Below are 288358 nucleotides of genomic sequence, written 5' to 3' on the forward strand. Positions count from 1 at the left end.
TTTCAAGTTTCACAACATCCTTCTGACAGGAAGGAAACCAAAATTGTACACAATATTCCAAAAGTGGCCTAACCAACGTCCTGTACAGCTGCAACATGACTTCCCAACTCATACACTCAATGCTCTGACCAAGAAAGGAAAGCATACCAAATGCCTTCTTCACTATCCTATCTACCTGCGACTCCACTTTCAAGGAGCTATGAACCTGCACTCTAAGGTCACTTTGTTCAGCAACACTCCCTAGGACCTTACCATTAAGTGTATAAGTCCTGCTAAAATTTGCTTTCCCAAAATCCAGCACCTTGCATTTATCTGAATTAAACTCCATCTGCCACTTCTCAGCCTATTGGCCCATCTGATCAAGATCCCGTTGTAATCTGAGGTAACCTTCTTCGCTGTCCACTACACTTCAAATGTTGGTGTAACCTACAAACTTACTAAGTATACCTCCTATGTTCATATCCAAAATCATTTACATAAATGTCAAAAAGCAGTAGATCCAGCACCGATCCTTGTGGCACTCCAATGGTCACAGGTCTCCAGTCTGATAAACAACCCTCCAATACACCATCTGTCTTTTACCTTCGAGCCAGTTCTGTCTCCAAATGGCTCGATCTCCCTGTATTCCATGAGATCTAACCTTGTTAACCTATCTTCCATGGGGAACCATGTAAATGCCTTACTGAAGTCCATATAGATCACATCTACCACTCTTCCCTCATTAATCCTCTTTGTTACTTCTTCAAAAAACTCAATCAACTTTGTGAGACATGATTTCCCATGGACAAAGCCATGTTGACTATCCCTAATCAGTCCTTGCCTTTCCAAATACATGTAAATCCTGTCCCTCTTGATCCCCTCCAAAAACTTGCCCATCACCGACATCAGGCTCACGGGTCTATAGTTCCCGGGCTTCTCCTTACTACCTTTGTTAAATAGTGGTACCATGTTAGCCAACCTCCAGTCTTCTGGCACCTCACCTGTGACCATCAATGATACAAATATCTCAGCAAGGGGCCTAGCAATCACTTCCCTAGCTTCCCAGAATGCTGGCAAATGGGAAGAGATTTATAGAGGATATCTGGTTGGCATGGACGAGTTGGACTGAAGGGTCCATTTCTGTGATATACATCTCCGTGACTCTGACAAAACTAGAAACAGAGTTTGGAGTTTTTAAATGGGATTCCTGACAGCAGCATTTCCTGATTCATTCCCTTTCTCTCTCACTCTTTCATCTTTCATGTTGTCCTGTTTGACTCACCTTGCTCCTTCCCTTTGGGTTTTCAATAACATTTAGAGAATGCATTGAAATCTTTCTACATTGAGCCAACGTTAATGACCACATGTCCCTGTGTTGTGTATCTTTGCGTATGTTTTAACACATTATTTAAATAGAGAAATGCCTTGGGGAATGAGGGATGGGCATTAAATATCAGCCATGCCAGCGACACCTTCACTGAATAAAAGGATAAAAACACCATTACTTACTCATTGCTGAATTGGGGCAGGTGATGGCCTCATGGGATTTATCACAAGGCTATTAATCCAGAGACCCAGGTCAGGTTCTGGGGACCTGGATTGAAACCCAGCGCAGACCTTCAGCCTGTGATCAGCTGCCTTTCAAAAACAGGATTAGATTGAGTGAAGGCAGGAGCAGTAGGAGAGCTCCCTGACTCTACAGTCTTTGCGTTGATCCCCACCATCCCCCACTCTGTGAGCACACTGACCCCTCCCTTCACCTGCTGCTGGAGATGGAAGCTCTGATATTTTTCTTACTGCACAATCTGGCAGTAGGAGCCAGGCAGGCAATGGCAGCTCATGTAGAAAGTGTTAATAATGCCCAAGGAGTAATTTCAGTCCAGTCTCATGGTTCAGGTTGGGATGTGCATTGTTGGCACACTGCAGGTTATGGAATAAAAAACAGCATGAAACAATCTCCACTGGTACAAACACGACAGAAGAGAGGAAACTCTCAGCTGTACTGACCTTGTCCTAGATGACTTATTCTGGATCTAGACAGTCAACATGAGTAGAGGTCGATCACCTCCTGCTCTGTGTAATATGTAGCAATTTGATGTCCAAAGAGGACACAGTTAAGAAGATTCTCAGCATCTTGGTGTTCTCTCAGATCACTGGTGAATGCACTGACCGACTCCTCAGCACTTTCGGGTGGATCTGCAGTTTGAACACTGAGCTACAATCTTTATGTACTCTTTCATGAAGATGATTTTGAACACAGTTTCACTTCCAATAGGAACATGGTGTCTTGGAGAAACAATCCAGCTGATTAATTATGGAAATTTCTCTTTGTTCTGACTTTGCAATGGATTCAGAAATCATTCACTCTGTGTGCTGGCTCCTGGGAACTCCAAAAACCCAGGAATGCAGTAATGGGTAATGTAAGGATAAGGTAGGAGACTGGTCTGGATGGCATATCCTTCAATAGGTTGGTGTGGACTAATGGGCTGAATGGCTTGTTTTTACACCGTGGTGATTCAATGATTCTATGAGCTATTCTACTCTCTGACCATGGACAGGCCATTGTTTACTCACTTAGTAGATAAGGTCAGTGTGGGTGCTGTCTGCCCAGTGACTGGAATATTCCACGAACATCCTGTTTGTGTCCTTCTCTCCTCCCCTGGGATTACTGAGAGTGGCTGAGTGACCCTCACCTTCAAAACTACTCCCACTGACATCCTACTCCTGACACAACCTTTCACTGATGTACTGCCTATCACTGTGGCACAGACTCTCACTGGGTCAGCATTGCCCTGACAGACTCTCACTGGGTCAGCATTGCCCTGGCACAGACTCTCACTGGGTCAGCATTGCCCTGGCATTTGCCCTCCATTAATTACTGTTTTGGTGAACAGCATAACTACAATCTTAATTCTATTTGTACCTGTTTACAGGGATTCGGGGCTGAGGGAAGAAAACAGGAGAATTAAGGTTGGGAAACTATCAGCCATGACCGAATGGCAGAGTAGATTCGATGGGCAGAATGGTTGAATTGTGCTGCTGTGTCTATGGTGTCCCAATGTACATTAATTAATTGCAAGGAGAATGTGTTGTAATGATGCCCCTCCCTCCTATACCATCCCTCAAGCCACATGTTCTTTCATTTCTACGTTGGCTAGCACGTGGCACGGGTCGTAATCCCAAGATCACTACCTTTGAGGTCCTCCTTTTTAACTTCTTTCCTAGCTCCCTGAATTCTGCTTTCAGGACTTCATTTAATTTTTTATTTATATTGTTGGTGCCTATATGCATCAAGACTAGCTGTTCACCCGCCTCTTTTAGAATGCTCTGCAGCCAATCGGTGACATCCCTGACCCGAGCACCTGGGAGGCAACATACCATCCAGGAGTCCTGTTTTTGGCTACAGAACTGCCTATCTGCTCCCCTTACAATAGAATCCCCTATGACTATAGCCCTACGAGTCTTTTTCTCGCACTGAACTGCAGTGCCTGCCATGGTGCCATGATCTTGGCAACTGCTGCTCTCCCCTGGTGAGCCATCTCCCCCAACAGTATCCAAATCGGGATACCTGTTTTGGAGGGAGATGACTTTCGGGGGCACCTGCACTGCCTTCCTGCTCTTTTTCTGCCTTTTGGTCACCTATTCACAGTCTCCCTCAGCAGTGACCAGTTCGCAAAACATGCTCTCCACGACCTCCTCAGCATTGCGGATGCTCCACAGAGAGTCCATCCGCAGCTCCAGAGCCATCATGCAGTCAAACAAGAGCTGCAGCTGGACATACTTCTTGCAAGTGTAAGAGTCAGGAATGTCAGCCACGTTCCTGAGCTCCCACATCAAGCAAAAGGCACATGTCACGGCTCTGAGGTCCCCTGCCATTGTAAGCCTTAGCTTTATATCAACTAACTAGATCCGATCAATGCACTTATATATATGGAAGAAAAGAAAAAGAAAAAAATAGAAACCTTATCTTACAAAGTCTTTTTCTTCTGGCTAGAGGAGCGGGGCGGGGGGGGGGGGGGGGTGTTGGGCATGTAGTATCTTGGCTTTAGCCACTGTCCAAATATGTACTAAGTCCTTATCTTCCTGGCACCCTCCTGGTCTCCTGCTGCTCCCAGACAGGTAAAAGGCCATGGGCTTCAAAGGTAAGAATTTAAACAGTTCCTTTACCTTCCCAGCACCCTCCTGGTCTCCACGTCACCTCCGCTCTGTCTCCCGCTGTTCCCGGACAGGTAAAAGGCCAAGAAATTGCTGGAAAAGTTCAGTAAGTCTCAAAAGTATCTGGGGAGAGGAAAGAGAGTTAATGTTTCAGGTCTGGTGAGCCTTCCTTAGAAAGAGTAAAGAAATCTCACTTCAGTTACAGTAGTGGATGACATCAGTATTTTTGCTCATCGTACCCAAGAGTGAATTCAGGTCAGTGCAATGACATCATTGGACAGTGTGGGAAAGTATGTTTGAAGATTCTGTAGACTCCTGAGGTTGGTGGGGAGCTGAGGGAGTTTCAGGTCCAGCTGGATCATGGGTGTCAGGTGGAGGGGGTTTGTCTGGTCTGACAGGGTCATGTCAGGAGTGCTTTGGGTCGGGGGAATGGAGAAAGTTGTGTTGGTGACAGCCACTGACTCTCAAAAGATCAGAATTTCCGACCCAACGTTAATGTTAATGCACTACATAATTTTGAATGAAGAATAAATGCCACATTTTTGGTTAAGGTTGAAATTATTGACTGCCAGTAGAGGGCAGTGTTTATAAACAGGATTGAAGGATTTCTGAGATAGGAAATTAAAATTGGTCAAATTCCCAATGTGGACACATATACATAATCTAATGACCAGTCACTGCCTTCACTGGAAGCAAGGTATAAGGGTATATCTTTCTCTAGCTAATGAGATCAGAATTATGCACAGAACTTTTTGGTTAATACAATGTATAGTTTGAGGAAGACAGAAAAGTTTTAGAATTATCACATCTCATTCTTCAATACATAAAGGTAACAGAACCTTCCAGAAAATGTCATTCCAATTCCTGCGTAAAACCTACTTGCATTAATCCACCTTTGTTCTTCAAGCACATTGGATAAGTGAATAACAACTAGCAGAGGGATAGTCAATCCAGCACCGAAGGTATTGTAGCTGAATGTGCACAAAATAAGGTGAATGAGCTCATAGGGCAGATTGAAATTGGCAGGTATGATGTGGAGGGCATCACGGAAACGTGGCTGTAGGGGAACAGTAGATGGAGCTAAATATCCACGGATATACATGCTGTAGAAAAAAACAGGCTGGTGGGCAGAGGGGGTTGAGGGCATTAATAAAATAAAATTAAATCAATAATAAAAAACTAAGTAGGGTCAGATGGGGTTGATTCTGTGTGGGTAGAACTGAGGAACTGCAAAGGTGAAAAAAGAGGGAGTTATGTACAGGCCAGGATGCGGGGGCACAAGATACACCAGGAAATAGAAAAGGCATATAAGAAAGGCCATGTTACAGTGATCCTGGGGGATTTCAATATGCAGGTGGACTGGGAAAATCAGTGTGATAGTGGATTACAAGGAAAGGAATTTGTGGAATATTGACGAGATGGCTCTGCAGGATTATCCCTATTCCCTTTGTTGAACAAGGGAATAACATTTGCCACCCTCTAAACATCTGGCCAATGGATAATGAGGACACAGACATTATCGCCATAGGCGTAGCAAACCCTTCCCTCACATCCTGAATAAAACTGGGGTATATCCCGTCTGGCCCAGAGGACTTATTTACCATGCTTTTCAAAATTTCCAGCACATCCTCTTTCTTAAGATCAACCCGTGTCACACCGACCTCAGAAACGTCAAGATCCCTCTCAGTAGTGAATGTGGAAGCAAAGTATTCACTAAAGACCTCCCCTATCTCTTCTAACTCCAGACACAAGTTCTCTCCTCTATCCCAGATCGGCACAATCCTCTCTCTGGCCATCCTCTTGTTCCTCACATAAGTGTAAAAAGCTTTGCAGTTTTCCTTAATTCTACCCACTAAGTCTTTTCATGCCCCCACCCCGCTTCTAGCTCTCAAGTCCGTTCTTCAGTTCCTTCCTGGCTACCTTGTAACTCTCCACAGCCCTGTCTGATCCTTGCTTCCTCAACCTTACATAAGTTTCCTTCTTCCTTTTGACTAGATGTTCCATTTCTTGTTATCCAAGGTTCCTTCACCTGACCATCCCTCCCAATCCAGCACTTGCAGCAAGTGCTCCCTAAACAACCTCCACATTTTTGTTGTGTATTTCCCTGAGAACATCTGTTCCCAATTTATGCTCCACAGTTCCTGCTGAATAGCATTGTAATTCCCCCTGCCCTAATTAAATAATTTTTCCCTACTGTCTACTCCTATCCCTCTCCATGAGGATAGTAAAGGTCAAGGTGTTGTGAACACTATCAACAAAATGCTCTCCCACCAAGAGTTCTGGCACCTGACCTGGCTTGTTGCCAAGCACCAAATCCAATAAGACCTCCCCTCTAGTTAGCCTATCTCCATTTTGAGTCAGGAAACCTTCCTGGACACACCTGACAAATAGAAGAAAGTGAGGATTGCAGACGCTGGAAATCAGAGGCTGGAAAAGTACAGCAGGTCAGGCAGCATTCGAGGAGCAGGTGAATCAAACTTTCAATGAAAAGGCCTTAATCAGGAATAAGGGCTTTTGCCCAAAATGTCGATTCTCCTGCTCCTCGGATACTGCCTGACCTGCTGTGCTTTTCCAGCACCACAGTCTTGACACCTAAAAAATTACAGTATGTTTGTCAAATGATCATTTATCTATATTTTGAGAACTTGAGAGTATAAAGTACAAAAACATTTTTTTCAAATTAGAAGACAATTCACTCCATTTCCAAAGACTGAAGTTTATTGTCCATCCAATTTTGAATATTTGATGTTGAGTGAATAACAGTCAGTCCTCTTTAACCATCGGGTGAGTTCCCACCTTCGTGCAGTGTAGTGAAGTGCACTGTTGTGATTCTTGTAGTGTTGTGTTCTTGTCTACTGCCTATTTTTCAGGTGTTTCTACCGTATCCTCATTGACACATGCTGCAGCAACTAACTGACAGTTTCATCTTGTGTTTGTATTAACTCATCTCCACAACTGTAAATATAAAATGGTGACGATGTCTTCCCCTTTGTGATCTTTATCGTTCTTCCATGAATATTTTCCTCTGGGGATGTGGTGCCCTGTGGGTTGGATCAATCTCTCAGCATTCCCTATGTCAATTCTGACTGTTGTGTTGGAACACACTGATATTCAAACAAAGCCTTTTCCTCATTCACCTCCCCAATAATATTCTCCCCAGATACAATTATAGCCACTGACAGAGGCATTGAGACAGAGACTCCTCTTGCGAGATGTCAGCACAACCTGATGTGACTTTGTTTCTCGGTTCGGAGAAGTCCAGCTTCATGTTGATTTTAATGTTTTGAAGTTTTCTGCTCTACAAAAATAGACTTTTCAACCCCTTAAGACTATTCCCAGCCTTGGTTCGTCCAAATGTCACTCCAGTTCCCACTCCCACCTCTTCACCATTCCCTGCTCCAGGCTTCTCTTCCCTTTCCTCAGTTCCAATCTCTCCAAGACCTTTTCCCGGACCACTTTCCCGATGCCAGGGATCATTCCCCCCAGGCTAAGGTGATGTGGTATCCCTCTCCCATTCACCACCTCATTCCTGCTTGGTTCAGGATTTACCATCAGATGTGTCACTGTCCCAGTGAGTAAAGAGCCTGGGGGAATTACAGGTACATTTTGCGTATCATGTTGTAAAATCTGCATTTAGTCAAATTTAGAGATTTGAATGGTCCAGGTGTGGATGGAGTCCCTTTAGGTCATAATATTTTTCTACATCTCTCATGACTCAACATTAAAATATTCCATCACCATCAAGATACTATTGAGAAAAGGGGCCAACTGACATTCCTCTTAGTGCAAAGTAATAGAATTAGTTCAGTATCTTTCTCATGAACAGCAATGTTGGCCAACATATTTGGTTTAGTCATTTCACATTGCATACAGTGATTGTTGTTGCCTCTTGGGGTGTTGGAGATTCTGGCAAGATTGGTTTTTATTGCCCATTCCTTGATGCCCAAAGGAATCTGTTTGAATCACTGTAGTGTGTGTGGTGCCTGTACACCAGCATTGTTAAGGTAGTTGATCTAGGATATGAAGCCAGTGATAGTGACACAATGGAGAGTAATGTCTCGGAGGGAAACTTGGAAATGATCAGAGTTCCCATCTACCTGCTGCATTTGTCCTGCGAGTGTGAATGAGGACGAACAGCTGAAGAAGCTACAGTACCTCACTGCATCCTGTAGCAAGTACAGATTGACAGAGCAATATTCCATCAGAGGCAGGAATGGAGTACTGAGGATAATACATGGGATTCCGGTCAAGGAGATTGGGTTATTGAGGACTGTTGTGTCTACTTTCTGGAGTGTTGTTGGGAATGCACCCATCCAGGAAATTGGGAATATTCCATTACACATCAGAATTGTAAGTTTTACCGAGGTTTGTGCAGAGGGTGAGTCAGTGCACAAATCTCAAATCTGGCCCGATAGAAACAGTCTTGTTTTGGATGGTCAAGTTCAGTTTCTGGTCAATGAAAATGACCAGGAATTTGAAACTTGGACCTAAGTGTTAGTCTCTGCCTGGCACTTTTACAGCATGGATTTTACTTGCCATCCCAGTATCAAAGTTGTCCCGCTCTGAATTGCTATGTGTAATCATGATTCCTGATGAAGGGCTTATGCTCGAAACGTCGAATTCTCTATTCCTGAGATGCTGCCTGGCCTGCTGTGCTTTGACCAGCAACACATTTGCAGATGTGTAATCATGAACTGCTTCATTATCTGAGAAATAAAGAAAGAATCTGAAGATCCCAGTCAGTAGAGAACAGCCCCACTGAGGAGATTTAACTCTGTTCGGCGTTGAGGAAGCAGAATTCAGTAAGATTCATTTTTTCCATTTCATAAATATACTTTATTCATAAAAATATTTTTGCAGTTCAGTTCTGTACAGTATCATATCAAGGGAAAAAAGAAACATTGGAGTTGGATTCCATGGTAACAAACCAAAGGCAACTCTTACACATGTAGGACTATATTCACATGCATGAGGCTGCAGGAGGGTCTGGTACCGTAATGGACTCCTATTTAACTTCTAGGAGAAAGTGAGGACTGCAAATGCTGGAGATCAGAGCTGAAAATGCGCAGGTCAGGCAGCATCCAAGGAGCAGGAGAATCGACGTTTCAGGCATGAGCCCTTCTTCAGGAAGGCCCTTCCTGAAGAAGGGCTCATGCCAGAAACATCGATTCTCCTGCTCCTTGGATGCTGCCTGACCTGCTGCACTTTTCCAGCAACACATCTTCAGCTCCTATTTAACTTCAGCAGGAAGACCTCAGACAGTGCTCTTTCCCCAAAGCACCTTGGCAGCAGCTGCCCCAAGCTTTAGTGTGTCCCTCAGCACGTAGCCCTGGACGTTGGAATGTGCCAGTCTGCAACACTCGGTCTTACAGAACAAGGAGTTGACCCTGACTAACAAGCTTCAGGCAGACCGAACTTCTTTCACTCAGTTGATGGTTCTCCAGACACAGTCTATATATCTATCTCGGTTTGTGTCCTGGGGAGCAGGCTAGAGCTCTGCATCAGAGCTGCGCGCTTCGGGACGAACCTTGACACAGCCACTGCATCTTTCTCCAGCCTTCCTTTGTAAAAGGAAGATGTGTTACAGTCTCTACCCCTACCCACCCCACTTCGAGAGTAGTGGGTGGTTCCACAGACCAACAGGGCATACGTGAAGGATCTCACAGCTCTTCTCATCAGTCAAACAATGTCTTGAAACTTGTTGGAAAATTCTGGTTGGAGTGACTTTGACAGTGTGCTCAGAACCACATGACAGGATTGACCTTCTCCTATTCCCTCAGGGTCTCAAGGACACAATGTACTCACGACTTGGAGGTCAAAGGTGTTTCTCTTTGCAAATATCTCCATGAAGGACAGGTGATACGGAATGGTCCAAATACCTGCAACATGCCATGGTAGCAAGGCCAGTCCCATCCTTCACAATACCAGGTACAGGTAGAACCTCCGTACATAGTGATACTTGGTGTTTGCGTATCAAGGGTCTATGCACAGCTTGATGCAGCCACACTCAAAGATGACCATCAGGATGAGGGTGACATTGGGTACATTTCCCCACTCCCTTTTATCCAGGCTTTTGTACATGGAGACGCTACAGACAGATACAGTCCATCTTGGGTCTCCAGATGGGGTGGAAAGTGGCTTGGGTAACTGCAATAGAGCAGGTTCTAGGAATGAGCCAGACACATACCATGTCCAGCAGAAATAGTACCTCACCTATTGACCAGGGTTTTACCTTATGACAATGGAGGGGGAGGGATGCTCCCAAAAGCCCAGTTTCTGCTTCACCTTGGCAAAGTGCTTTTCCCAAGATTTTGTGCACACCTCAGTCCCTCCGAATCATATTCCCAGCACCTTCAGGTAATCAGTACTGACAGTGAAGGGATGAAGGATTAGTCAAAAGAGCACTTTCCAAAGAACACGGTCTTGCTCTTGCTTCGATTTACCTTGGCCCTGAGGCTAGTTCAAACTGATCGCAGATACTCATAAGCCTACACACTGACCGTAACACCATAAGACACAGGAGCAGAAATTATACCATTCAGCCCATCGAGTCTGTTCCACCATTCAATAATGTCCCTTTAGATTTTTCAACCCCATTCTCCCACTTTCTCTAAATGACCTCAGTCTTAATTATACTTAAATGACTTAGCCTCCACAGCCTTTTGTGACAGTAAATTCCATAGATTCACCACTCTGGCTGAAGACATTTCTCCTTCTCTGTTCTAAAACAAATTATCTTTACGCTGAGGCTATGTCCATTGGTCCTCATCGCTTCTACCAACGGAAACATCTTCCCAATATCTACTCTGTCCAGGCCAGTCAGGGGATCTAATTGAAACATACAGAATACTATTGTCCTTCTAAACTCCACTGAATCTAAACCCAGAGTCCTCAAAACGTTCCTCATATGTTCAGCTTTTCATTCCTAGAACTATACGCATGAACCTCTTCTGAACATGCTCCAGGGCCAGTACATCCTGCGTGAGATATGGGGCCCAGAATTGCACACAATGCTCCAAATGTGGTCTAACCAGAGCCTAATAGAGCTTCAGAAGTACTCAAGTCCTCTTGAAATAAATGCCTTCACTGCATTTGCCTTCCTAAGTACTGACTCGACCTGCAAGTTTACTTTGAAAGAATCCTGGACTAGAACACCGAAGTCTCTTTGCACTTCAGACTTCTGCATTTTCTACTCATTTAGATAATAGTCCATGCATGCAACCAAAGTGCATGGACAGACAGACACAGACACGCGCTGCCTGACTCCAGATCTGTTCGGGAAGCTTTCCGATTCCCACCTGTTGATTCAGACTGCACTAACAATGTTGGTATACAGCAGTCAGATCCAAATGTGGATTCCCTCCACAAAGCCCATTTTGAAGAGCACATCACACGTGTATGCTTAACATCCTGTCAAAGGCCTTCTCCTGGTCCATGCTGATGAGACAAACATCCGCCCCCACTGCCCTGCACATAGACAATCGTCTCCCTGTGGAGTGAGAGACTCTCAAAGATGGTCCTGACCACTACGCACAGATTTGTTTGGGTGAATAACTGATTCCAGAGCAGGCCTGACCTGGTTAGACAGGATTTTGATATCATCGCTGAATGCAAACTACAATCGCCAATTTCTAATCTCCTTCTGCTGTTTGTCGAGGAGGGTGACAATACCTTTCCTCATGGATTCACACATGCTACCTGACAGAAACATGCTGTCTTCCACCTCCAGCAGTCCTCAAATCCCACAGAGCCAAATACAACAGCAGTAAGCCACTGTTTCTGGGCAAATTTTATTCTTCTCTAAAGGACTCGAGGGCCTTGGTCAGCTCAAGAGGTAGCATGCGGGAGAGGCTGGACCAGCCACTAAGACCTCCGTGATAGAAGACAGGAACTGGGAGGCCATTCCGTCTGAGCTTCCTGTCATCCAGACTGGCATTTGCTGAGGTTCAGGAAGTCAGCGTGAGATGATGTTACTGAGCCATCTTCTTTCTTCAGGCTGCTGAGCACAGAGCTCTCCTTGTGCATATTCTGGAAGGAGGATGTGAGCATGTCTCATCCTACTCCATGGTAGATGAGAAGATTATCTTGGAGACCTCCGAGGCAAAGAGCGAGACTTGCTGACTCTTCACCTCCTGGAGATTCTCTGTCCCATCGCTCCCCATCATCTGTAGCAGGAGTAGGTTCTGCATGGTCTTTTGGAGTTTGGACAGTTTTCTATCCCTCTCTCTTGCCTTCTTAACACCTTTGGAGGATAAAGAACCTCTTGTTGTTTCCATTGACTGTTTCTCACCAATCCAATAGACAGACAAAGACAGGCTTCATGATTCTCCAACTATGAAATCACTTTTCAGCTCCTCAATGTTTTTTGGGGTCAACAGTTTCACATTCAGCTTCCACTTAACCTTGCTAGCCTGCTGGTCGGCCAGCAAGAGGCAGTGGTCTGAAGGGAAAAGAACACCAGCGTGGAGGGATCTGACTGAGAACATGTGGATGATAACGGGAAATCTATTCTTGAGTGATGAGGTGCCGGCGTTGGACTGGGGGGGACAAGGTCAGAAGACACATGACACCAGGTTATAGTCCAAAAGACTTCGTTGAAATCACAAGCTTCAAGAGCACTGCCCCTTGGTCAGGTGAAGCAAAGGAAGCACACAGGCACAGATTTGATAACCAGAGGGATCAAAAGATCATAGAAATGGTGTGAGTGATGACCTCTAACACTCTTGATCAGCTGCAGAGACCTATTATTCAGCTGGTCTACATGTCACTCAAGCTCCACAATGCAAGTCAACTCACCGATTGAGACAGAGGTAGATTTCAGAGATATATTGTTGAATAGTGGAATAATATTGACTCCGATGGATAGAAAATGTTGGATCACAGTTGATTTGTCACTGTTGTACATCTCTACTGATTTTCTGTTCTATTAATCTATAATACATATCTGAACTGATAGTATCCATTTTACAATATTCCCAAAGCTATTATTACACTGGAGCGTGACTTCCTTACTGGGAGCATTGAGAGCAAGGAAAGAGTATGTTGAGTGAAGTTGATTTGTCTCATGTGGAAGAAACCACCGTGACAAAGCTATTTTCTGTATTAGCAGGGAATCTATCAGCCTAAACACTGTGGGAGCTGAAAGCATTTTACAAATCTGGAGACTTCCCGACTTCCCTGCAGTCAGCACTCAGTTAATTATTTCAAAATCCATCTCAAAGTTGACATGAAGGAACCTGTTTCTGGTGTTTCATGTTGCTGATTAATTTATTCAAAAAACCTCCAAAAACAGCATGAAGATATCTAAGCTCACTGCTCAAACTGCAGGTCCACCTGAAAATGCTGATAATCGAACAGTGATTTCACCGATCCAAGGGACCATCGATATTTTGAGTTTTTGCTTCACTCTGTATGTCATCCTCAGGATGACAATTGTAAGAACAGGAGCTGATCAAGAGGCAGCTGATATCTGCCATTAAAAAATTTGCTGCCTTCAGTCCCAGCGGCCCATTTCATTCAAATTCAGTCTCATCAGGAGCTCAGTGAATTGCCCTATTTTCTGCCAGTTCATTTTCACTTATGTCAGAAAGACAGTATGTCAGGGTTTGTTTGATAATTATTCTTTACAGAATCAATTGTTCAACTATTCAGAGGGCAGCAGTTAATCTCAGCAAAATGCTGAGGCTGCTTTCCCACCATCTCTCACACAGATGGAAGGATGACAACCAGTTTGCTGATCATGTTTGAGTCCTGTGGGAAACTGCAAAGTATGTTTTACAGAGAAGGAGAGTTCATACTTGAAGTTACATTAAAATGTAATTCCTTTCCCAAGCATGATATGCCAGCTGGCTGTTCAATTCCTCTATCCAAAAAAGAGGGAGAGAAATGGGGCAGATCCAACAAGTAGTTAGTCAGGCACAATTCACGATATGGACCAAAAATTCATAATTTAATTGTCCAAGAAATGAATTTCATTAAACTTTCCCTAAAACACCAATTCCAATCTTCAAAAAGCATGTAAATTCCAGATTATTGTCTGATGACATCTTGGAAAGTGTGGTCTGATTGGTGAGTTTGTGGATGACAGATTGGGGGAGCTGTGGATAGTGAGGTGGGTTACCAGTTGATGCAGGAGGAAGCAAATAGGCTGAAGACACGGGATGTCGGTATTGCTTGCTTGAAAAAGTTTAAAAAGTAGTTCAGTGATCTAATCTATAATCAATGTTCTGATCACCTCAGCAGTTGTTCAGGAATAGAGTTTTACTGCACATTCTCAAGTCACAAACAAAAGATAGCAGCAGCAGGAGGCTATTTGGCCCTTTGAGCCTCCTCTACCACTCACCACAATCATGGCTGATCATTCAACTCAATAGCTCAATCCTGCCTTCTCCCAATAACCTTTGATGCCATTCATTCCAAGTGCTATATCGAGCTGCCTCTTGAATACTTTCAATGTTTTGGCATCAACTACTTCCTGCGGCAATGAATTCCAGACTCCCCACTCTGGATGAAGAAATACCTCTTCAACCCCATCCTAAATGGTCCACCCAAATTCTTAGAAGGCGACCCCTGGTTCTGGACACACACCATCGGGAATATCCTCCCTAGATCCACCCTGTCTTGTCCTGATAGAATTTTATAAGTCTCTATGAGAGCCCCCCTTCACTCATCTGAATTCCAGCAAAAACAACCCTAACAGAGAGATTGTCTATGTCGGACCTGCCAACCCTGGAATCAGCATGGTTAACCTTTGCTGCACTCCCTCAAGAGCAAGAGCATCCTTCCTTAGGAAAGGAGACCAAAACTGCACATAATATTCTAGGTGTGGCCTCACTAAGCCCTGTGCAACTGCAAGAACACATCCCTGCTCCTGTACTCCATCTCATGCAATGAAGGCCAACATACCATTTGCCTTGTCAGGGTTTGTTTTATGATGATTCTTTACAGAATTAATTGTTCAACTATTTGGAGGGCAGCAGATAATCTCAGCAAAATGCTGAGGTTGCATTTCCATCATCTCTCAGATGGAAGGATGACAGTCAGTTTGCGGATCATGTTTGTTTCCAAGTCCTATATGCTTACCTTCACCAACTGGACATTTTCAAAAAAAACTCAATCAAGTTTGCGAGATGTGATTTCCTAACACAAAGCCATGTTGACTATCCCTGATCAGTCCTTGCCTTTCCAAATACATGTACATCCTGACCCTCAGGATTCCCTCCAACAACACCGACGTCAGGCTCACTGGTCTACAGTTCCGTGGCTTGTCTTTATCGCCCTTCTTAAACAGTGGCACCACGCTTGCCAACCTCCAGTCTTCCGGCACCTCACCTGTGATTATCGATGATACAAATATCTCAGCAAGAGGCTCAGCAATCACTTCTCTAGCTTCCCAGAGTTCTCGGGTACACCTGATCAGGTCCTGGGGATTTATCCACTTTTAACCATTTCAAGACATCCAGCACTTCCTCCTCTGTAATCTGGACATTTTGCAAGATGTCACCACCTATTTCCCTATAGTCTATATCTTCCATATCCTTTTCCACAGTAAATACTGACGCAAAGTATTCGTTTAGTATCTCCCCCATTTTCTGTGGCTCCACACAAAGGCCACCTTGCCGATCTTTGAGGGGCCCTATTCTCTCCCTAATTACCCTTTTATGTATTTGTAAAAGCCTTTGGGTTTTCCTTAATTATATGTGCCAAAACTATTTCATGTCCCCGTTTTGCCCTCCTGATTTCCCTCTTAAGTACACTCCTACTTTCTATATACTCTAAGGATTCACTCGATCTATCCTGTCTGTACCTGAGTTATGCTTCCTTCTTTTTCCTTAAACAAACCCTCAATTTCTTTCATCATCCAACATTCCCTATACCTACTAGCCTTCCCTTTCACCCTGACAAGAATATACTTTCTCTGGATTCTTGTTATCTCATTTCTGAAGGCTTCCCATTTTCCAGCCATCCCATGGGCGGCACGGTGGCACAGTGGTTAGCACTGCTGTCTCACAGCGCCTGAGACCTGGGTTCAATTCCCGACTCAGGCGACTGACTGTGTGGAGTTTGCACGTTCTCCCCGTGTCTGCGTGGGTTTCCTCCGGGTGCTCCGGTTTCCTCCCACAGTCCAAAGATGTGCGGGTCAGGTGAATTGGCCATGCTAAATTACCCGTAGTGTTAGGTAAGGGGTAAATGTAGGGGTATGGGTGGGTTGCGCTTCGGCGGGTCGGTGTGGACTTGCTGGGCCGAAGGGCCTGTTTCCACACTAAGTAATCTAATTACCTGCGAACATCTGCCTCCAATAAGCTTTCAAAAGTTCTTGCCTAATATCGTCAAAATTGACTTTTCTCCAATTTAGAACTTCAACTTTTAGATCTGGTCTATCCTTTTCCATCACTATTTTAAAACTAAATGGAATTATGGTCGCTAGCCCCAAAGTGCTCCCCCACTGACACCTCAGTCACCTGCCCTACCTTATTTCTAAAGAGTAGGTCAACTTTTGCACCTTCTCTAGTAGGTATATCCAGATATTGAATCAGAAAACTGTCTTGTACACACTTAAGACATTTCTCTCCATCTAAACCTTTAGCACTATGGCAGTCCCAATCGATGTTAGGATTGATTCAGGATAGTCAACATGTCATTGTGCATGGGAAATCATGTCTCACAAACTTGATTGAGTTTTTTGAAGGAGTAACAAAGCGGATTGATGAGAGCTGAGCAGTAGATGTGATCCATGTGGACTTCAGTAAGGTGTTCGACAAGCTTCCCCATGGGAGACTGATTACCAAGGTTAGATCTCATGGAATACGGGGAGAACTAGCCATTTGGATACAGAACTGGCTCAAAAGGTAGAAGACAGAGGGTGGTGGAGGGTTGTTTTTCAGAATGGAGGCCTGTGACCAGGAGTGCCACAAGGATCAGTGCTCGGTCCTCTACTTTTTTGTCATTTACATAAATGATTTGGATGAGAGCATAAGAGGTATAGTTAGTAAGTTTGCAAATGACACCCAAATTGGAGGTGTAGTGGACAGTGAAGAGGGTTACCTCAGATTACAACAGGAACTGGACCAGATGGACCAATGGGCTGAGAAGTGGCAGATGGAGTTTAATTCAGATAAATGCAAGGTGGTGCATTTTGGGAAAGCAAATCTTAGCAAGACTTATACACTTCATGGTAAGGTCCTAGGGAGTGTTGCTGAACAAAGAGACCTTAGAGGGCAGGTTCATAGCTCCTTGAAAATGGAGTTGCAGGTAGATAGGATAGTGAAAAAGGCATTTAGTATGCTTTCCTTTATTGGTCAGAGTATTGAGTACAGGAGTTGGGAGGCCATGTTGCGACTGAACAGGACATTGGTTAGGCCACTGTTGGAATATTGAGCAATTCTGGCCTCCTTATCGGGAAGATGTCGTGAAACTTGATAGGGTTCAGAAAAGATTTAAGGATGTTGCCAGGCTTGGAAGATCCGAGTTACAGGGAGAGGCTGAACAGCTGGGGCTGTTTTCCCTGGAACGTCACAGGCTGAGGGGTGACCCTATAGAGGTTTACAAAATTATGAGGGGCATGGATAGGGTAAATAGACAAAGTCTTTCCCCGGGGTCAGGGAGTCCAAAACTCGAGGGCATAGGTTTAGGGTAAGAGGGGAAAGATATATATAAAAAAAAGAGACATAAGGGGCAACGTTTTCACACAGAGTGGTACATGTATGGAATAAGTTGCCAGAGGATGTGGTGGAGGCTGGTACAATTGCAACATTTAAGAGGCATTCGGATGGGTCTATGAATAGGAAGGGTTTGGAGGGACATGGGTCGGGTGCTGACAGGTGGAATTAGTTTGGGTTGGCATATCTGGTCAGTATGGACGGGTTGGACTGAAGGGTCTGTTTTCATGCTGTATGACTGACTGACTGGTGAACAAGGACACCCAGGTCCCACTGCACACTTCCCCTCTCCCGATTTACAGCCATTCCGGTCATAAACTGCCTGCTTGTTTTTGCTTCCAAAGGGAATTACCTCACATTTATCCAAATTATACTGCATCTGCAAATTGATTTGTCCACTCGCCCAACCTGTCCAGATCTCTGCATCTTCACCACAGTTCATTCTCCCACCCAACTTGCTGTCATCTGCAAACTTTGAGATGTTATATTTTGCTCCCTCATCCAAATCAGTAACATATATTGTGAATAGTTGTGGTCTCAGCACTGATCCCTGTGGCACTCCATTAGTTGCTGTCTGTCAATTCGAAAAGGACCATTAATTCCTACACTGTTTCCTCTCTGCCAGTTTTCTATCCATCTCAATACATTTCCCCCAATCCATGCACTTCAATCTTGCACAATAATCTCTTATGCAGGACGTTGTCAAACACTTTCAAAAGCCCAAATATGCCACATTGACAAGGGAGATCCAGACAACTCTACTAGTTACATCACAGAATTCCAACTGATTTCTCAAGCACGATTTCTTCTTCATAGATTTATGAAGGCTTTATCTGATCCTGCCACTGCTTTCTAAATGCTACTCTACAAAGCATTGAGAATTTTCCCCACCACCGATGTCAGGCTTATTGGTGTATAATTCCATGGATTTTCTCTATCTCCCCTTTTGAATATTGGGGTGACATTACCCAACTACCAACCTGCATGGACTGTGCCAGAGTCTCTGGAATCCTGGAAGATGACCAATGCATCCACTATTTCTAGAGCCACTTCACTATGTTTTCTGGGATGTAGATTATCAGGCCCTAATTATTTATCCACCTTCAATTCCCTCAATTTTCCCAGCATCATTTGTCTACTAATATTGACCTCCCTCAGTTCTTCTCTCACTAAATCTTGCATTCTGACATTTCTGGTATCTGACTTGCGTTCCCTTTTGTGAAGGCAGAACCAGAGTATTTACACAATGATTCCTGTCTCATTACACAATAACCAGTCTAAGATGGCCTGCTCTCTAGTTGATTCCTCCACATATTGGTCAATTAAACCATTCCATATACATAGCAGGAATTTCTGCTCTATGGCACTGCCCAACCTATGTGCTGATTAAGTTGCTGGAAGCAGCTGGTTTTAGAGAAATTGCAAATAAAAATGGGAACTTCCTCACAAGGGAAGGCGAGGTGAAGCTAAATGAGTTTATCATGAGAAATTCATGAAGTCGTAAATATTCAGTTCAGATCAAGATTGATCACAGAAGTAGTTCCAGGGAAGCAACAAATTCCAAAGAGGAATGCGTTTGTTTGAATTTGGAATACTTTGAGAAATTAAATAGAGGCAGTCATCAAGGTGTACAATTCAGAAACAGACCCTTCAGTCCAACTCATCCATGTTGACTTAATATCTGAAATTAATCTCGTCCATTTGCCAGCAGCGGGCCCATATCCCTATAAACCCTTCCTATTCATATACCCATTCAGATGCCTTTTGAATGTTGCAATTGTATCAGCCTCCTCTTAATTCCATACGCACACCTTGCTGTGCATGGAAAAGTTGCTCCTTGGGTCCCTTTTAAACATTTTCCTTCTCATCTTAAACCTATGCACTCTAGTTTTGGACTCCACTCCGCTGACTATTCAGCTTATCATGATTTTATAAACGTCTATAAAAGGTTCCCACACCAGTCGACCCAGCCTCCGATGCTCCTGGGAAAATAGCCGCAGCATGTTCTTCCTCTCCCCATCACTCAAACCTCCAACCCTGGCAACATCCTTGTAAATCTAGTTGAACCATTTCAAGTTTCACAACATCATTCCTATTGCAGGGAGACCAGATTTTAAGGCAATATTCCAAAGTGGCCCAATAAATGTCCTGTACAGCTGCAACAGGATTTCCCAACTCCAATGCTCAATGCACTGAACGATAAAGGCAAGCATACCAAATGCCTTGTTAACTATCCTGTCTACTTGCAACTCCACTTACAAGGAAAAATGAACCTGCACTCCAATGCCTTTTTGTTTGGCAAGTTACCCAAAGACCTTACCATTAAGGTTATGAGTTCTGCCTTGATTTGTACTAAAAAAAATGCAGCACCTCAATGTTCTCTAAATTAAACTCTATCTGCCACTTCTCAGCCCATCAATTGAAGGTTCCATTTTACCCTGAAGTAACCTTTGCTGTCCGCTACACCAATAATTTGGGTGTCATTTGCAAACCTACTAAACATACCTCCTATATTGACATCCAAATCATTTATAAAAAAGGCAGTGGACAGAGCACCCATCCCTGCGGCACACTGGTGGCCCCATGCTTCCTTCTGCAAAGCATCCCTCTACTATCACCTTCTGTCTCCAACTTTTAAGTCAGTCAAGTGTCCAAACTCTCCTTAATCAATCCTTACTTTTCCAAACAGGTTTCAATCCTGTCCCTCAGAATCCCCTCCAAGATTCTGCCCACTAATGATGTCAGGCCCACCCCTCTGTAGATCCCTACCTTTTCCTTTCCACTTTTCTTCAATGTGGAAAGAAAGTGAATAAATTCTCTTCCTCCATCTTTTGTTCTGACAGTTGCATGCATGTGGCCATAACTGCCCCAATTTGCTTTCCTGACTTTCTTAAATATCATTACAACACATTCTCATTCCAAGTATATAATGTACATTGGGACAATAGACACAGCAGCACAATTCAACCATTCTGCCCACTGAACGTACTCTGCCATTCCGTCATGGCTGATAGTTTCTCAACCCTAATTCTCCTGCTTTCTCTCCTTAGCCCCTAATCCCTGTAAACAGGCACAAATAGAATTAAGATTGTAGCTATACTGTTCGCCAGAAACAGTAACTAATGGAGAGAATTTGTGACAGGGCAATGCTGACCCAGTGAGAGTCTGTGCCACAGTGATAGACAGCACACCAGTGAAAAGCTGTGTCAGCAGCAGGTGGTCAGTGAGAGTAGTTTTGAAGGGGATGGTCAGTCAGCCCTGTAATCCCAGGGGAGGAAAGGAGCACACAAACAGGATCTTAGAGATATTCCAGTCACTGGGCAGTCAGCACCCACACTGACCTAATCTACTAATCAATGATTGTCTGTCTACGGTCAAACAGCAGAATAGATCATGAAATCATTGACTCCTCACATTTGTGAAAAACAGGCCATTCAGCCCAACTAGTCAATAACTAGCTATGAAGAACATCTAACCGAAACCCAGTCACCTACCCTATCCCTGCATTGACCATGACCAATCCCCCTAACCGGCACATCTTTGGACAGTGGGAGAAAACCTGAGCACTTGGTGCGAAACCATACAGGCAGAGGAAGACCATGGAAACTCCACACAGTCTCCCGAGGATGGAATTGAACACGGGTCCCTGGTGTTGTGAGGCAGTTATACTAACCACTGTGTAACTCAGCTCAATGGAATCCCCTCAGCCCCAACTCTGGATAGACCCTTAATTCCACATACTTGTTTCATTAAATTCAAAAATCTGTCACGGAGGCGTTCAGAGTTGTTAAAATGTACAGCACAGTCCAACTCGTCCATGCCGACCAGATATCCCAACCCAATCTAGTCCCACCTGCCAGCACCCAGCCAGTATCTTTCCAAACCCTCCTTATTCATATACCCATCCAGATGCCTTTTAAATGTTGCAATTGTACAAGCCTCCACCACTTCCTCTGGCAGCTTATTCCATACACATACCACCCTCAGTGTGAAAAAGTTGCCCCTTAGGTCTCTTTTATATCATTCCCCTCTCACCCTAAACATATGTCCTCTAGTTCTGGACTCCCCACCCCAGGGGGAAGACTTTGTCTATTTATCCTATCCTTGCCCCTAATGATTTTATAAACCTCTATACGGTCACCCCTCAGCCTCCGACGCTCCAGAGAAGGTGACTTAAGTAGTTCTGAGATTTACATAATGAACTGAAACCTGCAACACATTCTAAAAAGATGAAAGACTTGATAGCAATCTAGGTTTGTTCAATATATCATTTCAGTTACAGGACACTAAGCTTTTGCTATAAGCTCGGTGTTTAGTGATCCTGCTCCACAGCTAGCCGATGAAGGAGCAGCACTCAAAGCTAGTGCTTTCAAAAAAAAAAGGCTGCTGGACTATAACCTGGTGTTGTGATTTTAAAATTTTTATTATGTGATTCATCACATTTCACATTCAGGATCAAGAGGAGAACCTGTGGCCTGATGGGCCACCTGAAATAATGAATTTATATTGAACATAGAACGTTACAGCGCAGTAGAGGCCCTTGATGTTACGCCAACCTGTGGAACCAATCTGAAGCCCATCTAACCTATACTATTCCATTCTTGTCCACATGCCTATCCAATGACCATTTAAATGCCCTTAAAGTTGGTGAGTCTATTACTGTTGCAGGCAATCTTATGCACGCCCCTACTACTCGCAGTAAAGAAACTACCTCTGAGATCTGTCCTAAGTCTATCACAACTCAATTTAAAGGTACGCTCCCTCATGCTAGCCACCACCATCTGAGGAAAAAGGCTCCAACTGTCCAACCTATCTAACCCACTGATTATCTTACACGTCTCTATTAAATCACCTCTCAACTTTCTTCTCCCTAACAAAAACAGCCAAGTCCCTCAGCCTTTCCTTGTAAGGCCTTCCTTCCATACTAGGCAACATTTTTCTAAGTACCCTCTGAACCCTTTACAAAGCTTCCACATCTTTCCTATAATGCGATGACCAGAACTGTGCGCATTACTCAATGTGGCTGCACCAGAGTTTTGTACAGCTCAGCATGATCTCATGTTCCCAAAATTCAATCCCTCTACCAAGAAAAGCTAACACACCATATGCCTTCTTAACAACCACCACCGTCTGTCTTCTTTCAGCTAACCAATTTCTGATCCAAACTGCTAAATCAACCTCAATCCCATGCCTCTCCTTTTTGTGCAATAGCCTACTGTGGGGAACCTTATCAAATGCCTTCCTGAAATCCACATAAACATCAACTGCTTTACCCTCATCCCAGTGTTTGGTCACCTTCTCAAAAGAACTCAAATAAGGTTTGAGAGGCATGACTCACCCTTCACAAAACTGCCTTGACTATCCCTAACCAATTCTTCCTTTTCTAGATGATTCTAAATCCTATCGCTTATAACCCTTTCCAACACTTTACCGACAACCAAAGTAAGGCTCACAGGTCTGTAATTTCCAGGGTCGTCTCTACTCCCCTCCTTGAACAAGGGAACATTTGTTCTCCTCCAGTCTTCTGGCATTATTCCTGTAGACAATGACAACGTAAAGATCAAAGCCAAAGGCTCAACAACCTCCTCCCTGGCTTCCAAGAAAATCCTTGGATAAACCCATTCGGCCCAGGGGACTTACTTTTTTTTTATATATACACACACTTTCCAGAAGTGCTAATGCCTCTTCCTTATGCACCTCAATCCCATCTAGTCTAGTAGTCTGCATCTCCGTTATCTTCCCAACTGCATTGTCTTTTTGGACAATAAGTTTACCATGGAATTACAAAAGATAGACAATGATTAAAGCATGCCGGGAAATAGAACCCAGTCATGACTAAAGCAATTGTACTAATCCACATGCTGCAGAATCCAGACTGTAGGCAGCTGCCTACAGATGGTTTGCAAACAAACTCAACAGCTGCAGATCCTGCAATACACACCTGAAGTTGAACTTGATTGGGAAAATGGAGTGCTGCCCTTGGGACCATCTGTACCAACGAATCATTTGCTAGACACAGAGGCACCTAGCACCCTTATTGGAGATGGTTACACGCATCCAGCACCTACCATAATGGACACCCAATGTGCCAGCACCTGGTTGGGTCTGATTGATCAGGGCAATTGAACCTGATCAATTCATTGACAGATCCTCAAGACCCTCCCAAAACGGCACAAAGACTTGGAAGGATAAGAATCACCACAAACCCCCTTCAGGGCATTAACTCGCAAATAACCACCGAAAGAGAAAACACTCCTAAGACCATCGGAAGAAACAACATCACCACGAGCCTGGCCATGTTCTCGTGTGGTGATCATACAAAGTTAAAAGCAGAATATAGTTTGTAGTGTTTTCAGTTAGTTTACAGGATAATTAACATTAGAATAAAGTATGTTAATTACTAAGTATTACAGTCCATAAGCAGCAACTTACAGTTGCTTTGCTGAATGCAAGAATTTAAACACACTGTAGTAGGCATGAAAAGGATGCTACCTGATACTGGAGGGAATGAGGAAAGTTGTCTCAGGAAAGGTCTGGGAGAAATTACAACTGGCAAAGGGGAAGAGAAGCCTGAAGCAGGAAATGGTGAAGAGATAGGAGTGAGAGCAAGAGAGCCACTTGGACAGTCCAGAGGGAAAGGAGGGACAGTTTCAAGGAGTTGAATACTCTACTCTGCCATTTTTACCGAGGAAAATAATTTCAAAACATTAAGGCCTAATATTTAACTGGGCTTCTCCTTCCTACCATCATACCACACCTGTGCTGACAGATCTCACAAGAGGAGTCATTGTCGCAATGCCTCAGTCAGTGGTTAAAATCACATCTTTAGTGGGGAACAATATTCTCAGGGGGCTTTTAAAAAAAATGGCAATCTGGGAGTGAGTGAGGACAATTTGATTGAATATCAGAGAGCTCCATCACCAGGTTTACAGCAGAACAACAGTCAAAATTGACAAAGGCAATGTTGAGAGGTGGGTTCAATCCACAGGGCAACACCACTGGAGGAAAACGTATATGGATGGTTCCAAAGGAGGAAAAAGATCAGAAAGGGAAAGTGATCATCACCACTTTATATTTACAGTTGTGTAGGGGAGTTAATACTAATACAAGAAGAAACGGTGAGTCAGTGGCTGCAGCAGGTGTCGATGAGGAAAACGTAGAAACAGCTGAAAAGTGGGCAGTAGACAGGGACACCCCGTATACGGAATCACAGCTGTGTACCTCACTACACTGCACAAAGGTGGGAACTCATCCGATAGTTAAAGAGGGCTCACTGAAAATTAGGATGTTGTTCATTCATGGTGAAAGGGAAGACTGCATATGCTACAGGTTAGAGTCAAGATTAGAGTGGTGCTGGAAAAGCATCCGAGGAGCAAGAGAATCAACGTTTCAGCCAAGAACCCTTCATCAGGGATCATGTTCATACTACATGAGGGATTCAAAACTGATTTAATGGTGAATTTCAAATCTTCTGAAATGGCTTGAACTGTTTTTTGATTCTATTTTGCAAACAAGTTTGTGCTTTACAACCTCAGGTTGTTCTCAAAATACAGAAACGATCAATTGGCAAGTATCAAAATGAACTCAGCTTTTCAAAAATGTTTAAGGCAAACATACAAAACATCAAGGCAAGAGATAAATGCTTCTGCTGTGAAGGTGATCTTAAAAAATACTAAAACAATTGGAGACAATTGAAAACAAATTGTAAAATCCAAAGAAATAACTATCAAATTCACAAGGTCAATTTGAAATGAACAGATTTTAAACAGCTTTCCTGAACAAAATTAAATTACAACATCACGGAGTGACTTGGGCCCCACCCCCTATCTCAGTCCTGCAAGGAGTTCAACTCTTTCTGCTGGCAGCTTCCTTTCAATTTCCCCAGACACCTTTCATATTGCTAGATGTGTATTAATGGAAATTTACAGACATCCTATCTGGATTTGCCTTTGAGAGACTTGTCCTTGACATGCCAGCACCATCTTCTGAGACAGTGTTTATGAAGGAGAGAACCTAAAACTGACTCTGATCACTCAGGACGCTGATCGAACAAAAAAAAATATTTGAAACCATCAAGCCCGGGAATTGTTTCTGAAATTTGGATTGATAAATTAAGTGATAAATTGTGCTCGGCAAGCACTCAGTGGGGAAATTACATGAAGTTTAAGCAGCTCAGTGATCTAATCTATGAGCAATGTTTTGAAATATTTTAAAAATGAAATGTATGAAGAAATTTATCAACCGACCTTTAGAATCCTGACATTCCCAACTGTGACAGGTTCTTGCATGTTCCTGGTTTAAAGTCTCAGATAAACCAGGAATATTTGATTCCTGTTTTAAGAGTATTGAGAATATTTTCAATCACTGGTAGTCGGAAATGATGCAACATGGAATATGAATAACCACCATAAGTGTAGGTAAATGGGATATTTTAAGAGAAAAGAAAATGTGCCAAATGAAATAGATTAACTTAGAACTTTCTCTTGGTGATGTCTGTCCCTAGCTCCAGAAGTTAAGAGAACTGGATTGCATGCTTTGGCCATTACCTGAAGAATCGGGACCACAGGAGAGGAGAGATATGCCTCACCCCATCAACTTTTGATCTTTTGACCTGAAGAGCAAAGAAACATATTTTGAAAAATTAGGTACTGACAATTTCTCTGTGGAATATCTTTATTTAAAGAGAACTGAAGAATGTTTGTCTCTTTTTTTTAAAAAAAAATATGTTTACTGACACAGGCAAAAAGACACCATTGTGTGAAGACTTTATTCTTTATTCTCCACTGCCAGGAAAACATCCACGTGTATAGTGAAACATGAACAAGCAAAGCCTGATAAGAGCAATGATTCCATCAAAAGTTGAATTGGCGAGAGGAGAGCCGTGCAGTTCAGGAGAGAACTAAATCAAAATAGAGTTGGCAGGGGAAATAAAGGACTCCACCACCCACAGTGCCCTCTATTCCCTAAAGGCATCAAGATCATTGGTGTGGGTGGATACCTCCAAAGAAAACCAGGTTCAAAAGATAACTGTGGATGAGGGGCAGGCAGTTGGCAGTGACAAGCCCCCTCACAGCCTACTGCCTGGACCAAGTAATTGAAAAGGGAGTGCAAACACCCGCAACCAATATATACATGGTCCACAGACTTTACAGCACCACAAAATAAGCAATTGGGTGGGAATCTAAAATCACTGCAATTTGTTGTTATAAGGGACTGCTGCATAAAACACCTTCCACTCCCGGTTCCAGAGGGAAAAGGGAGGATTCCAGCAAAGAGACATCTACTGGGGATCCTGCCACCTGGTGGCGAGTAAGCAAGTTAAGGTGGCATATGATGCTACATTAACCGTCATAATGTTATTACACTCAATACCCCAATACTTTTGGTTCTATGTAACACATTGCCAAGCTTTGATGACAGGAAAACAGGAATCATTAACACAAACAACAATTGTGTGTTAAGACTGCAGGGCCACCAAATGAAAAATGAGATGCTGTTCTTCAAGTTTGTTGACATATTACATCACCAAGAACATTCTAAAATGATGTTATACACAGGTGCTAGTGCCCTGAGCCAGCACCCAGTGAATTATTTGACCCTTTGCCATCAAAAGTTAAATAAAATGTTCATTTATTGCCCAATGAGGCGGTCTCATTAATCCACCTTATATCTGCCCTCCAACCCGTAGGTGCTACAGGCATCATTCCTGCTTGCATAATTTTTAAAAAATTATTTGTGGGGTGTGGATGTCGCTGGCTGGCCAGCATTTATTGCCTGACCCTAGTTGCCCTTAAGAAGGTGGTGATGAACTGCCTTTCTAAACCACTGCAGTCCACCTGCTTTGGGTTGACCCACAACACCATGAGGGAGGGAATACCAGGATTCTGACTCCGTGACAGTGAAGAAACTAATATGTCTGCAAGTCAGGATGATGACAGGATTGGATGGAAACTTGAAGGTGACTGTGTTCCCATATATCCTCTAGGAAACAGTGAGGGCTGCAGATGCTAGAGATCAGAGTTGAGAGTGTGTTGCTGGAAAAGCACAACAGGCCAGGCAACATCCGAGGAACAGGAAAATCGATGTTTTCGAGCCAGAGGCTTTCATCAGGAATGAGGCTGAGTGCCTAGTGGGTGGACAGATAAATGGGAGGCAAGTGAGGCTGGGGAGAAGGTAATTGAGAGCATAATGGGTAGATGAAGGCAGGAGTAAAGATGACAGGAGGAGAAGGAGAAGGAGGAGGAGAAGGAGGAGGAGAAGGAGGAGGAGAAGGAGGAGGAGAAGGAGGAGGAGAAGGAGGAGGAGAAGGAGGAGGAGAAGGAGGAGGAGAAGGAGGAGGAGAAGGAGGAGGAGAAGGAGGAGGAGAAGGAGGAGGAGAAGGAGAAGGAGAGGAGAAGAAGGAGGAGAGGAGAAGAAGGAGGAGAGGAGAAGAAGGAGGAAAGAATGGTGTGGGTGTCCCAGAGATGTTCTCTGAAGCCCTCTGGGGGACTGGACACCTTCTCACAATGTAGTGGAGAACGCATCGGGAGCAACGGATAGAATAAATGACGTGTGAGGAAGTGCAGGTGAAACTTGGATGGATGTGGAAGGCTCCTTTGGGGCTTTGGATGGAGGTTGGAGTGGTCAGAGAGGGGTGCGGACGCAGATTTTGCAATTCCTGCAGTGGCAGAAGAAGGTGCCAGGAGGGGAGGGTAGCTTGTTGGGGGGCATGGACCTGACCAGGTAGTCACGGAGGGAACGATCTTTGGAAAACAGAGGGATGGGGAGGGAACTATATCCCTGGTGGTGATGTCCATTTGTCGGTGGCAGAAATGTCGACGATGGATGATGCGATTTATGTGGAGGTTGGAGTTCGAGGACAGATGCGGGACGTGGATGAGATGTGATGGAGGGGAAATTTCGGTCTTTAAAGAAGGAAGCCATCTGGTGTATTCTGTGCATGAACCGGTCCTCCAGGGAGCAGATGCGGCGGAGGCGGAAGAATTGGGAATACAGGATAGCTAGGGCCAATGCAGGTGCCCAAAGCTACCTCTTTTCGTCTGGAGAAAGTGGGAGGACCAGTTAAGCCAAATGAATAAGAGTGTTAGTGGAAGGGTAGTGGTGGAGACTTTGGAAGAGGAAGAAACAGAAGGCTTGGAAGCCCTGGTCATAGCAGATGGAGGTGTCAAGGGACTAGACGTCCATGGTGAAGGTGAGGCATTGGAGGACAGGGAAATGGAAGTCTTGGAGGTTGAAGGTGGTGGAGGGCGTGGGTGGACTGGGGAGGGGTGCAGAAATAGGACAATATTGAGATAGGTGGAGATGAATTCGATGGGGCAGGAGCAGGCTGAGACGACGATTGGGCAGGCTTGTAGATCTTGGGTAGGTTTTAAAAAAAAACGGGTAGTGCATGGTTCCTGAACTAGGAAGTTAGAAGCTGTGGGTGAGAGATCCCCTGAGGTGATGAGGTTGCACGTGGTCTGGGAGATGATGGTTTGGTGATGGGGTGGGGGGGGGGGGGGGGGGTTGTAGGAGGTGGTGTCTTCGAGTTGGCACCTGGCTTCAGCGGTGTACTAAACTAGTGAGGTTGGGGATGGAGCAAAGGACGTGGAGGGCTGTGTGCTGCGAAAGTGAGAGGTTGGAGTTGGTGAAGTGGTTGAACAGGTTGAGGCAACCAAACTACCACTGTACCTCCTTTGTCCACTGCGCCAAACTATCACTGGACCTCCACAACAAACAAACATTACAAAATTCATGAAGGGATTTTCCTGCTCCTTGGATGCTGCCTGACTTGCTGTGCTTTTCCAGCACCACAAGGGCTTATGCTCGAAACGTCGAATTCTCTATTCCTGAGATGCTGCCTGGCCTGCTGTGCTTTGACCAGCAACACATTTGCAGCAGTTAAATTCACCTGACCCATCTCTGACACTACTCTCCCCTTCGTGGACCTCCCCATCAAGAGTGACCAACTCACTGACATTTTCTACAAACCCACCGACTCCCACAGCTAACTAGATACACCTCCTCCCACTCCACCTCCTGCAAAAATGCTATCCAGTATTCCCAATTCCTCCTCCTCCGCATCTGTTCCCAGGAGGAACAGTTCCACCATAGAACACCAGATGGCCTCCTCCTTTAAACACCAAATTTCCACTCCCACTTGTATTGGAAGGAATCTTCAACCAGCTCATCCACATCTCGGCCCTCAAACTTCACCTTCCAACCGCAAAGACAGAACCCCCCCGGTCCTCACCTGCCACCACACCAACATTTCCACACCTACAAGTGGACACCGCCACCAGGAATATATTTCCCTCCCCATCCTCTTTCCGCAAAGACCATTCCCTCAGTGACTATCTGGTCAGGTCCACGCCCCCTAACAAGCCACCCTTCCCTGCCACCGCAGGAAGTACAAAACCTGTGCCTGCCCACCCTGGTAAATCTTCTCTGCACCCTTTCTAAAGCTTTCACATCTTTCCTGTAATGAAGCAACCAGAAGTGAACACAATACTCCAAGTGTAGTCTAACCAGGATTCTACAGAGATGCAGCATAACTTCATGGATCTTCAACTCAATCCCCATGCGAATGAAAGCCAACACACCATCTGCATTCTTAACAACCCGATCAACCTTGGTGGCAACTTTGAGATAACTATGGATATGGATCCCAAGATACCTCTATTCCTCCATACTGCCAAGAATCCTGCCATTAACCATGCACTTTGCATTCAAATTCGACCTTCTAAAGTGAATGACTTTACATTTTTCTAAGTTGAACTCTACCTGCCACTTATCAGCCCAGTTCTGCATTCTGTCAATATCTCATTGCAACCTACAAACAGCCCACCACACTAACCACAACTCCACCAAACTTCATGCCATCGGCAAACTTACTAACCCATCCTTCAACTTACTCATCCAACTCATTTATAAAAATCACAAAGAGAGTGGTCCCAGAACCAATCCTTGTGAAACATCACTAGGCACCAAGCTCCAGGCTGAATACCTTCCACCTACTACCACTTGCAGTTTTCTATGGGCCAGCTAATTCTCTAACCAGGTAGACAAGTTTCCCTGTTTCCTATGCCTCCTTACTTTCTGAATGAGCCTACCATGGGGAACCTTATCAAACACCTTGTTAAAATCCATGTACATCACATCCACTGCTCTACCTTCAACACGTTTTGTCACATCCTCAAAAGAATTCAATAAAGGTTTGTCAGGCATGATCTCCCCCTCACAAAGCCACGCTGATTACTTGGGAAACCGTAGTTTGATTAGAGATCATAAATCCTGTGTCTCAGAACCCTCAAAAAAACTTTGCCCACCACTGACTGGTCTGTAATTTCCAGGATTATCCTAATTCCTTTTCTTGAACTAGGGAATTACATTATTGAACTTCCAATCATCTGGTACTACTCCAGTAGACAGTGAGGATGCAAAGATCATCGCCAATGGTGCAGCAAACTATTCCCTCGATTCCTGTAGTAACCTATGGTATATCCTGTCTGGCCTAGGGTACAAACCATCCTTATGTTCTTCAACGCATCCTCTTTTCTAACATCAACTTGTTCTAGCATATCAGTCTGTTCCACGCTGTCCTCAGAAACGTCAAGGTCCCTTTCAGTAGTGAATAGTGAAGCAAAGTAAGAACATCACTTACCTCCTCCAACTCCAGGCACAAGTTCCCTCCACTATCCCTGATCAGTCCTAACCTCACTCTGGCCATCCTCTTGTTCCTTACACAAACACAGAACAACTTAGGGCTTCCCTTAATCCTCGGGTAAAAAATGAGGTCTGCAGATGCTGGAGATCACAGTTGAAAATGTGTTGCTGGTTAAAGCACAGCAGGTCAGGCAGCATCCAAGGAATAGGAAATTCGACGTTTTGGGCATATGCCCTTCATCAGGAATCTTTAACCAGCAACACATTTTCAACTTCCCTTAATCCTACCCACTAAAGCTTTATCATGCCCTCTTCTCGCTCAAGTCCATTCTTCAATTCAATTCCTTCCTCACTCCCTTGTAAATCTCTAAAGCCCTGTCTGATCCTTGCCGCCTCAATCTTAAGTAAGCATCCTTCTTCCTCTTGACTAGATGCCCCACATCCCTCGTCACCCAACGTTCTTTCAACCTCCCATCTTTTCCTCGCCTCAGTGGGATAAACCTGTCCAGCACTATCAGCAGGTGCTTCCTAAACAACCTCCACATTTCTGTGGCGCATTTCCCTGAGAACATCTGTTTCCAATTTAGGAGTCCAGCTCCTGACTAATATCATTGTAAATTACCCACTCCCCTCAATTAAATACTTTCCCATACTGTCTGCTCCTAATCCTCTCCATGAGTATAGTCAAGGTCACAGATGTGATCACTAAAATGCTTTCCCAGAGAGCCGACACCTGGCATGGTTCATTGCCAAGCACCAAATCCAATATGGCCTCCCCTCTCATCAGCCTATTACATCAGGAACCCTTCCTGGACACCTGACAAAAACTGTTCCATCTGAACTATTTGAACTAAGCAGGTTCCAATCAATATTGGGAAGTTAGAGTCACTCATGTTAGTTCTGCACATTTCCAAGATCTGCCTCCCATCTGCTCTTCCGTATCTCTTGGTATTGGGGGCCTGTAGAAAGCTCCCAAATAAAGTGGCTGCTCCTATCTTGTTTCGGACTTTCACCCATACTGACTTTATAGACAAACTCTCCTAGATGATCTCCCTTTCTGCAACTGCGATGCTATTGCTGATTAGCAATGCCACTCCTCCACCTCTTTTACAACCCCCCCCCAAACCATTCCTTTTGAAATTATCTAAACCCTGGAACATCTAACAACCATTCCTGCCCCTATGATATCCAAGTCTCCATAATAGTCACATTACAGGGTTTTGCCCTATCAACTGCCAAGCTCTCCTCACAGACTTTTCGCATGCCGTATCTGCCTGTTCACTACCTATTCCATAGCTCTGGTTCAACCAAAGTTGATCTCCTGGCTTGACGGTAATGGTTGAGCGAGGAATATACTGGCCGATAAGATCGCAAATTGTGCCAGAGTACAATTCTGCTGCTGGTGGCACACAGCACCTCATGGATGCAGAATCTTGAGTAGGTGGATTTGCCATTTAGCATTGTGTTAAGTGCCACACAGCACTATAGAAGCTATTCTCAATGTGAAGGTGAAATTTTGTCTCCCCAAGGGCTGTGCAGTGGTCACTCTTGCCAATTGCCATGGAGAGATGTGTCTGGCAGATTGGTCAGAATGAGGTCTGTTTATCGCTCTTTGGTTCCCTCACCATCTCCTGTAGACCCAATCTTGCAACTACATCCTTCAGGATCTGACCAGCACAAATTAGTAGTGCTGCTGCTGAGCCACTCTTGGATGGATATTGAAATTTCCCACCTAGCGTAAGATTGTGCCTTTGTAATTCTAACTGCTTCCTCCAAGAATTGAATATTTCTCCACGTTGAACATTCATTAGCCAAGAGAAGACAGTACATGATAATGAGCAAGAGGTTTCTTTGCCCATGTTTAACCTGAAGTCATGAGACTTCATTGGGTCCAGAGTCAATCTTTCAGACTTCCAGGGCAACCTACTCTGTGGGGTCTGTGACAGGCATATCTGGGGATCATGACAGTGATGTCTAGTACATTACCCGTGAGGAATGATTCAGTGACGATGACCATGTTAGGCTTTTGCTTGACTAGTCTGTGAGACAGGTCCCAATTTGGAGCCTCACCCCCAGATGTTAGCGAGGAAGACTTTGCAGAGTCAACAGGCCAGTTTCTGCCAATCATTTCAGATGCCTAAGTCGATGCCAGGTTGTCAGTCCAGTTACCATTTCCTTCAGAGTTTGTAGCAAGTTGATCCAACTGAATGGCTTGATTGGCCAATTCAGATACCAGCACAAAGTCAACGACATTGCTGTGGGTTGAGTGTCACGTGAGGTGAGGATGGCAGATTGTCTTCTCTGAAGGACATTAATGAACCAGATTTTTTTTTGACAAATCGACAATGGTTTCATGGTCATCATGACAATTCTAACTCCACAAAAATAGACAGAATTCAAATTCTACCATCTGCCTTGGCAGGGTTTGAACCCAGGTCCCCAGAACATTTAGAGTTTCTTGATTAATAGCCTGTTACCTGTAGTCTGAAACATTTCTGGCATTTGTCTGCCTGCAGTGATGTTCATCTCTCACCAGGGACAGCCTTGATAGGTTAATTAGTAGCTGAAAGAGTTCAGTTCAATGTGTGGCCACTACCCTCAGCTGCAGTCAGATCCTAACAGTTTGATAACAACATTGCAGCTGCTTTTAATTCGGAGACGTCCATTGTTAACTGTATAGATCTTGTAGCTGTAGATCAGAAGATCCAGATTCTGAGCTCCCAATGTAAGACAATCCAACCAAAACAGAAAATAATTTGATTTACCTTCAAACCAGGCTCTGACAGAATTGATCCAGAAGCAGGTCACCATTTTGGAAGCGATGTAAGAACAAGCTATCTGACATGTGGAGGCAATGACCTAGTGGTATTATTGCTGGACTATTAACCAAAAAAAAAGAAACCCAGTTAATGTTCTGGGGATCGGATTCCAAACCTGCCACAGGAAATGGTGGAATTTAAGTATCTGGAATTAAAAGTCTAAATCACCACAATGACGATATCATTGCCGATGGTCAAAAAAAAACTATTGTTTCACGAATGTAGTTAAGAAAGAAAACTGCTAACCTTACCTGATCTCTTGTGCATCTTTTCCAGTCGGAAACTTGGTAGAGAGTGCTCCTTCATTACAACGGGAGTAACGTGCACGAATGAAAATTATTTCCAGTGGAAAGCCCATGATGGGTCATTGCTCTTGGGGTCAACAAGCAATTAGTTAGCTGTTATATTTTAACCTAGAGGAGCAAGAGCTATTTCTCTCAGGAAAAGAATGACTGCAGAGGCTGGGTCAATAAGTTCATTCAAGTCTATGATAGACAGATTTTTTAAACAGCTACAGAATTTAGGCTTATGGGGAAAAAAGACAGAAAAGTGAAATTGAGCATTAGGTCTTATAATCTTATTAGGTTCTTGAGTATCAAGGATTACAGGGAGAAAGCAGGAGAATGGGGTTGAGAAACTGATCAACCATGATTGAATGGTGGAGCAGACTTGATGGCCAAGTCGTCTAATTTGTGCTCCAATGTCTTATGGTCTTATTATAAGATCAACCATGACCTCATTGAATGGCAGAGTAAAGTAGCTGGGTTTTTGTAGTCCATGTTTTATTAACAGATTTCAGTCTTATTCAATTTCCTTGTTCCTTATCAGTTGCTTAGTCCTCCTTTGTGAAACCATTTTCATAAAGCCTCTTTGCAACCTCAAAGACACTCACATATTTCCTAAAATAGGAATCAATGGACTCAATGCTCAAGTCGGGGCAATTCCTGACTTTCACTGTGGTTCAGCAAAACTTCCCTCATTCTGTAATCCATCCTCTCAGTATACACTCAAAGATTCCATTTGCTTTGCTAGTTACTATCTCAAGTAATGCCTCCTTCAAATATTGGCACACCCAAGATTTCCTGAAGTGAATCCATTTATTGCAACACCTCACAAAAATGCATACCCTTATTAGCTACAGGATTGTCCATTCTGATCACCTATTGATTCTGTTTCTGTAATCACAATTGAACTGAGTGATTCAAAAAGGTTCTCAAAAGGCTGGAAGACTGACTTGTGTTCTTATTGCCCTGTTAATCTACTCGGATCCAGACAGGTTTTGTCACAAGAAGTGAGAATTAAATGTCTATATTCTTAATTCCATTGCAGGACTTCTCAGTTAAATTTGAATGGAAAGAATATGAAGAATTAGTATTTGATTTCCTGAAGGAATTTGAACAAGACTTCAGAAATCTTGAAAAATCTCTATCATCATTATTTGGTAAATGAAAGGTGGATTAATACAAACACGTTTTACACAGGAATTAGACTGAAATTTTTCCGAAAGCCTTTTTGTGCATATTGAACAGTGAGATGTGCTTAATTCTGAAAAATTGTTCTGTCTTGCCCAAACTACACATTGTATAATTCTGGTCTCCTTACCTAGAGAAAAGGTATACCATTATACCTGCCTACCAGTGATTACAATAACTGTTCGTTAGACGGATTATGTACACGTGCCCATATTGGGAATTTGACTAGTTCCTCCAATGGCCCATCTCAGAATCCTGGGATCCTGTTTATAGATATTGCCATCTACTGACAGTCAGTCATTATATCCCTAACCAAGAATACAGCATTTACTCTTCATTCAAAAATTATTCGGCCTCAGTAACAAAGTTGGCCTCAAATTACCGTTTGTGAACCAGTCATTGTCACTAACAACTTCCGCCATTCCCCTTGACCCGATAACATCCCCGAAATGAACCAGGTGGACTGGACAAACTGACCCAACTGGACCCAAAATGCCTTCAACTCCCCACCAATACCTCATTACTGACCCACTATTCCCCTTCACTACCACAGTCCCATTGGAACAGATACTTCCCGTCACTCCATCACCAGTAAAAGAACAACCCCTCCTTTTACCTAGACTTTAAATCCTATTCAACCCAACTCCATTACAACCAAAAACTGCCCCGGAACAGACACCTTCTAATCCTGCCAACAGTATTAGAATTGACAACCACCTGCATTCTCCGTCACCACACAATACACAGCTTCTCCCCCACCCCACCTCAATAATGTGAAACCCCACCCAAAGTGACCCAAGTGGAACCGACTTCTCCTTCCAGACCTGGTAGCACCACACCCCATTCCTTGAACCTGACACTGCCTCTTCAACACATCACTACCTTCCTCAACCCCACCAGATCCATTAGTCCCATTCCCTTCCAAATTTGTCTCAGCTGAACCAACATTTCCCTAACTACAAACTGGTCCCTTGATGGAGCCCAAGCTTTTTCTCACTTACTTGACAATATATCCTTCAATCCCAGGCACTATACCCCCCCTCACTCCTCTGGAGCCCATCCCTGAAAGTTTGCCCACAATTGATGCAAACTTTCCTTACACTCCACTCTCTTCGTAACAAAAGGATACGATACAATTTGTTTCTCTAATAGCTTGCTGAACTTGCCCATTAACTTTCTACGGTTCACACAAAAAAAAGGACATTCACGCCATTCTGAACACCAACATTTTCTTGTTCTGCGATTCACTCAATGTTGTGTTTGTATCAGATCGGTTTGTGAGCAGGAAGTTGATTTGTATCCCATCATTACTCATTATTGTGAGCCCCTTTTGTAATGATGTTCCACCTTCATCTGAAAGTTAGTGACACACGAGGCACCTGATGTTTATTTAAAAAGTGACATACAACGGTCACCTTTGTGCTCTTGTGTCGGAGGTCAGAAGTTGCACTTGTTGAATTCTGCAGCACAATGAAAGGGGGCAGGAAAGTAGGAACATGCATAGAGGCTCAGGAACAGGAGGGGTAAGTGAGAGGAAGAAGACGGGTGTGGAGTGGAGTCTAGAGGGGGAGGATCTTACAAGTGGAACCAGAAAGAGCCAGACACATTCCTCATGCATTTAGAATTCATCACGAGTTCCCAGTCACACTGCAGATACCTCAAATTTGAATTAGAGTGGCCTAGGAACCAGAAAGAGGGAACACCAAGTGGAAGCGGTGAACACTGGTTACTGCTGTAAGGAACAACAGGTCAGGATGAAAACTCCACTCTGCATGGGCAATAGAATATTCCCTTTTCTAGATAGTCAGACACTGGACATAGTAGAGGGGATGAGGAGAAAGGTTGTTTCTCAATCCAGTTCAGTGTTACTCAGATTAGTGGAGGTTCAGACAACTGTTGGATCCAGGTAATTGATTTAATGTCATGTGTACCAAAGTACAGTGAAAGGCTTTGTTTATGACCACTACAAGCATATCACAGTAAGGCTTAGAACAAGATATTTAGATGGAAGACTACAGGTAACATTGATCTCTCTTGTACGCCCTGTGCAATGTAGCATGCTCAGCATCATTTGAGCTGAGTCCATTCAATAGACTTAACTGCAAGGAAGCTGCCCCAGAACCTGCTGGTGGGTACGTCATTCTCTATATGGCAGCACCTCCCAATGGTTTTAATCTACTTTCCTAGTCTTTCCAGTACAGTGGCATTCTCTGGTGTTTGTACTGCTTCAGAGAAAAACTAATTCAAACCAAAAAAGGACCAGATATTAACGACAGCTTGTATCCCCTGTCCCTATTTGAACCCTCTTGTGACCATCGCCTGGGTAACATCCTCCTCTTCTGTTAAAGATAGATGCAAAGTGCTCACCTCAGCTATACCACCTCCCTCCTTGTAAATCCTCTTTCTGATCTCTAATCGGTTCTATTCTTCCTTGACCTCTTAATTGAAGAATGGGATTCCTCTTGGTTAGCTGCTAGTTTTTGTCATAGTGTGCTTTTTTGTCTCTCCTCTGAGCCTTTAATATGCCAACAGCTTCTTAACTGTATTTTCTGCCATACAACTTATTTAGAAGCACATTTCTTGTCAATGTTGCCTTCTACCTCCTTTCTGATTGAGGGACTTGATTTTTGTCCTACTTTCTCCTGTTTGGAAGGGAACATACTTTAACTGGATCTCAACCATCTCCTTTTGGAAGATAGTCCATTTCAGTTCCTGGTTTTCCTGCCACCCTCTTGTTCCAGTCAGTCTGACTAGCTCTGTTGTCAAATGTTTTTCTCACCCTGGATTGCTGCAAGTCATTCTCCAACACCATCTTGTAGCACCAACTCCAGTGATCACTGTCTCCCGCTACCACTTCATCCAAATTAGCCCAACTCATTTCCAAGGACAAAATCCAACAATGTATCTCGGTGAATGAGCTGAGTCAATCACATGGTGACTAAATGTGTTACATTGACTACAAGTGATTAGTGCAATGTAACATTGCAGACTGAATACACTTTGATTAATATATTTGTTTTAGTTTAGTCATAATCAAGTAAACACCAGTTTCTTGTAAGTAAATTTGGTCAGGTCCCATTGTCAGGCTGCATGAGCGCATCATGGGGTTCACTGCGTTACAGCTTTTGTTGAATTCCTCTTTGGCTCATCTGTCCCAGTCACTTGTTGACAAGACAGTGGGACTCTACACTGATTTTAAAATTCAGGTGGTGAGAACAGCAACACGGCAACCATTTTGTAGCAGCCTAAACCAGCTCAAGTTCTCCTATCTCTTCACATCCACCCCAAATTCTTGGGATCTTTATTTTGAATTTGAGAGTCAAGGAAATGTGAAACAGTGCTTTGATGCAGGAAACAAGGTGGTAGAGCAAATGGCACTTTTTATATTTATTCCAAACAAAATGCTGGTTCAAATCTGGGAGGAGGTTCTAGAACTGCACAAGATGTTAGTGTGACTGCACCCAGAATATTGCTGGACTGAAAGCCCTTCCCCACACACTATTTGACCATCTCCAATGTCTGTTTGTTCCAGGTATACAATGAGCCAAGTACTCTCCATTTAATGCAGACTCCTTCTCTGAAGTAGGGGAATTATTCCTCTTAATCTTCATTACTTCACACATTCATTTAACTGAACTATGGAAATGTTATTTTCTAAGCAAGTCATGATGCCAGTGATTTTTCTCCAGAGTAGGAATTGAACAGGAGACAATGTTGCAATGTATCATCCTGAGAATGCTTACCCAATAGTTAGAAAAACACAAGCGCACACAGTCTCTAAAAGTAGTGGCTTCTTCACTCCATGCAAGAAGCCTGTGAACAAACTGCCTGTTGACAGGAATCCATATTAGGATAGATCATTTCTTCAAATCAGTGAGTCTTTATTAGGGGGAGGGCAGTGAGTGAGTGAGGGTCCGGCTGGTGTGTACTCACCTGACGAAGGTGGTCTTGCCGGTGGAGTACTGACCGACCAGCAGCAGCATGGGCTTGTTGTCGAAATCCGCACCGTCCAGGGCGGGCGAGTGGAACACGTGGAAGCGGTAATGTTCCTCCAGGGGAAGCAGTTTGCTTTTGTACAGCTGCTTCAGGCCGTCGGTCACCGTCTGAAATACCTCGGGATCCTTCTTGCCGCGGTCATGCGCCCCCAGCCAGCTGAACATGCTGCTGGATAACCTGGGAAAAATGTAGACCCACACTAAAGCAGCAGTTTACAGCGGCAATAACCTCCTTAAAGCCCGAACTCGCCGTCCCCTCCTCCTGAAAGTCTCCCCGAAGCCGCTCCGCTTTAAGGAGCCGCAGCTCCCGCCCCCTCGCGCCATCCTCTTCCAGTGACGTCAACCAACGGCTTCATCCTGCACGTGCGGTTCAGGGGAAGCGGGAATGAGGCCGTTCAGCCCATCCAGCATGCTCAAGCCAGGCATGCCTGAGAAGTTACCCAGCCCCACTCCCTTCTCGCAACCTTGATAACCAACAACCGAGCTATCGCCACCTCATCTCACGAACTAGCCAGCTTCACCGAATTGACAGACTAAAATAAACTAAACTAACCAGTTTCATTGAATTATCCAAAGAAACAAGTCGCAGATGCTGGTAATCCAAAGTAAAACACAGCGAGCCAGACAGCATCAGGAGGTGGAGAAGTTAGCATTTTGGGTGTAAGCCTTCTTCAGGCTTGCTGTTTCTTCCCACCTCCTGCTGGTCTACACACTGAATTGGGAGAAAGTGAGAACTGCGGATATAGGAGATCAGAGTGAAAAAGGAATAACACTGGGATAGCACAGCAGGTCAAGCATGTGAGAAGCTTATGCTTAAAACATCGATTCTCCATGTCCTTAAATGCTGCTTGACCTGCTGTGCTGTTCCAGTGCCATACCTTTTGACTACTCACTGACTTAAGTGACAGATTAAGCTTACTTGATTAAATTAATTAGCTTCCCTGAATTAACAAAATGATTTTACTCAAAACATTTGAACCAATTAGCCAATTGACTTAACTAAATTAACAAACCAATTCAGCTCACACAACTGAATTGACAAACAGTTCGATCATCTTATCTTTCTCAACTGAGCTATATGGAAAATAAAGAGCATGAAAGCAAGGGAAGAGTTAAAACATGGAGAGCACTGCTGATCTGTTGCAAGGGGTCTGTGGAATGCAGGATGGGATAAGAGTAGTGGAATGCTGTTATACCAATTAGCAGAGTAAGGTTGAGGCTATAAGGTCACTATGGTGAGAAGAGATAACACAAGTTAGTAAAGTTAGCTTCCCTGCTAAATATCATCATGGCAGGATTGGGACCATAAATATTTCAGACATGACATTAAATGTCTAATTAGTAGTTAGTAGAGTCAGCTTGAGACAGGAGACTATTGTAATAGATGGAATAGCTAAACATCGAATCATGAAAGGTTAGGCTGGAATGGAAGGTCACTGTCATCGACATGATAATAAATATCTAATCATGATTAGGAAAATATATGGTCTGGAATGAAAGACCATTGTTGCAAAAGCTGACACTAAATGTCTAACTGTGACATTAGAATAATATTAAGTAGAGTGTAGGAAAAACTATTGGGGCACAACTAAAGAGATAATGGGAACTAACATCACTGATTTATTGAATGGCTAGAGTGAGGTACTTTTGATTAGTATAGTTGGACATGCTGATAAGCTAACAGAAACATGATTAAAAAAAATCTAAAAAAAACCACAGACCCTGAGGTTTGTGGGCATTCAAGAATCTGCTTTCTGAGTGTCATGGTTTTTTGTTTGCAAATAAAAGACCTACTTCTTGAAGAACTCTCTGTGTCTCCTGGTGATTCTCTATATTTTCTCCATGACAAATTTGGTGCTGCGAGCCGGGTCGTGCAGAGACCTACTTGGAAAGTGGGCGGCAGTAACGGGGCGCTTCTCGGTCCACTGGGGGCATGCCTGAGACTGACAGAATAAGGGTACTCAACAAAAGAAGTTACCATTTTTGCTGTGAATTCAGACTGTATTCTGTTGGCTTGGGGTGGTCCTTGGGGACTCGGAAGTGCAGGAACCTGCCAGAGGATCTCTCCGATCCAAGATCCAAAGGCGAGGGGTAAATTTGCGGCTGAAGGAAATGTGGAGAATTGGTCAAGAAAACTGCGCAGTGGGGTAAGAGGTGAGTAAGAATAGAACGTAGCAAATGCCCGAGCAAAAATTCCACATGGTGGTAGTGAAAATTCCATGTGGTGATAATAAAATCCAAGTGGTGTTAATAAAACCTCCACGTGGTAGTAGTGAAAATTCACGTGGTGATAATAAAATTCCACGTGGTGAATATAAGACCCTATAGATAATGCCTCACGGAAACTCAAGGGCCTGAACAGATAGGGCAAAATAAATAAGGGGGAATTGTTTTACTAAAAGAACTGATACACCTGTTTAGAAAGCTGGCAGATTTGTAGTGGATGATTAAAAGTAAAATAGTAATAAATAGTCATAGTGTTAAAGTGTTACTAGACTGTTGAATGTTTTAGACAAGGCTCGTATAGTAATGAGACAATAGTTTGGGAAATGGACAAAAGGTCTGTTTAAGTAAGGCTCTGAATGAGAGAGAGAGAGAGAGAGATTGATTTACTGCTAAGCTCTTGGCTGTTCGTAACAAGGCTCTGCATGAGAGAGAAAGAGCCATTGATTTAATACTGAGTTCTTGACTGTGAGTGGAAAGTTTCTGTGTGTGTGTGAGAGAGAGAGAGAGAGAGAGACTTTATAGTTTAACTATTGTGATCTGGTTTGTATGTATGCATAATTGTTTGTTGTTGGTTAAATGTTTATATTTTGTTTCCCTGGCACTCGAGATCCCAGGGTAGTTTGATTTTATATTGCACTGTAAGAATTTAAGATAGTTTTTTTGAGAGAGAGAGATTTTTCAAGAAAGCATTAGTGATTGCTGCCTTTTGCTGATGCAGTGTTAGATTGGTTTAAGCTGAACGAATGAGAATTATTAACTAGCCGCAGTTGAGAACGTTTAAGAATTGTTAGATTGGTAAAGGACAATTGCAAGTTATAAAGTTAAGGATTGCTTATACTGTTGACAAAGCTGTACCAGACTTGAATGGCATGAGGAAGTGACTAAATGGCCAAAAGAAGATACCTTTGATATTCATATGTGCAATGAGATGGAAGGACTAATTAAGAACTATAAGCTGGAAGAGAAATCTAAAAATAGGAACCGAAAGAGGGATCAGGCGACGGAAATTCTGAAACTTTTCAGGAAAGAGGGTCAGGAGTGGAAGGTAGCTTGTCAGACACCCGTGGTGACTAGGAAAGCTGGAAAGAACAAGCTGAGCAGTTACGGGAAACAGAAAAGCAGAAACCAGATACCCCACAAACCCTCCCATACCCAGATGTGGAGGAGCTGAATAGACCTTCTCCCCACACAAATGAAGAGGCATTGAAGCAGTGTCCAGTAATAAAGGGAGCAGTAGAAACAGAGGGACTGTTAGAATGGGACAGAAGTACAGAAGACAAAAATGAACGTAGAACATTACAGCGCAGTACAGGCCATTCGGTCCTCGATGTTGCACCGACCTGTCATACCAATCTGAAGCCCATCTAACCTACACTATTCCAAATACTTCCATATGCTTGTCCAATGATGACTTAAAAGTACTTAAAGTTGGCGAATATACTACCATTGCAGGCAGAGCATTCCATACCCTTACAACTGTCTGAGTAAAGAAATTACCTCTGACATCTGTCCTATATCTATTACCCCTCAATTTAAAGCTATGCCCCCTCTTGCTCACCGTTCACATACTTGGAAAAAGGCTCTCCCTGTCCACCATATCTAACCCCGTGATTATCTTATATGTCTCTATTAAGTCACCTCTTAACCTTCTTCTCTCTAACAAAAACAGCCTCAAGTCCCTCAGCCTTTCCTTGTAAGGCCTTCCCTCTCTACCAGGCAACATCCTCGTAAATCTCCTCTGCACCCTTTCCAAAGCTTCCACATCCTTCTTATAATGCGGTGACCAGAACTGTACACAATACTCCAAGTGCGGCCGCACCAGAGCTTTGTACACCTGTAGCATAATCTCATGGTTCCGGAACTTGATCCCTCTATTAATAAAAGCTTAAACACTGTACGCCTTCTTAATAACCCTGTCAACCTGGGTGGCAACTTTCAAGGATCTGTGTACCTGGACACCGAGATCTCTCTGCTCACTACACTACCAAGAATCTTACCATTAGCCCAATACTTTGCATTCCGGTTACTCCGACCAAAGTGAATTACCTCACACTTGGGCATTAAACTCCATTTGCCACCTCTCAGCCCAGCTCTGCAGCTTATCTATGTCTCTCTGTAACCTACAACATCCTTCGTCACTATCTATAGCTCCACTGACCTTAGTGTCATCTGCAAATTTACTAACCCACCCTTGTACGCACTCATCCAGGTCGGTTATAAAAATGACGAACAGCAGTGGACCCAACACAGACCCTTGCGGTACACGACTAGTAACTGGACTCCAGGTTGAACATTTTCCATCAACCACCAACCTCTGTCTTCTTTCAGCAAGCCAATTGCTGATCCAAACTGCTATATCTCCCACAATCCCATTCCTCCGCATTTTGTATAATAGCCTACTGTGGGGAACCTTATCGAATGCCTTGCTGAAATCCATATACACCACATCAACTGGTTTATTCTCATCTACCTGTTTGATCATCTTCTCAAAGATCTCAATAAGGTTTGTGAGGCACGACCTACCCTACACAAAACCGTGCTGACTATCCCTAATCAAATTATTCTTTTCCAGATGATTATAAATCCTATCTCTTGTAACCTTTTCCAACACTTAACCAACAACTGAAGTAAGGCTCATTGGTCTATAATTACCAGGGTTGTCTCTACTCCCCTTCTTGAACAGGGGAACCACATTTGCTATCCTCCAGTCTTCTGGCACTGTTCCTGTAGACAATGACAATTTAAAGATCAATGCCAAAGGCTTGGCAATCTCCTCCCTGACTTCTCAGAGGATCCTAGGATAAATCCCATCCAGTCCAGGGACCTATCTATTTTCATACTCTGCAGGATTTCTAATACCTCTTCCTTGTGAACCTCAATCCCACCTAGTCTAGTAGCCTGTATCTCAGTATCTTCCTTGCCAACATAGTCGTTTTCTAGAGTGAATGCTGTCAAAAAATATTCATTTAGTGCCTCCACACACAACTTCCCACTACTATCCTTGATTGACCCTAATCTTACTCTCGTCATTCTTTTATTCCTTAAATACCTATAGAAAGCCTTAGTCTGAACTGAGAGAAAGAAGAGAAAGAGAGAAAAGGGACAGGCAGGAGCAAATGGAAGCTGTATAACCAGAGCAAGAAAAGCTGAAACATGAGATTAGTATGCTGTGTGGACTAAGGGAACAAAAAGCAGCTGAGGAATACTCATGGTGATATGAAAGGGGGGCTGAAGAGAAAAGAAGTGAACGTGACACAGAGGAAGTGGAAAGGGATGAAGAAAGACAAGGAAAGAAAAAGGCTCCTTTACCTAAAGAATGAGAGGAAGTGGAGATAGAATCGGACTCAGAGCCCAAGGGGGAATTATTGAGAAGTAGCTCAGGTAAAGGAAAAAAGGGCCAACTGGGAAGGATGCTACCACTGCTTGTAAAAGAGGGAAGAAGAAACCCACAGTACATTCCTTGGGAACTCAGGATCTGGAAGGGCTGAAGAATGTGCTGCCCAGTTTACATGAGGGAGCAGGAAAGTGGATCAGGGCTTTTAAAGGTGAAACCGCAAGGTGATTGCTGGCTCTAGGAGACTTGAAGGCACTGCTGGTGAGTTTGGTAGGGTTCCCAAAATTAAAGGAAATAATAGTCCAAGCCCGTTTGAAAAATGTGGCAGAAAATCCAATGATTGATGGGGTCGGGTTTGATTGAGTGAGACAGAATGTATGGCAAGCCTTAAGACGCTGTTATCCACCCAAAATGGACCCCCAGGCTTTGAGAGGGGATCCACTGGGAGAAAGTTAAAACCTGGCGGCCTACTTGGAGAAACAGTTAAGAAAGTGGAGGCAGAAAACAGAGCAAGACATACAGACTAATCAGTTGCTGACCACAATGTTCTGAAATTTCTTCATTGAGGTCAAGACTGGAGGAGGTGGTGGGTCTGACACCATCAATGAGCCACCATGAAATTAGAGATCATGTAGCTCATGCAGTTGCAAGTTTTCGAAAATATGAAGAGAAACTGTCTGAACAGCAGGAGGAGTTGCAAAGGAACCTGGTGCAAATGCTGCTCAAAGAGCTTAAAAAGAAAGAAAAAGAGAAGGCTAAAAAGGTGTTGCCAGTAAGAACCGACACAGTACTCAACACTGGCATGAACCAAGTGCCAGCGCAAGGGGGGGGGGGTCCTATCAGGTAGTCAGATAGGGGCCAGAAAGTCCCATGCCAGCAATGGAGGTTTTGAGAGAAGCTTTCCAGCAGGTGACGTATCCAGGGCAGGGCAGATTTAAACAACGGCCTAAACAGAACTGGGGTCTCCATGGACAGGGATGTAGGAAAGGGGACTAAGGTGCATGATAAATAATCAGGCTCTGGGGGGGCAGAAATGATGTCCTGGGGATGCCATCAACTGGGCCACTTTAGGAGGAATTGTCCTTATTGGACCAGACACGCTCTGCCCTACAGTGGGCTGAGACAGCAGGAATCCTCAGTGGCCACTTCCCAGACACCTACAGGCCCAGCAGAACCTGCTTACCCATATGGGATGTGCTTGAGATGCCCTGAGAATCTGGGTGGGAAGGGGCACTACCCTGTAGTAGCATGCAGGTTGATCAAGAACCAGTAATACAAGTTAATATCGAAGGGCAGCAGACACCAGTGATGATAGATAATGAAGCTACATAAACTTGTGTACAGCTGCGGTATGCTTCTCACCTTCCCATGTCAAGTAAATTTGTTAAAACTGTTGGGTTCTCAGGGAATTCATAGTTAACTCAATTTACAGCTCTAGTGAGATTGGCAATGGAAGGTAGGGAGATAGTTCTGCCAATATTGTTGTCTAAAGAGATGCCAATTAACTTGCTACTACAGTTAGCAAAAAGATTGGAGTGCATACAGCAGGGCTTGGTTGTTTAAAAGGCCAATGCACAATTAGTGATGCAAGAAGTTAAAGATATTAATGTTTATTGGACAGGGGATATAGCAGGTGACATTCAAGACATTTGGGGGATGTGAGAAGCAGAAGTGTTGACCACCTAAGTTTGAACTGCACTGTACAGTGATATTTGATGAGTCTCAGGATGGGGTGTTAGAGAGGCAGTGGCAGCAGGAAGTCACCGCTCCACAACATTTGAGAAGTGAAACAATAGTAACAGGAAAGTGTGCAGAACCTGCTCCTGCTGCAGATGATGGGGGTCGATGTCATGGAGGACCTCAAGGAGGTGAAGGGCCAGCAAGCCTCGCTCTTTGCCTCGGAGGTCTCCAAGATAATCTTCCGGTCCAGGGTCCGCTCGGTGGAGCAGGACGAGACGTGCTCACGTTTCTTCTTCCAGAAGGTGCACAAAGAGAGCTCTGTGCTCAGCAGCCTGAAGGAAGAAGATGGCTCAATAACGTCTTCTCAGGCTGATGTCATGAGAATCAGTAAATCCTTCTATGCCTGTCTGTATGACGCGAAGCCGACCAACAGCGCAGCCTCCCAGCCGTTCCTGTCCTCTATCACGGAGGGCTTAGACAACAGAACACGGGAGAGGCTGGACCAGCTGCTATCTCTGGACGAGCTGACCAAGGCACTCGAGTCCTTCGAAAAGAATAAAACTCCCGGAAGCGACGGCTTACCGGTCGAGCTCTATTCCGCTCTTTGGGACTTGATTGGCCAGGACCTGCTGGAGGTGTATGTCAGTGTGCTTCGGGCAGGTACCATGAGTGAATCCATGAGGAAAGGCATCATCACCCTCATCTACAAGTGGAAGGGGGAGAGGGAGGAACTCAAAAATTGGAAACCAATCTCCCTGTTGAATGCGGATTACAAAATTAGATTAGATTAGATTAGATTACTTACAGTGTGGAAACAGGCCCTTCGGCCCAACAAGTCCACACCGACCCGCCGAAGCGCAACCCACCCATACCCCTACACTTACCCCTTACCTAACACTACGGGCAATTTAGCATGGCCAATTCACCTGACCCCGCACATCTTTGGACTGTGGGAGGAAACCGGAGCACCCGGAGGAAACCCACGCAGACACGGGGAGAACGTGCAAACTCCACACAGTCAGTCGCCTGAGTCGGGAATTGAACCCGGGTCTCTGGCGCTGTGAGGCAGCAGTGCTAACCACCATGCTACCGTGCCGCCCACAAAGGTAATCGTCAACCGGGTCAGGTCTGCTCTGGGGTCGGTGATTCACCGTGACCAAACCTGTGCTGTGCCGGGCAGGAAGATTGCTGAGAGTCTCGCACTCCTCAGGGATACGATTCCCTACGTGCAGGACAGAAGGTTGGACACCTGCCTGATCAGCCTGGACCAGGAGAAAGCCTTTGACAGGATATCACACAGGTACATGAGAGATGTTCTCTCCAAAATGGGCTTTGGAGAGGGAATCTGCAATTGGATCAGACTGCTCTACACCAACATTGTCAGTGCAGTCTCAATCAATGGGTGGGAATCAGATAGCTTCCCAGTCAGATCTGGAGTCAGACAGGGCTGCCCTCTCTCTCCTGCCTTGTTTGTGTGCTGCATAGAGCCATTTGCCGAGTCCATCAAGAAGGATGCGAGCCTGAGAGGGGTGACTATTCCTGGCAGCGGGGGCCTGCAGGTTAAGGCCTCCCTGTACATGGATGACGTCACTGTTTTCTGCTCAGATCCACTGTCCGTGCGCAGACTCATGTGCATATGTGACCAGTTCGAACGGGTCTCGTGGGCCAAGGTAAACCGAGGCAAGAGCGAGGCCATGCTCTTCGGGAATTGGGCCGACCAATCCTCGATCCCCTTCACCGTCAGGACCGACCACCTGAAGGTGCTGGGTATTTGGTTCAGGGGGGCTGGAGCGTGCGCCAAGTCTTGGGAGGAGCGTATCAGCAAAGTGAGGCAGAAACTGGGCAGATGGAAGCTACGGTCGCTCTCCATCACGGGAAAAAACTTGGTCATCAGGTGTGAGGCACTGTCATTGCTATTATACGTGGCACAGGTCTGGCCTATTCCCAGACCCTGTGCCGCTGCAGTCACCCGGGCCATCTTCCAGTTTATATGGAGATCAAAGATGGACCGGGTCCGAAGGGACTCGCTGTACAAAGATCTGGGCAACGGGGGAAAAAATACACCCAATGCCTCCCTCACCCTGATGGCCACCTTTGTGTGTGGCTGCATCAAGCTGTGCGTGGATCCCCAGGACGCAAACACCAAGTGTCACTACATACTGAGGTTCTACCTGTCCCCAGTGTTGCGAAGGATGGGCCTGGCCCCGCTGCCGTGGAACGCTCCGAGTAGTTGGACCATTCCATATCACCTGTCCTTCGTGGAGAAGTTTATGAAGAAAAACACCTTTGACCACAAGTCCATCAGGAAGTGGTCAGCATGTAGTGTCCTTGAGACCCTTCGGGAAAAGGAGAGGGCGGATCCTATCAAGCGGTTCTCTGAGCAGACTGTCAAAGCAATTTGGCAGAATGCCTCATCGCCAGAACTTTCCAACAAGCACCAAGACATGGTTTGGCTGGTGGTGAGAAGGGCTCTGCCTGTGAGATCCTTTAAGCACGCCCGGACTCTCAACCACACCACACGCTGCCCTCGAAGCGGCTGTGGGGGGGACGAGACTGTCACACACCTCCTTCTGGAATGTGCCTATGCAGAGGAAGTCTGGAGAGGAATGCAGTGGTGTTTGTCGAGGTTCGTCCCGAGCAGCGCCGTGACGCGGGACTCCGTGCTCTATGGCCTGTTCCCCGGAACACACACCAAGATGAACATCAATTGTTCCTGGAGGATCATCAACTCGGTGAAGGACGCTCTCTGGGCGGTCCGAAACCTGTTGATCTTCCAGCTGAAGGAGTTGACCCCGACTGAGTTTGCAGACTCAGTCCAGGACTTCATATTGAGAGATGCACTGAAGCTTGGGGCAGCTGCCGCCAAGGCGCGGTGGGGAAAGACCACCGTGTAACGTCTGCCTGCCTAAAGAAGAACAGGGGGCCCATGCAGTCGTTTGGGCTCTGCTGACGCCTCAGCTAAATATATGGGCATATGATTGAAAAATGCACAGACCTTTTTATACATTTGATATAAATTCTGATGAAAACGATAAATTCTGATCTCTGTATGTAAATGTTAACATATGTATGGCATGACCAACTGTACAGACTATCAAATTATTTTATGAATAAAGTATATTTTTGAAATAAAAAAAAACAAAGGCAATAGAGGGAATAGCAGCAACAATACAAGGATTGCTGAAGGCAGGGATACTTAAAGAAACTTGTAGACCCTGCAACACTCCTTTGTTACCAGTATTAAAGGCAGGCGGGTCAAAATGGAGACTTGTACATGATTTAAGAGCTATAAATGAGGTAGTGGAGGATTGGCCAGTAATTGTTCCTAATCCACACGTACTACTAACTAATGTGCCCCCACAGGCAGCTTGGTTCTCGGTGGTAGGTTTATGTTCTGCTTTTTTTAGCATTCCCCTAGCAGACCACTGCCGGTATCTGTTTGCTTTTATGTACAAAGGTCAGCAATACACTTAGACAAGAATGCCCCAGGGGTTTAAGCATTCACTGCATGTATTCAACCAGGTGTTAAAATCAGAACTGGAGGGTCTGACTTTAGAAAGTACGCTGATACAGTATGTTGATGATTCGCTTGTCTATTCAGATAGTCAGAAACTGTGTGAGCAAGATATCCTTTTCTTCTTGAAAACACTGGTTGGAGGGAGGGGGGTGCGTAAAGTCTCTAGGAAAAAGTTGCAGTTTTACAAACAACAGATTGACTATTTGGGTAGTCTGGTTGCTAAGGGCCTAGATTAGAGTGGTGCTGGAAAAGCACAGCAGGTCAGGCAGCATCCGAGGAGTAGGAAAATTAACGTGTTGGGCAAAAAACCTTCACCGGTACCCAAAACATTGATTTTCCTGCTCCTCGGATGCTGCCTGATCTGCCGTGCTTTTCCAGCACCACTTTAATGTAGACTCTGATCTCCAGCATCTGTGGTCCTCACTTTTGCCTGGTTGCTAAGGGTACGAAGGCAATTGCACCAAGTCAGACTGAAGCAATTGTTAAAATTCCTAGGCCAGAGACAATAGGGCAAATGATGACATTCTTGGGCATGACAGGATTTAGTGCAGATTAGATTGAGGAGTATCCTGAAATTACAGCACCTTTAAGGAAGGATGAAGGATGTCGGACATTCATGTTTAAGGGTGCTTTGCAGTGGAATGAAGAGGCTATTACAGCTTTCAATATCCTTAAATGAGCCTTGCTGTTAACCTCAGCATTGGCCTTGCCTGATTATGGCAAACTTTTTCACCTTTATGTGTCAAACAGGCAGACAGGCCATGCAGCTGCAGTACTAATGCAGGAGGCGAGTGTAGCACCCAACTAGATGAAGTAGCTCAGGGCTATCCACCATGTGACCAGGAATTGGTGGCTGCCTATTTTGCGTATGAAAAAGCATCCTCAGTAATAATGGGTTACCCCGTCATCCTATATATTTATCATAAGGTGGCAGAGTTATTGGAGAAAGGGAAATTTGTACTGATGCCAGCTAGAATACTAGCATATGGGATGCTGCTGACATTTTCTGCCATAACCATACAGAGGTGTACGACAAGGAACATAGTGGACTATGTCCCACTTGTGTATGAGGGAGAACTCCTAAGGGAAGTGACTGCATTTGCCAAACTGAGAGCTGATTTACAGCCCAAGCCACTGCTTGATGCAAATAGGGAGGTTCTAGTTGTGGACAGTTTTTGATATAGGGATTATGATGGGAATCATGATGGGTACTCGGTTGTAAGACAGGACCCAGTATAGGACAATCAAACTGGAAACTTGCCCACAGCTGTGTTCAGCTCAGTTGGCTGAACTTAAGGCATTGATGGCAGCCTGTGAAATGATGGAGGGTAAAGAAGCTGACATTTATACTGATTCGGCGTATACACATGGGGTATGCCACCTGCTTGGAGCAGTGTGGAAGCAAAAAGGCTTTAAGAAGAGTAATGGGGATCCCATACAACACTGCCAGCAGATTGTAGAGTTGACGACTACAATGATGAAGCCAAAGGCACTAGCTATCATTAAGTGCCAAGCACACAGAAAAGGCGACGATATGGTGATAAGGGGTAATCAGTCAGTAGACACAGCTAAGATGGCTTTGGGTTGTTCTTCATCTGTTATTGCACCTCAGGTGCAGATAGTTCCAGAACCGCTGATAGAGGATCTTATTGATATACAGGGGAGGGCTACCCTGGCTGAGCAAACACTATGGAAGCAGAGGGGTGCTGGGCAGAATCAAGAAGGCGTATGGACCACAGAGGAAGGTTTATGGGTAACACCCACCCTGTTGTTGACAATTCTTATTTCAGAGGTGCATGGATTGGATCACTGTGCGTGAGGGGAAGTGCTGAGGAAGATAAAGCGGGATGGTTTCTGTTCATCATACCTGCAGGCTTCAGTGGATTATTTATTGTCACAATGTGAGGTGTGTGCACGGTACAATATTAGGAAGGGTAAAACGACCCCTTTAGGACACATACCAGTGCCTGAGGGCCATTTAAGCATTCAGTAATTAACTATGTGAACATGATAAAAAAGGTGAGAGGGAAAGGGTACATGTGAGTGGGGATTGATAGGTTTAGCCGATGGGTAGAAACTGTCCCTTCCAAAGATGCAGGAGCTGGAACAGTCGTGAAAGTTCTGATGAATGAATTTATCCCAAGGTTTATTATACTGTCGGAAATCAGTTCAGACAATGGGTCTACCTTCATTCAGAAAGTAGTTAAGTTGGTGCTGCAGTCTTTCAGAATCTAACAGAGGGTTGAGTGCGTGTATCATCCCCAGTCACAGGGTATGGTGGAAAAGATTAATGGGACATTGGAAGCCAAATTAAACAAGATCTGTGCAAGCACCAACCTTAACTGGGTCGATGAGCTGGCACTAATGAGTTATTGCATGCAGAATAATTGCATGACCAATCTAACACCACATGAGATGCTTACAGGTAGTCCTATGCCAGTGCCTATGAAGGGCCTAGCTTGGAGCAGTTAAGCTTAGAACTTAAGCAATATATGCAGCAGCTAACTATGATACATGAGACTATCTACCTGCAGGAAACACAAAGGGAACCGACACCTGTCAACAAGGAAGGACCTATTAAGCCCGGCGATTGGGTGTACGTGCAGGTTTTTTGAAGACCCTGGAATGAGCCGAGGAGAGAGGGACCTTTTGCAATGACTGAGGCATCACCTACTGCCATCCAAGTGGAAGGACGATACATATGGTACCACCTTAATCTTTGTACTAAAGCTCTCCCACCTGCTCAAACTAATTCTAACACTGAGGTAAGTGGAGCTGAGGCTGAGGAACTTGGACATGGGCAGGGTACACAGGAGGCTAGTACCCCTCAGCAAGGTTCCGAACAAGGTACAGGTGAAGTTCTTGGGGATGCTAATCATTCCAGAAATGATAGTGATGGAGATGTGGAGCATAGCTCTTCTCCTGGCAGGGGGGAATGGGGAAAACATGGGGGACACCCCGATACCCCCTTCTCTGATGCCAGGCCTGCATACTCAGATTTGGAGACCATTAACCTGGCAGATATGGACTGGTAGTGCAAGGGTCATGCAGGTTCTTATCCCAATGATAGGGGTTAGCAAGAATGTTGAATGGATTAATTACATTTATTACAACCAGCAGAGATTTATCAATTATACTGACGATGCCCTTGTGGCCTTGGGAGAACAATTGGATGTTACAACCAAAATGACGTGACAAAACAGACAGGCCTTATACTGGATACTAACAGAAAAAGGTAGGGTTTGTGTGATGTTTGGGAACATTGCTGTATCTTTATACCTAACAACACTAGCCCTGGAGGATCTTTTACTCAAGTAATGGAAAAACTGAAGGATCTAAGACAGGGGCGAAAAGACAATGTAGGATTTGGTCATCAGGCTTTTGATTGGTTGAATAATATATTAGGGTCTTGGGGAGGATGGTTTGTCAAGACTGGTCTTATTATAGATGTAGTTTTACTTGTTGTCACCTTCGTCTTTTGTTGCGCTTTACCTTTTATTCAGTCTTTCTTATTTTGCGTCACCACACGGCACCTTATGGTCATTTCAGCTACCCCTGGAAGTGCTTCCTATTCTGACAGAGCCCCAGCATTTTACTATTATGATCTGACAACCACCACAGTGCAAGGAATATTTCCACATGAGGATATCGATGATACTTCTGAAGAACGCGCGGGTCCTAGATTGTGAGGGATAATAGACAATAGGTGCAGGAGTTGGCCATTCTGCCCTTCCAGCCTGCACCACCATTCAATATGATCACAGCTGATCATCCTCAGTCAGTATCCTGTTCCTACCTTATCTCCATAACCCTTGATTCCACTATCCTTGAGCTCTATCCAACTCTTTCTTAAATGAATCCAGAGACTGGGCCTCCACTGCCCTCTGGGGCAGACCATTCCACACAGCCACCACTCTCTGGGTGAAGAAGTTTCTCCTCATCTCTGCCCTAAATGGTCTAGCCCGTATTTTTAAGCTGTGTCCTCTGGTTCGGCACTCACCCATCAGCGGAAACATGTTTCTTGCCTCCAGAGTGTTCAATCCTTTAATAATATTACATGTCTCAATCAGATCCCCTCTCAGTCTTCTAAACTCAAGGGTATACAAGCCCAGTCGCTCCAGTCTTTCAGTGTAAGGTAATCCCGCCATTCCAGGAATCGACCTCGTAAACCTACGCTGCACTCCCTCAATAGCCAGAATGTCTTTCCTCAAATTTGGAGACCAGAACCGCACACAGTACTCCAGGTGTGGTCTCACCAGGGCTCTGCACAGCTGCAGAAGAACCTCTTTGCTTCTATACTCAATCCCTCTTGTTATGAAGGCCAGCATGCTATTAGCTTTCTTCACTACCTGCTGTACCTGCATGCTTACCTTCATTGACTGGTGTACAAGAACCCCCAGATCTCTCTGTACTGCCCCTTTACCTAAACTGATTCCATTTAGGTAGTAATCTGCCTTCCTGTTCTTGCCACCAAAGTGGATAAACATACATTTATCCACATTAAACTGCATCTGCCATGCATCTGACCACTCACCTAACTTGTCCAGGTCACACTGTAATCTCCTAACATCCTCATCACATTTCACCCTGCCACCCAGCTTAGCATCATCAGCAAATTTGCTAATGTTATTACTAATACCATCTTCTATATCATTAACATATATTGTAAAAAGCTGCGGTCCCAGCACTGATCCCTGCGGTACCCCACTGGTCACTGCCTGCCATTCCAAAAATGGAGCCATTTATCACTACTCTTTGTTTCCTATCAGCCAACCAACTTTCAATCCAAGTTAGTACTTTGCCCCCAATACCACGCGCCCTAATTTTGCTCGCTAACCTCCAATGTGGGGCTTTATCAAAAGCTTTCTGAAAGTCCAGGTACACTACATTTACTGGATCTTCCTCGTTCATCTTCAGAGTTACATCCTCAAAAAATTCAAGAAGATTAGTCAAGCATGATTTCCCCTTCATAAATCCATGCTGTCTCTGACCTATCCTGTTACTACTATCCAGATATATAGTAATTTCATCCTTTATGACAGACTTCAGCATCTTTACCACCACTGAGGTCAGACTAACTGGTCTATAATTTCCTGTTTTCTCTCTCCCACCTTTCTTAAAAAGTAGTACAACATTAGCCACAATCCAATCCGTAGGATCTGATCCCAAATCTCTCGAACTCTGGAAAATAACGCATCCACGATTTCTCGAGCCACCTCCTTCAGTACCCTGGGATGCAGACCATCAGGCCCCAGGGACTTATCAACCTTCAGAATTAACAGTCTCTCCAACACCAATTCCTGGCAAATATAAATTCCCTTAAGTTCAGATCCTTCAGCTACTGTTACCTCAGGGAGATTGCTTGTGTCTTCACCAATGAACACAGATCTGAAGTACCAATTCAATTCTTCTGCCATTTCATTGTTCCCTGTAATATATTCCCCTGTTTCTGTCTTCAAGGGCCCAATTTTAGTCTTAGCCATTTTTTTCCCTTTCACATACCTAAAAAAACTTTTACTATCCTCCTTTAAATTATTGGCCAGTTTACCTTCGTACCTCATTTTTTCTCTGCGTATTTCCTTCTTAGTAATCCTCTGTTGTTCTTTAAAAGCTTCCCAGTCCTCCGTTTTCCCACTTATCTTTGCTATGTTATACGTTTTCTCTTTCAACTTTATATGTTTCTTAACTTCCCTCGTCAGACGCGGCCATCCATGCCTCCTCCTAGGATCTTTCTTCCTTTTTGGAATGAACTGATCCTGCAACTTCTGCATTATACACAGAAATATCCGCCATTGTTCCTCCACTGTCATCCCTGCTAAGGTATTGCACCATTGAACTTTGGCCAGCTCCTCCCTCATAGCTCAATAGTTCCCTTTATTCAACAGAAATATTGTCACTTCTGATTGTACCCTCTCCCTCTCAAATTGCAGATTGAAGCTTATTGTATTATGGTCACTACTTCCCAATGGCTCCTTCACTTCGAGGTCCCTGACCAATTCTGGTTCATTGCACAATACCAGATCCAGAATTGCCTTCTCCCTGGTTGGCTCCAGCACCAGCTGTCCTAAGAATCCATCTCTGAGGCACTCCACAAAGTCTCTTTCTTGAGGTCCAATACCATCCTGATTCTCCCAGTCTACCTGCATGTTGAAATCCCCCATAACAATTGTAGTAACATCTTTGCGACAGGCCAATTTCAGCTCCTGATTCAACTTACATCTGACATCCAGACTACTGTTTGGGGGCCTGTAGATAACTCCCAAGAGGGTCTTTTTACCCTTAGAATTTCTTAGCTCTATCCGTGATTCTAGGCCCCCTGCTCAAGGGACTGAATATCATCCCTTACCAACATGGCCACCCCACCCCCTCTGCCCATCAGTCTGTCCTTACAATAGCATGTGTAGCCTTGAATATTCATTTCCCAGGCCCTGTCTACTTGAAGCCACGTCTCAGTTATCCCCACAATATCGTATCTGCCAATTTCCAAAAGAGCCTCAAGCTCATCCATCTTATTTCTAATGCTTCGTGCATTCATGTATACTATTTTTAATTTGTTACTGCCCTCTCCCTTCCCATCAATTCCTATTTCACTCAACCTTATGGCACGATCCCATTTTGAGTTTTCTGCCTCATTGATAACGTTGTCTTTCTTGACTTCCCTTGTTCTAACTTTCCCTTCAATTTTCATCTTAAACATCCAATTTGTCCCCTCCCCCCGCTACTTAGTTTAAACGTAGCTGTGTTGCAGTAGCAAACCTGCCTGCCAGAATGCTGGTCCCTAACCTATTAAGGTGCACACCATCTCTCTAGTAGAATTTATGCTTACCACAAAACATACTCCAGTGATCCAAGAATTTAAATCCTTGCTTCCTGCACCAGTTCCCCAGCCACACGTTCAAGTCCACTATTTCCCTGTTTCTGGCCTCTCCAGCCCGATGAACTGGAAGCAAACCAGAGATAACCACCCTGGACATCCTGCTTTTCAGCCTTCTTCCTAGTTCTCCAAAGTCCTGCAGTAGTATGTTCCTCCTCTTCGTCCCGACATCATTTGTGCCGACATGTACCACCACCTCTGGCTCTTCACCTTCGTCCTTGAGGATTTCTGCACTCTGTCTGTGATGTCTTTAACTCTGGCACCAGGAAGGCAACACACCATCCTTAAGTCCTGCCTGCTGCCACAAAAACCCCGGTCAGTTCCTCTCACTATGGAGTCCCCTATTACCACGGCTCTGTGCGATGTCCGACTCTTCCACTCTGCCTCCACACCAACTTTTGATTGACAGACCTGGCTGCCTTGCGGACTGGCAGTGTCATCTGTCTCTACTGTTTCCAAAAGGTTCAACTTGTTCCTGACAGATAATTCCCTCCGGGTCTCTTGCACCTGTCTCCTCTCTGCCTTCCTCATCGTCTTCTCTCTTCTGCTCTCTTCTGGTACGATTGGTGTAATAACCTCACTGAAGGTCTTGTCCAGAAAGATCTCGTTCTCTCGGATGAGCCTAAGGTCCTCGAGTTCTTTCATCAGCGCTGCAATATGCTCAGTCAGTAGCTGAACGTGCACACACTTTCCACACTTATACGAGCCAGACACACCAGATTTGTTGACCTTCCATATCAAGCAAATAGCACACTGAACCAGCTTGGCAGTCATGTCTTCACCCTTTTCAACTATGGCGTAATCACTTCACTCAATCTCCTTGTCAAAGACTCCTGAGCTAAAGCCTCACTCTTCAATCCACAGGAACTTCCTTGGATCCTCTTTTTGGGGCAAGTCTGTGGAATTTTAATTTAGGTTAGAGGAGGAGGGAGGGAGGCCCTACATTGTAGGACCTGGGGTCTAGAACACAGCCACTCAAATAACAACCATTTACCTTCCCGACCGGCTTTGCGGTCTTGGGATATTTTTCCTGTTCTGGTTATTGGAGGACAGGTCTTTGGTCCAAGGGACCCCAGGAATGGAGGAAGAACCCTTTAAGTCTCAGACTAAGAAACTTATTTAGTCTGTGTTGGGCATCAGCGGGTCTGAGCTTATTGTCTTCTTTCTCTAAGTGAGACCAGCAGTCTCAAAGAGGGGACTATGGAAGACAAAGAGCATGAAAGCAAGGGAAGGGTTAAAACATGGAGACCACTGCCAATCTGTTGCAGGGGTCTGTCGAATGTAGAATGGGATAAGAATATTGAAATGCTCTCACACCAATTACAGAGTAAGGTTGAGGGTGAAAGGTCACTGTGGTGAGTTGAGATAACACAGTTTGTAAAGTTAGCCTACCTGCTAAATATCATCATGGCAGATTTGGGACCATACATCGGTGTGAGTGGGAGGGGGTGTCAGGTCTGCCAGGGTTGGCTGGGGATAGGTGTCAGTGGTAGGGAATCTGCTGTCTCCAGGGAATGGTGGGAGTTGAGGGAATTCCAGGTCCAGCTGAGTCATGGATGCCAGGTTGAGGGAGTTGTCCATTCTGACACATCATGTTGGGGTGTTATCAGCTCAGGGGGAGTGGTGGAAGTTGTATTGGTGGCAACAACTGACTCCCGCTTAGAATTTTGGGGCGAACATAGCTGAATAATTTTACATGAAGAATTCAGAGGAACCTCGATTATCCAACATTCGATTATCCGAATATTGTATAATCTGGCAAGATTGCAATGTTCCGATGCTTGGCTAAACTATGTCATCCGCCATTTGATTCTCTGGCATTCGCTTAACGGAGCAAATACTCCCTGCTCGTGTCCTTCAGGTAATTGAATTTCCTGTTTTGTTGGTTGGAGATAAAATGATAGACTGCCACTAGAGGTCAGTGTTTATAGATAGGATGCCAGGATTTCTGAGAACGGACGTTGGTGAAATTGATCAAATTCCCAATGTGGGCACATGTACATAATCTACTCAGAGAAAGTTCAGATGCTGGAGATCAGAGTCAAAAAGTGTGGTGCTGGAGAAGCACAGCAGGTCAAGTAGCATCCGAAGAGCAAGAGAGTCGATGTTTCTTGCATAAGCTTTTCATCAGGAATGGGGGCCCCCAAGGGGGGCTGAGAAAGAAACAGGAGTGGGTAGAGCTGGAGAGAAGATAGCTAGGAATGCAACTGGAGGATGAAGGTGGGGGGTGATGGTGATAGGTCAGAGTGGAAGATGGAGTGGACAGGTGGAAAGGAAGATGGACTGTTAGGACAGTTCAAGAGAGTGGTGCTAAATTGGAGGATTAGATCTGGGATAAGATGGGAGGGGAGATGAGGAAACTGTTAAAATCGATACAGATCCCGTGTGGTTGGAGGGTCCCATGGTGGAAGATGAGGTGTTCTTCCTCCAGTTGTCAGATGGCTTGGATTTGTGATGGAGGAGGCCCAGGACTTTCATGTCCTTGGTGAAGTGTTAGGGGAATTGAAGTGATCGGCCACAGGGCGGTGGGGTTGTTTAGTGTGTGTGTCCCAGAGATATTCTCAGAAACGTTCTGCAAGTTGGCGTCCTGTCTCCGCAGTGTAGAGGAGACCACATCGAGAGCAATGGACATAGTAGATGAGGAGTTTGCAGGTGCAGGAAAATCTCTGCCAGATGTGGGGCCTTGGATGGAAGTGAGGGGGGAGGTATGGGCACAGGTTTTACACCCTTGTGGTGGCAAGTGAAGGTGCAGGGAATGGAGGGTGGGTTGGTGGGGGCCGTGGACCTAACGAGGGAGTTGCGGAGGGAATGGTTTCCGCAGAGTGCTGAAAGGAGTGGGGAGGTGGTGTGGTCTGACTGTAGGTAGCAGAAGTGGAGGACGATGATGCGTTGTATCTGGAGGTTGGGGGGGTGGAACATGAAGACTGGGGGAGTTCTGTCCTTGTTGCGATTGGGGAGGTGGGGTTGAATGGTGGAAATGCAGGAAGTGCTGCTCCCAGGAGGACCAATTCCACTCCAGAAAATCCCAGATGACCTCCTACTTCAAGGACTGCAATTTCTCCTCCAACATGATCAACAATGCCCTCCAACTCATCTCCTCCACTTCCCGCACCTCCGCCCTGGGATTCACTGCCTGCACTCTTGGTCAATGTTGTCTCGTTTATATGTTGCAGGCAAGGATGCCTTGAGGCATGGTCCACTGAAGAGACCAAACAGGTACTACAATAACAAAAGAATGGACAACATGCAACAATCGCCAGACATGGCTGTTCCATCCCAGTCGGGGGAAAATTCAGCGGTCAAGGACATTTAGCCTCATATCTTTGGGTGACCATCCTCCAAGGCGGACTGTGGGATATGCAACAATTCAAACAGCGGCTGATAGCCAAGTTCGGTACCCATGAGAATGGCATCAACCAGGACCTTGGGTTCATGTCACACTACAGGTGACATCAGGACTGAAGAAGGGTTACACCTGAAACATTGACTTCTCCACCTGCTGCTGCCTGACTGACAACTCTGATGAGTGCTATTGTCACCTTCACAATACTTATTCACAATACGAGGTTAAGAGTTTAATTGTTTGTGGTTTCTGCAATTAAGCTGAGATGGATTTTGATGATTGCCACTATTTTAGCCCTGTTGTAGAAAGAGGTTTATTTTAACGGAGTGGAGTGTTATGAATGAATGCACTTGTTAAGAAATAATTTTTCACAAACCCTGCTGTCAATATGTGGTTCAGTGCTTCTGGACAGTGTACAGTGGGTAAATAGGCAGTAGTGCTCCCTAGCATTGGGGACTTGAGGGATTATGGAGTTTGTTTGAGGGACATACGTTGACCTGGGCATACGAGAAACTGTAGGGGTTGTTTGTGGTTTGCACAGGAGGTCGGGGGAGGAGGTTGGGTGGGATGGGAGAATGGGTTGGGGGTAAAGAGTGCAGGGTTTTTCTGTTTTTATTGGAACTGGGATGAAAAGGCTGCCTCCAAACTTTTTCCCAGATTCATGGCCTGGCAGCAGCAGCACAGCTGACATTCTGAGTGTCTTCCTTGTCATTTTCTCCCAGCGCAGGGGAGACAACTCTCACTGTCCATTTTCAGATGAAAATCCAGGCCTGCATCTCCAGATTCTCCAGCCAAGACAAATAGTTTCTCAGAATTCACTTTCCCAAGTGTCAACAGCAACTTGAATGTTGCAATGGGATCACCTTCTTTTCTGCTAATATCTGGATTCTCAGCACTTATATCCAGAGCATCCATTAATTATACTTGTCAACATGAAAATGTGACTTTCATTTCTACTTCCTATTTTTTCTTTAACCAATCCTTCATCGTTCCTGAAGAAGGGCTTATGCCTGAAACATCAATTCTCCTGCTCCTTTGATGCTGCCTGACCTGCTGCACTTTTCCAGGAACACATTTTTAAGCTCTGATCTCCAGCATCTGCAGTCCTCACTTTCTCCTAATCCTTCATCCATGCCAATATTTTACCTCCAACTTTCAATTTAGTCCTTTGAGAACAACTTTATCAAAAGACTTTGGAAGTTTAAGTGATCTAAAGATACTGATTCCTTTTAACCTAACCTACTAATTATAATCTCAAAAACAGCGAAATAGTTTCTCAAGGATCTTTAAACAGTATCGACTTTGAACAGATGATGCGCTCCTAAATTTATCATTCAGATTTCCTGAACTATCATTTTCAGTTTTCATCCAATAACATAGAACATAGAACAGTACAGCGCAGTACAGGCCCTTCGGCCCTCGATGTTGTGCTGATCTGTCATATCAATCTGAAGCCCATCTAACCTATACTATTCCATGTACGTCCATACACTTGTCCAATGACGACTTAAATGTACTTAAACTTGGTGAATCTACTACCGTTGCAGGCAAAGCATTCCATACCCTTATTACTCTCTCAGTAAAGAAACTACCTCTGACATCTGTCCTATATCTATCACCCCTCAATTTAAAGTTATGCCCCCTCGTGCTTGCTGTCACCATACTTGGAGAAAGGCTCTCCCTGTCCACCCTATCTAACCCTCTGATTATCTTATATGTCTCTTAGTCACATCTCAACCTTCTTCTCTCAAACGCAAACAGCCTCAAGTCCCTCAGCTTTTCCTTGTAAGACCTTCCCTCCCTACCAGGTAACATCCTCGTAAATCTCCTCTGCACTCTTCCCAAAGCTTCCACATCCTTCTTGTAATGCGGTGACCAGAACTGTACACAATACTCCAAGTACGGCCGCACCAGAGTTTTGTACAGCTGCAGCATAACCTCATGGTTCTGGAACTCGATCCCTCTACTAATAAAACCTAAAACACTGTATGCCTTCTAACCTGTAGTTCCTTGTTTTCCCTCCCTTTTTCTTGAAAACCGATCTTTCATTTGCTCATTTCTGTTTTCCTAAAATTTGTGTGACAGTTGACAGTGAAGAAGATTACCAAAGTTTACAAAGGGATCTTGATCAATTTGGGCCAGAGGGCCCAGGGATGGCAGATGGATTTAAATTTAGACAAAGGCGAGGTATTGCATTTTAGTAAAGTGAACCAGGGCAAGAGTTATGCAGCTATTGGTCGGGCTTTGGGTGATGTTGTTGAACAGAGAAATCTTGGGGTTCAGGTACATAGTTTTTGAAACTCACAGGTAGACAGGGTGCGTCTGAAGGCGTTTAGCATGGACACCTTCATTCATTGCTCTGACCATTGACTACAGGAGTTGGGACATCATGTTGATGTGGTACAGGGTGATGGTGAGGCTACTTCTGGAGTAATGTGGACAGTTCTGGCTGTCCTGCGATAGGAAGGATCTTATTAAATTGGAGAAGGTTGAGAAAAGATTTACCATGATGTTGCTGGGAGTGGGAAAAGATCTGCCACCCTGCCTACCCACAATACGCCCACACAGAACACAAGAAAGCATACTTGGCCAAACTATACCAGAAACACCCAGAATGCCTCAGCAATTACCAAACAGGTTGACAAGTGAAACCAGACAGCACTTGCAGACAAGGGAATACACTTCCCAAAACACACTAACAATACCCAGTCAACACAGCTGTCCCAAAGCCCCGAGGGCAGTCTCATAACACAGCAATACCAAAGCCACACAAAGAACAGGTCAGACGGAGAGGCGCTACCAAGGGCTTTGCTCCCAGGACAGGACAATGGAAGCATTTTACTTTTTCAAAAGAGACATTCTCACCTACCTAAAAAGAGAACTGGAATCTCCTGATCCCATTGATACTGTCAGGATGTTGCATTGTATCGACAATCAGGACATTCCTCCGACAACTGTTTTTCAATTATCACCATTGTAAATTAATTACTCCATTTCCAAATACATTGTATCTTGCCCCATTTTAATTAACCTTATTGTACAAGATTCCTATAAAACCAGCTCGAGGAAGAGAATTCTCGGCTACCTGGACAGACTGTCTGTGCTGTTTCAGCTTAGTCAATTTCTCTTCCGCGATATCACTGTAGTAATAACCTGTTTGTCAATTTCACTTTGAACTGTGCTTTGTGATCTCTAATTTATTAGGCTAATTTCTCCGACACTGGATCTGGAGGCTTTGAGCTATAAAGAGAGGCAGGATAGGCTTGGGATGTTTTCACTGGTGTGGAAGAAGTTGAGGGGTGACCATGTGGAGTTTTATTAAAATAATGAGGGGCATAGATAATTTGAATTCAAAACTAGGGGATATATTTTTAAAGTGAGAGGAGAAATTTTAAAAGTAACCTGAGGGACAACTTTTTCATCCAGAGGGTGGTTCATATGTGGAATAAGCTGCAGGAGGAAGACACATTGAAGACTGAAGCAAAATATTTTTTCACCTATCCCTTAAAGTTTCCTCACTGCAGAAGTTTCATCAATAGGAAATTATAGGGGTAATGTATATTTTAGCTCATCGTTATATTTCTAGAAAAATTAATTCACTCTCCTTTTTTCTATCTTTCATCAGAATTGTTTCTAAGGTACCCTCAACTCTCAAGTTGTCAGTTGCAACTTTAAAAACCCATTCTTTCATTTTAATTCTATCATTAACACCGATCACAAATCATTGATGAATCTTTTTTTGCTGAATTCTTATTTCTTGTGTCTGTTTTAACTATCTTTTTAAATGCTTAACAGTTTAGAACATTTTAGTTTACTTAACAAATTTATTTGAGTCAACTCTCCACTCACACCAATGTAATTGTCTTTGATTTAATTCAAGATTCTTGTTTGAAGTTAATATGGAATTCAATTGCGTGATGATGTTTGTTCACTAAAGCCTGTGAAGTTTTGAATTGAACATGCCTGATTGCTCAATAGATCTGAAACAGGTTTATCTCTCGGTACTTCCACAATATAATGTTCCAGGAAGTTATCATATTGTCTTTTATAAACTTACCTCTCTGTCCACATCGTCAATTTATTTTGTCCAATTTCTGTGAAGACAACAGTTGTCCCTCACAATTGTTATATATCTTTGTTGCAAGTCCAATTATTATTGGGGTGGCATGGTGACTCAGTGGTTAGCACTACTGCCTTACAGCGCCCGGGTCCCAGATTTGATTCCATCCTTGGGAGACTGTCTGTGTGGAGTTTGCATGTTCTCTTCCTGACTGCATGGGCTTCCTTTGGGTGCTCTGGTTTCCCCCCACAGTCCAAAAATGTGCAGGTCAGGTGAATTGGTCATTCTAAATTCCCCATAGGGTTAGGTGCATTAGTCAGAGGGAAATGGGTCTGGGTGGGTTAGTCTTCAGAGGGTTAGTATGGACTTGTTGGGCCGAAGGGCCTGTTTCCACACTGTAGGGAATCTAGTCTAATCAATTTTGCACTAAACTGTAAGGCTATGATTAAAAGTACATGAGTATACAAAGTAAAGGTATGTAAAGTATTTCCACTAGCATTTGTTCTTCCTAATCTCCATCTATACTAATGGAAATACTGAACCAGGTTTCTTCCTCATCACTGCTGCTTGTCATCGCTTAATTTCAGGGCCTACCCCTCCTCCTTTACTATTCTGTTGACCTTTTTGAAACCTTGTAAACCCTAGAATATTTATTTCCAACACTGGAGACTTTGTGAGAATACCTCTGGATTCTAAATCTATTTTCCTTTTCTTTATTTATGTAATTATTTCATCTAACATATTACAAATGTTCTGTACATTCAACTAAAGAGTCTTCAATTTATTTACTGATAATTTTTACATTGACCTTACTCACCGATACACTATTCCCATGAAACTCTCTGTCTCTTCCTATGTCACTTGGCTTCCTTTTCCTGAGTCACCCCTCTGCCCTATTGCCTTGACTTTTGTCTCTGAGATTAGAAAACCTTACTTTATCCCATGTAGCTCTGGGCTGGATAAGTTCGCCATGTTCAAGGACAAATCAGAGATCCTGATTGAAATGAGAAAGTGAGCTTGGTATATGACTGATAATCATCTGAGTGAAGCTGGAGATTCCACAATAGGTTTATCACTGCTTTTCAGTGCTATCCCTATCTCCCTTGATATTATTTAGAAATCTACTGCTTGATGTCTTCAACGTAATCAATGGCCAAGCTCCCAGGGATAAGGGTTTCCAAACTTCACTGCCCTCTTAGTGAAGAGATTCTCCTCATCTCAGTCCGAAATGGCTGGTTCCCTTATTCTGAGACTGTGTCCTTCAATTCCCGAGACTCCAAGCCAACAGAAACATCCTTTTTACACTTACTTTAGCTGGCCCGTTAAGAGTTTTGAAAATGTCAATGAGATCATCTCTCAGTCTTATAAATCTCCTGGTCCTGACCAGGTATATCTAGAACACTGCAAGATGTTCTAGAGAGGAAATTCAGGGGTCCTGGCTGATATTTTGAATCATCATTAGAAACAGATGAGGTCCCGAAAGGCTGGAGAGTTGCAAATGTTGTGCCCTTTTTCAAAAGGAAAAAGCTGCAAAGAAAAACTTGGGAACTATAGACCAGCAAGCCTAACATCTGTGGTAGGTCAATCACTTGAGAAGATTCTGAGAGATTAGATACATATGCATTTTGAAAGACAGGGTTTGGTTAGGCATCGTTAGCATGGCTTTGTGCATGGGTAATCATGCCTCACAAATTTGTTAAGAGTTCTTTGATGAAGTGACTAGAAAGGTTGATGAGGGCAGGGCAATAAATGTATGGATTGTAGTAAGGATTTTGATAAGGTTCCACATGGTAGGCTGCTCTGGAATGTTATGTCGCATGGAATCCTGGGATAGCTGGCAAATTGGAGAAACAATTGGCTTGATGGTAGGAAGCAGAGAGTAATATTGGAAAGATGTTTGGTGGGCTGGAGACCTGTGACTAGTGGAGTGCCTCGGGAGTCGACGCTGGGCTCATTACTGTTTGCTATCTATATCAATGATTTAGATGAGAATGTACAAGGTATAATTAATAAGTTTGCAGATAACACTAAAATAGGCAGTATGGACAATGAGGAAGGTTATCAGAAATTACAGCAAGACCGTGATCAACTGGGAAAGTAGGACGAGAAATGGCAAATGGAGTTTAATATACATAAGTATGAGGCCTTGCATTTTGGAACGTCAAAGGAGTTTCTTTGTGAATGGTAGGGCCTTAAGGAGTGTAGTAGAACAGAGGAACTTTGGAATTCAGGTGCAAAGTCACAGGTAGACAGAACAGTGAAGAAGGTGAAAGTGAGGACTGCAGATGCTGGAGATCAGAGTCAAGATTAGAGTGGTGCTGGAAAAGCACAGCAGGTCAGGAACAGGAAAATTGACGTTCGGGCAAAGGTTCTTCATTGGCAATGATGAGAGCAGTGAAGACGGCTTTTGGCACACTGGCCTTCATCAATAAGAGTACTGAGTATAGAAGCTGGGAAGTGACATTGCTGTTGTACAAGATGTTGGTGAGGCTGCACTTGGAGTATTGTGTTTTGGTCACCTCCCAATAGGAAGGATGTTATTAAACTGGAAAGAGTGCAGAAGAAGTTTACAAGGATGTTGCCAGGACTCAACAAAAGTTATAGGCGGAGGTTGGACAAGCTAGGATGTTTTTTCTTTAGAGCGGAGGATACTGAGGGGGAATCTTACAGAAGGATATAAGATCATCAGAGGCATGGATAGGATGAATGCACTCAGTTTTTTATCCAAGGGTTAGGGAATCGAGGAGTAGAGGACATCTGTTTAAGGTTAGAGGGGAAGAATAAAAGGAACCTGAGGGGCAACCTTTTTACACAGAGGGTGGTATGCATATGAAATGAACTGCCAGCAGAAGCAGTTGAGGTGGGTACATTAACAACATTTAAAAGGCATTTGGACAAATGCATAGGTAGGAAAGGTTTAGAAGGATAATAGCCAAGTGTGGAGAAATGGGGTGAGCATGCCTTCCCCACCCACCCCCACCCCCCGCCCCACACCTATCCTGACGTGAAGACACCCTCATCACATGACCACCACTCCATCATCCAAGCCAACTAGCCCCAACCCTATGATCAACCTCACCCCCACACCACTTCAGTAACTCTTGATCACCTAACTGCTAATCCTTAATGTCCTTCAAGCGAGCCACCACCTGCCACTTTACCCGTGTTTGTCACATTTTTACTCGCTCTATGGCTTTTTACAAAGGCTTTGGGATAACTCTTCATCTTATTGGGATGTTGGTGCTAGTGCTGTAAAGGTGGGCACTGCTCCGACAAAGATTCTCTGTGCTGCTTTCTGATTCTTATACTGGGTGAGTGCTGCAGGATTCTACATCTGGAGACTGGTTGAAAAATTGGGGTGTTCAGGAACTATAGCCAGATTCTTTGGGGGGGGGGGTTGGAGCAATTTGGGCAATATGAGATATGTGTGGCTGAATCGGGAGAGAAGTCTGGTAAGATTCTTTTCAATGTTGGGATCATCTCATTGCAGCTTTTACACTTTGCACAAGCAGCATGACAAATTCTCGCTGGGCAATGGTGAGCCCCATTTGATGGTGATTATTGTTTGGTAATGCCCTGGTTGACGGTTTAACTCATCTCACTAATAGTCTGGTTGTGCTCGTATCAAACTTGGCAAACAAATAACCATTAGGAAAACCATCCGGAATAATCCTGGACATCTTTGCTAATTTTGAATCTGCTGGAACCATACTAGGATCTAGGGGCATTTGGAAAATTATAGCTCTTTGCAGCATTGTTCAGAAACTAAATGCTAGCCCTAGGGTTCGTAGCATTGTTTCATTTTGTCTCCTTAAATTCTTCAATACTTGTCTCTACAGATCTTAATTTCTTGAAGTATTAACACAAGTTAATGGGATTTAATGGCAGTTAGATTTAAAGTTCAAAACAACATGTAAATTGCCTTGAAACTTTTCCAGGTGATAACGAATCAGAGAGAATTGCAGGTAAATTTAAAATACCATCTGATAAAATCCATAAGTAGTAAAATACCTGGACTTGTTTTATACAAATGATCAGGGAAAGATGAACTGACTTTACATTTTGTGACTGTTTTTCTGCATCTCTCGTGAGTTCAACATCAAAAGATGTAAAATACCATGCAAATATTACTGAGAGGCCGAAAGATGGGTTGTGAGTGTCTGAGTGCAAAGTAGTCAAGTGAACTCCATAGCTCCCTCAAATCCAGGATCATGGTCAATGCCCCTGAAATCTGGACCACAAAAAGAAAAGCCAGCATCCAGAGGCAAATCTGAAGCCAAATTCTATTTTCCCATCTTGACATATAAGGGCCTGCACTTCAGAGGAATAGGTAGCTCCCATTTTTAAATCTGTAAATTGTTCAAGTGCTCTTCAGTCCCCCAACAAACAATCTTCATCGTGCATTGCGTTCATGTTGTTTATTTCTTCCTGGGACATGAAAATTAGTGACAGACTGATATTTATTAGCCATTCCTTCCTTTCCTTTAGACAATGGTGGCAAGTTGTAATATTGAACCACTGCAGTTTGTGATATGAGTATTTGTAGCTAGACAGGAGAATGACCTCTTCTGGATAAGACCATTTGTTAGACCCCAGCAAGATGATTGGGTACAGTCAGTGGGTGGCACATTATCAGAGAAGTGCTGAACAGGGCGCATAAGTGATTTACAAGAATGATTCCAGGAATAAGACACTTCACTTATGAGGCTAGATTGAAGAAGTTAGGACTGTTCGCTTTGGAGAGACGAAGGTTATGAGGAGATTTGATGGATTTTTCAAAATCATGATTGAGCTGGATAGAGTAGGTTGGGTGAAGTTGTTCCTGATGATAAAAGGAACAGAAATAAGAAGGTATCGATTTAGAGTCAGTGGCAATCAACTGCTAATACATATGATTGTCCACTTCGGACATTCCGTGTCATTGGTCATGTTTGTGTGAGTCCTTGTGAGGCTGATCCTAGAGACATATCTCCAACCACTTTGGGCAGGTGTTTCTGGGAGGAGGTGGAAATGGTCCTGGGCCTTGAGATCATTGGCATTCCTTTCTCTGGTATCTTTTCTCTCCTTCCTATTGCTGGCAAGCCTTCTCAAAGAATTGTGTGTTTTCATATAGGAGTCTCCTCCAAGTCAGTTTCTTCTGAACAAAGGTCTCCCATGTATTGATGTTTATGTTGTATTTCTCGAGGGAAGTGTCAGGGAATCTTTGACATGTTGCCTTTGCCCTTCTCTCTTCGCCCAGCTGAAGGAAGGTTCTTGGAAAAGATTTGCTTTGACAGTTGGAATATGGACATCCTAAGCACATGTGTTTATTGATGGTCATGGCCTAGATGTTGCTCATATTAGCTACTTCAAGGATGCTGATGTTAATATGCCTGTCCTCACTATTTTTTTAGATTAGATTACTTACAGTGTGGAAACAGGCCCTTCAGCCCAACAAGTCCACACCGACCCGCCGAAGCGTAACCCACCCATACCCCTAATCTAACACTACGGGCAATTTAGCGTGGCCAATTCACCTGACCCGCACATCTTTGTGACTGTGGGAGGAAACCGGAGCACCCGGAGGAAACCCATGCAGACATGGGGAGAATGTGCAAACTCCACACAGTCAGTCGCCTGAGGCGGGAATTGAACCTGGGTCTCTGGCGCTGTGAGGCAACAGTGCTAACCACTGTGCCACCGTGCCGCCCTGTGGACAATCTGTCTCAAACAGTGTTGATCATACTTCTCAAGGGTGCTGAGGTGCCATCTATATGTAGTCCAGCTTTCAGAGCTTGGAAAAGGTGTCAGAAGGATGACTGCCTTCTATTCAACGGTCTTAGTATCACTGATATCAAAGTCATCAATGGCTTTCATCCCTAGGTGACAAAGATGATTCTCTTAGATTGGATGTGAAGTTGAATCTCTGCATCAATATCAGCCTAAAAGTGGTAGTTTCCCAGGTAAGGGAAATGTTCCAAGTTTGGGAGGATTTCTCTATTGATCTTAACAGAGGGATAGGCATGAAATTGATTTAGGATGGGCTGGTAAAGGATTAGAGCTTTCCTGAGATTGAACCAATTCTTCAAAATGTTTCTACAAAGTCATTCAGCGAGGCATGAAGATTCTCCTCCAAGAGAGCGGATATGCCAATTGTCACCAGCATACCGTTGGTGTCATTTTCTTCTTGGGATTTCAACCAGGTGAGGTTGAAAGGTTTTCTGTCCATCCTGTGGACAATATCCACAGCAATGGGAAGCTGTGATGTATTTGCTCCATCAACAGTTGATATGTTCCCTGTCTCTCTAAACATTTCCGTCCTGAATGCAAATGAGTTTGGGTCCATATGTTGTGTTGGTGGCACTCCATACACCTGGGTTTTCTGTTTGTCAACAATGAATTGTAGCTCTTTCGCTTTCTCAGTCTATCACTGGTTTTTGGTCTCTCTCTTTCTTAGAGTCATAGAGATGTACAGCATGGAACTAGACCCTTCGGTCCAACCCGACCATGCCGACCAGATATCCCAACCCAATCTAGTCCAACCTGTCAGCGCCTGGCCCATATCCCTCCAAACCTACCTATTCATATACCTATCCAAATGCCTCTTAAATGTTGCAGTTGTACCAGCCTCCACCACATCCTTTGGCAGCTCATTCCATACATGTACCACCCTCTGTGTGAAAAAGTTGCCCCTTTGGTCTCTTTTATATCTTTCCCCTCTCACCCTAAACCTATGCCCTCTAGTTCTGGACTCCCCCATACCTGGGAAAAGACTTTGTTTATTTATCCTATTCATGCCCCTCATAATTTTGTAAACCTCTATAAGGTCACCCCTCAGCCTCCGCTCCAGGGAAAACAGCCCCAGCCAGTTCAGCCTCTCCCTGTAGCACAGATTCTCCAACCCTGGCAACATCCTTGTAAATATTTTCTGAACCCTTTCAGGTTTCACAACATCTTTCCAATAGGAAGGAGACCAGAATTGCATGCAATATTCCAACAGTGGCCTAACCAATGTCCTGTGCAGGCGCAACATGACCTCCCAACTCCTGTACTCCATACTCTGACCAATAAAGGAAAGCATACCAAACGCCTTCTTCACTATCTTAAAATCTGGGACCTATGAGCTATGAACCTGCACTCCAAGGTCCCTTTGTTCAGCAACACTCCCTAGGACCTTACCATGAAGTGTATAAGTCCTGCTAAGATTTGCTTTCCCAAAATGCATTTATCTGAATTAAACTCCATCTGCCACTTCTGAGCCCAGTGGCCCATCTGGTCCAGATCCTGTTGTAATCTGAGGTAACCCTCTTTGCTGTCGGCCACACCTCCAATGTTGGTGTCATCTGCAAACTTACTAACTGTACCTCTTATGCTCGCATCCAAATCATTTATCTAAATGACAAAAAGTAGAGGGCCCAGCACCGATCCTTTTGGCACTCCACTGGTCACAGGCCTCCAGTCTGAAAAACAACCCTCCACCATCCCCCTCTGTCTTCTACCTTTGAGCCAGTTCTGTATCCAAATGGCTAGTTCTCCCTGTATTTTGTGAGATCTAACCTTGCTAATCAGTCTCCCATGGGGAACCTTATCAAATGCCTTACTGAAGTCCATATAGATCACATCTACTGCTCTGCCCTCATCAATCGTCTTTGTTATTTCTTCAAAAAACTCAATCAAGTTTGTGAGACATGATTTCCCACGCACAAAGCCATGTTGGCTATCCTGAATCAGTTCTTGCCTTTCCAAATACATGTACATCCCGTCCCTCAGGATTCCTTCCAGCAACCTGCCCACCACCGAGGTCAGGCTCACCGGTCTATAGTTCCCTGGCTTGTCTTTGTAACTCCACCTTTGTGGTTGATGAGTTCCCCTCTGTGTCTTGATGGTAGTATTGTTTTGCCAGGTATGGAGAGCTTTCTTTTTCCTTTCGATGAAGTCTTGGATGATGTGGTCATTCTTGTTGAAACAATCTTGGGGTTTTCCAATGAACTCTTTGGAGATTTTGGTTGAAGACATTGTTCACGAGTCTGCTTGGCTCTTGAAGCTGCTCAACATTAAGCTTTTTTTCTGAACTGTTTCCTCACCTTCAGCTGCTTCTGGTGGTATTTGATAGACTCTGTGGAGCAGTGTTGTGTCCAGCAGTCCTCTGCACTGATTATCCCTTTGGCGATGAGGACATTCCTTTTGGTCTCGGGATTGAATGTTGATGCAGTTGAACATGTGCCAGAGCTTTGATCATGGGTACTTCCAGGAAGTCTTGAACTTGTCTTTTCAGTGGAATGGTGTGTTGGGGATGTAAAGGTAATAATCATAGTCTTACCAGACCACAGCGCAGCTCTCTCATTGGAGAGAGAAAGATAACTGTGGCAAACAAATTTCTTAAGGAGAAGCTTTTCTCTCATTGCCACTGAAATAACTCCACAGAGGCTGATATCCTGTCATTTAGTCAATCTTTATTTATATGCGGAGTGTCCTTGACACTGATCCAGGTTCCTCACAGCCAACTCTCTGCATGAACAGAATAACTGACACTCCTGTTTTTTTGTCTTTTTATGTTCAAATCTCATGTTACAAGTGAAATAATTCCACAGAGGTCTGAATCCTGTTACCGAGTCCCCCTTTATTTACATGGGGAAAGTCCTTGACACTGATCCAGCTCCCTCAGACCCAGCTCTCAGAGTGAGCAGAACCTCTGACACTCCTGTTTTTTTTATTTTTCTTCACAAATTCCCAGTTTTTTTAACCCCCACACTACCACCTAACTGCAGACACTCCTGTTTTTATCTGTCAGCCAGAGCTCCCAGACTGGACCATGCTAACAGGCATAGAGAGAGCTCATATTCAATTAAGTCCACCTGGCTGATAGCTTTACAATCATGACAGTCTAATGCTCCCTACTTTTATATCCCATTCCTTTTGGTCACAAGGCCAACATTCCAATTCTCTTCCCTGGTATCCACAGAGCTTGGATGTTAACCTTTTGTGTTTCATAATTCAGGGCTCTTAAATTTCTCTATTTAGTAGGTTTCTGCAGTCTTTCTCCATTTAAATAATATTCAATATCTTTATTCTTTTTGCCAAAGAGCATAAAGTCAGATTTTTCCACATCAGATTCCACTGACCAAGTGTTTACCCATTTGCTCAGTCTATAACCCCCTGCAGACACTTTGGGTCAGCCTCACCACTTACCTTCCCATCCATTTTTGTGTCATCCAATTACTTAGCTATAATACTTTCACATTCCTCATCAGTCATTGAAATATACCAGCTCTTTTTCTCTCGTAATAGTTGGATTTATTTCCAATTCACACTCCCCCATTTCACCTTAATGATTTTGTATTTGCAATGCCACGATTGCTTTATATGGTAAAGAATCAAGCAAATGACTTATTCAACTACCTTGGCCATTTCTTTGTTGCCCATTACTGTTTCCTCAGCCACATTGCCTCAGGGACTTATATTCACTTTGGACCTTCTGTTCATTTCTTATACACTTAAAGAAGCTTTTGCAGTCCATCATGATACAACAGGCAACTTGATCCTCAGAGTCGGGAGTGTGGTGCTGGAAAAGCACAGCAGGTCAGGCAGCATCCAATGTTTATTTTCTTCCCCCTTTATCGTTCTTTTTCTCGTTTTCTCTTGTTGGTTTTTCAAACTTTCACAATCCTCTGGCTTACCACTAATCTTTGCGATATTATACATTTTTTTAAAAAAAAATTAATTATTAATGAAACAGAAACATGGGGAATAGTCACTCCCTGCTGCATACTTCATGGTTTGACCTCACCCAATCTGAACTGCAAGGCCATCCAATCAGTACTTCATCCTGTAGGATTCTTAGCCCCTCGGGCGTGCTCCATTACTTCGTAAGATCTTGGTAGATTTCATTGTAACCTCAACTGCACATTTCAGCCTATCCCGGACAACGTTTTATCCTTCCTTGCTCACCAAGAATCGATCTACCTCAGCCTTAATGATATTCTAAGTCCCTGCTTTCATCAGCTTTTGAAGAAGATGGTCACAAAACCTCATGACCCTCGGTGCAAAATGATTCCACTTCAGTTGTGTCTAAAATGGGCTTACCTTTCAAAAAAAATCAAAGAGGTCATCTTTATGTTGAACCTCATGAGATGAGAGAGATATTAAATGACAATGTCAGGTCACTTTTTACTGAGAGAAAAAATGAGGCGAGAGGAGTCAGGGAAATAAGTATTGAGATTTTGAAAACGGTTCAGATTACATGAGAGGTCCTAGAAAATACAAAGGTGGATAAATTGCCGGTATTCATTTGAGTGTATCCCAAGACGTTGTGGGAAGTTCGGGAGGAAATTCTGGACCCTTTTCAGAAATAATTGTATTATCTATAACTACAGGTGAGGTGCCAGATGACTGGAGAGTGGCTCGTGTGGTGCCTTTGTTTAAAAAGAGATGGAAGGAGAAGCCTGGGAGCTGTAGTCTGACTTCAGTGGTGGGTAAGTCAGTGGAGGTCATTCTCAAACACAGGATTTATATGCATTTCGAGAGGCAAGGAATCATTAGGGTTAATCAGCATGGTTTTGTGTAAGGGGAAAGTTAAGTAAGATTACGAAGAGATCTTGATTGATTGGACCAAAGGGCTGAAGAGTGGCAGATGGAGTTTAATTTGGATAAATGTGAGGTTTTGCATTTTGGTAAACAAACACAAGCTGGACTTTTATAATTAAAAGTAAGAACAAGACAGAAGTTTCTGGAAAACTTCACCAGCTCTGGCAGCACCTGTGAAGAGAAATCAGAGTTAATGTTTTGGGTCGGGTGACCCTTCCTGAGTACCCTTGATTAGAACCCCAGATCCTTAATTAGTAAGGAGATCAAGGATTACAGGGACAAGGCAGGAGAATGGGGTTGACAAACATCATCTATGAACAAATGGCCATCATGGGTGAATGGCCTGATTCTGTCCTGGTATCTTGTGATCTTATGATGAAGGAATTCCTGGCTTTCATCGCACTTTCATGCCTGAATTTCATCATGAAGGAAGTTCAATTCCATGACAAGATATTCTGCTTTGCCACTGTTAGCTATGCCCCATCAGCAAGCTTGGATGCACTACACTTGGTTAAACCATCCATGTGTTTTGTAAACAGCTAAGACCTCAGTCCTGATCCTTGTGACACTCCATTAACAACCATCTGGCTTATAAAAATCCTGTTGTCGCTTCTCATTTTCTGTATGTTTAAACCCTAACACTCAAGCTTCTTCATCCTCAGATACACCCATGTCATTGGTTCCACATGAATTAATTTGATTCTCTGTCTCCCATATCAACTTCTTTTCCAGTTAGGATGAGGCATATTTAACCCAGACACAGAGCAGGCAACATAACATTCAAACATAACACCCAGTTATGAGTGCAGAGAACAGTATCTGTCTCCATTTCTACACTATTCCCCAGCATTATGTACTCATTTCCAAAGAATCTTACAGTACAGTAGAGGTCCTTCAGTCCATCAAACCTGTACTGCCAAAGCTACACTGAATCTACACTTGTCCCATATTCCAGCACTAATCCAAATGCCTTCAATCTTATAATATGTCAATTGCTCATCCAAGCATTTTACAGGTTGTGAGATTATTCACCTCAACTAGCCTTCCAAGCAGTTCATTCTAAACTCCTACCACCTTCTCGGAGAAAAGGTTTTTCCTTAAATCCCCTCCCCTCCACTTAGATGGCTTACTCTCCCTCAGTGGAAAGTGAGGACTGCAGATGCTGGAGATCAGAGCTGAAAAGGATTCCTGAAGAAGGGCTTATGCCCGAAACGTCGATTCTCCTGCTCCTTGGATGCTGCCTGACCTGCTGTACTTTTCCAGCAATACATTTTCAGCTCTTCCTCTACCTCAATACCAAGATCAGATTATCCATCGTCCCTGTTGTCTTATTTATCATGGCATGCTAACCTACCCAGAGCTCCCTTTTATCTATCTCTCACCTTCCTTTCTTCAACCTTGTTGTTGAAGCTGCAAGCTTCCAGGCTTGTGGCACTGTTCAAGATTGTAAGACATTCTGGATGATAACAACTCAATGCACAAGCAAACGTATGAATGAGGAGCAGAAGTCTGCCACTCGGCCCCTCAAGACTGCTCTGTAATTCATTAAGATCTGCTCACTTCACATTCATGCCTAACTCCAATTATATTTCACTCTCTTGCTTACCATGAATTTATCAACTTCTGCCTTAAGAATATTCAAAGACTTGTCTTCAATTGCCTTTGAAAGAAACAAATTCTGAAGATTTATAATAATTAATCCTTAGCACTATCTGAAATGGGAAAGCCCTTATTTTTAAACGCGGGCCCTAGCTCTAGATTCACCCACAAGAGGAAACGTTCTTTCCACGTTCAAACGGTCAAGGTTCCCCAGAATCTTGTCCATTTCATTCAAGGTCACCCCTCACTCTCCTCAACACCAACAGATACAGGACGCGTCTCTCCAAAATTTTCCTCAAAAGACATGCCACTCATCCCAGGACCTAGACTAGTCAATCTTCTCGAAACTACTTCCAATGCAGTTGCATACTTCATCAAATAAGGAGACTCAGTACTCCAACTGCAACACCATGAGACAATAAGTTATTGGAGCAGATGGAGACCATCCAATCCATCAGGTTCTGGTCTGCCATTCAATGAAACCTTGGCTGCTCTGATAACCCTCAGCTCCCTTTTTCTGCCTTTTCCCTCTAGACCTTTGATTTCCTTGTTGATGAAAAATCTGTTCATTTTGGTCTTAAACACACTCACCGACAGTTTTCTGCAGTAACAAACTCCACAGATTCACTACCTTCTGAGATAATAAATTCCTCTTCTTCTCAGCCCTCAATGCGTTACACCTTATTCTGAGGTAATCCCTTGGGTCTGAGACTCTCCAACACAAGGAAACAACCTCTCCACATCTACCCTGTCAATTCCCCGAAGGTTCTGGTGCATTTCAACAAGGTCACCTCTCGTTCTTCTAAATTCCAATTAACACAAGCATCACCATCTGAACCTTTCCTTACAAGACAGTTTCTCTATACCCAGTACCAATCCAGTGAACATTCACTGGGCAGCCTCCAGTACAAGTAAATCTTTCCTTCGGTAAAGGGTCCAAAACTGTTCACAGTGTTCCAAATGTGGTTTGATTAATGCATTAAATAGTTTTAGCAAAGCCTCCCTCCTTTTAAACTCTGCTCCCTTTGAAATAAAGGCCAAGTTACATTTACCTCCCCTATTACCTGCTGAACTTAGATGTGAGCATTTTCTGATTCATGGATGATGACTCCTCAATCCCTCTATTCTGCAGATTTTTGCAGTACTTCTCCGTTTAAATGATATTCAGATCCTCCATTATTCCTGCCAAAGTGCATAGTCTCAAAGTTTTATACAATTATATTCTATCTTCCAGGCTTTGTCCACTCGCTTAACCTGTCTATATCCCTCTGCAGACTGGTTGTGTTACCTCACTTGCTTCTCCACCTTTTTTTTGTGATCCACAACTTGGCTACAGTGTATTCATTCTCCTCATCCAAGTCACTGATGCACATTGTCAGTAATTGTCAGTAACTGATTACGCTTCCCCTCGCCCCCCCCCCCCCCCCCCCCCCCCCCCCCCGCCTCCCCCCCCCCCCACCCCCCGCGGCAATCAATTTGTTACAGGTTGCCATCCTGAAAATGTCCCCCTTACCCCTTCTCTCTGTCTTCTACTGGTTACATGTAATTCTATCCATGCTCATATACTCTCCTCCAACACAACAGACTCCTTTCCTATCAGGGAGCCTAACGTGTGTTCACTAATCAAACATTTTCTGTAACACCAGGTACATTATATTCACTGCTTCACTTTTATTTCATCTGTTTGTTATATTCTCAAAGAACTCTAATTAAATTTTAAAGATGGTTTCACAAAATAGACAGGCAGGAGGCTGGAAGAACACAGCAGGCCAGGCAGCATCAGGAGGTGGAGAAGTCAACGATTCGGGTATAACCCTTCTTCAGGTCTGCCAAGACTGCCTCAATTTCTTCACTCGCCTCACCCACTCCAACCTCACCCCCTCTAAATGTGCAGCACTCCACTCCCTCCACAACAACCCCTGATTCACCATCAAACCTGCTGACAAAGATGGTCCTCTGGAAAAAGGACCTCGAAGGCACAGAGAACAAAAACCGACTCCCCGACACCACCTCCTACGTCTCCCTTGCCCACAACCGCACCGCAACCCATCATGCCAAAATCAAACACACTGTCTGCCCTCATTGTCGATGGTGATCATCCCTCCACTGCCTCCAAACTCATAGTCCCCCAGCTCCGCTCTGCCCTGTTCTACCTGCTCTCCAAGATCCACTGTCTCAGCATGTTCCTGCCGCACCAAACTCATCTCATCCTACCTCGACTCCATCCTCTCTCCCTTATTTCAGGCACTTCCTATTCTTCAGCAACTTCCAGTTCCCCAGCTCCAAGTGCTTTATCTTTATGGTGAATGTGCAGTCCTTATACACGTCCATACCCCACAAGGATGGTTTCTAGGCCCTCCGCTCCTTCTTCTCCAACAGACTCTCCAATCCCACTCCACCAATACCCTCCTCCGTCTGGCCGAACTGGTCCTCACCCTCAGCAACTTTTCCTTCAACACGTCCCATTTCCTCCAAATCAAGGGAGTGACCATGGGCACCCGGACAGGCTCCAGCTATGCCTGCCTCTTTGTTGGCTCTATCAAATGATCCTGAAGAAGGGTTACACCTGAAACGTTGACCTCTCCACCTCCTGATGCTGCCTGGCCTGCTGTGTTCTTCCAGCCTCCTGCCTGTCTATTCCAGCATCTGCAGTTATTTTGTCTCTTCCCCTTCCCAAAGCCAGGCTGACGCTGCCTGATTATATGATGTGATGCTTATGCTGTGCTTGTCACATCCTTTCTAACAGTTTCTAATATTTTCCCAATAACAGATGTTAAGCAAGCTGTTCTACAGTTACCTGTTTTACTTTTCTTTTCCTTTATAAATAAAGACATTGTACTGGCAATTTTCTAACCATCTGGGACTTCTCCAGAATCTAAGGATTCTTGGAAGATTACAACCAGTGTGTTCTTATCTCTGTAGTTATTTCCTTTAATGTCCAAGGTTCATCCTTTCAGGTCCAGGTAACATATTGGTCTTTCGCACCATTAGTTTCTCTTGCACTATTTCTTCAGTGATGGTTGATGTATGTATTTCCTCTCCTCCTTTTGCCCCTTGATTTGAGGTAATTTTGAAATGCTATTCACTTGTATTACTGTGAAGACTGCTGCAAAGTATTTGTTCATCTCCTCTGCTATTTCCTGGTTTCCCATTATTTCCCTCAGCCTCCTTCTCCAAGGTGCCTGTATTGACTTTGACATCTCCCTTTTTAAATATTTAAAGAAGCACTTGCTGTCCATCTTGATATTACTCGCAAGATTATCCTCAAAGGTTATCTTCTTCTTTCATATTTTTAATTGTATTTTGTTGGTTTTTAATCTTGTCCGATCCTCTGGCTCAACAGTTATCTTTGCCAAATTGCATGTCCCCTTTCTTTTGATTTTTAACTGTCTGAACTTCCCTGGTTAACCATGGTCAGTTTATCCCATTCCTAGGATCTTTCTTCCTCACGTACCAATGCCCACTATAACTGACGAATAACCTGCATACTTCCGTCTGTAATTCTCCTCACAATAAACTGTGCAGCATTGTATTAACTTTCAGAATATATTTGCTGTATCTGCATTCTAAATCTGTGGCATCCATGCACCAGGACACCTAGTTCTCCCTGCACCTCAGAGCTCTGTAATCTCTCATCATTTAGGCAATATGTTCTTTCTATTCTTCCTACCAAGATAGACAATGCCACATTTTCTCATATTCCAGGCCTTTGTCAGATCTTTGCCCACTCATATAATCTATCGCAGTGGAGTAGGACGTTTCAGCTGGAGCTCGTCCATTCCATCTGTCCCAATTCTTTTTGTCTCCTTTTTTCCTTCTTTTATCTTTTTTTCTTCCTCTTCTCTCTTCCCTGCCTCCCAACTCCCAGCCTTGGAACTTTTGGCCTCCAACCTCCTGACCTCAGAACGTCTGATCTCTGATATCCCGACCTCTGAACTATCAGCCTCCAACCTCCTGACCTCTGAGCTGGCTGCCTCAGAACTCTTTGCCTTGGAACCCCAGGCCTCAGCACAGTCCCGATATAGGGTCTCTCGGCCAAGGGTGGTGATGACCTAGTGGCCCAGCATGGTGGTCCTCCGACGGTACTTGACAGTTTCTCAGCCGGGCACAGTCTTGGTGTGGACTTCCGGTCTCGTGGTGATACCAGAGCGATCTCCCAACCTAGTGAGCCCTGAGGTGACGCCAGGCATGGTCTGGATCAAGGTCCAGTGCAGATTGGAGGTCAGGTGTCAACACAGTCTGGGTCGGAAGACTGTTTCTCTGTACCTTTATTCCTCCATTTTGTAATTTATTCCAAAATCCACAATGTTGGATGTTCTTACTTCTCTGTTTTTCCATGAGCTCTATCTGAAATAGCTGAACCGAGGGACCATTGTACCTAAGATTGTGCCACAAGTGGCAACTTGCTCACTTTTCATGTATTCATTTGAGTACATGGGACATGCTCATTCATTCATTCATGCCCTCTTCACAACTTACTTTTCCACTTGCCTTTGTGTCATCAGCAAATCTAATAACCTTACCTTTGGGCCTGGGAAGTCACTGGCTTTTATTTAATAAGTTAAAAATCACACAACACCAGGTTATAGTCCAACAGGTTTAATTGGAAGCACTAGCTTTCAGAGCACTGCTCCTTCATCAGGTGGTTGTGGAGTACACAATTGTAAGAGACAGAATTTATAGAAATGTTTACAGTGTGATGTAACCTGAAATTATTGAAAAATACCTTGATTGTTTGTTAAGTCTCTCATCTGTTAGAATGACCATGTGAGTTTCACTTCTTTCATATGTAACTTTAATAAAGTTTTCTTGTAATGTTTGTTACTAAGAGTCATAGAGATGTACAGGATGGAAACAGACCCTTCGGTCCAACCTGTTCATGCCGACCAGATATCCAATCTAGCCCCACCTGCCAGCACCTGGTCCATATCCCTCCAAACCCTTCCTATTCATATACACATCCCAATGCCTCTTAAATGTTGCAATTGTACCAGCCTCCAACACATCCTTTGGCAGCTCATTCCATACACGTACCACCCTCTGCGTGACAAAGTTGCCCCTTTGGTCTATTTTATATCTTTCCCCTCTCTCCCTAAACCTATGCCCTCTAGTTCTGGACTCCCTGACCCCAGGGAAAAGACTTTGCCTATTTGCCATATACATGCCTCTCATAATTTTGTAAACCTCTATAAGGTCACCCCTCAGCCTCTGATGTTCCAGGGAAAACATCCCCAGTCTGTTCAGCCTCTCCCTATAGCTCAGATCCTCCAACCCTGGCAACATCCTTGTAAATCTTTTCTCAACCCTTTCAAGTTTCACAATATCTTTCCGATAGGAAGGAGACCAGAATTGCACGTAATATTCCAACAGTGGCTTAACCAATGTCCTGTACAGCCGCAACATGACCTCCCAACTCCTGTACTCAATACTCTGACTTATAAAGGAAAGCATACTAAACGCCTTCTTCACAATCCAATCTACCTGTGACTCCACTTTCGAGGAGCTATGAACCTGCACTCCAAGGTCTCTTTGTTCAGCAACACTCCCTAGGACCTTACCATTAAGTGTATAAGTCCTGCTAAGATTTGCTTTTCCAAAATGCAGCACTTCGCATTTATCTCAATTAAACTCCATCTGCCAGTTCTCAGCCCATTGGCCCATCTGGTCCAGATCCTGTTGTAATCTGAGGTAACCCTCTTTGCTGTCCACTACACCTCCAATTTTGGTGTAATTTGCAAACTTGCTAACTGTACCTCTTATGCTCGCATCCAAATCATTTATGTAAATGACAAAAAGTAGAGGACCCAGCACTGATCCTTGTGGCACTCCACTGGTCACAGGCCTCCAATCTGAAAAACAACTCTCCACCTAGTTCTCCGTTGCTAATCAGTGTCCCATGGGGAACCTTGTTGAACGCCTTACTAAAGTTCAAATAGATCACATCTACTGCTCTGCCCTCATCAATCTTCTTTGTTACATCTTCAAAAATCTCAGTCAAGTTTACAAGACATGATTACCCGCACACAAAGTCATGTTGACTATCCCTAATCAGTCCTTGCCTTTCCAAATACATGTACATCCTGTCCCTCAGGATTCCCTCCAACAACTTGCCCACCACCGACATCAGGCTCACTGGTCTACAGTTCCCTGGCTTGTCCTTACCGCCCTTCTTAAACAGTGGCATCACGTTTGCCAACCTCCAGTCTTCCGGCACCTCACCTGTGACTATCGATGATACAAATATCTCAGCAAGAGGCCCAGCAATCACTTCTCTAGCGGCCCACAGATTCTCGGGTATACCTGATCAGGTCCTAGGGAATTATTCACCTTTAACCATTTCAAGACATCCAGCACTTCCTCCTCTGTAATCTGGACATTTTGCAAGATGTCACCATCTATTTCCCTACAGTCTTTATCTTCCATATCCTTTTCCACAGTAAATACTGATGCAAAATATTCATTTAGTATTCTCCCCATTTTCGGTGGCTCCATACAAAGGCTGCCTTGCTGATCTTTGAGGGGCCCTATTCTCTCCCTAGTTACCCTTTTGGCATTAATATATTTGTAAAAACCCTTAATTCTATTTGCCAAAGCTATCTCATGTCCCCATTTTGTCCTCTTGATTTCCCTCTTAAGTATACTCCCACTTCCTTTTTCCTCTTCCAAGGATTCATTTGATTCGTCCTGTCTATACCTGACATATGCTTCCTTCTTTTTCTTAACCAAACCCTCACTTTCTTTTGTCATAAAGCATTCCCTATACCTACCAGCCTTCCCTTTCACCCTGACAGGAATATACTTTCTCTGGATTCTTGTTATCTCGTTTCTGAAGGCTTCCCACTTTCTAGTCATCCCTTTACCTGCGAACACGTGTCCGCAATCAGTTTTTGAAAGTTCTTGCCTAATACCGTCAAAATTGGCCTTTCTCCAATTTAGAACTTCAACTTTTAGATTTGGTCTATCCTTTTCCATCACTATTTTAAAACGAATAGAATTATGGTTGCTGGCCCCAAAGTACTCCTCCGACACCTCAGTCACCTGCCCTGCCTTATTTCCCAAGAGTAGGTCAAGTTTTGCACCTTCTCTGGTAGGTACATCTCCATACTGAATCAGAAAATTGTCTTGTCCATACTTAATAAATTCCTCTCCATCTAAACCTTTAACACTATGGCAGTCCCAGTCAATGTTTGGAAAGTTAAAATCCTCAACCATAACTACCCTAATATTCTTACAAATAGCTGAGATCTCCTTACAAGTTTGTTTCTCAATTTCCCTCTGACTATTGGGGGGAGGGTCTATAATACAATCCCAATAAGGTGATCATCTCTTTCTTATTTCTCTGTTCCACCCAAACAACTTCCCTGGATGCATTTCCGGGAATTTCCTCCCTCAGCACAGCTGTAATGCTATCCCTTATCAAAAATGCCACTCTCCCTCCTCCCTTTCTATCCTTCCTACAGCATTTATATCCAGGAACATTAAGCTGCCAGTCCTGCCCATCCCTGAGCCATGTTTCCATAATTGTTATGATATCCCAGTCCCATGTTCCTAACCATGCCCTGAGTTCATCTGCCTTCCCTGTTAGGCCCCTTGCATTGAAAAAAACAGTTTAATTTATTAGCCCTATCTTGACCCTGCCTGCCTTGATTGTTTGACTCACTTCTGTTCTCAGCTGTACCCGTCTCAGATTGATCTCTTTCCTCACTATCTCTCTGGGTCCCACACACCCCCCACCTTACTTGTTTAAATCTTCCTAAGCAGTTCTAGCAAATTTCCCTGCCAGTATATTAGTCCCCTTCTAATTTAGGTGCAATCCGTCCTTCTTGTACAGGTCACTTCTACCCCAAAAGAGATTCCAATGATCTAAAAAAGTGATTCCTACTCCCATACACCAGCTCCTCAGCCATGCATTCATCTGCTCTATCCTCCTATTCTTGCCCTCACTAGCTTGTAGCACTGAGAGGAATGCAGATGTTACTACCTTTGACGACCTCCTTTTTAAATTTTTGCCTAACTCTCTGTAATCTCCCTTCAGAGTCTCAACCCTTTCCCTTCCTATGTTGTTGGTTCCAATGTGGACAATGACCTCCTGCTGGCCCCTCTCCCCCATGAGAACATTCTGCACCCTCTCTGAGACATCCTTGATCCTGGCATCAGGGAAACAACACACCATTCAGCTTTTTCTCTGCTGGCCACAGAAACGTCTGTCTGTACCTCTGACTACAGAATCCCCTGACACAATTGATCTCTTGGAAGCCAATGTACCCCTCGTTGCATTAGAGCCAGTCTCAACACCAGAAACTTGGCTGTTCGTGCTACGTTCCCATGAGAATCCATCACCCCCTACATTTTCCAAAACAGCATACCTGTTTGAAATGGGTATATCCACAAAAAACTCCTGCATTAGCTGCCTACCTCTCTTACCCTTCCTGGAGTTAACCCATCTATGTGACTGTATCTGAGACCTTCTCCCCTTCCTACAACTGCCATCCATCACATGCTGTTGCTGTTGCAAATTCCTTATCGCTTCTTCAGGTCACTTCTACTCCAAAAGAGATTCCAATGATCTGATAAGATTCGCATCCAACAGCAGTTATGGCAGATATAATCCGCAGTAACCCTTAAACTCTCTTTAAACTCCCACATCTGACAAGAAGTACACATCACTGCAAGGCCATTTTTCCTCCTTCACAATCTACAGACCCAGAAAATAACATTGCCTTATTCCTCTACAAACACTGCCCGAGGTTAAATTAATGCTATAGCTTATATTTTAAGTTTAATCAAGAGACTTATCTACAAAAACATATAATCAAGAAAGAATCCATTATACTCACTACTGCAGCCTTTCTCTTGGACAGACTTAAAACAACAATTTCTTTCTCCTCTCACCTTACAAATATATCCCCTAGTCTTGAAATGCCCCGCCCTAGGGAAAAGACACGGCCTTTCACCACATCTATACCCTTCATTATTTAAAAACTCCTATAAAATCATCCCTGAACTCAACTTTACCCTATAACTCAAACCCTCCATTCCTACCAACATCCTGGTAGAGCTCTTTGGAACCCCCTCCAGCTGGATAATATTCTTCCAATAATAGAGTGATCAGAAGTGAACACAATACACCAGGAGAGGCTTCACCAATGTCCTATACAATGATAACATGATGTCCCAATTCCTACACTCAAAGGATCTGAACAGTGAAGGCAAGCTTCATAATCACTCTGTCTACTTAGTCATAGAGTCATAGAGATGTACAGCATGGAAACAGATCCTTTGGTTCAAAACATTCATGCTGACCAGATATTCCAACCCAATCTAGTCCCACCTGCCAGCACACGGCTCATATCCCTCCAAACCCTTCCTATTCATATACCCATCCAAATACCTCACAAATGTTGCAACTGTACCAGCCTCCACCACTTCCTCTGGCAGCGCAATCCATACATGTACCACCCTCTGTGTGAAAAAGTTGCCCTGTAGGTTTCTTTTATATCTTTCCCCTCTCACTCTAAGCCTATTTCCTCTATTTCTGGACTCCCCGGCCCCAGGGAAAATACTTTGCCGATTTATCCTAACCATGCCCCTCATAATTTTGTAAACCTCTATAAGGACACCTCTTAGCCTCCAACGCTCCAGGGAAAACAGCCCCAGTCCATTCAGCCTCTCCCTATAGCTCAAATCCTCCAACCCTGGCAACATCCTTGTAAATCTTTTCTCAACCCTTTCAAGTTTCACAACATCTTTCCAATAGGAAGGAGACCAGAATTGCATGCAATATTCCAACAGTGGCCTAACCAATGTCCTGTACAGCCGCAACATGACCTCCCAACTCCTCTACTCAATGCTTTGACCAGTAAAATAAAGGATACCAAACACCTTCTTCACTATCCTATCTACCTGCGACTCCACTTTCAAGGAGCTATGAACCTGCAGTCGAAGGTCTTTTTTTTATTTCAAAAATATACTTTATTCGTAAAATAATCAAAAAATAATTTGATGGTCTGTACATTTGGTAATGCCATACATATGTCAACCTTTACATACATGGATCAGAAATTATCATTGTTATATACAGGTCTGTGCATTTCTCACTCATATGCCCATATATTGAGCTGAGGCGTCAGCAGAGCCCAAATGACTGCACGGGCCCCCTGTTCTTCTCTAGGCAGGCAGATGTTAAATGGTGGTCTTTCCCCATCGCGCCTTGGCGGCAGCTGCCCCAAGCTTCAGCGCGTCCCTCAACACGTAGTCTTGGACCTTGGAATGTGCCAGTCTGCAACACTCAGTCGGGGTCAACTCCTTCAGCTGGAAGATCAACAGGTTTCAGACCGCCCAGAGAGCGTCCTTCACCGAGTTGATGATCCTCCAGGCACAGTTGATTTTTGTCTCGGTGTGCATCCCGGGGAACAGGCCGTAGAGCATGGAGTCCCGTGTCACGGCGCTGCTCGGGACGAACCTCAACAAACACCACTGCATTCCTCTTCAGACTTCCTCTGCATAGGCACATTCCAGAAGGAGGTGTGTGACAGTCTCTTCCCCCCCCCCCGCAGCCGCTTCGAGGGCAGCGTGCGGTGCGGCTGAGAGTCCGGGCGTGCATAAAGGATCTCACAGGCAGAGTCCTTCTCACCACCAGCCAAGCCATGTCTTGGTGCTTGTTGGACAGTTCTGGAGATGAGGCATTCTACCAAATGGCTTTGACAGTCTGCTCAGAGAACCGCTCGATAGGATCTGCCCTCTCCTTTTCCCGAAGGGTCTCGAGGACACTACGTGTGTTCAGCAACACTCCCTAGGACCTGACCATTAACTGTATAAGTCCTGCTAAAATTTGCTCTCCCAAAATGCAATACCTCACATTTATCTGAATTAAACTCCATCTGCCACTTCTCAGCCCATTGGCCCATCTTGTCAAGATCCTGTTGTAATCTGAGGTAATCTGACAGCAAAGATGTCAGCTGCACCTCCAATTTTGTTGTCATCTGCAAACCTACTAACTGTACCTCTTATGCTCACATTCAAATCATTTATGCAAATGACAAAAAATAGAGGACCCAGCACCAATCCTTGTGGCACTCCACTGGTCACAGGCCTCCAGTCTGAAAAACAACGCTCCACCATCACCCTCTGTCTTCTACCTTTGCATTAGTTCTATATCCAAATGGCGAGTTCTCCCTGTATTCCATGAGATCTAACCTTGCTAATCAGTCTCCCATGGAGAACCTTGTCGAATGCCTCACTGAAGTCCATATAGATCACATCCACCGCTCTACCCTCATCAATCCTCTTTGTTAATTCTTCAAAAAACTCAATCAAATTTGTGAGACATTATTTTTCCTGCACAAAACCAATTTGACTATCCCTACTCAGTCCTTGACTTTCCAATACATGTATATCCTGTCCCTCAGGATTCTCTGCAACAACTTGTCCACCACCGATGTCAGGTTCATTGGTCTATAGTTCCATGGCTTGTTCTTACCACTTTTCTTAAACAGTGGCACCATGTTAGCCAATCTCCAGTCTTCCAGCACCTCACCTGTGACTATTGATGATAAAAAATATCTCAGAAAGAGGCCCAGCAATCACTCCTCTAGCTTCCCACAGAGTTCTCGGGAACACCTGATCAGGTCATGGGGATTTATCCACCTTTACCTGTTTCAAGACATCCAGCTCTGCTTCCTCTGTATTATGGACATTTTGCAACGTGTCACCATCCATTTCCCTACAGTCTATATCTTCCATATCCTTTTCCACAGTAAATACTGATGCAAAATAGTCACTTAATATATCCCCCATTTTCTGTGACTTCACACAAAGGCCGCCTTGCTGATCTTTGAGGGGCCCTATTCTCTCCCAAGTTACCCTTTTGTTTTTTTAGTGTATTTGTAAAAACTCTTGGAGCATATTCAAAGAATTTCAGAAAGAAACCTCACGTCTACGTTCTACAACATCACCCAAGGTTCTACTTTTAATTGCATCAGTCCTGCTAATGTTTGTTTTACCAAAATGTACTACCTAGCATTTATCTAAATTAAACTCCATCTGCACTCCTTAGCCCATTGACCAAATCCATCAAGATCTCTTTGTAATCTTACATAACCTTCTTCACCAATGTTGGTGTCATCCACAAACTTACGAACTAAACCTGCTATATTTTCTCCGAAATCATTTATATAAATGACAAACAAAAGTGGACCAGCACCAAACCCTGTGGAGCACCACTGGTTACAAGTTTCCAATCTGAAAATCAACCCCCCATCACCACTTTCTGTCTCCTGCCAATTTTGTAACCAAATGGCAAGCTCCCATGTGGTCTCACTTTACTGATTAGTTTACCATGCAAAGCCTTGTCAACGGCTTTATTAAAGCTCAGGTAAACAACAAATGCCATTCTGTCCTCATCATCCTTAGACAGTCATAGAGTCATAGAACGTTATAGCATCGAGGCAGGCCATTCGGCCCAAACTGGTCCATGCTGACCAGAATGTCCATCCATGCTAACCCCATTTCCCTGCAATTGGCGCATATTCTTCTCAACCTTTTCTATCCATGTGTTTGTCCAAAAGACTTTTGAATGTTGCCTCAATCACTTCTGCTAGCAATTCATTCCATATGCATCCGACCCTCTGTGTCAAAACGTTCCTTGGGTTCCATTTATTCTTTCCCCCTAACCTTAAACTGATATCCTCTCATCCTCAATTCCACAACTTTGGAAAATAAGACTGAATGCATTCCCCCTATCCATGCCTCTCATGATCTTATAAACTTCTGTAAGATCCCCCCTCAGTTTCTGAAGCTCCAAAGGAAAAAGTCCTAGCTTGTCCAGCCGCTTCCTACAACTCAGTCCCTTGAGTCTTGGCAACATCCGTGTAAATTTCTTCTGCACTCTTTCCAGTTTAATAACATCCTTCCTATTGTAAGGTGACCAAAACTGAACACAATACTCCAAGTGTGGCCTCACCAATGTCCTGTACAACTGCAATATAACTTCCCAACATCTATACTCAATACCCAGACTGATGAAGGCCAATATGACTGATGGACCAATATTTTTGGTTACTCCTTCAAAAAAATCATTCAAGTCTGTGAGACACTATTTTCCTTGTACAAAACTATGCTGAGTATCCCTCATCATTCTTTGTCTCTCCATGCACATATAAATCCTATCTTCCACAATCACTTCCAACAATTTACCCCACACCAAAGTCAGAATCACAGGTCGATAGTTTCTCCTTACATCTCTTTTAAACGGGCGGCACGGTGGCACAGTGGTTAGCACTGCTACCTCACAGCGCCTGTAGACCCGGGTTCAATTCCCGACTCAGGCGACTGACTGTGTGGAGTTTGCACGTTCTCCCCGTGTCTGCGTGGGTTTCCTCCGGGTGCTCCGGTTTCCTCCCACAGTCCAAAGATGTGCGGGTCAGGTGAATTGGCCAAGCTAAATTGCCCGTAGTGTTAGGTAAGGGATAAATGTAAAGGTATGGGTGGGTTGCGCTTCGGCGGGTCGGTGTGGACTTGTTGGGCCGAAGGGCCTGTTTCCACACTGTAAGTCTAATCTAATCTAAACAGAAGTATAACATTAGCCACTCTCTAGTCATCTAACACCTCACCTAGTAGTTTTAAATGATACAAATAGTTCTGAAATTTCCTCCCTAACTTCCCACAATATCCTGGATATACTTGATCAGATCCCAGAGATTTATCCACCTTTATATTTTCTCAGACTTCCAGCATTTCCTCTCATGTAATGTGAACTGATGACAAAACATCAACATTTATTTCCCTGAATTCTCTAGCCTCATTTCTTTCTCCCCAGTAAAAACTGATGTGACATATTCATTTAATATCCCGCTCATCTCATGGGTTCAACACAATTTTTATAATAAATGAGGCCATTTAAGACACAGCTGTAGTGAAATCATTTTCCGCAGGGGATCATGAGGCTTTGTAACCATCTTCTTCAAAAGTTGATGTAAACAGGGTCTGAGAATATTACTAAGGCCGAGGTAGATCGATTCTTGGTGAGCAAGGGAGGATCAAATGTTATCAGGGATAGGCAGAAATGTGCAGTTGAGGTTGCAATAAAATCTGCCGATATTTTACGAAATGAAGGAGCAAGCTCGAGGAAGTGTCTGCTCCCTATGTTTTTGTGGAATTCATACTTAATTTTATAAAAACATACAACATGCCAGAGTTTAGTAGTAAGCCAAGGGTTTGGGAGAGTTTGAAAAATCAATAAGAGAAAACCAAAATAAAGGAGGAAATATACCTTTGGATAAATTTGCATGTAATGTCAAGATGTACAGCAAGAGCTTCTTAACATATGTAAAAAGGAAGAGAAAATCCAAAATGAATATAAGTGTCTCAGAGAATGAAGCTGAGGAAATAATGATGGGGAACCAAGGATTGGCAGAGGAGCTGAATAAAACATTTACATTCAACTTTACCATAGAAGCAAATACTGGCATTCCAGAAATATTAAACAATCAAGGGGAAATGGTTGAAGGAGAATTGGAAATAAATAGAAGGACTATGATAAAAGAAAAAGAGCTAATATATTTCAATGACTTGGATGGGAAATGTTAAAGTACGACAGCCAAGTAAATGGATGACATCAAAACAGCTGGGAAGTTAAGTGGGGAAGCTAATCCAAAGGGTCCGCACAGGGATACAGGAAGTCGAATCAAGTGGGTAAAATTCTTGGTCAATGGAATCTAATGTGGAAATTTTTTTTTTGTCTTTGCCAACAAGAGTAAAGGAGTTGAATATTATTTAAATGGAGAAAAACTGCAGAAAAATACAAAATAGAGAGATTGAAGAGTCTTAAACCATGAATCACAAAAACTAAGCATCCAAGCTCAGTAGTTAACAGGGAAGAGAAACAGAATGTTGGTCTTTCTGTCAAAGGGAATGTGGTTTAAAAGTGATGATCATTAGACTGTCACGATTGTAATGATGTCAGCCAGATGGACCTCATAGAATATGATTTCCCTCATTAGACCAGATTAACAGCCCCAATCAGGGAATCCTGGCTGACAGATATAAACACGAGTGTCAGGCATCCTGTTCACTCTGAGAGCTGGCTCTGACAGAGCTGGATTAGTGTATGGACTCTCCACACATGAATAAAGGATGACTTAGAGACAGGATACTGGCATCTGTGAAGTTATTTTAGTGGACAATAGAAAAGTACTCTCCTGAAGACATGCATTGACAATAGTTATCTAGTTTTGAGAAGCTTTGTAGCTCAGGTTGAGGTTTTGGATGTAAGTTTGCTCGCTGAATTGGAAGGTTTGCTTTCTGATGTTGTGTCACCATAGTAGGTAACATCTTCAGTGAGTGTCCGAATGAAGCCTTGGTGATATGGCCAACTTTCTATTCATGTGTTTTGGTTCCCTTGGGTTCATGATGTCATTTCCTGTGGTGATATCATTTCCTGTGGTGATGTCATTTCCTGTGTTTTTCTCAGGCAGTGGTAAATGTGATCCAAGTCAATGTGTTTGTTGATAGAGTTCCAGTTAGAATGCCATGTTTCCCGGTGTTCTCGTGTATGACTCTGTTTGGCTTGTCCTCAATAGATGTGTTGTCCTAGTCGAAGTGGTGACCTTCCTCATCTGTATGTAAGAATACCAGTGAGAGTGGGTCATGTCTTTTTGTGGCTAGTTGATATTCATGTATCCAGGTGGCTAGTTTTCTGCCTGTTTGTCCAATGTAGTGTTTGTTACAGTTCTTGCAAGGTATTTTGTAAATGACATTAATTTTGCTTGTTGTCTGCATAGGGTCTTTCAAATTCATTAGCTGCAGTTTTAGTGTGTTGGTGGGTGTGTGGGCTACCGTGATGCCAAGGGGTTTGAGTAGGGGACAGTGGCTAGAGATTCTGAACATGTTTTGTCAGCTTGTTTGGGTTTGTTGCTGAGAAACAGCCAATGAACAAAGTCCGCCAATTTGATGTTGCAAAATCTCCCGTGGATATTTGGTTTATCCAGGTGCAGATTAGATCTTGTGACAATGTTCAGCAAAGATAAAAAGCATCATGTAAATCTTACTCAGAAGAGAGGCCTGGTGATGACTCAGATGCTTCTTAATGTAAAGTAGACACAAAGTCACAACATACATACATCAAGGCTAACGCATGTTATTTAACCTGTAAAAGTAACCTGCTGATCCTTTGGCAGCAAAGACGGGAGAATTATAAAGGGGGAACGCGAGACCACACAGTAAAGGCACAAAAAGCAGATCAAAAATAATAGGGAACCACATTCACTGTTTTGTTTTTCCAACATATTTAAAGGCACTAAGAGTACAGAGACTTTCGGGATGTCACAGGACTGCCCAGTTCAGACAAATCATTGGGATGGGGCACAGAACAAGCAGGGTGACCATGAAAGTGTGGAACTTTAAATAATGAACATAAGTAACAAACATTATGAGAGAATCTTATTAAATAAAAGACAGTGACTTCTCAGGACCTGTTCAGCTTCATTCAAATATTGTAACAGATGTGGCTGAAGGGATAGTGGATCCATATTCTTGCATGGACACATACTAGCATGTATGAAAGGTTGACTAAGTGACAAGAAATGGCGAAGGCATAAATGCTCCTTTTCATATTGGTGAAAAGTAAACATCTGTGTGCCAAAGACATCAATGCAGGGCCTTAACATTTTACAACTATTACAAATGGTATAAAGGAGGAACCAAAAGTATGATTATTAAATTTGCTGATGACACATAGGCAAGCGGAAAAGTAAGTTGTGAAGAGGACATGAATGAGCATGTCCCATGTACTCAAATGAATACCGTGAAAAGTGAGCAAGTTGCCACTTGTGGCACAATCTTAGGTTAAAAAGGTCCCTCGGTTCAGCTATTTCTTATAGAGCTCATGGAAAAACAGAGAAGTAAGAACATCCAACATTGCGGATTTTGGAATAAATTACAAAATGGAGAAAAAAAATGTACAGAGAAACAGTCTTCTGACCCAGTCCGTGTTGTCACCTAACCTCCAGTCTGCACTGAGCCTTGATCCAGACAGTGTCTGGTTCACAAAGTTGGGAGATCGCTCTGGTATCACCTCGAGACCGGGAGTTCACACCGAGAATGTGCCAGGCTGAGAAACTGCCACGTATAGTTTGAAGTCCACCCATGCTGGGCCGCTGAGAGGTCACCTCCCTGGGCCGGTAGACCGCCTCGTGCTGAGGCCAAAGGTTCCGAGGCCAAGAGTTCTGATGCAGTCAGGTCAGACGTCAGGAGGTTGGAGGCTGAGAGTTCTGAGGTCGGGATATTGGAGATCGGAAGTTCTGAGGCTGGAAGTTGGGAGGTGGGGAAGAGAGAAGAGGAAGAAAAAATATAAAAGAAGGAAAAAAGGAGAGAAAAATAATTGGGACGGATGGAATGGACGAACTCCAGCTGAAGCATCCTACTCCACCGCTATTGATTATGTGGGCAAGGATCTGGCAAAGGCCTGGAATGTGAGAAAATGTGGCATTGTCTATCTTGGTAGGAAAAATAAAAAGGAACACATTGTCTAAATGATGAGAGATTACAGAGCTCTGAGGTGCAGGGAGAACTAGGTACCTTGGTGCATGGATGCCAAAGATTTAGAATGCAGATACAGCAAGATATACTATGAAAGTTAATGGAATGCCGCACAGTTTATTTTGATGAGAATTACAGACAGAAGTATGCAGGTTATTCTGCAGTTTTAATGCGCATTGTATGTGAGGAAGAAAGATCCTAGGAATCAGATAAATGACCATGGTTAACCAGGGAAGTTGGGTGAGTTAAAAATCAAAAGAAAAACATACAATTTGGCAATGATGACTGTTGAGCCAGAGGATTGGGCAAGATTAAAAACCAACAAAATACAATTAAAAATATTAAAGAAGAAAGTAACCTTTGAGGATAATCTTGCAAGTAACATCAAGATGGGCAGCAAGTGCTTCTTAAAATATTTAAAAGGAGACATGTCAAAGTCAACACAGGCACCAGACAGAAGGAGGCAGAGGGAAGTAATGGGAAACCAGGAAATAGCAGAGGAGATGAACAAATACTTTGCATCAGTCTTCACAGTAATACAAGTGAATAACATTTCAACATTACCTCAAATCAAGGGGCAAAAGAAGGAGAGGAAATACATACAACAACCATCGCTGAAGAAATAGTGCAAGAGAAAGAAAGATGCGAAAGAACAATACGTTACTTGGACTTGAAGGGATGAACCCTTGGGCATTAAAGGAAGTAACTACAGAGGTAGAAAATTACACTGGTTGTAATTTTCCAAGAATGCTTAGATTCTGGAGAATTCCCAGACGGTTAGAACAACACCTTAATTTATAAAGGGAAGGAGATGTAAAACAGGTAACTGTAGAACAGCTTGCTTAACATCTGTTATTGGGAAAATATTAGAGTCTGTTAGAAGGTATGTGACAAGCACAGCATAAGCATCACATCATATAATCAGGCAGCGTCAGCCTGGCTTTGTGAAGGGGAAGAGACAAAACAACTGCAGATGCTGGAATCGACAGGCAGGAGGCTGGAAGAACACAGCAGGCCAGGCAGCATCAGGAGTTGGAGAGGTCAATGTTTCGGGTGCAACCCTTCTTCAGGATCATTTGATAGAGCCAACCAAGAGGCAGGCATAGCTGGAGCCTGTCCGGGTGCCCATGGTCACTCCCTTGATTTGGAGGAAATGGGACGTGTTGAAGGAAACGCTGTTGAGGGTAAGGACCAGTTCAGTCAGGCAGAGGAGGGTATTGGTGGAGTGGGTCTATTGGAGAGGAAGGAGCGGAGGGCCTAGAGACCATCCTTGTGGGGTATGGATGTGTATAAGGACTGCACGCTCACCATGAAGATAAAGCGCTGGGGGCTGGGGAAACTGGAAGTTGCTGAAGAATAGGAAGTGCCTGAACTAAGGGAGAGAGTTTGGAGTCGAGGTAGGATGAGATGAGTTCAGTGGGGCAGGAATATGCTGAGACAGTGGGTCAGCCGGGGTAGTTGGGTTTGTGGATCTTGGGGAGCTGGTAGAACTGGGCAGTGTGGGGCTAGGGGACTATGAATTTGGAGGCAGTGGAGGGATGATCACCACAGACAATGAGGGCACATTTTTGGCATGATGGGTCGCGGTGGGGTTCTAGGTAAGGGGGAGGTAGTCGTTCCTAATGAAGGGCTTTTGCTCCTTGGATGCTGCCTGAACTGTTGTGCTTTGCCAGCACCACTAATCCAGAATCTGGTTCCAGCATCTGCAGTCATTGATTTTACCCAGAGGTAGGACGTGGTGATGGAGAGTCGGCATTCGGTCTCTGTGTCAAGGAGGTCCTTTCTCCAGAAGACCACCTTTGTCAGCGGGTTTGATGGTGAACTAGGTGTTGTTGCGGGGCAAGTGGCGTGCTGCACATTCAGAGGGGGTGAGATTGAAGTGGGTGAGGCTGGAGTGAGTGAGGTGGGTGAAGAAATGGAGGCAGTCTTGGCAGACCTGAAGAAGGGTTACACCTGAAACATGGACTTCTCCACCTCCTGATGCTGCCTGGCCAGTCTCCTGCCTGTCTACTTTGTGAAGGGCAAACCACTTTAAGAATTTAATTAGAGTTCTTTGAGAAGGTAACAAACAGATGAGATAAAAGTGAAGCAGTGAATATACTGTATCTGGTGTTACAGAAAATGTTTGATTAGTGAACACACGTTAAGCTCCCTGATAAGAAAGGAGTCTGTTGTGTTGGGGGAGAGTATATGTGCATGGATAGAATTGTATGTAACCAATAGAAGACAGAGAGAGGGGATAAGGGGGACATTTTCAGGATGGCAACCTGTAACAAATTGATTGCTACGGTGGGAGGGGGAGGTAATCAGTTACTGACAATTACTGACAATGTACAGCAGGAAATGCAAAACTTGCGCCCACACCTCCTCCCTTACCTCTCTCCAAGGCCCCAAAGGATCCTTCCATATCCGCCACAAATTCACCTGCACCTCCCCACACATCATCTATTGCATCCGCTGCACCCGATGTGGCCTCCTGTATATTGGGGAGACAGGCCGCCTACTTGCAGAACGCTTCAGGGAACACCTCTGGGACGCCCGAACCAACCAACCCAACCACCCCGTGGCTCAACACTTTAACTCTCCCTCCCACTCCACCGAAGACATGCAGATCCTTGGACTCCTCCATCGCCAGAACATAACAACACGACGGTTGGAGGAAGAGCGCCTCATCTTCCGCCTGGGAACCCTCCAGCCACAAGGAATGAACTCGGATTTCTCCAGTTTCCTCATTACCCCTCCCCCCACCTTGTCTCAGTCGATTCCCTTGGACTCAGCACCGCCCTCCTAACCTGCAATCCTCTTCCTGACCTCTCCGCCCCCACCCCCTCTCCGGCCTATCACCCTCACCTTGACCTCCTTCCACCTATCACATCTCCATCGCCCCTCCCCCAAGTCCCTCCCCCCTACCTTTTATCTGAGCCTGCCTGGCACCCTCTCCTCATTCCTGATGAAGGGCTCTGGCCCGAAACGTCGAATTTCCTGTTCCTTGGATGCTGCCTAACCTGTTGTGCTTTAACCAGCAACACATTTTCAGCTAATGTACATCAGTGACTTGGATGAGGAGGATGAATACACTGTAACCAAGTTTGTGGATCACAAAAAAATAGGTGGGGAAGAAAGTAAGGTAACACAACAAATCTGCAGAGGGATATAGACAGGTTAAGCGAGTGGACAAAACCTGGCAGATAAAATATAATTTAATACAACATTGAGACTATGCACTTTGGCAGGAAGAATCAAGGATCTGAATATTGTTGAAGTGGAGAAGTACTGCAAAAATCTGCAGAACAGAGGGATTGAGGAGTCATCATCCATGAATCAGAAAATGCTCGCATCTAAGTTCAGCAGGTAATAGGGGAGGCAAATGTAACTTGGCCTTTATTTCAAAGGGAGCAGAGTTTAAAAGGAGGGGGGCTTTGCTAAAACTATTTAAGGCATTAATCAAACCACATTTGGAACACTGTGAACAGTTTTGGATCCTTTACCGAAGGAAAGATTTACTTGTATTGGAGGCTGCCCAGTGAATGTTCACTGGATTGGTACTGGGTATAGAGAAACTGTCTTGTAAGGAAAGGTTCAGATGGTGATGCTTGTGTTAATTGGAATTTAGAAGAACGAGAGGTGACCTTGTTGAAATGCACCAGAACCTTCGGGGAATTGACAGGGTAGATGTGGAGAGGTTGTTTCCTTGTGTTGGAGAGTCTCAGACCCAAGGGATTACCTCAGAATAAGGTGTAACGCATTGAGGGCTGAGAAGAAGAGGAATTTATTATCTCAGAAGGTAGTGAATCTGTGGAGTTTGTTACTGCAGAAAACTGTCGGTGAGTGTGTTTAAGACCAAAATGAACAGATTTTTCATCAACAAGGAAATCAAAGGTCTAGAGGGAAAAGGCAGAAAAAGGGAGCTGAGGGTTATCAAAGCAGCCAAGGTTTCATTGAATGGCAGACCAGAACCTGACGGATTGGATGGTCTCCATCAGCTCCAATAACTTATTGTCTCATGGTGTTGCAGTTGGAGTATTGAGTCTAGCTTTGGTCTCCTTATTTGATGAAGTATGCAACTGCTTAGGAAGTAGTTTTGCGAAGATTGACTAGTCTAGGTCCTGGGATGAGTGGCATGTCTTTTGAGGAAAGTGTTGGACAGGTTACTCCTGTATCTGTTGGTGTTGAGGAGAGTGAGGGGTGACCTTCAATGAAACAGACAAGATCCTGGGGAACCTTGACCATCTGGATGTGGAAAGAATGTTTCCTCTTGTTGATGAATCCAGAGTCAGCATTTAAAAATAAGGGCTTGCAAATTTCAGATAGTGCTAAGGATGAATTATTATAAATCCTCGGAACTTATTTCTTTCAAAGGCAATTGAAGAAAAGTCTGTGGCTATTCTTAAGGCAGAGGTTGATAAATTCATGATAAGCAAGAGGGTGAAATATAATTGGAGTTAGGCATGAATGTGAAGTGAGCAGATCTTAATGAATCACAGAGCAGTCTTGAGGGGCCGAGTGGCATACTTCTGCTCCTCATTCATACGTTTGCTTGTGCATTGAGTTGTTATCATCCAGAATGTCTTACAATCTTGAACAGTGCCACAAGCCTGGAAGCTTGCAGCTTCAACAACAAGGTTGAAGAAAGGAAGGTGAGAGATAGATAAAAGGGAGCTCTGGGTAGGTTAGCATGCCATGATAAATAAGACAACAGGGACGATGGATAATCTGATCTTGGTACTGAGGGAGAGGAAGCCATCTAAATGGAGGGGAAAGGATTTAAGGAAAAACCTTTTCTCCGAGAAGGTGGTAGGAGTTTAGAATGGACTGCTTAGAAGGCTAGTTGAGGTGAATAATCTTACAACCTGTAAAATGCTTGGATGAGCAATTGACATATTATAACATTGAAGGCATTTGGATTAGTGCTGGAATATGGGACTAGTGTAGATTCAGTGTAGCTTTGGCAGTAAAGGTTTGATGGACTGAAGGACCTCTACTGTACTGTAAGATTCTTTGGAAATGAGTACATAATGCTGGGGAATAGTGTAGAAATGGAGACAGATACTGTTCTCTGCACTCATAACTGGGTGTTATGTTTGAATGTTATGTTGCCTGCTCTGTGTCTGGGTTAAATATGCCTCATCCTAACTGGAAAAGAAGTTGATATGGGAGACAGAGAATCAAATTAATTCACGTGGGATCCAATGACATGGGTGTATCTGAGAATCAAGAAGCTTGAGTGTTAGGGTTTAAACATACAGAAAATCAGAAGCGAAACAGGATTTCTATAAGCCAGACGGTTGTTAATGGAGTGTCACAAGAATCAGGACTGAGGTCTTAGCTGTTTACAAAACACATGGATGGTTTAAACAAGTGTAGTGCATCCAAGCTTGCTGATGGGGCAGAGCTAAGAGTGGCAAAGCAGAATATCTTGTCATGGAATTGAACTTCCTTCATGATGAAATTCAGGCATGAAAGTGCGATGAAAGCCAGGAATTCCTTCATCATAAGATCACAAGATACCAGGACAGAATAAGGCCATTCACCCACGATGGCCATTTGATCATAGTTGATGTTTGTCAACCCCACTCTCCTGCCTTGTCCCTGTAATCCTTGATCTCCTTACTAATTAAGGATCTGGCGTTCTAATCAAAGGTACCCAGGAAGGATCACCCGACCCAAAATGTTAACTCTGGTTTCTCTTCACAGGTGCTGCCAGAGCTGGTGAAGTTTTCCAGAAACTTCTGTCTTGTTCTTACTTTTAATTATAAAAGTCCTGTTCATGCTTGTTTTACCAAAATGCAAAACCTCACATTTATCCAAATTAAACTCCATCTGCCACTCTTCAGCCCATTGGTCCAATCAGTCACGATCTCTTTGTAATCTTACTTAACTTTCTTCACCATCCACTAAACCAACAAATTTGGTGGCATCCACAAACTTACTCACCATGCCTTTTATATTCACATCTAAATGATTTATATAAATGAAAAGAAAATGTGGATCCAGCACCAATCCCTGTGGAATACTGTTGGCCATAAGCCTGCAGTCTCAGAAACAAGCCTCTGCCACCACTCTCTGTCTCCTGCCATTAAGCCAATTATGTATCCAATTGGCAAGCTCACCCTGAATCACTTGCAATCTTTATTTACTAATTAGTCTACAATGTGAAACCTTGTCAAAGACTTTGCTAAAGTCCAAGTAAACTACGTCTACTGCTCTAGTTACTTCCTCAAGGAACTCAATCAAGTTTGTGAGATGTGATTTCTCTTACAGAAAACCATGCTGATTAACCCTAATGATTCCTTGCCTCTCGAAATGCATATAAATCCTGTGTTTGAGAATAACCTCCACTGACTTACCCACCACTGAAGTCAGACTCACAGGCCTACAGCTCCCAGGCTTCTCCTTCCATCTCTTTTTAAACAAAGGCACCACACGAGCCACTCTCCAGTCATCTGGCACCTCACCTGTACTTTTGGATGATCCAATTATTTCTGAAAAGAGTCCAGAATTTCCTCCCTAACTTCCCACAACATCTTGGGATACACTCAAATGAATACCGGCAATTTATCCACCTTTGTATTTTCTAGGACCTCCAGCACAGCTTCTCATGTAACCTGAACTGTTTTCAAAACCTCTAAATTTATTTCCCTGAATCCTCTCGCCTCATTTCTTCTCCACCATAAAAAGTGACCTGACATTATCATTTAACATCTCTCCCATCTCATGAGGGTCAACACAAAGATGACCTCTTTGATTTTTTTAAAATAAGCCCATTTTAGACACAGCTGAAGTGGAATTATTTTGCACTGAGGGTCATGAGACTTTGTAACAAATTTCTTCAAAAGCTGATGAAAGCAGGGATTTAGAATATCATTAAAGCCGAGATAGATTGATTCTTGGTGAGCAAGGAAGGATAAAATGTTATCCAGGATAGGCAGAAATGTTCAGTTGAGGTTACAATGAAATCTACCAAGACCTTACGAAATAATGGAGCATGGCCGAGGGGCTAAGAATCCTACAGGATGAAGTACTGATTGGATGGCCTTGCAGTTTGGATTGGTTGAGGTCAAACATGCATCAGGGAGTGACTATTCCCCCTGTTTTTATTTCATTAAAAATTAATATTTTTGAAAAATTACAATATCGCAAAAATTAGTCCTAAGCCAGAAGAATGTGAAAATTTGAAAAACCAACAAGAGAAAATGAAAAAAATGAAGAGGGAGGAGAATAATCGTTGAGCTCCTTGCATGTTTCATCAAGGCGAAATGGGGGAGTTGGAAATAAATACAACTATTACAAGAGAAAAAGAGCTGCTATATTTCAATGACTTCGATGAGGAAGGTGTAAGTATTATAGCCAAGTAATTGGATGACACAAAAATGGATGGGAAGGTAAATGGTGAGGCTGACCCAAAGTGGGGGTTATAGACTGAGCAAATGGGTAAAACACTTGGTCGATGGAATCTGATGTGAAAAAATCTGACTTTATGCTCTTTGGCAAAAAGAATAAAGACGCTGAATATTATTTAAGTGGAGAAAGTCTGCAGGAAACTACCAAATAGAGGGATTTAAGAGTCCTGAATCATGAAACACAACAGGTTAGCACCCAAGTTCTGTGGATTCCAGAGAAGAGAATTGGAATGTTGGACTTGTGACCAAAAGGAATGGGATATAAAAGTAGGGAGCATTAGACTGACATGATTGTAAAGCTATCAGCTAAGTTGATTTCATTAAATATGAACTCTCTCTAAGTAGGGATGTTAGCATGGTCCAATCTGGGAGTTCTGGCTGACAGATATAAACAGGAGTGTCAGTTATTCTGTTCATGCAGAGAGTTGGCTGTGAGGAACCTGGATCAGTGTCAAGGACACTCCACATATAAATAAAGATTGACTAAATGACAGGATATCAGCCTCTGTGGAGTTATTTCAGTGGCAATGAGAGAAAAGCTTCACCTTAAGAAATTTGTTTGCCACAGTTATCTTTCTCTCTCCAATGAGAGAGCTGCGCTGTGGTCTGGTAAGACTATGATTATTACCTTTACATCACCAACACACCGTTCCACTGAAAAGACAAGTTCAAGACTTCCTGGAAGCACCCATGATCAAAGCTCTGGCACATGTTTGACTGTGTCAACATTCAATCCCGAGACCAAAAGGAATGTCCTCATCACCAAAGGGATGATCAGTGTGGAGGACTGCTGGACACAACACTGGATCATCTGCTCCACAGAGTCCAACAAATGCCACTAGCAGCCAAAGGTGAAGAAACAATTGAGAAAACGTTCAATGTTGAGTGGCTTCAAGAGCCAAGCAGACTCGTGAACAACATCTTCAACCAAAATCTCTGAAGAATTCATTTGAAAACCCCAAGGCTGGTTCAACAAGAATGATCACATCATCCAAGACCTCATTGACAGCCAGAGGAAAGCTCTCCATACCTGGCAAAACAATACCACCAGTGAGACACGGAGGGGAACCCATCAACCACAAAAGTGGAGTTACAAAGAAGAAACACAGAGACCAAAAATCAGTGGTAGACTGAGAAAGCTAAAGAGCTACAACTCATTGTTGACAAACCCAAAACCCAGGTATATCTCATGCCACCAAAACAACATACAGACCCACAGCCTGGGCCTCAAACTTATGAGGAGTAAGGATGGAAATATTTCGAAAGACAGGAAACACATCAGCCTTTGTTGGAGCGAATATTTGAAAAAACTCCTTAAACCATGAGAAAATTATCGACAGGGACTTATTTGAGGAAATATCCCCACTCCCCATTAAAGATAATCATTTGGCAGAAATTGAAGTCACCACGAATGGGAAAACCGCAGGAAGAGAGGAGATTCGAGCAGAGATTTTCAAAGTGGAGAAGCAGAGCTGACGATCAGCTGTTCCTGAAAATCTGAGACAAAGAAGCAATCCCTATCAATCCTAAGGATGGCACTATCACCTCCATCTCCAAGAAAGGAGCAACAGGATGGTGGGAACGACCGAGGAATCTCCCCACTCTCCATCACCAAGAAAATCATCGCCAGTGAGGGAGGAAATCGTTCCTGAAAACCCGTGTGCCTTTTACTGCTCAGCAACTCCAAGAGGAATGCCAGGAACAGCACGAACCACTCTACATGACCAAGCACTCAACATGACCTTCACCAATGTGATTGAGGCTTTCAATTCAGGCTGATTGTTCAATCAAATTCATCAAAATCCTCCATCTCCTCAGTGGCGAGATATCAGTGTCAGTCCTCGCCAACAATATGACAGAATCCTTTGGGGTTAAGCAGGGATGGGTCAACAGCCCACCCTTTTCTTCACCTTCATTGCTTCCATTCTCCATCTTGTCAAGAACAGGCTTCCCATTGCTGTGGACATTGTCCATATTTTGGACAGAAAAATGTTTCAACCTCAACTGGTTGAAATCCTCAAAGAAAACAACACCCACAGTATGCTGGTGACAACTGGCATCGCCACTCTCTTGGAAGAGAATCTTCATGCCTTGCTGAATGTCTTTGCAGAAACATTCTGAAGAATTGGTTCAATCTCAGGACAGCTCTAATCCTTTACCAGCCCATGCCAGATTCAAGCTCCAGCCCACCCCTCTGTTAAGATCAAGAGAGAAATCCTCCCAAACTTGAAACATTTCCCTTACCTGGGAAGCTACCTCTCATCTAAGGCTGATATTGATGCAGAGATTCAACATCACATCCAATCTGAGAAAATCATCTTTGACACCTGGGGATAAAAGCCGATATTTGTGTTGATACCAAAACCCTTGAATATATGGCAGGCTTACGTCTGACTCCTTTACCAGACTCTGATACTTGGACTCCATGTAGACGGCACCTCAAGACCCTTGAGAAATATGATTAACACTGTTTGAGACAGATTGTCCACATTATCTGGGAGGACAGGCATATTAGCTACTTCAAGGATGTTGATGTTAATAGCAACAACATCTAGGCCATGACCATCAATAAACACCTCCCCTGGGCCGGCCATGTGCTTAGGATGTCCATGTTCCGACTGTCAAAGCAAATCTTTTCCAAGAACCTTCCTTCAGCTGGGCGAAGAAGAGAAGGGCAAAGGCAGCATTTCAAAGACTCCCTGACACTTCCTCAAGAAATACAACGTAAACATCAATACATGGGAGACCTTTGTTCAGAAGGAACTGACTTGGAGGAGAATCCTGTATGAAAAGACACCATTCTTTGAACAGCTTGTTGGCAATAGGAAGCAGAGAAAAGGAACCAGTGACCCTGAGAGCCGACCCCTGATTTGGTCCCTCCTCGAACCATCCTGACACCTTGTAATTAATGGTCAGCCTGTGTCTCAGCCCTGTATAACCTGGTACCTTTCTGCCATACTTCGGAGTTCTAGCGAGCTACTGTCAGGATGATCTTCTCCACATGCACTGTGTCATACACTAGTCAATGTTCAAGGTCCGCTGCCAGAGATTTTTCTTCAGCAATTCTAAAACCTCCTACCAATTTGTCCAGAAATACGAAATAGGAACAAAAATCAATCATTTGGCCTGTTGAGCTTCCTCCAATAAGATCATGGCTGACCTGTTTATTTCAAATTCCATATTCTCATCATTCCTGATAACCTTTCATTCCTTCGACTAAACGTATAAATATTCAATGATCCCCACCTCCACCTTCTCAGGCAGTGAGTTCCAAAATCATACAACCCTCTGACAGGAAAATATTCCAATCGGGTGACCCCGATTTTAAAGTAACGACCTCCTAATTCGGGACTGAACCACAAAAAGAAACATGTTTTCCATGTTCACCTTGTCAAGACCCTTCAGGAGTCTTATACACTTAATCCAATTACCCCTCACTCTTCTAAACTCTAGTGGAGACAAGCCCATCCCGTGCAGTGTATCCCGCATTACTCATTCACTTCAGCTTTTAATCTAGTAATCTTTCTGTAAACCACATCCAGTACATTGACAATCTTCCTTAAATAAGGAAATAGAAACTGCACACAGTATTTGACATGTAGGCACATGAATGCTCAGTGAATCCTTACTTTCATGTTCAATTCCTCTTGTAATAAATTGTGTCATAAACAACTGTACACAAGCATCTTGCTGGGGTCTAACAAATAGTCTTATCCAGAAGACGTCACTCTCCTGTCTCGCTACAAATACTCATATCACAGACCGCAGTGCCTCAACATTACAACTTGCCACCACTGTCTAAACAAAAGGAAGGAAGCAGTAACAAATGTCAGTCTGTCACGAATGATCATGTCCCAGGAGGAAATAAACAACATGAACACAATGCGCAATGATCCAGTCGGTTATGATTCTGCTGAAGATTGTTTGTGGGGGGATTGAAGAGCACTTGAACAATTTACTGATTTAAAAAGGGGAACCAACTATTCCTCTGAAGTGCAGGCCCTTAAATGTCAAGGTGGAAAAATAGAATTTGGCTTCAGATTTGCCTCTGGATGCTGGCTTTACTTCAGTAAATTTTTTGTGGTCCAGATTTCAGACACTTTTTTTTATTTCAAAAATATACTTTATTCATAAATACTTTGATCTATACAACTGGGCATGCCATACATAAGTAAACATTCCATTTCTTTGCATACCGAAACAGATTAATCATTCCTATTTACAGGTCGGTATGATTAAATTTTGAGGTGAAGGGTCAGCAGAGCCCAAATGACTGCATGGGCCCCCTGTTCTTCTCAGACAGGCAGATGTTACACGGTGGTCTTTCCCCACCACGCCTTGGCGGCAGCTGCCCCAAGCTTCAGCGCGTCCCTCAACACGTAGTCCTGGACCTTGGAATGTGCCAGTCTGCAACACTCAGTCGGGGTCAACTCCTTCAGCTGGAAGATCAACAGGTTTCGGACCACCCAGAGAGCGTCCTTCACCGAGTTGATGATCCTCCAGGCGCAGTTGATGTTCGTCTCAGTGTGTGTCCCGGGGAACAGGCCATAGAGCACCGAGTCCCGTGTCACGTAGCTGCTCGGGACGAGCCTCGACAAACACCACTGCATTCCTCTGCAGACTTCCTCTGCATAGGCACATTCCAGAAGGAGGTGTGTGACAGTCTCGTTCCCCCCGCAGCCACTTCGAGGGCAGCGTGTGGTGCGGCAGAGAGTCCGGGCGTGCATAAAGGATCTCACAGGCAGAGTCCTTCTCACCACCAGCCAAGCCATGTCTTGGTGCTTGTTGGAAAGTTCTGGTGATGAGGCATTCTGCCAAATAGCTTTGACAGTCTGCTCAGGGAACCACTCGACAGGATGCACCCTCTCCTTTTCCCGAAGGGTCTCAAGGACACTATGTGCTGACCACTTCCTGATGGACTTGTGGTCAAAGGTGTGTTTCTTCATAAAATTCTCCACGAAGGACAGGTGTTATGGAACGGTCCAACTACTCGGAGCATTCCGCGGCAGCGAGGCCAGGCCCATCCTTCACAACACTGAGGACAGGTAGAACCTCAGTACGTAGTAACACTTGGTGTTTGCGTACTGGGGATCCACGCACAGCTTGATGCAGCCACACATAAAGGTGGCCATCAGGATGAGGGTGGCAATGGAAGTATATTTTCCCCCATTGCACCGGTCTTTGTACATTGTGTCTCTTCGGACCCGGTCCATCTTTGATCTCCACGTGAAGTGGAAGATGGACCAGGTGACTGCGGCGGCACAGGTTCTGGGGATAGGCCAGACCTGTGCCACATATAACAATACTGAGAGTACCTCACACCTGTTGACCAGGTTTTTTTTGCCGCGATGGAGAGCGACCGTTGCTCCCATCTACCTAGTTTCTGTCTCATCTTCCTGATCCGCTCCTTCCAGGTCTTGGTGCACGCCCCAGCACCCCCCCCCCAAACCAAATACCCAACACCTTCAGGTGGTCAGTCCTGACGGTGAAGGGGATAGAGGATTGGTCGGTTCAGTTCCCGAAGACCATGGCCTCGCTCTTGCCTCGGTTTACCTTGGCCCTCGAGGCCCGTTTGAACTGGTCACATATGCACATGAGCCTGTGCACGGACAGCGGATCCGAGCAGAAAACAGCGGTGTCAACCATGTACAGGGAGGCCTTAACCTGTAGGCCCCCGCTGCCTGGAATAGTCACCCCTCTCAGGCTCGCATCCGTCCTGATGGATTCGGCAAGTGGCTCTATGTAACACACAAACAAGGCAGGAGAGAGAGGGCAGCCCTGCCTGACTCCAGATCTGACTGGGAAGCTATCTGATTCCCACCCATTGATTGAGACTGCACTGACAATGTTGGTGTAGAGCAGTCTGATCCAATTTCCGATTCCCTCCCCAAAGCCCATTTTGGAGTGGACATCCCTCATATATGTATGTGATAGCCTGTCAAAGGCTTTTTCCTGGTCCAGGCTGATGAGGCAGGTGTCCACCCCCCTGTCCTGCACGTAGGCGATCGTATCCCTGATGAGTGCGAGACTTTCAGAGATCTTCCTGCCCAGTACAGCACAGATTTGGTCAGGGTGGATCACCGATCCCAGAGCAGACCTGACCCGGTTGGCGATGACCTTTGACAAGACTTTGTAGTCTGTATTTAACAGGGAGCTTGGTCTCCAATTTCTAATTTCCTCCCTCTCCCCCTTATGCTTGTACATGAGGGTGATGATGCCTTTCCTCATGGATTCACCCATGGTACCTGCCCGAAGCATACTGACGTACACCTCCAGCAGGTCCTGGCCAATCAAGTCCCACAGAGCGGAATAGAGCTCGACGAGTAAGCTGACGCTTCCGGGAGTTTTATTCTTTTCGAAGGACTCAAGGACCTTGGTCAGCTCATCCACAGATAGCGGCTGGTCCAGCCTCTCTCGTGTTCCGTCATCCAGGACCTCTGTGATAGAGGACAGGAACGACTGGGAGGCTGCACTGTCAGTTGGCTTCGAGTCATACAGACTGGCAGAGAAGGATTTGCTGATCCTCATGATGTCAGCCTGAGATGACGTTACCGAGCCATCTTCTTCCTCAGGCTGCTGAGCACGGAGCTCTCTTTCTGCACCTTCTGGAAGAAGAAACGTGAGCACATCTCGTCCTGTTCCACGGAGCAGACTCTGGACCGGAAGATTATCTTGGAGGCCTCCGAGGCAAAGAGCGAGGCATGCTGGCCCTTCACCTCCTGGAGGTCCTCCGTGACATCGACCCCCAACGTCTGCTGCAGGAGCAGGTTCTGCATACTTTTCTGGAGTTGGGACAGTTTTCCCCGCCTCTCTCTCGCCTCCTGAACACCTTTGAGGATGAAGAACCTCTTGATGTTCCCTTTTACTGTTTCGCACCAGTCTGCTGGAGACTCAAAGAGGGGCTTCGCGGTTCTCCAACCTGTGTAATCCCTCTTGAGTTCCTCGATGTTTTCCGGGGTCAACAGCTTAGTGTTCAGTTTCCAAGTTCCCTTACCAGCCCGCTGCTCATCCTGTAGGTGACAATCGGCCAGCAGGAGGCAGTGGTCAGAGAAGAACACCAGCTTGACGTCGGTGGTTCTGACCGAGAGCGTTTGGGACACAAACAGGTAATCTATCCTTGAGCGGTTAGACCCGCCTGCCCGTGACCATGTGCATCTACGCTGTGCTCTGTCTGCAGGGGTGCTGAAGACGTCGTGCAGCTTGGCATCTTTTACCGTGTCCATCATGGCTCTGAATGTAGCGTCCAGTTTACTGTCCCCCCCCCCCCCGCCGGATCGTCCATCTGCATCAATGATGCAGTGGGCTGGTGGGTACCTCTTGGTTCTCACCGGGTAGGGGGAGGCCTTTACCCTTCCCCTCAGAGGGATTGTCTTTTCCTTCTTGGGCGGTGCTGCCCTCCTTTCTCCCCACGGCGCTCTGTCTCTTCCTCTGGTGACAACCCTTCTTGCGCCCGTCCTCACCATCGGAAGAGCTGCCTGTATTCTTGTCGTGTTGGTGTCGCTTCCCCCTTTGCTGGGTGGCTTTGGGGCCCTCAAGAGGTTTCCTCTTCCTGCTTTTGACAGTAATCCAATCCTCTGCCTCCTTTGATCCCTCCTCTTTCATTTCTTCCATCTGTCTTGAAGGAGCTTGGATCGGCTGCTGCACCTCTCCGCTGTCTGCAATCTGCTCTGCTACAGCCTGCCCTTCCTTCTGAATGCCTCCAGACACCGTTCCCTTGCTGTTTTGTGGTACCTTGCTGGTCTTAGTCAGTCCACGGCTCGTGTTGCCACCTCCGGCCATCTGTGCGTAGGTGGTGGCTCCTCGTCTTGGGCAGGCCTTGTACATGTGGCCTGCCTCTCCGCACAGATGACAGTTCTTGGCTTCCTTACATTCCTTGGTTGGGTGGCCTTCCTGGCAGACGGTCACCTTACAATCTGCTGCCATGTGGCATGACCTCCCGTAGGTTCGGCACACTATCGGCTGCCCGCGTATGTCAGGTCACCACTGCTTCCTCCGATGTCAAAGCTGGAGGGTGGGTGGAGGATGTTTCCACTGGCATCGCCCCTCAGGGTTACCCTGACCTGTCGTTTGCTGGTCCAGATCCCGAAAGGATCAACCACATCAGTACTCTCTCCCTCGACCTGGACGTATCTTCTCAAGAAGGTCAGGACGTCTGCTGCTGGGACGTAAGGGCTGTACATCTAGATTGTTACAACCCGATTCCTCTGCACAGGAAGCACACACAACGGGACCGCCGACAAGATGAAGAACAGAGGTTCCCCTTCCTTCTCCTTGAAGACCTTCAGGAGCTGCTCACACTGCTTCACACTTCTGAAGGTCACATCAAAGTAGCCTGCCCCAGGGAAATCCTGCAGGCAGTACACATCCTTTTTTTAATTTCAAAACATACTTTATTCATAGAAATAAATCTTTGGTACCTGTACAATTTGTCATGTCATTCATAGATATATACATTGCATGTCTTAACGTTACAAAGAATAGATTGAATTAATAGAATTTACAGTTATCCTATTTACAGTTCCCTTTATTAACCATCCATTCTCTTATTGTTTAGTTGTGGCTTCACCGGAACCCACCTACTGAGTGGGTGCCCTGTTATACGATAGCAAAGGAACCTTCTTTAATCCCCAGTTTATGGGGTTACCATTGTCCATTTGACTGTCCTGTCTCTGGGATAGCTGTCTGCATCCCCAAGGTGAGCACGAACTGCTGGACCTTCGTTGGGCTGAAGTAGCTATCCAGCTCCTCACTGGGGTCATTTGCCCGCTCTGGTGTCATTGAGCCAAGGCTTTCAGTTACCTGTAGTTGTGGGGCAGTGGGTACCCCCTGGTTCTCACTGGGTGGAGGGTGGACTTCGGGGGGTCCGTTGTTTCCTGGTTGGGAGGAAATGCCCTCCTCTTTATCTACGGTGCTTTGTCTCTTCTTCTGGTGGTGATGACTTTCTTTGCGCCCATCTTCCCCATCCGAAGTGCTGGCCGTCTCTCCCTCGTGCAGCTGTCTTTTCCCCCTTTGCTGGGAGGCTTTGGGGGCCTGGCAGGATTTTCTCTTCCTGTTTTTAACCGGTATCCACTCCTCTGCCTTCTCGATTACCTCCTCCTCCATTGCTTCCATCTGCCCTTCTGTGTCTCTCCGCTGGCTGCTCACTCCTCCACTCCAGCCTGTTCTTCTTTCTGGGTGCCACCAGTCTCCGTTTCCCTGCTGTCTGGGTGGACCTTGCTGGTCTTTGGGGATCCACAGCTCATATTGCCACCTCCAACCATCTGTGGGTAAGTGGGCCCCCCCGTCTTGGGCAGGTCTTGTACATGTGGCCCGCCTCTCCGCACAGATTGCAGCTCTTTACTTCCTGACAGTGCTTAGCCAGGTGACCCTCCTGTTTGCAATTCTTGCAGATGGTCACCTTGCAATCCGCCATCACGTGTCCCGCTTTCCCGCAAGTTCGGCACACTTTCGGCTGCCCTGCATATGTCAGGTAGCCTCTGCTCCCTCCAATTGAGAAGCTCGAGGGTGGGTGGAGAATGATCCCACTATCATCGACCCCCAGAGTTACCCTGACCTGCCGCTTACTGGTCCAGATCCCAAAGGGTTAATCACATCGGTGGCTTCTCCCTCAACTTGGACGTACCTTCCCAGGAAGGTCAGGACGTCAGCCGCTGGAACATAGAGGTTGTACATGTGGATTGTAACAACCCGACTACTCTGTGCAGGAAGCACACACAATGGGATCGCCGACAAGATGGAGAATAGCGGCTCCCCTTCCTTCTCCTTGAAGACCTTCAGGAGCTGCTCGCACTGCTTCACACTTCCTGAAGGTCACATCGAAATACCCTGCCCCAGGGAAATCCTGCAGGCAGTACACATCATTTTTTTATTTCAAAAATATACTTTATTCGTAAAATATTCATAAAATAATTTGACACACTGTACATTAGGTAATGCCATACATATTCCCACATTTACATACACAGCTCAGAATTATCATTATTGCACACAGGTCTGTGCATTTCTCGCTCATATGCCCATATATTGAGCTTAGGCGTCAGCAGAGCCTAAATGACTGCATGGGCCCCCTGATCATCATTAGGCAGGCAGATGTTACACGGTGGTCTTTCCCCACCGCGCCTTGGCGGCAGCTGCCCCAAGCTTCAGCGCGTCCCTCAACAGGTAGTCCTGGACCTTGAAATGTGCCAGTCTGCAACACTCTGTCGGGGTCAACTCCTTCAGCTGGAAGATCAACAGGTTTCGGACCGCCCAGAGAGCGTCCTTCACCTAGTTGATGATCCTCCAGGCGCAGTTGATGTTCGTCTCGGTGTGCATCCTGGGGAACAGGCCGTAGAGCATGGAGTCCCGCATCACGGCGCTGCTCGGGACGAACCTCGACAAACACCACTGCATTCCTCTCCAGACTTCCTCTGCATAGGCACATTCCAGAAGGAGGCGTGTGACAGTCTCGTCCCCCCCACAGCCGCTTCGAGGGCAGCGTGTGGTGCAGCTGAGAGTCCGGGCGTGCATAAATGATCTCACAGGTAGAGCCCTTCTCACCACCAGCCAAGCCATGTCTTGGTGCTTGTGGAAAGTTCTGGCGATGAGGCATTCTGCCAAATTGCTTTGACAGTCTGCTCAGGGAACCACTCGACAGGATCCGCCCTCTCCTTTTCCCGAAGGGTCTCAAGGACCACTTCCTGATGGACTTGTGGTCAAAGGTGTTTTCCTTCAAAAATTTCTCCACGAAGGACAGGTGGTACGGAATGGTCCAACTACTCGGAGCGTTCCGCGGCAGCGGGGCCAGGCCCATCCTTCGCAACACCAGGGACAGGTTTTTTTTTATTTCAAAAATATACTTTATTCATAAAATATGCATAGAATAATTTGATACACTGTACATTAGGTAATGCCATTCATATTTCCACATTTACATACACAGCTCCGAATTATCATTATTACATACAGATCAGTGCATTTCTCACTCATATATTGAGCTGAGGTGTCAGCAGAGCCCAAATGACTGCATGGGCCCCCTGCTTTTCTTTAGACAGGCAGATGTTAAACGGTGGTCTTTCCCCACCGCGCCTTGGCGGCAGCTGCCCCAAGCTTCAGCGCGTCCATCAACACGTAGTCCTGGACCTTGGAATGTGCCAGTCTGCAACACTCAGTCGTCAACTCCTTCAGCTGGAAGATCAACGGGTTTCGGACCGCCCAGAGAGCGTCCTTCACCGAGTTGATGATCCTCCAGGCGCAGTTGATGTTCGTCTCGGTGTGCGTCCCGGGGAACAGGCCGTAGAGCACGGAGTCCCGCGTCACGGCGCTGCTCCGGACGAACCTCGACAAATACCACTGCATTCCTCTCCAGACTTCCTCTGCATAGGCACATTCCAGAAGGAGGTGTGTGACAGTCTCGTCCCCCCCGCAGCCGCTTCGAGGGCAGCGTGCGGTGCGGCTGAGAGTCCGGGCGTGCATAAACGATCTCACAGGTAGAGCCCTTCTCACCACCAGTCAAGCCATGTCTTGGTGCTTGTTGGAAAGTTCTGGCGATGAGGCATTCTGCCAAATTGCTTTGACAGTCTGCTCAGGGAACCACTCAACAGGATCCGCCCTCTCCTTTTCCCGAAGGGTCTCGAGGACGCTACGTGCTGACCATTTCCTGATGGACTTGTGGTCAAAGGTGTTTTTCTTCAGAAATTTCTCCACGAAGGACAGGTGGTACGGAATGGTCCAACTACTCGGAGCGTTCCGCGGCAGCGAGGCCAGGCCCATCCTTCGCAACACCGGGGACAGGTAGAACCTCAGTACGTAGTGACACTTGGTGTTTGCGTACCGGGGATCCACACACAGCTTGATGCAGCCACACACAAAGGTGGCCATCAGGGTGAGGGTGGCATTGGGTGTATTTTTTCCCCCGTTGCCCAGATCTTTGTATAGTGAGTCCCTTCGGACCCGGTCCATCTTTGAACTCCATATGAACTGGAAGATGGCCCGGGCGACTGCAGCGGCGCAGGTTCTGGGAATAGGCCAGACCTGTGCCACGTGCAACAGCAATGACAGTGCCTCACACCTGATGACCAGGTTTTTTCCCGTGATGGAGAGCGACCGTAGCCTCCATCTGCCCAGTTTCTGCCTCACTTTACTGATACGCTCCTCCCAAGACTTGGCGCACGCCCCAGCCCCCCCGAACCAAATACCCAGCACCTTCAGGTGGTCAGTCCTGACGGTGAAGGGGATCGAGGATTGGTCGGCCCGATTCCCGAAGAGCATGGCCTCGCTCTTGCCTCGGTTTACCTTGGCCCCCGAGGCCCGTTCGAACTGGTCACAAATGCACATGAGTCTGCGCACGGACAGCGGATCTGAGCAGAAAACGGCAACGTCATCCATGTACAGGGAGGCCTTAACCTGCAGGCCCCCGCTGCCCGGAATAGTCACCCCTCTCAGGCTCGCATCCTTCCTGATGGACTCGGCAAATGGCTCTATGCAGCACACAAACAAGGCTGGAGAGAGAGGGCAGCCCTGCCTGACTCCAGATCTGACTGGGAAGCTATCTGATTCCCACCCATTGATTGAGACTGCACTGACGATGTTGGTGTAGAGCAGTCTGATCCAATTGCAGATTCCCTCCCCAAAGCCCATTTTGGAGAGAACATCTCTCATATACCTGTGTGATATCCTGTCAAAGGCTTTCTCCTGGTCCAGGCTGATCAGGCAGGCGTCCAACCCTCTGTCCTGCACGTAGGCAATCGTATCCCTGAGGAGTGCGAGACTCTCAGCGATCTTCCTGCCTGGCACAGCACAGGTTTGGTCACGGTGAATCACCGACCCCAGAGCAGACCTGACCCGGTTGGCAATTACCTTTGACAGGATTTTGTAATCTGCATTCAACAGTGTGATCGGTCTCCAATTTTTGAGTTCCTCCCTCTCCCCCTTCCGCTTATAGATGAGGGTGATGATGCCTTTCCTCATGGATTTGCTCATGGTACCTGCGCGAAGCATACTGACATACACCTCCAGCAGGTCCTGGCCAATCAAGTCCCACAGAGCGGAATAGAGCTCGACCGGTAAGCCATCGCTTCTAGGAGTTTTATTCTTTTCGAAGGACTCGAGGGCCTTGGTCTGCTCGTCCAGAAATAGCGGCTGGTCCAGCCTCTCGCGTGTTCTGTCGTCTAAGACCTCCGTGATAGACGACAGGAACGACTGGGAGGCCGCGCTGTCGGTCGGCTTCGCGTCATACAGACTGGCATAGAAGGATTTACTGATCCTCATGACGTCAGCCTGAGATGACGTTGTCGAGCCGTCTTCTTCCTTCAGGCTGCTGAGCACAGAGCTCTCTTTGTGCACCTTCTGGAAGAAGAAACGTGAGCACGTCTCGTCCTGCTCCACCGAGCGGACCCTGGACCGGAAGATTATCTTGGAGGCCTCTGAGGCAAAGAGCGAGGCTTGCTGGCCCTTCACCTCCTTGAGGTCCTCTGTGACATCGACCCCCATCGTCTGCAGCAGGAGCAGGTTCTGCATACTTTCCTGGAGCTGGGACAGTTTTCCCCGCCTCTCTCTCGCCTCCTGAACACCTTTGAGGATGAAGAACCTCTTGATGTTCCCTTTAACTGTTTCCCACCATTCTGCTGGAGACTCAAAGAGGGGCATCACGGTTCTCCAACCTGCGTAGTCCCTCTTGAGCTCCTCAATGTTTCCCGGGGTCAACAGCTTAGTGTTCAGCTTCCACGTTCCCTTACCCGCCCGCTGCTCGTCCTGTAGGTGACAGTCGGCCAGCAGGAGGCAGTGGTCAGAGAAGAACACCGGCTTGACGTCGGTGGATCTGACCGAGAGCGTTCGGGACACAAACAAGTAATCTATCCTTGAGCGGATAGACCCGTCTGCCCGTGACCAGGTGTATCTACGCTGCGCTCCGTCTGCAGGGGTGCTGAAGACGTCGTGCAGCTTGGCATCTTTTACCGCGTCCATCAGGGCTCTGGACGTGGCGTCCGGTTTACTGTCCCCCCCGCCGGATCGTCCATCTGCATCAATGATACAGTTGAAGTCTCCGGCCAGAATGACCGGCCTGGACGTAGCCAGCAACAGTGGAAGCTGCTGCAGGATGGCCAACCGTTCACTCTTACCCACTGGGGCGTACACATTGATCAGTCTCAGGGGAGCATTCCTGTACATAACGTCGGCGACGAGGAGGCGCCCGCCCACCACCTCCTTAACCTCGGAGATGGTGAAGTTGCTTCCTCGCAACAGGATACCCAGGCCGGAGGCGCGGCTATCGTTGCCTCCCGACCAAACTGACTGCCCATGGGCCCACAAGCTCGACCATCTCCTGTAGCTGCTGAGGTGCGGTATCCCACACTCCTGCAGAAACAGGAGGTCGGCTTTAACGCTGGCCAGGAAGGCCATCGTTGAAACACATCGCGTAGCCGATTTGATGCTACGCACATTGATGCTGGCAACTTTAAACCCCATTTTAACAATTTACAAGGTTGATAGTGTCCATTTGCTGCTGGTCTTGCTCCTCTGGGGTAGCTGTGTGCATCCCCGTGGTGACGGCAAACTGCTGGACCATCCCAGGGCTGAGGTAGCTGTCCGGCTCCACGCTGGAGCCATTTCCCCGCTCTGGTGTCTTTGTGTCAAGCCCAGGGTCCGCACCGTCCAGTTCTCCATCTGACAGCGGGGCTGTCACAGGACCGCTGCTCCCAGTTACCTGGAGCTGTGGGCCGGTGGACACCTCTTGGTTCTCACCGGGTAGGGGGAGGCCTTTACCCTTCCCCACAGAGGGATCGTCTTTCCCTTCTTGGGTAGTGCTGCCCTCCTTTCTCCCCATGGCGCTCTGTCTCTTCCTCTGGTGGCGACCCTTCTTGCGCCCGTCCTCACCATCAGAAGAGCTGCCTGTATCCTCGACTTGGAGGTGTCGTTTCCCCCTTCTCTGGGTGGCTTTGGGGCCCGAGACAGGTTTCCTCTTCCTATTTCTGACTGTGATCCAGTCATCTGCCTCCTTTGATTCCTCCTCTTCCATTTCCTCCGCCTGCCTTGAAGGAGCTTGGATCGGCTGCTGTACCTCCCCGCTGTCTGCCGTCTGCTCCGCTACCGCCTGCTCTTCCTTCTGGGTGTCTCCAGGCACCGTTTCCGTGCTATCTTGTGGTGCCCTGCTGGGCTTTGGCAGTCCCTGGCTCGTGTTGCCACCTCCGGCCATCTGTGCGTAAGTGGCGGCTCCTCGTCTTGGGCAGGCCTTGTACATGTGGCCCGCCTCTCCGCACAGGTTACAGTTCTTGGCCTCCTTACAATCCTTAGTCGGGTGGCCTTCCTGCTTGCAATTTCGGCAGACGGTCACCTTACAGTCAGCCGCCATGTGGCCTGACCTCCCGCAGGTTCGGCACACCTTCGGCTGCCCAGCGTACGTCAGGTAGCCTCTGCTTCCTCCGATGGCGAAGCTGGAGGGTGGGTGAAGGATGTTCCCGCTGCCATCGACCCTCAGGGTTACCTTGACCTGCCGCTTACTGGTCCAGATCCCGAAAGGATCGACCACATCGGTGCTTTCGCCTTCCACCTGGACATACCTCTTCAAGAAGGTGAGAACATCTGCCGCTGGGACGTAAGGGTTGTACATTTGGATGGTAACAACCCGACTCCTCTGCGCAGGAAGCACACACAACGGGACCGCCGACAAGATGGAGAACAGAGGTTCCCCTTCCTTCTCCTTGAAGACCTTCAGGAGCTGCTCACAATGCTTCACACTCATGAAGGTCACGTCGAAGTAGCCTGCCCCAGGGAAATCCTGCAGGCAGTACACGTCCGCTGCTGCAAACCCACAGCACTCCAGCAAAACCTTCTTCACAAACACTGTCCGATCGACCGGTGTGTGCTCCTCCACCTTCTTCACAGTCACCCTGACTGTGTTGCGAATGCCCTGGCCAGGGCTGCGAGCGGCTGCTGAGGCCATAGCTCTGAGGTTGGCTGATACCTGAATTGGCGTTAGGCCGAAGCCAGCATAAAGATCCACCAAGAGCAGGTCAGCACAACCAAACGACCCTCCAGCGGCCAATCACGATCCAGCGATGGTCTCCAGCAGCTCCAACGACTCGCAACACGAACCCCTTGGTTTTTCTCCCGCCAGCGCACTTCCGCAGCGTCGAACCTGCAGCTCTCGAGCAGAATCTCTTCCTCTGGACCTCAGGAACTACGCATATTCCAAGCCAAAAGGCCGAGAAGACTGCCCAGGTGACTGCAGCAGTGAATCCACAGTATCCCACCAGCACTTCCTTAATAAATAGGATACAATCGACTGGTGTATGACCCTCGACCTTCTTCACAGTCACCCTGACTGTGTTTCGAAGCCCCTGTCTAGGGCTGCGGGCAGCTGCTGAGGCCATAGCTCTTGAGGTTGGGTGCTACCTGAATTGGCGTTAGGCCGAAGCCAGCATGAAGATCCAACAAGAGCAGATCAGCACAATCAAACGATCCTCCAACATCCAATCACGATCGAGCAATGGTCTCCAGCAGCTCCGACGACTCGCAACACGATCCCCGTGGTTTCTCCCCAGCTAGCACACGTCTGCAGCATCGAGCCTGCAGCACTCAAGCAGAATCTCTTCCTCTGGCGGTACCCATTTTTTTTATTTCAAAATATACTTTATTCATAAAATAAATCTTTGGTACCTGTACAATTTGTCATGTCATTCATAGACATATACATTGCAATAAATCTTTGATACCTGTCAAGCTGTTCACAGATACACACATTGCATGTCTTAACCTTACAAATAAACAGATTGCATTAAAAGAATTTACAGTTATCATATTTACAGTCCCTTTATTAATCATCCAGTCTCTTATTATTTAGCTGTGGCCTCAGCGGAACCCATCTCGTGAGTGGGTGCCCTGTTAAATGATTGCAAAGGAACCTTCTTTAATCCCCAGTTTATGGGGTTACCATTGTCCATTTGACTGTCCTGTCTCTGGGGTAGCTGTCTGCATCCCCAAGGTGAGCTCGAACTGCTGGACCTTTGCTGGGCTGAGGTAGCTATCCAGCTCCTCACTGGGGTCATTTACCCGCTCTGGTGTCATTGAGCCAAGGCAAGGGTCCGCATCGTCCAGTTCTGTGTCTGATAATGGGACTGTCAGAGGATCACAGCTTTCAGTTACCTGTAGCTGTGGGGCAGTGGGTACCCCCTGGTTCTCACTGGGTGGAGTGCGGACTTCGGGGGGTCCGTTGTTTACTGGTTGGGAGGAAATGCCCTCCTCATTATCTACGGTGCTCTGTCTCTTCTTCTGTTGGTGGTGACCTTCTTTGCGCCCATCTTCCCCATCCAAAGCGCTGTCTGTCTCTCCATCATGCAGCTGTCTTTTCCCCCTTTTGCTGGCAGTCTTTGGGGACCTGGCAGGATTTTCTCTTCCTGTTTTTAACAGATATCCACTCCTTTGCCTTCTTAATTACCTCCACCTCCATTGCTTCCATCTGCCTAGCTAGAGCTAGGATCAGCAGCTGTGTCTCTCTCTTACAGTACACATCTTTTTCTTTATTTCAAAAATATACTTTATTCATAAAATATTTGATACACTGTACATTTGGTAATGCCATACATATGTCAACAGTTACATACACAGCTCAGAATTTTCATTATTACATACAAATCTGTGCATTCTCACTCACATATTGAGCTGAGGCGTCAGCAGAGCCCAAATGACTGCAGGGTCCCCTGATCTTCTTTAGACAGTACTTTTTTTTAATTTCAAAAATATACTTTATTCATAAAATATTCATAAAATATTTGATTCACTGTACATTTGGTAATGCCATACATATTCCCACATTTACATACACAGCTCAGAATTTTCATTATTACATACAGATCTGTGCATTTCTCACTCACATATTGGGCTGAGGCGTCAGCAGAGCCCAAATGACTGCAGGGCCCCCTGATCTTCTTTAGACAGGCAGATGTTAAACGGTGGTCTTTCCCCACCGCGCCTTGGCGGCAGCTGCCCCAAGCTTCAGTGCGTCCCTCAACACGTAGTCCTGGACCTTGGAATGTGCCAGTCTGCAACACTCAGTCGGGGTCAACTCCTTCAGCTGGAAGATCAACAGGTTTCGGACCACCCAGAGAGCGTCCTTCACCAAGTTGATGATCCTCCAGGCGCAGTTGATGTGCATCTCAGGGAACAGGCCGTAGAGCACGGAGTCCCGCGTCACGGCACTGCTCGGGACGAACCTCAACAAATACCACTGCATTCCTCTCCAGACTTCCTCTGCATAGGCACATTCCAGAAGGAGGTGCGTGACATTCTCTTCCCCCCCCCGCAGCCGCTTCGAGGGCAGCGGGCAGTGCAGCTGAGAGTCCAGGCGTGCATAAATGATCTCACAGGTAGAGCCCTTCTCACCACCAGCCAAGCCATGTCTTGGTGTTTGTTGGAAAGTCCTGACAATGAGGCATTCTTTAGACAGTACACATCATCACCCACCCCAGTACTCCAGCAAAACTTTCTTCGCCCACACTATCCGATCGACCAATGTGTGCTCCTCCACCTTCTTCACAGTCACCCTGACTGTGTTGCGAATGCCCTTGCCAGGGCTGCAGACAGCTGCTGATGCCATAGCTCTGTGGTTGGCTGGTACCTGAATTGGCGTTAGGCCGAAGCCAGCATGAAGATCCACCAAGAGCAGGTCAGCACAACCAAACGATCCTCCAACATCCAATCACGATCCAGCGATGATCTCCACCAGCTCTGATGGCTTGCAACTCGACACCTGTCCTGATAAGAACAGACACTTGACCTTCAGGGACATTGACCGTGATCCTGGATTAGAGGGAGCGACAGAGTTGATTTGTGTACTTTGCAGTCAGACACCCACAACCCATCTCTCGGCCTCTCAGTAATATTTGCATGGAATTTTACATCTTTTGATGTTGAACTCATGAGAGATGCAGAAAAACAGTCACAAAATGTAAAGTCAGTTCATCTGACCGATTTGTATAAAACAAGTTCATGTATTTTACTACTTGTAGATTTTATCAAATGATATTTAAAATTTACATGCAATTCTTTCTGATTGGTTATCACCTGGAAAATATTCAAAGCAATTTACATCTTGTTTTCAACTTTAAGTCTAACTGCCACTAAACCCAATAACTTGTGTTACTACTTAAAGAAATTAAGATCTGTAGAGACAAGCATTGAAGAATTTAAGGAGACAAAATGAAACAATGCTACAAACCCTAGGGCTAGTTTTGCAAAGTGCTGTAATTTTCCAATTACCCCTCGACCCTGGGATGGTTCCAGCAGGTTCAAAATTAGCAAAGCTGGCCTGATGACTATTTGTTTGCCAAGTTTGATACGAGCACAACCGGACAATTAGTGAGATGAGTTAAACCGTCAACCAGGGCATTACCAACAATAATCACCATCAATTGGGGCTCACCATTGCCCAGCGAGAATTTGTCACGCTGCTTGTGAAAAGTGTAAACGGTGAAATGAGATGATCAAAACATTGAAGTAAATCTCACCAGACTTCTCTCCCGACTCAGCCACACATCTTACCATTGCCCATATTGCTCCAACCCCTGAAGAATCCGGCTATAGTTACTGAACACTCCAATTTTTCAACCAGTCTTCAGCTGGAGGATCCTGCAGAACTCACCCAGTATAAGAATCCCCACAGAAAGCAGCACAGAGAATCTTTGTAGAAACAGTACCCACCTTTTACTGCACAAGCACCAACATTGCAAAAAAGGTGAAGAGTTATCCCAAAGCCTTTGTGAAATGCTAGAGAGAGAGTGAAAATGTAACAAACATGGGTAAAGTGGCAGGTGATGGAGGTGTCGGTGTGGCAGATGGGTAAGGGAGTAGAGTGGCAGGTGGGTGAGTGAGCAGGGTGGTAGATAGGTCTGGGGGTAGAGTGGCAGATGGGTGGCTTGAAGGACAGTAAAGATTAGCAGATGAGGAGTTACTGGAGTGGTGTGAGGGTGAGGTTGATCTTAGGGTTGGGACTAGTTGGTTTGGGTGATGGGGTCGTGGTCGTGTGATGAGGGTGTCTTCATGTCAGGATAGGTCGGTGGGGGATAAAGGCAGTTGCGTAAGCTCATGGAGGGCCGAGGTGGGAGAGAGGTTAGGTCAGACCATTGGTGGTGGGGTCAGTGATTAGATTTGGTTGCATGAGCCGGTGAGGGAGGTGAATCATAGAGTCATAGAGTCCGAACAATCCAGAGACAGTCCTTTTGGTCCAAATTGGTTGATGCCATACAAAATGTCTAACCACGTTAACCCCATTTCCCTACACTTGGCCCATATATTTCCAAATTTTTCCTCTCCATGTATTTGTCCAAATGCTTTTTAAATATTGTTAATGTACCCAAGCAACCACTTCTGCTGGCAGCTCATGCCATATGAATACCACCCTCTGTGTAAAAAGGTTGCCCCTCAGGTTCCTTTTTATTCTTTCCCCTCTAACCTTAAACTGATGCCCTCCAGTGCTCGATTCCCCAACCCATGGGACAAAAAACTGATTGCTTTCACCCTATCCATGCCTCTGATGATCTTATACCCTTCTGTGAGATCCTCCCACAGTCTCCTATGTTCTAAATAAAAAAGTCCGAGCTTGTCCAACCTCTGCCTATAACTTTTGTTGTGTCCTGGTAACATGCTTGGATATTTCTTCTGCACTCTTTCCCATTTAATAACACCCTTCCTTTTGCAAGGTGACCACAACTGAACACAGTGCTCCAAGTGTGGCCTCACCAACATCCTGTACAACTGCAACATCCTTTACCAATTTCTATACTCAGTGCCCTGACTGATTAAGGCCAGTGTGCCAAAAGCCTTCTTCACTTCCCCATCTACTTGGGATGTAGGTCTCCACGTTCAGGGAACTGTGCACCAGAACTCCAAGGTCTCTCTGTTCCACTACACTCCTTAAGGCCTTACCATTCACCAAGAAACTCCTGCTTTGATTTGATGTTCCAAAATGCAAGACCTCATGCTTGCTATATTAAACTCTATTTGCTATTTCTCGGCCCACTTCCCCAGCTGATCAAAGTCCTGCTGCATTTTCTGAAAGCCTTCCTCTCTGTCCATAATACCGCCTATTCAATGTTATCTGTAAACTTACTAATCATGCCTTGTGCATTCTCATCCAAATCACCACTCTCGATAACAAACAGTAATGGGCCCAACACCGACCCGAGGGACTCCACTAGTCACAGGCCTGCAGCATAACAAGCATCCTTCCACTATTACCCTTTGCTTCCTACCATCAAGCCAATTGAGTATCCAATTTGCCAGCTCTCTCTGGATTCCATGCGGTCTAACCTTCTAGAGCAGCCTACCACATGGAACCGTATCAAATGCCTGATTGAAGTCCATATAGACTACATTTACCACTCTGTCCTTGTCAGCTCTCCTGGTCACTTCATCAAAGAACTCTAACAAATTTGTGAATCATGATCTCCCACGCACAAAGCCGTGCTGACTACACTTAATCAAACCCTGCCTTTCCAAAGGCATGTATAACTTCTCTCTTAGAATTTTCTCAAGTAACTTACCTCCCTCAGAGGTTAGGCTTACTGGTCAATAGTTTCCAGGTTTTTCTTTGCGGTCTTTCTTGAATAAGGGCACAACATTTGTTACCTTCCAGCCTTCCCAAACCTCACCCATGGCTAACGATGATGTAAAAATATCAGCCGGGGTCCCTGCAATTTCTTCTCTCCTCTCTTGTAGCATTCTTGGGTATATCTGGCCAGGACCAGAGATTTGTCCACCTTCATACAGTCTAATACATCCAGCAATCCTCGACTCTGATATGAATTGTCCTCAAGATATCACTATTAACTTCCCCAAGTTCACACGTCGCCATGTCTTTCTCCATAGTAAACACTGAGGAGAAATATTCATTGAGGACCTCGCCTATCTCCTGCAGTTCTACATATATGTGAGTGGTTGGTTCAGTCTGGGGAAAGTCAGATCAGGGCGGGGTGTAGTCACATGGTGGGTGTTCATTGGATCAGAAGGGCTAGTCTGGTGATGACTGGGTTAATCGCCTGGACAATGGTATAATTGGGTGATGCTGGACAACCAGGTCCATACAGAATGGTTGAATAGTGGGTTGTAGTACTATTGCGTAGTTAGGGAATTTGGTGACATTGGAGGTGGGGCACAGTGGGAATCAAGTAGGTGAACTGTATAGTTAACCTGGAATTAGAAATGTTTTTATTATCCATGAATTATTTCTTGGGCAAACTCAGTGAGTCGGCACAGTGGTTAGCACTGCAGCCTCACAGAGTCAGGGATGCGGGTTTGATTCCTGCTTCGGGCGACTGTCTGTGTCAGACAGACACATTCACACCGTGTCTGCGTGGGTTTCCTCCAGGTGTTCTGGTTTCGTCTCACAATCCAAAGACGTGCAGGTTTAGTAAATTGGCCATGCTCAATTGCCCGTAGTGTTAGGTGCATTTGTCAGGGGTAAATATAGTCAAGATTAGAGAGGTGCTGGAAAAGCACAACAGGTCAGGCAGCATCTGAGGAACAGGAAAATCAACGTTTCAGGCAAAAGCCCTTCATATGGAATCATTCCTGATGAAGGGCTTTTGCCCAAAACATCGATTTTTCTGCTCCTCAGATGCTGCCTGACCTGCTGCGCTTTTCCAACACCACTCTAATCTTGATTCTGATCTCCAGCATTTACCAAGTGGTAAATATAGAGTGGGGGAATGGGTTTGGGTGAGTTAATCTGAGGGTCAATGAGGACTTGTGGGGCCGAAGGGCCTGTTTCCATACTGTAGGAATCTAATCAGATCTCTCCAAAGTCTCCACATCGAATTCAGGGTGAGAGACCCACCCGAAGGCTTTAGGACACAAGATTGGATTGGGATTTCTGAGGGACACTGATGCATATTTTTTGGTGTATCCAGTCTCTGACTATCCACAGAAAGGGCAAACTGTGACCATGATCCATCACAAGGTTGTAACAAAATAATATTTCCATATTTAGTCAGCTGTAGTCTTTCTATATCTGTTTCCGTATCATGTGACATTCATGCCTGCAGCCAAACCATATTCAAAACCATCACCCCAAAACAGTATAAAACGATCCATAGTCTCTACTCAAACATTAGATCGACCTGAAAGTGCTGAGAGTCAGTCAGTGTGTTCAAGATCGATTTGAGCAGACACCAAGATGCTGAGACTCTTCTTAACTGTGTCTGTCCTCTTCGGGTATCTGGTTGCTGTGCAGAACCAGGTACAAGAAGTGGACGAGTTCTGTGAAAAATTGGACTGTCTCGAACCACAGACTGCCATCTTGGAGAATGTAAGTACGATTCAAAGTTCAATGCATTCTGTTATTTTTGTGCCAGTGTAAATTATTTAATGACTGTTTTCAGATCTATAGCCTGTAACCGATCGCCCACAACCACTCTAACCCCTCAACTCTGAAACATGACTGCACTGACATTCATCCTCAGGACAACAGATTGGGCACATAATCGCCAGAGTTTTTAAGACTGCAAGGTCTACTCATTGACATTTTAAAACACTTAAAGGGCCAGCTAAGGTAGATGTAGAAAGGGTGTTTCTGTTGGCTTGGAGTCTCGGGAATTGGAGGACACAGTCTCAGAATAAGGGAACCAGCCATTTCGGACTGAGATGAGGAGAATCTCTTCACTAAGAGGGCAGTGAGGTTTGGAAACTCTTACGCCTGGGAGCTTGGCCATTGATTATGTTGAAGACATCAAGCAATAGATTTCTAAATAATATCAAGGGAGATAGGGATAACATTGGAAAGCAGCGATGAGCCTGTTGTGGAATCTCCACCTTCACTGAGATGATCATCAATCTTTAGACTATTTAGTTGTCGATAATCAACTGGTGAGAATATTCAAGGCTGGGGTAGATAAATCTTTGGGCTCAAAAGACATCAGGAGGTATCATAACAAGGTGAGAAACTGGAAGATCAAGTGTAGTCAAAGATCAGCCAAAATCTTACTGCCTTGTTCCTGTTTCTAATATCAGACATTCTTTTGAAATTGGTTATTTTTTGTCTAAATTTCTCAATCAGAAATGAGGACCAAATTCAAGGCCATTGACATTTTCCTGATCGTGTATACATCTGCAGTAACTGAGTGTGGAAGATTTTCAATAACATTCCATACATTTTATACCAAAGACCCAAGGGAGAAAATGGCCCATTGTGGAAAAAATGACCAAGATGAAAGATTTGAATGGAAAACAAAATGAATTAAGAAGTGTTGAGACCAAGACTCCCAACAACATCTCCCAATTCCCTTTAAAACTCAAAGCTTAAGTGACACTTTAATGCTCCATCCAGACACCTGGGACAGTCCTCTGAACAAAGTTCTTTTTCAGAGACACTCTACAGTCATAGAGATGTGCAGCACGGAAACAGACCCTTTGGTCAAACTCATCCATGTCAACCAGTTATCCTAAACTAGTCTACTCCCATTTGCCAGCCCTTGGCCCATTTCCCTCTAAACTTGAAGGTGGCTCAGTGGCTAGCATTGCTGCCTCACAGCACCAAGGACCCAGGTTCAATTCCAGGCTCGGGTGACTGTCTGTGTGGAGTTTGCACATTCTCCCTGTGTCTGTGTAGGTTTTCTCTGGGTACTCTGGTTTCCTCCCACAATCCAAAGATGTGCATGTCACGTGAATTGGCCATGCTAAATTGCCCACAGGGTTAGGTGCATTAGATAGAGTAGGGAATTGGATTTGGGTGGGTTAATCTTTGGAGGATTGGTGTGGACTTGTTGGGCCGAAGGGCCTATTTCCATACAGCAGAGATTCTAATTCTAAACCTTCCCTATTTCCATTCCCATCCAGATGCCTTTTAAAAGCTGTAATTGTGCCGGCCTCCTCCATTCCTGTGGCAGCTCATTTTATACACGTACCACCTTCTGTGTGGAGAGGTTGCCCGTTAGGTCCCTTTACATCTTTCCCCTCTCACCATAAACCTATGCCCTCTATTTCTGGACTCCCCTACCCCAGGGAAAAAAGTTTGTCTATTTATCCTATTCATGTCCCTCATGATTTTAGAAACTTCTATAAGGTCACCCCTAAGCCTCCAGTGCTCCAGGGACAACAGCCCCAGCAGAGTTAGCCTCTCCCTATAGCTCAAATCTTCCACCCTTGGCAACATCTTTGTAAATCTTTTTGGAACACATTCAAATTTCACAACATTTGAATGAAGGAGACCAGAATTGCACGCAATATTCCAAAAGTGGCTGAGCCAATGTTCTCTATAGCCTCAACATGACCTCCCAACCCCTACACTCAATGTTCTGACCAATAAACGAAAGCATACCAAACTCCTTTTTCACTACTCTATCTACCCGCGACTCTACTTTCAAGGAGATATGAACCTATACTCCAAGGTTTTTTTTCAGCAACACTCACTAGGACCGTACTATTAAGTGTATAAATCCTGCTGTTATTTGTTTAATCAAAATGTAGCGCCTCACATTTATTTAAATTAACTCCGTCTGCCATGCCTCAGCCCATTGGCTCATTTGGTCAAGATCATGTTGTACTCCAAGGTAACTTCGTTGCCCAATACACCTCCAATTTTGTTGTCATCTGCAAACTTACCAAGTATACCTACTTGTTCACATCCAAATCATTTATGTAAATAACAAAAAGTAGAGGACCCAGCACCGATCCTTGTGGCACTCCACTGGTCACAGGCGTCCAGTCTGAAAAGCAACCCTCCACCATCACCCTCTGTCTTCTACCTTTGAGCCAGTTCTGTATCCAAATGGCTAGTTCTCCCTGTATTCTGTGAGATCTAACCTTGCTCACCAGTCTTCCATGAGGAACCTTGTCAAATGCCTTACTGAAGTCCGTACAGATCATGACCAACACTCTGCCTTCACTAATCTTGTTATTTCATCAAAAATCTCAATCAAGTTCATGAGACACGATTTCCCACACATCATATGTTAATAAATTTTATTTTCGTGTTTTAGGGTTACGAAGAAGCAAAATTTAAGCCTAGCCCCTGGGTTGAAACAGAAATAGACGGATTGGATATCAATAATGCGGTGGAGGCTGGCCTCAAAAGATTTTTTGAATATTCACATTTCCACAATGATGCAGGTATTTTTCCTGTTCCTTCAATCTAACATTGGAATTGAAAACAACCCTTTAATATTTGACCTGGCTTATTTGAAACCTTCTGCATTTAGATACGCACTGACCAAAGGATTCCAGCTTGCTGATCTGAGTGGTTGTTCCAGGATTCTGTCCATTGTGCCCTCCATTACTAACCTATTGGAATCTGTGGAAGCTGTCCATACATGGGTACAGTGGGATACCAAGCACAAGTTCTCATTCCAATCAGGATCTCTGATTTGCCTTTGGACATGGTGAACTTATCCAGCCCAGTGCTAGGTGGGGTAAAATAAGGTTTTCTAATCTCAGGGACAAAAGTCACGGCAGTCGGGCAGAGGGGTGACCTGGGAAAAGGTAAGCCAAGTGGTATAGGAAGAGACAGAGAGTTTCATGGGAATAGTGTTTGGGTGAGTAAGGTCAATGTAAAGATTATCAGTAAATAAATTGAAGACTCTTCCGTTGAATGTACAAAGCATTTGTAATACTTCAGGTAAACTGGTGACATAAATAGATAAAAGGAAAATAGATCCAGTACCCAGAGATATTCTTACAAAGTCACCAATGTTTGGAAATAAACATTTCAAGAAGACCAATAGAATAGAAAAGGTGGAGAAGTTCGCTCTGAAATTGAAGGATGACAATCAGCAGTGATGGGAAAGACGCCTGGTTCAGAATTTCAAGAATTTTAAGCAGTACAGATGGAGATTAGGAAGAACAAATGCTGGTGGGAATACTTCATGTACTTTTACTTTGTAAAAGTATACTCATATACTTTTAATCGTATCCTCACAATTTGGTGCAAAACTGAGGAAACAATAATTGGAAATGAATGACAGAATTAGAATAAAAGAATAGGTTGGTAAGGTTGCAAATAACAACAGTAAACCTGAGAGTTGAGAGTATTTCAGAAACAATTCTGATGACCAAAAGAAAAAGATGAAAAAAAGACAATGAATTAACATTTGTACAAATATAAAGATGAACTCAAATATACATTGCCTCTATCATTTCCTATTGATGATATTTCTACTGTGAGGAACATTCAAGGCAAACGGGAAAATACATTTTGCCTCAGCATTCAATGTAGAAGATATATCAGAAACACAGGGGAACCAAACAAACTTGAAAAAACTTACATAATTCATCTGAGATGACAAAAAGATTGGGTGAAATTTAAGGGTCCAAAAATTGACAAATCTTATAGCTAAATCTTGGGGTTCTGAAAAATGGAACTGTGAGGTCTGATTTTCCAAATCTCTCCAGATGCTAAAATACAGTAAAAGAGTTATAGCCATATTGCACAGAAACGTTCCCTTCGGTCCAACTCATCCATGCTGATCATGTTTCCCAAAGTAAACTAGTCCCACTTGCCCGTGTTTGGCCCATATTACTTGAAACCTTTCCTATTCATCGACTTGCCCAAATCTCTTTATAATGTTGTAACTGCACCTGTATCTGCCACTGCCTCTGGCAGTTTATTCCACATAAGAAACATCATTGTGAAAAAACATTGACACTCAGGTCCCTTTTAAATGTTTCTCCTCTCACATTAAAACTAATGCCCTCAATTTTTGAACTCACCCACCCCAGAGCTATTTGTTATTCATCTTATCTATGCCCCTCATGACCTTGTAAGACTCTATAAAGTTACCACGCAACCCCTGCCACACCAGTGAAAAAAGTCCCAGCCTATCCTGCCTCTCCTGATAACTCAAAGCCTCCAGACCCAGCAACATCCTGGCAAACCCTTTCTGAACGTTCTCCAATTTAATAATATCTCTCTTTTAGCTGTGCAACAAAACCTGTATACATTACTCCAAAATTGACTTCACCAGTATCCTGTCCAGTCACAACATGACGTCCCAATTCCTTTGCTCAATGATCTAGGTAATGAAAGCAAGAGGTTTTTGAGGGTAAAAGGGAATCAATACCAATAGAATGCTTAAAGTTCTAAAATGTTTTGATAAGGTTGTTCATAAAAAAACTAATTTGACAGTAAGTATTGGAGGTAAAATAGTGGCAAGAAAGAGAATTAGTTAATGAAAGCAAAAAGGAAGTAGAAATGAAAGTAGCATTTTCATGATGGCAAGCATAATTAATGGATACTCTGGATATAAGTGCTGAGGCCCCAGATGTTAGAAGAAGGTGATCCCATTACAAGATCCAAGTTACTGATGACACTTGGGAGAGTGAATTCTGAGAAACTGTCTGTCTTGGCTGGAGAATCTGGAGATGCGGGCCTGGATTTTCATCTGAAAATGGAAAGGGAGAGTTGTCTCCCCTGCGCTGGGAGGAAATGACAAGGAAGACACTGAGGAAGTCAGCTGTGGGCTGCTGCCAGGCCATGAACCTGGGAAAAAGTTTGGAGGCAGCCTTTTCATCCCAGTTCCAATAAAAACAGAAAAACCCTACCGTCTTTGTCCCAAACACGTTCCGTCATCCCCACCCCAACCTTCTATCCAGGCCACAAACAACCCCTACAGTTTCTCGTACGCCCAGGTCCATGTATGCCCCTCAAACTCCATAGCCCCTCAAATCCCCAATGCCAGGGAGCACCACTGCCTATTTACCCACTGTACACTGTACAGAAGCAATGAACCACATATTGACAGCAGGGTTTATGAAAATATTTTTCGAAGTTCATTCTTTCATAACTTTCCACTCCATTAAAATAAACCTCTTTTTATGGCGGGATATAAATGTTGGCAATCATCAAAATTCATTGCAGCTTTAACTGCAGAAACCACAAACACTTAAACTCTTAACCTTGATTAAATAAATATTGTGAAGGTGACAATAATACTCACAGTCACAGCTGTCAATCAGGTGGAGAAGTCACTGTTTCAGGTGTAACCCTGCTTCAGTCCTGATGCTGTCTGGCTTGCTGTCTTTCATCCTCCTGCTTATTCATCTTGGATTCCTTCATTTGCTGTTTTCTTTTGTCTCTAACCAGAACTGTCAATCAAGCAGGGCTACAGGTAATTTCAAGAGAATGATAGATGTGTGGGGTGTTAATCAGTCCATCATCCCCCCCCATTTGTAACTTTTAAATCACGACAGGCAATGTCCCTAATTATCACCTGGTCAAACACTGCAACTGTGTTCCCTTTTGTCTGCAGAAACAATTGTTCCTCTCGAGGCCCCTTGGGGAATCATTGGATACATGAAAGATGGCAAAATACAAGATAACTTCAAAGTATTTGTTATATTAACTCCTCAAGTCACAAGTACACCTCAGCCAACAGATCCATTGGTTCAAATCGGAGCAAAAATTGATGATTGGTTCTATATCAGGTGAGTATGATGTGTAACAAAGTGGCTTAAAATGCTGTTTTTGTGCCTCCTGAAGCAAAGGGTTGATATTGTGACAGTATCTCTACTGGTTGTCCATATTCAGTGAAAATATGAGTAATTCTTGTACAACCCTTCTCGTGTGATATTGTGTAATGGGACTGCCTCGGGAAATCTAGTCGATATATCCATTACTGTTCATAAGTACTTATTCCCACTTTTTGTTTGAGGTAGGGGACTTACATTATCAATGAAGACTCTTGTGAAAGGTTCCTCAATTGCTGGAATAGGTATTAAAGGTGCACGTTTCATTACTGCCTGTGGTTTCCTATTAGCTGACATGCCTGGCAAAATTCAAAAACATCTTTGTGTAGTCCAGGCCAGTAAAAATCTTTGTATTTTAGCCTGTGTTTTGTTCACTCCGAAATGACCTCCAAGTGGTAGCTCATGTGCCACTCCAACACCTCCTATATTCTACTGGCAAAACAATCTGATGAACATCTGCCCATTTCTCATCTGCATGAATGTGTGATGGTCTCCATTTCCTCCTTAAGGCATCATTTTTCAGGTAATATTGCACAGGGATACATTCACTCTCCTTCCATGTATATGCCTTTTGATACAACTGCTTTAAATTCTCACCTTGCTGCTCTAACTCAATAAGCTTCACAGATCGAAAGATACTTGCATTTTTAACAATTGGCTCCTGCTCGGTCTCACTTATCTGATCAAAAACAGTCTCGGAAAATGCCTCCTTACCTGTGCCTTTTGATCTCTCCTGCTTCAGCTTGTGACTCTGTGATCTCATTAAGACACAATCTGGGAAGATTCCTGGATAAACATCCTGCATTGCTTCAGTTGCCTGCATCTCCACTGGCTTTTCAACTAGAGTAGAGCTGATATCGATGTATCAGTTCTGTCATTTGCAATGATACGTTGTACTCCTGGAGCTGAGAATTTGACCAGTATTCCTACCACAAATTCTCCACTCTTCTCCAGACACTCAAGCCTCACTTTACATAGCTGAACACTTTTTGTCTCACCATCATCAGGCATCTGGATGGGTATATAAACGGGAAAGGTTCAGAGTGATATGGAGAAAGTGAGGTCTGCAGATGCTGGAGATCAGAGCTGAAAATGTGTTGCTGGAAAAGCGCAGCAGGTCAGGCAGCATCCAAGGAACAGGAAATTCGACGTTTCGGGCATAAGCCCTTCTTCAGGATGGGCTTTCCTGAAGAAGGGCTTATGCCCGAAACGTCGAATTTCCTGTTCCTTGGATGCTGCCTGACCTGCTGCGCTTTTCCAGCACCACATTTTCAGCTCAGAGGTATATGGGCCAACTCCTGACAAATGGGATCAGATTAAGTTAGGATATGTGGTTGGCATGGACAAGTTGGACCAAAGGCTGTTTTCATGCTATACATCTCTATGACTATGTGTATTTGTCTTGATTTATATAATCTGTTTGCAAAAGCTAAACATTTTCCATCAGTTTTTTTTTCCTGGATTATTTGAGAAGTTTAATTTTCTCTATGAGTATTGTACCAAAGTCTTTGACATTAAGTGCGTCACTTTTACCCACGTGACTCAAAATCTGGTCAGACTGTGATTAATGGATTGCTCACGTCAGGTGCAGATGCTGATCAACACAAACCTTTTAATGAGTCGACACATGTCACAAAACCTTTACTTCCTACTTCGGAGAACATGGCAATACCTCCCCATTCAACTGAGTCGTTCATCTGAAGGTGGGCTTCTCTTCTTTGTGTCATTCTCACAAATATCTCACTTGGTGTTGTTTGGAAGAACACTTTCACTCTCGTTGATCAGAGCCCCACCCAAAGCACATCATTTCCCTGTGATACCTGATGTTCTATTCTATTACAGTCATTCCAAGTGGAAGCTGAATAGCCTGCTGTTGTTCTTCTTTTCAATGTCCTTATGCTCCAAAGTAAACTTACATTTACTTCACTCTGTTACAGGGCTTTTGATGAAAAAGATGGTAGTAATCTTAGCAGCCAAGAATACGGAGATCGCGTGCTTCAATTGAAGAAGGACTTGGAAGCTGACAACAAATCCTTTGAGAGCAGTTTCTTTTACCTCGGTTGGTTTAACAAACGTGGGCTAATGGAAGTTGCCTTTCAAAAGAAAAGTTAAAAATTTGCTAAACATTTCAGACATCAAACAGTGAGCTGTGCTTAATACTATTCTATGTTTCTAAGCTTTTTTGATCTCCCATCTGGTACTCATCGGATTTCACTCTGTGCATGGGCCAGTATTTGCAGTACCGAACAGTTCCCCCAATCTCCTCTCTTCAGAGCCCTATGGTCCTCTTCATAAACACTGCCCTTCACCAGCAGTGAGAAAGTTTTGTCTCCAACTCACAGTGCCTCATTTTGGCATGAGCTTACTTCAGTTCTGTTCACTTCAACGGTCAGGTTTTTTTTGCCTGTTCTGATTCTGTTGGACATTCAGTTTTCAGATGTTTTTGGTCAATTACTTTCTGAAGCTCCTTTCAAAGTGTCAACACATAATCCTGGGTAGGTAGTTCTTTAGTTCATCGCTCTCACTAGGAACTGCAGTCCTGTCATTTCCCAGTTAAAATAAATTGCAGAGGGCACAAAGGTAAGGAAGTGATCGTAAATATTTATGAAACAATGGCTTGGCTTCAAATGGAGGACTGGATTCATTTATGATACCTGGATCTTAGGGCGAGTGGAAAGACTTTAGTGACTCCTCTGGTGATTTGATCTTAAAGTCTCACACATACTTCAGATTAATTCCAATTGTTCACAAGTAGTAGACTCTGTGCTGGGTAACAGGGATTCATCTATCTACTAATTTCCCTTTTCGATAAAGTTGCTTTAAATAAATTGGGTACAAACTGAGGTCAAGAAGCTTCTGGTGATAGGATAAATTACAAAATGTTCTACCTTCACACAGCAATGGATTATATTTGCTAACTCCAGTCATGCTCATCAGAATGTTTAAAGTTGATGTCAGAGCAGTGTATTGAAAATGGGAGCTGTTGCAGAGCACAAAGTACTGAAATAATTACGTGTGAAATCATGACACTTTTCAGATGTGAGATTGGAGTTGGGTTCTCTACCTCTCTATTAGTTGCAGATTGAAATATTTACTTACAAGGGAATGCTTAAATTGTGACGATGCACAGGATTTTTTAGCACAGCTTTCAAATTTCAATCTATGTGTGCCTTCGGTAAAGTGAAAATACAATTGGACAAATATAACTGTATCAACCATAGATGGCGCCCAGTATGAGGGCAACATATTCACTGGAGGCACCTGCCAATGGGGCACTGAATATGTTTGTGACTCTAATATTAATCACTTTAAAATTGGTCCAAATCATTATCCAGAGACTGGAGATGAAATGCAATTCTGATTTCCTCAAAGGTATATTTGCATATTGAACACAGACAAACTGAATCTGTGATTATGAAAAGGTTTTATTCCTGTTTAAAATGACACATTCACGGGTTTCTTTTATGGAGTAAATAAGCCTTTATTTTCTAGCCTTTGCTTATCTGATGTTTTTCTAACTGCTGGGAATGTATACTCACTGTGAAATAAAGGGTGATGCATTACAACACTTTGTTTGTGGGTGTGGATGTTGACTATAAGGCTGGCCACAGTGTTAATTTGGGGAAAGCCCATGCATTCCTACTCACAAGGTAGGAGTAGTGCAGGCCAATCAGATCCTTGAGTCGGATCCATCAGTTAATGAAGTCATGCAGCGGATGGATCTTCACCATCTGGTGGAAGATCCATTTACTGTCTTTGCCATGTAACAAAACAGTGAAGCAATAAGGAAAGCAAGGCAATAAGGAAAACTAAACAATCCCAACTTTGCCACACCACAGATGCCCAATCCCTCAATACCTCCAGTCCCCACCAGCATGGTCTGACAGCTCTTGGCTTTGTCCTAGACGAGAGGCCTGCACACTCCCTATCCACCACCACACTCCTCTGCCTGGCTGAATCTGTTCTCTCACTGAACAATTCCTCCTTTAATTCACCTCACTTCGGCCAAGTCAAAGGAGTGGTGATGGACACCTGCATGAGCCCCAGTTCTGCCTGTCTCTTTATGGAGTATGTGGAACAATCCTTGTTCCAGTCCTACACAGGCACCCTCCCACAATTCTTTATTGAGTACTACAACAACTGTTTGGGCACCGCTTTGTGCTCTCACCCGGACCTTGAAAAAAATTGTGCATTTTGTCTCCAACTTCCACCCTTCGATAACTTTCACACTGTCCATTTCCAACACTTCCATTCCTTACCTTGACCTCTCCATCCCCATTTTGGTGAATAAACTGTCCACTGCCAAGCCACTGAATCCCATAGCTACCTTCACTGCAATTCGTCATACCCCACATCCTGCAAGACCTCCCATCATCACTCTCCCAGTTCCTTCACCGATATTGTATCTGTTCAGATGATGCCACCTTCCAAAGCAGCGCTGCTGACATGGCTTCCTTCTTCCAGAACTATGGTTTCCTGCCACTGTGATTGACAGGGTCCTCAGCCACATCTGACCTATCACCCGTGGTTCTGCCCTTGCCCCTCCCATCACTCACAACAGCGTGATCTCGTCTCCCTTGCCCTCACTTTTCATCTCACCAGTCACACTGCATTCAAAGGGCCATTCTCCAACATTTCAGACAATACCAGCAGAAAGGCACCACCAAACACATCTTCCCCTCACTCCCATTGTCTGCATTTCACAGGGATCATTCCATCCAGGACATCCTAGCCCATTTCTCGATCAGCAACACCCCTCCCCTTTCCAGGGCACCTTCCCAGGTAACTGCAGAAGGTGCAACACCTGCCCCTTCCCCCTCACCATCCAAGAGCCTAAATAGTCTTTCCAGCTGAAGCAGCATTTCAGTACTCCAGAAAAGGCCTCACCAAGTCAATTACAACTTCATAATGACTTCCCAATTCCTATACTCAAAGGTCAGAGCAATGAAGGCAAGTGTGCCAAACACCTTCTGAACCATCCTATCCATAAATCATGCAAAGTTCAAAGAATATGCACCTGAACCTTAAGGTCTCTGTTCTACAAAAGTACCCTGGGCCCTACTTTTAATTGTTTCAGTCCTGCCCTTGTTTATTTTACTAAAAGTGTAATATATCGCATTAAACCAAACTAAACTGCAACTGCAGCTGCTACTCTTCAGCCCATTGACCCAATTGATCAAGATCTGTGACAATAATACATCAACGTTGAGAAGTGTGTTGCTGGAAAAGCACAGCAGGTCAGGCAGCATCAATGGAGCAGGAGAATCGACGTTTCAGACATAAGCTTTTCATCAGGAATGAGGGAGGTGAGGTCATGGTTGAGGGGGCAGTAGGAGGACGTGTCCATGAGTTGGCACTTGGCTTCAGCAATGTGCCAAACTACCACTGCGCCCCCATCTTGTCTGCTGGTTTGATGATGAGGTTGGGATTGGAGCAGAGGAAGTGGAGGGCAGCGTGTTGCGAGGGTGAGAGGTTGGAATGGGTGAGGGGGGTGGACAGCTTGCGGCAGTCAATGTCCCGGTGGCAGTTGGAAATGCAGAGTTCGAGGGCGGGTAACAGACCAGCATGGGGTGTCCAGGTGGATAGGGTGTGTTGGAGGCGGGAGAAGGGGTCCTTGGAGGGTGGGCAGGAGTCTTGGTGGAAAAAGTGAGCCCGGAGGCAGAGGAAGAAATCTCTGATGTCACATTGCGTGTCAAACCCATTGATCCGGGAGTGCGGGGGAATGAAGGTGAGGCCTTTGCTGAGGCCTGAATATTCACCCTCAGTGAGGGGGAAATCGGGGGAATGGTAAATACATGGCAGGGCTGGGAGCTATGACCTGGTGTGGGGCTGGAGCTGGGAGTGGGGGCGGAGACATTAACTGGAGTGGGTGTGGTTATGGGATCGCGGGTGACATCACCAACAGAAGTGACCCTCATCCTTGGGGTCGGAGGAAGTGATGCCCTTGGTGTCATCACAGGGGCAGAAATGATGTATTTTATGACATAGGCGATGTCACTGTTGGTGTTCTGGGGAGTGACATCGGTGGGGGCAGAAGTGGCTGCTGTGGCGGCAACTACGAGGCAGAAGTGACGTGCCAGGTAGGCCGTGCATTGGTTGTAGATGCAGCGGATCTTGCAACGGTCGAATAAGGCTCCTCCCGGGGTGGCTCGAACTGACAACCCCAGCATTACTTGCGCCCATAAGTTCCGCGCACTCACCTATTGTGCCAGCAGAACCTTCATCAAGCTCATTGCTAATGAAGCACTTATGCCTGAAACCTCGACTCTCCTGCTCCTCAGATGCTGCCTGACCTGCTGTGTTTTTCTAGCGCCCACACTCTTCGACTCTGATCTCCAGTATCTGCAGTCCTCACTTTCTCCAATTATAAATCAAATCAAGCTCACCAAGTCAGCTAAAAACCTAAAAACTGAGGATGCTGGAAATCAAGAACAAAACCAAACATTGCTGGAAAACCTCTGGCAGCATCTGTTGGGAGAAAGTAGAGTTAACATTTTGGGACTAGCGACCATTCTTCAGAACTGATGGCAGCCTGAAAAAGGTTGGTATTCATGTTAAAGAAAGGATGGCAATTCCATTGGAGAGTAGTGTGGGCATGTGGGAAGGTGTTGGGAGTGGAGGAGGAGTCGACCAAAGTGTCTCAAAGTGAACAGTGCCGGTGGAACGCTGCATGCTTTCTTAGTAGGTGCTGCCTCCTTCAGCGATCAATCTACCTCAGATCTCCCTGTTCCTGCACGGTCTTCAGAACTGTCCCATTCAGTCTATGATAATTCCCAACATCCCTTTTCCCAGAGTGCCTCACCTCACACTTCCCTGTCCTAAATTCCATCTGCCACGTGTCTGCCCATTCTGTGAGGTTATTGATGACATTCCTGTAGCTGGGATTGCAGTGAATGGTGGAGGGTTCTCAATGGCCTGAGTGACTGTCACCTGTTCATATTGTCCTGTTAATCTACTCAGATCCAGATAGGCTTTGTCACGAGGAACGAGAATTAATGTTCGCATTTATAGTCTTGTTGAAGAACTTTTCATAATGTATTTGATGAGCAACAATGTAATGAACAAGTGCTTGCATTCCTGGAGGAGTTGAAACAGGAAAACAAAGAGTTTGAACAGAGATTTAAAATCTTGGCTTTTATCAAACGCTTTTTAGAAAGATGTGGAATAATTCTTTTTCTGGCAATGTTCTGTTACATTTCCCATATTTCCGAATACTGAAATGTGCTTAATCGAAACCCATTTCCTCTGCCCGACATTGTGCTACCCTGGAGTTCTGTGGATAATTCTGGTCTCTGCACTGAGAGAATCACATACCCTTGTCCTTACCTTACACTGGGGTCATTGAAACTGAGTGACAGGAAAGGAATCAGGACTTCCAGAAACTGCGGTCAGGCAAGGACACCTCATGCAGGAGGCCCTGAACTGTGCAATACTGTCTGTTGTTTCGGGTTAGAATGTAGAATCTGAGTGAGAAGAGAATAAAGAATTGCCTTTTTTGTGTTTTTATTGTATCACAACCTCCTTGTTCAAAGATGGCGGCAGAGAGGGCTTCCGAGTGCAGAGCTTATACTCTCCATCCGTGTTTCTTTTCTTTTCCCTCTTCCTTCCCTCGTGTTTTTTTCTCTTTTAGTTTACTGACCTCTTGGTGACGAGCTCAGTCGTGGTGATGGCATCGTCGGTGATGAGTAGGCCCAAGCAGCACAGCCTCGTGGCAGCGTCATTGGGGGGTGAGTTCCGGTTTCTGGCACCTTCTGTCGGGGTGGTCCTTGTGCTGGCTCAACACCAAACTCAACTGACGCTTCTTTGGCGGCTCCAGAATGAGGAAGGAGTTTCTGGGAGGCTGCTGCAGTGGAGTGGATCCAGTCATTCCCCGAGGCTGCTCCCTCGAGGGGTGGGAGTCCTTGGACTCGGCTGCTTCAGCAGTGGCCAAGGTTGAGGTGGGTCCGGGTTCGGGATTCCAATGGCCTGGGTTTTCATTCAGCCTTGTGCAGCGACAGCATGGTTGGCCTGGTCCAGCTCCTTCTGGCGGCTGTTTCTATCGGTGTTGGTCTGGGTCTCCTTGTGGCTGCTTCACTCAGTTTGTGACTCTGTGTGACATTTTCTTTGACACCTTGGTGGGTCTGGAACGGGATTCCTCAAGCCCAGAGCGATGAAATGGATAAAGTAGACTATGACTTAAATTTGCTTTTCTGTAAATTTCTTTGTTATATTATGTTCGGAGGACTGCTATTCTGAGCTTTTTATTTGCTTATTTTTCTCATATTTTTATCCCTTAGACTTTGTACACAAGCATCTGTACCTAGGTACCTATGTACCTCAGATGGCACCATAAGTGGCGACCTGTAAATCTTTCACTGTTCTCAAGTGAGTATATGTGACAATGAAACTAATTCAAAACTAATTCATTTACAGTGAACATTATGACGTGTCATTAGACAGTTTATGTTCATGTGCCCACATTGAGAATTTGACCAATTCCATTAATATCCAATCTCAGAAATCCTGGGATCCTATTTATAAACACTGCCCTCCACTGTCAGTCAATCATTTTATCTCCAACCAACAAAACAGCATTTAGAGAGGAATCTCAATTATCTGAAGGGCATGGATAGGGAGTATTTCACTCCATTAATCAAATGCCAATCGAATGTTGGATAATCGAGGTTCCTCTGAATTCTTCATATAAAATTATTCAGCTATGTTAGCCCCAAAATTCCGATCGGGAGTCAGTCGTTATCACCAACGTAACTTCCCCCACTGTCCCAGACCTGACAACACCTCCTGACATGACGTTGTCAGACTGGACAAACCCCCTCAACCTAACACCCACGATTCAGCTGGACCTGAAATTCCCTCAACTCCCACCATCCCCTGGAGACGACAGATATCCCACCGCTGACACCTATCCCCAGCTGACCCTGGCAGACCTGATACCCCTCCCCCTCAGACACTAAGCCCTGATTTTGTGTCCTTACCTGATGGATAATCACCTCACCCATTGACCCTTACTCCCCCTCCCTCACCTACCTGCCACCTTCAGCCCAAACCATCAACCTCTTCCTCATAAGTCAAATCCTCTACAGTTGGGGGAAACTCGGTGAAATATTTCTGAACGGCTAGTCTATCCTTCCTTAGATAAGGGAAGCAAAACTGTTCACAGGCTTCTCATGTGGAGTAAAGATGCCTTTCTAACTGCTGGGAATATATTCTCACTGAGAAATAAAGAGGTTATGCATCATAACACCCGGTCTCCTTTTCAATTCTTACGCTGAAGGAGATCCAGGACTCTGATCACATTATGAGGTTAATATGCCATAAAAAACTTCCACCTTTCAGTGAAATAGCTATGTTGAAATAGTGAAGTGTAAAACCCCATGAGATCAAAGAGACAGAGAGCAAAACCTGCCGGTCCCAGAGTTGGGGACATCACGAGAGGGAAGGGTCACAGTGTTCCAGAGTTCTGGGCCATGAAGCCCCATGCTCAATTTCTACCCTGCCACAATCAGAAACCCTCAAATGTTCAACTGAGAGCAGTAGTTATCTCATCTTCATGTGGAATGAGGAAGTTCAGTCCCTCAACTGATAAAGCAGTGGACCCTGCCCTTGTTTCTGATTCCCCTACCCCACTACTATCTCGTGCCCTCAACCCCCCATAGGATCTGGCAGAATACTTGAATGTTGAACAATTCAGGGTCACCCTAGGACCCTGTGGACTCAAACTGTACCCTGTTTATTTCCGTTGCTGTGCTTGTACTTCTGGGTTTATGGTTGTTATAGCTGGTTCCTGTTTGATGATATTATTTTACTCCAGCGGGTTCAGTCTGCTCCAGGCAGGTCTTCCTGCTGCTGCTTCCCATAATATTCAGAAACTCAGGGGCTAAGTCTGACTCACTTTTCAGCAAGTGACTGGGATACACACCAGAAAGAGGAGATTCCAGCTGGAGAGTAATTCAAAAAGAGATGCAACACTCAGAATGAACTCCGTGATGGTGAGGTGACAGCTCATAACCCCCTGACAATGAAACCAGACAAAGTTCGCTCTGTCAGGAATCGTATGTTTAATAAGTTGTTTTAGTTTAGTCATGTTCAAATAAGCGAAATGTATTCATCAGTCAGTTACATATGACAGTGTTCTGGTTAATTACATTTACTCCATGACTACCTGGTCGGGTCCACGCCCCCCTACAACCCACCCTCCCATCCTGGCACCTTCCCCTGCCACCGCAGGAAGTGCAAAGCCTGCGCCCACACCTCACCCCTCACCTCCACCCAAGGCCCTAAAGGAGCCTTCCACATCCATCAAAGTCTTACCTGCACATCCACCAATATCATTTATTATATCCGTTGCTCCCGATGCGGTCTCCTCTACATTGGGGAGACTGGATGCCTCCTAGCAGAGCGCTTTAGGGAACATCTCTGGGACACCCGCACCAATCAACCACACCGCCCCGTGGCCCAACATTTCAACTCCCCCTCCACTCTGCCGAGGACATGGAGGTCCTGGGCCTCCTTCACCGCCGCTCCTTCACCACCAGACGCCTGGAGGAAGAACACCTCATCTTCCGCCTCGGAACACTTCCACCCCAGGGCTTGGACTTCAACAGTTGCCTCATTTCCCCTTCCCCCACCTCACCCCAGTTCCAAACTTCCAGCTCAGCACTGTCCACATGACTTGTCCTACCTACCTATCTCCTTTTCCACCTAGCCACTCCACCCTCTCTCCCACCCCTGACCTATCACCTTCATCCCCTCCCCCATGCACCTCTTGTCCTCTATGCTACTTTCTCCCCACCCCCACCCTCCTTTCACTTATCTCTCCACCCTTCAGGCTCTCTGCCTGTATTCCTGATGAAGGGCTTTTGTCCGAAGCGTTGATTTTACTTCTCCTCAGATGTTGCCTGAACTGCTGTGCTCTTCCAGCACCACTAATCCAGAATGTGACTGACTCAGCCCCTTCACTAAGTTGTGAGAAAGGTGTATTGTTGGACCTGGTCCTTGGAAATGAGCCAATTGGATGAAAGACAGGAGACAATGATCATTATAGCACCAGGTCCAGGATGGTGGTGGAGAATGACATGCAACAATCCAGGGTGAGAAAAACCAATTGACAGAGAGCTGACTTCAATGGAGCAAGAGCAGAGCTGGTCAGATTGACTGGGACAAGAAGTTGGTGGGAAAACCAGGGACTGAACCTTCCAAGAGGAGATGGTTTGGCTCCAACCAAGGTATACACATGTTTACAGGTTGAAGTTGAAGTACAGAGAGAGAGAGTGAGAGTTTCCGCACAGCTCACTGTTGAACTCCTCACCAGTTCAAGACTGAAGTAAACTATTCAGCTCAGCTGGAGAGCTGACCACTCCCCTTTCTTCAGACAGGTCACTTCTAAGACATGACCATTTTGGCCTGAAGTCTCATCTGTTTACATATAAACAAACGACCTCTCAAAATCCTTTTCATCTCTGTTCCAAACCAGACTGATCGGAGCCCGGCCTGGTTTGTTACCCCTCTGAAAAGAAATCCAGGACAGTCTCCTTGAACCAGGCTTTTAGGAAAAAAAGAGGCTAGCTTTGTGACACCCTCGATCAGAAAGGCGGTAGAAATTAATAATGTAAAGAGATAAAAAAGTGTGCTTATGACAAGATGCAAAATAAACAGGCAGTAGGCTGGAAGAACACAGCAAGCCAGGCAGCATCAGGAGGTGAAGTCAACATGTTGGGTGTAACCCTTCAGGACTGGGGGTGGATGTCGGGGGAGCTGCAGATAAAGGGAGTGGTGGGGTTGGGGAAGGTTGGTGAAATGGGAATACATGAAGGCAGGAAGAGAGCATGATCTGGCTGGTCAATGGGAGGAATTAATCCGGTAGGTAGCAGGGAGCAGTGGAAGGGATGGGGAAGGCCTGGGAAGGGAGTTGGGGAATGGCAAGTGGGGTTATTTAAAATTGGAGAACTCAATGTTGAGTCTTCTGGGTTGTAGGTTGCCCAGGCAGAAGATGAGGTGTTGTTCGTCCAATTTGCAGTGTGTTTCGTTGTGGCAGTGGAAGAGGCTAAGGATGGTCATATCGGAAAGGGAGTGGTTCGGATGAAGTGAAATAGGAGGTTACTGGGAAGTCCAGTCAGCCCCTGCAGGCCCAGCTGCGATACTGAGTGAATGTACCCTCAGTTTACGCTCGATCGCCCCAATGTAGAGAAGACCACACCCGGAGCACCTGATGTAGTAAAATGGGCTGGAGGAGAGGCAGATGAACCTCTGTCTCACCTGGAAGGACTGCTTGGGGCCTTGGATGGACGTGTACTGGCAGTTTTTGTATCTTTTCTGATTGGAGGGGAAGATATTGGGGGTGCGGGGTGGGGGTGCGGGGTGGGGTGGGGGAGGGAGTTGTTGGGGAAAGTGGTGTAAAACAACGATCTGCTCTTCCAGTCTTTCCAGTACAATGGCACACTCTGGTGTTGCTCCGCATCAGATAAAATTAATTCCAATCACACAAACCAGACATTAACCACAGCTTATATCTCAAGACCTTGACCTTATTAACATTGAACCCTTTTGTCAAAAGGAACAATCCCTGTGGAAGGCAGAGAGGACTGGGAAGGGGAAGATGTTCTTGGTGATGGGGTCTAGTTGAAGCTGGCAGAAGTGTTTAAGGATGATGTGTGGATGCAGAGACTGGGTAGGTGGTTTAGAGCAGTGTCGTGGGGAATGGGGGTGGTGTGGTGGAAGGCTGTCTGGATGACAGAGGGAGGAAAGCCACCTGGTTTGGAATACCATGACGTCTGTAGGAATACTGAAAGTTCAGAGGGGAGGGGAAAAAGCAAATAACTGAGGCGAAGAGGAATTATGAGAAAAGACCAGCAACTAACATAAAGGGGAATCCCAAAGTATTCTGTAGACATATAAATAATCAGAGTGATTCAAGGAGGAGCAGGACTGATTAGGGACTGACAAGGGGATGTATACAGCTGCAAATGTGTTGCTGGTCAAAGCACAGCAGGCCAGGCAGCATCTCAGGAATAGAGAATTCGACGTTTCGAGCATAAGCCCTTCATCCTGATGAAGGGCTTATGCTCGAAACGTCGAATTCTCTATTCCTGAGATGCTGCCTGGCCTGCTGTGCTTTGACCAGCAACACATTTGCAGCTGTGATCTCCAGCATCTGCAGACCTCATTTTTTACTACAAGGGGATGTATACAGAAGCATCTGTCTTTACAAATGAGAAGGATGCTGCGCAGGCCCTGGTGACTGAGGAGGGAACACAGTCACAAAAGGGTTCAATGTTAATCAGGTCGAGGTCTTTAACCACAGCTTGTATCTCATGTCTGGTTCTTGTGATTGGAATTTTTATCTGAAGCAGTACAAACACCAGGGGGTGCCATTGTACTGGAAAGACTGGGGCAGCTGATTAAACCATTGGGAGGGCTGTTTTAAAGTGAGATTGACAGGGACAGAGTTAGTTTTACAGAAACAGTGAGAATCTTGTGGGTACAAAAGGAGTTATTTTTAATTCACTCCAAGGATGTTGGTGTGGCTGGCTGGGAGAGCATTTATTGCCCATTCCTTGTTGCTGTTGAGAAGTTGAACTTTCTTCTTGAATGATTTGGAGATGCCGGTGTTGGACCGGGTTGTACAAAGCTAAAAATCACACAACATCAGGTTATAGTACAATGATGAAGGAGCATCGCTCCGAAAGCTAGTGCTTCCAATTAAGCTATTGGACTATAACCTGGTGTTGTGTGATTTTTAGCTTTCTTCTTGAAATGTTTGTAACCTAAAATGGCTGGTCAGGGCAGTTTCTGATTCATGCTGGGAAGTGGAATGGAGTTGAAAAGTATGGTGCTGGAAAAGCGCAGCAGGCCAGGCAGCATCCGAGGAGCAGGCAAATTAACGTTTCGGGCAAAAGCCCTTCTTCAGGATTCAAGGAGGGTTTATGCCCGAAACATCGACTCTCCTGCTCCTCGGATGCTGCTTGCCCTGCTGCGCTTTTCCAGCATCACACTTTTTAACTCTGGTCTCCAGCATCTGCAGTCCTCACTGTCTCCTGGGAAGAAGAATGGCCAAGTGAAGCAAACTCAAAACCACTGAAAGAAATCTGAACTGGTTTCGTTGTAAACAGTTCACAACAACAGAACTCTGTGAAGAGATCAGCCATTCAAGACAGTCGACTGGTTCGAAGGCAATGGACATGATAAACAGTTAATCCTGCTTCACACACAACACACATCTTGTGAAAACACAGCATTAAATTGCTCAAAGACAGTCAGATCAGGGACAAAAATACTCGTGAGCCCCCTGGATGACTTCACAGCTGGAGGGGACAATATTACAGTCACAGAGCTGTACAGTATGCAAATAAACCCTTCCATCCATCTCTTCCATGCCAACCAGGAATCCGAAACTAATCTCGTCCCATTTGCCAATATTTGGCCCATTTCCCTTGTCACAAAACTGGTTCCTTTTTTCTAAAAGCTGTTCCTTTTCTCAAGGATACTATGTCCTTGGTTTTTTAAAGAGAGGCTGTAAACGCTCCCGGTGCTGATTAGACTGGTTTGGGACAGAGATTAAAAGGTATCGAGGGAGATCCAAGATGGCGGCGACTCAGCAAGTCTGAGTCTACAGATCCCTTCCCAAAACCTGGGTAAAGTGGGTTTCCTGCCCCCACCACACTTGCCAAACCACCCAAAAAATTTCTTTAATCTTAATTAGCTGCTGAATATTATATTTAAATAGTCTAATACTGAGTGGATAATGAGTAAATCAAAGGGACCCTGCAGCTCTCAGAAAACAAAGACCCCTCCCCCACCCTCCTCTCCTCCGGCGGCAGCTGATGTAAAAACAGGCCTTATAGAGATGATTGCCAGACTGGAATCGACACTCGTCAATTTCATCGCAGAATCCAGACAGAGATGGAATGCATTCGAAGAAAAGCTGCAGAAACAGAATCAAACCATGGAGGAGCTGCAGGGCCGAGTGGAGGGGGTGGAACTAAAGGCCACGACCTCCGAGGCTGCAGCTCAAACAGCTGCAGAACAGGTGCGAGCTCTGGAGCAGAGAATCAGGGCCTTTGAAATTTACATCGATGATATTGACAACAGAAATCGGAGAAAAAATATTCAGTTGCTGGGCCTTCAAGAGCAAGAAGGGAAAGAACAGTTAGTAGTATTTCTGGAGCGATGGCTGCCCCAGCTTTTACACCTGGGGGCTGAAACTGACCGGGTAAGGGTGGAGTGGGCCTACCGGGTCGCAGCACGCGGATCTGGCCCAAACCAGCGCCCACGCCCGGTCCTGTTCCGGCTGCAGAGTTATAGGGAGAGGCAGATACTCCTGGATGCCTCCAGAAAGCTTGGAAAGGATCCTAAAGCTATGATTCATGAAGGATCCAAGATTATGTTATTTCAGGACTTCTCCCCGGCTTTGGCACGAAGAAGGAAGGCGTTTGATGAGGTGAAGAAATGTTTAAGGGACTTAGATATTCAATACACCTTACGCTACCCAGCGACGTTATGCTTTACCCACGAAGGATCCGAGTATAATTTTAGATCATCGGAAGAGGCTAAGAAACTTTTAGACTCGGTTAAATAAATCGTAAGAGACAATTTATGTTGGCTTGCCTCTCCCACACTCCGTGGGGAGAAATGGATACTTTATTCTACTTTACTTTTGCCTCTGGGAGCGGGGTTGTCTTCCTTGCTATGTTATCATACTTAACTGTAATCTGTTGGAGTTGTAATTTTATAGTTATGTGTGTTTGTACGTGGCATTGATGCTATTAGATATACTCAGGTATGGGTGGGGAGGGGTGGGGGTGCGGCGCTCACTGTTAACTCTAGCTCGGTATTATATCTAAATCCTATTAAGGAGCGCCCGGGCCGAGGGTGGGACACTGTTTGGGAGAGGATATGGTGGAACATTGGAAAGGTAGTAAGGCCCCCTGAGAACAAGGGGGAAGATCTCCATTCAAACATGTTTAATTTTTTTTTGTTCTTATTGTTTGGAAATAGCTTCCTTTTTTATCATACCGTTATGAGTGTATTAGAGAACATTTTCTCTTATTTGAAGGATGTAAGCGACTCAACTATACACTCTGGATGATTGTGGATTAGTTGAATTTTGATGATTATATATTTAAGATCTATTTTTATATTAATGTTTGTGCTTGAAAATTCTGCTTATTTTTGTAAATTTGTCAAAATGTTAAATTCCCAATAAAAATATCTATAAAAAAAAGGTATCGAGAGGCTTTTATGTTTATTTACTAACAGGTGAGACTTCAGGCCAAAGTGGTCATGTTTCAGAAGTGACCTGTATAATGGAAGGGGAGTGGTCAGCTCTCTAACTGAGCAGAGTCAAGAGTGTGGTGCTGGAAAAGCTCAGTAGGTCCTCAGACAGCATCTGAGGAGCAGGAAAATCGCCGTTTTGGGCAAACGCTCTTAATCAGGAATGGGCTTCCTCTAGCTGAGCAGTTGAGATCAGTCCAGAACTAGTTGGGACCTCAGCACGGGACTGTGTGAACAGGCTCTCTCTTTTTCTGCCCTTCTAACTTCAACCTGTAAACATCTGTTCCTTTTCTTAACTGTGTTTTAAAGGGGTTTGCTTATTGGGACTGTTGTGTATATTCGGAGCCACATAATTAAGTCTAGTTTGGATAGACTGTGTTCTGTAGGGGTTCTTTATTCTAATCTTTGTGAATCTTGTGAATAAATTTTTGTCTGTTTTAAAACCTGAGAGTCAACCGAGCTACCTCACACTGGATAACTTTCACTGTACACCTACCAAAACAAATTGTAAAGTTGTGGTCTGGGCTGCCTACTTCAGAATGTTTTGAGTGGTCTGGTGTTGTCCATAACAGATTAGGGGCTCTTTGTGGGATTTTAAACAGAGAGTGGTAGTGTCTTTATTCCTGGTGGTGGTTTGGTTGGGGAGACACAGCTTGGGGTAGTAATGGCTCGTTCAGTCACCAAAGGTTTTCTGGATGTGGATGTGGGGACTTTGGAAGTTTTTGTAAAAGGTGAATAAGACCAAGCTGCAGGAATTTGCAGACAAGCTGGAATTGGAACTGTGTGCTTCTGTGAGGAAAGGAGAGAGAATTACAGCAGGAGCTCAGTGTTTAAACTTGCTGGAGAAACCATCAGAATCTACCGAGATGGCCAGAATTCAATTGCAAATGAAGCAGATTGAGCGAGAGGCAAGAGATAAGGAAAGGGCAGCAGAAATCAGACAGTTTGAATTACAATTAAAAGCAGAAGAGAGGGAAAAAGAGAGAGCAGCAGAACAGAGAGAAAAAGAGAGAGCAGAGACAGAAAAAGAGAGAGCTTTTAACTTCAAAAATTGATACTTAAAAAGGGAACTCAGCTTAAAAGGCTGGAGATAAAGGCTGAGGGTAGGCTCAGTGAGGAAGAGAGTGAGAAGGAGCAAGTCCCTGGTGGTCAGAAGCCTTATGAGAAAACGTTTAAGTACGTTCAAGCATTGCCTAAATTTGCTGAGAAGGATATGGAAGCCTTTTTCATCTCATTTGAAAAAGTGGCTAAACAAATGCAGTGGCCACTGGCAATGTGGGTTTTGTTGATCCAAATTAAATATGTAGGTAGAGCATGTGAGGTATTCACATCACGATCAGAGGAGGTAGCTGGGGAGTATGAGGAGGTGAAAAAGCCATTTTAAGTGCATCTGAGCTTGTACCTGAAGCCTATAGACAACGTTTCAGGAATCTAAGGAGGGACTTTGGTCAAACCTACATTGAGCTTGAAATGATCAAACAGGGTAATTTTAATCGATGGATAAGAGCTTTAAAAATCAAGCAAACCTAGAGAGAGGTAATTATTTTGGAGGAGTTCAAAAATTCATTACCTGAAGTCGTGCAATCTCTTGTGGAAGAGCAGAGAGTTAAAATGGTAAGGTTAGCAGCTGACGTGGCTGATGATTATGAGCTGATTCATTAAACTCAGTTTGGCTTCCAGAATCAATTTCAGTCCATGAGGGATAGAAACTGGGACAAAAAGGGAAGGCAGATCTCTGTGAAGATCATAAAGATAACTTACCGCAGGGTAAAAAAGAAACCCTTGAGGGGGACAAAGAAGTATAAAAGCTCTGGTGTTTTCATTGTAATGAAGTGGGCCACACAAAATCACAGAGTTGGTGGGCGAGGAGAAAGCCAGATGTAGGAAAACCAGACAAGCCTGGGAGCTTTGTTGGACTAGTAACAAAAAGCACAAGGGAAGTTAGACAACTGTCTCAGAGTGGACAAGACGATCAGGGATTGATTCAGGAGGAAGTGCCAGATCTGCTTAAAAAATATTCATGCAAGGGTAAAGGTTATTCACATAGGACAGGAGTACTTGGTAAGGAGGTTACAATATTAAGGGACACAGGATGCTTTCAGTCTGACCCATCACAACCCAGCAATGCTCTCCTACAACCTCTTCCATCAGGCAGAAGTTACAGAAGCTTAAATACAGGCACCAGCCGGATCAGGAACATCATCTGCGCTGCTGTTATTAGACTGATGAATGGATTCTCTCACTTCAAATGATGCAGAACTTGCTAATGTTAATCTTGCCTGGCGCACACCCTGTGTCATGTAACCTGTATACTTCTATTCAAGATTTTTTTCACCCAATGATCTGTATGTCCTTGCTTACTATGATCTGTCTGTATGGCTCGTAAACAAAACATTTCACTGTACTCAGGTACATGTGATAATAAATAAGTCCAATCAAATCAAAATGCTCCCCCACTGACACCTCAGTCACCTGCCCTGCCGTATTTCCCAAAATAAGGTCATGTTTTGCTCCTTCTCTAGTGGGTACATTCATGTACTGAATCAGAAATTTTTCCAGTTCCACTCAACAAATTCCTCTCCATTCAAGCCCTCATCACTATGGCACTCCCAGTCTATGTTTGAAAAGTTAAATTCCCCTACCATTACCACTCCATTATTCTGACAGATAACTGAGATCTCTTTACAAATTTGTTCCTCAATTTTCCGCTAATTATTAGAGGATCGAAGGGGATCATCCCTTTCTTATTTCTAGTTCCACCCAAATAACTTCCCTGGACGTACTCCCAGGAACCCCCTCCCAAAGTACAGCACAATATTATCCCTAATCAACAATGCCATTCCTTCCTCCCTTGGCCCCCCTTTCTATCCTTCCCAAAGGATTTGTATCCTGGAACTTTAAGCTGCCAGTCCTGTCCATCCCTCAGCCACGTCTCTGTAATTGCTATGGTATCCCAGTCCCACGTTCCTAACCACGCCCTGAGTTCATCAGCCTTAGGCCTCTTGCATTGAAATAAATGCTGTTTAATTTATCAGTCCTACCTCATTTTCTGTTTTGTTCCTGCCTGCCCTGTCTGTTTGACTCACTCCTTTGTCCAACTGCACCAATCTGCTTTCTCACTGTCTCCCTTGGTCCCATGTGACCCCACTTTACTCCTCCCGAGCAGCTCTAGCAAGTCTCCCCCCAATATATTAGTCCCCTTCTAATTCAGGTGCAATCTGTCCTTCCGACACAGTAACCTCTATCCCAGAAAAAATTACAACGATCCAAAAATGTGAACCCTTCTCCCCTGCACCAGTTCCTCAGCCATGCTTTTCCTTCTCTCACTAGGGGTGGCACCAGGAGTATCCAGATATTACTGCCCTCAAGGGCCTATGTTTTAAACTCTTCTCAGAATCTCGTCTATTTGTCTTTCTAAGTCATTAGTCCCAATGTGTACAATGACCTCCTGCTGGTCTCTCTCACTCTCCTTTGAGAATATTCTGTCCCCTCTCTGAGATATCATTAATCCTGGCACCAGGGAGGCAACTGATGTCTCTATCTTGGCCACAGAAATGTCTGGCTATGCCTCTGACTGGAGAGTCCCCGATCACAATCGATCACTTGGACTCTGACATATCCCTCATTATATGCGAGCCAGTCTCGGTACCAGAAACCTGGCTGCTCATGCTATATTCTACTGAGAGTCTATCATCCCCGACCTTTTCAACAACAGCATATGTGTTTGAGATGGAACTAGCTAGAGGAGACTTCTGCATTACCTGCTTCCCTCTCCTGCCTTTCCTGCCTAACCCATCTACGTAACTCTATCTGTGTTTTTTTTCTCCCTTCCGACAACTGCTATCCATCACACCTCCTAGCTCCTGTAAATTCCTCATTGCCTCTAACTGCTGCTACAACTGATCCATGCGATCTGATAGGATTTGTAACGGAATACATTTCTTGCAGACATAACCATGGAATTGGGGAAGATATTTCTGAAAAAATCATCCAGTGAAACTATGTGGGTAGAAATTGAAAATAAGAATGGAAAGATCACTTTGATGAGATTGTACTGTCCACTCCCCCTCCCGCCCACCCCCACCCTCCCCCCATATCAAGAGAGAAATTGAAAAATGAATATGTGGGGAGATCTCAGATATATGTATGCACAATAAGGTTATAATAATGGGGAGTTTTAATTTTCCAAATATTGATGGGGGCTACCACAGTGTTAAAGGTCTGGATGGTGAAGAATTTTCTTCATAAATATGCAGTTGCTCCTACGAGAAAAGGAGCAAAACTGGAGCTTCTTTTGGGCAAGAAGGCTGGGCAGGAAACTGAAGTAAAAGTGGGGGAACACTTTGGGTCTAGCCATCATAATTCTAATAGTTTCAAAATGGTTATGGAAAAGGATGCGTCTTCCATGATGGTTAAAGTTTTGAATTGGAGTGAGACAAATTTTAATGCTAAGAGATAAGAACTTTCAAAAGTTGATTGGAGTAGACTGTTAACAGGTGAAAGGATGATTGACAAGTGACAGGCGTTAAAGAGGGTGATAATGAAAGTTTAGAGACATTTTGTACCTGTTAGAGTGAAGAGTAAGGTGGGTAAGATGAAGGAACAATGGACAAATAAAGGTATTGAGGTTCTAGTCAAGAATAAAAGAGAATCTTATTTTAGATAAGGACAACTTGGTTCAACTGAATCTCTTAATCAATATAAAGAGTCATAGGGACATTCTTAAGAGAGAAATCAGGAAGACAAAGAGAGGATATGAGATAACATTGGCAGATAAGATGAAGGATAATCCAAAGAGATTCTACAAATACATTAAGAGCAAGAGGGTAACTACAGAGAAGGTAGGGCCTCTTAAAGATCAAGGAGGTTGTCTTTGTGCTGAATCCCAGGAGATGGGAAGGATAATAAATGAATATTTTGCATCAGTTTTTACTGTGGAGAAAGAAATAGAGAATGCAAAGAAATAAACTTAGACGCTTTTAAAACAGCAGAATTTCTCTGCACTCTCTAGATTCCATTTCTTCAGTTCCTGGAATTAGTTGGAGAGGTCATGAGGTCACCAGGGAGCAGCGGAGCCTGTTGGGATACGTGAGTGTACAGTTTAAATTTCTTTTTAGTTCCGGTTTTCTTCAGTTCCTGGAGGCAGTCAGAAAGGTTACGAGGTTACATATTTGGGCTGTTGCTTAACCCGAAACACTACCTGGGTAGTGTCTCCCTCCCATCCTTCTCCTCTAACCAAAAAAAAAGTTCTGTGTGTCAGTGTGTATGGTGATAAGTGTTTTCATTCATGTTTCTTTTTTTCAGCGGTCTATTTGGGAATTTAGAATAGCGGGAATGCAGGTTAGGGTAGTTGAAAGTTCCTTCTGCAGTATGTGAGAGGTAAGGTTCACTTCTAGTGTCTCCGCCGACTTCAATTGTGTGAAGTGCCCACAGCACCAGCTCCTCGTGAACTGGAGCTGGAGGAACTTCAGATCATTCGCAAAGAGGGTTATTGAGAGTTGTTACAGAGAGATAGTTACTCCACAGCCACAAGAAGAAGGTGAATGGGTTACTGTCAGAGATAGGAATGGGAACTGGCAACCATCCTGTAGTAGTTCCCCTCAACAACAAGTATACCGTTTTGGATACTGTTGAGAGGGGACTACTTACCATGGGTGAGCAATAAGGCACAGATCTCTGGCACAAAGTCTGTCTCTGTTGCTCAGAGGGGAAGGGGGTAGAAGAGCAGAGCTTTAGTCATGGGGGACTCCATAGTTAGGGGGACAGAGAGGAGGTTTTGTGGGAACAAGAGCGATTCACGATTGGTGTGTTGCCTCCCAGGTACCAGGGTTTGTGATGTCTCTAATCGTGTTTTCGGGATTCTTGAGGGGGAGGGGGCACAGCCCCAAGTTGTGGTCCACATAGGCACCAGCGATATAGGTAGGAAGAAAGGTGGGGATTTAAGGCAGAAATTCAGGGAGTTAGAGTGGAAGCTTAGAGCTGGAACAAACAGAGTTGTTAGCTCTGGTTTGTTGCCTGTGTCACGTGCTAGTGAAGGGAGGAACAGGGAGAGAGCGGAGCTGAACACTTGGCTGCAGGAATGCTGCAGGAGGGAGGGCTTTCGATTCTTGGATAATTGGAGCTCTTTCTGGGGACCTCTACACACATGATGGTAGAGGTGGGACCTCTACACACACACACCAGAGGGGTACCAATATCCTGGGGGGAGGGAAATTTGCTAATGCTCTCCAAGGGTGGAGGGACAGGGAATTAAACTAACGGAGCAGAGGGATGGGAACCTGAATTGTAGTTCCAGTGTACAGGAGGTTGAGGGTAGTGAAGTCATGGGCAGGTTTACAAGATTGCAAGAGGGCGTCTGCAAGCAGTATGTTGGTTTGAAATGTGTGTGCTTCAATGCCAGGAGCATGTGGAATAAGGTGGGTGACCTTGCAGCATGAGTTGGTACCTGTGATTTCGATGTTTTGGCCATTTCAGAGACATGGCTAGAGGAGGAGCAGGAATGGTTGTTGCAGAGTCCATGATTTAGATGTTTCAGCAAGATCAGAGAAGATGGTAAAAGAGGTGGGGGTGTGGCATTGTTAATCAAGGGTAGTATTACAGCTGCTGAGGTAACGTTTGAGGACTCATCCACTGAGGTAGTTTGGGCTGAGGTTAGAAACAGGAAAGGAGAGGTCACCCTGTTGGGAGTTTTCTATAGGCCTCCAAATTGTTCCAGGGATGTAGAGGAAAGGATAGCAAAGATGATTCTCGATATGAGCGAGAGTAAAAGGGTAGTTGTTATGGGGGGGACTTTAACTTCCCCAATATTGTCTGGGAAAACTATAGTTCAAGTAGTTTAGATAGGTCAGTTTTTGTTCAATGTGTGTAGGAGGGTTTTCTGACACAGTATGTAGACAGGCCAACAAGGGATAAAGCCATATTGGATTTTGTACTGGGAATGAACCTGGCCAGGTGTTAGATTTGGAGGTAGGTGGACACTTTGTTAAGTTAGCCAGAAAAGATAGACAGAGAGGGCTATGGAGAGTCAGTGTTTGGGGGGGGAGGGGTGTGGGGGTGGGGGGTGGAGATGAGCATGAGAAATTGTTGGCGGATAGAATCAAGAAAAACCCTAACACATCCTTAGGTGTATCAGGAATAAAAGAATGACAAGAGTAAGATTAGGGTCAATTAAAGATAGTAGTGAAAAGTTGTGTGTGGAATCTGAGGACATGGTGGAAACACTTAATGAATACATTTTGACAGTATTCACATTGGAAAAGGGCAATGTTAGTGAGAACACGGGGATACAGGCTACAAGATCAGATAGGAATGTGGTTGACAAAGAGGATGATGAAACAGTTTTGGAATATTTGAAAATAAGACCTCTGGGTCGGATGGGATTTATCCTCACATTCTCTGGGAAGCCAGGGAGGAGATTGCAAAGCCTTTGGCTTTGACCTTTATGTCATCATTGTTGACAGGGGTAATGCCCAAAGACTGGAGGATAGCAAATGTTGTTCCCTTGTTTAAGAAGGGGAGTTGGGACAACCCTGGTAATTATAGGCCAGTGAGCCTTACTTCGGTGGTGGGTAAGATGTTGGAAAAGATTAAAAGAGATAGGATTTATAATCATCTGGAAAGGATTAATTTGATTAGGTTTTGTGAAGGGTAGGTTGTGCCTCACTCACCTTGTTGAATTATTCAAGAAGGTGGCACAGGTGGATGAAGGTAAGGCGGCTGATGTGGTGTATACAGACTTCAGTAAGGTGTTTGATAAGGTTCCACATGGTAGGCCATTGTACAATATTCGGAGTTTTGGGATTGAAGGTGTTTTAGCGGTTTGGATCAGAAATTGGCTCGCTGAATGAAGACAGAGGGTGGTAGTTGATAGGAAAAGTTCATCCTGGAGCTCAGTCACTAGTGGTGGGCCGCAAGGGTCTGCTTGGAGGCCACTGCTGTTTGTCACTTTTATAAACGATCTGGAAGTGAGCGTAGAAGGCTGGGTTGGTAAATTTGCAGATGACACTCAGACAGAGTTATGGATAGTGTTGAAGGATGTTGTGGGTTACTGAAGGACAAAGATAAGATGCAGAATTGGGCTGAGAAGTGGCAAATGGAGTTTAATGAGGACAAGTGTGAGGTACTTCACTTCAGAAGAAATAACAGGAATACAGAGTACTGGGCTAATGGTAAAATTCTTGGCAGTGTAGATGAACAGAGAGATCTCGGTGTCTGGGTGCATAAGTCCCTGAAAGTTGCCACCCAGGTTGATAGGGTTAAGAAGGCATATGGTGTGTGGGCGTTTATTGATTGGGAGATTGCGTTTCGGAGCCACGAGGTCATGCTTCAGCTACACAAGACACTGGTAAGGCCACACCTGGAGTATTGCATGTAGTTCTGGTCACCACATTATAGGAAGGATGTGAAAGCTTTGGAAAGGGTTCAGAGGAGAGTTACTGGGATGTTGTCTGGTATGGCAGGAAGGTCTTATGAGGAAAGGTTGAGGGAACTGAGGCTGTTTTCGTTGAAGAGAAGAAGGTTGAGAGGTGACTTAATCAGAGGGTTAGATAGGGTGGACAGTGAGAGCCTTTTTCTTTGGATGACATGAGGGGACATAGCTATAAATGGAGGGATGATAGATTTAAAACAGATATCGGGGTAGTTTCTTCACTCAGAAGGTAGCAGGGGCGTGGAATGCAGTACCTGCAATAGTAGTAGACTAGCCGACATTAAGGGCATTTAAATGGGCATTGGATATACAAATGCTGAAAATGTGTTGCTGAAAAAGCGCAGCAGGTCAGGCAGCATCCAAGGAGCAGGAGAATCGACGTTTCGGGCATGAGCCCTTCTTCAGGAATGAGGAAAGTGTGTCCAGCAGGCTAAGATAAAAGGTAGGGAGGAGGGACTTGGGGGAGGGGCGTTGGAAATGCGATAGGTGGAAGGAGGTTAAGGTGAGGGTGGTAGGCCGGAGTGGGGGTGGGGGCGGAGAGGTCAGGAAGAAGATTGCAGGTTGGGAAGGTGATGCTGAGTTTGAGGGATTTGACTGAGACAAGGTAGGGGTAGGGGCAATGAGGAAACTGGAGAAATCTGAGTTCATCCCTTGTGGTTGGAGGGTTCCTAGGCGAAAGATGAGGCGCTTTTCCTCCAGCCAACGTGTTGCTATGGTCTGGCGATGGAGGAGTCCAAGGACCTGCATGTCCTTGGTGGAGTGGGAGGAGGAGTTGAAGTGTTGAGCCAACGGGTGGTTGGGTTGGCTGGTCCGGGTGTCCCAGAGGTGTTCACTGAAACGTTCTGCAAGTAGGAACATATATATGGTTAATGATGGAACGGTCTAGGTTAGATGAGCATCAGATTATTTCACAAGTTGGTGCAGCATCAAGGGCCGAAGGGCTTGTAACATTCTATGTTTGATGTTGTAAGAAGAGATTCAGGAGGTCTTAGAGAATACAAAGTTGGATAAGTCTCCAGGAACTGAGCTAATGAATGCCAGAGTGTTGTGGGAAGTAAGAGCGGACATTACAAGACCTCTTGCAGAAATATTTACAACATCTGTAACTATGGGCGAGGTGCCTGATGACTGGAGAGTGGCTGATATGTCTTTGTTTAAGAAAAGCTGTAAGGAGAAATCAGGGAACTATAGGCCTTTGAGTCTGACTGCGGTTGTGTATAAACTGTTGGACGTAATTATAAATGATATGATTTATGGACATTCAGAGAGGCACAAATGATTAAAGATAGTTGGCTTGGTGTTGTCTGAGAAAAATCGTTTCTCACAAAATTGATTGAGTTCTTTCAGGAAGTTACCATGAGGATTGATGATGGCAGAGCATTAGATATTGTTTATTTGGATTTTAGTAAAGCCTATGACAAGCTTCTCCATGGTAGATTAATTAATAAAGTTTAGGTCATATGGGATTCAGGGTGAACTTGCCAATTGGATACAGAATTGGCTTAATGGCAGGAGACAGAGAGTAATGCTTTTCAGACTGGAGGCCTGTGACCTGGGATTGGTTGTGGGTCCTCTTCTGCTTGTCATTGATATAAATGATTTGGATGAGAATATAAAAGGAATGGTTAGTCAATTTACGGATGACACAAAAATCAGTGGCATAAAAGACAGGAAAGAAGGTTTTCTAAGATCACAAAGGGATCTTGATCAGATGGGCCAATGGACAGAAAAATGGCAGATGCGGTTCAATTTGGATAAATGCGAGGCATTGTATTTTGGTACAACAAACAAGGGTAGGATGGTAGGACCTTGGGTAGTGTTGTAGAGCATGTATAAAATTCTTTGAAGTCTGCATCACATATAGACAGGGTGGTTAAATAGGCATTTGGCACGCTTGCCTTAATTGCTCAGTCCTTTGAGTATAGGAGTTGGGAACCTCATGTTGAGGTTGTGCAGGACATTGGTGCGACCTCTTCTGGGAAACTGTGACCAGTTCTGGTTGCCCTGTTATAGGAAGGGTATTCTCAAGCTGGAGAGGGCTCAGAAGAGATTGACCAGAATGTTGCTGGATATGGAAGGTTTGAGTTATGAAACTTAGATTACTTACAGTGTGGAAACAGGCCCTTCGGCCCAACAAGTCCACACCGACCCTCCGAAGCGCAACCCACCAAACCCCTACATTTACCCCTTACCTAACACCACGGACAATTTAGCATAGCCAATTCACCTGACCCGCACATCTTTGGACTGTGGGAGGAAACCGGAGCACTTGGAGGAAACCCACGCAGACACGGGGAGAACATGCAAACTCCACACAGTCAGTCGCCTGAGTCAGGAATTGAACCCGGGTCTCAGGCGCTGTGAGACAGCAGTGCTAACCACTGTGCCACAAGAAAGGTGAGATAAACTGGGATGTTTTTCACTGAAGTGTAGAAGGTTGAGCAGTGATCTGAAAGAAGTTTAGAAAATAATGAGAGGAATTGATAGAGTCGATGGTAGTTGTCTTTTCCCCTGAATGGAGGACTTCAAGACAAGGAGGCACATTTTTAAAGTTAGAAAAGAGAGTTTTGAAAACCTTTTCACATAGACGGTGGTTTGTGTGTGGACTGAACTTCCAGAGGAAGTGGTGGATGCGGGTACAATTACAGTGTTTAAAAGACATTTGGATAAGTACATGAATAGGAAAGGTTGGGAGGGATATGGGTCAGGAGCAGGTAGGTGGGACTGGTTAGTTTGGGATTATAATTAGAACGAAGGGTCTGTTTCTATACTGTATGACTTTATGATTCTATGTGATGAAGAGGCAGTGTCAGGTCCAGAGGTTTAAGGGATGTGGTGTGGTGCTACCAGGTCTGGAAGGAGGGTCAGTACCACCTGGCTCACTTTGGGTGGGGTTTCAGGTCAGTGAGGGAGGGGCTGGGTGGGTGTTCGGTGATGATGGGTGATGCAGGTGGTTGTAGTTCCAATCTCGTTGGCATGAGCAGGGGATGTCTGTTCAAGGGTCATGTTTGGGTCAAATGGGATATCAAGTTAGTGAAAGGGAGGGATTGTTGTTTTGCTGGTGATGGGGTGGGGGAGGTGACAGTTCCATTGGGGTTGTATTTGGGGAGAAGGGGAGTAGTGGATCAGTGATGAGGGATCTGTAGATTCCTGGGGTTAATGGAGAGGTGAGGGAGTTTCTGATCCACCAGGTCATGGTTGTCAGGTTGTGGGGATCTGTCCGGTCTGACACAGTCATTACGGGGATGGTGCCAGGTCAGGGGGAACGGGGGATGTTATGTCGGTGACAATGACTGACTCCTGATCAGAATTCTGGGGCCAATGAAGTGAGCCACTTGGATAAAGCCATTGATCAGAATCATTGAACTAATGAACCAATGGGAACAGTGAGTGTAAACGGGGAATGAAATGCTTCTTGCTGACGTTAATGCAGCTGAATAATGTTCAACTGAGAATAAATGCTGTACAGTATTCTTGGTTTGAGTTAAAATTATTGACTGCCAGTAGAGAGCAGTGTTAATAAACAGGATTCCAGAATTTCTGAAATAGGAACTTGATGGAATTGGTTAATAGAACATAGAACATAGTACAGCACAGAACAGGCCCTTCAGCCCACGATGTTGTGCCAACCATTGATCCTCATGTATGCACCCTCAAATTTCTGTGACCATATGCATGTCCAGCAGTCTCTTAAATGTCCCCAATAACCTTGCTTCCACAACTGCTGCTGGCAATGCATTGCATGCTCTCACAACTCTCTGTGTAAAGAACCCACCTCTGACATCCCCTGTATACTTTCTCCAACCAGCTTAAAACTATGACCCTCATGTTGGTCATTTCTGCCCTGGGAAATAGTCTCTGGCTATCGACTCTATCTATGCCTCTCATTATCTTGTATACCTCAATTAGGTCCCCTCTCCTCCGCCTTTTCTCCAATGAAAAAAGTCCAAGCTCAGTCAATCTCTCTTCACCAGATAAGCCCTCCTGTCCAGGCAACATCCTGGTAAACCTCCTCTGAACCCTCTCCAAAGCATCCACATCTTTCCTATAATAGGACGACCAGAACTGGACGCAGTATTCCAAGTGCGGTCTAACCAAAGTTTTATAGAGCTGCAACAAGATCTCACAACTCTTAAACTCAATCCCCCCATTAATGAAAGCCAAAACACCATATGCTTTCTTAACAACCCTGTCCAGTTGGGTGGCCATTTTAAGGGATCTATGTACCTCCACACCAAGATCCCTCTGTTTTTCCACACTCCCAAGAATCCTATCCTTAATCCTGTACTCAGCTTTCAAATTCGAACTTCCAAAATGCATTACCTCGCATTTATCCAGGTTGAACTCCATCTGCCATCTCTCAGCCCATCTCTGCATCCTGTCAATGTCCCGCTGCAGCCTACAACAGCCCTCTATACTGTCAACGACACCTCCAAACTTGGTGTCGTCTGCAAACTTGCTGACCCATCCTTCAATCCCTTCATCCAAGTCATTAATAAAAATTACAAACAGTAGAGACCCGAGGACAGAGCCCTGTGGAACAGCACTACCACTGACTTTCAGGCAGAAAATTTTCCTTCTACTACCACGTGCTGTCTTCTGTTGGCCAGCCAATTTTGTATCCTCCTGGCCTTCTGAATGAGCCTACCATGGGGAACCTTATCAAATGCCTTACTGAAGTCCATATATACCACATCCACAGCTCGACCCTCATCAACTTTTCTAGTCACATCCTCAAAGAACTAGTCACATCCTCAAAGAATTGGGTTAAATTCCCAATGTGGGCACTTATCCATAACCTATCATATGAACAGTCATTGTATTGGTGAAAGGTAGGTATAAATGTATATCTTTCGCTCGTCAAGAGACCAGAATTATGCACAGTCCTCTAGAGTAACACAATGTGTACTTCAGCAGTCTTTTGGCTGTTAAAATGCAGATAGATTGCTAACTTGACCAAACAGCAAGGGATACTGGGTACATTGGCCAAGTAAAGCTCTGAAATCACAATGTCCACACACCAGAGACATGCAAACACAGCAGTCAGGTGCTAATGACATTTGCTAATGTAAAAGGCAACATTTATACAGAACAGACATACTCTCAACAACTTATCTACTGAACAAAGGAGGGCCCTGACAGCAAGGTACAGTGCCGGGCCCTTCTACACAAAAATAAACTAACATTAGCAATCCATCCTAATGATTGACTCTGTTTCAAACTACTAAGTGTATCTCCCTGATTAATGCCAGCACAATAGAAAGTTCCAGAAAATCATTTAAAAGATATAAAAACAGGCTTCACCTACAGACTTTGCTCTTGGAATCTTCTGGAGGCCTTCTGGGGAGACCAGCATGGTAAGAGGCAACGACCAACTGACCATCCAGAGAGAGGGAGAGAGAGAGAGGAAAAAAGCAGCTTCACACACCCAGGGAGAGAGAGCAATTGTGTAAATCTCCAAGAAACTCGGGAACTATTGGAACCTTAGAAGCCAAATAGGATATGAGATTGTGTGTTTAGTATTAAAGGTTGTTGAAATTTTGTTTCTAATAAAGTTGGCAATATTTTTTTTAAATACTGGCTTGTGTTCATATTGATTTTCATGGGTAGTAATATGTGGAATACTCCCGGTGCTACGAACTAGTGAGGGTAGGAATAGGAGGAGAGAGCAGATGAATGTGTGGCTGAGGAGCTGATGTATGGGAAAGTAATTCAGTTTTGGTTCATTGGAATCTCTTCTGGGGTAGAAGTGACCTGTACAAGAAGGATGGATTGCTCCTGAATTGGAAAGGGACTAATATACTGGCAGGGAGATTTGCTAGAGCTGCTCAGGAGGATTTAAACCAGTAAAGGGGGGAGAGGGGGTGGGACTCAGGGAGATAGTGAGGGAAGAGATCAATCTGAGACTGGTACAGTGGAGAAAAGAAGTGAGTCAACAGTCAGGGCAGGCAGGGACAAAGCAGAGAACAGGGTAAGACGGATAAACTCTATTTATTTCATTGCAAGAGGTCTAACAGGGAAGGCAGATAAACTCAGGGCATGGTTAGGAACATGGGACTGGGATATAATAGCAATTACAGAAACATGACTCAGGGATGGACAGGACTGGCAGCTTAATGTTCCAAAATACAAATATTATAGGAAGGATAGAAAGGGAGGCAAGAGAGGACGGGGAGTGGACTGCCATAGTGTAAAGGGTTTAGATAGAGAGGAATTTTGAAGAGTGTACAAGAAAATCTGATTCAGTATGTGAATGAACTGACCAGAGAAGGTGCAAAACTTGACCTACTCTTGGGAAATAAGGGCAGGGCAGGTAACTGAGTTGTCAGTGGGGAAGCACGTTGGGGCCAGTGACCATAATTCTATTAGTTTTAAAATAGTGATGGAAAAGGATAGACCAGATCTAACAGTTGAAGTTCTAAATTGGAGGAAGGCTAATTTTGACGGTGCAGGTAAACAACCCTTTGTCCGAAATCCCGAAATCTGAAAAGCTCCAAAATCTGAAGATGTTTTTTGTGAAGTTTTTTATCTCATTAACAAGGCTGTTTGGTGTGCAGAGTTAACCCAACGCCACACCCACTTGATGCATGTCACTCAGATGCGACGTGGATGGGCGTGGCCCAGTACTGGCAGGCCTCAATTCTGTCTCAGGGCCCACAGTACTCCCAGTGATTCTGCTGTTCAGTAAGACTTCTTAAAATTTCACCATCAAACCATCACTTATTCCGAAATTCAAAAAATTCTGAAAACCAGCTGGTCTAGAACGTTTCAGATGAAGGATTCTGTACCTGTATTCGGCAAGAACTTTTAAAAGCTGACTGGGGGAAGATGTTCTCAGTAAAGGGATGGCTGGAAAATGGTAAGCCTTCAGAAATGAGATAACGAGAGTCCAGAAACAGTGTATTCCTGTTAGGGTGAAAGGAAAGGCTGGTCGGTGTAGGGAATGCTGAATGACTCGAGAAACTGAGGGATTTCTTAAGAAAGAGAAGGAAGCGTACATCAGGTATACACAGCAGAGATCGAGAGAATCATTAGAAGATATAAAGGCAGTAGAAGTAGACCTAAGAGGGCAATCAGGAGGGCAAAAAGAGGACATAAGATAGCTTTGGTAAATAGGGTTAAGGAGAATCCAAAGGGTTTTTACAAATACATTTGGGACATAAGGGTAACTAGGGAGCAAATAGGCCCCTCAAAGATCAGCAAGGTGGCCTTTGCATAGAGCCACAGGAGATGGGGGTGATAGTAAATGAGTATTTTGCATCAGTGTTTACTGTGGAGAAGGACAAGAAAGATAAAGAATGTGGGGAAATAGATGGTGACATCTTGAAAAATGTCAACTTAAAGAGGTGAAAGTGCTGGATGTCTTGAAATGCATCAAGGTAGATAAATCCCCAGGACCTGATCAGGTGTACCCAAGAACTCTATAGACAGCTAGGGAAGTGATTGCTAGCATATTTGTTTCATCGATAGTCACAAGTGAGGTGCTGGAAGACTGGAGATTGGCTAACATGGTACCACTATTAAGAAAGGTGGTAAGGACAAGCCAGGGAACTATAGACCAGTGAGCCTGACGTCAGTGGTGGACACGTTGTTGGAGGGAATCCTGAGGGACAGGATGTACATGTATTTGGAAAGGCAAGGACTGATTAGGGATAGTCAACATGACTATGTGCGTGGGAAATCATATCTCACGAATGTCATTGAGTTTCTTGAATAGGTAGCCAAGAGGATTGATGAGGGCAGAGCAGTAGACTTGATCGATATGTACTTCAATAAGGTATTCGACAAGGTTCCCATGGGAGACTGATTAGCAAGGGGAGATCTCATAGAATACAGCGAGAACTAGCCATTTGGATACAGAACTGGCTCAACGGTAGAAGACAGAGGGTGGGGTAGTGCTGGAGGGTTGCTTTTAGGCAGGAGGCTTGTGACCAGTGGAGAGCCATAAGTATCAGTGCTGGGTCCATTACTTTTCATCATTTATATAAATGATTTGGATGCAAGCATAAGTGGTATAGTTAGTAAGTTTGCAGATGACACCAAAATTGGAGGTGTAGTGGACAGCGAAGAAGGTTACCTCAGATTACAATGGGATTTTGATCAGATGGGCAAATGGGCTGAGAAGTAGCAGATGGAGTTTAATTCAGATAAATGTGAGGTGCTGCATTTTGGGAAAGCAATCTTAGCAGGACTTATACACTTAATGGTAAGGTCCTAGGGAGTGTTGCTAAATAAAGAGACCTTGGAGTGCAGGTTCATAGCTCCTTGAAAGTGGAGTCGCAGGTAAAAAGGATAGTGAAGAAGGTGTTTGGTATGCTTTCCTTTATTGGTCAGAGTATTGACTACTGGAGTTGAGAGGTAGCGTTGTGGCTGGACAGGGCATTGTTTAGGCATGTTTGGAATATTGCGTGCAATTCTGGTCTCCTTCCTATCGGAAGAATGTTGTGAAACCTTAAAGGGTTCAGAAAAGATTTACAAGGATGTTGCCAGGGTTGGAGGATCTGAGCTACTAGGAGAGGCTGAATAGGCTGGGGCTGTTTTCCCTGGAGTGTCAGAGGCTGAGGGGTGACCACATAGAGGTTTATAAAACCATGAGGGGCCTACAGAGAATAAATAGACAAAGTCTTTTCCCTGGGGTCAGAGAGTCCAGAACTAGAGGGCATAGGTTACGGGTGAAAGAGGAAAGATATAAAAGAGCCCTAAGGGGCAACATTTTCACACAAAGGATGGTCCGTGTATGGAATGAGCTGCCAGAGGAAGTGGTGGAGGTGAGGCATCTGGATACATTCCTGATGAAGGGCTTATGCTCGAAACGTCAAATTCTCTATTCCTGAGATGCTGCCTAACCTGCTGTGCTTTAACCAGCAACACATTTTCAGCTGTGATCTCCAGCATCTGCAGACCTCATTTTTTACTGGATATGTGAATAGGAAGGGTTTAGAGGGATATGGGCTTTGCAAGTGGGACTAGATTAGGTTGGGATATCTGGTCTGCATGGATGAGTTAGACTGAAGGGTCTGTTTCCGTGTTGTACATCTCTATGTCTCTGTGACTACCAGTTCTTCAATTTCCTTGTTTACAATTAGGGATCACAGGATTCTAAAGATCAATTGTTTAGACATTTCATTTTTAAAATATTCCAAATTCAAATATGCTCCCTTTGATACTTATCAGCACTCTGGAATTCCCTCTGTGTGGAATCATTTGAGTTCTGAATGAAATATTTGATACTTTATTAATTTCTCATGTATAACTCCTTCAGCAGCCCCCTCCCTCTTTAGTCAATTCACAAACACATTGTCTCTGAAGATAACACATGTCTTGACTGGATAAGGTCAGGTCTCAAAAATGCAAATCCAGATGGGATGTCTTAAATTTGCAAAACCGCACAGCTCATGATTTGATTTGACTTATTGTTGTCACGTGCACCACAGTACAGTGAAAAGTTTTGTTTTGCGAGTAGTCTCCTGAGGAATAAGAGGTGACATTGTGCCTTCTTAACCGTCACATCTACGTGGGAGATCCAGGACAGATTGTTGCTTATTGTCACTCCAAGAAACTTGATGCTCTCGATCCTCTCCACCTCAGCTCCGTCGAGGTAGATAGGGCATGTCCTCCTCCGTTCTTCCTGAAGTCAAGAATCAGTTCTGGTTTGCCGACATTGAGAGAGAGGCTGTTATCATTGCACCACAACACAAAGCACTCTCATCTCCTTCCTATATTCCCACTTATCATTGTTTGATATCTGGTCTATCTGGTAGTGTTGTCAGCAAACCTGTAGAGGGTGTTTGTTTGGAATTTGGCCACACAGTGGTGGGTGTACAGGGTGTACAGCAGGGGGCTGAGTATGGCGCCCAGTTAGGGTGCAGTGTTGAGGATTATTGTGGAGGAGGTGCTGTTGTCTATCTTCACTGATTGCGGTCTCTGGGTCAGGAGGCTGAGTATCCAGTTGCAGAGGGCTGAGCAGAGACCCAGGACTTGGGGTTTTGAGATTAGTTTGGTTGGGATTATAGTGTTGAAGGCAGAGCTGTAGTGGATAAGTAGGAGCCTGATGTAGGCCATCACTAACCTCACAAAGCTCTTCATGATTGTGGAGGTCAGGGCCACCAGACGGTAGTCATTCAGGCATGTTGCTTGTGTTTTCTCTGGTACTAGGGTCATGCTGGTGGGGACATCAGATTATAGCAAGGAGAGATTACAACTGTCAGTGAATACTTCCACCAGCTGGTCTGCACAGGATCTGAGTGCACAGCCGAGAACTCCGTCTGGGCCAGTTGCTTTCCTCGGGTTTACTCTGAAGAAAGCCAACCTAACATCTGCAGTGGTGACTGAGGGAGCAGGTGCATCCAGGGCTGTCGGGACAGGTGACACCGCACCACGAGCATTCTGTTTGAACCGAGTACAGAAAGCATTAAGTGCCTCAGGGAGGTATGGGTTTTTGTCTCCTATTTTGTTCTGCTTCATTTTGTATTCTGTTCTGTCATGTAGGCCTTGCCACAGGTGGTGAGTGTCTGGTTGGTTAGTTTGGGCTCATAACGTGGTCTGGTACTATCTCTTGACATCTCTAATGAATTGAATTGAGTTGAATTGAAATGACTGTCACGTGTACCAAGGCACAGTGAAAAGCTTTGTCTTGTGAGCAGTACAGGCAGTTCACAGAGTTAAGTAACATAGATAAGTAAATCATAGGTATACAGCGGTAAAAACAAAAACACAGGTACAGGCAAACGTTAAGAGTTTGTGAGTCCATTCAGTATTCGAACAACAGTAGGGTTAAAAATGTTTTGAAACTGGCTGGTGCGTATGTTCAGGCTTTTGTACCTTCTCCCCTATGGTCGAGGTTGTAGAAAAACATTGCCAGGGTAGGATGGATCTTTGAGAATGCCGTGGGCCTTTCCTTGACAGTGGGCCTGGTAGATGGATTCTATAGATGGGAGGTTAGCCTTTCTGATTGTCCGGGCCAAATTCACTGTAATCATCTCCGATCTTGAATGGTACAGTTGCCATACCAGGTAGTGATACGTCCAGACAGAATGTTCTTGATTGCGCACCTATAAAAGTTGGCAAGGGTATTCGCCACAGTCAGGTGGAGCAGGAGTAGGCCATGTCTCTGTAAAGCAGAGCACACAGCAGTCTCTCAGTTCCCCAAGCTGGATCTGAGTTCGTTCATTTTGTTTTCAATAGCTTGGAGTCTTCTGGAGAGGGGGTCTTGAAACCGCATGATTTCAGTCTCACCTGCAGGCCGGTACCACTTCCATGTTGATATAGAATGATAAATATATAACAATATGGAAGGTGTCTGGGGAAATTAGGAGGAAGCTGCTAGCAGAAAGAGTTAACTCACTGCGAGTCTGAGACAGGGGGTGGGGCCCAAGTCACTGAGTGATTTTATTGTAATTTTACTTTGTTCAGGAAAACTGCTGAAATCTGCTGTCCATTTTCAAACTGACCTTATGGATTTGATAATCCTTCCTTTGGTTTAACAATTTACCTTCAATTGCTCCAATCCCTCTTAGGTTTGTAAGATCACCTTCACAGGAGAAGCATTTATCTCTCACCTTTACATTTTCTATGTTGCTCGTAAACATTTCCCAACTGCTGTGTTTGATTTCAAATTTGCCAAATGACAGTGTATCTGGGTTGTGAGATGACCCAGAGGGTGTAAAGCACAAAAATGTGATTTTAGTTAGAATCAAAAAACCACGTTCACTCCACTCCCAAAGATTTGAAATTCATTATTAATCCAACTTTGAATCTTTGATGTTGTGTATGAACAACACCCTAATTTTCAGTGAGTCCTCTTTAACTCTGGGGTGAGTTCCCACCTTTGTGCAGTGTAGTGAGGTACACAGCTGTGATTCAGTATACGGGGTGTCCCTGTCTACTGCCCATTTTTCAGCTGTTTCTACCTTATCCTCATCGACACCTGCTGCAGCCACTGACTCACCGTTTCTTCTTGTTTTAGTATTAACTCATCTACAAAACTGTCAATATAAAGTGTTGCTGATCACTCTCCCTTTCTGATCTTTATCATTCTTCGGAATCATCCATGAACAATTTCCTCTGGGGATGTGATGCCCTGTGAGTTGAACCCATCTCTCAGCATTCCCTTCGTCAATTTTGACTGTTGTTCTGCAGTAAACCCGGTGATGGAGCCCTCTGACATTCAATCAAAGTTTACAGCCTTTTCCTCATTCACCTCCCTGGCTGCATTTTTACACATTCTATGAGGATACTTTTTCCCTTCAGATGTGATTTTAACCATTGGAAGAGGCACTGAGACTGTGACTCCTCTTATGAGATCTGTCAACACAAACCTGATCTGGTTTTGCATTTTGTTTAGAAGATGCCCAGTTAAATGTAAAGATTTAATGTTTTGAATTATTTTTCCTGAGTAAAAATGGTAGAATAGAGTTTTCAACCCCTTGAGACTGTCCCTCCATTCTCACTCTAGCTCCCACTCCCATCTCTTCACCATTCCCTGTTCCAGGCTTCTCTTCCCCTTCCCCAGTTGTAATCTCTCCCAGACCTTTTCCCAGACCACTTTCCCGATGCCAGGGATCATTCCCTCCAGTCTCAGGTGGTGTCCCAATGTCGTGTGGGATCACTCTCCCACCCACCACCCACCTCCTTGTTCCTGCTTGGTTCAGGTTTTACCACAAGATGTGTCACTGTTCTAGGGAGTAAAGAGCCTGGGGGAATTACAGGTACATTTTGTGTCTCATGTTGTAAAATTTGCAGTTAGTCAAATTCAGGGATTTGGATGGTCCTGGTGTGGATGTGGATGAAGTCAGCTTAGGGCTCGGAATGATGTTTTTCTACATTGCTCATGATTCAACATTAAAATGTTCTATCACCATGGAGACATTAATGAGAAAAGTGTCCAATTGGTGACTTGTGTGTGGGTTGGTGTAAAGTGATAAAGTTAGCTCAGTATCTCGCTCATGAACAGCAATGGTGTAAATGTTGGTCAAATCTGGACCACCCAATATTCACTGAAATAAAGTCAAACTCAAAAGGCAGACCTGAAGCTAAATTCCACATGTCCATCAGACATTTACAGGGTCTGCATTTCAGAGCAATGGCTGGAGCTGATGTTCATCTTTAGAAGTAGTTCAGGCGTACTTCATTTACATCAAAAAATTGAAGCTGGAAAACACTTGAACAGAAACACACCTGGTTTAGTCATTTCACATGCAGACACACAGTGTCTTTTGTTCCTTTGTGGTGTGTGGGAGATTCTGACAAAATTGTTTTTATTGACCATTCCTTGATGCCCAAAGATGGTGGTGAGTCCTCTGTTTGAATTGCTGTCGTCCAACTGGGACTGCCATAGTGTTAACCCATGTGGTTTCTCACCTCTGAGATGTTTCTGACCCCACTAGAAATGATGTGTTGTTTAAATGTCACTGTCCTCACTCAGCACCAACGCAGCAGAGCTCACTGGCTGGCTATTCCCCTCAACTGGAACGATGCTAGTCACCTGCCTGACACCAGGAGGTTAAACTCCCTGTTGTGACCTTCCTGCCTCCTCGGTGAGATTGTCTAACCCAGCACAGACTGTAGATTACACCAGCCGTTTACATATCCTGGAATGTGACTTCCTTAATGGGAGCATTGAGAGCAAGGGAAGTTTGTTGAGTGAAGTTGATTTATCTCATCTACTCTGACAATGCTGTACTTTCTGTGTTACCAGGGAGTCTCTCAGCCTGACACTGTGGGAGCTGAAAGCAAATGCTGCTGGGGACCTTCAGACTTCCTTGGAGCCAGCACTCAGTGAGTTAATCATTTCAAAATCCATCTCAAAGTGGGAATGAAGGAAACTGTTCCAAAAGCAAATTGCTGCTATTTGACTCCTGTGTTTCATGTTTGAGTAATTTATTCCAAAAACAGGTCCAAAAACAGCATGAAAATATCTGAGCTCACTATTCAAACTGCAGATCTACCTAAAGACGCTGAAAATTGAACCGTTAATTCATCAATCTGAGGGAACATCGATATTTTGAGTTTTTGCTTCATTCTGTCTGTCGTCCTCAGGATGATAATTGTAGGAACAGGAGCTGATCAAGAGGCAGCTGATATCTGTGATGGAGTTTTTTGCCTTCAGTCCTTGGGGCACATTTCATTCAAATTCAGTCTCATCAGGAGCTCACTGTTTGCTGCCCTGTTTTAGATTACTTACAATGTGGAAACAGGCCCTTCAGCAACAAGCCCACACCGACCCGCCGAAGTGCAACCCACCTAACATTTACCCCTACGGGTAACACTACGGGCAATTTATCCTGGCCAATTCACATGACCTGCACATCTTTGGACTGTGGGAGGAAACCGGAGCACCCGGAGGAAACCCAAGCAGACACGAGGAGAATGTGCAAACTCCACACAGTCGCCTGAGTCGGGAATTGAACCCGGGTCTCCGGCGCTGTGAGACAGCAGTGCTAACCACTGTGCCACCGTGCTGCCCACAATTGTGCCAGTTCATTTTCACTCGTGTCAGAAAGACAGCTTGTCAGGGTTTGTTTGATGATGATTCTTTCCAGAATCAATTGTTCAGACATTCGGAGGGCAGCAGATAATCTCAGCAAAATGCTGAGGCTGCTTTCCCACCATCTCTCACAGATGGAAGGATGACAATCAGTTTGATGATCATGTTTGTTTCTGAGTCCTGTGGGAAAATGTGAAGCATGTTTTACACAGAGGGAGACTTCCTACTTTAAGAAATTACATTAAAATGTAATCCTTTTTCCAAGTATGATGTTTGAGCTGATTGTTCAATTGCTGTTTATCCATCAAAGGAGAGATTTGAGACAGATACAAGAACAAGATAGCGAGACATAATTAGCAATATGGATAAAAGTTCATATTTAATTCATCAGGACACAATATTCATTGGGTTTCCTGACTTAATACACCAAACCCAATAGAACATAGAACAGTACAGCATACTACAGATCCTTCGGCCCTTGATGTTGTGCCAAACTCTTGTCCTACTCTGAGATCACACTAATTTACATACTCCTCATTTTGTTATCATCCAAATACCGATCCAATTGTCGTTAAATGTTCGTAATGTATCTGACTCTACTACCACTGCCCGCAGTGTATTCCACACACCCAGCACTCTCTGTGTAAAGAACCTACCTCTGACATCTCCCCTAAACCTTCCTCCAATCACCTTAATACTATGCCCCCTCGTGGTAGCCATTTCCACCCTGGGAAAAAGTCTCTGGCTATCCACTCTACCCATGACTTGCATCGTCTTATATCAAGTCACCTCTCATCCTTCTTTGTTCCAATGACAAATGGCCAAGCTCCCTCAAATTTTCTTTATGAGACATGCCCTTGACTCCAGGCAGCATCCTAGTGAATCTCCTCTGCACCCTCTCTAAAGCTTCCACATCCTTCCTGTGATGAGGCAACCAGAACTGAACACAATATTCCAAGTGTGGTCTAACCAGGGCATTACAGAGCTACAATATAACCCTGAAGCTCTTCAACTCAATCTCCCAGCTAATGAAAGTTAACATACCATAGGCCCTGGTATCAGCCCTATCAACCTAGATGGCAACTTTGTGGGATCTACGGATGTGAACTCCAAAATTCCTCTGTTCCTCCACACTGCCAAGAATCCTGTCTTTATCCCTGTAATCTGCATTCAAATTCAACCTTTCAAAATTAATCATTTCACACTTTTCCAGGTTAAACTTCATCTGCCACTTCTCAGCCCAACTCTGCATCCTGTCAATATTATGTTGCAACCTCCAACAGCCCTCCACATTATCCACAACTCTATTGACCTTTGAAACACCAACAAACGTACTAACCCCCCCTCCCACTTTCTCATCCAAGACATTTATAAGAATCACAATTAGCAGAGGCCCCAAAACAGAACCCTGCCGAACACACTGGTCACCGAGTTCCAGACCGAATACTTTCCATCTATTGCCCTCTGCCTTCTATGGGCCAGCTAATTCTGTATCCAGACAGCCAAACTTCTCTGGAGCTCATGAATCCTTACTTTCTGAACGGATCTAGGTAAAAACAATGACTGAAGGTGCTGGAAACTGGAGTCGAGATGAGAGTGGTGCTGGAAGAGCACAGCAGTTCAGGCAGCATCTGAGGAGCAGGAAAATCGACCTTTCGGGAAAAAGCCCTTCATCAGGAATACAGGCAGAGAGCCTGAAGGATGGAGAGATAAATGAGAGGAAGGTGGGGGTGGGGAGAAAGTAGCATAGAGTACAATAGGTGAGTGGGGGAGGGAATGAAGGTGATAGATCGGAGGGGGGGGGGAAGGGGGTAGAGTGAATAGGTGGAAAAGGAGATAGGCAGGTTGGACAGTCCGGACAAGTCATGGGGACAGTGCTGAACTGGAAGTTTGGGATTGGGGTGAGGTGGGGGAAGGGGAAATGAGGAAACTGTTGAAGTCCACATTGATGCTCTGGGGTTGAAGTGTTCCGAGGCGGTGTCGGGTGGTGAGGGAGTGGTAGTGAAGGAGGCCCAGGACCTCCATGTCCTCAGCAGAATGGGAGGTGGAGCTGAAATGTTGGGCCACAGGGCGGTGTGGTTGATTGGTGCGGGTGTCCCAGAGGTGTTGCTGAATGAACGTACCATGCAGAACCTTATCAAAAGCCTTGCTAAATTCCATATATACCACATCCACCGGGTGGCACGGTGGCTCAAGTGGTCAGCTCTGCTGCTTCACAGTGCCAGGGACCGGGATTTGATTCCAGCTTCAGGAAACTGACTGTGTAGAGTTTGCACAATCTCTCCTTGTTTGCGTGGGTTTCCTCCAGGTTCTCTGGTTTCCTCACATGATACAACGATGTGCAGGTTAGGTGGATTGGCCATGGGAAAATATAGGACAATAGATACGGGAATGGGTCTGGGAGGGGTTAGTCTTCAGAGGGTCGGTGTGCACTTGTTGAGCTGAAGGGCCTATTTCCGCACTGTAGACATTCAATGATTTACTGCACTATCTTCATCAACGTGTTTTGTCACACAGAGTTATAGAGATGTACAGCACGGAAACAGACCCTTCGGTGCAACTCGTCCATGCCGACCAGATATCTCAACCTAATCTAGTCCCATTTACTGACGCCCGGTCCATATCTCACTAAACCCTTCCTATTCATATACCCATCCAGATGCCTTTTAAATGTTGCAGTTGTACTATCCTCCTACACTTCCTCTGGCAGCTCATTCCATACACGCACCACCCATTGCATGAAAATGTTGCCCTTCGGTCTCTTTCATATCTTTCCCCTCCCACCTTAAACCTATGCTCTCCAGTTCTGGACTCCCCACCCCAGGGGAAAAAATAATTGTCTATTTATCCTATCCATGCCCCTCATGATTTTATAAACCTCCTCTATAAGGTCACCCCTCAGCCTCCAATGCTCCAGGGAAAATAGCCCCACCCCATTTAACCTTTCCTCCAACCCTGGCAACATCCTTGTAAGTCTTTTCTGAACCCTTTCAAGTTTCATAACATTCTTCCGATAGCAAGGAGACAAGAATTGCATGAAATATTCCAAAAGTGGCCAAACCAATATCCTGGACAGCCGCAATATGACCTCCCAACTCATGTACTCAATACTATGACCAATAAAAGAAAGCATACCAAATTCCTTCTTCATTACCCATCCACCTGTGACTCTACTTTCAAGGAACTATGAACCTGCACTCCAAGGTCTCTTTGTTCAGCAACAGTTCCTAGGATCTTATCATTAAGTGTATAAGTCCTGCTAAGATGTGCTTTCCCAAAATGCTGCATCACGCATTTATCGAAATTAAACTCCATCTGTCACTCCTCAGCCCATTGACCCACCTGATCAAGATCCCGTTGTTATCTGAGGCAACCTTCTTTGCTGTCCACTACACTTCCAATTTTGGTGTCATCTGCAAACTTACTAACAATACCTCAAATAACTATATTTCTTATGATCACATCCAAATCATTTATATAAATGACAAAAAGCACCAATTCTTGTGGCACTCCACTGGTCATAGGCCTCCAGTCTGAAAAACAACCCTCCACCATCACCTTCTGTCTTCTACCTTCGAGCCAGTTCTGAATCCATATGACTAGTTCTCCCTGTATTCCATGAGACCTAACCTTGCTAATCAGTCTCCCATGGGGAACCTTTTTGAATGCCTTACTGAAATCCATACAAATCACGTCTACCACTCTGCCCTCATCAATTCTCTTTGTTACTTCTTCAGGAAACTCAGTCAAGTTTGTGAGATATGATTTCCCACGCACAAAGCCATGTTGACTATTCCTAATCAGTCTTTGCTTTTTCAAATACATGTACATCTTGTCCGTCAGGATTCCTTCCAACAACTTGTCCACAACTGATGTCAGGCTCGCTGTTCTATAGTTCCCAGGCTTGTCCTTACCACCTTTCTTAAATATTGGCACCACGTTAGCCAACCTCCAGTCTTCTGGCACCTCACTTGTGACTATTGATGATACAGATATCTCACCAACAGGCCCAGCAATCACTTCTCTAGCTTCTCACAGAGTTTGAGGGTACACCTGATCAGGTCCTGGGGATTTATCCACCTTTATGTTTTCAAGACATCCAGCACTTCCTCCTCTGTAATATTAACATTTTTCAAGATGCCACTATCTATTTCCCCACATTCTATATCTTTCATTTCCTTTTCCACAGTAAACACTGTTGCAAAATACACATTTAGTATCTCCCCCATCTCCTGCGGCTCCACACAAAGGCCACCTTGCTGATCTTTGAGGGGCCCTATTCTCTCCTGAGTTACCCTTTTGTCCTTAACATTTTTGAAAAATGTGTTTGAATTCTCCTGAACCCTATTTGCCAAAGCTATCTCATGTCCCCCTTTTGCCCTCCTGATTTCCCTCTTAAGTATACTTCTATTGCCTCTTATACTCTTCTAAGGATTCACTCCATCTATCCTGTGTTTACCTGACACGTTTCATTCTTTTTTCCTGAACCAAACCCTCAATTTCTCTAGTCATCCAGCTTTCCCTACATCCTCAAAGAATTCAATAAGGCTTATGAGGCATAATCTGCCCCTCACAAAGCCATGCTGACTATCTCTAATCAAATTATGCTTTTTCAAATAATCATAAATCCTGTCTCTCAGAATCCTCTCCAATAATCTGCCCACCACTGACACAAGACTGACTGCCCCATAATCCCCAGGGTTATCCCTATTCCCTTTCTTGCACAAGGGAACAACATTTGCCACACTCCAACCATCTGTAGTACTCCAGTGGACAGTGAGGACGCAAAGATCATCACCAAAGTCGCAGCAATCTCTTCCCTCGCTTCCCATAGCAACCTTGCATATATCCTGTCTGGGGCTCAGGGGACATATCTATCCTCACATTTTTCAAAATATCCAGCACATCCTCCTTCTCAACATCAATCTGAGCTTATCAGCCTGTTTCATGCTGTCTTGACAAACGACAAAGTCCCTCTCACAGGTGAATACTGAAGCAAGGTATTCCTTTAGGGCCTCCCCTACCTCCTCCAGCTCCAGGCACAAGTTCCCTCCACTATCCCTGATCAGCCCTACCCTCACTTTGGCCATCCTCTTGTTCCTCACATCAGTGCAGAATACTTTGGGGTTTTCATTAATCCTCCTTCTAACTCTCCTAAGTCCATTCTTCAGTTCCTTCCTGGCTACCTTGTAACCCTCTCGAGCCCTGTCTGTTCCTGCTTCTTCAACCTTAAGTAAGTTTCCTTCTTTCTCTTGACTAGATATTCCACATCTCTTGACATCTAAAGTTCCCTCACCCTACCATCCCTTCCTTGCTTCAGTGGGACAAACCTATCCAGCACTTGCAACAAGTGTTCCCAACAACCTCCACATTTCGTCCTGCATTTCCCTGAGAACACCTATTCCCAGTGTATTCTCCATAGTTCCTGCCTAATAGCATTGAAATACCCCCTCCCCAATTAAATATTTTCCCATACCGTCTGCTCGTTGTGATTACTATCTCCCGCCGAGAGATCCTGACCCCTGACCTGGTTCATTGCCAAGCACCAAATCCAATATGGCCTCCTTGCATTCAGCCTAGCTACATATTGAGTTAGAAATCCTTCCTGGACACAGCTGACAAAGTCTTTTCTACCCAAAGTATTTGCATTAAGGAGGTATCAAGAAATATTAGGGAAGTTGAAGTCACCCATGACAACAACCCTGTTACTTCTGCACCTTTCCAAAATCTGCCACCCAATCTGCTGCTCCAAGTCTCTGTTGCAATTGCGGGGGGGGGGGGGGGGGTCCAGAAAAAACTCCCAATAAAGTGACTGCTCCTTGCCTGTTTCTGATTTCCATCCATACTAACTCAGTGGACAGACCTCCCTCAATGACCTCCCTTTCTGCAGCTATGATACTATCCCTGATAAGTAATACCACTCCCCCACCTCCTTTACCTCCCTCCCTATTCCGTTTGAAACATCTCAACCCTGGAACATCCAATAACCATTCCTACCTCTGTGATATCCAAGTCTCCGTAATGGCCACAACATCGTAGCTCCAAGCATTGATCCATTTAAGGTGAAAGGGGCAAAGTTCAAAGGAGATGTGAGGTGTACGTATTCTACACAGAGAGTGGTAGGCGTCTGGAATGCACTGCCAAAGATGGTGGAGGAGGCAGATACAATAGGGTCGTGTAAGAGACTGTTAGATAAGCACATGGATATGTAAAGGATGGAGGGATACGGAGGGACAAGGGGCAGGCAGAAGGGATTCGTTTAAATTGGCATCATTTTCACCACAACATAGTGGGCCGAAGTGCCCGTTCCTGTGTTGTATTCTTCTAGGTTCCAATTTCAACTAATGTCAGAGGCTGAGGGGCGACCTGATAGAAATTTTCAAATATATGAGAGGCATAGAGAGAATGCACAGATGGAATCTTTTCCTCAGGATAAAAATGTCACTTACTAGAGGAGATAGATTTCAGGTGAAAAGGTGAACTTTTACAGCAGATGTAAGAGGAAGATTTTTACCCAGAGGGTGGTAAATGCCTGGAATGTGTTGTCAGAGAATACAACAGCAACATTTAAGAAGCAAATTGTCAGAAACATGAATAGACGGGAAAAAAGGTATATGGACTGCACAGAGACAAAAGGTTTTTAATTTAGAAATGGACAGGGAGGACAGTTCAAGAGGGTGGTGCATTTGGAAGATTGGATCTTGGATAAGGTGGGGAGACAAGAAATGAGGAAGCTGATGAAATTCACATTGATCCCATGTGGTTGGAGGGGTCCAGGACAAAAGATGAGACGTTCTTTCTCCAGGAGTCGGGTGACTATGGTTTGGCGGTGAAGCATTGTAAATGCCTGCAACTGCTCAGGTGAAATAAAAACCATTAAGAAGGGAGGGCAGAAATACAGGAACAGCAACTGAAATAAACAGGGCACAAAAATTGGCCAAAAAGCAAAATATGCTGGGAATCCTGAGCCACGACGGACACTCAAGAGACAATTCTGCCCAGGGACAAGTTCTTGCAAGATCTATGCCTGGACAATTGAAAACTGGAGAGGCACCAGAGCACATTACAAAGTGCGTTAAACAAGCATCACAAGATGCATGGGACGTGCCTCAGTCAGGCAGAAGACCAGGTGTGTATTCTGGGCCGAAACTAGACTTCCAGGCCCAAGGCAGACACATCGAACGGGTCACTGTTAGCAAGCCATCGAGAACCATTAGCAACATTTCAAGGTGATAAAACCAATTAGTTTGATTGCCCTGATTAGCCAAGTCCTTGGAAGGTTCCAGAATGTAGCCAGGAGGGTATAAGAACCCGGCCTGGCAGAACTTGACCGGACCCCACTCTCTAGCTGATCTACAGGCAGGTCAGGATACAGCAGTGAGCAGAGCAATTCACCCTCCGACCAGAGAGAGAATCAACTCATGAAGAGAGGTACAGACAGAACAATTCAACAGAGTATCAAAAGGTCTGGGAAGTGTTTTAATATTCAAAAGAATCGAATCGTTAGAAATACAGTTGGTGAAATTGTCAAGTGTAATTTTTCCCTTTGTTGTCTCAAATAAAGTTGGGACTTGGCTGACTGACTGCAGTCTCATGCTGGGTTGTTCTTCCCTGATACACGCTAAGGAGCCTGGGTAAATAAATATTGTGTACACTGGTCGAGGAGTCTGCAGGCTCTTAGAAACACTCATTACTAGGTAAAAGGCATGGACTGTAGCAACTCAAAAACAGGGCTCACCACCATCTTCGGGCAAGAAGGAATGCACAATAAAAACCAACTTTGTCAGAATCTCATGCCCGCAGGAAATACTGTGTCTGCAAAGTGAAATGGCTGAACTGAAGTACTATTGAGGGTTCAAGTTTTTTTTACATTTTTCATTTATCAATGTGAACGAAGAGCGCTGGAATCACTCACATAAAGATAAGTGTCAGCTCCACCCATTGCTCTGAAATACAGACCCTGTAAATGTACAGATGGACAATTGAAATGTAGCCTCAGGTCTGCCGTTTGGGTCTGTCTTTCTTTCAGTGAATATTGGGTGGTCCAGATTTGACCAACGTTTACACCATTGCTGTTCATAAGTGAGATACTGAGCCAATTTGGCCCATTTTCTCAATAATGTCTCCATGGCGATACATTTTAACATTGAACCATGAGACATGCAAAGAAATATTGTTACGAAGCATAAAGTGACTCCACCCACACCAGGACCATCCAACTCCCTGAATTTGACTAACTGCAAATTTTACAACATGAGACACAAAATGTACCTGTAATTCCCCCGGGCTCTTTACTCCCTGGAACAGTGACACATCTTGTGGTAAAACCTGAACCAAGCAGGAATGAGGAGGTGGGTGGTGGGTGGGAGAGTGATCCCACACGGCACAGGGACACCACCTGAGACTGGAGGGAATGATCCCTGGCATCGGGAAAGTGGTCTGGGAAAAGGTCTGGGAGAGATTACAACAGGGGAAGGGGAAGAGAAGCCTGGAACAGGGAATGGTGAAGAGATGGGAGTGGGAGCTGGAGTGACACTTGGACAGACCAGAGGGTGGGAATGGAGGGACAGTCTCGAGGGATTGAATACTCTATTCTGACATCTTTACTCAGGAAAAAACTTGCAAAACATTAAATCCTGACATTTAGCTGGGCTTCCCCAACCAAACTGTGAAAATACATCAGGTTTGAGCTGAGAGATTTCACAAGAGGAGTCACAGTCTCACTGCCTGTGTCAGTGGTTACAATCACATCTGTAGGGAGGAAAAACATTTCATTGGAGGAGATTGAAAAATGCAGTCAGGTAGGGGAATGAGGGAAAGGCTGTAAACTTTGATTGAATGTCAGAGGGCTCCATCACCGGGTTTACAGCAGAACAGCAGTCAAAATTGATGGAGAGAATGCTGAGAGATGGGTTCAACCCATCGGACCACTCCCACCCCAGGGGAAATTGTTCATAGATGGTTCCGAAGAATGATAAAGATTAGAAAGGGGGAGTGATCATCACCACTTCATATTGACAGTTGTATAGATGAGTTAATACTAAAACAGGAAGAAGCGGTGAGTCAGTGGCTGCAGCAGGTGTCGATGAGGATAAGGTAGAAACAGCTAAAAAATGGGCAGTAGACAGGGACACCCCGTATACTGAATCACAGCTGTGTACCTCACTACACTGCACAAAGGTGGGAACTCACCCCATAGTTAAAGAGGACTCACTGAAAATTAGGGTGTTGTTCATACACAACATCAAAGATTCAAAATTGGTTTAATAATGAATTTCAAATCTTTGGGAATAGAGTGAACTGTGTGTTTTTGATTCCAATTAAAAACAAGATTTTGTGCTTTACACCCTCAGGTTGTTCTTACAATCTCAATAAACTATTGTTTTGCAAATATCAAACTGAACTCAGCTTTTGAAAAAGTTAATGAACAGCAGATTGCAGCAGTTTTCCTGAACAAGGTATAATTACAACAACATCACTCAGTGAGTTGGCCCCACCCCCTATCTCAGACTCACAGTGAGTTAACACTTTCTGCTGGCAGCTTCCTTTCAATTCCCCAGATACCTTCCATATCTCTAAATGTATACGAATGGAAATTTACAGACATCCCGTAAGGATTTGCCTATTAGAGACTTGGCCTTGACCAGCCAAGACACGTGTTATCTTCTGAGACAAAGTGTTTGTGAATGGGAGAACCTGAAACTGACTCCAATCTCTTGGGTGTCTGACCTTGAAGAAAACTGTTTCACACCACCAAACCTGGAGAGTTGTTTCTGAAATTGGGATGACAGTCACCAAGTCATGCAGCATGGAAACAGACCCTTTGGTCAAACCAGTTCATGCTGACCATATTCCCAAAATAAACTCATCCCACCTGCCTGCGCTTGGCCCATATCCCTCCAAACAATTCTTATTCATGTGGTTATCGAAACGCCTTTTAAATGTTGTAACTGCACCCACATCCACCACTTCCTTTGGAAGTTCATTCCACACATGAACCACTCTGTGTAAAAAACTTGCATCTCATGTCATTATTAAATCTTTCTCGTCTCATCCCAAAAATATACCCTCCTGTCTTGAAATCTCCCACCCGAAGGAACAGGCACCTGCCATTCACCTTATCTATACCCCTCGTGATTTTACAAATTTCCATAAGGTCATCTCTCAACCTCCAACACCTCAGTGAAAACATTCTCAGCCTATCTAGCATTTCATTATAACCCGAATCCTCCATTCCTGGGAACATCCTGGTAAACCTCTTCTGAAATAAGTTGATAAATGCATTGATAAACAGTGCTATTTTAAGCACTCAATGGTGAAATTACATGATATTTAAGAAGCGGTTCAGTGATCTAGTCTGTGAGCAGCGTTCTGATCACCTCGGGAGCTGTTCAGGAATACAGAGGGCTCTACTGCATATCCTCAAGTTGCTGAAAGCAGCTGGTTTTATCAATATTTGAAAAGTGAAATATTGGAAGAAATTGAGCAAATTCTGTTTCTCCATCACTGAATTTTACAGCTGTATTCAGGTGGCCATGACTTCCACCTCATTTGCTTTTCCAACTATCTTTCGGGTCATCAGCCAGTACAGATACAACACATTCTACCTCTTCTTCCAAGGAATTAAATTGTAAGTCCACAATGCATTGGAGCAGAATTTGGCCATTCGACCCATTGAATATACTCTGCTATTCCATCATGGCTGATAAGTTTCTCAACACCATCCTTCTGCCTTTTCCCTGTAGCCCTTGATTACTTGTAAACAATACTTTACAAACATATGAATTATAATCATAATTAGGCCAATTGCCAGAATCAGGAAACAGTGGAGAGTAAATGCCAAGGCAGTGGTGACCCAGTGACGGTCAGTGCCTTGGGAAGCGTTGATCCAATCATAGTCAGTGCCAGGACAACAGTGATCCAGTCAGTTTTCATGCCAGGGAAATGGTAATCCAGTGTGAGTCAGTGTTGGGGAAATGGCAATCCAATGAGAGCCAGTGCCTGAAAATGGTGACCCAACGAGAGCCAGTGCCAGGAAAATGCTGATTCAGTGGGAGACAGAATCAGTGAAAGAGTAACCCTGCCAGAGTCAATGCCATGTGAACACTAATGCAGTGATAAACAGTGCCAGGGGAAGTGTACCCCTGTGACAGGCTGTGTCAGGAGTTGGATATCAGTGGGAGTAGTTTTGAATGGGGTGTAGGAATCATTCAGACAGTCTCAGTATATCTTAGGGAAAGAGGGAAAGACACAAACAGGATCTTTATGAGATGCTGCAATCATTGGGCAGTGAACAGCCCACCAGCCTTACCCTGCTACTGTGAGTAACAGTGGTCTGTCCATGGTCAGGGAGCAGAATAGCCCCTATGTTCAAACTGACTGCAGGGAAAGCTGCAGGAAACCCAGGAAATGTAGATGTACAAAACTAAACCCCAAAGGTGAAATTGTTTTCTCCCCATCACCAGTGACTGGGAGATCAATCTTCCAATCCAGTACATTCCCAAACTGGGAAGAGTGACAACCCCGACCATGTGAGGGGATAGCAATTACAAAAACAGCTTTTCCAAGGGTTCAGTGTTTCCAGGAGCCAGCACACAGAGAGTTAAGGATTTCTGAATCCATTGTAAAGTCAGAGCTAAAAGAAATTTCCATAATTAATCAGCTGGAATGTTCCTCCATCATGACGTTCCCACCTAAGGATAAGCTGTATTCAAAACCATCTTCATCAAAGAGTATATAAACAGTGTAACTCTGTGCTCAAACTGCAGATCCACCTGAAGGTGCTGAGGAGTCAGTGCGTTCACCAGTGACCTGAGAGAACACCAACATGCTGAGAATCTTCTTAACTGTGTCTGTCCTCTTTGGACATCAAATTGTTGCTCAGGACCCAGAGCAGGAGGTGATCGACTTCTGTAAGGGTGTTGACTGTCCTGAGCCAGAACAAGTCATCCAGAACAAGGTCAGTACAGCTGAGAGTTTCCTCTGTTCTGTCATGTTTGTACCAGTGGAAATTATTCCATGTTGTTTTTAGTCCCTAACCTGCAGTGCGGCAACAGTGCACATGCCAACCCTGAATCATGAGGCTGGACTAAAATTACTCCTTGGGCCTCATTAACACTTTCTACATGAGCTGCCATCACCTGCCTGGTTCTCACTGCCAGCTTGTGGTGTAAGAAGGATATCAGGGCTTCCATCTCCAGCAGCAGGTGAAGGGAGGGGTCAGTGTGCTCACAGAGAGGGGGGTTGGTGGGGGTCAATATAAGGGCTGTAGAGTCAGGGAGCTCTCCTACTGCTCCTGACTTCATTCAATCTAACCCTGTTTCTGAAAGGCAGCTGATCATAGGCTGAAGGTCTCTGTGTTCAATGTGGAAGAGGCCAAATCTGGCTGTGAGTGGAATCCCCTCAACCCCAACCCTGGAAAGCCCCTTAATTCCATTTTTTTTTAAGATTAGATTAGATTCCCTCATGTGGAAACAGGCCCTTCGGCCCAACAAGTCCACACCAATCATCTGAAGAGCAACCCACCCAGGCCCATTCCCCTACATTTACCCCAGACTAATGCACCTGACACTACGGGCAATTTATCATGGCCAATTCACCTAAGCTGCACAACTTTGGACTGTGGCAGCAAACCAGAACACTGGGGGAAGCCCATGCTGACATGGGAAGAATGTGAAAACTTCACACAGTTGCCCGATGCTGAAATCAAACCTGGGACTGTGGTGCTGTGAGGCAGCAGTGCTAACCACTGAGCCATCGTACCACCTTGAATTTAAATTCTATAATCTGACCTGCATCTCTGGATTAATAGCCTTGTCATAAATCCAATGAGGCCATCACATGCCCCAATTCAGCAGTGTGTAAGTAATGATGTTTTTATCCTTTCATTCAGTGAAGGTGTCGCTGGCTTTGCTGATATTTGATGCCCATCCCTCATTCCCCAAGGCATTTCTCTGTTTAAATAATTTATTAAAACATGCAGAGAGATGCACAACACCGGGAAATGTGGTCATCAACATTGGCTCAATGTAGAAGAATTTCAATAACATTATCTCAATGTTGTTATTGTTAACCCAAAGGGATGGAGCAAGGCAAGTCATACAGGACAACATGAAAGACGAGAGAGTGAGAGAGAAAGGGAATGAACCAGGAAGTGCTGCTGTCAGGAATCCCATTAAAAACTCCAAACTCTGTTTCAGACTCAGTCCGTCCAGAACATGAAGGCTCTTCCACACCTGGACACTTGGGACAGTTCTCTCAGCATTGATGTATTTTGGTGGGAGTTCAGTTTATACCATACAGTGACATTTTTTACTCTCATTTCAGAATTATGATGAAGTGACATACGAAAGCAAACAATATGTTGAGACAGAGGTTGATGGAACGGATTTGGAGCAAGTAATGGAGCTCGGTCTGGACAAACTGTTCAAGTATTCACATTTTGGCAATGCTGAAGGTATATTAGATATTCCATCAAAGTAACAACAGAATATAGTGACTGTTCACTCTTTCACATTTCTTGATTAATACTTTCTACGTTGACAAACACATTGACAAAACATTCCACAATTGTCAATCCCTGGGGATCCCTTGGTCACATGCTGCTATTTAGTCAAAGTGTCACCCTCTTTTGATATTTGGCTTTTTGGTCCCAGAATCTGGGAAGGTTTCCTTCTTGTGGTGGGAGTGGGATTTCAATCTCACTGACTTCAGCCATGATCGCTGAATTGTCCTCACACAAATAAAGGCTCCCTGCCAGGCATGAAGCTCACTGTTGGAGTCCCTGTGGAAGGTGATACACTGCACATTCACCATCTGCGATTCCCTCCATCTCTCCCAAAGACCCACAAACAGCCTCACTCACTGACTTCTCTTTAACGTGGAATGTTTTAAGACAATTAAAACAGCTGAAGTCCTCTTTCCAGCTCTGATGGCTTGGACACTCTCCAAAACTATACTGCTGTCCTGTTGGTATGGTATTTGTCTTGCCTCCTTGTGGTCTCTGGGCTCTCCGTCTAAAGATGATGAAAGTAATCTCAGCATTGTAAATACTCCAAATCATTTAGGGAAGGTCTAATTCTTTCTTGAAACAGTTGTTGTGAACCAGAGTTTAAAAAGTAATGCCTTAGTTCTGCTTCTCACAATGTGATCTATTTCATGCTGGGGAAATAGAGCAGTGGGAAAACCTGTTTACTGCATTGTAAGAAGCCATTCAGCCCATCATGCCTGTGCCAGCTCTCTGAAGGGCCATTCACAAAGGCCACTTCCCCATCTTCTCCTCATAGCTCAGCACATTCTCCCCTTTTAGCATCGAATTCAATTTCTGCACAAATGGGTGTTTGGTCACATTGGGAAACTTTTATGTGTGAACAGGGGAAACAGTTGTGTATTGTGCTCTCGTTTATAAGATCAAGGATGGATTTTGTTAATGAGCCAAAACCCCTGTCATTTGGGAAAAAATGGGATTGGTTTATGGTCTTATGATTTAGCTTCTATTTAGGGGATTTTCTGCTGTGTTCTTCGCTGATGGCAGATGTGTAAAACAGTTGCTCAAGACAGACAGAGAAACTAAAGTTTGCTGAAGCTCTGTAGGGGATGATAGAGAATGCAATTGTCTCTCATGTGACTGTTGTCAAAGGTGCTTTTGGAATAGAAATAGTTTTAGGGTTTTTGTTTTAATCATTAATTTTACGGTCTATGAAAATAATTCACTTCAATCTGTTTTATTTTCACTTCTTAGAAACATTGCCTGCTTTATTGTTCAAAGCAATCTGCAAGTTTGAGTGCTAGTGGTTTTTGTGACTGGTCTCTCTCTGAACTAAGAACAATTCACAATATGATCGATCCAGCCACAGTCCCATCTGGGATCTGATTTGGGCAGTAATACCATCAGCTGGGATCATCATATTTGGAATTCTGGACATGATTTTTTAAAAAAATTACTGCATTTAAGAAAGATCTATGTCTTTCTTTTTAAAGTCACAACTTGGCGATGGTTCGGGACCTAAAACAGCAGCATTGTGGTGATGTTTGTTGCACATTTTAATGTTGCTGACAGCTTTGTGGGAGTTAAAGTTATAACAGTGGGTTATTTGATCAAAATTAAAACTGGAGAATTATCAGATAAATGGAAGGTACAATACAAAGTAGGATCTCATGCAAATGAGATTGTTCAAGTAATGATCCAACAATTAAAATGCGTTTCATTCATTCCTGGGGTGTTGGCAATGGGGTGTTGGCATTGCTGGCTATGCCAGCCTTTATTACCCATCCCTCCCTGTCTAAACGGCTGTTAAAAGTCAACCCTTTTTCTGCAGGTTTGGAGTCACATATAGACCAGTCCAGGCAAGTTTTTGTTTCCAAAGGATTGTACATCACTGAACAGGAATGGTATTTTATCCCCAACAATAGTTACATGGATATCAGTGGATACTTAATTCCAGATTGTTGTTCACCTTTGAACTCAAATTCTACCCTGACAGGATCTGAATTGGCATCCCCAGGACATTACCGAGCTCTCTGGATTAATACATGAGCAATAATACCATGGGACCATGACATCCCCCCAGTTGAAGAAAGGAAAACGAAAATATGATGTCACAGGTGGAAGTAACACAGTTAGAGATAGAAATGGCAGGCCTTCAGTTTGGAGAAGAACAGAAATAAGGGAAAGAGAGTTCAGAGAAAGTTGAAATAGATTGGGAGGAAAAGCTAAGAAAAATTAAATGGAGGCAAGGTGAAACCAAGGAATCTGAAAGAAAGATAACTTGAATTCTAAAGAGCTGAAAATGTGTTGCTGCTTTTCCAGCAACACATTTTCAGTTCTAATCTCCAGTATCTGCAGTCCTCACTTTCTCCTTGAATTCTAAAGAGCCAGGGAACTCTGAGAACTGGAGGAGCGAAAGAAAAGCTTCAGTGGGGAAATGAAGAAAGAAGGAGGGAGGAGCTTGGAGGATGATTCTGGTTCCAATCAGGGATTTCCTTAAACCAAGAATCTACACAGAATCCTTACATTTACTGACAATGGAGTCAAAAGGTCTTGTCCCTCATCTGAAAAGGTTGTTGAACAGAGGATGGGGCTTTGAGAGGTCTGGACCTGAACAGGACAGTGTGTTTTGGTAGGTACAGCTCTGACTGTGTATGTCAGATTGTCAGAGGGTCAAGCGGAGTAGAACTGCAGAGTACAACACAGTCAAAGACAGAGAGCTCAATATTTAGGAGACTGTACCTGAAGCTTCACAATTAACATTTAGGATCGCAAGGAAGAAACCGAATTAAAAATTGTCACATTTACAAAGGAGAAGGAAATGCTGTGGGATCAGTGGTTCAGGTGCGAGGGGTTGATTGGCCTTCTCCTGCTCTCCGTTTGTATGTTTGTGTCCACGTGTGTTCCTGTCTGATGTGGAATCCACTGCCTGGAATTGTGCAGGAAGTAACTTCAATCACAGCGTTCAAAGATGAACATCTAAATAATGAGAGAAAAGATGTGGATGTTTGGAAAGAGAGCAGGTCAGTGTAATGAGCTGGTTAAATCGACCAAACAGCCAGCACAGGAGTTCCTTCCCCCAGCGCTGTGTCACTCTGTGAGGCTATTATTCAATCTGCCACATCAGTGTCTGCCCCACGTCAGCAATGCCACCCTGACCCCTCACCTGTAACCTCTGACTCACTGTCAGTGACACCACAAATGATCACCAAGTAAAATGCTATAACAGGGATTTTCTCTATTTACAGAAACAATAGTTCCTATCACTGCACCTTGGTTTCTTGTGGGACGCTTGGTAAATGGAACATTTCCACAGAGATTCAATGTAGGTGTGACCATTGATCCTAAAGTAAACAGTCCGCCCAAACCTACAGATCAAACGATTAAACAAGTTTCATTCTCTTTGGGTCGGTTCTTTGTGAGGTGAGTTTTGATGCTGAAATATTGTGATTGATGTTTCTTTATGTCTCCATCATTCCAGTCTGGGTAAGATTGAGATTAACAGGTCCATCCAGTCACACTGGGACATTGGTCAATGTGAATGGTGTTGTGGAGTGGTTCATATCTCACAATCTGCAGCTCCACCTCCTGAGAACACAGCCAGTCCTCCACATTCACATTACTCCAGTTCACACAGGGCTGGCTCCTGGATTCTGAAATTCACATCTGCAGCATGGTTCATATTTTTTACAGAACACTTTCACTTCATTTGAACAAAGGAACTTTGAAGCAGCCCCTTTCGTCAGCTTCACCCTTCTAGGTAATGGCAGATCATCCACTTCAATGAAATATTCCCACAATATTCCCATTCCTATTGACACTATTATTGTAGAGTCATAGAGCCACACAGCACGGGAACAGACTGTTCGGTCCAACCAGTCCATGCTGACCATAATCCCACACTAAACTAGTTCCACCTGCTTGGGTTTGGCCCAAATCCCTCCAAACATTTCTTATTCATGTCCTTATCCAAAATGTCCCTTAAACATTGTAACTGTACCCATATTCACCACTTTCTTTGGATGTTCATTCTATACACAAACTCATCTGAGCAGAAAAGTTGCCCTTCATGTGTTTTTTAAATCTTTCTCCTTTCACCTTAAATATATTCCTCCTTATCTTAATTCCCTAGTCTGGGGAAGAGACACCTGACATTCACCATATTTATATCCCTCACGATTTTATAAACCTCTGTAAGATCACCATTCAACCTCCTATGCCCCAGTGAAAGACGTCCCAGCCTATCCAACCTCTCCTTTTCGCTCAAACCCTTCATTTTTCAGAAACATCCTCAGAATTCTCTTCTGAAACCTCTCTCCAGCTTTAATAATGCCCATCCCATAACAAAGTGACCAGAACTGGACACATTACTCCAGAAGAGGCCTCACCAATCTCCTGAACAACCTCAACACAGTGTCCCAACTCTGATACTCAAACATCTGAGCAATGAAGGCAATTGTGCTCAACACCTTCTTAACCACTCTGTCTACATTTGATACAAACTTCAAAGAATTATGTATCTGAACCATTGGGTCACCCTGTTCTCCAACATCGTGAAAGATCCTACTTTTAATTGCATAAGTCTTGCTCTTGCTTGTTTTAGCAAAATACAATACTTTGCACTTATCCAAATTAAACAGCCCTGGAGATGGCGACGGTGAGCTGAGTTCACGAACTGCTGCCGTCCTTTGGGTACTTGTGCATCCACAATGCTGTCAGAAAGGGAGTTCCAGGTATTTGATCCGGTGACACTGAAGGAACGGTGATATATTTTCAAGTCAGGGTTGTGTGTGGTTTGGAGGGGATCTTGCAGGAGGTGGTGTTCTCATGTAATTCCTGCCCTGAGTCCTTCTAGACAGTAGAGAGCACAGATTTGGATGTTGATGCCAAAGCAGCAAGCTGATTGGTTGAAATACAATCTGAGTGATTTTCCAGCCTTCCCTATACAGGCAAGTGGTGTGTAGTCTATCCCACTCCTGACCTGTGCCTTGTCGATGGTGGACAGGGTTCAGTGAGATACTGCAGTGTATCTTGTAGATGGTACACATTGTTAACTTTGTGTGTTGATGGTGGGAGGAGACATTTCCAAAGGAGCTGATTTCCAGGGCTGAGGTGAGAGAGACCGCCCTTGTCATCGAGGCTGTGTCTGAACAAATGTGATATTAAGGAGTTCCAGCAAAACTGGAATCAATGGGAACCGGGAGGAATTTCCACTGGTTGGAGTCATACCTGGCACATGCTCACTAACCACCTCCCTCTTCGATGGGACTGACTGAAGCCGTCTCAAAGCTGTCTCTGCTACCAGTTTCATTTCATTCTTCATCTCAATTGACCTGTCCTGAGAAATCTTTTCTGTTCCTTTCGGGTGTTAAGGAACACCAGCCCAAATAAATGTCTGAAGAAGAGTCACACTGAACATGAATCACTGAGTCTGCTTCTGTCTCCAGAGATTCAGCAAGACCTGGACAATATCTGGGATTGGGCTGACAGGTGGCAGGTGACATTTAGAATGGAGAACATAGAACATACAAGAGTGCAGCACAGAAACAGGCCCTTCAGCCTAACGTATTGATGCTGACCATGATGCAACTCTACACCATTCCCAACTACATGCACAAGGTCTATATCCCTCTGTTACCTGAAATGTCTCTTAAACTTTAGTCCCATATCAACATCTTCCAGTGCCCTGGGTAGTACATTCCAGGCAGTGACCACACTAGTATAAAAACCTCCCCTCGCACATTCTCCTCTCACCATAAACCTGTGCCCACTAGTGTTTGAGATTTCCACCCTGGGATAAAGACTCTGACTATCCACCCTCTCCATGCCTCTCATTAGTTAATATACTTCCCTCAGCCTCTGATGTTCTAGTGAAAACAATCCGAGTGTGCCCAAACTCTCCTCATAGTGAATACACTCCAATCCAGGCAACATCCTGATAAATCTCTCTTGCACCATGTCCAAGGCCCCCACATCCTTCCTGTAATCTGCAGCTCGACATTGCAACTTTTATACTCAAGCCCCAGACTGATGAAGGCAAACAAGCCATTATTCCTTCTTTACAACCTTCTCCACTTGTATTGCCACTTTCAGGGATCTATAAGCGTGACCCAAGATCCCTCTGCAGATCAATTCTTGCCATTTGATATAATTTTGAACTCTTGCATTTGACTTTCCTAAGTGCATTATCTCACAATTGTCTGGATTAAACACCACATGCCATTTTACTGCCCATCTTTCCAAGTGATCTCTATTTGTTGCTGGATCCGTTGACAACCTTCCTCACTGTCCATAACTGCACCAATTTGGTTTGCACCACGTAACTGTCAGGCACTGACCATCTCCAACAAGAGAGAAGGTAAACATCACCCACTGACATTCAATGGCATCACAGTCACTGGATCCGCCACTTCAGTGAAAACAGACACAACATATTCATTCAGCTCCTCGACCACTTCTGTATTCCTGAAAATAAATCCATCCAACTCTGTCGGGAATGGACCCACATCCGTTTTATCCAAACATTTACCGTACCAGTGGGAACTTTTGCAAGACATTTCTGTTTTTTATGGATTGCATACATATTCATTTCTCATGCTCCTTCTCAGTTTCTTAGTCCTCCTTTGTGGAACCATTTTATTGAGGACTCTCTGCAACCTCTTAAGGAGACTCATGTATTCCCTAAAATGCGATCATCAATGGCCACAATGGTCAGAACAGAATTTCATAGAGGTTCAGCAAAACTTCCTCCATTGAGGAATCAATCATCTCGTTATAAACTCAAGACCCTGTTTGCTTTGCTATTCACTCTCTCAATAAAGATCGGTGCACCAAGTTTTCCCTGCCATCTCTGCCGTGCAGTTTTTCGAACAGTGCTGTTAAGTTTATGTCGACTCTCAGAATTCCTCACCAAAACTGTATTCCCTTATCGGCCACAGGATTGTCCAGTCTGATTGCTTTTCGATTCTGTTCCTGGAGTCATGATGGAATGGAATGATGGAGGGTACCCAATGGGCTGAAAGACTGACTCCTGTTGCTATTGCCCTGTTAATCTACTCTGATTCAGACAGGTTTTGTCACGAGGAATGAGAATTAAATGTCTATATTCTTAATTCTGTTGCAGGACTATTCTCAACATAACTGATGTGAAACAATATGAAGAACTGGTCCTTGATTTCTTGAAAGACTTGCAAGAAGACATGAGAATACTTAATGGGAAATTTATTATTGGTTGGTATAAGAAAGGGAGACTAGCACAAATAGCTTTAGAAAAGGAATTGGAATGAAATTTCTCTAGAAGGTTCTGTTACCTTTATCTACACTCAACAGTGAGATGTTCTTAATTCTGAAATTGTTTTCTCTTCCCCAAACTACACATTGTATTAACCTAGACTACTGTGCAAACCTCTGGTCTCCATACCTATAGAAAGATATACCCTGATACCAAGCTTCCAGTGAATGCAGTGACTGTTCCTTAGACATATTACGGACATGTGCCCACTTTGGGAATTTGACCAATTCCACCAATGTCCTATCTCAGAAATCCCCATATCCTATTTGTAAACACAGCTGTTTACTGGCAGTCAGTAATTTTGTTTCCAACAAAGAATACAAGCATTTATTCTTCACTCAAAATTATTTAGATACAATAGCATTAACAGGGAGTATTTTGTTCCCCATTTACAGTCACTGTTCTCACTGGTTGTTAAGTCTAATGATTCCAATTAATGGAATTATCCAAGTTACACTTCATTGGCCCCGGAATTCTGATCGGGAGTCAGTCGTTGTCACCGACACACTTTCCCCATTCCCCTTGACCCGACAACACCCTCGACATGACCGTGTCAGACTGGACAAACCCCCTCCACCTGACACCCATGACCCAGCTGGTCTCAAAACTCCATCACCTCCTCACCAACCCCAGGAGTCTACAGATCCTTTATCACTGACCCACGACTCCCCTTCGCCCAACCACAGCCCCATTTGAATGGGACCCCTTCCCCCCCACCCCATTACCGGCAAAACAACTGCCTCTCTCTTCCACCAGCCTTCACACCCCATTCAGCCCAATCCCACTGGACCCTGAACAGACACCCCCTGCTCCTGCCAATGGGTTTGGAACTGACAGCAATTTGCATTCCCCCATCACCACCCACACAACCCCTGCCTCACTAACCTGAAACCCAAAGCGACCCAGGTGGTACTGACCCTCCGTCCCAACCTGGTAACACTGCACCCCATCCCTCAACCCTTTAGGCCTGACACTGCCCTTTCACCTCATCCACCTCACAACCCCAGCAGATCCAACAGCCACATTCCTCTCCGACGTGGTGCCAGCAGAACCGAAATGCTCCTTCACTCCATCCCGGCCCTTACACACCCCAAGCTTCCTCTCATGTACCTGACAATATACCTCACTATCCCGTGCCCCATTCTCTCCCACTCCCCTGGTCTTCTACCTTCCTCACCCACCTCCATGCTACCCCCTCACACACATTCCATTGAAACCCCTCACCCACCTGCCACTCTGTCCATCCTCCTTCCCACTCTCCCACCAACTGCAGCCCCTCCCCCTCCTGCCCATCATCCTCCCTCCACATTTCCCTCCACTCTCACCTCCGCACGATGGTTTTCAGCTGTCCTGGGGCTGTACCGTGTTGTCTTTCCCCTGGGTCATAAAAAAGAAGGTCCATCATTCAATGAGATCATTGCTGATCTTCTCCTTCAAATCCATTTTCCCACGCTGTCCCTCAATTGGGTAATCTGTCCATTGATGTCATTACACTCGCTGTAATTCACTCTTGGGTACGGAGGGTAAAACTACTGACGTCATCCACTGCTACAACTGAAGTGAGATTTTTGTACTTTTCACTCCCTTTGTAATAAAGGATAAGATACTGTTTGTTTCTCCAGTAGCTTACTGAACCTGTCCATTAACGCTCTGTATTTGATGTTTGAAGGACATTCACTTCATTCTGATGCGACCATTTTCCAGTCACTCACCAATACTAAACATTGCCCTGGGATATTTTTTCCACATTTGGTTACCATCACATTTCCCCAAATTCTATCCCATCTGCCCAGTTCCTGCCCCCTCCCTCATCCCCATATGGAGGAACCACGTGGCCTTCCAGCCACACAGTAAACAGACATTAGGTTCCAGCTCTGGTCACTCTGACTGTCCCTGACAGAGCTGTCCTGGATGCTCAAGTTCCTTTTAATATCCTTTATAGTGAGGATTTCTCTTCAACACTAAATTATTGCCCAGTGTTTCAGATACATTTCTAACCAAGCATCTCTGTTGTGCATTGGTGACATCAGTTTAAAGACTTCTTCCAGCACGTACACAGGGTTAAATTCAATTGTAGATGGGGAACTGGGTCCTTCACTGGGAAACAGGGATTAAATGTTCTTTTCTCTAATCTTGTTTGAAATGAATGATTTGTGTACAGCCTGAGACAGGGATGGTCCTGGTGATGGATTATACTTCTGTTCAATCTCAGTCATGTTGGGTCAGAATGTTTCACGTTGATGTGATCAGAGCTCATTGACAGTGGGAGGGGTTTCAGATCCTGGTTGTTTGAGGTTGGTTGGTGCTGGAACTGCCCTGTGGAGTATTTCTACATGGAATGGATTTGTATTCCATCAATACTCATTGTTGTGACCCTTTTGGAATGATGTCCCACCTTCATCTGAAAGTCAGTGACACATGAGAATCAGTCAGCTTTGTGCTGTGGTGTTTGAGGTCAGAGGTCGCTCTTGTTGAACTCTGCAGCACAAGGGGAGGGGACAGGAGAGTGGGAGCTTTCATTGAGGCTCAGGACCAGGAGGGGTCAGTGAGAGGAGGAAGAAGGATGTGGAATGGAGCCTGGAGGAGGGCGAGGGACTTGCAATTGGAACCAGAAACATCCAGACACATGGAGAATTTTGTGTTAGTGAGGAATGTGTTCCCAGTCTCACTGGAGGAATTTACTTTTGAACTGAAACCAACAGGAATGAAGAGAGTGGAAGTGGGGAACACTGTGGTTACTGCTATCAGAAACACCAGGCCAGGGCGAAAATTCTGCCCTCTGTGTGGGAGAGTAGAATATTCCCTTTTCCTGCCATTCCTGATGGTCAGTCATTGTGCTGGGAATGAGGAGAAAGGTTGTTTTTCAATCCAGTTCAGTTTTACTCAGGTTAGTGCAGGTTCAGAAAACACCTGGATCCAGGTGAGGAACGACAAGTGGAAGATTTTGGGAATCAGGAATGAAGCAGCTTCAAACTGGTCCCTGAAATGGAGAAAGAATCCCAACGTGAAATCAGAATGCAGAGTCTGACATTAGAATAAAATTCAGCTTCAGATCTGCTCCCACCCACACTGGGAGCTCCCACTCACATATAGACTGACTAGTTGTGTGATTGAAGAAATGATCTATTCCAATATGATTCCTGTTAACAGGCCGTTCATTCACAGGCTTCTCGTGTGGAGTGAAGAAGCCATTGTCTTCAAGTTTGTGTTTGTCTATGTTTTTCTAACTCCTGGGAATGTATTCTCACTGTGAAATAAAGAGGGTGATGCATCACAACACTCAGTCTCCTGTTCATTCTTACTCTGAGGGAAATCCGGGTCACTGCTCACATCACGAGTTTAATATTAGATAAAATCTTCCACATTTCAGTGAAATGAATCTGTCAATGTATTGAAGATTAAAAGTAATAATTCTCCCATTTCAGAGAATTATTCTACATTAATATAGGGCATTTGGTCCACTGTGTACCAGTGCCAATGGGCAAACTGACACTGGGGATTTAAAGTCAGTTACATGTGTGGCTCAAAGATTGAAGTATTTCAAATTTCTTCATCACAACCTACTTTCTCAACAATTGTGGCATCATCTGCAAATCCCTGATCCTTTGGAATGGGATACCAGGCTCGATGGGCTGAATGACCCACTCCTGTTCCTATTTCCCATGGTATTGTAGTTACAGTGAAAGTCACCATTGTCGCAGAGGCTGTTCTCTCCCATTAGACAGAGGTGGCTGCTGGTGTAGAGTTATACCTGAGGGTCAGCAGGCCTCAGGCAAGGGATGAGGGGGAATATGATGGGGTAGCATTGTTGGTTTGTGATAGAATAGTAAGTAGTGATTTGGAATTGGAAGATGAAATATCCAGGTGAGAAACTAAGAATTCTGCATTGAGTAACTCACCACCTGACTTCCCAAAGCCTCTCCAAGGCACAAGTCAGGACTGCGATGGAATATTCCCCAAGATGTGGTTCAGAATCTCGCCAAAGCTCCTCAGACAGAATTTTCCAATCACTCAAACATTTCCGTCTCGAAGGACAAGAAGAGCAGATACATGGAATCACCCCCACCTGCACATTCCCCTCTAATCTACTCACCATTCAGATTTGTTTAAGTTAAATTGATATAGCTCACTTTCAATCTCCATTAAACACACTTCACTGGAGTACTCTAAATGCTGCCTCTCGGTGTAGCTGATACAAGTCGCTGACTCATCACTGAAGCAGTTCATACAAAATGGAGAAATATTACCCGTTAACTGGAAATGGCTGACCCAGCACGAGATCCAAAAGGCGACCCACCTTTGATCACTCTACTCAAAGTTCGTAGTTCTTGTGCAATGGTTGGTCTGTGCGATGAACATAGATCATAGGACGTGACAGCGCAGTACAGGCCCTTCAGCCCTTGATGTTGCACCGACCTGCGAAAATAATCTGATGCCCATCCAACCTATACCTATGGATGTCCAATGCCCATTTAAATACCCCAAATATCTGTCCTAAATCTATCACCCCTCAATTTAAAGCTATGTCCCCTCCTGTTAGCCTTCACCATCCAAGGAAAAAGATTCTCACTGTCCACCCTATCTAACCCTTTGACTATCTTATACATCTCGATTGAGTCACGTCTCAACCCTCCAATGAAAACTGCCTCAATTCCCTCAGCCTTTCCTCATAAGACCTTCCTTCCATACCAAGCAACATCCTAATAAATCTCCTCTGAACCCTTTCCAAAGCTTCCACATCCTTCCTATAATGCGGTGACCAGAACTACACGTAATACTTCAGGTGCCACCTTACCAGGTGAAGCATGACCTCGTGGCTCTGAAACTCAATCCACCTTCCAAATAAATGCCAACACACCATATGCCTTCTTAACAACCCTATCAACCTGGATGGCAACTTTCAGGGATTTATGCACCCAGACACCAAGATATCTCTGTTCATCTACACTGCCAAGAATTTTACCATAAGCCCAGCACTGTATTCCTGCTACTTCTTCCAAAGTGAACTACTTCACACTTTTCTGCATTAAACTCTATTTGCCACTTCTCACCCCAGCTCTGCACCTTATCTATGTCCCTCTGTAACTCACAACATCCTTCGGCACTATCCATAACTCTGCCTTACGCCCACCTCCAAATAATTTACAAAAGTGACAAACAGCAGTGGCCCCAAAACAGATCCTTACGCCATACCACTGGTAACTGAGCTCCAGAATGATCATTTCCATCAACCACCACTCTCCATCTTCTTTCAGCTAGACAATTTCTGATCCAAAATCGCTAAATCACCTTCAACCCCAAAACTCTATATTGTGTACATTAGTCTACCATTTGGAACCTTATCAAATGGCTTACTGAAGTCCATATATACGACATCAACTGCCTTACCTTCATCTGCCTGTTTTTTTCACATTCTCGAAGAACTCAATAAAGGTTAGTGAGGCACGATCTACCCTTCACAAAACTGTGTTGACTTTCCCTAATCAAATTATTCCTTTCCAAGTGATTATTAATTCTATCTCTTTTCCAACATATTACCCACAACTGAAGTAAGGCTCACTGGCCTATAATTACCAGGGTTGTCCTGACTCCCCTTCTTAAACAAGGGAACAGCATTTGCTATCCTCCAATCTCTGGCACTACTCCTGTCATCAATGGTGACATAAAGATCAAAGCCAAAGGCTCTGCAATCTCCTCCCTGGCCAAACTGAGTTTTATGAAGCAGCTCATAATCATCAGCCATTTCAGCTGCTAACCTTACCATTTTAACTCTCTGCTTTTTCACATGAGTTCGCACTACTTCAGGTAATGAATTTTTGAATTCCACCAAAATAATTACCTCTCCAAGGGCATCCATAGGTTTGCTCGATATTTAAAGGACTTATCCATTGACTAAAATTACTCTGTTTGATCCTTTCAAACTCAATATAGGTTTGACCAAGGTCCCTCCTTAGATTCCTGAAATATTTTCTATAGGCTTCAGGTACAAGCTCAGATGCACTTAAAATGGCTTTTTCACCTCCTCATACTCCCCAGCTACCTCCTCTGATCGTGATGTGAATACCTCACAAGCTCTACCTACATATTTCATTTGGATCAACAAAACCCACATTGCCACTGGCCACTGCATTTGTTTAGCCACTTTTTCAAATGAGATGAAAAATTCTCAGCAAATTTAGGCAATGCTTGAACGTACTTAAACCTTTTGACATGAGGCTTCTGACCACAAGGGGCTTGCTCCTCCTCACTCTTTTCTTCATTGAGCCTACCCCCAGCCTTTATCTCCAGCCTTTAAAGCTGAGTTCCCTTTTTAAATATCAGTTTTTGAAGTTCAAAAGCTCTCTCATCTGTCTCTGCTCTCTCTTTTTCCCTCTCTTCTGCTTTTAATTGTAACTCAAACTGTCCCATTTCTGCTGCCCTTTCCTTATCTCTTGCCTCTCGCTCAATCTGCTTCATTTGCAATTGAATTCTGGCCATCTCTATAGATTCTGATGGTTTCTCCAGCAAGTTTAAACACTGAGCTCCTGCTGTAATTCTCTCTCCTTTCCTCACAGAAGCACACAGTTCCAATTCCAGCTTGTCTGCAAATTCCTGCAGCTTGGTCTTATTCACCTTTTACAAAACTTCCAAAGTCCCCACATCCACATCCAGAAAACCTTTGGTGACTGAATGAGCCATTACTATCCCAAGCTGTGTCTCCCCAACCAAACCACCACCAGAAATAAAAGCACTACCACTCTCTGTTTAAAATCCCACAAAGAGCCCCTAATCTGTTATGGACAACACCAGACCACTCAAAACATTCTGAAGCAGGCAGCCCAGACCACAACTTTACAATTTGTTTTGGTAGGTGTACAGTGAAAGTTACCCAGTGTAAGGTAGCTCGGTTGACTACCAGGTTTTAAAACAGACAAAAATTCATTCACAAGATTCACAAAGATTAGAATAAAGAACCCCTACAGAACACAGTCTATCCAAACTAGACTTAATTATGTGGCTCCGAATATACACAACAGTCCCAATAAGCAAACCCCTTTAAAATACAGTTTAAAAAAATGGAACAGATGCTTACAGGTTGAAGTTAGAAGGGCAGAAAAAGAGAGAGCCTGTTCAGACAGCCCCGTGCTGAGGTCCCAACTAGTTCTGGACTGATCTCAACTGCTCAGCTAGAGGAAGCCCATTCCTGATTAAGAGCGTTTGACCAAACGTTGATTTTCCTGCTCCTCAGATGCTGCCTGAGGACCTACTGAGCTTTTCCAGCACCACACTCTTGACTCTGCTCAGTTAGAGAGCTGACCACTCTCCTTCCATTATACAGGTCACTTCTGAAACATGACCACTTTGGCCTGAAATCTCACCTGTTTTTAAATAAACAAAAAGGTCTCTCAATATCATTTAATCTTTGTACCAACCCAGTCTAATCAGCACCGGGAGCGTTTACAGCCTCTCTTTAAAAAACCAAGGACATAGTATCCTTGAGAAAAGGAACAGCTTTTAGAAAAAAGGAACCAGTTTTGTGACAAGGGAAATGGGCCAAATATTGGCAAATGGGACGAGATTAGTTTCGGATTCCTGGTTGGCATGGAAGAGTTTGATGGAAGGGTCTATTTCCATACTGTACAGCTCTGTGACTATAATAGTGTCCCCTCCAGCTGTGAAGTCATCCAGGGGGCTCACGAGTATTTTTGTCACTGATCTGACTGTCTTTGAGCAATTTAATGCTGTGTTTTCACAAGATGTGTGTTGTGTGTGAAGCAGGATTAACTGTTTATCACGTCCATTGCCTTCAAACCAGTCGACTGTCTTGAATGGCTGATCTCTTCACAGAGTTCTGTTGTTGTGAACTGTTTACAACGAAACCAGTTCAGATTTCTTTCAGTGGTTTTGAGTTTGCTTCACTTGGCCATTCTCCTTCCCAGGAGAAAGTGAGGACTGCAGATGCTGGAGACCAGAGTTAAAAAGTGTGGTGCTGGAAAAGCGCAGCAGGGCAAGCAGCATCCGAGGAGCAGGAGAATCGACGTTTCAGGCATAAGCCCTTCTTGAATCCTGAAGAAGGGCTTATGCCCGAAATGTTGATTCTCCTGCTCCTCGAATGATGCCTGGCCTGCTGCACTTTTCCAGCACCATACTTTTTAACTCCATTCCCCTTCCCAGCATGCATCAGAAACTGCCCTGACCATTTTAGGTTACAAACATTTCAAGAAGAAAGCTAAAAATCACACAACACCAGATTATAGTCCAACAGCTTAATTGGAAGCACTAGCTTTCGGAGCGATGCTCCTTCATCATTGGATTATAACCTGATGTTGTGTGATTTTTAGCTTTGTACAACCCAGTCCAACACCGGCATCTCCAAATCATTCAAGAAGAAAGTTCAACTTCTCAACAGCAACAAGGAATGGGCAATAAATGCTCTCCCAGCCAGCCACACCAACATCCTTGGAGTGAACTACAAATAACTCCTTTTGTACCCACAGGATTCTCACTGTTTCTGTAAAGCAAACTCTGTCCCTGTCAATCTCACTTTAATGCAGCCCTCCCAATGGTTTAATCAGCTGCCCCAGTCTTTCCAGTACAATGGCACCCCCTGGTGTTTGTACTGCTTCAGATAAAAATTCCAATCACAAGAACCAGACATTAACCACAGCTTGTATCTCAAGACCACGACCTTATCAACATTGAACCCTGTTGTGACCGTGTTCCCTCCTCAGTCACCAGGGCCTGGGCAGCATCCTCCTCATTTATAAAGACAGATGTTTCTGTATACATCCCCTTGTCAGTCCCTAATCAGTCCTGTTCCTCCTTGAATCACTCAGTTATTATTTATATGTCTACAGAAGACTTTGGGATTCCCCTTTATGTTAGTTGCTGGCCTTTTCTCATAATTCCTCTTCGCCTCAGTTATTTGCTTTTTCCCCCTCCCCTCTGAACTTTCAGTATTCCTACAGAAGTCATGGTATTCCAAACCAGGTGCCTTTCCTCCCTCTGTAATCCAGACAGCCCTCCACCACACCACCCCCATTCCCCACTACACTGCTCTAAACCACCTACCCAGTCCCTGCATCCACACATCATCCTTAAACACTTCTGCCAGCTTCAACTAGACCCCATCACCAAGAACATCTTCCCCTTCCCAGTCCTCTCTGCCTTCCACAGGGATTGTTCCTTTTGACAAAAGGGTTCAATGTTAATAAGGTCAAGGTCTTAAGATACAAGCTGTGGTTAATGTCTGGTTCCTGTGATTGGAATTAATTTTGATCTGAAGCAGAGCAACACCAGAGTGTGCCATTGTACTGGAAAGACTAGAAGAGCAGATCGTTGTTTTACACCACTTTCCCCAACAACTCCCTCCCCCACCCCACCCCACCCCCACCCCGCACCCCCAATACCGTCCCCTCCAATCAGAAAACATGCAAAAACTGTCGGTACACCATCCCCCTCACGTCCATCCAAGGCCCCAAACAGTCCTTCCAGGTGAGACAGAGGTTCACCTGCCTCTCCTCCAGCCCATTTTACTACATCAGGTGCTCCGGGTGTGGTCTTCTCTACATTGGGGCGATCGAGCGTAAACTGAGGGTACATTCACTCAGTATCGCAGCTGGGCCTGCAGGGGCTGACTGGACTTCCCAGTAACCCCCTATTTCACTTTGTCCGAACCACTCCTTTTCCGATATGACCATCCTTAGCCTCCTCCACTGCCACAACGAAACACACTGCAAATTGGACGAACAAAACCTCATCTTCCGCCTGGGCAACCTACAGCCCAAAGAACTCAACATTGAGTTCTCCAATTTTAAATAACCCCACTTGCCATTCCCCAACTCCCTTCCCAAATCCTCCCCATGCCTTCCACTGCTCCCTGCTACCTACCAGATTAATTCCTCCCAATGACCAGCCAGATCATACTCTCTTCCTGTCTTCATGTATCCCCATTTCACCAACCTTCCCCCACCCCACCACTCCCTTTATCTGCAGCTCCCCCCACATCCACCCCCAGTCCTGAAGGGTTACACCCAACATGTTGACTTCACCTCCTGATGCTGCCTGGCTTGCTGTGTTCTTCCAGCCTACTGCCTGTTTATTTTGCATCTTGTCATAAGCACACTTTTTTTTATCTCTTTACATTATTAATTCAACCTCCTTTCTGATCGAGGGTGTCACAAAGCTAGCCTCTTTTTTTCCTAAAAGCCTGGTTCAAGGAGACTGTCCTGGATTTTTTTTCGGAGGGGTAACAAACCAGGCCGGGCTCCAATCAGTCTGGTTTGGAACAGAGACGAAAAGGATTTTGAGAGGTCGTTTGTTTATATGTAAACAGATGAGACTTCAGGCCAAAATGGTCATGTCTTAGAAGTGACCTGTCTGAAGAAAGGGGAGTGGTCAGCTCTCCAGCTGAGCTGAATAGTTTACTTCAGTCTTGAACTGGTGAGGAGTTCAACAGTGAGCTGTGCGGAAACTCTCTCTCTCTCTCTCTCTGTACTTCAACTTCAACCTGTAAACATGTGTTCCATGTGTACTGGGTTTAAGGGGAGTTTGCTTATTGGGACTGTCGTGTGTATGTGGAACAGCATAATTAAATCTAATTTGGATAGACTGAGTTCTGTAGGGGTTCCTTATTCTGTTCTTTGTGTTTCATTGCGTAACTTTTGATTAAACTTTTGTTTGTTTTAAAATCTAGTAGTCAACTGAGCTAACTTACGCTGAGTAATGTTCACTGCACACTTATCTGTTCACTTCCACAGTCCATTACAAAGTTATGGTCTGGGCTAGTCCATAACAAGGGACTCTGGATTTATTGGTCCTACTCTTTCCCATTTGAGGGAATATACCTTGGTTGGAGCCAAACCACCTCCTCCTGGAAGGTTCAGTTCCTGGTTTTCCCACCAACCTCTTGCCCCATTGAAGTCAGCTCTCTGTCAATTGGTTTTTCTCACCCTGGATTGTTGCATGTCATTCTCCACCACCATCCTGGACCTGGTGCTATAATGATCATTGTCTCCTGTCTCTCACTGCCACTTCATCCAATTGGCTCATTTCCAAGGACCAGGTCCAACAATACACCTTTCTCACAACTTAGTGAAGGGGCTGAGTCAGTCACATTCTGGATTAGTGGTGCTGGAAGAGCACAGCAGTTCAGGCAGCATCCGAGAAGAAGTAAAATCGACGTTTCAGACAAAAGCCCTTCATCAGGAATACAGGCAGAGAGCCTGAAGGGTGGAGAGATAAGTGAGAGGAGGGTGGGGGTGGGGAGAAAGTAGCATAGAGGACAAGAGGTGAGTGGGGGAGGGGATGGAGATGATAGGTCGGTGGGGAGGGGGGGGAGAGGGTGGAGTGGCTCGGTGGAAAAGGAGATAGGTAGGTAGGACAAGTCATGTGGACAGTGCTGAGCTGGAAGTTTGGAACTGGGGTGAGGTGGAGGAAGAGGAAATGAGGAAATTGTTGAAGTCCATATTGATGCCCTGGGGTTGAAGTGTTCTGAGGCGTTCTTCCTCCAGGCGTCTGGTGGTGAGGGAGCAGTGGTGAAGGAGGCCCAGGACATCCATGTCCTCGGCAGAGTGGGAGGGGGAGTTGAAATGTTGGGCCATGGGGCGGTGTGGTTGATTGGTGCGGGTGTCCCGGAGATGTTTCCCTAAAGCACTCTGCTAGGAGGCATCCAGTCTCCCCAATGTAGAGGAGACCGCATCGGGAGCAATGGATACAATAAACGATATTGGTGGATGTGCAGGTAAAACGTTGATGGATATGGAAGGCTCCTTTAGGGCCTTGGGTGGAGGTGAGGGGGGAGGTGTGGGCGCAGCCTTTGCACTTCCTGCGGTGGCAGGGGAAGGTGCCAGGATGGGAAGGTGGGTTGTAGGGGGGCGAGGACCCGACCAGGTAGTCACGGAGTAAATGTGCTACATTGACTGTAATTAATCAGAACACCGTCATATCTAACTGACTGATGAATACATTTCGCTTATTTGAACATGACTAAACTAAAACAACTTATTAAACATACGATTCCCGACAGAGCGAACTTTGTCTGGTTTCATTGTCAGGGGAATATGAGCTGTCACCTCACCATCACGGAGTTCATTCTGAGTGTTGCATCTCTTTTTGAATTACTCTCCAGCTGGAATCTCCTCTTTCTGGTGTGTATCCCAGTCACTTGCTGAAAAGTGAGTCAGACTTAGCCCCTGAGTTTCTGAATATTATGGGGAGCAGCAGCAGGAAGACCTGCCTGGAGCAGACTGAACCCGCTGGAGTAAAATAATATCATCAAACAGGAACCAGCTATAACAACCATAAACCCAAAAGTACAAGCACAGCAAAGGAAATAAACAGGGTACAGTTTGAGTCCACAGGGTCCTAGGGAGACCCTGAATTGTTCGACATTCAAGTATTCTGCAGGATCCTATTGGGGGGGAGGGGCGGGGCGCAAGATAGTGTTGGGGTAGGAGAATCAGAAACAAGGGCAGGGTCCACTGCTTTATCAGTTGGGGGATTGAACTTCCTCATTTCACATGAAGATGAGATAACTACTGCTCTCAGTTGAGCATTTGAGGGTGTCTAATTGTGGCAGGGTAGGAATTGAGCATGGGGCTTCATGGCCCAGAACTCTGGAACACTGTGACCCTTCCCTCCCATGATGTCCCCAATTCTGGGACCGGCAGGTTTTGCTCTGTCTCTTTGATCTCATGGGGTTTTCAACATAACTATTTCACTGAAAGGTGGAAGTTTTTTATGGCATATTAACCTCATAATGTGATCAGTGTCCTGGATCTCCTTCAGAGTAAGAATTGAATAGGAGACCGGGTGTTATGATGCATTTCTTTATTTCTCTTTATTTCTCAGTGAGAATATATTCCCAGCAGTTAGAAAGGCATCTTTACTCCACATGAGAAGCCTGTGAACAGTTTTGCTTCCTTTATCTAAGGAAGGATATACTAGCTGTTCAGAAATATTTCACCGAGTTTCCCCCAACTGTAGAGGATTTGTCTTATGAGGAAGAGGTTGATGGTTTGGGCTGAAGGTGGCAGGTAGGTGAGGGAGGGGGAGTAAGGGTCAATGGGTGAGGTGATTATCCATCAGGTAAGGACACAAAATCTGAGCTTAGTGTCTGAGGGGGAGGGGGTCTGCCAGGGTCAGCTGGGGATAGGTGTCAGCGGTGGGGAATCTGCCATCTCCAGGGGATGGTGGGAGTTGAGGGAATTTCAGGTCCAGCTGAATCGTGGGTGTGAGGTTGGGGGGTTTGTCCGGTCTGACAACGTCATGTCAGGAGGTGTTGTCAGGTCTGGGACAGTGGGGGAGGTTGTGTTGGTGACAACGACTGACTCCTGATCGGAATTTTGGGGCTAACCTAGCTGAATAATTTTACATGAAGAATACAGAGGAACCTCGATTATCCAACATTCGATTGGCATTTGATTGTGAAATGGAGTGAAATACTCCCTATCTGTGCCCTTCAGATAATTGAGATTCCTCTCTAAATGCTGTTTTGTTGGTTGGAGATAAAATGATTGACTGACAGTGGAGGATTTCTGAGATCGGATGTTAATGGAATTGGTCAAATTCTCAATGTGGGCACATGAACATAAACTGTCTAATGACCAGTCATAATGTTCACTGTAAATGAATTAGTTTTGAATTAGTTTCATTGTCACATATACTCACTTGAGAACAGTGAAAGATTTACAGGTCGCCACTTATGGTGCCATCTGAGGTACATAGGTACCTAGGTACAGATGCTTGTGTACAAAGTCTAAGGGATAAAAATATGAGAAAAATAGCAAATATAAAGCTCAGAATAGCAGTCCTCCGAACATAATATAACAAAGAAATTTACAGAAAAGCAAATTTAAGTCATAGTCTACTTTATCCATTTCATCGCTCTGGGCTTGAGGAATCCCGTTCCAGACCCACCAAGGTGTCAAAGAAAATGTCACACAGAGTCACAAACTGAGTGATGCAGCCACAAGGAGACCCAGACCAACACCGATAGAAACAGCCGTCAGAAGGAGCTGGACCAGGCCAACCATGCTGTCGCTGCACAAGGCTGAATGAAAACCCAGGCCATTGGAATCCCGAACCCGGACCCACCTCAACCTCAGCCACTGCCAAAGCAGCCGAGTCCAAGGACTCCCCCACCCCCCGAGGGAGCAGCCTCGGGGAATGACTGGATACACTCCACTGCAGCAGCCTCCCAGAAACTCCTTCCTCATTCTGGAGCCACCAAAGAAGCGTCAGTTGAGTTTGGTGTTGAGCCAGCACAAGGACCACCCCGACAGAAGGTGCCAGAAACCGGAACTCACCCCCAATGACGCTGCTACGAGGCTGTGCCGCTTGGGCCTACTCATCACCGACGATGCCATCACCATCACCGAGCTCGTCACCAAGAGGTCAGCAAAATAAAATAAAAGAGAAAAAAACACGAGGGAAGGAAGAGGGAACAGAAAAGAAACACGGATGGAGAGTACAAGCTCTGCACTCGGAAACCCTCTCTGCCGCCATCTTTGAACATGGAGGTCGTGATACAATAAAAACACAAAAAAGGCAATTCTTTATTCTCTTCTCACTCAGATTCTACATTCTAACCCGAAACAACAGACAGTATTGCACAGTTCAGGGCCTCCTGCATGAGGTGTCCTTGCCTGACCGCAGTTTCTGGGAGTCCTGGTTGCCTTTCCTGTCACTCAGTTTCAATGACCCCAGTGTAAGGTAAGGACAAGGGTATGTGATTCTCTCAGTACAGAGACCAGAATTATCCACAGAACTCCAGGGTAGCACAATGTCGGGCAGAGGAAATAGGTTTCGATGAAGCGCATCTCACTATTCAGAAATGTGGGAAATGTAACAGAACATTGCCAGAAAAAGAATTATTCCATATCTTTCTAAAAAGCATTTGATAAAAGCCAAGATTTTAAATCTCTGTTCAAACTCTTTGTTTTCCTGTTTCAACTCCTTCAGGAATGCAAGCACTTGTTCATTACATTGTTGCTCATCAAATATATGATGAAACGTTCTTCAACAAGACTATAAATGCAAACATTAATTCTCGTTCCTCGTGACAAAGCCTATCTGGATCTGAGTAGATTAACAGGACAATATGAACAGGTGACAGTCACTCAGGCCATTGAGAACCCTCCACCATTCACTGCAATCCCAGCTACAGGAATGTCATCAATAACCTCACAGAATGGGCAGACACGTGGCAGATGGAATTTAGGACAGGGAAGTGTGAGGTGAGGCACTCTGGGAAAAAGGATGTTGGGAATTATCATAAACTGAATGGGACAGTTCTGAAGACCATGCAGGAACAGGGAGGTCTGAGGTAGATTGATCGCTGAAGGAGGCAGCACCTAATAAGACGGCATGGGGGTCTTTGAGTTTCATTACTAGGGGTATTGAGTACAAATGGGGTTCGCCATGCTGAAGCTTTGTAAACCACTGGTGATGTCACAGGTTAAGTGTGTGTGAAGTGATAATCACCCACACTTTGGGAAAGGTGTGTGGGTCCTTGTGAGGGTGTAGAAGCATCTTACTGGAGTATTTGGAGGGATTTTTTTGTTCTTGGGAAGGGGCGTTGCTGGTCCAGCATTTACTGCCCATCCTTCATTGCCCAGAGGGAGATTAAAAATCAGCGACATTGCTGTGGGTCTGGAATCGCATGTCGGTAAGGGTGGCAGATTTCCTTCCCTCGAGGACATTTGTGAACTGGATGTGTTCTTACAATAATCAACAGTGCTTTGTTGGTTGCATTGGAACAGCTTTTTATTCCAGGTTTTATTGAATTCAAATGGCACCATGTGCTGTGGTGTGACTGAAACTGATGTCCCTTCAGCATAAACCTGGTGTTCTGGATGGCATCCAGTGACATTACCCCTGTCTCTGCGACAATTTTAGTAACAGAGTTCGGTTGAAGAAACAAAGGTCATTCTGGCTTCAAGCAAAGGAGTTTGACCGTTGCTGAGAAAATATTTCTCCTGAATGTGGGAACCTTGGAGGACACAACTGGGGAACTGGGGAACTGGGATGGGTCAGTGGAAATTGCATATCATTTACATTACATTGCTCTTCACAGTAGAGGACACTGTATCAGTATAGGACAACAGATACGGAAGGAGCTAATGGGAGGAAAGATCTTGTGACATTCTACCACATGGGGCAAAGTATTTGACAAACTGATGAGATTAAAGGCAGGCCATTTGCCTCGATATGATGGCCTGCATCCTTGTGTAATCATCGCGTTCTCATATCTGCTTCTACCTCTTCCCTCAGCAGCGCATTCCAGGCATTGCCTCACACACCTCCTTTTCCCCCTCTCACCTTAAACATGTGCCCTCTAGTATTTGAGATTTTCACGCTGGGAAGAAGGATCTGTTTATCCACTCTATCTATGACTCACATCATTATCTGTATTTCTATCAGTCTCTGATGTTTTGGCGAAAACAGTCCACATTTCCCCAACCACTCCCTATAACTTAGAAACTCCAATCCAGGTAACATCCTGTTGAACCCCTTTCACACCGTCTCCAATGACTCCACAATCTTTCCTATAGTTTGGCGATCAGAACTACACACAATGCTCCAAATGTGGCCAAATTAACAATGTGACTTGCTAACTTTTTGCCCAATGCTCGATAAGATGAAGGCACATAATACGCATTCTTTACCACCTTATCCATTGGCGCTGCCACTTCCAGGGGGCTGTGCATTACTACTTGAAGGTCCTGCTGTACATCAGTGTTCTGAAGAGTCCTGCCTTTTACTGTATACTTTTCTCTTACATTTAATCTCCCAAAATGCATCATCCCTCACTTAACCAGATGAATCTCCATCTGCCATTTCTCCACTCAACTTTCCTACTTATCTATATCCGCATTGACTATGAAATGCCACTGTCAGAGATTTGTGTAGAAATATCCCAGGTCTTTGTTCTTGAATTCCATCTTAATATTGTTCAGTTCAGTTTATGTTGGCTCCTCTGTTGGAATCCTCCTTATATATTGCACTTTCCAAATTTTTTTTAATCATCTTCAATTTTTAAATTTACACCTCAAATACCCAAATGCAGATCTGACAACATTTAATAAAAGTGCAATTGGGTTACTGTGATCTCTCAGCAATAGCGCTGCATATATTTTCTAATTCAACCTGGTAAGAGAAAGTATTACATACCTCTGGAGCAAGTGAGACTTGAACATGGCTCAAGGTTAGGGACACTGCACTGTGTACTTGCTCCCAGAGTGAGAAATACCTTATGACCACTATTATCCGCTGGCTGCCTTTTGGCTTATTCTATATGGGTTAGCTTAGTCAGGTGGTGGTGAGTTTTTATGAGCATTTCTAGGGTAAACTGGGACCACAGTGGGGTTCAGTTCAGCTGAAAAGATCCATGCCAGCAGCACAGTTGCTTAGATTTTTGGTTGGGGAGGGAAGTCTATCTTAGCAGGCTCAAAGTATTCAAAGTCAGAGGAATGTCAGTGCTCAAACAGGTCTGAGTGTCTCTGAGAGAGTCACAGTGAATCCCTTCTGATGAGTGCACGGAAATAGACTGAAAGGAAAAAATGGTGTCCTCATGAGTACCTCATCAGATTCAAAATGATAGAATGAGGGTGGGGATGATACCTCACTGAGGTTGAGTGTCTGCGCAGGATATTGCTGATAAAAAGAATTGAGTCTTTTGCTGTTTACAGTAAGATCCTTCCAAGTTGTCATGTATACGTAGAGCTGTTTATATTCTTTGTGCAACAGAATTATGTTCTGATTAAAGGTATTCTGGCAGAATTATGTAAATTTATTTTAAAATTCTTTCACAGGGTGTGGGTGTTACTGGCTAGGCCAATATTTATCACCCATCTCCCATTGCCCAGAGAGCAGGTAAGTGTCACCCACACTGATGTGAATCTGGAGGTACATATATTCCAGACGAGGTCAGGATGGCAGTTTCCTTCCCCATGAGTGAACTAGATGAGGGATTTTCTCTGGGAATTGCCAATGCCACTGGAATGGTAGGTGAGGACAAAGGAGAGCCTATCTTAATTTAAATCAATATTTAACTCAATAAGTAAGAGTATGACATTGGTGCCCTTGTTATCCAGTTCGTAGAATTGTAGAGACATAGAAGCCTGAGTGTGGGAGCAGGCCATTTGGCCCATCGAATCCACACTGGCCATTCGAACAGCATCCCACCCATACCCGCCTGCTCCCACCATCTATCTCAGTAATCCTACATATCCCATGGCTAATTCACCTAACCCACACATCTCTGGAGACCATGGGCTATAAAACATGGCTGTTATCCACCTAAACTGCACATTTGCAAACTTGCCAGAGGATGTTGCAGTGTGAGTATAGGGCTGGGGTGATTGTGTCTGCTGTGCATCTATTGTGATACTTCTAGTTTTAATAATTCCCATTGGTTGCTATTCATTGTGTCAGACCTTTACCCATCCCTGTGTCTGTCCAACTGTTGTACTATCTCTCTCTCTCTCTCTCTCTCTGGGCTCCATCTCCACCTCTCATTTACTCCTGTTTTTGTTGAAGAGGAGGCGGCTGGTGCCTGCAAGCTGGAAATTCTGAAACAGTGGTAAAGTGTCACCTTTTGCACCCTCTGAACTATGTCTTCATCAACAGTGCCTCAAGCTGGCTCAGAGTTGTACATCCCCCATTTTCCTCTTCCTCCTCCAGCTCACCAGACATTCTAACAAGAAACCTTTTCTTTTCCTTTCAGGCATTAAGGAACACAAGAGTGGAATTGAACCCAGGTCCCTGGCACTGGAATGCAGCTCACCCCTGAGTCACTGTTCATTGACAACTGTCAATGTGACATTGGTGACCTCAATTTCTCTGTGTTCCCTTCCCATTTCAACTTATCTCCAAGCTCATCGTCCCTCGACCCTGCTTCTACCTCCTTCCCAAAATCCACGAACACAACCATCCAGGCAGACCCATTGTTACTGCCTGCTCCTGCTCCCCTGACACATCTCTTCCAACCTCGATCTGATTTTTTCCCACCTTGTCCAGTCCCTTCCCAATTACATCCCCGATTCTTCTGACGCCTTACATCAGTTTCAGAATTTCCAGTTTGCGGGCACCAGCCACCTCCTCTTCAGCATTGACCTGTGACCCCTTTACATGTCCATCCCTGATCAGGATGGTCTCAAGGCTCTCCACCTTCTCAGAAAATAGCCTGAATCATCCCCATCCATCACGAACCTCCACCGCCTGGCCAAGCCTCAGCGGGATGCCACCACCGTACACATGGCCCCCTCCCCTCCCTTGTCAGCGCTCCACCGGCACTGTTCACTTTGAGACACTTTGGTCTACTCCTCCTCCACTCCCAACACATTCCCATATACCCACACTACTCTCCAAAGGAATTGCCATCCTTTCTTTAACATGAATACCAACCTTTTCCAGCATGCCATCAGTTCTGAAGAATGGTTGCTGGTCCCAAAATGTTAACTCTAATTTCTCCCAACAGTTGTTGCCAGAGGTTTTCCAGCAATGTTTAGTTTTGTTCTTGATTTCCAGCATCCTCAGTTTTTAGGTTTTTAGCTGACTTGGTGAGCTTGATTTGACTTATAATTGGAGAAAGTGAGGACTGCAGATACTGGAGATCAGAGTCGAAGAGTGTGGGCGCTGGAAAAACACAGCAGGTCAGGCAGCATCTGAGGAGCAGGAGAGTTGCGGTTTCAGGCATAAGTGCTTCATTAGCAATGAGCTTGATGAAGGTTCTGCTGGCACAATAGGTGAGTGCGCGGAACTTATGGGTGCAAGTAATGCTGGGGTTGTCAGTTCGAGCCACCCCGGGAGGAGCCTTATTCGACAGTTGAAAGATCCACTGCATCTACAACCAATGCACAGCAAAGGCCTCACCTTCATTCCCCCACACTCCCGGATCAATGGGTTTGACAGACGATGTGACATCAAAGATTTCTTCCTCCGTCTCCGGGCTCGCCTTTTCCACCAAGACTCCTGCCCACCCTCCAAGGACCCCTTCTCCCGCCTCCAACACACCCTATCCACCTGGACACCCCATGCTGGTCTGTCACCCGCCCTCGAACTCTGCATTTCCAACTGCCACCGGGAAATTGACTGCCGAAAACTGTCCACCGCCCTCACCCATTCCAACCTATCACCCTCGCAACACGCAGCCCTCCACTTCCTGGGGACGCAGTGGTAGTTTGGCACATTGCTGAAGCCAAGTGCCAACTCATGGACACGTCCTCCTACTGCCCCCTCAACCATGACCTCACTTCCCTCATTCCTGATGAAAAGCTTATGTCTGAAACGTCGATTCTCCTGCTCCTTGGATGCTGCCTGACCTGCTGTGCTTTTCCAGCAACACACTTCTCGACGTTGATGTATTATTGTCACAGATCTTGATCAATTGGGTCAATGGGCTGAAGAGTAGCAGCTGCAGTTGCAGTTTAGTTTGGTTTAATGCGATATATTACACTTTTAGTAAAATAAACAAGGGCAGGACTGAAACAATTAAAAGTACGGCCCAGGGTAATTTTGTAGAACAGAGACCTTAAGGTTCAGGTGCATATTCTTTGAACTTTGCATGATTTATGGATAGGATGGTTCAGAAGGTGTTTGGCACACTTGCCTTCATTGCTCTGACCTTTGAGTATAGGAATTGGGAAGTCATTTTGAAGTTGTATAAGACTTGGTGAGGCCTTTTCTGGAGTACTGAAATGCCATTTCGGCTGGAAAGACTATTTAGGCTCTTGGATGGTGAGGGGGAAGGGGCAAGTGTTGCACCTTCTGCAGTTACCTGGGAAGGTGCCCTGGAAAGGGGAAGGGTTTTGCTGATCGAGAAATGGACTAGGATGTCCTGGATGGAATGATCCCTGTGAAATGCAGACAGTGGGAGTGAGGGGAAGATATGTTTGGTGGTGCCTTTCTGCTGGTATTGTCTGAAATGTTGGAGAATGGCCCTTTGAATGCAGTGTGACTGGTGAGATGAAAAGTGAGGGCAAGGGAGACGAGATCACCATTGTGGGTGATGGGAGGGGCAAGGGCAGAACCACGGGTGATAGGTCAGATGTGGCTGAGGACCCTGTCAACCACAATGGCAGGAAACCATAGTTCTGGAAGAAGGAAGCCATGTCAGCAGCGCTGCTTTGGAAGGTGGCATCATCCGAACAGATACAATATCGGTGAAGGAACTGGGAGAGTGATGATGGGAGGTCTTGCAGGATGTGGGGTATGACGAATTGCAGTGAAGGTAGCTATGGGATTCAGTGGCTTGGCAGTGGACAGTTTATTCACCAAAATGGGGATGGAGAGGTCAAGGTAAGGAATGGAAGTGTTGGAAATGGACAGTGTGAAAGTTATCGAAGGGTGGAAGTTGGAGACAAAATGCACAATTTTTTTCAAGGTCCAGGTGGGAGCACAAAGCGGTGCCCAAACAGTTGTTGTAGTACTCAATAAAGAATTGTGGGAGGGTGCCTGTGTAGGACTGGAACAAGGATTGTTCCACATACTCCATAAAGAGACAGGCAGAACTGGGGCTCATGCAGGTGTCCATCACCACTCCTTTGACTTGGCCGAAGTGAGGTGAATTAAAGGAGAAATTGTTCAGTGAGAGAACAGATTCAGCCAGGCAGAGGAGTGTGGTGGTGGATAGGGAGTGTGCAGGCCTCTCGTCTAGGACAAAGCCAAGAGCTGTCAGACCATGCTGGTGGGGACTGGAGGTATTGAGGGATGGGCATCTGTGGTGTGGCAAAGTTGGGATTGTTTAGTTTTTCTTATTGCCTTGCTTTCCTTATTGCTTCACTGCTTTGTTACATGGCAAAGACAGTAAATGGATCTTCCACCAGATGGTGAAGATCCATCCGCTGCATGACTTCATTAACTGATGGATCCAACTCAGGGATCTGATTGGCCTGCACTACTCCTACCTTGTGAGTAGGAATACATGGGCCTTCCCCAAATTAACACTGTGGCCAGCCTTATAGTCAACATCCACACCCACAAACAAAGTGTTGTAATGCATCACCCTTTATTTCACAGTGAGTATACATTCCCAGCAGTTAGAAAAACATCAAATAAGCAAAGGCTAGAAAATAAAGGCTTATTTACTCCATAAAAGAAACCCGTGAATGTGTCATTTTAAACAGGAATAAAACCTTTTCATAATCACAGATTCAGTTTGTCTGTGCTCAATATGCAAATATACCTTTGAGGAAATCAGAATTGCATTTCATCTCCAGTCTCTGGATAATGATTTGGACCAATTTTAAAGTGCTTAATATTGGAGTCTCAAACATATTCAGTGCCCCATTGGCAGGTGCCTCCAGTGTATATGTTGCCCTCATACTGGGCACCATCTATGGTTGATACAGTTATATTTGTCCAATTGTATTTTCACTTTACCGAAGGCACACAGATTGAAATTTGAAAGCTGTGCTAAAAAATCCTGTGCATCGTCACAATTTAAGCATTCCCTTGTAAGTAAATATTTCTATCCGCAACTAATAGAGAGATAGAGAACCCAACTCCAATCTCACATCTGAAAAGTGTCATGATTTCACACATAATTATTTCAGTACTTTGTGCTCTGCAACAGCTCCCATTTTCAATACACTGCTCTGACATCAACTTTAAACATTCTGATGAGCATGACTGGAGTTAGCAAATATAATCCATTGCTGTGTGAACTTATCCTATCACCAGAAACTTCTTGACCTCAGTTTGTACCCAATTTATTTAAAGCAACTTTATCGAAAAGGGAAATTAGTAGATAGATGAATCCCTGTTACCCAGCACAGAGTCTACTACCTGTGAACAATTGGGATTAATCTGATGTATGTGTGAGACTTTAAGATCAAATCACAGAGGAGTCACTAAAGTCTTTCCACTCGCCCTAAGATCCAGGTATCATAAATGAATCCAGTCTTCCATTTGAAGCCAAGCCATTGTTTTATAAATATTTACGATCACTTCCTTACCATTGCGCTCTCTGCAATTTATTTTAACTGGGAAATGACAGGACTGCAGTTCCTAGTGAGAGCGATGAACTAAAGAACTATCTACCCAGGATTATGTGTTGATGCTTTGAATTGAATACGTGCAAGAGGAGCTTCAGAAAGTAATTGATCAAAAACATCTGAAAACAGAATCAGAACAGGCAAAAAAAAACCTGACTGTTGAAGTGAACAGAACTGAAGTAAGCTCATGCCAAAATGAGGCACTGTGAGTTGGAGACAAAACTTTCTCACTGCTGGTGAAGGGCAGTGTTTATGAAGAGGACCATAGGGCTCTGAAGAGAGGAGATTGGGGGAACTGTTCGGGACTGCAAATACTGGCCCATGCACAGAGTGAAATCCGATGAGTACCAGATGGGAGATCAAAAAAGCTTAGAAACATAGAGTAGTATTAAGCACAGCTCACTCTTTGATGTCTGAAATGTTTAGCAAATTTTTAACTTTTCTTTTGAAAGGCAACTTCCATTAGCCCACGTTTGTTAAACCAACCGAGGTAAAAGAAACTGCTCTCAAAGGATTTGTTGTCAGCTTCCAAGTCCTTCTTCAATTGAAGCACGCGATCTCCATATTCTTGGCTGCTAAGATTACTACCATCTTTTTCATCAAAAGCCCTGTAACAGAGTGAAGTAAATGTAAGTTTACTTTGGAGCATAAGGACATTGAAAAGAAGAACACCAGCAGGCTATTCAGCTCCCACTTGGAATGACTGTAATAGAATAGAACATCAGGTATCACAGGGAAATGATGTACTTTGGGTGGGACTCTGATCAAAGAGAGTGAAAGTGTTCTTCCAAACAACACCAAGTGAGATATTTGTGAGAATGACAGAAAGAAGAGACGCCCACCTTCAGATGAACGACTCAGTTGAATGGGGAGGTATTGCCATGTTCTCCGAAGTAGGAAGTCAAGGTTTTGTGACATGTGTCGACTCATTAAAAGGTTTGTGTTGATCAGCATCTGCACCTGACGAGAGCAGTCCATTAATCACAGTCTGACCAGATTTTGAGTCACGTGGGTAAAAGTGACGCACTTAATGTCAAAGACTTTGGTACAATACTCATAGAGAAAATTAAACTTCTCAAATAATCCAGGCAAAAAAAAACTGATGGAAAAAGTTTAGCTTTTGCAAACAGATGATATAAATCAAGACAAATACACATCGTCATAGAGATGTATAGCATGAAAACAGCCTTTGGTCCAACTTGTCCATGCCAACCACATATCCTAACTTAATCTGATCCCATTTGTCAGGAGTTGGCCCATATACCTCTGAGCTGAAAATGTGGTGCTGGAAAAGCGCAGCAGGTCAGGCAGCATCCAAGGAACAGGAAATTCGACGTTTCGGGCATAAGCCCTTCTTCAGGAAAGCCCATCCTGAAGAAGGGCTTATGCCCGAAACGTCGCATTTCCTGTTCCTTGGATGCTGCCTGACCTGCTGCGCTTTTCCAGCAACACATTTGCAGCTCTGATCTCCAGCATCTGCAGACCTCACTTTCTCCATATCACTCTGAACCTTTCCTGTTTATATACCCATCCAGATGCCTGATGATGGTGAGACAAAAAGTGTTCAGCTATGTAAAGTGAGGCTTGAGTGTCTGGAGAAGAGTGGAGAATTTGTGGTAGGAATACTGGTCAAATTCTCAGCTCCAGGAGTACAACTTATCATTGCAAATGACAGAATTGATACATCGATATCAACTCTACTCTAGTTGAAAAGCCAATGGAGACGCAGGCAACTGAAGCAATGCAGGATGTTTATCCAGGAATCTTCCCAGATTGTGTCTTAATGAGATCACAGAGTCACAAGCTGAAGCAGGAGAGATCAAAAGGCACAGGTAAGGAGGCATTTTCCGAGACTGTTTTTGATCAGATAAGTGAGACCGAGCAGGAGCCAATTGTTAAAAATGCAAGTATCTTTTGATCTGTGAAGCTTATTGAGTTAGAGCAGCAAGGTGAGAATTTAAAGCAGTTGTATCAAAAGGCATATACATGGAAGGAGAGTGAATGTACCCCTGTGCAATATTACCTGAAAAATGATGCCTTAATGAGGAAATGGAGACCATCACACATTCATGCAGATAAGAAATGGGCAGATGTTCATCAGATTGTTTTGCCAGTAGAATATAGGAGGTGTTGGAGTGGCACATGAACTACCACTTGGAGGTCATTTCGGAGTGAGCAAAACACAGGCTAAAATACAACGATTTTTACTGGCTTGGACTACACAAAGATGGAGTTGAATTTTGCCAGGCATGTCATACATGTCAGCTATTAGGAAACCACAGGCAGTAATGAAACGTGCACCTTTAATACCTATTCCAGCAATTAAGGAACCTTTCACAAGAGTCTTCATTGATTATGTAAGTCGCCTACCTCAAACAAAAAGTGGGAATAAGTACTTATGAACAGTAATGGATATATTGACTAGATTTCCCGAGGCAGTCCCATTGCACAATATCACACGAGAAGGGTTGTACAAGAATTACTCAAAATTTTCAACTGAATATGGACGACCAGTAGAGATACTGTCACAATATCAACCCTTTGCTTCAGGAGGCACAAAAACAGCATTTTAAGCCACTTTGTTACACATCATGCTCACTTGATATAGAACCAATCATCAATTTTTGCTCCGATTTGAACCAATGGATCTGTTGGCTGAGGTGTACTTGTGACTTGAGGAGTTAATATAACAAATACTTTGAAGTTATCTTGTATTTTGCCATCTTTTATGTATCCAATGATTCCCCAAGGGGCCTCGAGAGGAACAATTGTTTCTGCAGACAAAAGGGAACACAGTTGCAGTGTTTGACCAGGTGATAATTAGGGACATTGCCTGTCGTGATTTAAAAGTTACAAATGGGGGGGATGATGGACTGATTAACACCCCACACATCTATCATTCTCTTGAAATTACCTGTAGCCCTGCTTGATTGACAGTTCTGGTTAGAGACAAAAGAAAACAGCAAATGAAGGAATCCAAGATGAATAAGCAGGAGGATGAAAGACAGCAAGCCAGACAGCATCAGGACTGAAGCAGGGTTACACCTGAAACAGTGACTTCTCCACCTGATTGACAGCTGTGACTGTGAGTATTATTGTCACCTTCACAATATTTATTTAATCAAGGTTAAGAGTTTAAGTGTTTGTGGTTTCTGCAGTTAAAGCTGCAATGAATTTTGATGATTGCCAACATTTATATCCCGCCATAAAAAGAGGTTTATTTTAACGGAGTGTTAAGTTATGAAAGAATGAACTTCTAAAAAAATTTTCATAAATCCTGTTGACAATATGTGGTTCATTGCTTCTGTACAGTGTACAGTGGGTAAATAGGCAGTGGTGCTCCCTGGCATTGGGGATTTGAGGGGCTATGGAGTTTGAGGGGCATACATGGACCTGGGCATACGAGAAACTGTAGGGGTTGTTTGTGGCCTGGATAGAAGGTTGGGGTGGGGATGACGGAACGGGTTTGGGACAAAGACGGTAGGGTTTTTCTGTTTTTATTGGAATTGGGATGAAAAGGCTGCCTCCAAACTTTTTCCCAGGTTCATGGCCTGGCAGCAGCCCACAGCTGACTTCCTGAGTGTCTTCCTTGTCATTTCCTCCCAGCGCAGGGGAGACAACTCTCCCTTTCCATTTTCAGATGAAAATCCAGGCCCGCATCTGCAGATTCTCCAGCCAAGACAGACAGTTTCTCAGAATTCACTCTCCCAAGTGTCATCAGTAACTTGGATCTTGTAATGGGATCACCTTCTTCTAACATCTGGGGCCTCAGCACTTATATCCAGAGTATCCATTAATTATGCTTGCCATCATGAAAATGCTACTTTCATTTCTACTTCCTTTTTGCTTTCATTAACTAATTCTCTTTCTTGCCACTATTTTACCTCCAATACTTACTGTCAAATTAGTTTTTTTATGAACAACCTTATCAAAACATTTTAGAACTTTAAGCATTCTATTGGTATTGATTCCCTTTTACCCTCAAAAACCTCTTGCTTTCATTACCTAGATCATTGAGCAAAGGAATTGGGCCGTCATGTTGTGACTGGACAGGATACTGGTGAAGTCAATTTTGGAGTAATGTATACAGGTTTTGTTGCACAGCTAAAGGAGAGATATTATTAAATTGGAGAAGGTTCAGAAAAGGTTTGCCAGGATGTTGCTGGGTCTGGAGGCTTTGAGTTATCAGGAGAGGCAGGATAGGCTGGGGCTTTTTTCACTGGTGTGGCAGGGGTTGCGTGGTAACTTTATAGAGTCTTACAAGGTCATGAGGGGCATAGATAAGATGAATAACAAATAGCTCTGGGGTGGGTGAGTTCAAAAATTGAGGGCATTAGTTTTAATGTGAGAAGAGAAACATTTAAAAGGGACCTGAGTGTCAATTAGATTAGATTACTTACAGTGTGGAAACAGGCCCTTCGGCCCAACAAGTCCACACCGACCCGCCGAAGCACAACCCACCCATACCCCTACATTTACCCCTTACCTAACACTATGGGCAATTTAGCATGGCCAATTCACCTGACCCGCACATCTTTGGACTGTGGGAGGAAACCGGAGCACCCGGAGAAAAGCCACACAGACACGGGGAGAACGTGCAAACTCCACACAGTCAGTCGCCTGAGTCGGGAATTGAACCTGGGTCTCAGGCGCTGTGAGGCAGCAGTGCTAACCACTGTGCCACCGTGCCACAATGTTTTTTCACAATGATGATTCTTATGTGGAATAAACTGCCAGAGGCAGTGGCAGATACAGGTACAGTTACAACATTATAAAGAGATTTGGGCAAGTCGATGAATAGGAAAGATTTCAAGTAATATGGGCCAAACACGGGCAAGTGGGACTAGTTTACTTTGGGAAACATGATCAGCATGGATGAGTTGGACCGAAGGGATCGTTTCTGTGCAATATGGCTATAACTCTTTTACTGTATTTTAGCATCTGGAGAGTTTTGGAAAATTAGACCTCACAGTTCAATTTTTCAGAACCCCAAGATTTAGCTATTTGATTTGCCAATTTTTGGTGCCTTAAATTTCATCCAATCTTTTTGTCATCTCAGATGAATTATGTAAGTTTGTTCAAGTTTGTTTGGTTTCTCTGTGTTTCTGATATGCAACTTATATCTTCTACATTGAATGCTGAGGCAAAATGTATTTTCCCATTTGCCTTGAATGTTCCTTACAGCAGAAATATCATCAATAGGAAATGATAGAGGCAATGTATATTTGAGCTCATCTTTATATTTGTACAAATGTTAATTCATTGTCTTTTTTTCATCTCTTTCTTTTGGTCATCAGAATTGTTTCTGAAATACTCTCAACTCTCAGGTTTACTGTTGTTATTTGGAACCTTACCAACCTATTCTTTTATTCTAATTCTGTCATTCACTTCCAATTATTGTTTCCTCAGTTTTGCACCAAATTGTAAGGATACGATTAAAAGTATATGAGTATACAAAGTAAATGTATATGAAGTATTCCCACCAGCATTTGTTCTTCCTAATCTCCATCTGTACTGCTTAAAATTCTTGAAATTCTGAACCAGGCGTCTTTCCCATCACTGCTGATTGTCATCCTTCAATTTCAGAGCGAACTTCTCCACCTTTTCTATTCTATTGGTCTTCTTGAAATGTTTATTTCCAAACATTGGTGACTTTGTAAGAAAATCTCTGGGTACTAGATCTATTTTCCTTTTATCTATTTATGTCACCAGTTTACCTGAAGTATTACAAATGCTTTGTACATTCAACGAAAGAGTCTTCAATTTATTTACTGATAATCTTTACATTGACCTTACTCACCCAAACACTATTCCCATGAAACTCTCTGTCTTTTCCTGTGCCACTTGGCTTACCTTTTCCCAGGTCACCCCTCTACCCTACTGCCTTGACTTTTGTCCCTGAGATTAGAAAACCTTACTTTACCCCACCTAGCACTGGGCTGGATAAGGTCGCTGTGTCCAAAGCCAAATCAGAGATCCTGATTGGAATGAGAAATTGTGCTTGGTATCCCACTTTACCCATGTATGGACAGCTTCCACAGATTCCAATAGGTTAGTAATTTAGCATGGCCAATTCACCTGACATGCACACCTTTGGATTGTGGGAGGATACCAGAGTACCCAGAGGAAACCCACATAGACACAGGGAGAATGTGCAAACTCCACACAGACAGTCGCCCGAGGCTGGAATTGAACCCGGGTCCCTGGTGCTGTGAGGCAGCAATGCTAGCCACTGAGCCACCTTCAAGTTTAGAGGGATATGGGCCAAGGGCTGGCAAATGGGACTAGATTAGTTTAGGATAACTGGTTGACATGGATGAGTTTGACCAAAGGGTCTGTTTCTGTGGTGTACATCTCTATGACTGTAAAGTGTGTCTGAAAAAGAACTTTGTTCAGAGGACTGTCCCAGGTGTCTGGATGGAGCATTAAAGTGTCATTTAAGCTTTGAGTTTTAAAGGGAATTGGGAGATGTTGTTGGGAGTCTTGGTCTCAACACTTCTTAATTCATTTTGTTTTCCATTCAAATCTTTCATCTTGGTCATTTTTTCCACAATGGGCCATTTTCTCCCTTGGGTCTTTGGTATAAAATGTATGGAATGTTATTGAAAATCTTCCACACTCAGTTACTGCAGATGTATACACGATCAGGAAAATGTCAATGGCCTTGAATTTGGTCCTCATTTCTGATTGAGAAATTTGGACAAAAAATAACCAATTTCAATAGAATGTCTGATATTAGAAACAGGAACAAGGCAGTAAGATTTTGGCTGATCTTTGACTACACTTGATCTTCCAGTTTCTCACCTTGTTATGATACCTCCTGATGTCTTTTGAGCCCAAAGATTTATCTACCCCAGCCTTGAATATTCTCACCAGTTGATCATCGACAACTAAATAGTCTAAAGATTGATGATCATCTCAGTGAAGGTGGAGATTCCACAACAGGCTCATCGCTGCTTTCCAATGCTATCCCTATCTCCCTTGATATTATTTAGAAATCTATTGCTTGATGTCTTCAACATAATCAATGGCCAAGCTCCCAGGGGTAAGAGTTTCCAAACCTCACTGCCCTCTTAGTGAAGAGATTCTCCTCACCTCAGTCCGAAATGGCTGGTTCCCTTATTCTGAGACTGTGTCCTCCAATTCCTGAGACTCCAAGCCAACAGAAACACCCTTTCTACATCTACCTTAGCTGGCCCTTTAAGTGTTTTAAAATGTCAATGAGTAGACCTCGCAGTCTTAAAAACTCTGGCGATTATGTGCCCAATCTGTTGTCCTGAGGATGAATGTCAGTGTAGTCATGTTTCAGAGTTGAGGGGTTAGAGTGGTTGTGGGCGATCGGTTACAGGCTATAGATCTGAAAACAGTCATTAAATAATTTATACTGGTACAAAAATGACAAAATGCAATAAACTTTGAATCGTACTTACATTCTCCAAGATGGCAGCCTGTGGTTCGGGACAGTCCAATTCTTCACAGAAATCATCCACTTCTTGTACCTGGTCCTGCACAGCAACCAGATACCCGAAGAGGACAGACACAGTTAAGAAGAGTCTCAGCATCTTGGTGTCTGCTCAAATTGGTCTTGAACGCACTGACTGACTCTCAGCGCCTTCAGGTCGATCTGATGTTTGAGTAGAGACTATGGATTGCTTTATACTGTTTTGGGGTGATGGTTTTGAATATAGCTTGGCTGCAGGCATGAATGTCACATGATAAGGAAACAGATATAGAAAGACTACAGCTGACTAAATATGGAAATATTATTTTGTTACAACCTTGTGATGGATCATGGTCACAGTTTGCCCTTTCTGTGGATAGTCAGAGACTGGATACACCAAAAAATATGCATCAGTGTCCCTCAGAAATCCTGATCCAATCTTGTGTCCTAAAACCTTTCGGGTGGGTCTCTCACCCTGAATTCGATGTGGAGACTTTGGAGAGATCTGATTAGATTCCTACAGTACGGAAACAGGCCCTTCGGCCCCACAAGTCCACATTGACCCTCAGAAGATTAACTCACCCAAACCCATTCCCCCACTCTATATTTACCACTTGGCAAAAGTGAGGACTACAAATGCTGGAGATCAGAATCAAGATTAGAGTGGTGTTGGAAAAGCGCAGCAGGTCAGGCAGCATCCAAGGAACAGGAAAATCGACATTTTGGGCAAAAGCCCTTTATCAGGAATGATTCCATATGAAGGGCTTTTGCCTGAAAAGTTGATTTTCCTGTTCCTCAGATGCTGCCTGACCTGTTGTGCTTTTCCAGCACCTCTCTAATCTTGACTATATTTACCCCTGACAAATGCACCTAACACTATGGGCAATTGAGCATGGCCAATTTACTAAACCTGCACGTCTTTGGATTGTGAGATGAAACCAGAACACCTGGAGGAAACCCACGCAGACACGGTGTGAATGTGTCTGTCTGACACAGACTGTCGCCCAAGGCAGGAATCAAACCCGCATCCCTGACTCTGTGAGGCTGCAGTGCTAACCACTGTGCTAACTCACTGAGTTTGCCCAAGAAATAATTCATGGATAATAAAAACATTTCTAATTCCAGGTTAACTATGCAGTTCACCTACTTGATTCCCACTGTGCCCCACCTCCAATGTCACCAAATTCCCTAACTACGCAATAGTACTACAACCCACTATTCAACCATTCTGTGTGGATCTGGTTGTCCAGCATCACCCAATTATACCATTGACCAGGAGATTAACCCTGTCACCACCAGACTAGCCCTTCTGATCCAATGAACACCCACCATGTGACTACACCCCGTCCTGATCTGACTTTCCCCAGACTGAACCAACCACTCAGACATGTGTAGAACTGCAGGAGATAGGTGAAGTCCTCAATGAATATTTCTCCTCAGTGTTTACTATGGAGAAAGACATGGCGACGTGTGAACTTGGGGAAGTTAATAGTGATATCTTGAGGACAATTCATATCAGAGTCGAGGATTGCTGGATGTATTAGACTGTATGAAGGTGGACAAATCTCTGGTCCTGGCCAGATATACCCAAGAATGCTACAAGAGAGGAGAGAAGAAATTGCAGGGACCCCGGCTGATATTTTTACATCATCGTTAGCCATGGGTGAGGTTTGGGAAGGCTGGAAGGGAACAAATGTTGTGCCCTTATTCAAGAAAGACCGCAAAGAAAAACCTGGAAACTATTGACCAGTAAGCCTAACCTCTGAGGGAGGTAAGTTACTTGAGAAAATTCTAAGAGAGAAGTTATACATGCCTTTGGAAAGACAGGGTTTGATTAAGTATAGTCAGCATTGGTTTGTGCGTGGGAGATCATGTTTCACAAATTTGTTAGAGTTCTTTGATTAAGTGACCAGGAGAGTTGACAAGGACAGAGTGGTAAATGTAGTCTATATGGACTTCAATCAGGCCTTTGATACGGTTCCATGTGGTAGGCTGCTCTAGAAGGTTAGACCGCATGGAATTCAGAGAGAGCTGGCAAATTGGATACTCAATCGGCTTGATGGTAGGAAGCAAAGGGTAATAGTGGAAGGATGCTTGTTATGCTGCAGGCCTGTTACTAGTGGAGTCCCTCAGGGGTCAGTGTTGGGCCCATTACTGTTTGTTATCGAGAGTGGTGATTTGGATGAAAATGTACAAGGCATGATTAGTAAGTTTACAGATAACATTGAAGTAGGTGGTATGATGGACAGAGAGGAAGACTTTCAGAAAATGCAGCAGGACTTTGATCAGCTGGGGAAGTGGGCCGAGAAATAGCAAATAGAGTTTAATATAGCAAGCTTGAGGTCTTGCATTTTGGAATGTCAAATCAAAGCAGGAGTTTCTTGGTGAATGGTAAGGCCTTAAGGAGTGTAGTGGAACAGAGAGACCTTGGAGTTCTGGTGCACAATTCCCTGAACGTGGAGACCTATACCCCAAGTAGATGGGGAAGTGAAGAAGGCTTTTGGCACACTGGCCTTAATCAGTCAGGGCACTGAGTATAGAAATTGGGAAAGGATGTTGCAGTTGTACAGGATGTTGGTGAGGCCACACTTGGAGCACTGTGTTCAGTTTTGGTCACCTTGCAATAGGAAGGGTGTTATTAAATGGGAAAGAGTGCAGAAGAAATATCCAAGGATGTTACCAGGACACAACAAAAGTTATAGGCAGAGGTTGGACAAGCTCGGACTTTTTTATTTAGAACATAGGAGACTGAGGGAGGATCTCACAGAAGGGTATAAGATCATCAGAGGCATGGATAGGGTGAAAGCAATCAGTTTTTTGTCCCATGAGTTGGGGAATCGAGCACTGGAGGGCATCAGTTTAAGGTTAGAGGGGAAAGAATAAAAAGGAACCTGAGGGGCAACCTTTTTACACAGAGGGTGGTATTCATATGGCATGAGCTGCCAGCAGAAGTGGTTGCTTGGGTACATTAACAATATTTAAAAGGCATTTGGACAAATACACGGAGAGGGAAAATTTGGAAATATATGGGCCAAGTGTAGGGAAATGGGGTTAACGTGGTTAGACATTTTGTATGGCATCAACCAATTTGGACCAAAAGGCCTGTCTCTGGATTGTTCGGACTCTATGACTCTATGATTCACCTCCCTCACCGGCTCATGCAACCAAATCTCATCACTGACCCCACCACCAATGATCTGACCTAACCTCTCTCCCACCTCGGCCCTCCATGACCTTATGCAACTGCCTGTATCCCCCACCGACCTATCCTGACATGAAGACACCCTCATCGCACGACCACGACCCCATCACCCAAACCAACTAGTCCCAACCCTAAGATCAACCTCACCCTCACACCACTCCAGTAACTCCTCATCTGCTAATCTTTACTGTCCTTCAAGCCACCCATCTGCCACTCTACCCCCAGACCTATCTACCACCCTGCTCACTCACCCACCTGCCACTCTACTCCCTTACCCATCTGCCACACCGACACCTCCATCACCTGCCACTTTACCCATGTTTGTTACATTTTCACTCTCTCTCTAGCATTTCACAAAGGCTTTGGGATAACTCTTCACCTTTTTTGCAATGTTGGTGCTTGTGCTGTAAAAGGTGGGTACTGTTTCTACAAAGATTCTCTGTGCTGCTTTCTGTGGGGATTCTTATACTGGGTGAGTTCTGCAGGATCCTCCAGCTGAAGACTGGTTGAAAAATTGGAGTGTTCAGTAACTATAGCCGGATTCTTCAGGGGTTGGAGCAATATGGGCAATGGTAAGATGTGTGGCTGAGTCGGGAGAGAAGTCTGGTGAGATTTACTTCAATGTTTTGATCATCTCATTTCACCGTTTACACTTTTCACAAGCAGCGTGACAAATTCTCACTGGGCAATGGTGAGCCCCAATTGATGGTGATTATTGTTGGTAATGCCCTGGTTGACGGTTTAACTCATCTCACTAATTGTCCGGTTGTGCTCGTATCAAACTTGGCAAACAAATAGCCATCAGGCCAGCTTTGCTAATTTTGAACCTGCTGGAACCATCCCAGGGTCGAGGGGTAATTGGAAAATTACAGCACTTTGCAAAACTAGCCCTAGGGTTTGTAGCATTGTTTCATTTTGTCTCCTTAAATTCTTCAATGCTTGTCTCTACAGATCTTAATTTCTTGAAGTATTAACACAAGTTATTGGGTTTAGTGGCAGTTAGACTTAAAGTTGAAAACAAGATGTAAATTGCTTTGAATATTTTCCAGGTGATAACCAATCAGAAAGAATTGCAGATAAATTTTAAATATCATTTGACAAAATCTACAAGTAGTAAAATACATGAACTTGTTTTATACAAATCGGTCAGATGAACTGACTTTACATTTTGTGACTGTTTTTCTGCATCTCTCGTGAGTTCAACATCAAAAGATGTAAAATTCCATGCAAATATTACTGAGAGGCCGAGAGATGGGTTGTGGGTGTCTGACTGCAAAGTACACAAATCAACTCTGTCACTCCCTCAAATCCAGGATCACGGTCAATGTCCCTGAAATCTGGACCACAAAAAGTTCACTGAAGTAAAGCCAGCATCCAGAGGCAAATCTGAAGCCAAATTCTATTTTTCCATCTTGACATTTAAGGGCCTGCACTTCAGAGAAATAGTTGGTTCCCCTTTTTAAATCTGTAAATTGTTCAAGTGCTCTTCAGTCCCCCAACAAACAATCTTCAGCAGAATCATAATTGACTGGATGAATGCACATTGTGTTCATGTTATTTATTTCTCCTGATTTCTCTCCTAAGAATGCCCCTATGACTCTTTATATTGATTAAGAGATTCAGTTGAACCAAGTGGTCCTTCTCTAAAATAAGATTCTCTTTTATTCTTGACTAGAACCTCAATACCTTTATCCATCCATTGTTCCTTCATCTTACCCACCTTACTCTTCACTCTAACAGGTACAAAATGTCTCTGAACGTTCATCATCACCCTCTTGAATGCCTGTCACTTTTCAATCATCCTTTCACCTGTCAACAGTCTACTCCAATCAACTTTTGAAACTTCTTATCTCATCCCATTAAAATTTGCCTCACTCCAATTCAAAACTTTAACCTTTATGGAAGGCGTGTCCTTCTCCATAACTATTTTGAAACCAGTAGAATTATGATAGCTAGACCCAAAGTGTTCCCCCACTTTTACTTCAGTTTCCTGCCCAGCCTTCTTGCCCGAAAGAAGCTCCAGTTTTGCTCCTTCTCTAGTAGGAGCAACTGCATATTTATGATGAAAATTCTTCACCATCAGACCTTTAACACTGTGGTAGCCCACATCAATGGTTGGAAAATTCAAATTCCCCATTATTATAACCTTATTGTGCATCTGAGATCTCCCTATATATTTGTTTTTCAATTTCTCTCTTGATATTGGGGGGGGGTGGGGGGGGGGGGTGGACAGTACAATCCCATCAAAGTGATCTTTCCATTCTTATTTTCAATTTCTCCCCCACATAGTTTCACTGGATGATTTTTCAGAAATATCTATGGTCACGGGCCAGTGACCATAATCCTATTAGTTTCAAAACATTGATGAAAAAGAATAAAGTGGATCTAAAAGAATTAGAGGAAGGTCAATTTTGATGGCATTGAGCGAGTACTTTTAAAAGTTGATTGGAAGAGGATGTTTGCAGGTAAAGTGGCTGGAAAATAGAAATCCTTCAAAGATGAGAAAACAAGGGTCCAGGGACAGTATGTTCCTGCTCTGGTGAAGGGCAAGGCTGGTATGTGCAGGGAATGCTGGATAACTAGAGAAATTGAGGTTCTGGTCAAGAAAAGAAGGAAGCATATGTCAGGTAAAGACAGCAGGGATTGAGTGAATCCCTAAGGGAGTATAAAGGCAGTAGGACTATACACAAGAGGTCAATCAGGAGGGCAAAAAAGAGGGTTTGAGTTAGCAAATAGGGTTAAAGAGCATCCATAGGCATTTTACAAACACATTTAACGGTCAGGTACTGGGGAGTGTTGCTGAACAAAGAGACCTTGGAGTGCAGGTTCATGATTCCTTGAAAGCGAAGTTGCAGGTAGATAGGATAGTGAAGAAGGTGATGCTATGCTTGCTTTTTTTGGTCAGTGCATTGAAAACAGAAGTTGGGAAATCATTTTGTGGCTGTACAGGACATTGGTTAGGCCATTATTGGAATATTGCATGCAATTCTGGTCTCCCTGCGATAGGAAAGATGGTGTGAAACTTGAACTGGTTCAGAAAAGATTTACAAGGATGTTGCCAGGGTTGGAGGGTTTGAGCTATAAGGAGAAGCTGACCCAGCTGGGGCTGTTTTCCCTGGGGCATCAGCGGCTGAGGGATGACCTTATAGAGGTTTATAAAATCATGAAGGGCATAGGTGGGTGAATAGCCATGGTCTTTTACTGGAGTAGAGGAGTCAAAAACAGAGGGCATAGGTTTAAGGAGAGTGGAGGAAGATTTAAAAGTGATCCGAGGGGCAACTTTTTCACACAGTGGTGCATGTGTGGAATGAGCTGCCAAAGGAAGTGGTGGAGGCTATTAAAATTACAACATTTAAAAGGCATCTGGATGAGTATATGAATAGGAAGGGTTTAGAGGGTGTTCTGGACTAGGCATCTCGCAAAATTCAACGACATCCTTGTGTTGTCCAGGCCAGTAAAAATATCTTTGTCTGTGTTTTCCTTACCCTGAAATGGCCTCCAAGTGGTAGCTCATGTGCCACTCGCAGAATTTCCTTCCTCTACCCTGCTGGCAAAACAATTTGATGTATCTCTGCCCATTTCTCATCTGATTGAATTTGTGATGGTCTGTATTTCTTCAGTAAGACATCATTTCTGAAGTAATAACACCCAGTGATGCATTCATTCTCCTCTGTAAATGTCTTTTTATCTAACTGTTTTAAGTTCTCATCTTTCTGCTGTAACTCGGTCAGCCTAGCAGAGCTAAAGATACTTGCATGTTTACTTATTTGCTCCTGCTCTGTCCCACTTATCTAATTGAGAAAAGTCTAAGGTAAAGCTATATCAGCTTCCTTATCTGTGCCTTTTGATCTCTACTGTGTCCAAAACATGTGCCTCTGTGACCTCGTTAAGATGCAATCTGGGAACTTTTCCAAATAAGTCTCCTGCAGGGCTTCAGTTGCTTGAGTCTCCACTGGTTTTTCAATGAGAGTTCCCAGCACACCTATTGGTGAATCAGTTATGTCAGTTGCAAGGACAAATTGCATTCCTGGAGCTGAGAGTTTGTCCAGTATTCCTACCACAAATTCTCCGCTCTTTTCTGGACTCTCTCACCTCACTTTACACAATTGAGCACTTTTTCTCTCAGTATAAAGTCTTGTAACCAGTACCTTTTCTGGCAATAGTCTCTCAGGAGTACATAGCTCCTCATTCTACAGCATTACAGACTGAAAGCATCCTGTGTCTCTTAATATTGTAACCTCCTGACCGAGTACTCCTGTCCAATGTGAATGAACTTTACCCTTGCATGAATATTTGTTCAGCAGACCTGGCACTTCCTCCTTAATCAACCTCTGATCATCTTGTCCACTCTGAGGCAGTTGTCTAACTTCCCTTGTGCTTTTTGTTACTAGTCCAACAAAACTCCCAGGCTTGTCTGGTTTTCCTACATCTGGCTTTCTCCTCGCCCACCAACTCTGTGATTTTGTGTGGCCCACTTTATTATAATGAAAACACCAGAGCTTTTATACTTCTTTGTCCCCTTCAAGGGTTTCTTTTTTACCCTGTGGTATGTTATCTTTATGATCTTCACAGAGATCTGCCTTTCCTTTTTGTCCCAGTTTCTATCCCTCATGGACTGAAGTTGATTCTGGAAGCCAAACTGAGTTTTATGAATCGGCTCATAGTCATCAGCCACTTCAGCTGCTAACCTTACCATTTTAACTCTCTGCTCTTCCACAAGAGTTCGCACGATTTCAGGTAATGAATTTTTGAATTCCTCCAAAATAATTACCCCGCTAGGTTTGTTGATTTTAAAGCTCTTATCCATTTATTCAAATTACTCTGTTCTTTCAAGCTTAATATAGGTTTGACCAGGGTCCCTCCTTAGATTCCTGAAACATTGTCTATAGGGTTCAGGTACAAGCTCAGATGCACTTTAAATGGCTTTTTCACCTCCTCATACTCCCCAGCTACCTCCTCTGATCGTGATGTGAATACCTCACATGCTCTACCTACATATTTCATTTGGACCAACAAAACCCACATTGCCAGTGGCCACTGCATTTGTTTAGCCACTTTTTCAAATGAGATGAAAAAGGCTTTCACATGCTTCTCATCAAATTTAAGCAATGCTTGAACATACTTAAACGTTTTCTCACTAGGCTCTGACCACCAGGGGCTTGCTCCTCCTCACTCTCTTCCTCACTGAGCCTACCCCCAGCCTTTATCTCCAGCCTTGAAAGCTGATTTCCCTTTTTAAGTGTCAGGTTTTGAAGTTCAAAAGTTCTCTCTTTTTCTCTCTGTTCTGCTGCTCTCTCTTCTTCCCTCTCTTCTGCTTTTAATCGTAACTCAAACTGTCCCATTTCTGCTGCCCTTTCCTTATCTCTTGCCTCTCGCTCAATCTGCTTCATTTGCAATTGAATTCTGGCCATCTCTATAGATTCTGATGGTTTCTGCAGCAAGTTTAAACACTGAGCTCCTGCTGTAATTCTCTCTCCTTTCCTCACAGAAGCACACAGTTCCAATTCCAGCTTGTCTGCAAATTCCTGCAGCTTGGTCTTATTCACCTTTTACAAAACTTCCAAAGTCCCCACATCCACATCCAGAAAACCTTTGGCGACTGAATGAGCCATTACTATCCCAAGCTGTGTCTCCCCAACCAAACCACCACCAGGAATAAAGACACTACCACTCACTGTTAAAAATCCCACAAAGAGCCCCTAATCTGTTATGAACTACACCAGACCACTCAAAACATTCTGAAGCAGGCAGCCCAGACCATAACTTTGCGATTTGTTTTGGTAGGTGTACAGTGAAAGTTACCCAGTGTGAGGTAGCTCGGTTGACTACCAGGTTTTAAAATAGACAAAAATTCATTCACAAGATTATACAATGAAACACAAAGAACAGAATAAAGGACCCCGACAAAACTCAGTCTATCCAAACTAGACATAATTATGTGGCTCCGAATATACACAACAGTCCCAATAAGCAAACCCCTTTAAAACACAGTTAAAAAAAAAGGAACAGATGCTTACAGGTTGAAGTTAGAAGGGCAGAAGAAGAGAGAGCTTGTTCAGACAGCCCCGTGCTGAGATCCCAACTAGTTCTGGACTGATCTCAACTGCTCAGTTAGAGGAAGCCCATTCCTGATGAAGGGCTCTTGTGTGAAACGTCAATGTTCCTCTCAATACCGTTTAATCTCTGTACCAACCCAGTCTAATCAGCACCGGGAGCGTTTACAGCCCCTCTTTATATAAAAAAAAACAAGGACACAGTATCCTTGAGAAAAGGAACAGCTTTTAGAAAACAAGGAACCAGCTTTGTGACAAGGGAAATGGGCCAAATGTTCACAAGTTGGACGAGATTAGTTTAGGATTCCTGGTTGGCATGGAAGAGTTGGACGGAAGAGTATTTTCCATACTGTACAGCTCTGTGACTGTAATAGTGTCCCCTCCAGCTGTGAAGTCATCCAGGGGGCTCACTAGTACTTTTGTCATTGATCTGACTGTCTTTGAGCAAAATAATGCTGTGTTTTCACAAGATGTATGTTCTGTGTGCAGCAGGATTAACTGTTTATCACGTCCATTGCCTTCGAACCTGTTGACTGTCTTGAATGGCTGATCTCTTTACAGAATTCTGTTGTTGTGAACTGTTTACAATGGAACCAGTTCAGATTTCTTTCAGTGGTTTTGAGTTTGCTTCACTTGGCCATTCTCCTTCCCAGCATGCATCAGAAACTTCCCTGACCGGCCATTTTAGGTTACAAACAGTTCAAGGAGGCAGTTCACCTTCTCAACGGCAACAAGGAATGGGCAATAAATGCTCTCCCAGGCAGCCACACCCTCATCCTTGGAGTGAATTAAAAATAACTCCTTTTGTACCCACAGGATTCTCACTGTTTCTGTAAAGGAAACTCTGTCCCTGAAAAATGTGTTGCTGGAAAAGTGCAGCAGGTCAGGCAGCATCAAAGGAGCAGGAGAATTAACATTTCGGGCATAAGCCCTTCTTCAGGATTCCTGCTCCTCGGATGCTGTCGACCTGCTGTGCTTTTCCAGCAACACATTTTTCAGCTCTGATCTCCAGCATCTGCAGTCCTCACTTTCTCCTAAACTCTGTCCCTGTCAATCTCACTTTAATGCAGCACTTCTCAATGGTTTAATCAGCTCCCCCAGTCTTTCCAGTACAATGGCACCCCCTGGTGTTTGTACTGCTTCAGATAAAAATTCCAATCACAGGAACCAGACATTAACCACAGCTTGTATCTCAAGACCACGACCTTATTAACATTGAACCCTGTTGTGACCATATTCCCTCCTCTGTCACCAGGGCCTGGGCAGCATCCTCCTCGTTTGTAAAGATAGATGCAAAGTGTTCATTTCATACCTCAGCCATACCTCCTGCCTCTGTGTAAATCCCCTTGTCAGTCCCTAATCAGTCCTGCTCCTCCGTTAATCACTCAATTATTATTTATATGTCTACAGAAGACTTTGGGATTCCCCTTCATGTTAGTTGCTGGTCTTTTCTCATAATTCCTCTTTGCTTCAGTTATTTGCTTTTTCCCCTCCCCCTGACCCTTCGGGATTCCTCCAGGTTCACAGTTGTATTTTCTGCCTTGCACCTTGTCAATGTGCAGTCCTTATACACATCTGTTCCCTTTGACACTTCTTGGTTTGTGCCACTTGCCCCACCAACACCCCTGCAACCCCCGGGTACCTCCCCCTCCAACCAGAAATGATGCCAAAACTGTCAGTACACCACTCCCCTCACGTCCATCCAAGGTCCCAAACAGTCCTTCCAGGTTGGACAGAGGTTCACCTGCCTCTCCTCCAGCCTAGTTTACTACACCAAGTACTCCCGGTGTGCTCTTTTCTACATCAGGGAGACCAAATGTAAACTGAGGGTACATTCACTGTGCATCGCAGCTGGGCCTGCAGGGACTGACTGGACTTCCCAGTAACCTCCTATTTCACTATGCCATAACCACTCCCTTTCTGACCATGACCATCCTTGGTCTCCTCCATTGCCACAATGAACCACACTGCAAATTGGAGGAACAACACCTCATCTTCTGCCTGGTCAGTCCACAGCCCAGAGGACTCAACATTGAGTTCTCCAATTTCAATTATCCTCACTTCCCATTCCCCAACTCCCTTCCCAGCCCCTCCCCATCCCTTCCACTGCTCCCCAACCACCATCCAGATTCACTCCTCCCATTGACCAACCAGGTCGTAACCTCTGCCTGCTTTCACCTCTCCCCACTTCACCACCTTGTCTCTGCCACCCCCTTTATCTGCAGCTCCCCTTACACCCACCCCTTGTCCTGAAGAAGGGCTACACCTGAAACATCGACATCTCCACTTCCTGATGCTGCCTGGTTTGCTATGTTCCTCTAGCCTCCTGCCTATCTCCTTTGGCTCCACCCATGGGGGCAACTGTCTGTGTGGAGTTTTTGCATTCTCCTATATTTGTGTGAATTTCCTCCGGGTAACCCAGTTTCCTCCCACAGACCAAAGGTGAATAGTTTAAATTGCCCAGAGTGCCCAGGGATGTGCAGGTGAGGTAGGTGAGCCATGTTAAATGGAGGATTACAGGGATAGGTAAGGGGTGTGTCTGGGTGGGATGCTGTTCAGGGGGTTGTTGTGGTCTCAATGTGGTAAATGGCCTGCTTCCACACTGTAGGGATTCTGTGATACTTCTGATAGACAACTTCTCACAGTATCCTCTCACCTGTTTCATTTATTACCTCCACCTGTATGGATTCTACATCTTCTTATTCCAAATCATTTCTTGCTATCCTTGCTATTTTATCACACACCAACAATGCTACCCATCATATTCCCCCTCACCCCTTGCCTGAGGCCTGCTGACCCTCAGGTATAACTCTGCACCAGCAGCCACCTCTGTCTAATGGGAGAGAACAGCCTCTGGGACTATGGTGACTTTCACTGTAACTACAATACCATGGGAAATAGGAACAGGAGTGGGCCATTCAGCCCATCGAGCCTGCTCTCCCATTCCAAAGGATCAGGGATTTGTCAGATGACATGACAATTGATGGGAAAGTTGGTTATAATGAAAAAAATTAGAAATTTACAAATGAATGGCTAAAATTTCACAGATTGGAATTTAGCTTGGATTAGTGAGAGGTTACTCACTGTGATTGGATGAATAAAAAGGCAAGTTATCGACTAAATGGGAAGCTTCATTGCAGAGGGATTTGGTGTCCTAATGCATGAATTACAGGACCTAGTGTGTGGATACAGGAAAAGGAATTTTGGCATTAATTCCAGGAGAAAGGCAGGATGAAAGGAGGTGATGAAACTGTACAAGGCATCAAGGAGATTGCACCTGGAGTGTTGGGAAACTGAAAGCCATTCCACACAGGTCAATCATTGAACCACACATGTAACTCCATGATTTTATATCCCCAATCTCACCTTGCCCATGGCTCATGCACACAGTGGGCCAAATGCCCTCCGTTAATGTGGGATCATTTTCTGAAACAGAATTATTACTTTTAATCTTCAATACTTTGACACATTCATTTCACTGAAACGTGGAAGGCTGTATATAATGTTAAACTTGTGATGTGATCAGTGACCCGGAATTCCCTCAGAGTAAGAATGAACAGGAGACTGAGTGTTATGATACACCACCCTCTTTATTTCACAGTGAGAATACATTCCCAGCAGTTAGAAAAACACAGACAAACACTGACTCGAAGACAATGGATTCTTCATTGCACACGAGAAGCCTGTGAATGAATGGCTTGTTAACAGGAATCATATTGGAATAGATCATTTCTTCAATCACACATTCAGTCAGTCTATATGTGGGTGGGAGCTCCCAGTGTAGGGTGAGCGATCTGAAGCTGAATTTTATTCTCTCATCAGACTCTGGATTCTGATTTCACGTTGGGATTCTATCGCCATTTTAGTGATCAGTTTGAAGCTGCTTCATTCCTTCCTCCAGGCTCCAGTCCACATCCCTCTTCCTCCTCTCACTGACCCCTCCTGGTCCTGAGCCTCAATGAAAGCTCCCACTCGCCTGTCCCCTTCCTTGTGCTGCAGAGTTCAACAAGAGCGACCTCTGAACTCAGACACCACAGCATAAAGCTGACTGATTCTCACGTGTCACTGACTTTCAGATGAAGGTGGGACATCATTCCAAAAGGGTCACAACAATGAGTATTGATGGAATACAAATCCATTCCATGTAGGAATACTCCAAAGGGCAGTTCCAGCACCAACCAACCTCAAACAACCAGGGTCTGTAATCTCTCCCACTGTCAATGAGCTCTGATCACATCAACGTGAAACATCCTGACCCAGCATGACTGAGATTGAACAGAAGTATAATCCATCACCAGGACCATCCCTGTCTCAGGCTGTACACAATTCATTCATTTCTAACAAGATTAGAGAAAAGAACATTTAATCCCTGCTTCCCAGTGAAGGACCCAGCTCCCCATCTACAATTGAATTTAACCCTGTGTACGTGCTGGAAGAAGTCTTTAAACTGATGTCACCAATGCCCAAATTAATCTGAAAATTGGGCAATAATTTAGTTTTGAAGAGAAATCCTCACTATAAAGGATATTAAAAGGAACTTGAGCATCCAGGACAGCTCTGTCAGGGACAGTCAGAGCGACCAGAGCTGGAACCTGATGTCTGGTTAATGTGTGGCTGGAAGGCCACGTGGTTCCTCCATATGGGGATGAGGGAGGGGGCAGGAACTGGGCAGATGGGATAGAATTTGGGGAAATGTGATGGTAACCAAATGTGGAAAAAATATCCCAGGAGAATGTTTAGAATTGGTGAGTGACTGGAAAATGGTGGCATCAGAATGACCTGGATGTCCTTCTACAACAAGCACAGAGCGTTAATGGACAGGTTCAGTAAGCTACTGGAGAAACAAACAGTATCTTATCCTTTATTACAAAGGGAGTGAAGAGTACAAAAATCTCACTTCAGTTGTAGCAGTGGATGACGTCAGTAGTTTTACCCTCCGTACCCAAGAGTGAATTACAGTGAGTGCAATGACATCATTGGACAGATTACCCAATCGAAGGACAGTGTGGGAAAGTGGATTTGAAGGAGAAGATCAGCAATTATCTCATTGAATGGTGGATCTTTTTTATGATCCAGGGGAAAGACAACACGGTACAGCCCCTAGGACAGCTGAAAACTATCGTGCAGAGGTGAGAGTGGACGGAAGTGTAGAGGGTGAATGATGTGCAGGAGCGGGAGGGGCTGCAGTTGGTGAGAGGCTGTCAATGAGGATGGACAGAGTGGCAGGTGGTGAGGGGTTTCAATGGAATGTGTGTGAGGAAGGTAGAGGACCAGGGTTGTGGGAGTGAATGATGCCAGGGTGGAGGGGAATATTGTCAAGTAAGTGAGAGAACCTTTGGGGTCTGACAAGAGATCAGGTTGGTTTTGCTGGTATCAGAATGGAGTGGAATGGGATGAATGGATCTGCTGGGATTGTATGGAGGGTGGGGATATGCCAGGTCCAGATGGTTTCAGGATGGGGTGCGGGGCTACCTGGTCGGGACGGAGGGTCACTTCTACTTGGGTCACTGTGGGTAGGGTTTCAGGTTAATGAGGTAGGGGCTGGGTGGATGTTGGGTGGTGATGGGGGAATGCAGTTGGCTGTCAGTCCCAATCCTATTGGCAGGAGCAGGGGGTGTCTGTTCAGGGGCAGCGTTCCGGTCTAGTCGGGTTGGGTTGAATGGGGTGTGAAGGCAGGTGAAAGGGACGGTCTGTTGTTTTGCTGGTAATGGGGTGGGGGGGGTTTGGGGGGGAGGTATCCCATTCCAATGGGGCTGTGATAGATGTAAAGGGGAGTCGTGGGCCAGTGATGAGGGATCTGTAGACCCCTGGGGTTGGTGAGTAGGTGATGGAGTTTCGGGACCAACTGGGTCTTGGGTATCAGGTGGAGGGGTTTGTCCAGTCTGACACAATCATGTTGGGGTTGTTGTCGGATCGGGGGAATGGGGGAAGTGTATCGTTGACATCGACTGAACCTGATCAGAATTCCGAGGCCAATGAAGTGTAACTTGGATAATTCCATTGATTGGAATCATTAGACTAAAGAACCAGTGGGAACAGTGACTGTAAATGGGGAACCAAATACTCCCTTTTGATGTTAATGCCACTGAATAATTTTGAATGAAGAATGAGTGCTTGTATTCTTGATTGGGAAAAAAAAATAACTGACTGCCAGTGGAGGGCAGTGTTTATAAACAGGACACTGGGATTTCTGAGATAGGATATTGGTGGAATTGCTTAAAAATGTGTTGCTGGAAAAGCGCAGCAGGTCAGGCAGCAAAGGAGCAGGAGAATCGACGTTTCGGGCATAAGCCCAAAGTGGGCACATGTCCATAATATGTCTAAGGAACAGTCACTGCATTCACTGGAAGTGAGGGAGAAGGGTCTATCTTTCTCGAGGTACGGAGACCAGAGCTATGCACAGTAGTCTAGGTTAATGTAATGTGTAGTTTGGGGAAGATAAAACAGTTTTAGAATTAAGCACATCTCACTGTTCAAAATGTATAAAGGTAACAGAACCTTCTAGAAGGGTTTCATTCCAATTCCTTTTCGAAAGCTATTTGTGTTAGTCCATCTTTCTTGTACCAAACGATAAGAAATTTCCCTTCAAATATTTTCTTGTCTTTTTCCAAGTCTTTCAGGAAATCAAGGACCAGTTCTTCATATTGTTTCACATCAGTCACGTTGGGAATAGTCCTGCAACAGAATTAAGAATATAAACATTTAATTCTCATTCCTCATGACAAAACCTGTCTGAATCAGAGTAGGTTAACAGGGCAACAGCAACAGGAGTCAATCTTTTAGCCCATTGGGTACCCTCCATCATTCCGTTCCATCATGATTACAGGAACAGAATCGAAAAGCAAACAGAATGTACAGTCCCGTGGCCAATAGGGGGATACAGTTTTGGTGAGGAATTCTGAGAGTTGACATAAACTTAACGGCACTGTTCAAAACATTGCACGGCAGAGGGACAGGGAAATCTTGGTGCACCGATCTTTATTGAGAGAGTGAATAGCAAAGCAAACAGGGTCTTGAGTTTATAACGAGATGATTGATTCCTCAATCGAGGAAGTTTTGCTGAACCTCTATGAAATTCTATTATGACCATTGTGGCCATTGATGATCGCATTTTAGGGAATACATGAGTCCCTTGTGTTCAGAGTGTTCTCACTAGAATGGTTCTACAAAGGAGGACTAAGAAACTTGTAATGAACAGGAGAATTGAATATGAATGTAATCCATAAAAATCAAAAACGGACTGCAAAAGCTTCCATTGGTGATGATTTGGCTAAAGTGGATGTGGGTCCATTCCAGGCAGAATTGGATAGATTTATTTTCAGGAATACAGAAGTGGTCGAGGAGCTGAATGAATATGTTGTGTCTGTTTTCACTGAAGTGGCGGATCCAGTGACTGTGATGCCATTGAATGTCAGTGGGTGATGTTTACCTTCTCTCTTGTTGGAGATGGTCAGTGCCTGACAGTTACGTGGTGCAAACCAAATTGGTGCAGTTATGGACAGTGAGGAAGGTTGTCAACGGATCCAGCAACAAATAGAGATCACTTGGAAAGATGGGCAGTAAAATGGCATGTGGTGTTTAATCCAGACTATGATGCACTTTGGAAGGTCAAATGGAAGAATTCAAAATCTTACAATAAATGGCAAAAATTGATGTACAGAGGGATCTTGGGTCATGTCAATAGCTCCCTGAAAGTGGCAATACATGTGGATAAGGTTATAAAGAAGGCATGTGGCATGTTTGCCTTCATCAATCTGGGGCTTGAGAATAAAAGTTGCAATGTCGAGCTGCAGATTACAGGAAGGATGTGGGGGCCTTGGACATGGTGCAAGAGAGATTTATCAGGATGTTGCCTGGATTGGAGTGTATTCACTATGAGGAGAGTTTGGGCACACTCGGATTGTGTTCACTAGAACATCAGAGGCTGAGGGAAGTATATTAAATAATGAGAGGCATGGAGAGGGTGGATAGTCAGAGTCTTTATCCCAGGGTGGAAATCTCAAACACTAGTGGGCACAGGTTTATGGTGAGAGGAGAATGTGCGAGGGGAGGTTTTTATACACAGTGTGGTCAGTGTGCTACCCAGGGCACTGGAAGATTTCGATATGGGATTAAAGTTGAAGAGACACTTAAGGGAACAGAGGGATATAGACCTTGTGCAGGCATATAGGATTAGTTTAGAATGGCATCATGGTCAGCACAGATACGTTGGGCTGAAGGGCCTGTTTCTGTGCTGCACTCTTGTATGTTCTATGTTCTCCATTCTAAATGTCACCTGCCACCTGTCAGCCCAATCCCAGATATTGTCCAGATCTTGCTGAATCTCTGGAGACAGAAGCAGAGTCAGTGATTCATGTTCAGTGTGACTCTTCTTCAGACATTTATTTGGGTTGGTGTTCCTTAACACCCGAAAGGAACAGCAATTGAGATGAAGAATGAAATGAAACTGGTAGCAGAGACAGCTTTGAGACGGCTTCAGTCAGTCCCATCGAAGAGGGAGGTGGTTAGTGAGCATGTGCCAGGTATGACTCCAACCAGTGGAAATTCTTCCCGGTTCCCATTGATTCCAGTTTTGCTGGAACTCCTTAATATCACATTTGTTCAGACACAGCCTCGATGACAAGGGCGGTCTCTCTCACCTCAGCCCTGGAAATCAGCTCCTTTGGAAATGTCTCCTCCCACCATCAACACAAAGTTAACAACGTGTACCAACCCTGTCCACCATCGACAAGGCACAGGTCAGGAGTGGGATAGACTACACACCACTTTCCAGTATAGGGAAGGCTGGAAAATCCCTCAGATTGTATTTCAACCAATCAGCTTGCTCCTTTGGCATCAACCTCCAAATCTGTGCTCTCTACTGTCTAGAAGGACTAAGGGCTGTAATTACATGAGAACACCACCTCCTGCAAGATCCCCTCCAAACCACACACAACCCTGACTTGAAAATATAACACCGTTCCTTCAGTGTCACCGGATCAAATACCTGGAACTCCCTTTCTGACAGCATTGTGGATGCCCAAGTACCCAAAGGATGGCAGCAGTTCGTGAACTCAGCTCACCATCGCCATCTCCAGGGCAATTAGGGATAGGTCAAACCCAAATCTCTGAATGGAGAAGAAAATAAACCGACATCAGGATCTCGCCATTACAGAGACCCACACTCCTGCCCTTTCTACTGACCCACCTCACCCACTCTACACCCCCATGACAGTGTCCTGTGGATCCTCTACCTGGTATACTCACCTATCAGCCTGGGAGTCAGTGGTGATGCTTGGTCTCTCAGGTACAGTGCCATCAGCAGCCAAGAGCCAGCAGTGCTTGAGGGTCACTGAATGCAGCAAGCTTTCTCTGAGAGAGTTGATGTGAGGCTTTTATCAGCTCTCCAGTCAGTGGGTGAGACACTGATCACCTCCATTCAATTACCAGCCTGTGAGCTACCGACTCACAATTGCATCTATTAGAACGACACCCTTTGGGATAAAGAATCCCTCAGCTGTGTCCTTTCTGCTACAAAATCTGATTTACAAAGGGATATTGTCAGACATTTATTTGAAATCAAACAAAATTCCCACAGGAGTCACTGTTTTCTTCCCGGGTTATAGAGAGTTTTCTGGGAACTGAGAGGGTGTTCCTTATGGGACTGACATCTCAAACTCTGACATCTCCCTCTGTCCTTACAACGGTAACATTTTCACTTCTTCAGATACCAGACATCTCAAAGATGTTTGGGGTTATCCACTGAAGCTAAATAACAATTATGCTGTGTCTGCACTCAGAAAGGGAGATAAAATAATCTCTTGAAAATAACAGAAACCCAAGGGACTGGTGAGAATAGGGAGTTGGAGAAGATTAGTCTTAGTGAACAAATAGTATTGCACAAATTGATCGGATGAAATCTGACACAACTCTGGACCTGACAATCCGTATCCCATCATATTGATAGAGTTGGCTAAGAGAGATGTGGATGTATTGGGTTTTACTCTGAAATCTTCACAGTTTTATTGATTCTGGAAGACTGCCTGCTGAACTGTGGAAGCTCAGTCACTGAGTCTGATCAGACAGATATTGATACATTTTGAAATAATATGGAGGGCATGGTTAGTAAGTTTGTGGATGGCAGTAAAATTGGTGGTGTAGTGGACAGTGAAGAGGTTTATGTAAGATTGCAAAGAGATATTGATAGGCTGAGGAGCAGCGTATCGAGTTTAATTTGGATAAATTATGCTGTTGTATTTTGGTAAAACAAAGAAAAGCAGGACTTAGATCATAGAACATAGAACATAGGACATTGCAGTGCAGTACAAACCCTTCAGCCCTCACTGTTGCATCAGCCTGTGGGACCAAGCTGAAGTCCATCTAATCCACACTATTCCATTCTCGTCCATATGCCCATCCAATTACCATTAAATGCCCTTAAGGTTGGCGAGTCTACTACTGTTGCAGGCAGTGCGTTCCATGCCCCTACTACCCTCTGAGCCAAGAAACAACCTCTGACATCTGTCCTATATCTGTCACCCCTCAATTTAAAGCAACGCACCCTCATGCTAGCCATCACCATCTGAGGAAAAAGGCTTTCACTATCTCTCTATCTAAACCTCTGATTATCTTGTCCGTCTCAATTAAGTCACCTCTCAATCTTCTTCTCTCATGAAAAACAGCCTCAAGTCCCTCAGTCTTTCCTCGTAAGACCTCCCCTCCATACCAGGCAACATCCTAGTAAATCTCCTCTGAACCCTTTCCAAAGCTTCCACATCCTTCCTATAACGCAGTGACCAGTGCTGTATGCAATACTCCAAGTGGGGCCACAGTTTTGTACAGCTGCAGTATGATCTCATGGTTCTGAAATTCAAATTGATGAACAGATGAATAGGCAGAGAAGAAAGAAATACTGACAGTGGAGAAGCAAAATGGTTTTAGTTTAGAAAGGCATCTCGTGGCAGCACAGTTTGGTGGGCTAAAGGGCTGTATGTTTCTTGGTTCACTCCAAACTTGCCTCATTAACTGGGCAATATTCCCCTCTCATCTGATGCTAGCCCGATTCTCTCTGTAAACAGAAGTACCCTCCACTGTGGAGATATCCTGGGATCCTGAGCACAGGCACCATATTTAAAGGCCATCACACATCTGGACAAGTGCAGTCAGTCCCTGACTGCCCACTTCCATATATTTGGCATGGAATCAGACGAGGAGAAATCAGCACCTCACTTCATGGACAGCGACCTTGAGATCCTTGTGGATCGGGCAGAGCAGAGGAGGGACATCCTGTTTTCCTGGCACTGCCAGAGGAAGGCACAACATCTGACCTTGCCAGCCTGGTCAGTGGCAGACACTGGGTTAGTGTAGAGGAAGGTCAATGACCTTTGCTGCTCCACCAGGTTAAATGCCACCCTCTTCTCACTGATCCTTCACACAGGGTGGTCAGCATCAGAGGTTCTGTATCTCTTCAATCAGAGGTGTGGACCACATACAGCGCTGTGGATTCAGTCTTCAAAAGACTGGAGAGATCATTTAGTCAACACCCCTCCAGAATGTGTTCAGGTAGGGAATTCTGAGATGGTTCGGTGATCAGTGACAAATGGCCAAGTCAGAATGATGCATGAGTAGGAGAGGAATTTGGAGGTGAAAGTGAAGTGAGTGGGTTCTGTTTATAAAATCATGAGACACATAGATATGGAAAATAGCCAAGGTTTTCTCCCCACGGTGGGGAAGTCCAAAACTAGAGGGCATAGGTTGAAAGGTGAGAGGGGAAAGATTTAAAAGGGACCTGAGGGGCAACATTTTCTTAGATGGTGTGTGCATGGAATGATCTGCCAGAGGAAGTGGTAGAACTGACTACAATTACAATATTTAAAAACCATTCCCATGGGTACATGGATAGGAAAGGTTTAGCGGGACACGCAGGCAGATCGGACGAGTTCAGTTTAGGACCTCTGTTTGGCATGGACGAGTTGGACTGAAAGGCCTGTTTCCATGTTGTACAAGGTAAAAACAATGACTGCAGATGCTGGAAACCATATTCTGGATCAGTGGTGCTGGAAGAACACAGCAGTTCAGGCAGCATCCAAAGAGCAGCGAAATCGACGTTTCGGGCAAAAGCCCTTCATCAGGAATAAAGGCAGTGAGCCTGAAGCATGGAGAGATAAGCTTGAGGAGGGTGGGATTAGGGAGAAAGTAGCATAGAGTACAATGGGTGAGTGGGGGATGGCATGAAGGTGATAGGTCAGGGAGGAGATGGTGGAGTGGATAGGTGGAAAAGGAGATAGGCAGGTTGGACAAGTCCGGACAAGTCATGGGGACAGTGCTGAGCTGGAAGTTTGGAACCTGAGGGACCAGATACTAAAACCTTTCACGAGTTGATGGATTTAGTTAAGGAATATCTAATTCTGAATTGCTATCGTTTTTACTCAGCAATTTAAAAACCGGGAATACATATCAGGATTTTTGATAAGGTTAAGACAACAGGCACAGGCAGGTAACTTTGGTTTAACCCTTAATGAGATGCTGAGACACCCATTAATGATGATGTAACTATACAAAAACACCCACTATTTAAAGCCCAATTGGTCTTCAAACAGGAACTACAACTGGCTTTATCATTGGCAAATGTGGTGAGTGGAGCATATAAGTTGCAGGATATTCCAATGGAAGTGGACATCCTCACCAGTCTAAGTGAGTTTGGGGAACACCACTTGAGTGAACGCAATTGCACAGCCTCACTCAGGACATTTATTAAACAGAGAGCCACAAGGTCAGAATGCATCAAACCCCCAAGACATAGACAAGCCTTGACCAAAAGGTTAAAATTTTCTTCAGGATCCGGGCCAGCAAGCAATTGTAGTTGCTTCCGGTATTAGGACTTTTGACAGCAATAGTACCCCACTCGACCTAAAATGAATAAGGAAAATTATAGGTCAGAATACAGGCAAGTGCACACCCTGGGAAGTCCGCTCATATCTGGTTTGGAACAGTTACATTTTTTAACAACTTGAAATTTCGAAGGAATTTAAATAAACATGTAGTTAAATGGGCACCTGGTTCTAATGGAGGTTGAAACCAGCCTGGCCATTTCAGTGATCACAGATCACAAAATTGACTCAGAACTTCAACACTTGTTTGCTCAAGACCTCGGCTAGATCGAGGATCCACAGCACAGAACATTTACAGGTGATTTATATGCAAAGCTGGCAGGTGCCAATCCGTCACAAAGCTGGACATGAGCCAACTGTACTCGCAATTGGAGTTAGATGAGCATTCCCAGAAGTATGCTACAGTCAATACCCATTTGGGATTGTACCAGTATAATGGACTGCCATTTGGGTATTGTCAGCCTGTGTAACCTTTCAGCGGATGATGGAGAACATTTTCCACCATGGCACGCCAATAGCAGGGAAGACCAATATGAAACTCTTCGAGAACTTTAACATATTTATTAGACATTTCTCCCAGGTGGGTATACACCTTAGAGTGGAAAAAAATGTGTGTTCAGGCACCCCCAAGTGGCCTATTGGGACACAGCGTTGACAAGACCAAGTTACACCCGTTGGAATGAGGGCGATCAAAGGTGCCCCGGCTCCCATGTCTGTATGGGAGTTTAGGTCCTTGTATTTGGGCTGGTGAATTATTACGGAATGCTTGTGTATAACCTAGCCTCCTTCCCAGCACCTTTGCATCAATTCTTAAAAAAGGGTTAGCTTGTAAATGAGCAAGTATCCAAGCCACAGCTTTCAGGGAAGTGAAGAAACAGCTATCATCCCAAGTGAGATCTGCTATTGACATGTGATGCCTTCCCATATAGCAATCAGGCTAGCATTGGCTGGTAGGTGGCACAATGGAGAGCAACAACCAAAAGCGTACGCATCCAAGACACTGGCTAATGTAAGGTGTAAACATGCCCAGATAGAGAAGGAAGGTTTGATGGTCATACTTTGGAGCCAGGAAGTTCCACCAATACCTTTATGGATGTAAATGTGTCATAGGAATAGACCCCAAAACCCCTTCTGGCCTCCTTAAAGAGGACAAGGCAGTGCCGGCCCTAGCTTCAGGCCGACTCTTGTGATGGGCTATGATACAAAGTGCGTATAATTACAAGTTGGAACACCATCAGGAAGGCCAAGTAACAAATGCAGATGCATTGAGCCACCTCCTAATGGCAGATACACCACTGGTGGTAATACCACTGGAAGAGTCCGTAGTGGTTTGAAATGTTATAGACACACTTCACTGCTGATCATATCAGACTTTAGATGCAGAAAAATCTGGTCCTGGCAGAACTAAAACAGCTGGTGGTGATGGGCGAAACCAAAGGACCGTCACAACCAGAACTGAAACCTTTTTGGACCTGGAGGGACCAGATCATAGTAGACAATGGCGTTTTGTTAAGGGGAGCAAAGGTCACCGCCAGATACTGGCTGAACTTCACCAGGGTCATCCAGGGGTTTTCAAAATGAAGATTTTGGCAAGAACTTATATCGGATGGCCAGGATTAGATGCAGACATAACCACATTTGTGGGACAGTGCCCAGAGTGCCAAAAAGAGCAACAATTACAACCAGCAGCTCCCCCACATTCTTGGGAACGGCCGGTAAACTCTGGACTCGGTTACACATTGATTCTGCAGGCTCCTTTCACAGGCTCAATGTTCTTAGTCATTGTAGGCGCCCACAAAAAGTGGATGGATGTGCATAGAGTACATTCATCAAACATGGGGACGACAATAGAAAGCTGCATCTTTTGCACTACACGCCCTCCCAGTACTGTTGGTCACAGATAAAGGGCCATCATTTACCAGCAGAGAATTGGAGAATTGCTTAAAGTCAAATGGCATTTTACATAATGACAGCTCCACACCATCCAACATCCAATAGTGTGGCAGAAAGAACAGTACAAGCTTTGAAGACATGCTTAACGAACAGCCAGTGGCTTCATTAGATACCAAACTGTATTAGCTCCTGTTTGAGTACAGGAACACCCCGCTTACAACTATAGGAATATATCCAACAGAGTTGCTAATGGGGAGAAGATGCTACACCAGGTTAAACCTGATCTTCCCAGACCTGCGTGGGGTGGGGTGGGGTTGTGGGGGTGGGGGTTGTCAGTGGCATTGGGAATGTCAATGCCGGACACAAGACTCTGCTCAATGAAAGACACTTTACTTCAGGAGACGATGTTTAGTGTAGGAACCACAGGACGAGCCCTGAATGGGTCAGAGGCATGGTCGGTGCAAGGTCAGGTCCAGTGATGTATAATGTTCATGTAGGTCCAACAGTCCTGAACAAGCACATGGTCCACATGAAAGCTGCAAACACGCAAACAGTGCGGAATCCAAACACGTCCGAGAAGCCAGACACGTCAGAAGGGCTGACAGAAGCCGTGGGTTCTCCCTGTCCATCAAGCGATGAAGAGACCTTGGAATCTGAGATGGACATGGCGGGTGTCACCACCTTGCTGCTATTGTCCGTGAAGATCAGAATGAATGTCTTCAGAGATGTTCCGGGGTAAGAGGCAAGTTACTGCCAATCACAAGCTGCCCCTCTCAGAGGCAGTGTTAAAGGAACCTGACCCGATGCTCAAACATCCCAGGAGCAACTACAAAAGAAAAAGACCAGGCCTGTGTTCTCGGATTCAGAGAGGGCAGGATGCAGTGATTGTAATGAGGTCAGTCAGGTTGACCTCATATGAGTTATACAATATACGTGTGGCATGGTGGCTCAGTGGTTAGCACTTCACCCTTGCACCACCAAGGATCCGGGTTCAATTCCTGCCTCAGGTGAATGTCTGTGTGAGTTTGCGCATTCTCCCTGTGTCTGCGTGGGTTTCCCCCCATAATCTGAAGATATGCAGGTCAGGTGAATTGACCATGCTAAATTACACCATAGTGTTCGGTGCTTTAGTCAGAGGGAAATGGGTCTGGGTAGGTTACTCTTTGGAGGGGCAGTGTGGACTTGTTGGGCCAAAGGGCCTGTTTTCACTCTGTAGGGAATCTAATCAATTAAAAGTAGAGTCGTTTGTTATATTGTACAACAGGGTGACCCAATGGTTCAAATACATAATTCCTTGAAGTCTGTATCAAATGTAGACAGAGTGGTTAAGAAGGTGTTGAGCACACTTGCCTTCATTGCTCAGATGTTTGAGTATTAGAGTTGGGACACTGTGTTGAGATTGTTCAGGAGATTGGTGAGGCCTCTTCTGGAGTAATGTGTCTAGTTCTGGTCACTCTGTTATAGGATGGGCATTATTAAAGCTAGAGAGAGGTTTCAGAAGAGATTTCTGAGGATATTTCCGGGAATGAAGGGTTTGGGCGAAAAGGAGAGGTTGGATAGGTTGGGAAGTCTGGAGCATAGGAGGTTGAGTGGTGAATCGTGAGGGATATAAATATGGTGAATGGCAGGTGTCTTTTCCCTTGAGTGGGGAATGTGATGGTGAGTTCAGGGATTAGATTAGATTACTTACAGTGTGGAAACAGGCCCTTCGGCCCAACAAGTCCACACTAGGGCACAACCCACCCAGACCCATTCCCCTACATTTACCGTTTCACCTAACACTACGGGCAATTTAGCATGGCCAATTCACCTAACCTACACATTTTTAGATTGTGGGAGGAACCCACGCAGACACAGGGAGAATGTGCAAACTCCACACAGAGAGTCGCCTGAGGTGGGAATTGAACCCGGCTCACTGGCGCTGTGAGGCAGTAGTGCTAACCACTGTGCCACCGTGCCTCCCTCCTAATCACTGTGCCACCCTGCCACCCACATAAATTTAAGGTGAAAGGAGAAAGATTTTAAAAAAGACATGAGGTGTGACTTTTCTACACAGACTGATTTGTGTGTGGAATGAACATCCAAAGAAAGTGGTGAATATGGGTACAGTTACAATGTTTAAGGGACATGAATAAGGAATGTTTGGAGGGACATGGGCCAAGCCCAAGCAGGTGGAATGAGTTTAGTGTGGGATTATGGTCAGCATGGACTGGTTGGACCGAACAGTCTGTTCCTGTGCTGTGTGACTCTATGACTGTACAATTATAGCGTTAATAGGAATGGGAATATTGTGGGAAAATTTCATTGAAGTGGATAATCTGCCATTACCTAGAAGGGTGAAGCCGAGTAAAGGGACTGCTTCAAAGACCCTTCGTTCAAATGAAGTGAAAGTGTTCTGTGAAAAATGTGGACCATGCTGCAGATGTGAATTTCAGAATCCAGGAGCCAGCCCTGTGTGAACTGGAGTAATGTGAATGTGGAGGACTGGCTGTGTTCTCAGGAGGTGGAGCTGCAGATTGTGAGATATGAACCACTCCACAACACCATTCACATTGACCAATGTCCCAGTGTGACTGGATGGACCTGTTAATCTCAGTCTTACCCTGACTAGAATGATTTAGAGATGCCTGGTGTTGGACTGGGGTGTACAAAGTTACAAATCACACAACACCAGGTTATAATCCTACAGGTTTAATGGAAGCACTAGCTTTCGGAGCACCACTCCTTCATCAGGTGGTTGTGGAGGACACAATTGTCAGACACAGAATTTATAGCAAAAGTTTACAGTGTAATGTAACTGAAATTATATATGGAAAAATACCTTGATTCTTTGTTAAGTTTTTCATCTGTTAGAATGACCATGATAGTTTCACTTCTTTCAGATGTAAATCACAAATTTTTTTTAAACAGTTACATTCTCAGGTTAACTGTAACAATTGGTGTCAACGCAGATAAGATGTTGCGATATTGAAGTTGTTAGCCCCCTGTGGTCCCTGTCTGTGTCGTCGTGTTTAGACTGATTTGATCCTAAAAAGTGAACTAACAGAGTCTTACATGGATTCATGCAGTTTTTAAGCAAAGTACAATGTAACTCTGCAAGTACAAATTCACCCCCCAAACGTATATGTGTATGTGTGCTTGTGCGTGTGTGTGTGTGTGTGTGTGCGCGCGTGTATGTGTGTGTTATGTGTAAAGTGGTCTAAGTCTATGGGAGAGTGCGTGTGTATGTGCAAAGTGGTCTAAGTCTATGAGAGAGTGCATGTGTGAGTGTGAGAGTGTGTGTGCGTGTGTCTGTGTGTGTCTTCAGAGTGGCGCTCCGAAAGCTAGTGCTTCCAATTAAACCTGTTGGACTATAAACTGGTGTTGTGTGATTTGTAACATTGTACACCCCACACTGAAATAATGGTGACATAAAGTCATAGAGTCATAGAGATATACAGCATGGAAACAGACCCTTCGGTCCAACCTGTCCATTCCGACCAGATATCCCAACCCAATCTAGTCCCACCTGCCAACACCTGGCCAATATCCCTCCAAACCCTTCCGATTCATATACCCATCCAAATGTCTCTTAAATGTTGTAATTGTACAAGCCTCCACCACATCATCTGGCAGCTCATTCCATACACATATCACCCTCTGTGTCAAAAAGTTGCCCCTCAGGTTTCTTTTGCATCTTTCCCCTCTCACCCTAAACCTACGCCCTCTAGTTCTAGACTCCCTGATCCCAGGGAAAAGACTTTGCCTATTTACCCTATCCATGCCCCTCATAATTTTGCAAATCTCTACAAAGGTCACGTCTCAGCCTCCGAGGCTCCAGGGAAAACAGCCCCAGCCTGTTCAGCCTCCCTCTGTAGCTCAGATCCTCCAACCCTGGCAACATCCTTGTAAATCTTTTCTGAACCCTTTCATGTTTCACAACATCTTTCTGATAGGAAGGAGACCAGAATTGCACGCAATATTCCAACAGTGGCCTAACCAATGTCCTGTACAGCCACAATATGACCTCCCAACACCTGTACTCAATACTCTGACCAATAAAGGAAAGCATACCAAATGCCTTCTTCACTATCCTATCTACCTGTGACTGCACTTTCAAGGAGCTATGAACCTGCACTCCAAGGTCTCTTTGTTCAGCAACACTCCCACTTACCATTAAGTACCATTAAGTCCTGCTAAGCTTTGCTTTCCCAAAATGCAGCATCTCACATTTATCTGAATTAAACTTCATCTGCCACTTCACAGCCCATTGGCCCATCTGGTCCAGATCCTGTTGTAATCTGAGGTAACTCTCTTCGCTGTCCACTACAGCTCCAATTTTGGACTCATCTACAAACTTGCTAACGTACGTCTTATGCTCACATCCAAATCATTTATATAAATGACAAAAAGTAGAGGACCCAGCACCGATCCTTGTAGCACTCCACTGGTCACAGGCCTCCAGTCTGAAAAACAGCCCTCCGCCACTACCCTCTGTCTTCTACCTTTGAGCCAGTTCTGTATCCAGATGGCTAGTTCTCCCTATATTCTGTGAGATCTAACCTTGCTAATCAGTCTCCCATGGGGAACCTTGTTGACCGCCTTACTGAAGTCCACATAGATCACATCTACTGCTTTGCCCTCATCAATCCTCTTTGTTACTTCCTCACAAAACTCAGTCTGGTTTGTGAGACGTGATTTCCCACGCAAAAAGCCATGTTGACTATCCCTAATGAGTCTTTGCCTTTAAATGTATGTCCATCCTGTCCCTCAGGATTCCTTCCAACTACTTGCCCACCACCGACGTCAGGCTAGCTGGTCGATAGTCCCTGGCTTGTCCTTACCACCTTTCTTAAACAGTGGCACCACATTAGCCAACCTCCAGTCTTCCGGCACCTCACCTGTGACTATTGATAATACAAATATCTCAGCAAGAGGCCCAGCAATCACTTCTCTAGCTTCCCACAGAGTTCTAGGGTACACCTGGTCAGGTCCTGGGGATTTATCCACCTTTACCCATTTCAAGACATCCAGCACTTCCTCCTCTGCAACATGGACATTTTGCATGATGTCACATCTATTTCCCTACAATCTATACCTTTCATATCCTTTTCCACAGTAAGTACTGATGGAAAATACTCATTTAGTATCTCCCCTTTTCTCAGCAGCCCCACACAAAGGCCGCCTTGCTGATCTTTGAGGGGCCCTATTCTCCTCCCAGTTACCCTTTTGTCCTGTATGTATTTGCAAAAACTCTTTGGATTCTCCTTAATTCTATCTGCCAAAGCTTTCTCATGTCCTCTTTTTGCCCTCCTGATTTCCCTCTTAAGTACACTCCTACTTCCTTTATACTCTTCTAAGGATTCACTCGATCAATCTTGTCTATACCTGACATATGCTTCCTTCTTTTACTTAACCAAACACTCAATTTCTTTAGTCATCCAGCATTCCCTATACCTACCAGTCTTTCCTTTCACCCGAAACATTAATCACAATATTTCAACATCAAAACTCACCTCACAAAGAACCGACCCAAAGAGAATGAAACTTGTTTAATCGTTTGATCTGTAGGTTTGGGCAGACTGTGAACTTCAGGAACGATGGTCGCACATACATTGAATCTCTGTGGAAATGCTCCATTTACCAAATATCCAGTGAGTACCCAAGGTGCAGTGATAGGAACTATTGTTTCTGTAAATAGAGAAAATCCCTGTTATAACATTTTACTCGATGATCATTTGTGGTGTCACTGACAGTGAGTCAGAGGTTACAGGTGAGGGGTCAGGGTGGCATTGCTGACGTGGGGCAGACACTGATGTGGCAGATTGAATAATAGCCTCACAGAGTGACACAGCGCTGGGGGAGGGGACTCCTGTGCTGGCTGTTTGGTCGATTTAACCAGCTCATTACACGGACCTGCTCTCTTTCCAAACATCCACATTTTTTCTCCCATTATTTAGATGTTCATCTTTGAACGCTGTGATTGAAGTTACTTCCTGCACAATTCCAGGCAGTGGATTCCACATCAGACAGGAACACACGTGGACACAAACATACAAACGGAGAGCAGGAGAAGGCCAATCAACCCCTCGCACCTGAACCACTGATCCCACAGCATTTCCTTCTCTTTTGTAAATGTGACAATTTTTAATTCAGTTTCTTCCTTGCGATCCTAAATGTTAATTGTGAAGCTTCAGGTACAGTCTCCTAAATATTGAGCTCTCTGTCTTTGACTGTGTTGTACTCTGCAGTTCTACTCCGCTTGTCCCTCTGACAATCTGACATACACAGTCAGAGCTGTACCTACCAAAACACACTGTCCTGTTCAGGTCCAGACCTCTCGAAGCCCCATCCTCTGTTCAACAACCTTTTCAGATGAGGGACAAGACCTTTTGACTCCATTGTCAGTAAATGTAAGGATTCTGTGTAGATTCTTGGTTTAAGGAAATCCCTGATTGGAACCAGAATCATCCTCCAAGCTCCTCCCTCCTTCTTTCTTCATTTCCCCACTGAAGCTTTTCTTTCGCTCCTCCAGTTCTCAGAGTTCCCTGGCTCTTTAGAATTCATGTTATCTTTCTTTCAGATTCCTTGGTTTCACCTTGCCTCCATTTAATTTTTCTTAGCTTTTCCTCCCAATCTATTTCAACTTTCTCTGAACTCTCTTTCCCTTATTTCTGTTCTTCTCCAAACTGAAGGCCTGCCATTTCTATCTCTAACTGTGTTACTTCCACCTGTGACATCATACTTTCGTTTTCCTTTCTTCATCCGGGGGGACGTCATGGTCCCATGGTATTATTGCTCATGTATTAGAGCTCGGTAATGTCTCGGGGATGCCAATTTAGATCCTGTCAGGGTAGAATTTGAGTTCAAAGGTGAACAACAATCTGGAATTAAGTATCCACTGATATCCATGTAACTATTGTTGGGGATAAAATACCATTCCTGTTCAGTGATGTACAATCCTTTGGAAACAAAAACTTGCCTGGACTGGTCTATATGTGACTCCAAACCTGCAGAAAAAGGGTTGACTTTTACCAGCTGTCTAGACAGGGAGGGATGGGTAATAAAGGCTGGCATAGCCAGCAATGCCAACACCCCATTGCCAACACCCCAGGAATGATTGAAACGCATTCTAATTGTTGGATCATTACTTGAACAATCTCATCTGCATGAGATCCTACTTTGCATTGTACCTTCCATTTATCTGATAATTCTCCAGTTTTAATTTTGATCAAATAACCCACTGTTATAACTTTAACTCCCACAAAGCTGTCAGCAACATTAAAATGTGCAACAAACATCACCACAATGCTGCTGTTGTAGGTCCCGAACCACCGCCAAGTTGTGACTTCAAAAAGAAAGACATAGATCTTTCTTAAATGCGGTAATTTTTTAAAAATCATGTCCAGAATTCCAAATATGATGATCCCAGCTGATGGTATTACTGCCCAAATCAGATCCCAGATGGGACTGTGGCTGGATCAATCATATTGTGAATTGTTCTTAGTTCAGAGAGAGACTAGTCACAAAAACCACTAGCACTCAAACTTGCAGATTGCTTTGAACAATAAAGCAGGCAATGTTTCTAAGAGGTGAAAATAAAACAGATTGAAGTGAATTATTTTCATAGAGCGAAAAATTAAAGATTTAAAAAAAACCTCCAAAACTATTTCTATTCCAAAAGCACCTTTGACAACACTCACACGAGAGACAATTCCATTCTCTATCATCCCCTACAGAGCTTCAGCAAACTTTAGTTTCTCTGTCTGTCTTGAGCAACTGTTTTACACATCTGCCATCAGCGAAGAACACAGCAGAAAATCCCCTAAATAGAAGCTAAATCATAAGACCATAAACCAATCCCATTTTTTCCCAAATGACAGGGGTTTTGGCTCATTAACAAAATCCATCCTTGATCTTATAAACGAGAGCACAATACACATCTGTTTCCCCTGTTCACACATCAAAGTTTCCCAATGTGACCAAACACCCATTTGTGCAGAAATTGAATTCGATGCTGAAAGGGGAGAATGTGCTGAGCTATGAGGAGAAGATGGGGAAGTGGCCTTTGTGAATGGCCCTTCAGAGAGCTGGCACAGGCATGATGGGCTGAATGGCTTCTTACAATGCAGTAAACAGGTTTTCCCTCTGCTCTATTTCCCCAGCATGAAATAGATCACATTGTGAGAAGCAGAACTAAGGCATGACTTTTTAAACTCTGGTTCACAACAGCTGTTTCAAGAAAGAATTAGACCTTCCCTAAATGATTTGGAGTGTTTACAATGCTGAGATTACTTTCATCATCTTTAGAAGGAGAGCCCAGAGACCACAAGGAAACAAGACAAATACCATACCAACAGGACAGCAGTATAGTTTTGGAGAGTGTCCAAGCCATCAGAGCTGGAAAGAGGACTTCAGCCGTTTTAATTGTCTTAAAACATTCCACGTTAAAGAGAAGTCAGTGAGTGAGGCTGTTTGTGGGTCTTTGGGAGAGATGGAGGGAATCGCAAATGGTGAATGTGCAGTGTATCACCTTCCACAGGGGCTCCAACAGTGAGCTTCATGCCTGGCAGGGAGCCTTTATTTGTGTGAGGACAATTCAGCGATCATGGCTGAAGTCAGTGAGATTGAAATCCCACTCCCACCACAAGAAGGAAACCTTCCCAGATTCTGGGACCAAAAAGCCAAATATCAAAAGAGGGTGACACTTTGACTAAATAGCAGCATGTGACCAAGGGATCCCCAGGGATTGACAATTGTGGAATATTTTGTCAATGTGTTTGTCAACGTAGAAAGTATTAAGTAAGAAATGTGAAAGAGTGAACAGTCATTATATTCTGTTGTTACTTTGATGGAATATCTGATATACCTTCAGCATTGGCAAAATGTGAATACTTGAACAGTTTGCCCAGACCGAGCTCCATTACTTGCTCCAAATCCGTTCCATCAACCTCTGTCGCAATATATTGTACGTTTGCGTATGTCACTTCATCATAATTCTGAAATGAGAGCAAAAAATGTCACTGTATGGTATAAACTGAACTCCCACCAAAGTACATCAATGCTGAGAGAACTGTCCCAAGTGTCCAGGTGTGGAAGAGCCTTCATGTTCTGGACGGACTGAGTCTGAAACAGAGTTTGGAGTTTTTAATGGGATTCCTGACAGCAGCACTTCCTGGTTCATTCCCTTTCTCTCTCACTCTCTCATCTTTCTTGTTGTCCTGTATGACTTGCCTTGCTCCTTCCCTTTGGGTTATCAATAACAACATTGAGATAATGTTATTGAAATTCTTCTACACTGGCTCAATGTTAATGCCCACATGTCCCGGTGTTGTGCATCTCTCTGTATGTTTTAACACATTATTTAAACAGAGATATTCTTTGAGGTATGAGGAATGAAAACCAAATGGGATTTATCACAAGGCTATTAATCCAGAGACCCAGGTCATGTTCTGGGGACCTGGACTAAACCCCACCAGGGCAGATGATCAAATTTGAATTCATTTAAACAAATATGTGGAATTAAGGGGCTATCCAGGGTTGGGGTTGAGGGGATTCCACTCACAACCAGACTTGGCCTCTTCCATTTTGAACAGGGACCTTCAGCCTGTGATGAGCTGCCTTTCAGAAACAGGGTTAGATTGAGAGAAGACAGGAGCAGTAGGAGAGCTCCCTGACTCTACAGTCCTTGTGTTGTCCCCCACCATCCCCCTGTCTGTGAGCACACTGACCCCTCCCTTCACCTGCTGCTGGAGATGGAAGCCCTGATATTCTTCTTGCTGCACAAGGTGACAGTGGGAGCCAGGCAGTGATGGCAGACCATGTGGAAAGTGTTAATGAGGCCCGAGGAGTAATTGCAGTCCAGTCTCATGGTTCAGGGTTGGGATGTGCACTGTCGGTGCACTGCAGGTTTTGGACTAAAAACAACATGGAATAATTTCCACTGTTACAAACATGACAAAACAGAGGAAACTCTCAGCTGTACTGACCTTGTTTTGGGTGACTTGATCCGGCATGACACAGTCAACACCCTCACAGAGGTCAATCACCTCCTGCTCTGGGTCCTGAGCAGCAATTTGATGCCCAAAAAGGACAGACACAGTTAAGAAGATTCTCAGCATCTTGGTGTTCTCTCGGGTCACTGGTGAACACACTGACTGACTCTCGGCACCTTCAGGTGGATCTGCAGTTTGAGCACAGAGTTACACTGTTTATATTCTCTTTGATGAAGATGGTTTTGAATACAGCTTATCCTTAGGTAGGAACGTCATGGTGGAGAAACATTCCAGCTGATTTTCTATGGAAATTTCTCTTAGCTCTGACATTACAATGGATTCACAAATAATTAACTCTCTGTGTGCTGGCTCCTAGGAACACTGAATACTTGGGAAATCTGTTTTTGTAATTGCTACCAGCTCACATACTCAGGGTTGTCACTCTTCCCGGTTTGGGAATGTACTGGATTGGAAGATTGATCTCCCAGTCACTGGTGATGGGGAGAAAACAATTTCACCTTCGGGGTTTAGTTTTGTACATCTTCATTTCCTGGGTTTTCTGCAGCTTTCCCTGCAGTCAGTTTGAACACGGGGGCTATTCTGCTCCCTGACCATGGACAGACCACTGTTTACTCACAGTAGCAGGGTAAGGCTGGTGGGCTGTTGACTGCCCAATGATTGCAGCATCTCATAAAGCTCCTGTTTGTGTCTTTCCCTCTTTCCCTGAGATATACTGAGACTGTCTGAATGATTCTCACCCCTCCCTTCAAAACTACTCCCACTGATATCCAGCTCCTGACACTGCCTGTCACTGGGGTACATTTCCCCTGGCACTGTTTATCACTGCATTAGTGTTCACATGGAATTGACTCTGGCGGGGTCACTCTTTCACTGACATTGTCTCTCACTGAATCAGCATTTTCCTGGCACTGGCTCTCATTGGATCACCCTGACATGGAATGTCACTGGATCACTGTTGTCCTGGCACTGACTGTGATTGGATCAATGCTTCCCAGGCACTGATCGTCACTGGGTCACCACTGCCTTGGCATTTACTCTCCACTGTTTCCTGATTCTGGCAATTGGCCTAATTATGATTATAATTCATATGTTTGTAAAGTATTGTTTACAAGTAATCAAGGGCTACAGGGAAAAGGCAGGAGGATGGTGTTGAGAAACTTATCAGCCATGATGGAACAGCAGAGTATACTCAATGGGCCGAATGGCCAAATTCTGCTCCAATGCATTGTGGACTTACAATTTAATTCCTTGGAAGAAGAGGTAGAATGTGTTGTATATGGACTGGATGATGACCCGAAAGATGGTTGGAAAAGCAAATGAGGTGGAAGTCATGGCCACCTGAATACAGCTGTAAAATTCAGTGATGGAGAAACAGAATTTGCTCAATTTCTTCCAATATTTCACTTTTCAAATATTGATAAAACCAGCTGCTTTCAGCTACTTCAGGATATGCAGTAGAGCCCTCTGTATTCCTGAACAGCTCCCGAGGTGATCAGAACGCTGCTCACAGACTAGATCACTGAACCGCTTCTTAAACATCATGTAATTTCACCATTGAGTGCTTAAAATAGCACTGTTTATCAATGCATTTATCAACTTATTTCAGAAGAGGTTTACCAGGATGTTCCCAGGAATGGAGGATTCGGGTTATAATGAAATGCTAGATAGGCTGAGAATGTTTTCACTGGGGTGTAGGAGGTTGAGAGATGACCTTATGGAAGTTTGTAAAATCATGAGGGGTATAGACAAGGTGAATGGCAGGTGCCTATTCCTTTGGGTGGGAGATTTCAAGACAAGAGGGTATATTTTTAGGATGAGAGGAAAAAGATTTAATAATGACATGAGATGCAAGTTTTTTACACAGAGTGGTTCATGTGTGGAATGAACTTCCAAAGGATGTGGTGGATGCAGCTACAGTTACAACATGAATAAGAATTGTTTGGAGGGATATGGGCCAAGCGCAGGCAGGTGGGATGAGTTTATTTTGGGAATATGGTCAGCATGAACTGGTTTGACCAAAGGATCTGTTTCCATGCTGCATGACTTGGTGACTCTCATCCCAATTTCAGAAACAACTCTCCAGGTTTGGTGGTGTGTAACAGTTTTCTTCAAGATCAGACAGCCAAGAGATTGGAGTCAATTTCAGGTTCTCCCATTCACAAACACTTTGTCTCAGAAGATAACACGTGTCTTGGCTGGTCAAGGCCAAGTCTCTAACAGGCAAATCCCAATGGGATGTCTGTAAATTTCCATTCATATACATTTAGAGATATGGAAGGTGTCTGGGGGAATTGAAAGGAAGCTGCCAGCAGAAAGTGTTAACTCACTGTGGGTCTGAGACAGGGGGTGTGGGGCCAACTCACTGAGTGATGTTGTTGTAATTGTACTTTGTTCAGGAAAACTGCTGCAATCTGCTGTTCATTAACTTTTTCAAAAGCTGAGTTCAGTTTGATATTTGCCAAACAATAGTTTATCGAGATTGTGAGAACAACCTGAGGGTGTAAAGCACAAAAACTTGACTTAAGTAGAATCAAAATCACACAGTTCACTCTATTCCCAAAGATTTGAAATTCATTATTAAACCAATTTTGAATCTTTGATGTTGTGTATGAACAACACCCTAATTTTCAGTGAGTCCTCTTTAACTATGGGGTGAGTTCCCACCTTTGTGCAGTGTAGTGAGGTACACAGCTGTGATTCAGTATACGGGGTGTCCCTGTCTACTGCCCATTTTTCAGCTGTTTCTACCTTATCCTCATCAACACCTGCTGCAGCCACTGACTCACCGTTTCTTCCTGTTTTAGTATTAACTCATCTATACAACTGTCAATATAAAGTGGTGATGATCACTCCCCCTTTCTAATCTTTATCATTCTTCAGAACCATCCATGAACAATTTCCCCTGGGGTGGGGGTGGCCTGATGGGTTGAACCCATCTCTCAGCATTCCCTTCATCAATTTTGACTGTTGTTCTGCTGTAAACTCGGTGATGGAGCCCTCTGACAGCCTTTTCCTCAATCCCCTACCTGACTGCATTTTTCAATCTCCTTCAATGAAATGTTTTTCCTCCCTACAGATGTGATTGTAACCACTGGCACAGGCAGTGAGACTGTGACTCCTCTTGTGAGATCTGTCAGCTCAAACCTGATGTATTTTCACATTTTGGTTGGGGAAGCCCAGCTAAATGTCAGGATTTAATGTTTTGAAAGTTTTTTTTCCTGAGTAAAGATGACAGAATAGAGTATTCAATCCCTCGAGACTGTCCCTCCATTCCCACCCTCTGCTCTGTCCAAATGTCACTCCAGCTCCCACTCCCATCTCTTCACCACTCCCTGTTCCAGGCTTCTCTTCCCCTTCTCCAGTTGTAATCTCTCCCAGACCTTTTCCCGGACAACTTTCCCGATGCCAGGGATCATTCCCTCCAGTCTCAGGTGGTGTCCCCATGCCGTGTGGGATCAGTCTCCCACCCACCACCCACCTCCTCATTCCTGCTGGGTTCAGGTTTTACCACAAGATGTGTCACTGTTCCAGGGAGTAAAGAGCCTGGGAGGATGACAAGTACATTTTGTGTCTCATGTTGTAAAATTTGCAGTTAGTCAAATTCAGGAATTTGGATGGTCCTGGTGTGGGTGGAGTCACTTTATGTCTCGAAACAATATTTCTTTGCATGTCTCATGGTTCGGCATTAAAATATTGTATCGCCATGGAGACATTATTGTGAAATGAGCCAAATGGTGACTTGCGTGCCTCTTAATGCAAAGTAATAAAATTAGCTCAGTATCTTGCTCATGAACAGCAATGATGTAAATGTTGGTCAAATCTGGACCACACAATATTCACTGAAAGATAGACAGACCCAAATGGCAGACCTGAGGCTAAGTTTCAATTGTCCATCTGTACATTTACAGGGTCTGTATTTCAGAGCATTGGGTGGAGCTGGCATTTATCTTTATGTGAGTGGTTCAAGTGCTCTTCATTCCATTAAGAAATGAAAAATGTAACAAAAAACCTGAACCTGCAACAGTACTTCAGTTCAGTCATTTCACTTTGCAGACACACTGTGTTTCCTGTTGCCTCTCGGTGTGCAGGAGATTCTGACAAGGTTGGTTTTTATTGCTCATTCCTTCTTGCCTGAAGATGGTGGTGAGCCCTGTTTTTGAGTTGCTACAGTCCATGCCTTTTATCTAGTAATGTGTGTTTCTAAGAGCCTGCAGACTCCTTGACCAGTGTACACCATATTTATTTACCCAGGATCCTTAGCGTGTATCAGGTAAGGACAACCCAGCATGAGATACAGTCAGTCAGCCAAGTCCCAACTTTATTTGTGAAAACAAAGGGAAAAACTATACTCAGCAATTTTACCAACTCTATTTCTAATGATCCAATTCTTTTGAATATTAAAGCACTTCCCAGACCTTTTGCTGCTCTGTTGAATTGTTCCTTCTGTACCTCTCTTCATGAGTTGATTCTCTCTCTGGTCAGAGGGTGAGTTGCTCTGCTCACTGCTGTATCCTGACCTGCCTGTAGATCAGCTGGAGAGTGGGGTCTGGTCAAGTTCTGCCAGGCCGGGTTCTTATACCGTCCTGGCTACATTCTGGAACCTTCCAAGGACTTGGCTAATCAGGGCAATCAAACTAATTGGTTTTATCACCTTGAAATGCTGGTAATGGTTCTCGATGGCTTGCTAACAGTGACCCGTTCGGTGTGTCTGCCTTAGACCCGGAAGTCTGGTTTCGTCCCCGAATACACACCTGGTCTTCTGCCTGACTGAGGCATGTCCCATGCATCTTGTGATGTTTGACACACTTTGTAATGTGCTCTGGTGCCTCTCCAGTTTTCAATTATCCGAGCGTAAATTTTGCAAGGACTTGTCCCTGGGCAGAATTGCCTCTTGTGTGTCTGTCTTGGCTCAGGATTCCCAGCATACTTTGCCTTTTGGCCAATTTTTGTGCCCTGCTTATTTCAGTTGCTGTTCCTGTATTTCTGCCCTCCCTTCTGAATGGTTTTTATTTCACCTGAGCAGTTGCAGGCATTTACAATGCTTCACCGCCAAACCATAGTCACCCGACTCCTGGAGAAAGAACGTCTCATCTTTCGCCCTGGACCCCTCCAACCACACGGGATCAATGTGAATTTCATCAGCTTCCTCATTTCCCTTCCCCTGACCTTATCCCAGATTCAACCTTCCAACTCGGTACTACCCTCTTGAACTGTCCTCCTTGTCCATTTTCCTTCCTCCATGTCTGCTCCACCCTCCTCCCTGCCCTATCACCTTCACCACTACCTTCATCTACCTATCACAATTCCAGCTACCTTCACCACCCCCCCCCACCCCACCCCCACCCCCACCCCCACCAACACCACCACCACCACCTCATCCCTCCCCCATTTATCTCTCAGCCCCCTTGGGCCACAATCCTGAAATGTTGATTCTCCCGCTCCTGGGATGTTGCCTGACCGGCTGAGCTTTTCCAACACCACAATGTTCGACTCTGATCTCCAGTATCTGCAGTCCTCACTTTCTCCTCCCTGCTACAATGTGGTGTCAGTAACCCAGCATTGTTCAGTGGGCAGTTCCAGAATTTGAAGACAGTGACGGTCGCACAATGGAGAGGGGACTCTGAGGTGATGGCATTCCCATCCACGTGCTGCCCTTATCTTTCCAGGAAGTCGATGCTTGGATATAACAATGTTAATAAGATGGGAACACCAAGCCTGTGCCAACACATGATACATTTCTAAACTAAAAACCATTGGTCTCTGTGCAGTCCATATCCCTTTTTTCCCGTCTATTCATGTTTCTGACAATTTGCTTCTTAAATGTTGCTGTTGTATTCTCTGACAACACATTCCAGGCATTTACCACCCTCTGGGTAAAAATCTTCCCTCTCACATCTGCTGTAAAAATTCACCTTTTCACCTGAAATCTATCTCCTCTAGTAAGTGACATTTTTATCCTGAGGAAAAGATTCCACCTGTGCAATCTCTCCATGTCTCTCATAATTTTGACAATTTCTATCAGGTAGCCCCTCAACCTCTGACGTTAGTTGAAAATAAAACCGAGAAGAATACAGCACAGGAACGGGCACTTCGGCTCACGATGTTGTGGTGAAAATGACGCCAATTTAAACGAATCCCTTCTGCCTGCCCCTTGTCCATATCTCTCCATCCCTGACATATCCATGTGCTTATCTAACAGTCTCTTACACGACCCTATTGTATCTGCCTCCTCCACCATCCTTGGCAGTGCATTCCAGACGCCTACCACTCTCTGTGTAAATAAACGTACACCTCACATCTCCTTTCAACTTTGCCCCTTTCACCTTAAATGCGTGCTCCCTAACTTTAGATATTTCATCTCAGGGTAAAACCCTATCTATGCATCTCACAATTTTAGAAAAGTTTATCAAATCTCCCTTCAGCCTCCTCCCCCGCCCCTGGAGAAAACCCTAATTTTTCTCGTCTCTTCTTATAGCTCATACCCTCTAATCCAGGCAACATCCTGGTAAACCACTTCTGCAACCTCTGCAAAGCCTCCACATCCTTCCTGTAAAGTGGTGACCAGAACTGGACGCAATACTCTCAGTGTGGCCAGACCAGAGTCTTATAAAGCTGCAACATGAAATCCTGACTCTTGTACTTCATTCCTCAACCAATAAAGGCAAGCATGCCATACACCTTCTTTACCATCCTATCTACTGGTGTGGCCACTTCAAGGAAGTTATCAAATTGAACCCCAAAATCCCTTTGTACAGCAATGCTGTTCAGGGTCCTGCTATCAACTGTATACATTTACTTAACATTTGAATTCCCAAATGCAGCACCTCATACTTACCCAGATTAAACTCCATCTATCATTTCTCCATCCATATCTGCACTGATCTATATCCTGCCGAAACCTTTGACAACCTTCTACACTATCCACAACTCCACAGATCCTTGTATCATCTGCAGATTTACTAAACCACCCATCTACATTTTCATCCAAGTTGTTTTTAATAATATCACAACCAGCAGAGATCCCAGTACAGATCCCTGTGGAACACCATTAAGTCACGGACCTCCAGCTTGAAAAACACCCTTCCACCACTACTCTCTGCCTACTATGGGCAAGCCAATTCTGAATCCATGTGGCCAAGTCACTGGGGATCCCATCCTACTGAGATCTTAATCTTGTGGATGAGCCTACCATGAGGAACATTACTGAAAGCCTTACTGAAATCCATGTAGCCAATATCCACTGCTCTACCCTCATCAGTCACCATTGTCACCATTTTAAAAAATGCAATCAATTTAGTCAGGCATGATCCGTGCGTCACAAAGCCATGCTGACCGTCCCTAGTTAGGCCTGTCGTATCCAAATATGTGTAAATCCTATCCCATTCCCTATCCCAACCATTAATGTGAGACTCACCGACCTATAGTTTCCTGGATTATCCCTATTTTCCTTCTTGAACAGAGGAACAACATTAGCTAGTCGCCAGTCCTCCAGGACCCTTCTTGTGGCTAATGAGGGCACAAACATCTTGATCAAGACTAAACAATCTCTTCCCCTGCCTCTCTCAATAAACTGGGGCGGATAGCATCATGCCCTGGGGATTTATCCATCTTAATGCTCTTTAAGAGACCCAACACCACTTCTTTCTTGATCTCAAAATACCGCAGCATGTTAGCATGCTCCACCCAAATCTAACTATCCTCCATATCCTTCTCCTGGGTGAATACTGATGCAAAGTACTCATTTAGGACCTCACCCACATCCTCCGCCTCCAAGCACAAGTTCCCTCCTTCCTTGAGTGGTCCTACTTTCTTCCTAGTTAGCCTCGTGTTTGTAATGTATGTATAGATGCCTTCGGATTCTCTTTAACCCGACTTGCCAAGGTCATTTCATGTCTTCTTCTTGCTGTCCTCATTCCCTGCTTGAGTTCTTTCCTGCTTTTTTACATTCCTCACAGGCCCTGACCGATTTTAGCTTTGTGAACCTAAAATATCCTTCTTTTTGCCCGAGTCAATAAGCCCTCCAGTATGTCCTCTCTGAGTACCGATGTACCATTTTCGCTGATTAGTAACCCTGCACCAGCTACTTAGCCACACATTTATCTCTCCGATCTTTCTATTCCTTGCCTCACTAGCACATGATACTGGCTATATTGAATTTAGTGCTGAGCAATGAACCAGGCCAGGGGTCAGATCTCTTAGTGACCACAATTCCCTGACCTTTACTATAGTCTTCGAATGGGATAGGAGCAGACGGTATTGGAAAGTATTTAATTGGGAAGGGGGTATTTCAATGCTATTAGGCAGGAACTATGGAGAATACACTGGGAATAGGTGTTCTCAGGGAAATGCAGGACAGAATGTGGAGGTTGTTGGGAACACTTGTTGCAAGTGCTGGATAGGTTTTTCCCACTGAAACAAGGAAGAGATGATAGGGTGAGGGAACCTTAGATGTCAAGAGATGTGGAATATCTAGTCAAGAGGAAGAAGGAAACTTACTTAAGGTTGAAGAAGCAGGAACAGACAGGGCTCTAGAGGGTTACAAGGTAGCCAGGAAGGAACTAAAGAATGGACTTAGGAGAGCTAGAAGGAGAATTAATGAAAACCCCAAGGTGTTCTACACTTACATGAGGAACAAGAGGATGGCCAGAGTGAGGGTAAGGCTGATCAAGGATAGCGGAGGGAACTTGTGCCTGGAGTTGGAAGAGGTAGGGGAGGCCCTCAAGGAATACTTTGCTTCAGTATTCACCTGTGAAGAGGTTAGTTTGTGAAGACAGCATGAAACAGGCTGATAAGCTCAAACAGATTGATGTTAAGAAGGAGGATGTGCTGGACATTTTGAAAAACATGAAGATAGATAAGTCCCCTGGGCCCCAGATGGGATATATGCAAGGTTGCTACGGGAAGCGAGGGAAGAGATTGCTGATGATGATCTTTGGTGATGATCTTTGTGTCCTCACTGTCCACTGGAGTACTACCAGATGGTTGGAGGGTGGCAAAAGTTATTCCCTTGTGCAAGAAAGGGAATAGTGATAACCTTGGGAATTATGGGGCAGTCAGTCTTGTGTCAGTGGTGGATAAAATTATTGGAGAGGATTCTGAGAGGCAGGATCTTTGATTATTTGGAAAAGCTTAATTTAATGAGAGATAGTCAGCATGGTTTTGTGAGGGGCAGGTTATGCCACATGAGCCTTATTGAATTATTTGAGGATGTAGGGAAAGCTGGATGACTGGAAAAATTGAGGGTTTGGTGAAGAAAAAGAAGGAAGCATCTCAGTTATACGCAGGATGAATGGAGTGGATCCTTAGAAGAGTATATAAGGCAATAGGAGTATACTTAAAAGGGAAATCAGGAGGGCAAAAGGGGGGCATGAGATAACTTTGGCAAATAGGGTTAATGAGAATCCAAAGGGATTTTACAAACACCTTAAGGACAAAAGGGTGACTAGGGAGAGAGTAGGGCCCCTCAAAGGTCAGCAAGGTGGCCTTTGTGTGGAGCCGCAGGAGATGTCAGGGGAAGATGCTAAACGTGTATTTTGCAACAGTATTTACTGTGGAGAAGGACATGGAAGATACAGAATGTGGGGAAATAGATGGTGACATCTTGAAAAACATTACTATTACAGAGTAGGAAGTGCTGGACATCTTGAAAAGCGAAAAGGTGGATAAATCCTCAGGACCTGATCAGGTGTACCCTAGAACACTGTGGGAAGCTGAGAAGTGATTGCTGGGTCCCTTGCTGAGATATTTGTATCATTGATAGTCACAGGTGAGGTGCCAGAAAACTGGTGGTTGGCTAACGTGGTGCCACTATATTAGAAAGGTGATAAGGACAATCCAGGGAACTATGGACTGGCGAGCCTGACATCGTTTGTGGGCAAGTTGTTGGAGGGAATCCTGAGGGATAGGATGTACATGTATTTGGAATGGCAAGGACTGATTAGGAATAGTGAACATGGCTCTGTGCGTGGGAAATCATGTCTCACAAACTTCACTGAGTTTTTTGAACAATTAACAAACAGGATTGATGAGGTTAGAGTGGTGGACGTGACCTATAAGGACTTCAGTAAGGCATTCGACAAGGTTCCCCATGGGAGACTGATTACCAAGGTTAGATCTCATGGAATACAGTGAGAACTATCCATTTGGATACAGAACTGGCTCGTAGGCAGAAGACAGAAGGTGGTAGTGCAGGGTTGTTTTTCAGACTGGGGGCCTGTGACCATTGGAGTGCCACAAGGATTGGTGAGGGGTCCGCACTTTTTGTCATTTATATAAATGATTTGGATGTGAGCATAAGAGGTATAGTTAGTAAGTTTGCACATGACACCAAAATTGGAGGTGTAGTGGACAGCAAAGAAGGTTATAATGGGATTTTGATTAGATGGGCAAATGGGCTGAGAAGTGGCAGATGGAGTTTAATTCAGATAAAGCGAGGCACTGCATTTTGGAAAGCAAATATTAGCAGGACTTATACACTTAATGGTAAGGTCTCAGGGAGTGTGGCTGAACACAGAGACCTTGGAGTGCAGCTCCTTGAAAGTGGAGCCACAGGTACATAGGATAGTGAAGAAGGTGTTTGGTCTGCTTTCTTTTATTGGTCAGAGTATTGAGTACAGTCGTTGGAAGGTCATGTTGTGGCTGTACAGGCTGTACGGCCACGTTTGGAATATTGCGTGCAATTCTGGTTTCTATTGGAAAGATGTTGTGAAAGTTGAAATGGTTCAGAAAAGATTTACAAGGATGTTGCCAGGGTTGGAGGTTTCGAGATATAGGGAGAGGTTAACTAGGGTGGGGCTATTTTCTCTGGAGTGTCAGAGGCTGAGGGGTGACATTAATGAGGTTTATAAAATCATGAGGGTTGTGGATAGGATAGATAAACAAAGTCTTTTCCCTGGGGTGGGGGAGTCCAGAATTGGAGAACATCGGTTTAGGTTGAGAGGGCAAAGATATAAAAGAGACCTGAGGGTCAATTTTTTCACACAATGCGTGGTGCATGTGTGGAATGAGCTGCCAGAGGAAGTGGTGGAGGCGAGTACAATTGCAACATTTAAAAGGCATCTGGATGGGTATATGAATGGGAAGGGTTCAGAGGGATATGGGCCAGCTGCTGTCAACTGGGACTAGATTAGGTTGGTATATCTGGTTGGCATGGACGAGTTGGATCGAAGGGTCTGTTTCTGTGCTGTACATCTCTATAACTCTGTGTGACAAAGTACAGTGATGAAGATAGAGCAGTGAATCATAGAATCACCACAGTGCGGAAACAGGCCCTTCAGCCCAACAAGTCCACACTGACCCTCTGAAGGCTAACCCATCCAAACCTATTCCCATTCCAATTATGCTATATTTTCCCCTGACTAATGCATTGAACCTACACATCCCTGAATGGGCTATGGGTAATACCCCATGGCCAAATCACCTAACCTGCACATCGTTGTATTGTGTGAGGAAACCAGAGAACCTGGAGGAAACCCACGCAAACAAGGAGAGATTGTTCAAACTCCACACAGACAGTTGCCTGAGGCTGGATTAAAACCCAGGTCCCTGGCACTTTAAAGCATCAGTGCTAACCATTTGAGCCACCATGCCACCCCATGGATGTGTATATATGGATTTTAGCAAGGCTTTTGATAAGGTTCCGCATGGTAGGTTTGTTCAGAAAGTAAGAATTCATGGGATCCAGGAAAGTTTGGCTGTCTGGATACAGAATTAGCTGGCCCATAGATGGCAGAGGGTGGTAATAGATGGAAAGTATTCAGTCTGGCACTCGGTGACCAGTGTGTTACGCAGAGTTCTGTTCTTGGACCTCTGCGCTTTGTGATTCTTATAAATGTCTTGGATGAGGAAGTGGAATGGTGGGTTAGTATGTTTGCTGATGTCACAGAAGTTGGTAGAGTTGTGGATAGTGTGAAGGGCTGTTGTAGATTGCAGCAGAACATTGACAGGATGCAGAGTTGGGCTGAGAAGTGGCAGATGGAGTTTAACCTGGAAAAGTGTGAAATTCATTTTGGAAGGTTGAATTTGATTACAGGGATAAAGGCAGGAATCTTGGCAATGTGGAGGAACAGAGGGATTTTTGGGGTCATGTCCATATATCTCTCAAAGTTGCCAAGCAAGTTGATAGGATTGTTAAGAAGGCGCATGGTATGTTGACTTTCATTAGCAGGGAGATTGAGTTGAAGAGCCGCAGGTTTATATTGTATCTCTGTAATGCCCTGGTTAGACCACACTTGGAATATTATGTTCAGTTCAGATTGCCTCATCGTAGGAAGGATGTGGAAGCTTTAGGGACGGTGTAGAGGAGATTTACTAGGATGCTGCCTGGAGTCAAGGGCATGTCTTATGAAGAAAGGTTAAGGGAACTTGGTCATTTCTCATTGGAATGAAAAAGGATGAGAGGTGACTTGATACAAGATGATGCGAGTCAGAGGTAGAGTGGATAGCCAGAGACTTTTTCCCAGACTGGAAATGGCTATCACAAGGGGGCATAATATTAAGGTGATTGGAGGAAGGTTTAGGGGAGATGTCAGAGGTAGGTTCTTTACACAGAGAGTGCTGGGTGCGTGGAATACACTGCCAGCAGTGGTAGGAGAGTCAGATACATTACGGACATTTAACAACTCTTGGATCAGCACTTGGATGATAACAAAATGAGGGATATGTTGATCTCAGAGTAGGATAAAAGGTTGGCACAACATCAAGGGCCAAAGGATCTGTAATGCGCTGTGCTATTCTATGTTCTATTGGGCTTGGTGTATTAAGTCAGGAAACCCAATGAATATTGTGTCCTGATGAATTAAATATGAACTTTTATCCATATTGCTAATTATGTCTCGCTAACTTATTGTTGTATCTGTCTCAAATCTCTCCTTTGATGGATAAACAGCAATTGAATAATCAGCTGAAACATCATACTTGGAAAAAGGATTACATTTTAATGTAATTTCTTAAAGTAGGAAGTCTCCCTCTGTGTAAAACATGCTTCACATTTTCCCACAGGACTCAGAAACAAACATGGTCAGCAAACTGATTGTCATCCTTCCATCTGTGAGAGATGGTGGGAAAGCAGCCTCAGCATTTTGCTGAGATTATCTGCTGCCCTCCGAATGTCTGAACAATTGATTCTGGAAAGAATCATCGTCAAACAAACCCTGACAAGCTGTCTTTCTGACACGAGTGAAAATGAACTGGCCCAAAACAGGGCAGCAAACAGTGAGCTCCTGATGAGACTGAATTTGAATTAAATGTGTCCCAAGGACTGAAGGCAGAAAACTCCATCACAGATATCAGCTGCCTCTTGATCAGCTCCAGTTCCTACAATTATCATCCTGAGGACGACAGACAGAATGAAGCAAAAACTCAAAATATCGTTGTTCCCTCGGATCGGTGAATTCACAGTTCGATTCTCAGCGTCTTTAGGTGGATCTGCAGTTTGAGCAGTGAGCTCAGATATTTACATACTGTTTTTGAACCTGTTTTTGGAATAAATTACTCAAACATGAAACACAGGAGGCAAATAGCAGCAATTTGCTTCTGGAACAGTTTCCTTCATTCCAACTTTGAGATGGATTTTGAAATGATTAACTCACTGAGTGCTGGCTCCAGGGAAGTCTGAAGGTCCCCAGCAGCATTTGCTTTCAGCTCCCACAGTGTCAGGCTGATAGATTCCCTGGTAACACAGAAAGTGCAGCATTGTCAGAGTAGTTTGTCAGAGTAGATGAGATAAATCAACTTCACTCAACAAACTTCCCTTGCTCTCAATGCTCCCATTAAGGAAGTCACACTCCAGGGTATTTAAATGTCTGGTGTAATCTACAGTCTGTGCTGGGTTAGACAATCTCACCCAGGTGGCAGGAAGGTCACAACAAGAAGTTTAACCTCCTGGTGTCAGGAAGGTGACTAGCATCGTTCCAGTTGAGGGGAATAGCCAGTGAACTCTGCTGAATTATGTCTCTGTGTGGGTGCTGAGTGAGGACAGTGATGTTTAAACAACACATCACTTTGGGGTCAGAAATATCTCAGAGTTGAGAAACCACATGGGTTACCGGGGCAGTCACCCTGATGTCTCAGTGAAATACAGGGCCAGCTCCTTCTTGCAGTGATGAGTGTTACAGTCTGGTATGGCAGGAGCACTTGCTCTGTCAATGTCTTTCTGAATTCTGCTTCCTCAATGGTGAACACAGAGTTAAATAATCCCCTCAGTGGGGGTGTTCTCTGCTGAGTGGGGTCTTCAGATTCTTTCTTTATTCCTCAGATAATGAAGCAGTTCATGCACACACAGCAGCAGTTCAGAGTGGGACAACATTAATGCCCAGATGGCAAGTGAAATCCATGCTGTGAAAGTGCCAGACAGTGACCATGTCTGATCATATTAATATTATTGAGTCCAAGTTTCAAACTCCTGGTCATTCTCAAAAACTAGAAAGTGAACCGGACCACCCACATCAATACTATTTCTATCAGGCCAGATTCGAGACTGCACCGACTCACCCTCTGCACAAACAAACCTCAATAAACATCACAATTCTGATGTGTAATGGGATATTCTCAATGTCCTGCATTTATGTTCCCACTCCAGAAACTGGACACAACAGACCGCAATAAATCAATCCCCTTGACCTGAATTTCATCCATTATCTTCAGTATTCATTATTTTCTCCTCTGTTGGTATATTGCATGTCATTCTGTACTTGCTACAGGATGGACTGCAGTGAGGTACTGCAGCTTCTTCAGCTGCTCATTCTCATTCCATAATGTTCACACTCAAAGGACAAATGCAGCAAGTCAATTGGAATGCCATCACCTCCAAGTTCCCCTCTGAGACATAACTCTCCATTGTGTCATCATCATTGGTTTCATATCCTGGAACTGCCATCTTATCAATGCTGGTGTATAGACCCAGATAGAATCATGGAGATGTACAGCATGGAAACAGTCCCTTCGGTCCCTTTGGTCCATCTTGCCCATGCTGAAATGATTAACTCACCAGATATCCCATTCCGGTCTAGTCCCACCTGCCAGCAACCAGCCCAGATCGCTCCAAACCCTTCCAATTCATGTATCCATCCAGATGCCTTTAAAATGTTGCAATTGTACTAGCGTCCACTACTTCCTCTGGCTGTTCATTCCATACACATACTACCCTCTACGTGAAAACGCTGCGCCTTAGGTCCCTTTTATATCTTTCCCCTCTCACCCTCAACCTATGCCCTCTAGTTCTGGACTCCCCCACCCCATGGAAAAGACTTTGTCTATTTATTCTATCCATGCCCCTCATGATTTTATAAACCTTTATAAGGTCACCCCTCAGCCTCTGACTCTCAAGGGAAAAAAGCCCCAGCCTATTCAACCTCTCCTTTTAGCTCAAATTCTCCAATCGTGACAACATCTTTGTTAATCTTTTCTAACTCCTTTCAAGTTTCACAACATCCTTCTGATAGGAAGGAGACCAGAATTGCGTGCAATATTCCAAAAGTGGCCAAAGCAATGTCCTGTACTGCCACAACATGAGCTCCCAATTACAGTACTCAATATTCTACCTGCTACTCTACTTTCAAGGAGCTATGTACCTAAGGTCTCTTTGTTCAGCAACACTCTCTAGGACCTTACCATAAAGTATATAAGTCCTGCTTCGATTTGCTTTCCCAAAATGCAGCACCTCACATTTATCTAAATTAAACTCCATCTGCCACTCCTCAGCCCTTTGGCCCATCTGATCAAGATCCCACTATAATCTGAGGTAACCTTCTTTGCTGTCCACTACACTTCTAATATCACCTGCAAACTTACTAACTATATCTCTGATGCTCACATCCAAATTATTTATATAAATGACAGAAAGTAGTGGACCCAGCACTGATCCACGTGGCACTCCAATGGTCACAGGCCTCCAGTCTGAAAAGCAGCCCTCCACTACCACCCTCTATCTTCTACTTTCGAGCCAGTTCGGAATCCAAATAGCTAGTTCTCCTTGTATTCCATGAGATCTAATCTTGCTAATCAGTCTCCCATGAGGAACCTTGTTGAATGCCTTACTGAAGTCCATATAGATCATATCCACTGCTCTGTCCTCATCAATCTTCTTTGTTACTTCTTCAAAAAACTCAATAAAGTTTGTGAGACATGATTTCCCTCACACCATGTTGACTATCCCTAATCAGTCCTTACATTTCCAAGTACATGTACATTCTGTCCCTCAGAATTTCCTCCAACCACTTTCCCATCACCGACGTCAGGCTCACCAGTCTATAGTTCCCTGGCTTGTCCTTACTACTTTTCTTAAATAGTGGTACTACATTAACCAACCTCCAGTCTTCCGGCACCTCACCTGTGATTATTGTTCGTACAAATATTTCAACGAGTGTCCCAGCAATCTCTTCCGTAGCTTCCCACAGAGTTCTAGAGTACACCTGATCAGGTCTTGGGGATTTATCCACTTTTATGCGTTTCAAGACATCCAGCATTTCCTGCCCTGTAGTAATAACATTTATCAAGATGTCACCATCTATTTCCCCACATTCTATATCTTCCATGTTGTTTTCCATAGTCAACACTGCTGCAAAATACTCCTTTAGTATCTCTCCACATCTCCTGCGGCTCCACACCAAGGCCACCTTTTTGATCTTTGAGGGGCCCTATTCTCTCCCGGGTTATCCTTTTATCCTTAATGTATTTGTAAAAACCCTTTGAATTCTCCTTAACCCTATTTGTCAACGTTACTTCATGTCCCCTTTTTGCCCTCCTGATTTCCCTCTTAGGTATATTCCTACTGCCTTTATTCCCTTCTAAGGATTCACTCCATCTATCCTGTCTATCTGGAACATAGAACATTACAGTGCAATACAGGCCCTTCAGCCTTCGATGTTGCACCGCCCTGTCATACTAATCTGAAGCCCATCCCACCTACACTATTCCATATATGTCCATTTGCCTGTCCAATGACGACTTAAATGCACTTAAACTTAACGAATCTACTACCGATGCAGGCAAAGCATTTCATACCCTTACTACTCTCTGACTAAAGAAACTACCTCTGACATCTGTCTTATACCTATTTCCCTTCACTTTAAAGTTGTCTCCCCTCGTGTTTGCCGTCCCCATACTTGGAAAAAGGCTCTCCGTGTCCACCCTATCTAACCTTCTGATTATTTTGTATGTCTCTATTAAGTCACCTCTCAATCTTCTTCTCTCTAACGAGAACAGCCTCAAGACCCTCAGCCTTTCCTCGTAAGACAATCCTTCCAAACCAGGCAACATCCTAGTAAATCTCCTCTGCACCCTTTCCAAAGCTTCCACATCCTTCTTATAATGCGGTGACCAGAACTGTACACAATACTCCAAGTGTGGCCGTACCAGAGCTTTGTACAGCTGCAGCATAACCTCCTGGTTCTGGAACTCAATCCCTCTATTAATAAAGGCCAAAACATTGTATGTCTTCTTAACAACCCTGTCAATCTAGGTGGCAACTTTCAGGGATCTATGTACATAGACACCGAGATCTCTCTGCTCATCTGCACTCCCAAGAATCCTACCATTAGCCCAGTACTTTGCATTCCGATTACGTCCAAAGTGTATCAACTCACACTTGTCCACATTAAACTCCATTTGCCACCTCTCAGCCCAGCTCTGCATCCTATCTATGTCTCTCTGCATTCTGGATTAGTGGTGCTGGAAGAGCACAGCAGTTCAGGCAGCATCCGAGAAGTAGTAAAATCGACGTTTCGGGCAAAAGCCCTCCTTGCTGCTCCTCGGATGTTGCCTGAACTGCTGTGCTCTTCCAGCACCACTAATCCAGAATCTGGTTTCCAGTATCTGCAGTCATTGTTTTTACCTAGTATGTCTCTCTACAAACTACTACAGTAGCGTCTTGACTTACGAACTTAATCCATTCCGGGACCCGGTTCGCAAACAGCAAAGTTCGCGAACTGAATCAATTTTTCCCATTGTTCGGATAGCGTAAGAATGCTTGGATGGCTGTTCACAGCGCACGCGCCAAAGATGAACTGAATGAGATCACGTGGGGCCTGAGAGCTTTTGCGTTCAACAAGCGCGTAGCAAAGCAGGAGAAAGTAAGGACTGCAAATACTGGCGATCAGAGCTGAAAAATGTGTTGCTGGAAAAGCGCAGCAGGTCAGGCAGCATCCAAGGAGCAGGAGAATCAAAGTTTTGGGCATAAGCTCTTCTTCAGGAATGAGGAGGGTAGCAAGCAAAACAATGAAACCACATGGTCGCACACGGGCTTTTTGCATTCGTCCCTTCATTCATACCTTGAATTTCGTACTTATGTTGAAGCAAAATTTTACGTACAATCCTGTTCGTAAACTGATTTGTTCGTGAACGGGGTTGTTCATATGTCAAGGCGCTACTGTACATCCTTTGTCACTATCCACAACTCCACCGACCTTAGTGTCATCCGCATATTTACTAACCCACCCTTCTAAGCCCTCATCCAGGTCATTTATAAAAATGACGAACAGCAGTGGACCCAACACCAACCCTTGCGGTATGCCGCTAGTAACTGGACACCAAGATGAACATGTTCCATCAACTACAACCCTCTGTTTTCTTTCAGCAAGCCAATTGCTGATCCAAACTGCTATGTCTCCCACAATCTCATTCCTCCGCATTTTGTATAATAGCCTACTGTGGGGAACCCTATCGAACACCTAGCTGAAATCCATTTACACCACATCAACTGGTTTCCTCTCATCTACCTGTTTGGTTGCTTTGTCAAAAAACTCAATAAAATTCGTTCGGCACGACATACCCTTAACAAAACTGTGCTGACTGTCCCTGATCAGATTATTCTTTTCTAGATGGTTATAAATCCTATCTCTTATAACCTTTTCCAACACTTTACCAACAACTGAAGTGAGACTCACTGGTCTGTAATTACCAGGGTTGTCTCTACTACCCTTTTTGAACAAGGAACCACATTTGCTGTCTTCCAGTCCTCAGGCACTATTCCTATAGACAATGATGATTTGAAGATCAATGCCAAAGGCTCGGCAATCTCTTCCCTTGCTTCCCAGAGGATCCTAGGATAAATCCCATCTGGCCCAGGGGACTTGTCTATTTTCATACTCTGCAGTATTTCTAATACCTCTTCCTTGTGAATCTCAATCTCTTCTAGTCTAGATGCAAGTATCTCTATCTTCATTTTCTATAGTGAACACTGTCAAAAAGTATTTATTTAGTGCTTCCCCTATCTCCTCTGACTCCACACACAATTCCCACTATTATCCTTGATTGGCCCTAATTTAACTCTCGTCATTCTTTTATTCCTGACATACCTATGGAAAGCCTTAGGGTTAACCCTGATCCTATCCACCAACAACTTCTCATGTCTCCTCCTGGCTCTTCTGAGCTCTCTTTTTAGGTCTTTTCTGACTTCCTTGTAACCCTTGTGAACTTGACATATGCTTCATTCTTTTTCTTAATCAAACCCTCAATTTCTGTAGTCATCCAATATTCCTGACACCTACCAGCCTTTCCTTTCATCCTAACAGGAATATACTGTCTCTAGTTTCTCATTATCTCATTTCTGAGGGCTTCCCATTTTCCAGTGGTCCCTTTGCCTGTGATCATCTGCCCCCAATCAGCTTTTGAAAGTACTTGCCTCATACCATCAACATTAGTCTTCTTATAATTTAGAACTTCAACTTTTAGATCTAATCTATCCTTTTCCATCATTATTTTAAAACTAATAGAATTATGGTCGCTGGCCACAAATGCTTCCCCACCGACAGCTCAGTTGCATGCCCTGCCTTATTTCCCAAGAGTAGGTCAAGTTTTGCAGTTTCTCTTGTAGGTAAATCCAAATACTGAATCAGAACATTTTCTTGTACACACTTTACAAATTCCTCTCCATTAAACCCTTAACGCTATGGCAGTCCCAGTTGGACAACAGCAATTCAAACAGAGGACTGACCACCATCTTTGGGCATCAAGGAATGGTCAATAAAAACCAAACTTGTCAGAATCTCCCACACCCCAAGAAGGAATAAACAACACTGCGTGTCTGCAATGTGAAATTCCTAAACCAATCATGTTTCTGTTCAAGTGTTTTCCAGCTTCATTTTTTTGATGTAAATGAAGAACACCTGAACTACTTCTAAAGATGAACATCAGCTCCATCCATTCCTCTGAAATACAGACCCTGTAAATGTCTGATGGACATGTGGAATTTAGCTTCAGGTCTGCCTTTTGAGTTTGACTTTACTTCAGTGAATATTGGGTGGTCCAGATTTGACCAACATTTACACCATTGCTGTTCATGAGCGAGATACTCAGCTAACTTTATTACTTTGCACTAACAGACACATAAGCCACCAATTGGCCATGTTTCTTGTTAATGTCTCCATGGTGATAGAACATTTTAATGTTGAATCATGATCAATACCGAAAAACATCATTCCAAGCCCTAAGCTGACTTCATTCACACCCGAACCATCCAAATCCCTGAATTTGACTGAATGTAAATTTTACAACATGAGACACAAAATGTACTTGTCATCCTCCCAGGCTCTTTACTCCCTGGAACAGTAACAAATCTTGTGGCAAAACCTGAACTAAGCAGGAACGAGGAGGTGGATGGTGGGTGGGTGAGTGATACCACACAGCATGGGGACACCACCTGAGACCGGAGGGAATGATCCCTGGCATCGGGAAAGTGGTCTGGGAAAAGGTTTGGGAGAGATTACAACTGGGGAAGGGGAAGAGAAATCCGGAGCAAGGAATGGTGAAGAGATGGGAGTGGGAGCAGGAGTGACACTTGGACAGACCAGAGGGTCGGAATGGAGGGACAGTCTCGAGGGGTTGAATACTCTATTCAGCCATTTTCACCCAGGAAAAATATTTCAAAACATTAAAGCCTTGCATTTAACTGGGCTTCTTCTAAACAAAATGTAAAACCAGATCAGGTTTGTGCTGACAGATCTCAGGAGAAAGTGAGGTCTGCAGATGCTGGAGATCAGAGCTGAAAATGTGTTGCTGGAAAAGCGCAGCAGGTCAGGCAGCATTCAAGGAGCAGGAGAGTCGACGTTTCAGGCATGAGCCCTTCTTGAGGAATGGCACTTCTTCCTGAAGAAGGGCTCATGCCTGAAACGTCGACTCTCCTGCTCCTTGGATGCTGCCTGACCTGCTGCGCTTTTCCAGCAACACATTTTCAGCGCTGACAGACCTCACAAGAGGAGCCACAGTCTCAGGGCCTCTTCCAATAGTTAAAATCACATCTGAAGGGGAAAAGTATCATCATAGAATGTGTAAAAATGCAGCCAGGGAGGTGAATGAGGAAAAGGCTGTAAACTTTGATTGAATGCCAGAGGGCTCCAACACTGTGTTTACAGCAAAATTGACAAAGGGAATGTTGAGAGATGGGTTCAACCCACAGGGTACCACATCCCCAGAGGAAAATATTCATGGATGGTTTGAAGAATGATAAAGGTTAGAAAAGAGGTGTTATCATCACCACTTGATATTTACAGTTGTGTAGATGAGTTAATACTAAAATAAGAAGAAACGGTGAGTCAGTGGCTGCAGCAGGTGTCGATGAGGATAAGGTAGAAACAGCTGAAAAATGGGCAGTAGACAGGGACACCCCGTATACTGAATCACAGCTGTGTACCTCACTACACTGCACAAAGGTGGGAACTCACCCCATAGTTAAAGAGGGCTCACTGAAAATTAGGGTGTTGTTCATACACAACATCAAAGATTCAAAGTTGGATTAATAATGAATTTCAAATCTTTGGGAATAGAGTGAACTTTTTTGATTCTAATTAGAAACACATTTTTATGCTATACACCCTCTGGGTTGTCAGACCATCATTTGGCAAATTTCGAACTGAACTCAGCCTTTGAAAAATGTTTAAGGGATACATTGAAAATGTAAAGGTGAGAGATAAATGCTTCTGCTGTGAACTTGGTCTTAAAAATATGAAAGGGATCGAAGACAATTGAAGGCAAAGTGTAAAACTAAAAAAGGGATTATCAAATTCATAAGGTCAGTTTGAAATGGACTGCAAATTTCAGCAGTGTTCTTGAACATATACCCATCCAGATGCCTTTTAAATGTTGCAATTGTACCAGCCTCCACCACTTTCTCTGGCAGCTCATTCCACACACGGAATACCCTTTGCATGAAAAAATTGTCCGTTAGGTCTGTTTTATATCTTTCCCCTCTCATCCTAAACCTATCCACTTTAGTCCTGGACTTACCCACCCTAGGGAAAAGACTTTGACTATTTATCCTATCCAAGCCCTTCATGATTTTATAAAGCTCAGCCTTGAAAGTTCCAGGGAAAACAGCCCCAGCCTATTCAGACTCGCCCTGTACCTCAAATCCTCCAACTCCAACAACATTCTTGTAAATCTGTTCTGAATCCTTTCAAGTTCACAACATCCTTCTGACAGTAAGGAGACAGAATTGCATATGTTCAAAAAGTGGCCTAACCAACATCTTGTACAGCCGCAATATGGCATCCCAACTCTGATACTTAGTGCTCTGATCAATAAAGGAAAGCATACCAAATGTCTTCTTCACTATCCTATCTACCTGTGACTCTATTTTCAAGAAGTTATGAACCTGCACTTCAAGGTCTCTTTGTTCAGCAACACTCCCTAGTACCACTAAGTGTGTATGGCCTGCTAAGATTTGCTTTCCCAAAATGCATTTCCTCACATTTAACTGAATTAAACTCCTTCTGCCACTCCTCAGCCCATTGGCCCATGATCAAAATCCTGTTGTAATCTGAGGTAACCTTCTTCGCTGTGCACTACACTTCCAAGTTTGATGTTAATTGCAAACTTACTAACTATACCTCCTATGTTCATATCCAAATGACGAAACGTGGTGAACCCAGCAGTAATCCTTGTGGTACTCCTCTAGTCACAGGCCTCCACTCTGAAAAACAGCCTTCCACCACCACCCTCTGTCTTCTACCTTCTAGCCAGTTCGGAATGCAAATGACTAGTTCTCTCTCTATTCCATGGGATCTAACCTTGCTAACCAGTCTCCCATAAGAAACCTTGTCTAATGCCTTCCTGAAGTCCATATGGGTCATGTCTACCGCTCTGCCCTCATCAATCCTCTTTGTTACTTTTTCAAGAAACTCAATCAAGTTTGTGAGACATGATTTCCAATGCACAAAGCCATGTTGACTATCCCTAAACAGACCTTGCCTTTCCAAATATGTGTAAATCCTGTCCCTCAGGATTCACTCCAATAACTTGCCCACCACTGTCGTCAGGCTCATGGATCTATAGTTTCTTCATTTGTTTTTACTACCTTTCTTAAATAATGGCACTACATTAGCCAGCCTCCAGTCTTCTGGCACCTTACCTGTGACTATCGATGATACAGATATAACAGCATGGGGCCCAGCAATCACTTCCCATCTTCCCACACAGTTCTAGGGAACACCTTATCACGTCCTGGGGATTTATCTACCTTTATACATTTCAAGGCACCCAGCACTTCCTCCTCTGTAATGTGGACATTTTTCAAGATGTCACCATCTATTTCCCCACATTCTATATGTTCATGTCCTTTTCCACAGTAAACACTGATGCAAAATACTCGTTCAGTATCTCCCCCATCTCATGCAGCTTTACACAATGGCCACCTTGCTGATTTTTGAGGGGCTGCATTCACTCTCTAGTTACCCTTTTGTCCTTAATGTATTTGTAAAGACTCTTTGGATTCTCTTTAACCCTATTTGCCAAAGCTATCTCATGTTCCTTTTTGCCCTTCTGATTTCCTTCTTTTTGTTAACCAAAATCTCAATTTCTCCAGTCATCCAGCATTCCCTAGACCTACCAGCCTTTCCTCTCACCCTTATAGAAATACACTGTCTCCGGACTCTCGTTATCTCATTTCTGAAGGCTTCCCATTTTCCAGTGGTCCCTTTACCCGTGAACATCTGACCCCAATTAGCTTTTGAAAGTTATTGCCTAATGCTGTCAAAATTAGCCTTCCTCCAATTTAGAACTTAAACTGTTAGACCTGGTCTATCCTTTTCCATCACTATTTTAAAGCTAATAGAATTATGGTCACTGACCCCAAAGTGTTCTCCCACTGACATCTCAGCCCCCTTCATGCCTTATTTCCCAAGAGTAGGTCAAGTTTTGCACCTTCTCTAGTCAGTACGTTCACATACTGACTCGGAACATTTTCTTGGACACTCTTAACAAAGTCCTCTCCATCTAAACCCTTCACACTATGGCAGTCCCAGACTATGTTTGGAAAGTTAAAATCAACTTCCATAACACCCTATTATTCTTACAGATAATTGAAACCTCCTTACAAATTTGTTTCTCAATTTCCCACTGACTATTAGGGGGTCTATAATACAATTCCAATAAGGTAGTCATGCCTTTCTTATTTCTCAGTTCCACTCAAATAATTCTCCTGGATATATTTCCAGGAATATCTTCCTTAAGTACAACTGTCATGCTATCCTTTATCAAAAGTGCCACTCCCCCTTCTGTCTTGCCTCCCTTTTTATCCTTCCTATAGGATTTGTATTCTGGAACATTAAGCTGCCAGTCCTGTCCATCCTTGAGCCACGTTTCTGTAATTGCTCTGATATCCAAGTCCTATGTTCCTAACCATGCCCTCAGTTCATCTGCCTTCCCTGTTAGACCTCTTGCATTGAAATAAATACAGTTTATCAGTCTTACCCTGTTCTCTGCTTTGTCCCTGCCTGCCCTGACTGTTTGACTCGCTTCTTTTCTCCACTGTACCAGTCTCAGATTGATCTCTTCCCTCACTATCTCCCTGAGTCCCACCCCAGTCCCCTCCTTTACAGGTTTAAATCCTCCTGAGCAGCTCTAGCAAATCTCCCTGCCAGTATATTAGTGCCCTTCTAATTCAGGCACAATCCAGCCTTCTTGCACAGGTCACTTCTACCCCAGAAGAGATTCCAATGATCCAAAACTGTGAATTCTTTTCTCATACATCAGCTCCTGAGCCACGCATTCACCTGCTCTATCTTCCTATTCCTATCCTCATTAGCTCGTAGTACCGAGAGTATTTCCGATCGTACTACCCTCGAGGATCAACATGAAAATAAGCCAGTACCAATGAAAAATATTGCCAATTTGATTAGAAACAAAGTTACAACAACCTTTAATACTAAACACACAATCTCAAATCTTATTTGGCTCCTAAGGTTCCAATAATTCCCGAGTTTCTTGGAGATTTACACAATTGTTCTCCCTGTCTGGGTGTGTGAAGCTATTTTCTTCCTCTCTCTCTCTCTCTCTCTCCCTCTCTCTGGATGGTCAGTTGGTCTTTGCCTCTTGCCATGCTGGTCTCCTCAGAAGGCCTCCAAAATATTCCAAGAGCAACGTCTGTAGGTGAAGCCTGTTTTTATATCTTTTGGATGATTTTCTGGAAGTTTCTATTGTTCTGGTCAATCAGGGAGATACACTTAGTAGTTTGAAACAGAGTCAATCATTTGGATGGATTGCTAATGTTAGTTTATTTTTGTGTACCTGTACCTTGCTGTCAGGGCCCCCCTTTGTTCAGTAGATAAGTTGTTGGGAGTATGTCTGTTCTGCATAAATGTTGCGTTTTACATTAGCAAATGTCATTAGCACCCAACTGCTGTGTTTGCACTGTGTCTGGTGAGTGGACTTTGTGACTTGCCAATGTACCCAGTATCCCTTGCTGTTTGGCCAAGTTATCAATCTATCTGCGTTTTAGCAGCCAGGAGGCTGCTGAAGTACACAATGTATTAATCTGGAGTACTGTGCATATTTCTGATCTCCTTAAGAGAAAGGTATACACTTATAACTACCTTCCAGTAATAACAATGACTGTTCATGAGTTTGGTTATGTATATGTGCCCATATTGGAAATTTGACCAATTCCATCAAAGCTGAAAATGTGTTGCTGGAAAAGCGCAGCAGGGCAGGCAGCATCCAAGGAGCAGGGGAGTCAACGTTTCGGGCATAAGCCCTTCTTCAGGAATGAGGAAAGTGTGTCCAGCACGCTAAGATAAAAGGTAGGGAGGAAGGACGTGGGGGAGGGGCGTTGGAAATGCGATAGGTGGAAGGAGGTCAAGGTGAGGGTAATAGGCCTGAGTGGGGGTGGGGGCAGAGAGGTCAGGAAGAAGATTGCAGGTTAGGAAGGTGGTGCTGAGTTCAAGGGATTTGACTGAGACAAGGTGAGGGGAGGGAAAATGAGGAAACTGGAGAAATCTAAGTTCATCCCTTGGGGTTGGAGGGTTCCTAGGCGGAAGATGAGGCGCTCTTCCTCCAGCTGTGGTGTTGCTATGTTCTGGCGATGGAGGAGTCCAAGGACCTGCATGTCCTTGGTAGAGTGGGAAGGGAAGTTGAAGTGTTGAGCCACGGAATGGTTGTGTTGGTTGGTCCGGCTGTCCCATAGGTGTTCCCTGAAATGTTCCACAAGTAGGCGGCCTGTCTCCCCAATATAGAGGAGGCCACAAGGGGTGCAGCGGATGCAGTAAATGATGTGTGTGGAGGTGCATGTGAATTTGTGGCGGATATGGAAAGATCCCTTGGGGCCTTGGAGAGAGCTAAGGGAGGAGGTGTGGGCGCAAGTTTTGCATTTCTTGAGGTTGCTGGGGAAGGTGCCAGGAGTGGATGTTGGATTGGTGGGGGGGGTGTGTACCTGACGAGGGAGTCACAGAGGGATGTTGCTATGGTCTGGCGATGGAGGAGTCCAAGGACCTGCATGTCCTTGGTGGAGTGGGAGGGGGAGTTGAAGTGTTGAGCCACGGGGTGGTTGGATTGGTTGGTCCGGGTGTCCCAGAGGTGTTCCTCATTCCTGAACAAGAGCTCATGCCCGAAACGTTATCTCTCCTGCTCCTTAGATGCTGCCTGACCTGCTGCGCTTTTCCAGCAACACATTTTCAGCTCTGATCTCCAGCATCTGCAGACCTCACTTTCTCCAATTCCATCAAAGTCCCATTTTGGGAATTCTGGGATCCTGTTTATAAACACTGCCCTCTACTGGCAGTCAATAATTTTAACTCAAACCAAGAATACTGTAGAGTATTTATTCTCAGTTGAAAATTATTCAGCTGAATTAACATCAGCAGGAAGCATTTCATTCCCCATTTACAAGCACTGTTCCCATTTGTTCATTAGTTCAATGATTCTGATCAATGGCTTTATCCAAGTTGCTCACTTCATTGGCCCTAGAATTCTGATCAGGAGTCAGTCATTGTCACCGACACACTTCCCCCGTTCCCCCTGACCTGGCACCATCCCCGTAATGACTGTGTCAGACCGGACAGACCCCCCCCCCCCCCCCCCGTCAACCTGACACCCGTGATCTGATGGACCCAAAACTCCCTCACCTCCCCACCAACCCCAGGAGTCTCCAGATCCCTCATCATTGACCCACTACTCCCTTTCTCCCCAAATACAACCCCATTGGAACTGTCATCTCCCCCCACCCCATCACCAGCAAAACAATAATTCCTCCCTTTCATTAGACTTGATACCCCATTTGACCCAAAAGTGGCCCCTGCTCCTGCCAATGGGATTGGAACTACAACCACTTGAATCACCCATTCTCACCCAACACTCACCCAGCCCCTCCCTCACTAATCTGAAACCCCACTCAAAGTGAGCCAGGTGGTACTGACTCTCCTTCCAGACCTGTTAGCACCACACCCCATCCCTAAAGCCTCTGCTCCTGACACTGCTCCTTCAACACAGAGAATCATAGAGCCATACAGTATAGAAACAGACCCTTTGTTCCAACTATAATCCCAAACTAACCAGTCCCACCTACCTGCTCCTGACCCATATCCCTCCCAACCTTTCCTATTCATGTACTTATCCAAATGTCTTTTAAACACTGTAATTGTATCTGCATCCACCACTTCCTCTGGAAGTTCAGTCCACACACAAACCACCGTCTATGTGAAAAGGTTTTTAAAACTCTCCTCTAACGTTAAAAATGTGCCTCCTTGTCTTGAAATCCTCCATCCAAGAGAAAAGACAACTACCATTGACTCTATCTATTCCTCTCATTATTTTCTAAACGTCTATCAGATCACTGCTTAACCTTCTCCACTTCATTGAAAAACATCCCAGTTTATCTCACCTTTCTTTATAACTCAAACCTTCCATACCCAGCAACATCCTGGTCAATCTCTTCTGAGCCCTCTCCAGCTTGAGAATACCCTTCCTAGAACAGGGCAACCAGAACTGGTCAGTTTTCCAGAAGAGGTCTCACCAATGTCCTGCACAACATGAGGTTCCCAACTCCTATACTCAAAAGGACTGAGCAATGAAGGCAAGTGTGCCAAACACCTTTTTAACCACCCTCTCTATATGTGACGCAAACTTCAAAGAATTATGTACCTGCAGCTGTAGTCCCTCTGCTCTACAACACTACCCTAGGTCCTACCAATTGAATTGAATAAAGCCTACCCTTGATGTTGTACCAAAATACAATGCCTCACATTTATCCAAACTGAATTCCATCTGCCATTTTTCAGCACATTGGCCCATCTGAGCAAGATCTCTTTGTGATCTTAGAAAGCCTTCTTTACTGTCTGTTATGTTACCAATTCTTTTTTCGATTAGACTTACAGTGTGGAAACAGGCCCTTCGGCCCAACAAGTCCACACTGACCCGCTGAAGCGCAACCCACCCATTCTCCTACATTTATCCCTTCACCTAACATTATGGGCAATTCACCTGCCCTGCACATCTTTGGACTGTGGGAGAAATCCAGAGCACCCGGAGGAAACCCACGCAGACATGGGGAGAATATGTAAACTCCACACAGTCAGTCGCCTGATTCGGGAATTGAACCCGGGTCTCTGCCGCTGTGACACAGCAGTGCTCACCGCTGTGCCACCGTGCCACCCACTAATTTTGGTGTCGTCTGCAAACCTACAAATCACGCCTTCTACATTCTCATCTAAATCATTCCTATAAATGACAAACAAAAGAGGACCCATAACCAATCCTGTGGCAACACCGCTGGTCACAGGCCTCCAGTCTGAAAAGCATTACTCTCCACGATTACTCTCTGTGTCCTGACATTAAGCCAATTCTGTATCCAATTGGCAAACCAATTGGCAATCCCATGCGACCTAACTTTACTCATTAATCTACCATGGAGAAGCTTGTCATAGGCTTTACTAACCCAAATAAACAACATTTAACTCTCTGCCATCATCAATCATGAATATACTCAACCAAGTTTGTGAGACACGATTTTCTCGCACACCATGCCAACTATCTTGAATTAATTTGTCCCTCTCTAAATGTCCATAAATCCTATCTTTTATAATCTCTTCCAACAATTTGGAAGATTATAATATAATCAATAATATAATCAATTCCCACAACCACAGTCAGACTCACAGGTCTATCATTCCCCAGTTTCTCTTTACACCCTTTGTTAACCTAAGGTACAACATCAGCCACTCTCCAGTCATCAGGCACCTCGCCAATAGTTACAGATGTTGCAAAATTTCTGTAAGGGGTCTTGGAATTTCCTCTCTTACTTCCCACAACAGTCTGAGATTCATTAGATCAGTCCCCAGAGATTTATCCACTTTTGTGTTCTCTAAGACCTCCTGAACTTCCTCTTTGAACATAGAACATAGAATGTTACAGCCTACTACAGGCCCTTCGACCCTCAATGTTGCACCAAGCTGTGAAATTAATCTGATGTCCATCTAACCTACACCATTCCATTATTATCCATATGTATGTCCAATGCCCATCTAAATGTCCTTAATGTTGGCAAGTCTACTACTGTTATAGGCAGGCTATTCCACACCCTTGCTAATCACTGAGTGAAGAAACTACCCTGATATCTGTCCTAAGTCTATCATTGCTCAATTTAAAACTATGTCCCTTCGTGTTAGTCTTCACCATCCAAAGAAACAGGCTCTCACTGTTCACCCTACCGAACACTCTGATTATCTTATATGTCTTGATTAAGTCACCTCTCAACCTTCTTCTCTCCAACGAAAGCAGCCTCAGTTCCCTCAAACCTTCCTCGTAAAACCTCCCCTCCATACCAGACAACATCCTAGTAAATCTCCTCTGAACCCTCTCCAAAGCTTCCACATCCTTCTTATAATGTGGTGACAGAACTGCACGCAATACTCCAGGTGCAGCCTTACCAGTGTCTTGTCCAGCTGAAGCATGACCCCGCGGCTCTGAAACTCAATCCCCCTACCAGAAAATACCAATACACCATATGCCTTTTTTACAACCCTATCAACCTGGATGACAAGTTTGAGGGATTTATACACCTGGACACCGAGATCCCTCTGTTTATCTACACTGCCAAGAATTTTACCATAAGCCCAGCACAGTATTCCTGTTACTTCTTCCAAAGTGAACTACCTCACACTTTTCTGCATTTAACTCCATTTGCCACTTCTCAGCCCAACTCTGCATGTTGTCTGTGTCCCTCAGTAACCCATAACATCCTTCAGTACGATCCACATCTCTGTCTACCCTTGTGTTGTCTGCAAATTTACTAATCCATCCTTCTACACCCTCCTCCAGATCATTTATAAACATGACTAACAGCACTAGCCCCAAAACAGATCCTTGCAGCACGCCACGAGTGACTGAGCTCCAGAATGAACATTTCCCATCAACCACCACCCTCTGTCTTCTTTCAGCGAGCCAATTTCTGATCCAAACTGCTAAATCACCTTCAATCCTGAAACTTCGTATTTTGTGCAACAGCCTACTGTGTGGAACCTTATCAAACACCTTACTGAAGTCCATATACACCACATCAGCCGCCTTATCTTCATACACCTGTGCCACCTTCTTGAAGAATTCAATAAGGTTAGTGAGGCACAACCTACCCTTCACAAAACCTAATCTAATAATTCCTTTCCAGATGATTATAAATCCTATCTCTTTTAATCTTTTTCAACATCTTACCCACCACCGAAGTAAGGCTCACTGGCCTATAATTACCAGGGTTGTTCCGAACCCCCTTCTTAAACAAGGGAACAACATTTGCTATCCTCCGGTCTTCGGGCACTACCCCTGTCAACAATGATGACATAAAGATCAAAGCCAAAGGCTCAGCAATCTCCTCCCTGGCTTCCCAGAGAATGTGAGGATTAATCCCATCTGGCCCAGGAGTCTTAACTATTTTCAGAATTTCCAAAACTGCTAAAACCTCCTCTTTGTCAACCTCAATCCCAACTCATCTTATAGCCTGTATCCTCGTGTTCTCATTAACATTGCCCTTTTCCAACGTATTAATTTAGTGCTCCCACTATGTCCTCAGATTCCACACACAACTTTCCACTACTATCTTTGATTGGCCATAATCTTACTCTAGTCATACTTTTATTCTTGACATACCTATAGAAGGCCTAAGGGTTTTCCTTGATCCTATCTGCCAATGACTTCTCATGTTCCCTCCTGACTCTTTTTAGCCCTCTCTTTAGATCTTTTCTGGCTAACTTGTAACTCTCAAGCCCCCCAACTGAGCCTTCTCGCCTCATCCTCACTTAAGCTGCCTTCAACTTCTTTGGTAAACCATGGCTCCCTCTCTTGACAACTACCTCCCTGCCTGACAGGGATATACTTAGCAAGGATCCGCAGTTGCTGTTCCTTGAATAAGCTCCACATTTCAAGACTGTCTATCCCCTGCAGTTTTGTTCTCCATCCTATGCATTCTAAACCTTGCCTAATCGCATTATAATTGCCTTTCCTCCAGTTATACCTCTTTCACTGTGGTGTGTACCCATCTCTGCCATTGTTATTGTAAACATAACTGAATTATGGTCACAATCGCCAAACTGCTCATCTGCCTCCAAATCTAACACCTGGTCAGGTTCATTCTCCATTACCAAATCCAATATGGCATCGCCCCTTGTTGACCTGTCTGCATACTGTGTCAGAAAACCCTACTGCACACATTGAACAAAAACTGACCCATCTAAACTACTTGAATTATAGTTTTCCCAGTCAATATTGGAGAAGTTAAAATCCCCCAAAACGACTACTCTTTTACTCTCGCTCATATCGAGAATCATCTTTACTATCCTTTCCTCTACATCCCTGGAACAATTCGGAGGCCGATAGAAAACTCACAACAGGGTGACCTCTCCTTTCCTGTTTCTAACTTCAGCCCAAACTACCTCAGTGGATGAGTCCTCAAACGTTACCTCAGCAGTTATAATACTACCCTTGATTAACAATGCCACACCCCCACCTCTTTTACCATCTTCTCTGATCTTGCTGAAACATCTAAATCCTGGAATCTGCAACAACCATTCCTGCTCCCCCTCTAGCCATGTCTCTGAAATGGCCACAATATCGAAATCACAGGTACCAATCCACATTGCAAGATCACCCACCTTATTCTGGATGCTCCTGGCACTGAAGTACACACATTTCAAACCAACACCCTATTTGCAGGTGCCCTCTCGCAAGCTTGTAAACCCATCCCAGACCTCACTACCCACAACCTCCTGTATTCTGTAACTATAATTCAGGTTCCCATCTCTCTGCTGCGTTCGTTTAAACCCCCTCCCCCCAGAGAGCATTAGCAAATTTTCACCCCCAGGATATTGGTACCCCTCTGGTTCAGGTGAAGCCAAGGAGTGTGGAGAGGTCCCACCTTCCTCAGAAAGAGCTCCAATTATCCAAGAATCCAAATCCCTCCCTCCTGCGCCATTCATGCAGCCAAGTGTTCAACTCTG

The 288358-nt window shown here is 44.5% G+C and overlaps 1 protein-coding gene across 1 annotated transcript; it reads left to right on the forward strand.

Moving 5' to 3' along the window:
- Nucleotides 1–124948: 124948 nt before the first annotated feature.
- On the forward strand, nucleotides 124949–134846 carry LOC132836776 (uncharacterized). The gene is made up of 4 exons (XM_060856235.1): nucleotides 124949–125131; nucleotides 127800–127929; nucleotides 131064–131238; nucleotides 133218–134846. Exons 1-4 carry the CDS (start codon nucleotides 125000–125002, stop codon nucleotides 133390–133392), a joined length of 612 nt encoding a protein of 203 aa, XP_060712218.1. The 5' UTR covers nucleotides 124949–124999; the 3' UTR covers nucleotides 133393–134846.
- The last annotated feature ends 153512 nt before the right edge of the window (nucleotides 134847–288358 follow it).

The sequence above is a fragment of the Hemiscyllium ocellatum genome, chromosome 3 (genome assembly GCF_020745735.1).
Source record: "Hemiscyllium ocellatum isolate sHemOce1 chromosome 3, sHemOce1.pat.X.cur, whole genome shotgun sequence".
In the NCBI taxonomy this organism is placed as follows: Eukaryota; Metazoa; Chordata; class Chondrichthyes; order Orectolobiformes; family Hemiscylliidae; genus Hemiscyllium; species Hemiscyllium ocellatum.

Coding starts and splice junctions, on each gene's coding strand:
- LOC132836776 (XM_060856235.1), top strand. CDS start 125,000: ATGCTGAGACTCTTCTTAACTGTGTCTGTCCTCTTCGGGTATCTGGTT. Junction 127,930..131,063: donor ACATTTCCACAATGATGCAG/GTATTTTTCCTG, acceptor TTTTGTCTGCAG/AAACAATTGTTCCTCTCGAG. Junction 131,239..133,217: donor GATGATTGGTTCTATATCAG/GTGAGTATGATG, acceptor ACTCTGTTACAG/GGCTTTTGATGAAAAAGATG.